Raw genomic sequence first — 288,358 nt, 5'->3', positions numbered from 1 at the left:
AGGATTCCCAGTGAGCCCTGCACCTCTTGCTTTCTTCCATCTTCAGCCACAAAGTTAAAACTAAAGTTGCAAATTTGGAACCAGCACCTATGAGGGAAGTGGTGGCAGCCCCACAGAAGTCAGTGGGAAGCCAAGTTGCTGCTTTCCTTAAAGCTTAGTTGGCTAAGATGGGATATGAATAGTAGGAGTTTTGGGCCTTGTGGTGAGGCCAACCATGTTCCTTGCCCTCTGTTGCTGCATCATGTCCTCCGGTTGGATAAGTAGAGAGAATGCCATGCTGAGGCATGTCTGTACATACTGTGCTGTGTGTTCCAGTGCTCTGCCTCACCCTTAGTATCATTTTAGTGATACTATTTGCAAAAAATGTAGAGCCACTACTCCAGGATCATAACACTGAATGTTCAGTTCTGTTAGTTGGTATTAAGAATGTATTAATATATACTTGATAATTTTGCAATTAAAGAGGAATAAACTCTTTTGTGTTGTGTCCTACTTATCAGAGAAAGCAAGTGATATTGCAGTGATAAAGCACTTAATGTGTTGCATCTTTTGAATAAATTTTCCTTTTCTTTCAGTGCTTACTTGTGTAATATTTCTCATAAGTTAATCCTGTGATCCAGCTAATACATGAACCAGTATCATTACTGGGCTGCTTAACAAATTAAACTTGGTACTGTGGAGTCCTTGGTGCTCTGGAGCCTTGTTGTTTTCTTGCAGATGCTTCAGTGTCAGATGGTTGTCACAACAGGCACATAGAGGTAAAGTTTTCATACCATTCAAAAGAGACAATAGAAAAGCTAAAAGACCAGAACACCACCTCGCCAGCAGCCAATACCCAGATATGCAAAGATTAGCACTAGGATTAACACCAGACAAACCGTACACAGTACCCTGATCAAGGAATTAACTTAGTCAATCAACCAAGCAGCAAACATCAGCCCAATCAAGGAACTCCCAAGGAGAGAACAACACCCCCACCAATACAAGCAGTGCAAGCCACTGTGTATAAACTGAAATCAAGGCCTACTCCCTCTTTGTACTGAAGATGTTGCCTAGTCTGGCAATGAAACATCTGCAAGAAAACAAGGCTGAGAGAGAGCAACAGGGACTCCACAGTTCAACCCTGAGCTACAAATATCTTTGATTGGTAAACTTTGTATCTTTTGATCATCTTAAGAAATGGCCCCTTTAAAGCCATCCACACACTTACTTCATTGTTGGGTTTGTTTGGCTATCAGCAAATAATTCTCTTGGTTTGTGTGAAGTTGGAGGAGGGCTGAATACCCCATCAAGCCATCTGTAAATGCTGAAACTTTGAAGATTCTTGCTATCCTGAAGGAAAATTGGCAGTACTTGACACATTGGGGCATTATTCCCCTGGCATGGGAGATTAGCTGAGTGAGGTAATTAGCGTTTGACGCAGAAGAGAGAGCTGTTTGAGGGCTTAATGCCAAATAATCCAGCAGGTGCGTATTAACCCGACACTATCTCATCTGCAATTTTTATTCATTAGTAAGAATTTGCTTCTGCCAAACCTCTTCAAAATGTGTAAGACCATATTTCCATAGCGTGTTTAACTTGTCCTGCTTGCTTGCTTGCTTGCCAGTCTATTGCATTTTACATCCTATTCTTACCATGAGGGTAGGATGTAAAATGAATGCTTATTCTTTGATCTAGTTTTTAAAGATGTGTTGCATCTCATTAAAGTAGGTTGCTAGATCAAGTCTTTTGAGTTGAACCCTATATGAATCCTTTTTAACAGGCAAATAATGTCACATTCCTAGCTGAATGGACAAGGTCATGAACTTAATATTTTTGTATTTGACAGCTGTGCTCAGCCCTGCTCAGTGACTGATAAAATGTGCTTCAGAGTTCAAGGAGCATGAATATAGCATCTTTGCAGTGTCTTAAAGCAGCTCTTCCCAGGATCACATGGCTGCCCACTGCAGCTGCTGTGTAATCCCAGGAAGGGGTGCAGCTGTTAAATTATTGTAGATAAGTGTGACATCTGCATTGATTTGCACTCTAAAACACTTTCGAAATAGACTGAAGTGTTGCACAGCCATTTGTGTTTGTGCATTTATGTGTACATATGAGAGAAGAAAATCAGTATAAAAGTGTTCATCCAGAAGAAAGCAGAGAGTGGCTACTTCAATTAACTTCCCCCCCCCACCCCCAGGAGAAAAATACATTTCACTGAATGATGTTCCTAAAAGTTGTATTTCCTAAGTGAGAAGTGTCATTCTGTACAATAAATTCTCTACACAGTTTCATGACAAAAATTCCGGTTAGATTTCCTAGGATGCTTTTATCTTTGCATTAAGCACACCTAAATCTGATTTCAACATTTCTTACTTTCCCAGGACGTTATTCCATTTCAGCATAATTCCCAGGGCATCTTTACTCTGCAAGCTTAAACTGGCTAAACAGTTTAGTTCAACACAATGCTGAATTATTGACTTAACCATAGCTTGCTAAATTACTAAAACTGGCTTGGCTCACACGTTCTGCTATGCCATAACCCATAGCTTGCAATTCAAACATGCTTAGCAGTCCAAACATGCTAAACCAGCCACAGCCACACCCTTTCCGGCTTAATGCAGTGAGTGAACTCCGCTTTGCCTTGGGATCTGGCAAAGGCTCACGTGCCTAGATAACTCAGTACTTCCAAGGACAGGGGCAAGAACATATATTCTTCTTGGCTTATTTCTTGCCTCCCTCCTCACCCCTGCCCTGCTCCATTACAAAGAAAAACAAATCTGAATTGCCACCATCCCACAAAATTGAAGAGCCTAACTGTACTAGGACAAATTCCTACACGGCTTAATATGGGGTGTGGAAATTACCTCTCTTAATGGGAAGATGCCATTAAAAGGCATAGAGATGTTATCTTCACCACCTCATCTTCCACACTGGCTCCAGCTAAACCAATCTCCACTTGTAGTGCGTAGGACAGTCACGTGAGCCTTTCCAACTTGCAGTCTGCCTAGTACGTTACACTGCACTGGTCCGTCAAGTACATTTTAAATGCATTGAAGAAGGTGGAGCCCATACTGGCTGAGGATGATGGGCAGTGTAGTTCAAGGCCCCAGGAGGCATTTACTGCTAAAAAAGCATCACAGCAGAGTATAGGTGAACCACAGGCTAAATTCAAACCCTCAACCTACATCTAAAGAGAGGTCTCCAGTTACACAAAGCACTGCAATCTGAAGTAATGGAGTTAGTAGGCAAATGACTGGCTTCTCAAGCAATTTTTAGGGACCATACAGAAACATGATAGATCATGGTCTGCTTCAGCACAGTATATTAATAATGAGTGGTGACAGAAATGTGAATAATAAATAAAATAAGCCACAATTGGATGGGTTTGCAAATCTTGCTAAGACCATAGTCAATAAAGTACAATTGCCGGGATAACACTGCACGCTTAATTCATCAGCAAACCTTTATGGCTTTGAAAATTCTTTTTGAGTGATACTGTGGAGGAATTAAAAAATAGTAAATGCAGAGAAACAAAAATAAGAGAAACCGTATGAAAAGGTATTACACTCCATACTGTATGTCAGGGCCTTTTTTGCATTTTGCAGGTAAACATTATGCACTGTAATATACAAATGCACTTTTTTCAATATGGTAAGAAATGAGGGATCAGGCTTCAAAAGTGGGGAATCTTTCCTGCTAAAGAGTGGCTATTTCTTACGGAGTGAGGGGAACCAGTTTAACAGAACACCCACTTCTAGCCTCTGAGGCCAGAATATAAAAAGACCGTTACATAGAATAGACCTTTTCTGGCCCACAGGATCGGGGGGGTGAAAGTGGAGGCTGGAAATCTCATTCTCTCTCTCTCTCAAGGAGTCATTACTGGTCAAAGACAATTGGGCAATGCAAGCCCAAGGAAGCAACCTCCACTGATTTTTATTTAAATTTGATATTGATGAATGAGCTTCCCTCATTCTTCTATCCTGTTACAGAAAGGACTGAACTACTTTGGAAAGCAGTTTTTAGTCTGCAGAATTTAGTCACTTCTGCTGAATGTGCAGTTATTTCCAAATGGGATATGTGAGCTCTCTCTCTTTCTATATATAGATATATATATGCCTGCTTGCTATATATTCACAATACTGCAGGCTGTAAATTGATGTTCAACCTATCTAAACAAGCATCATAATTAGACCCTTTAAGTACCTGAACAGGGCAAAATCCCTTTAGGTACTCCTAGTTACCTAAATTTTGCCCATTGCAGTAAATTCCCAGCCTGGCACCTGCCAAGTGTTTACTACTACAAACCCCACTCTTCCTATTCAACACAGCCCATGGCTAACCTGGCAGCAGTTAGTGCACACTGTAGTGTAACACATGAGTCATGTTGATTTGTAGCAGCAATGATTGATAGGAGAGCATTAGATTGAGGAATGCTGACCTGGTGGCTGGCCAGCCAGTCATGCTAAGCCATAATGTGGAACACACTTTCCAAGAGGATTTATGAGTCTTGAGGCATCATGTTGTGACCCATCATGCTGTGATCCTAACCCTGTTTCTACCTCTCTTGAATGCAGTGCTAATGGCTGGAACTCAATGCTAATTCTCTGGAACTCAGGGAATTTGTCACACATTGCCCATTTATTTCCCTTGATATAGCATGGGTATTAATTCCTCAGTTAAGATGTCAGTTGCACACTTTTAGATGGGTGCATCTTGCAATACTCTGGATCTGTGGTTGTTTTTTTCTCCCAAATCCCTACAAAGAATGTAGGTATTAGTGGAAGACCATGACATTGTTTCCAAACAAATACATGATTTTTTTCTATTGGGTGGAATTTTCTGGCCTTTGATGTTCTTGTTAATTCTCAAGTTTAAGCACAAGCAAATACACATTGTCCTCTCAAGGCAGAAGTATCTGTGCACTTGCATTTCAGAGCGGAGCCAAGACTAAGTAAGAGCACAAGATACAGTTAATACTTAATAGGTTAATCTTCAAAGGTATTCACTCCCCACTTGCAGGGATGTCTGCAGCCACTGCCCTTTTTGCCTTTGCAGTCCTTTGTACATCATGCACCTGAAAAGCAATAGACTTTTAAGCTCCAGTGTTTGATTTTACATGGTGGATCAAACTGTGTTTACAAGGGGAAAATTCAATTATGAGAAATATGACAAGGAAGACATTATTTCAAATATATTCAGCCTGCTTGTAAGGCATCTCAGGTGCTTTCATGGATCAAAAACAGGCATTAGTGCTGTTCTGCACATTCATGGCAAGAATGCAGAATTCATACTGTTGTAACAAAAATAACATTCTCGTTCTTCCAATTTTGGGAACAGAGGACTCAGATTTAGATGTGTTTTCACAGAATACTTTATCATAAGGTGAACAGCTGCACTCAGAAGAAACAGTTTCTAAAGGGTACAAAAACAACTGGTGAAGAATTCTGCAGTGGCTGAAAGAACATATATTTAATATTCCTTACATTTTGTGGGCTAGTCCATTTAATCAAAATACTATTCTGAGAAGAAGATACTGTATATACAACTGTTTGGTGGAGATGGTATAAGGAAGTAAAAGGATAGTAGGTAAGTTGGTCAGTTCTTACACACAGATACAAATCTGACACTGGTTTGGGATACTGTTCCAAACCAACGTCCCAGGGCAACTACCTCAAATATAGCTACTTTTGAGCTAAAGACCCATGATGACCAAAGAAATGGCTCAGGGAGAAACCATTAGAAATTTAACATTATTTCTTATAATAACTAAGATTTATTATCATGTTGTATGTGCTAAGAGACTATTATTACGATGACCACTATTTAGGTAATTTATACTACCTTCATTTCATTTCAATCTGATCTTTTTACTATAGTTTTTACTATTCCTCATTCACTCCTTGCCATCTAATTCTCCTCTTTCTGATAAAATAGGTTATAGCCCATGAAAGCTTATACTATACTAAATTTGTCAGTTTTTAAGGTACTCCAACATGCTGTTTGCTTTGCACCCAGAAGAGCACCTTTGGATCAAGCCCATTGTCATATGGCACAGTTTTCTTGTGAGAACTCATCAACACTTTTATAAACAAGCTAGCAATAAACTGTTTTTAAAAATCAACACATTTCTCTCCTGAATCTATTACTCATGGCTTGTCTGAGCTTCATATAGCATTGTTCAAAACACACCTACATACAAGTCAAACTTTATTTAAAACTAGATGGTAAAATTGCTAAAATCACAATAATAAAAACATAAGAACTGTAGCCAGACTGAAAGTTCAGGTTTAGCTGTTTGAACTTTTATGAGAAAAAATTAGCATGCCTATTCTAAAAGGCAGTGTGTGAAAAACTACTTTACATTTTATACAGATTAGAACACATGAAATGTAGTAGTGATTTTCTATTTGCATCTGTCAATGAATTAGGCCACAGAGAAGTTCCAGAGGTCATTTTCATGTATTTTCAGCTCCAACAATCTCTGCAAAAAGAAAACAAAACAGTAACTATTCACCAACAATACAAAATACACCTTTATACTGGAAACAGTTTGACCAAAGATGTTTGTAAAGTATAGTCAACAAAGATATATATGATCAGACCATATGACTTTGTTATTCTCATTGTGAAGATGAAGTTTATTGTTACCCACAATTAATACATATCAAAGTATATTTCCACCAAAGTGAGTAAGTAGTATTTTGGCGTTTTGTCAAAAATAGCTCATTAAATTCAGTAATAGCAGAAAACAAAATGGACTATCAATGTGCAAAACTCATCTATTTAGAACAGAATGTTCTGGAAATTCTGGAAAGTTCCATTCTCTTTCCTGACCATCCTGACCCTCCTCCCAGACATGCTGTTTAGGGATGGTTCAAAGGCTTCCAGAAGTAAATTCTTTAAACTGGCAGCATTTTGCAGTGCTGAACTGCTTCTAGTTTGGAAACTATCAAGTACCCCTAGGAATAGGAAGGCCCAGAGTGGGAATGGAACATTCCAGAGTCCTCTAGACCAATTAGTTTTGTACATTTCTAAAAAGGACAGGAGATGCTCAACTAAATTTCACCTCTGTTAACTAGTTCACAACCATAGCAAGATAAAAATGTAAATGTTCTCTGACTTGAGCTTGATTCTTGGTCATTTCACTATACAGTCTTCCTGGGCAATGATTCAAGAATGGTTTGCTGTTGCCTTCTTCTGGGAAGTTTCTTTCACTTCCGATCTTGTGTGCAGCTCTGGGGTATCCTGATGATTTTCCACTCAAGTATTAACAAGTTCAACCTCCCCTCCCCCAGTTTTTTTAGGATAGCTATGGTCACCAAACTACTATATAAATCTTTTATTTCAGCTAATAAGCCAAAATGTTTTAAGTCTGAATGTAGAGCAAAATTAAAAATGTTTATCCACGTTTCTAGAGTCTACAACCTGCACAAAGGAAACTAATTGTGCCAGCATGAGTAGGAGAAGCATAACTAAAGTAATCAAAGATTCTCACCAGGTTCCTTCAACATTTGAGGATCTCCTACCAATTCCTCACCCTGCCTTTCTGCTTCAGCTAGAATTTCTTCAGTGATACTATTTGTCTGAGACTCTGCCATCATTTTTTTCATTAGTTCTTCCTGAAAATGGATCAAAAGAGTAATTCTCATGATTTACTAGTCTTGTCCACTTGTTCAGCACCATACTCTTAAAAATAAACCTTTTTGCTTGGTACATTTCTTAGTATAACATTTACCTCTGAGTAGACTGCAAGTTTAAGTGGTATGTCTTCAAGTTTTACAAAGTCATCTTCATCAGATTTCTGACTCACATTTCCAGAACCAGTTTCCTATTAAGAGAGTATTTTCAATTTAACTATTTACTATTTATGTGTAAGATTTATAACCTGTCTTTCTTCCAAGAGCTCAAGGAGGAGCTCCTAGCATTCTTCCAGTTCTATAAATTCAGTTAAATAATTATTTATTGACCACTTTCTTGTTTTGTACAGAAATAATCTTTCAGTAGAACCAATGTAACTAAACTAAACTAAACTAAACTAAACTAAACTAAACTAAACTAAACTAAACTAAACTAAACTAAACTAAACTAAACTAAACTAAACTAAACAACTGAGGTCTAAAAGAAGCATTATAGGTAGATAGTTCTCCAACTACGTATTCTTGAGGCTCATATCAGGTTATATTTAAAAGACAAAGCACTACATACATATTCATTAACCAATACAGGAGATTCTGTATCAGGACTGCCAACTACAGAGCTTTCAGGTGTTCCTGATGATGATTTTGCACCTCCACATATTGCATCTATAGCTTGGTTTTCATTTTCTTGTAGTGAAGAGTTTGTTTTTTCTGTGGCTAATATAATGCTGGCATTAAAATCTTCAGCAACTCTAACAGCTAAGGATTGTTTTTCTTCTGTAAGATTAAGATACTGAGGCACAATAGCAGGTATATTTTGGTCATCTGAAAAATAAACAATATTTGATTATGTTGCTTGCAAAGACTAGGGTTTTATAGCAGTTTACACAAAAAACAACAGTTAAGGAATATAGAAAACATTTCAAAAGGTGAAATGAAAAGATACGTATCTTTTGTATAAACGATCATGCTAAATCATGATACCCAGTTACATATCTCCATCCCGGGTGAAGTAAGTGATGCGGTCTCCACCCTTTCCAGGTGCCTGGGGGCTGTGGGGGCCTGGATGGGGAACAACAGGCTTCAACTGAACCCTGGTAAGACAGAGTGGCTGTGGATTGATGGCTCCTCGGGTTCCAGGAAGTTGTCATCTTTGGTTCTGGATGGGGTGGCACTGCCCCATTCGGAACCAGTGTGGAACCTGGGGGTCCTCCTGGACTCGCGACTCCTGCTCAAAGAGCAGGTGGCAGCCGCAGCCAGGAGGACCTTTGCACATCTTCGGGTGGTGCTCCAGCTACGCCCATTCCTGGACCGAGATGCCCTCCGAACAGTCACTCATGCCCTTGTCATCTCCCATATAGACTACTGCAATGCGCTCTACATGGGGCTACCCTTGAAAAGTATTCGGAAGCTTCAGCTGGTCCAGAATGCTGCCTCACAGACAGTTATTGGGGCTGTAAAATCAGCTCATGTGACACCACTGTTAAGCGATCTGCATTGGGTACCAGTTTGCTTCCGGGTCCAATTCAAGGTGTTGGTTATCACCTTTAAAGCCCTACATGGCATGGGACCAGGGTACCTGAGGGACTGTCTCGTCCCCATAACATCGACCCATCCCACCAGGTCAGGCAGGGAAGGCATGCTATGGACCCCATCAGCAAAGGAATTTCATCTAGTGGGGTCCAGGAGGCGAGCCTTCTCTGCAGTGGCGCCTGCCCTTTGGAACATCTTGCCCCCCGAGTTAGACAGATTTCCTCACTCTCGGACTTCCGGAAGAAACTTAAGACATGGTTCTGCCGCCTTGCTTGGGAGGGGGAGAGAGAGAGCTCCACCTGGGGATGGCTGGTGCCATAGTACCCCTTAGTGATCCATCTCCACTTGGATTTCATGTTTGCTTTTATGTATATTTTAATGTAATTTTTATCTGGCTATGTTTTAATGCTATTTATTGTAAACTGCCCAGAGTCCCCCATTGGGGGAGATGGGAGGTGATATAAATTTAATTAATAATAATAATAATAAATTGTTTAAAACTGTTCTATTTGTAACTCAAAAACAAGATATGTTGACTTGAGTAACACATTGTGTCATTATGTCAATTAGTTATATCCTGAATCCAGACTGTACTAAGAATTACACTACAAATGTGTTATAAAATAATAGACTTTGAACAATAAGCAACAATATCTAAACAACTTCTATAGCATAGCAGATGTTTGTTTGTTTGTGGCCAGGTAGTTATTAATGCCAAATGTTCTAAGCACAAATAATGGGATAATAATCCAAAATCAACCTGTTTTGTCCATCTCTTTCTCTTGCCCTCCTTCCACAACTTAATGAATTTTCTTTTATCTATCTTACTAGTTTTAAAGCAGCCAAAGTAAATGTAGATCTCGTTAATGTTACTTATATTTTCAAGTCTAAAAGCCTGAAGTGCCAAACTTCAAAAAAGCAGGATACACCTAATAAGCTCTGAAGTTAGAGGTCTTCCCATGCCATGTAATAAACTTTGTGTTCTGTTTAATAAGCATAAAGTATTCATAAAATAAAAACTGAGGAGTAGCAGCTATAAAAAAAAGGTGAAAGGTCCCCTGTACAAGCACTGAGTCATGTCTGACCCTTTGGGGGGGACACCACTTTCGCAATGTTTTCTTGGCAGACTATAGCGGGGTACATCGACTTTTATTTAGCTTCCTCGGCATAACTGACATAAGAAAAAGCAATTACTTTTCACGATGCATTTCTGTACTTAATATACAGAATACATCTTTCTAATTATCAAAACACTTGTGAATTAATCCCAGCCCAGCCCAAACCAAGAATCATCCAATTGCACAAAAGTTGCAGATGCCTCCTCTCCTGTCCCCACCATTTCCCCTAAGAACAAAAAAATGCCATGCAAATACATTTTTCTATATTCATTTTACCTTTAATATTTACAGGCTCTTGTTCAGAAGATACAGTTTGACACACATTTGGATTCTCTGATTTGGACTGTGAAATCTGTGACAAAATAAGTTAATTTATCATTTTGACATTAATTATTTAGTATTAATTAAAGCTCCAATCTTTTCTGAAGCATATGTAAAATCCTTAACTTTCAGAATAAAATTCAGTATTGATATTAATTTTCTGCTTTAGCTAGTTTAGTAAGCAGGAATATTCATTCATTTACATCCTTTGTTTCTAATGTATTATATTATTACTGATTAATAATACCCATCAAACTTCCAGTCTTCCAATCTGAAAAGCTACTGTATTCTTAGCAAATTTAAATTTCAGAGTTTTACCACCAGTGCATAGGTCTAGATCTTCTAAACAATTATGTTAATAGATCTTTCCAAATAATGAAGACCTATCCAGCACTGACACTACTCATACACTCATTCTCTCGATACCTGTTCTTCTTCATTTTCAGCTATAGCTTCATTAGTTGCCTGGAGGGAAGTCTGAATATCCACAGGTCCTTCTTCAAATTCATCTATTTCTTCATCTTCATTTTCATCTTCTCCACTTCCATAATTAGTTAGAGCCTGGGTTTCTGCTTTAGACAAGCCTAGAGTGAGTGAAATAATACTTTAAAAGGTAAAATAGAATACGATGGTTAAATGAATACATACAGTCAAAAATGTTAAAAACCATGGGTTAGTTCTTTCCCCCAATCTGGGTTCAGCATAGTCTGAAGGGAAACTGTACATTCTGAAGTTCTCTGGAATGGTCTGTTCCCAGTTTAAATTCTGAACATCCCAAATGTTCTGTTTCAAAATAAACTATCAAGAAACATTAACAGTGGAGATGGGAATGTCTTGGACTTAAGAAGTACAAAGTCAAAGACTACTTTAAAGCATAGAACTGACTACTTGATTCTTTAGATTCTTTAAAAATATTCCACTTATAAAAGACAGTATTATTATAACAACTGTAATTATGGAAAATATTTTAGATACTGAATATTGAGTAAGGCTAAAGCTGTGTATCATAAATGGGTATCTAACAGAGTAATTTTATGTTTATTTAACAATCCAGAATGTGCAGTACAGCATACTCCCAGGTAAGTATGGACTGGATTGAAGCCTTACTGCAGTATGATCTCAGAATTGAATATGAGTGTATTTCATTTCCTGCTGGAGATATAGGAGTGAAAAAATGCTGTGGGAACAGTTGTTTTTACACATGTAATCAACTTTAGAATGTAAGAATAGCCCTGTTAAAATCAGGCTCAAGTGCTATCTTAATCCAGCATTTTGTTTCTTATAGTGGCCAATCAGATGCCTCTGAAGTGCTTGCAAGCAGGAGACCAGAAATACAATTCTCCCAATACTCATCCCCTACAATGAATGAATGAATGAATGAATGAATGAATGAATGAGTAACTTTATTGATTAGTCAAATGACCATATCAGAAAGTTGGGCATCAGCCACTATAAAACAGCTAAAAACAGTAAAATTAACTAGAATATACTATGTTGAAATAAAATATGACAAAATACGGTAAGATAAAATAGAGATAAAATTGTAAGATAAAAATGCAGGATGTGATAAAATACAGAAACAGCGTGAGTTTAAATGAATTTGTCACCTTTACATGCCACCCCAATGCGTTCTATAAATTGCATTCTCAGTTGGACAGCCCTAACTAGAAACTTAACAGTTCTATTGATCACATACGTATTTGTCCCCTGGAGGAAGTAACACAGTCTTTTGTTACGATCCCAGTATGTGGTTCTGTCAATTAACGTCTGGAGGTGCTGAGCCCTTGCTGGGGCATAGAGTTGGCAGTTAAGTAGGACATGTGCAATGTCTTCTACTTCCGGTGCTCCACAAACACATGCCCTCTCAAGGTAAGGCACTTGGTGAAATCGTCCGTATTTGACCATAGAATCTAACTGCTCAAATCTTGCTCTAGTAAGAGCTATCCTATGGTATTGCATCAGACCCATTGTCAGGTACTTTTCTATTTGAAAGGACAGTTTATTCTTGGCCAGCCATTTCAACGAACTAGTGTGTGCAAGTGGCTCAATGTCTGTTTGGGCGTTAACATCCAAGACTCTTTGTTTGAATATTGCCTTGGCCTGGTCTCCGGCTGAAAGTAAGTATTGTGATGAAAAGCTGAGGAATGCGATAGTTTGGAGGAGTTGGTTGATCCATGTGGAGGGTTGAGATGTGCCCATCTGTTCTTCAAGGCACATTTTTGGTAGTCTATCATGTTCCATTGGGAGAATCCTCCACCAGTAGTTGAAGACTTTGGTTACTGATAGACTGTAAATGGAATGGGTGCCTGTTTCAGCTTTTACTGCTGCTGCAGGTGTATTCCTGTCAGTCCCCAGAATAGTACTTAAGCGTGCTTGATTTTGTTCAAGTAAGGAGGCCTTTGATAGGCCCCACAATTTGGCACCATATGTTAGCACAGGTACAACTTTTGCCTTATGGACCTTCAGAATGGAGAGCAGAGATCAAGGGTGGTTGTAGCTGAGTAGTTTAATTAGCGTTTTAGAACTTGCCGTGGCCTTTGCAGAACTTTGCTTGTAATGATTAGCCCAAGGCCCTGTATCTGTAAAAACCACCCCAAGATATGAAAAAGAATCTATTTGTTTTATAGGCTCCCCATCCAAGTGCCAATTGTATTTGGCCCGTCTTTTCCCAAAAACCACCACTTTGGATTTGGACTTGTTAATGTTTAAGAAGTTTGCAGCGCAGTAAGCACCAAATTTCCCCATTAATCTTCTCAGGCCTACTTGGGAATGTGCCATCAAAACCATGTCATCTGCATACAAGAGGATACTGATATGTCCGTTGAGGATCTTTGGCATGTGGACATCCGTAGAATGGAGAAATCCTGGGATGTCATTAACGTAGAGATTAAACAGCATCGGGGCCAAGATACATCCTTGTCTGACACCTTTATGAGTGGGTATGCTCTGTGTAAGAGAGCCATTGACTTGGGTACAGACTTTCAAGTGTGTATTTGTGTAGAGGGCCTTTATCAAGTATAAAAGTCTGGGTTCCATGTTTAACTTGGCCAGCTTTTTCCGTAAGATATCTCTATTTATGGAATCAAATGTTGCGCTAAGATCAATGACATACTCATCCCCTACAATTGGTATACAGAGGCATGCTAACCCTGTTCAAAGAGAACACTGCGGCAGAGGTAACCTAATAACCCTATCTTCCATGAATTTATCTATTCCCTGTTAAATCCACCTGTCAATGATCATCACTTTTGTGTCAATGAATTCCACAGGTTATTTATATGTTGTGAAGAAGTGTTTTCCTATCAGCTTGATTCAATAGCTCTTGATCTTACTCTCTTTAGAGAGGCCTCTCCATTTTCTCCATGCTATACCTGATTTTATGCAACTCAGTTATAAGAATGTGGCAAAACTCAACAATTTGGAACAGAATGTTTTGGAAAACTCTGGAATGCTCCATTTCAGAATTGATTCATTTTGTACAGCTCTACTGAATCACAACTTTAGTTTGGATTAGTACCTATCTTATTTCAGCTTAAACATAATTCTGATTCAGGTAGTATAACAATCTGACTGCTGCATTTAACAACTGGATTGGACAAAAATGTGAACAGATTTATCCATAACAAGCTAGTATCAGAAGATAGAGTAAGTGATCTTGAAATAAAATTTTAATTTCATTCCACTAATGTAGATGCTTCATTACATGAAACTATAATCAAAACAATTAAAGTTGCTTACTTATGGAGACTGGATGATTTTCACTTTCTTCTTCTTGGTCAGAAGGATCTGATCTTGTAGTGGCTGGAATTTCTCTGCTGAATATTGCAGATTCATGAACTTGCTTAATAGTTTCAGTTTCATCTTTGTCCTAGAAGTAAACAGAATTGTGATATAGAGTAAAAGAGTTACACTTCATTTTATTTTATTGATTTTCTATCCTGCCTTTATTATTTTTTACAAATAACTCAACCTAATACTCCTTCCTCCTCCTATTTTCCCCACAACAACCACCATGGGAGGTGAGTTGGGCTGAGAGAGAGTGACTGGCCCAAAGTCACCCAGCTGGCTTTCATGGCTAAGGCATGACTTATTTTAGTGACAAAAACAAGAATAAACCTATAATGTCCATTCTATAAATACTAAAGAATTTTGCTCAAACTCTATCATTCCGGCAGATACAATTTAAAAATTCACTAAGGCAGCCCAAGGGGGGAAAACTTGTGCAGAGTATGGAATGTGAAAACTCTTTTATGTGGAAAAGAACCTGTTCAGCAACTACTATGCCTTGCCTATGAAACTCCAAGAGATATCTAGTTGACTGCTGCTCAAAAAGAATTTAGTTTGATTTTTCTGGCCACTCTCACCATTAAAAAAATAAATCAATAAAAACCAGAACAAAAGCCAGTTTCCTCTTACTGTACATCACCCACTGCCCTTACTTAGAACAACCTCCTAAGAAGCACAATACCTATCTATCTGTCTATCTACCTACCTACCTACTCTGATAATTTGCAATAAATATAAACAAGTTCACTTAGCTTTAAAAATTAATACAGTATTTTTCAGAAGTGATAAAATGCCTTTAGCTACAAAGCCTGCTAAAAAACGGAAATACAGGACATATTCCCCACATTGTTTTAAATAAAACCTTACTTTGTCTTCATCAATATCTTCAGCAGATGAACATACTCCTCCTTCAAGTGATCTTTTTACCTAATAAACAGAAATTTGAAAAAATATTGGCTTCTGTTCAAACTAAGTATCAGTAACCAGATAAGATGGAGATTATAAGAGAGATGTAAACGAATTCTGAGCCTGAGAAAAACTATGAAACATATATTCATTCTGCTGTAATTTTCAGCTGGTACCAAGAAAAGTATTAAGGTATTGTTTAGCTAGATATTTTTATTAATTAATTAATTTATTTGGCAGCTTGCCCTATCAGAACTGGCAGTTAGATTGGCTTGACACTTTCTATGAAGACTCCTGCATGACAAGAGATATACAATGAACGGTTAAATCCCTTCACCACTTACAAATATAAAGGTCAGACGATCTAAATCCTGTTGTAATGCTAGCATCTTCAAGCCCCTTGTTTTATTTTTATCTTGTGTCCAAACTGAAAGCAGAATGAAAGCTCAATTCTTTACTTAGCAATAACTAAGTAAAAAAAAAAGGAACAAAGAAACATTCTATTCTCCTATTCTCCAAATAATATTCTAACAGACTGAAGAACTGAAATTTAAAGTACAAAGAACTTGGTCATAAATAATAGGATGTGATCCTATTGTAACATGCTAAAAGAAACCTGCATGGTAGGACTCTGATGTTCTGTTCGATATTACAAGAAAAAAAAATTCCTGCACTAGGTCTTAAAAGTTAGTCTTCAAGCAATAAAGTAGTCCTGCTTGTCATAAGACATATCCTTACTACAAGCACTCCCGATGATATCTGCAGTCTTTACTAGTGACAAAGGAAATAAAATACATGACCTTCCTGTAAAATTCATGAACGTTGATTTCCAAAGCATGAATATGTGTCAGGCCTAGCCCAAGAACAACACAGAATCCAGCCAACTTCAGTTCTTCATTTGCATACACCATATAGACAGAATCTTGCCAGACTAAACCTATGTTACTCTAACCTAAAGGGAAATAACCTGGGAGGTTCTAGGGTGGGGCTACTCTGAATCTCTTTGTCTTCCCACATCCCATCTCCGGACTATGTTTTCTCTTATCTCACTCCCCTCCTTGGAATGTGCTCCCTCCTTCCTGCGAACCAGCTGCATTACTATAGTCCATCACATCACCTCCCCCTTCACAGACACATTCCATCACAATATGTTTGTTCTGATTATTGCTTAAAGAACCAAAAATATCTTTTGTTATGGAGAATGTGAAGCATGGTTTAATTTTGAAGCTGAGTTGTTTTCTAAGCTGATCAGAAATGCTCAAATTGGTGCCCTTCATAAATTTTGATTAAAATTCCCATCATTCCCAGCTACTATGTCCAGTGTTTGGAGATGATGGGAGCTACAGATGGAAACACTTAAGAAACCAACAACTGGGGAAAGTTGAATTCCTCAGAACTGAGTCTCATTTGACTTGATGAAGAATATTGACAGGAAGAGAATGCATAGTAAACTAGTCAACTTAAAATTAAAATTTAACAGAATTTGAAATACATTAACATAACTAATATATTTACATTATAAGTAACACAATTTTATATTAACTTGTTTAGTATAAGATTGTGCCATTCTACCTACTTCTATTTTTGGTTTACATTTTTGCTTTACTGTTAAACTGTTGTTGTCCAAGTCTTGCATGAGTTTAAAAAAGGCTAATTCGTTGAACAAGACTTCAGAAATCTCCACAAGAAGGTCCTCCCCACAATCCTTTAATTTTTTACCAGCAAATTTTGCCAGTGAATCCTGTCAAAAGAAAGAAAAAAGGTTTAATATATCTATTTTGTTTAACTGTCATCATTTTTCCTCTCCTGATTATACTCAGGGTGGCTGATACAGCATTATTCAACTTCACCTTCATAAATTACCATTATTAGCTGAAAGGCTTGGCTAAGATCATTGAATCTATTTATGGGTAAGCAAGGCTCTAAGGCACTTACCATTTCTAAGATTCTAAAGCATAAACAGACAGGGCTTTGGATTAAGTTCTCCCCCATGTAACTCCTGTGACAGATACCATTTTTTCAGACATATTCTGATTGTATGTTTCTTGTTTGATTATGAAATCAGTTTAGTGTGCCAACTTCTACAGCAAAAATAGAAGGCATAAATAACAAATATTCCTGAAGAAGCTCTATTAAAAGAAATGAGAGCTGCATCACAATTGTTACAACCCTTTCTCTTTGAATCAACATGTTGTTGTTGTTTATTCGTTTAGTCGCTTCCGACTCTTCGTGACTTCATGGACCAGCCCATGCCAGAGCTTCCTGTCGGTCGTCAACACCCCCAGCTCCCCCAGGGACAAGTCCGAATCAACATAAAACAGTACAAAGAGAATTTGTAACCACTGATGTAACATTTCAAATGATATATTAAAAGCAACGTTCATTAAAATATTTGTTTTATCATGCTGTAAAGATGAGCAGATTTAAGTCTCACCATTCACAAATCAGATAAATGCTACAGGTTGCACTTTCCATACTTAAAACTGAGCTGCTAGATTATTCAAGCTCTTTTTCATATTAATTTTTCAAGGTTAATAACGAGATTACATAATGCTCAACTTTGGTTCAGTAGGTTAGGCTCTATGCAAACAGGTTTACTGAAGTGGCAAAACCAGCTGTCACCACTGGTAGAAGCATTCACATCAAAGAATACAGGTAAAATACTATTTTCAAAGCTTTACCAGCACAGTAGTGGTTGTGAAAATAATCTTTCAGACTTAAGGAGCCCACAAATTGTATACTTGCCTGCAAAATGCTACCAAGTTGTTTATGAAATATCTTGACAAATTCTTTGCTCTCATCATTTTGTTGAGTAAGGGTTAGGACCATACGTTTCACAGCAGTCAAGAGCTGGGAAGTACATATTTCATCCATGTGTTCCTAGCAAGAGTTGAGATTACTTTTTTATTTAAAGCAAGGATGTATATATGAGAAAAGTCACTTATTTTACATAACCTTATAATTTACATATAAATAGCAATAAGAAGAAGATTAGACCTCAGTCAATCAGATGTTCCTTTAAAGAATACAGAACATGAGGTAATATCCTAATTTTGGGCAAGAAATACTTTTACTTTGAACATAGGACAAGTAAAGGACTATCTTCTCTACAGAGAGAATCAGCTGCTTTTTAAGAAAAATACAAGCTACAAGTTTCATAAGAGCAAATTCTTATTTTCTAACTGGTAGTTACTGAAATGAGCATTATAATACCTTCAGAAAGGGGATAACTTCTTTCATAATTGCTTTAATTTGTCGATCAAGCTGCTGGGTATCTATTCGAGGACAAGGAATACTAGGTACTTCAGTAGGCTGTGGTGCTGAATGGCTTTCAACTGCATCTGAAGCTTTAAAAAAATATGCCAACATTAATGGTATTTCTCCCCGCAAAAATATAATTTCAATATAAGTAACAATTTTTGGATTTTTGATTATATAAACGCTTCTATGTTTTGGTAGGTAAGCATATTGAACAATAAAAACTTCAATATAACAAGTGTATAGTCACTTTTTACACAAATTATGTACAGAAAATACCAAAACATCTACATTCAAAAATCAATGCTAGTATGGTAGATAATACCCTACGACATGTAACAAATTAATACCTTCCAATTTAGAAGAAGGAACACTCTGGAGATTACTACAGCAACCATCCTCGGAGTCAAGGTTACCCTCTGTGGCTATTTTCATCCGTTCATATTCTCTCATTCGAGCCAATGCTTGATCTAAATGAATCACAGTGTTGCCTATATGTTGGCAACAAAACCACTTAAAACAGATCTTTTAGGCACTGAAAATTAAATATTATCAGGTGTAAATTAAACATAATTTTATTTATTTTTGGTTTTATTGTAAACCACCCATAGTTGATATTTGAGTGAGATGGGCAGTGATGAAATTCGAAATATAAAATAAATAAATAAATAAAACTGCAAAAAGAGGGACCATGATTATTTCTTAAGTATACCTGCCATGGATAAACCATTATTAGGTTAATTAGAACTTAACAATTTAATGCATGAAGAAACTAATATTTTGGAGACTTATAATACTTTGCGGCTAATGACTAAAGAGAAGGAAAACATATTTTGCTTTATATATTAATAGCGCTATGTTCCTTAATGTGTAACGATGGGTGCAAATTCCTAGTCATTTTGTTAAGTATAAAATACGTTTAGTTTTCATAAAGCCATGGTATTGCTCTACAGTATATCCTATAACCAAACTGCTCTGGATTTTCCTTGTTTAACTATTCGAGAAATAGAATGTGATGGCAATCACAGTTCTTTTCTTTTTTAAATCAAAAATGTGTGTATGTTAAGACTCAAAGAGAAATTCAAGTCTTACAAAGGGACAACCTGTTCCCAAATAGATTTTAATGTGTCTAGTCACTTCCCCAGCCCATACCTAGATTGTTTTGGTCATGGACCTAAGTATAACAAGTACAGGTGGCCCTCATTTAACAACCACCCATTCAGCAACCATTTGAACTCGCAACAGTATTGAACAAGTGGTAGTTACATCTGGTCCTTGAAGTTCCCACCAGCACAGTGCCCCCGCGTCACGATTGTGATTAGGGCGCTTGGCAACCCGCCCAGATTTCCAACCGTTGCAGCATCCTGCAGTCACATGATCGCAATTTGTGACCTTTCCTGCCAGCTTCCTACAAGCAAAGGCAATGCAGAAGTTGGCAGGAAGTCAGAAGTTGTGATTATGTGAGATCCTCGCTTAATGATGGTAATCAGGGACTGCCAGAACTGCCATCGTTAAGTGGCACAGTCATGTGATGTCACATTTTACGCCCACATCACTTAGCGACAGAAATTCCGGTCCCAGTTACGGTAGTTAACAAAGGACTACCTGTATTCCAGTGTCAATCAATTGCAAACATTTGTAACTACAAATGCCAAGTGTATGCTTACCAAGATCATCAGTAGCGAATGGTTCAAAATTTGAAGATGTAGATCTAGTACTGCCATTGTCTCTATCATTTTGCTCAGATTCTCTACAAGGACCTTGGTCAAAATTCTTTGCAAATGTCTCCTTAAAAAAAAATACAACACAAAAAACTAGCAATGCTTTCCCACAATCAGCCATCTTCTTTCTTTCATTTTTATACATTACTATTCAGGAATTTTAAGGAAGATTATTTTAAAGCAGACTTCTCAAACTTGATCCCCTGCAGGTATACCAAGTTGTTAGCTGGGAATTATAGGAATTGAAGTGAAATGCATATGCACAGATTGGGGAAGATAATACATGTTTTTAGATAAGACAAAGCCTTCAGCCTCCTGCATAAACTGAACCCACACATATATACTGTATGGAAGGGATAGAAATGGAAGAGCGGTATACACTCACCCACCAAAGAACTGCTAATAGATTGAAATATGAGACCGTAACTGCTCCAGGCTATGCTCTTCTGGGGATGATTCAGCACCATAAATCCTCTGAACTGGAAGCTGCTTTGCTTCTAAACAGATGTACTTCATTTGGAGTGCCATGTCTGCAATACTTTAAACTGCTTCCAGTTCAAAAGATTTACTTCCAGAAAGCACCAGACTCCTATGAGAATGGTATGGTCCAGAGGACATCTGGCATGGTCTGACGCAGGACAGAATATTCCCAAACTGTCCAGAGCTTTCATTTCACAAATCAGTGACTTCTGCATATCCTTAGGACACCTGGTAAATGTCCTGCTATTTCTGTGCCAAAAGCAACTTTATTTCTAGGAAGTAACAATTCTCACTTTAAAAAGAATTCTTAAGTATTGGACAAGTAAACTCAAGCTATAATAATGCAAAGGCAAAATATTAAATCCATTTAGAATGGAATCAGTATGTAATAAGAAAAAAGCATATGGCGGTTTAAACCTTCCTGTGATTTTTTAAAAAGATAGATTTTATTAATCTATTAGAATAATACAGATCAAAGGCTACAGTAGGAACAAAAGATGTTAAGAGAGTTGAGGAAAGAATTAGATGGCTTGAGGTTAATTCAAGCTTAACCAATCAATGTGTTTTTACAGGACCTCCACAGTTCAAGTTTTACGGGGGATTTATCTATATTTTACACAAAACTTGACTCGGCTCTTTGCACTTATACAATACGTAACTTACAATCCAAATCTAAGTATTCAATGGGCAGCTTTAGGTATTATCACAGCTAACCGACAATGAGTTTTCATCCTAAAATCTAAAAAACGTATTAAGAGGCAAAGTTAACCTTAAAATATCCCCAAGGTTTACATAACTCTTACATCATCAGTGGTTGCAAGGCTTTCACTGGGAGTAAGCTCTGAATTTGATCCTATCCATGCAGTTGAGTTCAGTTGCTTTGGACATTCTCCTTTTGTATTATCTTCAGCTGCGTGTCTGGTTGCTATGTCCTGTATAATGCAATAGTTTTTGTTAGAAATATATTGGGAAAAAAATAACAAAAGAAAACCTCAAATCATGTTTTTCTAAGTACCTGTAAAGCATACAATGCTCTTTGTCTCAAATAATCTGTATTTAGCATCTGGAGTTCATGGAAAAGTTCAATTAGAAAATGAGGGCGAGATTCATTTTGAGATATCAAAGTAGCTACTTCAGAATAAATGGTATCTCGTAAAGCTTCAAACATAGAAAGATCACTGCCTGTTTCTGCAGAAAGATAAATAAATACCATCATTATGTTGATACTGATTTTCTATTAGAACAAAAGCTTTGAAGAGAATAAATAGTATGAATATGGTACAGTCACACCTCCAGAAAAAGGTAAGTTCTTCAGCTCATGTATGAAAGGAAAGGGAGATATTCCTGTTCAGTGGTTAACTCTCTGCAGGATGCTACTCTACAGTTCCCTGATATTGGTGAGACAGTTACTAAAAATATGAAAAGTCCTTACATGTGAAGGGAATACTGAGCATTCCAACTGTGATCCAAGTTATTTTGTATTTAATTTACATTTCTAAAACAAATCAATTTCTGCATATCTAACTTTGCAGAGTTAAAATCTGCAGAAAAAGTCATACCATTATAGATACTGAAGATTAACCATAATTAGATACATCCTCCCATCCACCTGTGAATCTTATTTTAAACACAGAATTAAGTTTCAGTAACGAATCCCCTATTTAATATTGAAATCCCAACTGCTTGCAGAAATTTATATGTTTAATATAAAACACAGTGATTTTGCGATCAGGGTGATATTCTAGCTTAGGGTCAATGTTCTGAATTCCAAATATTAATGCCTTAAATCTAATTTATTTCCAAATGTCCCTTAAACATTTTTGCCCCTTATCCTGCTATCAAGTCATTTTTATTTATTAAGTACAAATGTGTGAATTTCCAAAATGGTAGCATATTAATATATTATAACACATATCATCTATCACCTGTAAACTACATCTGAGACCCAAATTATTCCTGATGTTTATGGGCCTAACCAGTTTGCTTCACTGTCCGGGTCATGGCTCTGATGACGTAGGCAGCTATATATGAAATTTTATGCCATAATGTATTTATTAATATTTTAAAATGTCAAATCGTTTATTTTATTTGCCCTTGAATTCTGGTAAGTGCAATTTTACAGACATCCAATGATGAATGTTGGTAACTACAATTCTCCCTTTTAAGCATTAATTCATTTAAGTCCTTCATTTTTTAAATAATAAAAACTCTTCTTCTATTCCACCTGACCCATAAGCTGTATTTTCTTGCAGCTAAGACTTACTTTCAGAGACTATTGGGCACCAACTGTCATTTGCCAGCAGACACATCACTGAAAATCTCAGTTCAGCATGAACAACATATTAAGGTCTATAGCCCTCTTGCACAGGATGTCTGGATTTTAAGAAGCTTACCTAGTCAAGTTGTCTTAAGATATAATAATCTTAATAATTATAAATAAAGTTTATAATAATCCAATAGGCTTATATTTTTCTGGAAGTTACTACCCACTCATGGTTGATGTTTCAATTACAGCTCAAGAAAGAATACAAAAAATAGTTTTCCATATTACATGCTGCCTATCTCAAGAAACAGCTTCAAATACCAGATATACTGATAAACGTAGCTTAGTTTCCAGTATAAAATATACTACTTATATCCTGACATAAAAGTCTTTAATTTAATATCTGCAGGATCTGCTTGTGACTTTTTAACAATAATATCTACTCAAGTGAGCAAGTAGATAAAAACCTTTCAGTAGTATGTAGAAATCATCTGAAGTAACGAAAGGCGCACTTAACAATTAGGTAAGCTGAGAAAAATTTAGAAGAGATTAAAAAATGAAGGCAAGTAAGTTTAGAAGCTAAGCAGCTAATGCATTACCTGGTGCTTGTATGCATGCATTTCTGTTAGACTGCTGCAGTATTCTCCTAGCATGTGCTGCAGGAAAGGTGCGGGTGGGAAGGACAGACAGTGATAAACACAAAAATGTGTATCAGAAATAAAGGTAAGGCCTAGTGAAATGATGGGAGAATGTCTACTTAGTAACAGAAATGATTTTTAAAAAAAAAAATCCCCAGGGTGCCCTTTTCTTTCCAGGAAAGAGGAAAAAAAGAGTATAAGATTAAAAAGGGATCTTTCAAGTAAATGCATTATTTTGCAATAGTGTCCATATACAATTCTGGTTGAAACAAGAATTTACAACCAAACTGTTGGCAAATAAAGTAAAAGTAATATATAATACTTGAATATAATTTCAACACTAAGTTAATCTCCCATAATTTCAAAGACCCCCAAAAAAGAAGGAACAGATAAACACTTCTTCCCAATTGGTAAAAAGATAAACCGGCCCTAAACCATAGTTTGTATTATGAGAACGAACCAGTCTTTAGCCCCTTGGGTCACACACTTGTTCTCCCTCCTCTTCCATGGTAGCTGTAAGATTAGACACTTCTGCTTTGGATTTATAGGTGTTTAATGAATTACTCAAGCTATAAACTATAGTAAAGATAAAAAACATTTGGGGGGGTTGGGGAAAAGCCCTCATAAACGATACTTTACTGTCACTGGAATTAAGGTATGTCTCTATTTCTTCCAAATCCTGAATAACAAAGGAGATTGATGTAGCCTAAATATGCGGCTGAATAAAAGAGGAAGTGTTGTAATGCGAAACCCAACTGAAAAGCTACAACAAGATTTGCTGCTTTCTAGTGCTGCAGAAATCCTGTACTGTTTCTATTACTCCATAAATCAGATGAGAAAAGGGGATACGGAAAGGAGTAGAGTCTAGTGACTGACTAGTCTCCTTTGCAATCACTGGGAATGATACATTCTGCCATGATGAGGATATCAAAAACTTTTGTTAGCTTGAAGAGAACTCTAAAGTGAGACACGATAACAGTCTTTCATTATCTGAAGGATGGTCTCAAGAAAGAAGGTATAGATTTATTCTCCATAATTCCTGAGGTAGGACAAGAACCAGTGGGTGGAAGCTTTATAAAGAAAAATCCAAGCTTGAAATAAGGAAGAATTTCCTGGTGGAGGGACCTATTAAGCAGTGGAACACTCTGCCCTCTGGAGTTTTGAGAGCTCCATCACTGGAGATTTTCAAGCAAAGGTTAGACAGCCATTTTCCTGGGTTGGTATGAGTTATTTCTTTGGAAATGGGCAAGAGACAAATTGGATAGTCTCCCTTCCCTCATAATCCTGTAATGCACCTACAAATTTCACTCCATTCTACTGAAAAACAGCTTTCAGTATGTCTTTCTCTAGTTGAAGAATAGTTTTTCCTAAAGCACCAAATTAGGCACTAAGCCAAATCCTGCAATCTGTTCAAACTCCATGTTAAAATCAACCACAGTTTCTTTGGATTCAGACAACACAGCAAACTGAAGTAAATCAAAAACAAAAGCAAAGGGCTCTGAGGTCTGTGAGCAAAGGAGGAAGACTGGGCTCGCTCTTGTAATGTTAAACAATGGTTTTACATAGGGATATACAACTTCAGACCCCAGAGGTACATGCAGTCCCTCAAAACCTCTGGAGCCCCTCCACAGTTGCCAATAAACCATAAATAAATAACAGTAGAAAGCATATTACTAAATTTAATTAATCTAACTTGAATGAAATTTGAACTGAAGCCAAATCAAATACATCTAGGTTTTGTCCTAGCCCCAGATACTTTTTGGAGTGTGGCCATGCAGGCTTTGTTCTAACACTGCCAGTTTATTGTTAAGTCTGAGTGTGCCCACCATAATATTATACATGTATACCAAATATGTTTAGAATTGCAAATGAATAATAGTTTTTTACTCTTCAAAGTGAAGCCATTATTTATGGAGCAGAGCAGTTAAAGTCAAACCTGATCAGAATGTGGTCTTCTTTCAATAGGTTTGAGCCCCAGTTAAGGACACAGACTAAAGAACCTTATTTTGACTGTGTCCATATAATCCTTGAAAATACTTCACTAAGGGTTGGAAGACCCTGCTAAATCTTAAGTGAGGGGGAAGACTGATCTCTGCAAAGTGAGCAACACCACTATCCAGGTGCTTCTGCCTGATTTTGGAATGCCCCCTCCACCCCACTCCACAGTCTAGTCTATTCAGCAAAATTCCCAATCCTTAGTGAAGCATATTTACAAGAAGAGAAATGAGGTCTGTCAGTCCCATTACACATTCTTAACTGCAGATCTAACACACAAACACACACACATACATATGGAGATGGAAATATACAATGCACTTTTTCAAATAGTTTCCAAATAGTTTCCAAAATTAAATTACTTGATTTTGGAAACTTGTTGCTAGCTCTTGATTTTTTTTTCGCTTTTAATAGTTATCATTTATTTTAAAAAACTAATAAATGTACCAACTGCACATACAGTACATTATTAACATGATAATGACAATATAATCTATCTGTAAATTTTTAAGATGAAAATTTCAGTTTTAAATATGCTTACCTGCATCCATTTGTCATTATATTTAAAAGGATCTTAATAGAATGCAAATGAATTTAGGACTGAGATAAAAAATTCCATACATTTTTTCACAATAGCATTTTATATCTATGTACCTCCTTCAGTGGGCATTCTGCTAAACAATTCACAATTACATGCGTTATATAACAAAAGGTTTAAAGTCCAATTCCTTTTACGCAGACATGAACAACACATGAATCAATTCGTTTCAGAAGCATATAATTTAAATATTTTTAAAAGAAGTACCTGAAGACATTTCTGATGATCTACTATATTTAATTATTTTCTCTAATTGTTCCCGATTCTTTTTACTAAACACTTTTGCTTGAACAAGTTCTTCTTTCCGAGTTGGAGTTCTACTCCTGTTGCTCTTGTAAGGCTCACATGTACTAGAAACACTGGCACTTTCAAAACCTTTAAATAAAAAGATTCTATTTTTACAACTTACTGTAATTCTCCAAAGCTATAAAGTGTCTATCACAATGTCAGTGTTATTAATATAGCTTTATAGATTCTACTTATAAATTGAATCAACCAATTTAAACAAAAATGATTTGGATTAAGTTAACAAAAAATTGAGCCAGAAGCCATCACAACTAATTTAACCAACCACTTTACAAGACAGTGTTATCTCAGAAAGTTAGGCATTAAAAACAGAGAGAAGTCTATAAGCATTGGCTACAACTTTTTTGCACTGGAAATGTAAAATTTGCCAACAGGGCATTCACTCATATAATATGAGCTTGTCCGACAATCATACTTTAATATCCCTTAGTTTATTCATAAATATAATTTATATGATGTGAGTATTCTTTTGAATAATATAGCAAAAATGGTATTTATTACTATTTGAAGTATTATGGATTTATCAGGTATAAGAGACAGCAAAAAAAAAAAGATTGGTCTTCAATGTTGGGAAGTATAATCCTAGTTTTATAATCTCAGATCACTCATGTGCATGTTTAATTTGTTCATTAATTCCATAAATTCCAACAACTTTGACAGTCATGCCCCAAATTAGCAGGCCACAAAATCTCAATTATTATTGTATGCGAATGATGTTGAACTACTGGCTGAAGGTTCGGTTCTTCCTCTTGGGACTACTCCCATTAACAATCCTATTAACACTTCTCCAAAATAAAAATGACATCAAATTTCAGGCAGAAGTAAATACCCTGTCACAGATAAATGGAACTTGGGTGACAAAGGGCTTTTGGGTAATCGCCAACTACCTCTCTTCACGGACATCCCCCAAACTCAGGAAAACGTTTTTGGGGGCAAGGCATAATATTTTGCCTTTGGCGTTATTATGCCTTGCCCCCCAAAAAGTTACAGTAGTTACTGTAAAATCCCATTTGAGAAACGCATTTGCCAGTTCTGAGGGAGAAATGGCAGATTGAAGACGGCTTTGCTTTTTGCAGAGCTGATGGCTGCAGCGGATAAGGGGAGTCAGTGAAGAGTTCGGCTCTTCGGAACCCTCTCTGGATCAAAGAGAGGATTGGATAGCCCACACATACTTTGTACAGAAGGTCCCTGAGTAGAAATTGCTCAACTGCGATCTCCAGCAGGTTGAGCGCTCTGGAAGTTGAGGGGAGAAGTATCCTGCCAAAGCCCGGTTCAGAGCCTTCAAAGGGACACTAGATTTGCTTTCACTTCCTCTCTTAATTACCATCAGATACTATCTATTAAAGTTGCCTTGGAAATTAGGAACCTTCCAAAGGACAAGTTCCCACACACCAGGAGAATTTACTTCTATCCTTGATGTAAGATTTTTCTAAGTTTAAAGATTACAGGGAATAACTGACTTTTGAAAACAACAAATAAAGTTTAGAATTGGCTTTGAATAGCTATAGTGCCAGAAGGATTTGTAACAAGTTTTTTTTATGGACTGTTTAAAATTTTATAGAAAACACCCAGTACTTTAAGATTTTGATATTAACTGTGAGAATTCTCTCCTGGGAAACTCCTGCCAGTGAAAAATAAATATATGATAAGAGTGGACTTTGAAGCTTAGCTAGAGGGAACCAGAAAGAGGACGATACCTTTTAACAATGGAGCAGCATTGTCTTACTTTAAACAGAATTAAGTCTGTTTGCAAACAATACACTCAGGACTTACTTTCAAAAATATCTGCTACTACAAAAATGGAATTAACAGAGGCTAAAGAAGAACAGATGGTACCAGATAAAACTGAAACGGAGGCAGTTTTGGATGTGGATTTGAAGCAGAATTACAAAAGTGATATGGAAGAAGATGCTGTGGTTTTGAAAATCGATTCAGTATTTGATGTGGAAAAAGATGTAAAAATGGAGAATCAAAGGAAAGAGAACATACAAATAACAAATCAGAAGAGTGACTTGGAAATACTTTTTATCTCGGATTTACAAAAAGTGTGTGTTAAACCAATGAAGTTGTTTCTGGGAGGACACAAACAGAAATGATTGAGACTGTTCCTGAAGAAAACAAAGACATGAGAAGAAATGAACATGGGGGACATTATTCTACAGGGTCAAAGATTAAGCTTTTTAAAAGTAAACAGAACCTCTATAAAGTGAATGTATTTGGTCAGGGTTAAATTTTATATGTTGTACTATTTGGTAGTAATTAATGGGTCTTTTTTTTTAAAATCAGGACTGTATGACAGGCTTTAAGAATTTGAATGGAGTTGTTTTTTTTTTTACTTTTTAGAGAAAGGGATAAGTTGGTTTAGAAAATGGATTTTTTTTTAATTAAGTTTAAAATTTGTATGCCAGCTCTGGTAGCTTTTAATAGACCTTTACTAATTAAATGTTTATTTCTTATATTATTATTTTACTATATTATATTATTAAGAAGGGATATGATATGGGAAGAAGAGATTAATTTTTTTTCTTTTTTTTCTTACTAGAGAAGGTGCTAACTTACTGAAATTGTTTATACTTGTCTGGGGGAGAGGGAGGTCATCTTTTATATAGTATATCTTCTATCTTTTTTCTTTTTCTCTATTTCTTTGTACTTTTTTCTTTTCTTTTTATATTTTCTTAGTTTGTATTAGTTTTTTATCTCTGTATATGTAAACTTTAATAAAATTATTATTAAAAAAAAGAGAAATGCATTTGCCCACATGGAACTGGAGATGTTGAAACAGTCCGTCATGTGTTATTTTACTGCATCATCTATAGAGATAGTCGTAATGCCTACTTCCTGCCTCTTTTATATCAGTATCCTGGACAAACTGACAATATTTATATGTTCATCCTTTTTTCAGATTGTAAATCATTTATAACTCAGATCATAGCAAAACACTGTGCAGCAGCCATGAAAATTAGGCATCAATTGGTGAAAGGTCTCCCACAGTTGTAACATACTTTTTATACCAATTATTACAACTGCCTGTGTTAGTCTGCCTTTTTTTGTTTGTTTTTCTAGCTGTTTTCAGTTCTATCTCTGCCCTTGGCTGTAATAAAGATTTCATCTCTCATGCGCATTCACTTAGTTATACCTCATAGAAAGACTGATCAGTATTATCCTGTGGGGTCACAGTTTAATATGTTTTAAAGTTAGGCTAAATTATTTCTCAGATATAACACAATTTTTGTTGTTTCTTTTACCCACCATTTTTTACCTTTGAATTTTTTTGAAGAAAATCTTTTCCCCCGTTATTTGGCATGTTAAAACAATAAAATGCAAATGGATATGAAATACATGTTCTAGGCAATATGTTGTAAAATAGGTTAAGAGGACAAGTGCATTTCCTCCATGTGCTCTTTGGGAGAAGATGGATTACATGAGAAGCTTTCATCTAAGAGAAGAATATGAAAGTGCTGGTTCAGTTAACAAGGGGAATCGTCATAGGACCTGCATATAGGGGAAAGAACTATAAAGTTTTACACTGATGCAGCCTAATTTCAAAGACTTTGTGGAGCCACACCTCAAGAAAAAAAGGCAAATATAGAGAGCAAAACAAGCACAAAACAAGCCCAATTTTATGTTTAATGCTGTCATACCATTAGCTCTAGGTCGTTTTTTAAACTGGGAACTGCTCCTCCTCTTATTTTTGGACTTTGGCGTTTTGTCTTTTGAAGCCAGACTGGCCTGTGCAGATGCTTTCCTAGGTTTAAACGTTTTTGTCACAGTAGTTGGATCCACCGGATCAGGCATACTACTAAAGCTTTCCAGAGATTCCTCATCAAATTCCCTTTGTCTGCTGAGGTCCGGTTGATTTTTGTGATTGCTACGTGCTGCATTTTGCACTGGTACCACAAATCCAGTCCTGAGGAATGGCTGTTTCTCTTTTCCTCCTTCCTGATATTCACGTAACCAAGCTGATCTATTTTCCATTTCCTCTTCAGGCTGTCTCTGACTTCTTAACAAAGACAGAAAGATTCAGAATATATTCCAGCCATGGAATAAAACTAAATAAAGGTTTTCCAAGAAAAGTTGATAATAAGAAAAGCGAAGATATAATTTAGCACTGTTCCATTGCTACTTTGCACAACCCCACCCCTCCAGCACATAAATTCAGCATCCTTCTTTACAATGACTCAGCATTAAATATAATCAGTGTTAATAGCCTTTCGTACATAACCCTGGAAACAGAAATACTGGATTCAAAAAAAAAGTTGAATGTGCCTTCATACAATACTGACCTATTGTAAAAGAGGACAGCTTCCTGCCTTCACATCATTCTATTTGAATCACTGATATTTTCAATAAACTCATTGTTGCCTAGATATCAAATTGATATTCAGAATAATATGGTACTTACAGCAAGAGAAAACAAAAGTAAAATTATTCTGTAATTTATTTTTTAAATGCAATTTGGAATTAAAAACAATGATCCCCTACATTTTTCTCTTTATGCACTGTGCCAACTTTATTAATAAACCTCTAGCATAATGGGATCCAAACTATTCAGTGCTCAGTGTCTTATTTTCAGGAAGGTTCTTTGGATATAAATAATTGTTCTGTCCCTATTTTTCAAAGAAGTAAAATAATATGAACCATCCTATTAGAACATCAGTCACTGCTGGACGCAAATGGAATCAACAGATACTCAGTATCATTGAGCAAGGTAATTCCTCCTATCACAAATACAGAAATCTGCAACTTAGATGTATCATTTAAAGCACCTTTCACTATGAGTCTCAAGAGAAAATAATACAAAAATGCAAGGACAACTTTCATTTTCATAAGCAGAATATCAAATGCAAGTTATAATGCAATGCTGCTCGCAAAGCACTGCAAAGCAGATACCTTGGATTAGGTTTCAGATACCTTTGGTTCTCTGCTCCAGAGGTAGAATTACTTTCAAATGGCTTTGGAAATGCCATATAGTCAGCTTTCCCAGTAGTGTTATGGTGCAAGGTAGGTGGATATTCACTGTTCTGAGCATTGCAACTGTGTGAAAAGTCCCCGAGACCAGATGGAAACATCTGGCCAAAGTTGATGCCTATAAAAATAAATGAGATCAGAAACAGATTAAAAAATATGTACTTGAATTATGTTGGTAATCACAGAATAAAAGTAAATATATGCTAACACATTATTGGGTCTTCAAACGTATGATCCCATTTTTCTCCAGAATACTCGAAATAGTGCTGATGAGATTATTCCATTTTATCTTTATAATCAAGCTACATCAATCCTATGGCTGCAGGGCTAATTTGAGTCCCGGTATATGTGATTTGTACTATAATTTATACATTTATAAGGGAAAAAAAAAATTAAACTTGAAATAAATTAATTGAGGAGATATATACTAATCTAGATACTACAGCATTTTTTTTTATTTTAACTATTTTCTAGTTTATGCATTTGAAGAACAAACAGCAAAATCAATCTATACTACTACCTCTGCCTGTAAATAAGTTTTATGAACAACTGAGAGTATCCTCAGATGATAATTGCTGTCATGGCCATATTTCACTTTCAGTTAATTTTAGGGTGCTGTAGGAAAATTTATACTTAATCCTTTATTCTGTGATATAAAATTTACTAACATCCAAATCAAAAGAACAATAGCGTCACTTTTTATTTAGAAAATTGAATGGTTCAAGTGAACTTTATTCAACATATATCACCAATATTCCTTTTATACAGTAAATCAACAATTTCTCTTTATTCTAGATTACTGTAAGGCATGCAAACATGTACTCTTTTGTTCTTAACCTTTGTAAATATTAATGCTTTTGAATAACATTACATTATTTTTTAATCTTCACAGTATTGGAGGAAAAAAATATTATTTACGTAGAAGCAATAAATTAAAACCACAAACTAAGATGTCAAAGACTTTCTTCTGCTATTAAAGTAGCAAATCAAACATGTTCTACATAGCATCAACAAATTTAATTAGTCAGAAGATAATTAAGAAGGCCAAGGACAATTTGCTTTGAAGAGAGAATGATGTGAAACTAGGAAGTGCATTCTGGCCATTTATTTGTAAGAAAAGCAGTATCACTGCTACTCCTAAATTCTGAAAATGCCTACCTGGTGGGAAAGAAGAGAAATTTGTGAATCCAGGCACATTGAATAGGTTCATCGCTTGGGGAGGGAAACTAAAGGGACAAAACACAGTTGGTGATGGATGTGGCGGTGCCCTGTTGCCTTTCTCCTCTTTGGGTGTTCTGGCCTGCTGTTCTTCTTGCTGACGCATTAGATCATTTAACATTTGCTTCAACCTGTTAGGCAATTATTTATGAACAGAGAGTAACATTCAATGGGGGCAAAATGTTAGTTTTAGAAAATGTAATTAATAAGCATAGCCAGACCTGTGCAAACCTGTTGCCAAACACTAGTAAGCCAAAGGAAAGCCAGTAACAAATACCAGTTTGCTATAGGTAGCTGTAAGAAAGAGTAAAACCAAAGTGTTCTACATATTTAACATGTGCTTTAACCTGTATATGTGTATCTTTTAAAAACTAACAAAGTAAGTCTGTTATAACTGTTTTATTTTTGCTATAGTCCCAGAAATGTAATATGTAAATTGAGTATTTTAGAACGCCTCAGTACAGTGCACTTTTGCACTGTTTCCAAAATATTGTACTTTCTTTTCCTGGGGCTGTTCACATACAGAAATTTAATCTGACAATAATTCCCTTATGTACATCAAAAATAACTAAATGCACATAATTATGTTGTATTATCTGCTATTATTTCTGAAAAAGGTAAGGCATAAAGTTGAAGTGGATACCTTTGAACATTATTCTGTTGCCAAGTCAGCTGAGTGTAGCACTGATTTAACTGATGCATTATAAGGTGTACTTGTGGTGAAGCGACATTACCAGGCATTACACTGTAAGGACCAGTAAGCAAGGTCTGCAGTAAACAGGAGAGCATCTGCAGGGAAAAATTATGTTAATTATTTTTAAGGACTTCAAAAATGAATGCAGCAGGTCAGTTGTAACTGGGCTACTGTCATTGCTATTTTTCCAGCAGAAGTATCTTATCCAAATATCCAAATACTCCAAGGCTACATGAAGTCTGGTAGGAAATCCTCTCAGATAATCTGCTCACAAAGTTGTCTGGATTCATTTTCAGTTTATTGATGCTTAACTGATTCCAGCTCCTGGTTAAAACTGAGCTAGAAAAATCCAATATGGTTCATAAAATATTTAACATATATTACTGAAACCCTAACCATTCCATACACTTTTTTGCATAATTTTCACAAAGATGTTTTAAAATGGATACAAATAAAATACCTCATAATAGCTCCCCAAAAGGAGAGAAGTGCTGGGTTTTTTTATTTATTAAACACATACATATATAGCTTTATAAACTTATATCCAACCTCTATTACTTTCACATATAAATTTAATAATTATAATTATAATATAAAACCTTAGAACATGCACCCCACCCCCAGGACCAATATTTTACTTATCATTCCTCTTTCCAGAAATATAATAATTCTTGTGAAGGTGTACATCCTTTTCCTTTTAATAAAACAAATTCTACAAATATATTCCATATCTCTGCAAAATCATTTCGACTCTGTAACCCACTTCTAACTTTAATTCTTGTCAACTTATCATTAGTTGCAATATCCCACACTTCTTTATACCATTCCTCTATTTGATAATCAACTTTTACCTTCCATTTGCTAGCTATCACTAATCTTGCTGCCGTCAATAGATTTGTAATTAAACCTTTAGAGGCTTGAGTGCATCTAACCTTGTCGTATATTGGTAACAATGCTATATTCGGACATACCTCCGAATTTATCCCAGTTATCTCATTTATCTCTTTAAATACCAAATGCCAAAACTTCTGTGCCTGTTTGCAACTCCACCACATATGGAGTTAAGTGCCAGATTCCTGGCATCCCCTCCAACATAATATTGAATATTTCTATTTTATTTAATCTTACAGATGTCAAATACTATCTCCAAACCAATTTTAAAAAAATTTCCTTGATCCTTACGTAGTTTTTAAAATGTGCATATCCCATATCTTCCCCCAACTCTGATTACTTATTTGTTGTGTTAAATCATAATCCCATACTGATTTAAGATAATCCTGTTGATCTTCAATTTCTAATCATATCTTATAAATTTCACTTGTTTTACCTTTAATAACTATATTTTCTTCTTTATATTCTCTAAAACCATCTTCTCAAATCTTGTATAGCCTCTACATTCTTTATTTTCATTTATCCACTTCTTAATCCATTTCTTAATCCACAGAATATATAAGGAAGTATTGGACAATAAAATTGCAAGAGATTGATAGGGAGGTAATGGAACAGTATCAGATAAAGAAATAGAAGAAGTTATTGATAAATTAAAAAGGGGAAGTCCCCAGGAATAGATGGATTGTGACCGGAATATTATAAAGTATTTAAGAAATTATGGTACCTAAATTAAAGGTACTATATAATAGAGTGATAGAAGGTGATAGGATCCCACCATCATGGGAACAATCATTAATTGTATTAATAGCAAAGGCTGATAAAGATTTAACAGATCCTGGATCATACAGACCTATCTCGCTAATAAACCAGGATGCTAAAATATTGACAGCAATAATAACAAAAAGAATGAACACTTTTATATTTAGATATATTAATAAGGAGCAATATGGCTTTGTAGCAGGAAGGCAGATGTCAAATTTAATTGGATGAGTGCTGAATATAATAAATATAATAAATAAGAATGGATTGAAAGCAGGTTTAATAGCCTTGGATGTATTTAAGGCCTTTGACTGCATAGAATGGCCAGCTTTAAAAATAATAATAGAAACCTGTGAATTTGGTGAAAGATTCAAATGATTGATAAATCAATTATATCGATGAAATACTGCAATGGTTGTGGTGAATGATGGAATGACAGATCAAATTTTATTAGCCCGAGGTACGAGGCAAGGTTGTCCCCTTTCCCCGATTTTATTCACCTTAGTCATAGAAATTTTAGAAATGTCATTAGAAAGGATAAAAGCATTAAAGGGATTGGGAACAAAGGAAAAATTAAAGTAAGCTTGTTTGCAGATGACACTTTATTAACTATTGAAAACCCCCTGGAGTCGTTGGAGGGAACAGAAGGACATTTGAGAGAATTTGGGGAAATGACAGGGCTGCAAATAAATTGGTCTAAATCAGAAATGATGTTATTTTATTACAGTAAGAAGAGAGAGCAATGGTTTATGAGTAATAATAAAATAAATATTAAGTTAAAGAATTCGATAAAATATTTAGGAATAAATATAACAAAAGAACTAGATAGTTTAGAAAAGGAAAATTTCCATAAATTAAAGTGAGAAATTGAAAAGAAGTTGGAGTAGTATAAGAAAATTAAACTATCATGGTTTGGCAGAATAGCAATTATCAAAATGAAGATTTTACCTTGAATAAATTTCTTATTTAGGATGCTACCAGTTAAGGTATCAGAGATAGAGATGAAGAGTTGGCAAACCAAGTTTAATCATTTTTGTAATGGAGATAAGAAAAAAAGAGTGAATAAAAATAGATGGTATAAGCCTCAAAAAGCTGGAGGCTATATTATATAGCTAACCAAATAAGATATATTATAGATGGAATGGTAGGACAAGGACAGTTGAATTGGATGGAGATGGAAATGCAAGAATTGGAATGGAAATTGGAAAATGTATTTTTTAATAAACCAATTAAGAAATGGCTGGAAAGAGCTGAGAACCCCTTTTTAAAAACGATTTTAAGGATTTGGGCAAATATAAAGAAAAATTAATGCCAGTTGTTTCCCCATTGACCCCAGTGGCAATGGTGGAAAAATTCCCTACAAATTTAAAGAAGGAGTTGGAAAAGGAATTGAGGGAGAAGAAAATATTTCGAATAAAGGATTGGGTGAAAGAAATGAATAGTAAAGATCGAGTAAGAGGTATTAAGGGGAAGAAAGATATCTTGGCTTCATTGTATACAATTAGAAGTGCTATCTGTTACAATACTCATTTACAGATTCCTATTTTAATATCTTGAGCAAGACCACAATTGGATGAAAATCCCATAGATGTGCAGGACTAAATTGGATCTGCACCGAAACATTTCAGGATTCTTGACCAAGATGAGTCAAGTTCACGATCAGAAAAAAATCACCCATACTGAAGAAATCTCTCTTAAAAATATTTTTACTATATACCTGTTGATCCTGCATTAAAGTCTGACAAACATTGACACTGAATTCAAGATGCTTCTTTAATTGGTTAATTTGCTCTTGCCATTGTTCTTTCTCCTCCACGTAAGAAAGTTCAGACATCCAGCGATGGTTTTCTTGCCGTCGCATGCTGATGTTCTGTTGCTGCCTTGCTTTGGCCAGAGGACGGTAGTTTCCATCTGCTGAAAGAGGACGAGGATGCTTCCAGCTAGGAGTAATGAGAGTTGTAACAAGGCATTATACCTCTAGAAATTCAGCGCCTGGTACGAACAATTCATGAAATAAAATTGCAGTCACCACATGAATGATACAAATGAAGCTTAGATTTAAAGATCCAGAGACCTTGGAGGAAACATACTTCCTCTTTCATACTGGTTTACAAATATGGTATCTTTATCAGGTATGTATAAACAGTCCTCCTCCTTTTTCTAAGAAGAATTGCTTATCCCTGGAATCCAGGTAGAACAATTCTCTCGCACATAACGGTGGATGAAAAGAGGCAAATAGCTGTTGGAGTTATTGTCCATGCTGCTTACATTGTTTTTAATGTGTTAAAATGTGTGTGTGTGCACGCATAAAGAGAAAGAAGTACTGTACATATAGTAAGCCATGCAAAACCATTCAAAAGTGAATTGCTTATATATGGGTAAATCCCTTATTTTCAGTGCAGGCTTATGTCTTATTTTATCTTAAATATCTTATTTTCAGTGCAGACTCTCATTATCCCAAAGTACATTTCATTGAGCCTTAGAAGTTACTGAGTTTTAGTAGCTGAAAAACTAAATACCTGAATGATGGGCTGATAAATCAAATAATTAAATGAAATTTTATACATATAAAATATATAAAATATACAATTTTATAAAATTTTATAAATTTTAAATAATAAAATCCTTCATACACTTACTTTGGTGAGGGGGGGATTTACAAAATGTAACTTTTCAGGATAAATCTCAAAGCACAAAATATTAGTGGTGACCTAACAAATTATTTAAGGAATAGTCAAGGGAAATTAACACATAATATTACATTATTATTGTTATTACAACTACTGCTATTACTACTTGCTGCTACAACATCCCAGCTTTATTTTTGGTCAGCTCCACGCAGCATACATACCTAATGCTCCTGCCTCCTATTTTCCCCACAACCACCCTCTTTAACTAACCTCTCTTTATCTTCTTTTGCACAATATGAGATTTGATCTACATTATTTGGACACATGGACAATTCATTGGAACTGGATTCTTGTTCTTCCTCCTCCTCTTCAGCTTGAGCCAGCCCATCAGAAAGGTATACTTCTTCATCACCTTCGTCTTCATCAAGTGCACACTGTGTAGATCCTCCCCACGTTGCCATTGTTCTAGCATTAGGAATGGAAAAACAATAATAGTGCTGCTAAAGCATAATGAAGTGAAATTAGGTCATACAGAACTAAAACATTAAATCATATCAGAATTGTTATCAAATATTTCCAAATGAATATCATATTCTGGGAATGAATTTTGTTTGTTGTAGCTCCATTTTTTATTTTTTAGGAATTCTACAAATCCCAAATGATATCTAAAGGATAAATATGCATTTTACTGTTATGTTCCCTTTTGGTAGACTTCTTTTCTATTAATGCACTGAACCACAGAGATGACCTTGGAGAAATTATGCAACAGCAGTTAAAAAAACATGATTCCTGTCTAGGACAGGAAGATTAAATTAGAAAGGAACTCAGATTAGCTCTGCCTTAACTCTCCTGAGTGTAAGAGGGAGGGATGGAAAACGCTTTCTGACTTTCAAAATTCTGTTACTATAGCCTATTATCAATGAAGTAGAGTTTCAGTCTTTCTTGCAGAATGTATTTCATGACCTGGCCTACCTTGAAGGGCTGACAAGTGTTTTTTTTTTTTTTTTAAAGCAAACTATAACATAACAGTTGCTGCTCATATTCTTCAACTGAGCTATAAACTGAGCTATAAACTTGGCTACCTAACCATCATTCTGGCCACTCACAATAATTAAAACATGATGGAGAGGATGAAAGTTTGGAGAGAGTTACTTCAGTCCTAGAAACTCTCCCTTCATTTCAGTCCTAGAAACATTTCATGAAAAGACAAACATGTCAATAAATGCCACTGTAGCCAGTGACTAGGCAACCATTTTAACTGCAGGACTAGTGAAACAGAGCACAAATAGGAAGCAAAAATATCACAGCCTTTTCAGCTCTTAGGATAAACTGAAGAGAAAAAAATCCCTTTCCCCTCAGGTAATGTTCAGACAATTCCTATTATGGTTATTTTAAAAGGATCCTAACCCTTTTGGGGGGGGGGGGAACCCTTTACAACGAATATTTCAAATATCTAAATATACACCAGATGAACAGAACTTAATCTTACTTTTCTGTTCTGCTTTGCTGGGGAGTGCACTGAGTCTCTGATCCATCACTTTTAACAGATCCAGGAGCAGCAGGTGTAGCATCTGCTAAACCTATTCTTCTCTGATGCTCAGCCATCAGGGCTTCTAGCTGTTTTCTTCTCTGTCGCAATTCTTCTCTTAAAATCTCATGCCTACGCATCTCGGACCAAAGCTGTTTAAAAATAAATATTTATAGAATGATCATGAGGTTTAAGTCAAAGTATGTTAATGCAAAGTTATACACAAGAAGTTTTCTTTTCTTGTTAAACATACTGAAACTGTGTAAGTATATGTACGCCTTGAGTTAAAGTAGCACAGGGAACAGGGTCCCACGTCAGACAACTCTAATAGTAACGGCATTATGGAAGAAAGAGAACATGTTTTACATTCTTTTTTTAAACCAGTGGAAGCCATCATGAATGTCTGCATAGACAAAAAGATGGAGTAAACATTCAGTCAATCAATGATGTAAGCAAACAGGAAACAAGGTAGAAAATAGAGAAAGTTCTTTCCCATTTCTCCTTTAGCTGCTTCCAGCTTTCATAATGTTTATTATCAAACATTATCAGTCTTTATGACTGTTTGGGTATTCTGTTTTGCTGTTCTGTTTCTTGAACGTCCACTAAGAATAAGAGGCAAAGAAAACAAGTTGTCTTCTCAGTTATATCAATTTCTCTAAGAGGAAAGTACACCAGCGTTATTAAAGAAGTATGTACAGTACCTCACTATCCACCGCCGATTCTTCTGGCTCTATCGGAGACTTGCTCACTGTGCTGATTTCATTAGCAGCTGCTGGGGAGGTATTCCCTGCACAATTGTCCAGGCTAGATGTCAGCTAAAAAAGAATTAAATATTAAAATTGCAATCTGAGTACTCCAATAAAAACTTATACCAAATAAGCAATATACTGTATTCTTTTTATTAACTCAACCGATTCCTCACGTCAGTAAGTCTGAGCATCCTGGTTATGTTCCACGTACCAACAGTAGAATGAAAAGTACTTGATTAGTTTCTGAATATTTCATCTAACTCTTTAAGGATATCTCTTTTAAACATCTAATGTATCTTTCTTCAGTTTATTCAAAGCTGTATTTTCAAACATTTCTTTGCAATCAGGACAAAAACACCCTCCTTCCCTTTTTAAAAATTAATTAATATCAAGATTAATCTTCTTGCTATTGAGCCACAAATAAAACTGCCTCTGAGATTCTGTCCTTCCCTCCCTTGTGTTAGAAATCCAAATGCATTGTACATACCTGAAGATCTGGACAGGCCTTCTGCAGCACCTGAATTTTTTCTTGAATATTCATAAGTTTCTTTCTTTCTTCCTGAAGATGTTTAAGTTCTCTCTTTTGTTGCTGAAGTTTAGCTTCATAAAATTTCTCCCTAAAAATAATAAACTCTGTCATTATTTTCTGGGGAAAAAATTACAAGGACATATAACAAAATAGTAGCCTTATAACTTAACAGGCAATTCCCCACCTTTCTCTATTTCAAATGGACTCATAAGAACAGATTAACATAGTTGGATTTCCAATGTGAAAGCCTGAAATATATTCATTTTTAACACTAATTGACAATTGGTGAACCTTTAAGTTGGACTGCACCTTCCTAGGAGACCATGAAGAGAGTGGCCAAATACTCCTGTACTCAGTATACTTTCCAATGTGAACAACTACTGCCCCCAAACAGGATGAGCAAATCCCAGCCATACTCCGGAGCAGACATGAAGATGCACATCTTAGACACTGCCAGAGTGACTTGCACTCAGCAAAACAAAACCAAGGGTCCAGCACAAGGGAGAAATCACACCGATATGAGGAAAGACACTGCATGTAACCCTACCTCTCCAAAGAATCTTTCCAAATCAGACCCTCCAAATATGTATCTTCCTCAAATATATTAGCAGATCTGCAGCTTAATTTTATAAAATTCCTTAATGAAAAAGACCATACCTTGCTTTTTCATTCAGCCCCACACTTTTCTGTGACTTGTTACCACTGGTTCGAATATTGTTTGGTTGTTGCTGTTCTTTTTCTTCCTCAGCCAGAAAAAATTGTTCCACATTACCCTGTCCTGCAGCCTCCGGCTCCACCTCATCATCCTAAAGGTGACAGCAGTACCTTCAGCAGCGGTTCCCTTGAAATTCCCCCCATTCCCATTTTCAACATTTTATGAGTTCTCGGTCTTCAGGAACAGCTGAATTCAAAGGGTATGTCTCATCTTCATTTTTTCACTAACGTACACTGCTCCAATTTAATGATAATGCAGTGTAGAAAGGATACATAAGAAATAATTGTGGGAGAAGGTCTAACTATTTAACTGAAGCCACTGGCTTCAATTAGTTAAAATCCATAGAAAATGATGAGTTCCAGCCCAACCTCTTATGTTAATCCAGTGTTACTTTTGAGTGAAAACTATCACTACTTTCCAGAGCCATTTCTCACACTTAGTTATGTAACATTCTGAGGGTGGGTGGGAGGAGAAAAAAGGGAAAAAGACTTTTAGAGTCTAAGAAATATTTGAATATGTTTATGATGAAAGCAAGTGAGAATCATCAATAAGTATTTTCAAAAAAATCAGGAATGAAATTTATTAACCACTAAATAAAACAGTACTTATAATTCAGTACTGTTAAAACTTTTACCTCTGATACCAGAATAAACAATGGCTTTTTGACTCAGCTGAGATGTGCAAAACTCACACAATGCAACCCTTCCAGCAACGTATTTCTTCCAATGCACAGAGAAGCCAAAATTCCTAACATGCCAGTTATCCGCATATAGGGAGTTCAGTACGTAATAAAGTATTTCCTTTTCATGGAGGAAAGTAGATATACATATTTATAGCAATTCAGGCCATGATAAGTTTATTTTGAATGATGCTAGTCATAATTAGTGTCATTTTAGATTCACTTTGGAAAGGGTGAGGAACTTAGGAAAAAGAATTGAAGGTAGTTGCAAAGAAATATCCAAATTACCAACAATCACAGTGAACAGAGTGCACAATTCTAGCTACATGATGACGTTTGTACTATCTATACATTTGCATACATTCAATAATATATTTGGATATTATCTTGTCAACTTAAATGCCAGTGGAATCAATGAACATACAAACAAATATATGGGAATACTACAATTTGGTAGAACTATCACTTAAATGTCATGTATTTCTGCCACTAACAAATTACAGTAGTATATTACATTATAAGGCTATAGGTAACTGAAAGTTAAAATATAATTCTAATTTAATTGTTAAAAAGCCTTCAACATAACGATCCATTTTCAGTATTTCACAGTATAAAAACTACCTAAAATTGAAGCCACTATTGAACAAACCAGACCACAGTACACTCTTTTAAAGATTACCTTAGTAATTCTGGCATGTAAAAAGCTTTTTAAAAAATTAGGAAAATATACCTGGACCATAGCAACAAGATTTTGAAGCTGTTTCAGTTTTTGTTTTGCTGCCATAAGTCTGTTAATCTTCTGCTCAAACTCAGCATCTACAGGAGCCTCATCAGCTATGCTGCTTCTTCGGCTGGATAATGAAGCTTTGCTGATTCTATCGGCTTCGGCATCAATATCCTCCTCCTCCTCATCTTGTGGTACAATCACACCTTCTTCTTTCCTATTACAATGACAATCTGAAAGGGAAAATAAACTAAATAACTGAATGCAGACTTACAGCATTTAATAAGCTATCAAAATCCAAACTTAGTGCAGATTTTTAAAATTCTATTTTTAACACAAATGCGTATGAAATGACAGGTAACAAGTCCCATCTTACAGCAGGCATTTGCTCATACGGAAGCTGCTCCAACCCCTTGGCCATCTTAGCTCCCCCCTCTGAACTTCCCTAGCTGTACTATATTGTCTTCGGACTGCAGCAACCAGAACTGCACACAATATTCCAGGCAAGGTCCTACCACTGATTTTTATAAGGGGATTATGATATTAGCATCTCTACTTTCAATACCATTTCTTATTATCCCTAATATGCTGTTGGCCTTTTTTACAGCAGATGCACACTATGTCAACACCTCCATTGAGCTGTCCACCTTTACTCCAGGATCTCTTTCCTCATCATTCACCGCTAGCTCTGGTCTCATTTGTCTGAACAAGCAGTTAGGACTTTTGGCACTAATATGCATCACCTTACACTGTAACACTTGAATGACTGCTGAAAAGCTAGAATGCTACTGATTAATTAATGTTGCAGTTAGATCTCCCACCAATCCTGTAAAATAACCAGTAAGATATTGAAACGTACCTAAAGGTGAAGGCATATTTGGCATCCTTACATTAGCAGATTGATTATTTATTTCACAGGCTGTATTAAGATGTCTTCCATTTCGGTTATTAGTTCCACACTGCAAATTGCTATTACAGTTAATTTCGCCCCAGTTACTGATGCCCTGGGGATTTCTATTAGGAAAAAAAATCCAGTACGTTAAGTATTAGAACAGTATCTTAAGTTTTTCACAAGCTACGCACTAACACAAAATAACCATTTCATATACACATACACTAAGATATTTGCTTTATCAAAAAAAAAATCCCTTTTTTCCCTACAAGAATCCACCCTATCCTCATAAAAGATCTTATCAACAACAACCAATCTAACACAAAGCACATCTTAAAAGCACTCTAAGTCAAGAAGTTGTGTGCCAATGTTAAATTTAAAGAATACTTAGTTTCATATTGACATGTTATACAGTACAAAATACCCTTCAAATTCTCATGTTTGTAACACACTTTTAACTTCAGTAAACAACTGTCTCAATATACAACCATGTAATTGCTCCTTTAGGAGAGACATTAGGTTGAATCCAGAGACGGCCTCTGCTAGCTGTTCAAATCAAAGGATTTAAAATTTAGTAAATAACTTAAATCAAATTTAACTTGATCAGCTTTGAGTATGCCTAAGTCAGAAGATCTAGCCTCACTGATTAAACCAGAAAATGCTAGAAACTAAGTATTCCAATCTTGAAATCACAAAGTGAAATATTTCCTAAAATATCTAGATGCAAATAAAGTTCTATTTTGTTTCTTGTTGGTTAGCTGCCTACCTGGAAACCAGTACACACTTCCCTTCAATGGAAATTCACTTTTCAGTAATAAAACCTTGAAGGGAATTCTTATTATAAGCATCAAATAATGATACAAGAGGTACAATTACAAAAAGAAGCAGAAGTGTCTTGGTTCATAAATGACCTGCCATCAAGGACGTAAAAGTAAAAATAAACAGGTCTAAGGAAGATCCTAAATTACTCAGGATGATCAGACACAAAAGTTCTAAAAAGCTCTCTCCATATAGGGTGGCTAACAGCAAACAAAATCCAATTATGTATGAAATGTATACAAACACACAAAAGTGAATCAGTTTTAATTAGCCAAGCAACAGATGACGATGCTAAGTTACAATTAGTATCAATGCACACTATTAGCATGACAAGTAAAATAAAAAACATTGTGGGCAACAGTCTTCCTAAAGCCCTGAAACAAATGACAGCACAATCAGGAAGGTTAACAATTGCCCCAGTGGAGCAGATCATCCCACTGTCTATGCATTACTGCACACAAAGCAAGGGTAAAATAGATATGTTCCCTTTAACTTCACTACAGGTAGTCCTCATGACCACAATTGGGACTGGAATTTAGGTCACTAAGTAATACGGTTAAGTGAACCTGGACCCAATTTTACGAACATTTTTGCAGTGGCCATTAAGTGAATCACCATGGTCGTTAAGAAAAACACATGACTGTTAAGCAAATCATGCAGTTCCCTATTGATTTCTGCTTATTGGAAGCTGGCTGAGAAGGTTGAAAATGGTAATCACGTGACCGCGGGACACTGCAACCCTTGTAAATGCGCAACGGCTGCCAAGCGCCTGAATTGTGATCTCTTGACTGTGGGGATCCTGTGACAGTCATAAGTGTGAGGAACAGCCACAAGTCAGTTCTTTCAGTGCCATTGTAACTCCGGACAGTCTCTAAATGAACTGCCATTAAACGAGGACTACCTCTATTCATAAACATCACACTGCTCAGTGGTGGAAGAGAATAAATGCTGTAACACAATTAAGTTTTGATTACACATTACTTATTAACTTATATGCAACTAACCAACCTAATATTTGTAACAGGTTGTGGATTCTCATGTTCAGAATCACAGTCTGAATCTTCTGTCTCTTCTTCCTCTTTAGTATTTTCATTCACAGCATCTGTCATCATATCAGAATTTTGCTCATAATAGTGGACTAATTCACGCAATTCATTCAATTTCTTGCGAACTTCATTCAGCTTCCTACAATAAAAAAATAAATAAAAATCAATTCAGTTTATTCTGTAGATATCAAATGGTGGGGGGGGGCTCTGCAATAATTTTTGTTACTTTCTTTACATAAAAGATTTTGGATAATGCATATACTGTTAATTATGTAAGGGAATGTGGGAAAGACCTTAGGAGAATGGGCGAAGAGGCGCTGCCAAGGGAACAGTCAGATAAGAGACATCATAGCCCACAGATGGATAGTGGGAGAAACAAGAGGCCCAGAAGAGACCCTGCCTAGGTTCTCGGGCTGTAAAGGAGATGGGGGGAATTGTACTTTTAGACTTGCAAGATTGATGTCGGTCTTGCGGGGTAAACCAGATAAGAATCATGACCAGATGATCTAATTCCACTTTACTGTAAAGTTACATTGAGAGAATCTTGCAAGTCTAAAAGTACAATTCTCCCATCTCCCTTACAGCCCGAGAACCTAGGCAGGGCCTCTTGGCCTCTTGCTTCTCCCACTATCCATCTGCGGGCTATGCTGTCTCTTATCTGACCATTCCCTTGGCAGTGCCTCTTTGCCCATTCTCCCAAGGTCTTTTCCATATTCCATTACAAATTATGAGGGAAATTATTTTGTAAATTATTTTGTAAATGCATTGGAGATAAAACTGACAAAGACCAGAATCTCTCAATACTTTGTTCTGTGTATGTTAGGCAGTCAGTCAGTATTACAGATTTTACAATAAAGTACTAGAAAAACCTTTGTGCCAAACTTTTGAGTAATTCCTTTGAAATCTTGAATACTTAATATTCAATTACAGCGTTCAAATTATTTCACGTTGTATTATGAAATACTGGAAATGGTAGGTTAATGTTATTTTTATACTCACAATGGCACAGGGCCTGGTTATGCAAGGGACCACTTATCTCTACTTCTGACTGCCCTCTAAATTCAGGCAGAGTGGGTACACTCCAGGTCCCTTCAATTAAATGTTGCTATATTGTGGGACCGAGGAAGTGTGCCTTCTGTTGCAACCCCTGCCTTCTGGAACAACATCCCCCCCGAGATACAGACAGTGCCTACTCTCCTGGGGTTCCAGAAAGCCTTTAAGACCTGGCTATGGGGTGAATGCAGTTGTTATATATTGGTGGGGTCCCTCTTGTATTTTTGTACAGTTTATTGTTCTAGTTGTTTTAGCCCAGGCTGCCTGTTTATGTGGGTTTAAACTGTTTTACTTATTTTTACTAGTTTTCCTGACCAGAGTCTTCTGGGGTGGCAGGCATAACAAATCTAATAAATGTAATTATAATAATTAAATTAATAAGTATACTATTACTATTATTTTTTTAGGAATCCTGATATTCCTAAAACCATCTATAAAGATTAAGGTAGAGCTTGTCTTGACTCATAACTCAACCTTTTAATCTCACCTCTAATAACATTGCTATAACTTTGTATTCTATTGATTCTATGATTTCTTAACAGTCCAAATCATATGTTAGAATTAAGATTATGAAAAGAGCAGAACATATAATATTGCACTGCTAAATAGCAGCCTGAATCTTATTTATGTGTGCTGTAAGTTACTGCCACTAAAAATGTGTATGTATGTGCCTATTTTAAAAACTAAAACAGAATTAAGAGCATCTTTAATGTTCACCATCAAAATATATAAATTAGCATTAAGCATGAAAATCTAACTTTCCCAAAATTGCAGTTTTTATAAACTGAAATCCCCTGTAGCATAGTATGCATTATTACAGCCACATTAATACAAACAATAACCAGGACGTGATTTATAAGATGGAAGTCTTGTTACCACCTGCTTTTTAAAACCAATAAACTACAGTAGTTAATAAGCCAACATAATGTAACAACGGATTACTGAAGCTTTTCTGTTGGATTTAAGTTGTTGTCTTCTTCACTGTCATTCTGTGAGGTTACAGAGTCTGGACGGTAGGCAGCTGAGGATGCTAAGCTGTTCGGTTCTTCATTGACAGCTGTCACAGGCCCCACAGAAGCGATTGAAGCTGCACTCCTTTGATCAATACTCCTCTGAGGAGATCCTGCAGCTGGCAGAACTGCAAAGTTAAAGACAATTCTGTTTAACCCTATTTTATGCAAAAAAAGATGCATCTGTTGAATATCGGAAGGACTGCATTTCTTATCAAAGACTAAGACATATGTTTATATGTTATAAACAGTTAAAGGTAATTTAACAAAGGTGCTTTTAACTACTGTTAAATAAATAGTCTTTCTAAAGCAGCAACTTGCAATCACTATCTTAACACCACCATGTACTGGTCTCTCATGCATATTCTCATAGTTTTCATAGAAGAGTCATTCTCAAAAATTGTGGAGAGGCTGGGATAACTTGGAAACAGGTAGAGTAAAGAAGAAGCCTACATATTCATCTTCATAATGCTTGAGGATAGGAATCTCATCCAACGTGTATATAGCAGTTGCAATTTATCCCTTCACTAGTTGCTTATGATATGAGAGGGAAAAATAGCTTTTAAGGAAGAATCTCTGAGAAAGCAGAATTTAGGGATTGGAACCTAAACATTTGAGACACTAACATTAGCAATTTTATCTCAAAATGCAACAGAATTGACATGATTTCCATTTCCATTTCCAGCAGAAATTCTGAGTAAGTCACAGTATCCCAAAAAGGTAAAAATTTACTTACATGATGATGAGTTGTTAAGATGCTGGTCACGAAGTGTATGCAGTGCTCCTAGCAATTTATCCATCTTTTGCTTTTTACCCTGCAATGCTACCATCTTACTAAAAAGTTGTGCTTTTGTATCAGAAGGATGCTCAGACATGGAAGAATTCCTGCTCTGGGAAACTTCTCTGGCAAGAGAAAGACTCTCGGCTTGCCTTCTATTATCTGGCACAGGTTGAATCTAAAAGCAAGCAGATATATTTTATTCTAAGCACTGAAATGTTTAGTAGTGAAATGTTATGAAGTACAATTAATATGCCCACTCCCCTGAGAATAAGCCTCGCTCAATTCAGTATAATTTACTTTGGAGCAAATATGTGCAAGAGTGTACAACAATACCTTCATATTTTCAAAAACTATTTAGAGAAATTCTCTTTAAGTGTGGACTGTCAGAGATGCCAAAGAACCTGAAGTCCTGACAAGTCCCTATTACTAAGAGAGAAGGGAAGGCGCTGGTATTATCCTATCTTTTTCCTTCAGGATTGCGACTAGTTCCCTCTCCAAATATTTTTTTTAATCAATTGCAGTCAGGTGGATTTTTAAAATTCCAGCTTAGAACAGGCAAAAATCCCCATCCATGTTGGGGTACACCATGTTGATGAAACTGAAATATACCTCCATCCTCCAACCTTTTACTTTGCCCCCAAATTTGGAACTTCAGTGTTATGAAGAATGCAGCTATGGGTATCTCTGAAGAGGATTAATAATTACCATGCTCCGTTTTGATTATCATTTAATGCTTCCCACCCTGCTGCAAACGTAACTAACAATACCATTTTTGCATGAGAAGATACCATACAGCTTACAATAACTCCAGTACTCACGATAAAAAAAAAAAAATTAAAATATTTTAAGAGAAAGACAGGCAAAATAAAAAGAACCGACAACTGAGTAATATGAAATCTTGTAGAAGAATGTGATCGGTGGACAAAGAGAAGTGAGGAAAGACATAAATATAAAAAGAGAAAAAAGTTATTATGCAAATGAGGGCACACAAATCCTGTGAAAGAGTTGCTTCAGAATCCATAGGGGGGGCTTATCGCTTTTTGAATCATTAAAACAGCTGCATCTTTTTCCAGGCTCACATGGGTTATTTGAAAGATGTTCCTATCTCCACATATTTGCTTTGCAAACTGAAGTGGCTGTGCATACGAACACACACACACAGTCAAAAGCAGCTTCCAAGGCAGCTACACAGCTGGCAAAGACAAAGCTACTTTAATGATTCATTTGTGCTTCTGAGCATTCCAAAGTGCCTCTTTTGAAAGTTGCACAGCCTTAATTGAGAACATCATTTCTGAGTATATATGGAGAGTGATGGAAATGGAACTTGCCTATAGAAACAAATGGAGAAAATAAATATTTCACTGAGTTAAGACTAAATATAGCATGTCTACGCTACCAGAAAGGAAAAAAACACACAACAATGAAGCCTGAGCATTATCAATGGACACAGGATGCTGACTGAAGGAGGAAGGAAAGCTAAAAGCATATGGGACCCTTAACAAAAGTTCTCCATGCTATATTTTATTGTGAGGCTAAACTTGTCAAGCTATCTACTCCTGATTTTCATCAGCAAACTAGTCTTAAGAACATTTGTATACACACACAAAAAAGGTTTACCTGAGTATCATGAAGTTGATTGTGAAAACGCTGAATTAAATCATTTAATTCTTCATTCAGCTCGGATGTTAGACTCACTCCTGAAATGCTACCCGTGGTTTCCATTACAACTAAAAAAGAGGAGGAGAAAAAGAACAGTTCTACCCACATATCAAGTGCAAGTTTATTAAAAATCAAGAAACAGAAATTCAATCACACCACCAAAAATGACATCTCAAAGTATATCTAAATATTATTATTTCCCATTGGAAATATAAACAGCCCTGAGCTGTTAATAACACACATATTTCTGGTATTATTTCTGGTACCACTCAGAGTCCCTCTTCGGGGGGAGATGGGTGGTAGTATAAATTTGAGAAATAAATAAATAAATAGAAGCCCGAATCATAATACATAATGCAGGATAACATATTCAATGTCTTTTGTTTTCCAAATATTTCTTGCTTTTCATCTCACTGTTACTTAGTTGGACTGCTCATTTGACATTATAATATTCAGATACTTCTAGTGTTGAACTGAAAACCAAGCTGAATACAGCATCAAAATGCTTCATTTAAAAAATAGGCTTGGGGTATATTTCTCATCACCACTACTAAAAAATAATTACTGGAAATCTAAATTCTCAGTGTACATATTTTTCAAGTATCTGAGTAATGTGGCCCATGAAATTTGTTTTTTTGGGTTTGTGTCTGTTTAGAAGGGATTTTTTTTTAATATATCGAAGTTCAACATACCTGAATCATCCATGACAGCAATAGCTTGCTCTGCTTTATGCTGAAGGGCAAGCAGAGCAGCTTGCCTCCCCTGAAGAGCCTTCAATTGTTCCTGCTGTTGTAGCATCCTTTTCAGCAAGTCATGTTGCTTCTTTAGATTTGCAAGTTCTTCTGTAGCCTCTTGCTGAGGATCTCTAGCCTGGAAAAAGGTGATTATGGAAACATCATTTATATTGTACCAGAAATAATTTCCTCACACTTTTTATTGCAACTAAAGTTTGCAAAATACTTCTGTGAGAAAGGAATTAAATCTTAATCTAAAAATATTTAAGATTTTGTATGTTACATTAAGCAAAATATTGTACTAAAAGGACATAGTCATTTTTTAATAACAAAGTAGAAATTTGTACTATTATTTCAAGTAATCAGCAAAAAATTATGCTTAGCAGAGCAACTCTACATTAAATGTGCACAACACTTACATACTGACCTCTTTTTCTAAAGGCTTGGATTGAGAATAATTAAGGCACAATATTTAACAGCCAATCAATAGTGGGGGGGGGATCAACAGCACATCTGACTCCTTATTTCAATGGGAAAGAATGAGATGTGCATCTTCCACTAAAATTAAAGCTACTCAAAATAGGCTGCCTTGCAAAACTGTGAATACGTACAACTACAAGTTACAGTAAAAACTGAAAAAAAACCCTAATAGAAGACCAAAACACAATTCCTACTCAGTTCAAATACCTTCCTGAAATTATTCAAGACAAGCACGAAGTACAATTCTTCATTTTTAATGTCTAATTTAAAGCTTGAGGGGAGCTTTAAAGATGCAGGAGGGAAAGAGAAGATAAATCTTAAAAAAACAAAGGTATAGGATTAATCTGACCAAAATATAGAAATAGATCCAAGTTATACAGCAAATAACTTCTCAAACTTTAATAACTGTATAGAAGATACCATATTGGTAAAAACAGTTTCCTCATTTCTGCCCACAGAAGCACCCAGTTCATGAAGCAGGAATCTCTGCTAGAATTTATTCATTTCCACATTTTCCAAAAAGCTGGTCAGAATCCAAGCCACATTAAAAAATGCCATTTTAGGAAACAATAAATAAGTATTTTAAGTAATTATCTCAATTACGCCAATGCAAGCAATCAACTTGACGATCAGTTATATCACAGAGAAGCTTCCATATGGAAGTCCTCAGCTTTTTTTAGCTTATAGGTAAAGGTAAAGGTTTCCCTTGACGTAAAGTCCAGTCGTGTCCGACTCTAGGGGGCGGTGCTCATCTCCGTTTCAAAGCCTTGGAGCCGGCGTTGTCCATAGGACACTTCCGGGTCATGTGGCCAGCATGACTCACGGAACGCCGTTACCTTCCCGCCGAAGCGGTACCAATTAATCTACTCACTTTTGCATGTTTTCGAACTGCTTGGTGTGCAGGAGCTGGGACGAGCAACGGGAGCTCACCCCGCCGCGCGGTTTCGAACCGCCGACCTTCCGATCGACAGCTCAGCGGTTTAACCCGCAGCGCCACCGCGTCCCTTTTTTAGCTTATAAAGGAAGAATAATACCTTCCATAAATAGGAAGTATTTTCCTGGAATGAAGAATAATTAGGAAACAATATAAAATCCATTAATTTAAATATTAATTCTAACAGACATTACCAAAAAGAATTAAGAAATCTCTGAAACAAAAGCAGCTACTGATTGGATTTTAAACTTTTAGAGAAAAAAAGGAAGCCTTAAAAGATTAAGACCATTTACTGAAAGATTCCCAAGGCAATATTTGGTAGTACCTTTGAGAGCAATCCAGGTTCTTGGCTATTAATCCTACTAGACCAGATTTCCCTGCCATTCAGGGCAGTTGTGTCATTTTTCCCCTTTGGAGTTGCTGTAACATCCATGTCTGAAACCTGTCCTTGAGTAGCTGAATTCCCTAGTTTGTCCTCAATGCAGGGCCGAGTTTTCCGACTAAAAGATACCTCCTTTATCAAATAATTTAGTAAGTCAGACTGTGAGCATATATTTCTATGAAGTATAATTTTTCAAGTTATGGCCTATTCTGATCTGTCAACACAATATGTCTGTGCTTAATACACTGCAATTTTATTTGTTGCAAAATATCAATCACTATGATCTGGAGGGCACATGCACACAGGAATTTCACTCTCCTTTAGGTAGGTTCTTCCGTTAAGTATTTCAATTGCCATTTAAATTTCAGAAGGTGAGAAAGCAGTTTGGAGGCGTGGAGGCAATTATTCAGGAAAACACTGTTGCCTCATGGATGGCATATGCACATCTCTATGGATTGTGACCCGTATATAATTCAGTAATTATCTCTGCAGGACACTGGTCAAGCCCTGAAATCCACCATGAAATACTAAGTATACAACATATATTATTAATAGTATAGGAATTCAATTTGGGACAACCCATGTCAAGCACACAACAGCTATTTTGCATTAAAAGGGGCTGCTCCAAACCCATTAGGCACATTTTGATATCACCAGAAGAGGCTGAGGTTGAAAAACAGGCCATTTCAAACACTTTTGTTAAGTTCAGAATAGCCCTGAAATATTTCCAGTGAGGCTTTGTTTTGCTTTGAGTTTGAAATGTGTTACACACCACTGCAATCTCACATGCATAAGATAGATTCTCATATGTGCTGCAGAGCATTATCCTTCATAGAAGAGAATGAAAGATAGATTAGTGGTCTGTTGAATTGTATCAAGCACAAGTGTCTACAACATTTTTTACATACGTAATACTGGTCACTGTTTAAACTTTCAAGACTTTTACAGGCTTAACAACTTTGTTCCTACAGAAATTCTTCCAAATAAAACAAAAATGAACCTTTTGACAAGTTTTTCAAAGGCATAATATTCTAATGCAAGCCAGTTACCATTCTCATCACTTGTAAGGAAGAACTATTGCTTCTGAATAAATAGCACACTTGTTACCCTCATCCACTTCCTCACTAAATACTTTGGGCTTTACTAGCCCAGCTCAACTCAGAACTTACAGAGGGCTTGCTCCTGGCTGCCATCAACTGTCAATTACACACAAAGCAATTTCTCACTATCCCACAAAGTCAACTACAAACCTATCAGCACGCTGCTTTTGGAAAGGGGGAGGTAGGGCAGTTCCTTCTTAAGTAATAAAAGGTTTTATTATATGTTTTATAATATTTAGCATTAGTGAATAATGAAAAGTAGGTTTTCTTAAATAAAAATAAATTCTTAACATCCATTATCTGAAAAGTCATCTTTATTTGTAGCACCTGAATTACTAAAAAGTAGCTTACCGTTGTATCTGAAACTTCAGACTGCACATCTATGTTTAGTGATGTGCTCTCAGCTACAGAACCAGATCCCACAGCTGAATCTATAGTCCGACCATCCTCCTCATTTTCTCTAGCCTGAAATATTATGTGTGGTATAAACAAAAAGCTAATAAATGAAATAATGAAAGGAATGTCATGGGGAAAGTGTTATATAGCAAACTTATCCCCCATTTGATCTTTATGAATTTTCTCTGTGAATTTCAATTGTCTTTCAAACTTACTAGCATTTTCTGCAAAAATTTCAGGTAAGATTTCTCTTGTTCTTTCAGATGATCTATGAGATGGGATAAGCGTTCAACATTAGCAGATCTCTCATTTTTCTCAACAAGGTCATCTCTCATGGAACTAGCTTTTGCAATGTAGTCACGAATTTGAACTAATCTGGTCACAGTCTGAAAAAGTTACAAGGAGTAATAATTAGGTTAATACACTGATGTACTAGATCTAAAGCACTATCATAAAACAAATAAATTTCAATCCCTATAGTCCATTAATATGGGACAAACTATCATGTCAAAATACAAAGCTAATTAGCAAGGCAGTGGAATCCTTTACATGGATTTATGATTATTTATATATGGTACATATGGACAGATAGGCCTGCACATATGTAACTATTTGCAGAAGCTCTTAAACTGGAGGTGAGAACCTCCAGGGAATTATGAGCCACTTACAAGAGGATCACAACATGTTTTAAAATGTTCTGCAGGCATGGTTGTTCAGACTGGACTTTTGAGCAATACTAAGTTTACAAACTGATTTTCTACCTACTCCTTTACGTCTATTCTTTTAATTATTATTTCTATATTATTTTGAAGTTTTTTATTCATGTATCTGTTTTTAGAAAAGGCTGAAATCTTTTAAAATCAGTAACTAGATCAGAAATGTCTATACCGTTTGTAATTTGCTTTAAAATGTAAGATATTTCATGCATTGGGCTTTACACAGTTGTAACTGACAAAACTTTCATTCCTCCAGAGTATAACAACTGATGCCTTTGGATTATGTGACAAACCATTATCAAATATTGGCCACTGCTATCAATGGCTTATCTCAGAAATATCTGTGCTCCAGCATCTCTGTTGGTGTGGCATGTAGCAGTAGAGCCATAGCCTTTGGAATATCTGCTGAAGTCGCTACATTGGTAAAAACAAGAGAAATCTGCTGAAGTCGCTACATCAGTACTTTTATCTGTTATTTTAAATCTCTGGGCATTCAAAATTGGAAAGGTTTGCTGGAAGAAAAGGGCTATCAATCTGCTGGTAATTCTAATAAAACTAAGGCTAAATTATGAAAGTTCAATTAAATATATGTATCTTTTGATTTCACAAGTTTTTGCTACTGTAGAAAAACTGCCTTGCTGTGTTATTTGTGAGAAAACACTATCCACTGAGTGTAAAGTTGGGAAAACTAAAATGATATCTAGAAACAAGTAATGCCAAAAATTTTATCTTTGTTTTCTTTGATACAAAGATTAACATTAAAAGTAAGTAGTATATTTATTTCTTGTCCAACTCTAATCTCCATGAAAACATTCATTTTATTCGGGGTGGGGGAATTGCACAAACCCTTTTATCCTTTTAGGAGGCTGTGGTATTGTAAAGTTGGAGAATTCCAGGAGTAATGAATTAACCTAGCCACTTCAGCTTATTCCAAGATGAGGTTATATAAGCTTTTTAATGTATGTTTTAAAACATTGGAGAACTTCAAGAAGTCCAGCTGTATAACTTTTATTTCTATTAATGGGCTTTACTTGATTGGTTGTGCTTAAGCCTCTACAATCAAAACCCTGGATCAGTGAAAGAAAAGCCCTGTATTAGAAAATCACATGTAATACCGCATAACAAAAACATCATTTTTAGCTCTCAATACAAACTTCAAAGTTCCCTCATTTTCAAAATAAACATTTTCTAGAAAAGTTCTTTGTATTAAGAATATACAACCATTAAATATTACTCTTTAAGATGAAGCATAAATGAAGTACAAACAGCACCTGGCTACTGTCCATCGCAGGTTCACCTCTACCGTCTTCTTCAATTGAGACTGGGCAATTCTGCAACAAATCTTTATTTAAAGCAGCTGTAAATAAGTCTTTATATTTTGAAGATGCACCAGTTTCTTGCATTTGAGGACTCACTGCAGCATCTTTGCCCTTGTTAGTATTAATCTGTAGTGACAGGAAGTTGAATGGTTTTCTGTTTTCATTAAGCTGGCGTTTGTTGTTAGCGGCTGTTGCTCTGCCCTGAGAATCACTTCCAATACTTCTCTATGTAAGAGTGAAACATCAGCAAATTATTCATATTTCCAATAATCCTATAGTACTTTTAAGTAACCTTATGGGGTGTTACTGGATCATACTCTGAATAAGCAAATATTGTTTTCTACTTCACGTGAACTTGTAAATCAGTATGGAACACAGTTCAGTTTAAACTGCAGGATGCATCCGTCCCTTGTTCCTCCCATCTCTTTGTAGACCCTCACTCTAATTGTCCTATTTTTTTCCTACAGTCATAAATATCAAAAGAAAGGGTGACAGATGGCAGAAATGAGTGGCTGCAATAAATGTTGGTCCTGTAGTAAAGCACTGTAGGAACCAAACTCCTAGCAAGACTTTAGTCTGTAGAGGAATACAGAACCGAAGAGATTTTATAATACATATTGACATTACATAGTACTTGAATAGTTGCTAAGTATCAAGCAATTTTTTTTCTATATGCAGAAGTAAAAAGGTTGCGGTGACAGTGGCAATAACCTTCACCTGAAAAAACATACATATTATTGTTACTCAGAGCTTAACAGCTGTCAAAGCACAAACAGCAGACTCTGTAGCTGTTCTTCCCACACAGAATGCACAGCCATGTATTTGGACAGATTCACATACGGGGAAACGTAACACAAAAGCATAGGATATTCTGGCAGCTGCTAGCTTTTACATTTCTTTCAACAACAACAACAAATCTAAATGAAACACTGTAATCACAGGTTATGCCCAAGACTAACCCTTCAGAGGCTGAAGTGGGTATGATTCAGGGATAAGTTTAAAGATAATAAAGTTAGGCAGCACCTAGTTGATCTTGGCTGGTCCCAAACAAACCAGACAGGATTGTACCTGTTTAGTACTTGAATTGGTCACCACCAGGAAGTCCCAGACATGTAGACTAAACTGAGAACTCAAAGAAATAAAGTCCTGGAAAACAATAATGTCAAACCGTTCCCAAGAAAACTTCATGGACATGTTTACTGACTTAAGGGAAACATGTTATCTTTAACTTACAGTTTTAGTTTTATTTAATAGCCTTACATTTTGGAAGTAGAAAAAAGCCTTGTTTCTTTTCTTCTTCCAGGAAGAAAAATAGCTGGATACTCTGCCTTCTAGCTTAAGTAGAATGGTGAATAAATCAAGTCACTTGAAATTCATACTTTCCTTGTCACAATGTGAGTAGCTATATGAAAGCCAGCAATACCAGGAAAAATATTTAATGTGACACAACAAAATTCCTTTTCTTACATTGCCTTATTGAAATAGTGATGTGTCAGAGAAATTCAGATAATAAAATATTGTACGCTTTCTTACAAATAGCACAACTCCAATTATGCCTAACCAGCATAACTTGCAAGGTGAAAATAGGTGACATACACATGCCTTGAAGTGCATCATCTCAGGTTTCTGTGGACATACTATGCTTTCTTCAGCACAGAGTTCTGTTTACAATTTTTCTCAACTCACCTAAACATTAAATGATACTGTGCAGCAAATAAGATTATTTACTCCATTTTTTCTTAAATATGCAATTGTTTATGTACTGTATAGATTTCACTTAGTTTAGTAGACATAGAGCACAAACCTGGTCTAAGTCACTGAAATTTATTCTTTGTTTAAGCTTTTCCAGTTCTGCCTGCTCTGGGACAGACATTTGGGTTATATATCTTGTATGAGGAAAAGTGTGAGGAGTCTTTGACTTCCTTCGTCCAATTCCTGGGGTAGGTTCTGGAGAAATATCATTGGTAAGTCTTGTTTCACTTTCAGCAGAAACTTTTTTTTGGTTTTTTTCTGAAGATCTATTTGGTCTCTTTGGCTGACCTCCCCAACTCTAAAAGAAAACACACATGGCACAAATTACAAGGAAAAGATTTAAAATTACTTAAAGATACTGATGTTTAGGGGAAACAAAACATAGAAATAGAAAACCCTACCAAAGGCATTTTAATTAAAATTTACTTCCTGTTTAAGGTAGATAAATTACAATCTATGTGTTTTCGCAACTCTGTAGTTTCAATTTCAAGCTTATACTTTCAACATTTCTTAGATTTTATGTTGCTTTTACTGTAACAGCACTTTAAAGAAGTCTTCAGTTATTAAAGTTCGCAATTTTATTAACTTCATAATCCATTTCATGAAGCTTAGAAGAAGCTTAACTCATAACCCCAAGTTGATATGAATATAAGACACTGTAGCAATACCGTATTATTTAATCGATCATCAAGGCTTTCATGGCTCCAGCTTGAGTCACGTTCATCTATCCCTTCTTCAAAAGGACTCCCTCCTGTAGCCATGATGGTGATGATCAGCTATGGAAAAAATAAATACCTGCAGGATAGAAATATATTTTAGTGTGCTATCTTTTAGTTTATATATAATTCAGACATTGCACCAATTCAAATGTAATGAGAATATACTGCACAGGATTAGTCACAAACATAATGGGAAATAATTTCTATCATATCTGAACTGGCCAATTCTTATAACATTAAAGATCTACCCACCAAATGCATTAAAACATTGTGCCAATTAATACAAGTCTATTTAACAATAATATATTTAAAAGCCCTTTACAGCTCTTATTTTTAATTATTCTTTTAAAGCATCTGTTGTTTTGAAATCAAACCTCTGACACAATTTTTCTACAACAGTTTTACTCAAAGGAAGTTCCAGAGCTAAGCGCAGTTTATATACTATGGTAAAGCATACTTCTATAGCACAATCCTATTTTTATACTCCAGTATTTTTTTTAAAGTTTATTCAAAAATAAACATCTTTAAGATTGCCGCCTAATAACTTAAGTTTAAGAAATGTCTACTCAGAAGTAAATCCTACTGAGTTAAATTGCATTTGTTCTAGGTAAATTATGTAGGACTACAGTCTACACTGGTAAGGTACTGAAGTGGCTTATTCAAAGACATTCCTTGTTCCAATGACACTGTAAAAATATATATAATCAATCTTACTAAATGCTCTTGTATACATTGTATGACTTGCTGACAACATTCCATGCATGCATATATTTACATGTATTTCATCTGGTTTTAAAGCTAATTCTTTTTCGCTCATTTTCCTAACAGCAATTTTCAAATAACTCTTGTAATGAAAGTTTTGCTTTCCTTCAATGCTTTAACTACTGTACCATGATTATTAAAAGATGGCACACAAATTGACATTAATGTATGCACATAACCATCATTTTTTATCAAATAGAACAAAAAAAAAAAAAACACCCTATCCTAAATGGAAATGCATAAAGAACATGCAACAGTTACAAACTGAAAATACAGCAGATATCTTCCAACTTTCTGTTTCAGTTTATTTGCTACATCAAAGCACCATGATTTTGAAACACTACAATGCAATCTATTCATAAGTCTTAAGTTTAACAGCACTTACTCTAGCAAAAGGGTACATATATGACAGCCTTATAATTACATTAAAACCAAAGATAGACAGACAGATACTCTTTTCAGTGCCAGGATCAAAGCATGACAGCTGAAGTGTAAAGTACTGTAGGCCATTCCACATATTTTTTAAACAACAACAAAAAACTAAAGTCTGTCAACATCAGACATCACACATGAAATTTTCTTGTAAGCTTCACAAAACCTAAGTCAAATTTAGTAATCGAGAAACAGAACAATACAGCAAATTTATGTTATCAAATACAAAGCAGCAATGCAAGATCGAATTATAAAAATATTAGAATAAGTTGCTTTAAACATGTGAAATCACCCTCTCTTGTCACCTTATCCCCTACTACATAAAAAGCTAAACCCAATGACTCCAATGCTGCTGTAAGATTGAGACTGGAAATGATCAGTTTATTGAAATAATTAATTATTGCTGAAGGCAGACAGCAAATCTCACAAAGTTGCCACATTTCTCCTTTCTTAGAATTAGGTAAATAGCCCATATTACCAGGAAATAGAGACAGGTTTTTTGCAAAAATGCAAACCTTTTCTCCCCCCAACCCACTTCTTATTCAGAGGAAGGAAGGAAGGAGTGTTCAATTTTGGTTTCTTTTAAACAACTGTGTTTTGGGTATTGATCTTCTTCCTGAAGTGAGAGCCTTGCATTTAATTTTGTTGCTGAAATATTTAACAGTGCCTGCACTATGCTCAATCTGTGTGTGTGTGTGTGTGTGTGTGTGTATGTATATAAACACATAAACATTATACTACGTCAAATGACCCAACATGCTTGAACAACATTCATTCAGATTTGAAGAGCATCCAAATCCAATTATTTCCTAGGAAGTAAGCTGATTACTAGAATCAATTTGTAAGTGACCCATTCAGCTCTATCATGAATGTTCCTCCCATAAGAAATCCTTTCCCATATATTCACATCCTATAATAGTAATAGAAACAAACACAAGGCTCTGATGTTATTCCTTGATCAGTGATACAGACATTCACCATCACCAACTACATAATCTGAGAAAAGTATGTTGTTCAATTGTCAGGGATAGTTTGACATGCTTAGATATTTTCTGCATAATTACCTATCAACCCAATTTACAGTTCTTGCCTCAGATTCTTAAAACAAGAGCCATATCTTTTTACATTTTAAGGTTTTTTAAATTAATTTTTAAATAAGAACACCTTAGTTTTCTTTAACCTTCTTTTGTAAATTTCTACAGCACTATTAGAGTTAATGTTGCTGCAAATGCAAGCAACGTCATCTAGAGAGTTACTATATACAAAGAGTTGCCAAGTGTACACTGTAAACAGTTCAGTACAAAAAAGACTTAGCTATACTGCAATTTTCTAATGAGCTTATTCTCAATGTAAAATAGCAAATATATACAGCCTTATAATTGAATAACTTGGCCTGTACTTCTGACTAAAATACATAAAACTTACATACACATACACTGCTCCATGATCCCATTTCTTATTTTTAGGAATCAAGTGGTCACTAAAACTGGGAATTCTTGAATTTGAGTTGCCAGTTTCTGGTAACTATAGCCATTGTATTGGCTTTCTGTTAGAATTAAAAAAAACAAACTCATGTATATGCAAGGGCCTATTGTACGGCAGCTTGCTCTGGCCAACATAAAAACTTTTAGGCTGAATTTGCAAAATATACCAAGCCACAAAATAGCTAACCACATTTCTACAAACCCACCCAATGTGTTTAGTTCATGGTTCATTGTGTTCTGCATACACAGAAAATTGGATTAATTCAGCAAATCATGGTTCAATTAACCAGGGACTAGTATGCTGAAAGGAAGCAGACCCCTGCATTTTTGTACATGACTGACAACAAAAAAATTGATGGATCAGAACAGGTCAGCTGGCTCTAAAAGATCAGATAAATTTTTTCATCTGAATTCATAATTTTAGGGGACTATGAGAATGCCAAAGAGTTATAAAGCAATAAATTTAGGACATGGAGCATCTAAGAGATATAAACTTAGTTCTTAGGTTGCTTTCTGTAGGAACTATCAAAAACTAGTACTTCACAATGTCCCAGTTTAATGTGCTGTCTTCAATACTCCTGTCGAATAGATACAAAAAAACTCTTATTCCCCCTCAAAATTGCCTTTGTGATCAAGGTGAAGTTGATTGTGTGTATATGTTGTTCTATATTATCCTTCTGTGCCTTATTTTAAGAGCACGCCCCAGTAGGGAGACTGAATTTTATGAGCTATCTTTCAGCAACATAACAGTCCTCCAGCCATTGCTAGTACTCATCTGCTGTTAAAAGACTGAATAATTCTAAGTATCTTTTGAGGGACTGCCCTGATGCATGAAATGTTTATCATATATTTGTGTCTAATGATTATTGGGGGCCAGGCAACCATGATAAACTTGTTACAGAAAGATCGGAGAATCAGAATCCTAAATCCATTACAAATAAAACTACTAATGAATCCTACAGGGTTTACCCATCATACACTACCACCCTTCCACGGCGAAGGCAAACGGGGGGCGGGGAGCGATCGTAACGCAGCCTACCTCTTTGGGCCGCAGCTGTCCCGATCCTGGAGACCGGCCGTAACCGAAGAGCTTCAACTTCTCTTTTAAAAGCTCTCCAGGCGCAGCCGCCTCTTTCCCCGCAGCCAAGGTCCTATGCTACACCCGCTGGAGGGATGGATGAACAGGGGCAGTGGGTAGAAAGACGGTTACGGGGCGGAGTCACAGGGCCCGCTTTTTGTCTCAAATAGGCGGCAAGGTCCAAACCGCGGGGGAAGGGAGAGGGACCGAGGAAGATGGGCTCGGCGCCAGGTTGCCGAGTAGGGAAGTGAATGCGCCGTCTCCCTAGCAACAAGAGACCTCCACCTTCCCTCCGCCCACTCTCTCGTCAAGGTAGAGGGGAGGAGCCGGGCTGGAGCGCGCGCGGCAAGGGAGGAGGCGGGGCGAAGGACACGCCCCCTCCCTGTCCCTTCAAGGAAAGAGTCGAGAGGAACGCGAGCGCCGAGGCCCATAGAGACCCCCCCATTGCTTCCCACTCTGGGGTTCACCTACGCCCGATTCCTTGGGCGATGTGGCGCGAACCCCACCTCTTGCCCCTCCCAGTCATTGTGCCTTTGGTCCCCGCCCCAACTGAGTAAGCTCGCGCCTCTTCGTACCGTGATCTACGGAGAGACCCCCTTGAGGAGTCCTCTCACACACCGTCCCCAACGGCTGTCCCGGGCGCCATCTTGGTCTTTTTAGGGAGGGGAAAGTGGGCGGACGGATACACACCGTTACTTAGTAACGTCCACCTGGGAAACGATGATGCTGTTCCGCGCCGCGCTTCTCTTCTTCAGCCGGCGGACCCTGCGTCACGTGGTCGCAGCTCCAATGCCTTGCCCCCTCCAGAGCTATTCCGTTCCTGGCGGACGTCACACGGGCAGAGATGCTTCGAATGAACTCGCGCGGGAGTTGCCGAAATAAACGGGCTAAAAACTACGTTTCCCAGAATGCAGGCCGTGCAGATTTCCATAAATGGGGTTCACTTAAAGGATTCTGGGAATTGTAGTTTAATCCTGTTTCTTTCTCCTCCCACCATCTGCTCTCACTAATGTGAGGTAGGCAGGTCCTTGGAATGGAGTTGTTCAGCCAACTGTTGCAATGCGGGGAGGGAGCGTGCACCGGCGACCTGTGAATTTCTGCACAGGTCTTCTGAAAACCATTGAACCTATATCCCAAATCAGTCCAGCTGGTGGATGCAGTCATAAAGGAGGAGCAGAGGGTGAAGCAGGAGGAAGTGATTAAAAAGGAGCAAACTGCATCCGCAACTAGTTGTTCAACCAAATGTCCGTGCTGCCACCAAAGCCAGTTACGTCCTCGTGGCCAGCAGCATCTAGAAGTGGCCCATGGACAGCTGTGGAGTCAGAATGGAACAAAGAAAATGACACTGCTCAGCCACCGATGTAATAAAAACTGCAAAACATACAGCCATATGAAAGTTTATTGGCAGAGCTTGACTAATTTTATTGTCATGTCCAATCCACCATATGATCTTGAGCATACACCCACATTTTCAAGAGAATATCCGGAAAATCTTAAATCTCACTGACAGGGAAACAGAGAACTGTGGGATGAAAGCAAAGAAGTTGTTAAGATGAATATAAAAACAGACTGACAAACACCAAGCCTCACAGAAAAGAAACTGTCCTGTCCCTGGGCAAACACGCACAAACACACGAGACAGGTGGTTGCAAGCTTTACTGTTGGTCTTATTAAACAAGTGCCCAAGCGGCAGGAAGAGCATGAGTGCAACACACACACACCACAAACAGGAACAACGTCCCAAAGTTCAAGCAAGCATGCCTTACTAGAGTTCCAGGTCCAAAGCAAAAGACACAAGAACAGTCAAAGTGAAGTCCAAGGCACAAAGGTTCAAAGCCAGAGTCATGGGGTTGGAAGTCAGGATTCAATGCACATAGAGTCTGGGTTAGAGAATAGTTGTTTCCCGCTGAGAGAATTGTAATATTTTAACGTGTTTGTAACACCTATCTTTCTAATCATCTCGCACCAGTGTGTAAATCTGATCTGTCCAGCAGATGGCAGACATACAGTACATAACAAAAATATATTAAATGTTTGTCTGGTGCAAGGACCAATATGTATTTATTAAAAGCTGGAAATGTTCAGTAAGGATAAGGTGATGCAGTAAGACACATCGTAAGTGGACTAAGAAAGCATTTATTTATTTTATTTTATTTTATTTGTCCCCGCCCATCTCCTCCCATCAGGGGATTCTGAGCAGTTTACAATAAAATGATCGATTAAGACACAACCGTACAATATAAATACAATATATAAATATAAAATTACTCTTAATAAATAAATATAAAAGTAAGGGTAAAAAAGTAAAGTATACTTCTCTAAAGTCACTAATGAACTTAATTTAGGCTAGCTATGTATAATTACGTACAAATAGGTATGTAATGTAGCTGCTGTTACCGTTATGAGAAAAGAGAGTATTCAATTTATATTGAAAGAAAGGTAAGGTAAAGGTAAAGGTTTCCCTTGACGTAAAGTCCAGTCGTGTCCGACTCTAGGGGGCGGTGCTCATCTCCGTTTCTAAGCCTTGGAGCCGGCGTTGTCATAGACACTTCCGGGTCATGTGGCCAGCATGACGACTCGGAACGCCGTTACCTTCCCGCTGAAGCGGTACCTATTGATCTACTCACATTTGCATGTTTTCGAACTGCTAGGTGAGCAGGAGCTGGGACGAGCAACGGGAGCTCACCCCGCCGCACGGTTTCGAACCGCCGACCTTCCGATCGGCAGCTCAGCGGTTTAACCCGCAGCGCCACCACATCCCACATTGAAAGAAAAGTTCCAGTTAATTTGTTCGCATAGCTTCCAACTTTTACAGCCAGTGAGTTCATATGGAATTTTAAGAACATATTGTGGAAGCTGTCACAGAATGCTTCTACATGATGGTTGGGAATGAGCTTCTCTAGTCAAAAATTAGCAATTTCTCACTAGGGAAATTGGTGAGATTGTTCTCCACTACCAGCATTAGCATCCTAAGATGCTTTGCTTGTTTGTTTATCAAAGTACACACTGGGGTGCAATCCTCCATTTTTTATTTTCTTAGAATGTCCCTGGGGTATAGTCAGGAACAGAAGCATTGCTGAAAATAGTGTTGGGTTTGGTATTTTACATACCTTCCCATTTATTTATTTATTTTTAATAAAATCAGGTGTGGAAGAAAAAAAATTGCCTGTTCACTTTATAGCTGAAGTCAGAGAATGCATGCTGGAATGGGTTTCTAAAGTTATCAGCGTAGTATCTAATATATTCTCAATATCCTGAGCTATATATTAAATAGTTTCTTGGAACACTGAAACACATCAGGATTGCCCAAAACACTAATTGAAGACAACGAAAACCATTACAACCATAACTATAAAAATTAAAATACATAGCAGCAGAGAAAAATATAGCAGTCACTAACACAACCATAAGATGGGTCCATTCACACACACACAAAGCCGGGTCTTTAGAGCTTTATGAAAGGCCAGCAGGGTCAAGACCAACCTAATCTAAGGGAGAATGTTCCATAAGGCGGGTGCTACAGCAAAAAAGACTCATCCTCTGGGCCCCGCCAGCAGGTGATTCCTTAGCTGACAGGACTCAGAGCATGCCCCTCCTGTCAGACCAGAGAGGACAGGTAGAAACAATCAAGGACAGGAAGTCCCTTATCATGTGAAACCAGACCAAGATTAGATTGCTATTTTGCATAATCCTTAACCAAAACCTAAAATAGATTAGCTTAATTTAACTATTATGGTCTAGTGTTCAAACCTGGACTACTGATTAGCTTATGGTTAAGCAGCCAGTAGACCCCCCAAAAATGATGCAGTGTGGCAGGCTTTCCATTGCTCTTCTGTTTCATATCTTACAGGTGCATGGGAGATTTAAGTTGGAAAACACAGGGGCTGAACGAAAAAGGACCTTTTCCCCATCCAACTTACAGAAGTTCTGACCTCAGAGGGACCACTGCAAGCTTTTTATTGGAGATGGAGTTTGGAAAAATAAATATACATTTGGTTCTTCCACTTGTTCTATTCATTTGCTGGCTTTGAAGATTTTTGTTATTTTTTTTCCCTTCCAGATTAATGTTGTATTAGGGTTTTCAAATCTTGCTTCATAAGTGACAGTGTATGAGGTCTGCAAATTAAACTTTTCATCATCTTGAAAATGCCCTATTTTGTCTTTCAGTGAGAATGGCAGACTGAATGGCTGTGCCCGCTGGTTCAGTGAGTGGAGCTGACAACACAGTAAATTTTTTCGGGCTCTGGCGGATTTTCCTGAAACCCAGAAACATTCTCCGGATCAAGGAGAATACCTGGAACCATTCCATCTGTCCTCCGGATGGCTGCTTGCAGCCAGAAGATCACAAAGAGCATTTTGCACTTGACTGGTAAGAGCTAGCTGGGAGGCAGGGACTTCATCACTTTCCAAGCCGTGCTGTGGCCGTAAAGGGACACTAAGACCAGCCACCCCATTTCTAAATCACCAATTTGTATGTATATATTTAAAGTATATGTACCGCAAGGGAGGCTTTCTACAGCATCAATCAAATCCTTAAAGCAAACCAGATGAACATTCTTCAAGAGGTCAGCTCTGTGCACATTGTGTGGATTTTTAACTGCTCTGGTTTACTTTGAAGTGGGATAAGAGTTGAAGAATGTAGGGTTAAAGAATGTTTATCTGGTATGCTTTAAGGATTCAATTGATGTTATTCCCTTTTAAAGATATGGAATTACTGTTTTGAATTGTCTTTGGTTTATGGGTTAAGATTGGGATTATTAAAATTGTACTATTAAGTATGATAGCAGACAACTTATGTGCTTTTTAATTTGATTTTTATTATAGTAGACAGAAATGTATAGAATAGTGGTAGGAAGGGAATAATTAATATGCGTTACCTTTTGGAGGGGAGAAAGATGTTTAGGAGGTTTATATGAACTTTTTTTTCTTTATTTTAATATAAAGGGGAGGAGTAACTGTACTTAGTGATTTTTATTTTTGTGTTAAAGTAGAATGACATAGAAATAATGTGGTGTTTTGGTTTAATATAGAGTAAGAGATTGATTATGGAAATTTTTGTATATCCTTGCTGTTAAAAGTTGGAAGCCACATCTTTTTGTAAATTTTAAAAAAAATTCTCTTGTGTTTCTGCACTTTTTTAGTTTTTTTCTTTCTTTGTAGTTTTTGTTGTTTTGTAGTTCTCTTGAACTCTAATAAATCTCTTGAAACCTAATAAAATTTACTATAAAAAAAAGAAAATGCCCTATTGTGAAATAAATTTTATTAAAGACATTTAAGAGAATTGAGGAAAGTATATGTGGGATTGCAAACAGCTTTTGATAATGGGAAAAGATAACGTGTTTATATAATGTTTAAGCTTTTGTACAATTACACTCACATAATGTGTCCTAATAAAGACTTGTATATTGCTTTTGTTGTGGATGCAAAAGATGGAGTACAATTTTGAGAAGGAAGATCACACTTTATTGAAACAACTATCATTCGATTCCACTGTACAAAGGAAGAGGAACAGAGAATAATAGAAAGGACAAACTTTTATAATGATTTTGAATTGTGGGGTGGAAATTCTAGGACTCTGATCTGGCATCAGGATCTTGGGCCAGTGAAATGTCAGCCTATTCCTCTTATGCCCTGGACTGAGGTAATTCTGAAGCAGTCATGATCTGGATTAATTCTGGGAGTTGAAGTCTACGCATCTTAAAGTTGCCAAGGTTGAGAAACACTGGCTTAGACATTCAACAAAACACCAAGCTGTTAGCAGAATCCATTGTAATCCAGATCATGACTGCTTCAGAATTACCTCAATCCAGGGCATAAGAGGAATAGGTTGACATTTCATTTTAGAGGCCATGTAAAAATGAACAATCCTTCTATCACCTATCAGCATCTACTGCAAACAATTTGTATTACAAATACAAAAATGATTAGAAAATTATTCTTGTCAGTACTAAAGTTGATATATTATAAATTCCTGAATTCTGGGAGTTGAAATCCACACATCTGAAAGTTGCCAAGGTTGAAAAACACTGGCCTACGGTGATGATGGAGGGGGGGGGGGAGGAGGAGGAGGAGGAGGAAATACATTTAATTAGAGGCCAATAGGAACTCCAGTACACTTACAGAGAATGTGGAATCAAAGAACTATGAGATGTCTAGGAAGAATGAATCCTAAAAAATAGGCTGCAATTGTTTATTAATAGCTTTCATTTCTACAGCTGCTTATTAGAAGGAAAAATACCTATCAGTAGAAGCCTCAACCAGATGGAATTTTTAAAAAACAAAGGGAGAAGAATAAGAGAATTGTTTTCCAGTCTGATGCTCTCCACATGTGTCGGGTTTTAACCCCCAAAGGGGGCCACTATAGCCAAAGATCCACTACCAGCAGAGCATGGGTTGCACTGCAGTCTTACATGGTCTTCTTGGAACAGTTTTAACTTTAATAAATCAAGTCCAGTTCAATTTGTCCTTCACATTCCACAGTTAGGGGGCTTAGAGGAAAATGTACGCCAAAATTAATTTGCAACAGATCATGCAAAAATTAATTTGGGCAAGGACTGAACAACCATTTTTGTATAAATGTTGATCTCTGCATTTTGCAGGGCAGCTCAGGACAATTTCAAAGTTTAAGGGCCAGAACTAGGTCTTCTGAAAAAATAAGGAAAACTTCAAGGTGTTATTTAATATAAGCAAGAAAATGTGCTAGTCTATGGAACTCTGAAGGGCAGATATGTAACATTATCTTGCAAACACAGAAAATTTACCAGATCTTGAGATGCTGCCAAATACAATACTAAAGCACGACCAGCACAGTCTTAAAAACAAATTACGTAAGAAATAATTCTGATGAAAATCTTTTACTGGAAATAGCCAAATAAATTTGAAAACATTTGTTTATCTTTAGTAGCTCTTGAATATGGTGTTATGTGCTAGGAAGCAATTAAAAACACAGATTGTACGCTTATTGTGTATGAAGAGAGCAATGACATTTAGAAGCATTATCATATTTAAAGAGTTTACTTCTGCTTTGCTGAGAACATTTCTCAGGGATGTTCAATCCTATAAATACTTATTGAGAAATCCAACTGTGTATACCAGTGTCTCTCAACCTTGGCCACTTGAAAATGTGTGGACTTCAATTTGTTGCTGGCTGGGGAATTCTGGGAGTTGAAGTCCACACATCTTCAGTGGCCAAGCTTGAGAAACACTTGTGGATACAGTAGGGATGGGCAACTTTTTGCTCCTAGGAATTGTGTTCTTTTGTAATGTTTCAGCCTGTAGGGAATGCACAAGAAAGGCCAGGGGCAGAATCTCCCTACTTCTTTATTTGTTAGTAGATTTCATAGGTATACATGTTCAGTATCATAGATGTGCACTAAGAATTTGCCATATAATTACTAATCACCAAAGAGAGAAAGTCACAAATGGAGCCCTCTGGGCCAAAGGTAAAAGGCTTGCAGAAAACGTTGGGAATTTGGCACTATAGCTTTGAAGACCCTTCTTAGAAGTATAATATTTTTACACTGAAACACCATTAACAGTAGCATATAGAAACTATTGTGGGATGCAGTGGCACTGCAGGTTAAACCGCTGAGCTGCTGAGCTTGCCGATCGGAAGGTCGGCGGTTTGAATCCGCTTGACAGGGTGAGCTCCCGTTGCTAGTCCCAGGTCCTGCCAACCTAGCAGTTCAAAAACATGCAAATGTGAGTAGATTAATAGGTACTGCTTCGACAGGCAGGTAATGGCGTTCTGTTTAGTCATGCCGGCCACATGACCACAGAAGTGTCTACAGACAAACGCCGGCTCTTTGGCTTTGAAACGGAGATGAGCACTGCCCCCTAGAGTCGGACACGATTCGACTTAATGTCAAGGGAAACATTTACCTTTACCTATAGAAACTATAATGAACTGGACCAGTAGTTGAAGTCAAGGCTACTGGTAAGAACCATGTCCACCACCCTTGAAAACAACAGTGGTTGAAATCACACAGCATACTAAAGTATAACCAAACCACATTATGGTGTATCTTGCTAGCAACAGACTCCATTAAATTTGCAGATTTATCAAACACCCAATGCTGGATTAGAGCTTTTGCCCACCTACCAATAAGGAGAGTTTCCCATTCTCCCCTTTTCAGAAATAACAACCTGCAGTGAGATGGATGCCTAACCAAATTCTTTCCAAAATCCTCTTATGAAAAAGAAAAACATACATTTTTTTTGGAAAAAAAATACTAGTCATGTATGTATATGTATATGTATATGTATATGTATATAACATTCTATCCCCCTTTTCTTAAATGGCTGAGGCTGATTCTATTAGTGTTGCCTTCATAACTGACAAGGACGGTTCCTCCAAACATTCCACCCTCCTGACTCATTGTAGTTTGCACTGTTCAGAAATAAAGGCAAAAATTGTCTCATTCTGGGGAAAGCTTGCATCAGCTCCGAAGACACTAACTTTCCAAGGATTTCTCCAGTTTTCAGAGGTAAAACAAGAATGTTTTGAGAGTAGAAGTAATCCATTTTTACTTGTTAGGCAAGGGTGAAGATGGGGGAAGGAAGCAAGGTTGCCGTTCTAAACATACGTACAGAGAGTATGTTTCACTGAACTTTTTAAAAAAGTAAGTTCAGGGGGAATATCAGCTCAATTCATGTAAGATACTGTAGGTAGCATGGATATTGCTGCATCTTGGCTTTGAGGTGAGCATTTGAGCCTTTCTTGCAAAGAATGTGAATGTGTATCCATAGACAAAAACAGCAAAAACTTTTCTTTTCCACCACGGTGTGAGCACTCATCTCTTATGTGGCCTTCAAGGGACAGATTGCTTCATCAGAAGAGGCAATTCTGTTACCAAAAAAAAAAAAATTACCCACAGCATCCTTGCCCACCACTACTACAACTGGCTGGAACATGATTAAGATATGTTTTCACTATATATGTTGGAATTTCCCAATCCTGGGAATTGTCCAATTGCCCAAGCTTTTTCGATTGGGATATTTAAATGTATAGGTATTTGATACTGCAAGATTATCAATGATACTGTTGATATGATAAATATAAGCATGATCATGGCAGCGACTGTAAAATGTGCATAGCAATTAAATTGTTCCATCTACATCTATCTATTAGATAAATTAGATCTAGTAATGAAAAGAGACAAATAAGCTTGTTGAAATATAGCTATTATTTGCACCCTGTTTCAGAGCAGTAAGTGTTAGAATTGTATTCACATTTATATAGTTGTCAGCATGTTTTTGACTTTGATGTGGCTGTTTGTGTGTGTGTGTGTGTGTGTATATATATATATATATATATATATATATATATATATTGTTTTTGAACAAAAATACCTTATCAGAAAAAGAAAGAGAAATGATTGTTGTGGTTACTTATAGTATAGGTTATTCTTCTCCTGTTCTCTGGCTTTACACATTCTTGGATGCATTTAAGAAGGATTTGAAAAGTGATTTATTCACTGTAGCGGGATGATGGTTGGAAGGGGTGGTGAGCAGATGACCACAATGACAGTAAGGCTATTTCCCTCTAAATCTTAGTAGTAAAGTTAGATGGTCGGTAGGTTTAGATTGAATACTGTATTGTATAGTATTTTCATTGTAACTGTAAGTATATTATGGTTTATGTTGATTGTGTTCATTTTGTGCAATTTTAACTGCAGTTTAGTTCTAAATCAGGAGTCTAGGAACACCTTTTCTAGGTATGGGGGTTCCCAAGACTCATACCCCTTTCCCATTTTATTTAGCATCTTCATAAAGCTGATGGGCAATATTATATGTTCATTTGGAGTAAAGTATCATCAGATGATCCCTGCTATAGAGCTCTTCCATGAGCCAAATGGGAGATGCAGTAGGAATCTAGAGCTTGGATGGAAAGGAACAGCCTCAGACTCAAGCCAAGCAAAATGGATAGGTGGCTAATCCAGAAACCAACTGTTTCCAGGACTAAATCAACTTTAACTATTGGGGGTTGTACTTCCCCTGAAAGAGTAGGGTCATAACGTAGGCCCAAGTGGGGGCTGTGGCCAGCAGGATTTTTGCCCCAATTTGGCTGGTGTGCCACTTGCAGCCTTTCCTGGAGTGGGAGGTACTGAGAACAGTCATTCACTGTCCTAACAGCCAGGAACCACGCTGAGACAAGGAGTAGGTCTCTAGTGTTTTATTACTGCTACATAACAGAGAATCCTAACAAACTGAAGAAGTGTGGGAAAACCCAGACATATAAACCCCAAAGACTAAGGCGGGCCCGATCTGTGTCTCTTTGAATGGCCACCTAAATCCTCAGTACTACGCATGCGCTTTACAGCCTGGATGGGAGCCCCCTGCTCGCCATCCTCACTCATGACATTCACACCCTTATCACCCCTCAGGCTGGACTACCACAATTCATTCTATGTGTCGCTTCTCTTAAAGACGACCTGGAAACTTCAATTGTACGTTTACCAGTCAAACATGTTATTATGTGACACCACTTCCAGGAGCTGTATGGGTTGCCAGTTAGTTTCTGAGTGCAGTTTAAGGTGCTGCTGATTTTTCCCATTTAGAAGCTTGTTCCTAGTAGAATCTGCCTGTCCATTGCACACAAATGGAGAGTACCTGCTGCAAATTCCCACAAATTAGGGTGTCCAACAATAGGGGCCTCAGAATAGGCATTCAGGATGTGGGCTCCCCTCCTCTAGAACCTGCAGAAGTGAGACAGTCCCTTTTCCTAATGGTATTCCAGAGACTTATTAAACCCTGCTTATTCTGGAAGGCTGGGAGGATCACACTGTTTAGAAAAGCAGGGCCATGAGCGAGTGTTGATGGAAAATATTATTGTATTATATTACTCTTATTATTTTTGTATTAGTAATTTTGTATGATTTTATATTGTTGATTTTACCATGAATCATTGCTGTGAACTGCTTAGATATAACCTAGATATTCCTAATATTGCTATTGCCATGTAAATCGTTCCACTTTTCATAGGTGCTGTTGCTTCCTCACCATTAGCAGCAGTGTGTGAATTTCTTAATGAAAGGTACACAGGTGGAGATTTCCATATCATATAATGTTTTCTGATATGCTGATTCCAGATCAGTTTTCTGTGGCTTTCAATAACTGCCAGAAATGATCATTTGAACACTTGTCAACTTTAATACCTACTTCTGAGTTGCAACCTGACATAGCATGGATTATAATAGCAGCATTATCACCATAATAAATGTGGTTTAAATCAGTTCCATTGTGCCTATATGGGAGAAAGCGCTCACGGGTTAGAAAGGGTAGAAGGCTACTATTTGGGGCTATATATACTATATAATAAGCCCCGTTGAATTTATTGAGATTACGTAAGATTATGTAGCTTTTCTTGCAACTGATATTGTTTTAGTTTGCAAATATCAATAAGTAGCAAAATCCCACCAGCCCTAGTTAATACATGACCAGCTGTAGCTGAGTTTTTCAGATTAATTTGGCAACCTAATGAGGCACTAAAGACTGTTGTTTTTCTATCGAGCTAATTATACTCTTTCATACCATTTGTTTTATTGTTCTGCTATTACCTATACGAATGAATCTCATTAGCAAACAAACAAAAATGCAAATTACTATTTAGCCAGCACAATTTAAATGTGTGCTTTAATGTCTTTAGTTTGAACATTTGAACTTCCCCAAATAGCTACGGGCCTTTAATTTGTCCACAGTGAAAATGTTACTGGATTGTAGCTGAAAGAACACCTTAGAGTCTGAGAATATGTACATAGAGATGCATAATAATCTTTTCCTCAAGTAGATAAATCAGGGCCATATTAACTTTCTGACCTGGTTGAGCAACATTTTTAACCTAAAGTTTGTCTTAAGATACACATTTTTTTTTTCTGTTTTGGTTGAAAATTGGCTGGAACTTTGAAGTAATCTGGTTTCTGTCACTGCATATCTCCACCCTACCACACAGTGCAGAGCCAATGAGAAAACAACCAACCAATCCCTAATGGCTTCTAAAAACTTAGTGCCTAGTGCTGAGAACATATGCTTGCATTTCTGCTGACAAACAATGCTGTTTTTGTTTGCAGGTTCATCAAAATGAAAAAATGGAGTTTATTTTACTTACTACTTCTACACATAACAATCATATGCTCTCTGGATTCAGTAAGTGTTACTCTTTGCAAGGAAGTTTGTGTATATTTTAAAAAAGGGAGGAGTAAAGTGAAAAACCATGCACAAATAGCATTCGCAAAGGGGATACAGTGATCCAGAAATGAGCTGCATAGAACAGGATTCTCCTCAGTGGTCAGAACTGCATTTGACTTTTAAAGACAACTGGTAGGGAAGCTGAACTTGCAGGCTGTATCTGACTTGATAGCACCTCTTTGGGCCTCCAGGATTGGGCAAGTTCAAAGCTTTCGTATATTTTTACAAGTTTGGTGAAATGCTGAGAGGGAAAGTGGAACCTTAAGCTTTGCCCCAGTAGTTCTTATTAGCTTTTTCACAAATAGGGCCTCAACAACAACAACAAAATGGTTGAGCTCCTGTTCATGGTGCCAGCAGCCATATATATATATATATTTATTTAAATTCTCTGTTTGTTCCCTCCCTTATTTTTCCAGCAATACTCAGGCTTTTATAGCTACTGTGCATACTCGGTCCTCACTGGATTGTTCTGGAATTCTTCTTACATATTTTTCTCTCAAGTTTGTTTGTATTTCTTGACATCTTAGTGCTGCTTGCTGTAGTTCCACTAAGGTACCACTTTTGCATGGATGGAGCTGTTTGGTCTACATAAATATCAGTCAGTATTAGGAACTTTTTTAATGATCTGGGTAGCTCCAGTTATAACACTAGAGCTGGTCCTAGGTTTGAGAGCTGAATTCCCCAGAGATTTGCCAAGAGAATCTCTTTCTGATTCTCTAGAATTTATTATCATCAAGCCTGCTGCCAACACTTCACCAATGAGGGAACTTTGTGGGGTGACCCTCCTGGGTCATCTAATACGAAAAAGAATATCCCACCTCTAATCATGATTTTGGACAGCTTTTACATGTATTATTACAACATGCGGACCCATGAACATTACATACACATGAACATTACATATACAATAGGAATTTTATAGTAAGCTATTGAATTAACAGTCCAGTAACTCAACAACTTTACTCCTCCATCTTTCCATAATGTGCTCACTCTCTACTGAGCGGGCCGGTAGCTGGTTGCTTGCTGGAGGACTTTGATCTGCTTTTCTCCTCTCCATTTCATACTTGCATCTTTGTCCTCTTGGATCAGGTCTTCAAACTGCTTCTCAGCTTCTCCTCAGAAATGAACTTCCAGCTTTTCGTGTTACATTGACTTGTTACTCTGGTATTCCTTGCCCAAAGCCTTGTGCCTTCCTTCCTTCACCTCTTGCTCATAAGTAGTCCTGCCAGCAGAGGGCAGATGCTCCCCGCTTGTTGCAAACCTTATTCCTTTCCTTTCTCACTTTGCCTCCCCATCTCTCCCTTTGTTATCAGACCCAGGTTGGGGTGTTATATGTTTCTAGGCTAGCTCTCTATTCCATCTCAAGTAGATTCCTTCACTCCTTCCATTTCCCATCCCCAAGTTGTCTGATCTTTAGGTTTGGGGTTAGTTAAACCATAAACTGTCATCAGCATATTTCACAGGAAATTCTTCCTATCCCTTCCAAAATCTGGAAGTCGGTTTACCTACCTCTCAGATTTAGAAGGTCCTATTTCCCATGCTCTGCAGACTAGCTATTTAACATACAACTTTAATTTTTCCTAATATTCATGCAAATCACTAGGTCATACCAGTATAAATAAAATATACAATGGTATCACTTACTGGAGCATTCTAGTGTCAAAAAGGGAGCTACCAACAAAATCATTTGTTACATGTGGTTTATAACCTTTTTGTCTGTTTTTGTGAGTTTTCCTCTTCATATCTCATTAGGCAGAAAACTCATAAGTTCATGTTGCTAATAATTACTCGGGTATAATGTTCTCAGAATAGGGACGCGGTGGCGCTGCGGGTTAAACCGCTGAGCTGCCGATCGGAAGGTCGGCGGTTCGAAACCGCGCGGCGGGGTGAGCTCCCGTTGCTCGTCCCAGCTCCTGCTCACCTAGCAGTTCGAAAACATGCAAATGTGAGTAGATCAATAGGTACCGCTTCGGCGGGAAGGTAACGGCGTTCCGTGTCGTCATGCTGGCCACATGACCCGGAAGTGTCTATGACAACGCCGGCTCCAAGGCTTTGAAACGGAGATGAGCACCGCCCCCTAGAGTCGGACACGACTGGACTTTACGTCGAGGGAAACCTTTACCTTTACTATAATGTTCTCAGGACTTGCTGATGGGGTGCTCTTTTACTATGTTAGTAAAAGCTTACGTCAAGCAATCATCAGAAGGAACTGTTTTGTCCCTGAATGACAGAATTGGATTTTACTATGACCAATCTTGGCCTAAACACATAGGGTTAGCCTAAAAAGAATTAAAATGTAAGAAATGTGGATATGGTTTGAGACACAAAGGAACATCTTCTTTGTTATTGTTTGTAATTGTCTGGGCGCTGAATATTTCCATTCAAAATTATCAGCATTTGTACCTGTCTTCTTGGGGTTCATGTAAAAAAGAGAAAAAGAATGAAAAGGACTTCATTGGTAACACTTTTTGTAACAACAAGTTAGTATTATTACTTGGATGTAATTGTTTGCTTGTAACTGACCATATAAATTATAAAATAAAAGTGTGTGTGTGTGTATTAATCGTAACAGCTGGGACAAACATGCAGTTATATGCCTGGAAACCAAAGGATTTGACAGCAGCTGTTTAATATCTGACTTAGAATTTAAGTTTTTTTTTTTTAATGTACTCAGTAAGGCAGGCAGAGTCAGTTACAGTCAGTCTGTTTCCAATTAGTGATACAGCCACAACCTAAATAGCATCCCCCCCCACAAATAATTATGTTTTCGTTTTCCATTTTATTTCAATGGACTTTAAGAGACAATCCTCAATCACTTTAAAATTTAGAATTCTGTAGTTCTTCAGGTTAGTGGCTTTAATTCCACTTACTTGTGAAATATAGCAATAATTTGTAATGGTGCATAGAATTTGCAGTTGATTGCTGTTGTGGTATTTGCAAACGTGCAGAAAATGTCTTTTCCCAGAAGAAGCAAATCTGGCATTCTTAACCTAAGAAATTTTTCTGTTACCCTTACGTGACTTGTTCAAAGATCATCAAGGGGGTGGGAAGGAAGCTGGTGATTATCTCTGATGCAATTTATTCAGATGGATTGTTTGATCCACTCCCTCCCTGGTGCTTGGAGGCTTTGGGATTTGGTAAATTGTTCAGAAAAAAGTTCTGAAACCTTACTTAGTTTTCTTAGATGAATAACAAAAGCCCTAGTGCATGAGAATATAAATGCAGAACTTCCATTCCAAATATGCTACCAATGATAGGCAGCTAAGAATTTCTTTTTCTTTGGGGGACAAGGAAATGATTTCTTTCGGTCTCTCTGTCTGTCTGTCTGTCATCACAAAACTGAAGGCGTGGGGTGAGGCTCTCAGGAATGTGGTTTTATTTATGCTCATTATTGCCAAATGTACCTTTTTAAGACAATTGGAAACTGAGGTCAGCATAACAGGGGCACACAATAAATTGTACTTTCTCGTTCCTCTCCAGCAACTTACTTCCAGGGAGTATGTCTCAGACATTTTTTTACCAGCCCATCTTATTTCCTGTATCACAAGTGGGCAAGGAGGAAAATGACTGAGGCAAGACAGTGTGCGGAGAAGGGAAATGATATGGCAACTTTGATGTAAAAACTAGACATTCCATCTCTTGTTTCAGGTGGAAATTACACGCAATTGAAACAATTATCTGTCATCGCTATCCTTTCCAACCTTCAGTTGCATCCCAACAAAAAAATCCTTTTTAATGTGTTAAGTCCACATTTAAGGAAAAAAGATCAAAATGCTCCATCTTGCTTGGGTGTTTTTGCAGTTGTACTGTCAACATAGGGAGAATGTGTGTTTTTAAAAATCCTACTGAGCAAAGTTTAAGGGACAGACCACATAATCAGCGCCTAGAGCAGTGTTTCTCAACCACGGCAACTTTAAGTTGTCTGGACTTCAACTCCCAGTATGCTGGTTAGGGAACTTTGGGAGTTGAAGTCCAGACATCTTAGCTGCCAAGAAAATATGCACAAAAGATTGGATAGAGCAGGCTCATCTCAACATCTTAGCTGCTAAGTTTTGTTTGTTTGTTTGTTGTATTTTTACACCACCCATCTCAAAAACAACTCTGGGTGGCTTACAAAGTTGAGAAACCCTAGCCTAGAACATCTAATAGATTAGTGTGGGTGTGGGTGTGTCTGACTAAGAGAGAAGCAGTAAATATCAATTCTCCAGAAGCAGCAGAAATTCAAGCACTTGACACAGCTCAATAGATAAATTGCTTTACAGAGCTGAAGAAAGAAAATATACACAAAAGATTGGATAGGGCAGGCTCCTTTCAGGTCCCGTCTGTTAAATGTTGCTGTCCGATGGGTCCTAGGAAGCCATCCTTTTCTGTAGCTGTGCCTACCCAATGGGACAGCTTCCCCATTGAGATACACTCCTATGCTCTTTGCCTTCCTGAAGGCCATTAGGACCTGGCTCTTCTCTCAGGCATTGGGTCAGGATGGGAAGAGAGCCCAGCACTTTTAAAAGCTTGGAGCATGTGTGCTTTTTTGCTTTTGTTTTGGTGAGGATACTATTATGGGGCTGGTGATGAGTTGTTGTTGTTGTTTATTCATTTAGTCGCTTCCGACTCTTCGTGACTTCATGGACCAGCCCACGCCAGAGTTTCCTGTCGGTCGTCAACACCCCCAGCTCCCCCAGGGATGGGTCCGTCACCTCTAGAATATCATCCATCCATCTTGCCCTTGGTCGGCCCCTCTTCCTTTTGCCTTCCACTCTCCCTAGCATCAGCATCTTCTCCAGGGTGTCCTGTCTTCTCATTATGTGGCCAAAGTATTTCAGTTTTGCCTTTAATATCATTCCCTCAAGTGAGCAGTCTGGCTTGATTTCCTGGAGGATGGACTGGTTTGATCTTCTTGCAGTCCAAGGCACTCTCAGAATTTTCCTCCAACACCACAGTTCAAAAGCATCGATCTTCCTTCGCTCAGCCTTCCTTATGGTCCAGCTCTCGCAGCCATATGTTACTACAGGGAACACCATTGCTTTAACTATGCGGGCCTTTGTTGTCAGTGTGATGTCTCTGCTCTTAACTATTTTATCGAGATTTGTCATTGCTCTTCTTCCAAGGATTAAGCGTCTTCTGATTTCCTGACTGCAGTCAGCATCTACAGTAATCTTTGCACCTAGGAATACAAAGTCTTTCACTGCTTCTACATTTTCTCCCTCTATTTGCCAGTTATCAATCAAGCTGGTTGCCATAATCTTGGTTTTTTTGAGGTTTAGCTGAAAACCAGCTTTTGCACTTTCTTCTTTCACCTTCATCATAAGGCTCCTCAGTTCCCCTTCACTTTCAGCCATCAAAGTGGTATCATCTGCATATCTGAGATTGTTAATGTTTCTTCCAGAGATTTTAACTCCAGCCTTGGATTCCTCAAGGCCAGCTTGTCGCATGATGTGTTCTGCATACAAGTTGAATAGGTAGGGTGAGAGTATACAGCCCTGCTGTACTCCTTTTCCAATCTTAAACCAGTCCGTTGTTCCGTGGTCTGTTCTTACTGTTGCTACTTGGTCGTTATACAGATTCTTCAGGAGGCATACAAGATGACTTGGTATCCCCATACCGCTAAGAACTTGCCACAATTTGTTATGGTCCACACAGTCAAAGGCTTTAGAATAGTCAATAAAACAGAAATAGATGTTTTTCTGAAACTCCCTGGCTTTTTCCATTATCCAGCGGATATTGGCAATTTGGTCTCTAGTTCCTCTGCCTTTTCTAAACCCAGCTTGTACATCTGGCAATTCTCGCTCCATGAACTGCTGAAGTCTACCTTGCAGGATCTTGAGCATTACCTTACTGGCATGTGAAATGAGTGCCACTGTTCGATAGTTTGAACATTCTTTAGTGTTTCCCTTTTTTGGTATGGGGATATAAGTTGATTTTTTCCAATCTGATGGCCATTCTTGTGTTTTCCAAATTTGCTGGCATATAGCATGCATTACCTTGACAGCATCATCTTGCAAGATTTTGAACAGTTCAGCTGGGATGCCGTCGTCTCCTGTTGCCTTGTTATTAGCAATGCTTCTTAAGGCCCACTCAACCTCACTCTTCAGGATGTCTGGCTCTAGCTCACCGACCACACCGTCAAAGCTATCCCCGATATTGTTATCCTTCCTATACAGGTCTTCTGTATATTCTTGCCACCTTGTCTTGATCTCTTCTTCTTCTGTTAGGTCCTTGCCATCTTTGTTTTTGATCATACCCATTTTTGCCTGGAATTTACCTCCAATGTTTCTAATTTTCTGGAAGAGGTCTCTTGTCCTTCCTATTCTATTGTCTTCTTCCACTTCCGTGCATTGCTTGTTTAGAAATAATTCCTTATCTCTTCTGGCTAACCTCTGGAATTTTGCATTTAATTGGGCATATCTCCCCCTATCACTGTTGCCTTTTGCTTTCCTTCTTTCTTGGGCTACTTCTAGTGTCTCAGCAGACAGCCATTTTGCCTTCTTGGTTTTTTCTTTCTTTGGGATGTATTTTGTTGCCGCCTCCTGAACAATGCTGCCAACTTCTGTCCAGAGTTCTTCCGGGACCCTATCTACTAAGTCCAGTCCATTAAATCTATTCTTCACCTCCGCTGCATATTCCTTAGGAATATTAGTGAGCTCATATCTAGCTGATCTGTGGGTCTTCCCTAATCTCTTTAGTCTGATCCTAAATTGTGCAAGAAGAAGTTCGTGATCTGAACTACAGTCAGCTCCAGGCCTTGTTTTTACCGACTGTACAGATGTCTGCCACCTTTGGCTGCAAAGGATGTAGTCAATCTGATTTCGGTGTTGTCCATCTGGTGTATAAAGCCATCTCTTAGGTTGTTGGAAGAGAGTGTTTGTTATGCAGAGTGAATTGTCTTGGCAAAATTCTATCAGCCTATGTCCTGCTTCGTTTTGTTATCCCAGGCCATACTTACCTGTAATTCGAGGTGTCATTTGACTGCCCACCTTAGCATTCCAGTCTCCTGTGATGAAAATAACATCTCTTTTAGGCGTGTTGTCCAGTAGGTGCTGCAGATTCTCATAGAACTGCTCTACTTCAGCTTCTTCAGCATTTGTGGTTGGGGCGTATATTTGGATCACTGTGATGTTAGATGGCTTGCCCTGAATTCGAATTGAGATCATTCTGTCGTTTTTTGGATTGTATCCAAGCACTGCTTTAGCCACTTTACTATTAATTATGAAGGCTACTCCATTTCTTCTGTGGTCCTCTTGTCCACAGTAGTAGATCTGGTGGTCATTTGATGTGAAGTGGCCCATTCCAGTCCATTTCAGTTCACTGATGCCCAGAATGTCTATCTTTAATCTTGACATCTCACCAATCACCACATCCAATTTGCCCTGGCTCATAGATCTTACATTCCAGGTTCCAGTGGTGTGTTGATCCTTAGGACATCGGATTCGCCGTTCACCACCAGCACCGTCGGCCGCTAGCCGTCCTTTCGGCTTTGAGCTAGCTGCGTCATCACGTCTGGGGCTAGTTGAACTCATCCTCTGTTCCTCCCCAGTAGCATTTTGACCATCTTCTGACCTGGGGGTCTCATCTTCCGATGGTATACCGACATATCTCTGGTTGTACTGATCCATTTAGTTTTCACGGCAAGAATACTGGGGTGGGTTGCCATTACCTTCCCCAGGGATCGCATTTAGTCTGACCTCTCTGTCATGACCTTCCCGTCTTGGGTGGCCCTTCACGGTTTAGCTCATGGCATCATTGAGGTGCTCAAGCTCCAGCACCAAGACAAGGTAACGATCCTTTGCTGAAGGGTGATGAGTTAAAAGTTTTAATTTGGTGTTTTTATTATTTGTGTATCTGTTGATTAGCTGCCTAGGGTTGTTTTCTATGATAGAGGTGGCCATATAAAATATTCAAATAAACAAATAAGATCTACCTCTTGCAGAACAGTCCTAGGTCAGCCCCAGAGTTTATATACTGGGGATTTTCTTCCACTTTGGCATTCTTATCCCAACTTTGAGAGTTGAAGAGATCTGTTCAGTGTTTAATAATAGTTCTTTCTGGCTTGAGGATCATGGTTCCCACCCTGTCAGCTTTAACCCATATCATTAAAAAGCAAAAAGTCCATTTCCTGTCATGCTTGTTTGATTAGACTAAGGATGCTTCCAGATAAGCATGTATTAGCATCATTGTGGCTAATTAACCTTTATTTTACTGGGGCTGTATGCTTGTCTGTTTTCTTGAAGCTGCTTCTATCTTTTTCCTTAGTGGCAAAAGTACATTAAGGGATGGAAGAGTGTTCGCCACAGAGTATTCTTCTCTGTGTGCATTTTCTCCTCCATCACAGAAAGATCTCATTCCCTATCTTAATTTTTTCCCTTTTTTATTTATTAGTAATTGTTCAAGATATAATTAGGATATCTTGACCCACAGACGCAGTCAGCCGACAGGAAAGCTGCCTTCTATACTGATTGTTAGAGCATTAGCCAAGCTTCTTTGGACTGGCATTGTGCCTCTCCCTCTGGAATCCTTTCCTGACTAGCTGCCTAATCCCAGCGCATGTTTTCCACTGCCATAGCTTGGATTGCACTCAAGGGCAAGAATTAAATGAAAAACAAAAATCTAAAATGCAACCAAAATATTTAAACAGTGAGCATGCACTCCAGATTGCTCCAAAGTCAACATGCCTTGAGCAACAAATGCTTATTTAAAGCAGCCTAGAAATGAATGCCAAAGCTGAGAAGGATTAGGTTTAAAAATAATAACTTAATTTTCTTCATCTTGGTTACTAGTCTTACCTATCCACCCATCACGGCCATCCCATCTAGTTCATTTCCTGCTGTTGTTCAACAACCCTGAATTATGTCTTTTGGAATGAAAAAAGGGAGGGAAACAGTCTAGCCCAGATTAATCTTCTCTTTTACCACAAGTAACAGTATGTAATTATGACCCAGATTTGTGTATATGTTTTCTGGTTGTGGTAATTTTCTACTTTTAAGTCCAGCCAAAATTAATTAAGTTGAGAGATGGGAAGGCTTATGTTTTAAACTAATGAAATTCAAATGCACAATTACAAGAAAACAATTTCTGATGTTGTCACATTAGTAGAAAGAGAACATTCTACTAATGTGATCTTAGACATGATAGAATAGATATTTGAATAAAGCAACGGTTGGGAACCCTCACCTTTGGCAACATATGTCGTTTTTTTCAGTCTCCAGAAATTCCCACTGCAAGTGTTGGAACTGAAAAAGTAACAGCGTAAGCCAGAGGTCTAGTCTTTTTGGTCCTGTGGGCATATTTGGAATTTTTAGAGAATATTGAGGCATGGTCACTAAATGGCTTCCATAACTGGTATGGTCAGTTCCCAAATTAGCAGAAGGCAAACTGGTGAGGTTATTGGAAATACAGATTATACATGAGGCTTTTAGTTTGCTTTGTACTATGCTAATTTCCCCCTTTTAAAACTGATATTAAAAAAAAAAATAAGACAGGGATCCTGGTGGATACCAGGAGAAGGATGGTCCTCTAACTTGGGAATGTTGGCAATGTGGATCCAATGGCACTGGCTGTTCAGCACCTTATGACTTACTGTCCATAACTGGGGAAGGGCGTTAGAAAGTTAAGGATTTACTCTGTGCCCTGTCTATATCCACAGAGCCCTTTTGCCCTGGCACAAGGACACACCAATACCTGTTTCCAAAGGACATGTCCTCATATCTTGGAAACCCAGAATTTTCTTTGAGCTCTATAGTTCTTGCTTAGGCACCTTTTCAGGAAGAAAAGGAATCTGTCCCATACAGCTTTCCTAAGTAACTGGGATTAATAAAGAAAATATTAAGAGCTAAGCTATTTGTTAAGAAAGCACATTCCATATTTTCAAACCGTGGTTGAATGTAATCGGATTTTGTAGGAACTGGTGATGAACTGGCACTGCAGTACTTAGCGACTGACTGACGTACCCCATGTCTTTACTCTCCTTCCTCAAGCCATTCCAGAAGACTGTAGGAAGTTGTTTCCAGGAGCAGCTGAGACTCCAGGCCCAGGTGAGACTTCTGGAACACAGTGTGAAGCAACAACAGGCAAAAATTGTGGACCTCTTAATGGAGAGGGATATTCAGAGCAGAGATAAAGAAGGTGGAAACAGTGTCATCAGTCTGGGAGAAGAAACAGAGTATAAAGGTTAGAAATGAATCTCATCTTTTTTCTCCAGATGGTCTCAAGTCAGCCATTTCACAAACTGTAGGATGACGGAAGTTTAGAATCCATACCATGCCTGCAGCCCCAAAAGTAGAACAAAATGTTTTTTTTCGTTTTATTGCTTTTTTATTGTTGATAACTTTTTTGGAAACTTCAAGGCAAAAACCTTTAGGAATTACAATGTTGAAAATACAGATAATCCAGGGATAATGGGGGTTATGGTTGGGGAGGACAAAAATACATATGTGCATGCATATGTGATCTCAAGAAGAACATTTTAAACATCCATATTTTTTTTCCAGAAAGACATTTGTACAAAAGTGCAAATACACATGATATACACTTATAAATGGTGACTAGAATTAAATAAATATATCCTTCATTGTATGGTTTTCCTTCATTGTTCAGTTTTTCAAGATTTATTATTATGTCAATGTTTCAGCCAGAGCAACAATTAACTTGAACAAATGTATCTTTGTGTTTAAAAAGAAAGCTGGAAAATTGGGAGAAGAGGAAATGTCAGGATTATTTCCACTTTTCCAAAATGTTTAAAGTAATAAAATTATTTGTCATTTCGTTGACATCTATATTAAAATTAAATTGTACAATATAAGCATGATTGCTCTCCAATCAGGTATTTAATACTTCTTCTCCCTTCTGTCACATTAAAAATTACAATATTTTCCTCCTTTTCTTACCCTAATCATTACAATTTGGAAACGAGGACTGGAGTTTCTGGAAGTGACACCAAGGTTAGATAGATAGATAGATAGATAGATAGATAGATAGATAGATAGATAGATAGATAGATAGATAGATACATACATACATACATACATACATACATACATACCCCTTTGGGGGGAGATGGGCAGTGGCAAAATTTGATAAATTTTAAAAAGGATGGACAGACAGACAGACAGACTATATGTCACTGTTCCAAGTTTACTGTATATCTAGAGTGAAAGTCAACGTTTCCTTAAACCAATCTTAACTCCTTGTGACCAGTCATGTCCATATAATTTTCTTGGAAGCAGTAGTGAAGTCGTTTACCACTGCCTTCTTCTGGAATGTTATTTTGGACTTCTCAGTCTAGCTTATAGTCCAGAGATTTCCTAGTAGCCTCCCATGTAAGTACTAACTGGACTGAACTTTGCTTAGCTTTTTTCCATCAAGGTTGGCTAGATGTTCCCACCTACCCAAATTTCCTTCCCTTAAAGCAACTTCTCCTTGGAATTAAATTTAATCTTGATGACTTCATATGCAGTTTTCTTCTTTTATCTCTGAATAAGTACCCCAGTATTTATCCCTAGTCTAGGGATACAGATGCAAATACGCTCACACAAAAACAGGAAACTTGGCAAGAAACAATATACGATCCATGAGTGGCATTTGCCTAATTGAATTATAATTTGTTTAGGCCAGCACTATATAAATATCTTATAGAAGAAAGGAGAACATGACTAAATTGTATTATTTAAATCCACTGATGTTTTGCCATGATTCAGATTGTGCAGAAATCTATCATGCTGGTCATACACAAAGTGGATTTTACAAGATGAAACCACTAAAAAGCCCCAGTGGATTCTTTGCCTACTGTGATATGTCAGAAGGAGGTGGGTGGACAGTCTTTCAGAGACGGTCAGATGGGAGTCAAAATTTTGATAGGTAAGTTTTTAGCTAAAAAAACACTAAACTCTCTAGATTCAGCTTAGCCTTTCCCACAGCCTTGTTTTTACATCCTTTGAAATAAAATTCTAGAATTTCCTATTCTTAGGGGCATGATAAAATGTATCCTTTGGGAGAATTTACACTCAAATTAATGTATCTCAATGCAAAATTTCTTATGGTTGTTAGTTAAGACAACAACTTTATTGTAGAATCAAGACAGGATAGTTTTTTAACTGAATGCATGAGAGAGTCGTATGGACCCAAAAGGCTGGGCCTTGAGATTCCCACAAATACCAAAAAGGTCCAGGTGCTCTGGATGATTCTTAGATAAGCTATTTACTTGCAGATTAAGACCCTAAAATCATCTCATAAATTGCAAAATACTGTTTGGTGGCTTACTGTGTAAGACACTGTTATATGGAGGAGCAGAAGGTGTAGGAAGATAGAAATCAGTGGTCTTCTCTTTTATTATTGTACTTCACACTGATTTAATGAATTTTTATTTAAGATCTATGTTTATTGTTATGATCTGAAGCAACATAATGATTCTGCTTTGACAGTGCAATAAAGGTTATTTATGGAAGACTTGAAATTGCAGTCAAATCTTAGTTGTCATTGTACATATTAGAAAGCAAATCTATACAATGAATTGAGTTTACTTTGTTTTTTGCCTAGAAACAAATCACAAATACATATTTGTAATTTGTTATTGTCAGGGAACTGTGCAACCTGTTTTAAAGCCATTTGATAATCTTCTGTGATTCGTGCAGATCAGAGGTTTTAATTTTTTTTCCCAGAAATTGGACTGAATATGAACAAGGTTTTGGAGATTTTACTTCGGCAAATGGTGAATACTGGCTTGGAAATAAAAATCTGCACTATCTGACTTCTCAGGGTAAGAAAAGCACTACATCTTCATTAGGAAAACCAAGATCAATAATAAGGGATTGATTGATTTTGTAATAATGAACACAAAGGCTCAGTAGGATTTCTTCACAGTTGTAGTTCAAATTAAGGTGTATCTGAGCATGTTTTATCCCCAGAGTTATTGCTGACTTTGTTAATAGTTTTAGATACACTCTGATGTAGCCACACCCCAGGGAATAAATTTAATATAATTTATTCGAGTGACTCTGGGCAACCCACAATATAACAGAGAAAATAAAGTACAATATGAATAAGGAAAAGAAAAAAATCCACAAGATAAATAAGAAACAATTTAAAATAAAAAAACAAGATGGCAGATCTGGCCAACAACTCAAAACACATATGTAAACACATCTCACAGGGGGATCCAGCCACCCCAGCCTGGGAGAACAGCTAGGTCTTTAAGGCTCTCCAGAACACCATGAGGAAGGGAGCCATGTGGATCTCAGGGGAAATCTCATTCCAGAAGGCATCAACCCTGCCACTCTATCAGGTGAGCAGACACCATGAGAGACAGTGATCCCTCAAATAACCAGGCTGTAGGCCATGTAGGGCTTTATAAGTCATGACCAGTAGCTTGAATTTCACCTGGAAGCCAACTGGCAGCCATTTAGCTCACAGAGCCGGGGTATAATCTCAGCATAATGAGACATGCCCATCACTGCCTGCACTGCTGCATTCTGGACCAGTTGAAGCTTCCGAGTGGTCTTCAAGGGCAGCCCCATGTACAGCGCATTGCAGTAGTTAAGCTGTGGGATGACTAGAGCATGAGTGACTCTCTGAAGGATCTCTTATTAAATCTTATCAAATGTTGGATTTTTTCCAAGCAAGCATGTCCAGGAAAGCAATAAAAAGAATTTAAGATAGTTTTTACCGCTTGCAGGATTCACTTTTATCTCTGAGAAATGTATTCTGCAGAGATGAATGTGTGGGACGAAATACGTACTTGCAAACAGCTGAGTCTCCCTTAAAAATAGTTATCTGTCTCAAGACCCCAGGCAATTTCTCCCAGCCTGGTGTCCCTTCCCATGTGTCTGGGAATCCAGCTCTCCTCATTCCATTGCTTGGGATGATGAGTCTTGTGGTCCAGCAGAATTAGAGGGCACTTGGCTAGTAAAAGCTACTTTGGGTAGAGTGGTTACTTTGTTAAAAAAAAACACCCACCCACACAATACTCCACCATTTCATTCAGATATGATATTTGCTGGTTCTTGTATGATAATCCTAATTTGATTATTACAATTTACATATTTTGAAATATCTGCTCTGGACACTGAGTCAAATTGAGACAGAAGAGAGAAACAACATGGCTACTGTCGAGTGAAAATCACTTCTACAATCTCTATCAATCTGGAATTATAGTAAAGCAAGTTTTCCCACTTTTTTTCTCCTGCCCAGACAAGAGAGGGTTTATCAAAAAACACTAGGCATTCAGTTGCAGGTTTTGTTCTGTTTGATAATCCAACAGCTAATTTCAAGCCTGGGATGAGTAAACACAGGACATGGCTGTATACATATATACAGGCAAGCTGACCAGACCTCACAGTCAGAACAAAGGAAAGAATCACACACTGTTAATACAATTCATGTGCTAAGTACATGGTTAGAGTCATTGGTAAGGAATCACTACTGCATGGCACAAAAAAAAAATTGCTGACTTGCAGACTATAAAGAGCAGATCCCTCATTACAGTTATACAATAATTTTATTTTAAAGAATAGTGCTAATAAATTATAAAGAACATTCCATATTAACCTGCCATGATTAATCAAAGTATCATACTAAGTAATAGGAAAATCATACTCTGCTAAAGGATGACTGGTCAGTCACACTATCTGAATTCTCTCAGTGCCTGCAATGAATTGAATGGAAGTTCTTCATTCCTCTCTTCTGAATGTCGTGCCTTCATTTGTTGTTATTTATTCAGGGAATTATACCTTGAAAATCGATTTGTCTGACTTTATGGGTGAACAGCGCTTTGCACAGTATGAAAAGTTTCGAGTTGCAGATGAGCAGGTAGTAAAAGTAGCTTCGTTAGAACTTGGGATTCTAAATATATAGCATAAGAAAACAAGTATTTCACAACCGTTGTATCATTCAGAATTCTGTGTGTGCATGAGAGAGAGAGAGCATGTGTGTGCATGTTATAATGTGTTAGACTACATGACCACCATTCAGCTGTGATCTTCATTAATTGGGGGCAGTCAAGAGGGTCCAATTACATATAACACTTAAAGCCATAATGTATTTTGGGGGTGGTTACTGTGATTTATGAAGGAGAACATTCTCTTACCTAGCCAATTTCACAGATATGTGAAATGGGGAGATAACCCTCATACTGTATATATAATCTGAACTTCTTGGTATAAGGAGGAAATAGATGAGTAAATACTATTTTTTAATGAGCATTTCAATGTCAAAGGCAGTAATTTCTCAAACTTTTGGCAATCATGGACAACTAGATCAACATTCAGAAAATGGAGGGACTACCCACCCAGTTAAATAAACACACACTGCATGCCACCCCATTTTCAAATTTAAAATCATGGGAATTCACAGTATGCTAAATTCTTCCATTGTGGGCTCCAGTGTAAATCAGTACAGACTAATATGCTCAACAGACTCTATTTCCTGTTCATTATATGGACAAATCCTCAAAAACTGAGAAATCCCTGCATAAATTCTCTGCAGAATGTATGATGGAATCACTGTGCTATACATCTTCTGCTTAACTTGCCTGTTAAATGCAATTGTATGAATGAAACCTTTGCATGTTCAATTCATTTCTTTATGGACTGCATGTATTGTTTTCCTTTTTGAATATATCTCTTAAATGCTAGACTTGTGCTCTATTTATATAATTCTTATTCCTTCTCCCAACTTCTTTGCTAGAATTCCTACATGATGAATTGTGGGCAATACTCAGGAACAGCTGGTGACTCTCTCACTGGGGGGTTTCATCCTGAAGTTAAATGGTGGGCAAATCACCAAGGGATGAAATTCAGTACCAAAGATAGAGATAATGACAACTATGAAAAGAACTGTGCTAAAGAAGATCAAGCTGGCTGGTGGTTTAACAGGTTGGCTATCTTTTCGCATTATTTTGACCTGGAATAACTAATTTTGTCTAAACTCATGTATAATAGTACAGAAGCTCTGGATTTGAGTAGCCATCATAACTCAGCTAAGTGCTAAAACTAATTCTGCCTTTATAAATTACAGATAGGTCTTGATTAGTGCAGTTATTGAATCCCACAAAATGGTCACATTATTCAGATTTGCACTATTCAAAGTGACATTTCTATGGAAAATACGGTAATTGGTTCCAGCTCGATGGAAACAGGCAATGAAAATTTTAAAGCAATTTCTATATGTATATTAATGAAATATTACAGTAAAGGCTAAAAAGAATATACTTTAAATTTATGGTTAACAAAGTCACAGAGGAAGTTATAGAATGCAAAATAAAAACAAAAAAAATCTACTGTAGATTAAGGCATTCCAACATCTCGTCCTATTTTAGCATTGCTATGACCACGTTCATATCGTTCAATTACATCACATTTTTGCTCTAATGTAATAACGAGCCTCTTATTTTTAAAACTTGTACTGTTTTTCTCTGACAGAAGCTTCCTTTTCTCCATTTTACACACACAAAGATTAGCAGCTTCTAAAACCCCAACCTCAACTGTGCATGAGCTATCCTCAGTTACGCATGCACTAGCCTCACATTAACTAGCCTCACATTAACTAGCCTCACATTAAATGTGACCTGGTATCAGTTTACAATTTGCACTAAATCAAAGATTGCATTGTTTGAACTCACATTATTCATGACCTACCTGTATTTTGCCATATTAAGCTGCAATCCTATGCTCAGTTAATTGGAGATAAGGTGCATTTCTGTGAGAACGGTACTTCTGAATGAACATGTGTAGGGTTGTGCTATACAGAAAGTTACTGCAGCAAAGAACTCTATTAATTCCCTCTTATTATAATCCCCCAGAGAAAACTTTAGTAAAGTGTAATATCATGTGTATTTCCTGCTATGTTGTCTTGTCTTCCCTGGCTTTGTATATTCTGGATGCATTGAACTGTCAAGATATTTTTTGACCACCAGGCACAGCAAAACAGATACCAGTCTTATTCTTCCTCTCTTAGCAGGCATCTCAAAGGGGACCTCCAGGAGAGTAGCTAAACTTTGCTCAATCACCACTGCTGTTTGCTGCAAGACAGCATAGTTTCTCCAATTTAGAATTTTATGAGCCATCAGAGCAGAATTCTAAACCAGTCAATTTATAGTTTTGAAATGTTCAGTAGTAATCAGCAGTAGCAAACAAATTTACATTTATTTGTTCATTTGCGTCTTCTTACAGCCATCCCAAGTAGCTTAACATGAATGGGAATATTTTCTAATTTTATTTTTACAATATTTTGGTATAGTTTTTTCTTAATTGTTTTAAAATTATATTTAACTTTGGTTGTTGGCCATAAAAAAAAAAACCTTGAGCCTGACCATTAGGGATGCTGAGAGCTATTGTCCAGTGTATTTGGAAAACCTAATGTTGGGGAAAACTAGTCTAGTCCTTCTCCATAAGAAATAGGATTAGAAGAAATCTGAAAACATTCCTATGTATTTGGAGAATACTGGGATAAAATGCCATCTCTTGCTTGACCCTCAGCCAGATCAGATGTGACATTTGCATGGCCTATAAACAAGTCTGAAATGAATTAAGGAACATTAATTGTTTGGTTTCCATACCCCTGATCTTTTCTGCAGCATTCTGGGATGCTGCATAGCATTGATCAGACAGAACATAATGAATAACAACCAAAAAAATGACTTTTAAATGCATTTGCATATCTAAGGGAAATTTCATGTCAGCTGCCCAAATAATTATTGTCAACACTGGATTTAACAGGTTGCAAAATATAGCAAGGAAGTATATTTATATAGCCACTGTAACAATATGCATAATTCTTAGGGAACAAGTTGCCTCTTACCATTTGAGAGCCGTCAAATATATTTGGGAAGATTTTGCCAATCAGAAGCAGCTTCAGTGTTCTGTTACTTTTCCTTTGTTTTGGGTTTCTTCAAGGAAGGTTGTTTGGCTCTGTCTATCCCTTTGTCATATTCACAAGCTGTTCCCAATGATAGCAAGCATCTTGCGATACAGTTTGAGTTGGATTGAGGCGAAGCCAAGTTTACTGTGTGAAACAATGTGTTTCAGCTCTCATCAACGCTAAGTTGATAAAAAGGAGGAAATGAAACAATGTGTAAATCCTGTTTTCGGTGAAGTCAAAGCTTCCACTGACTTCAGAGGGGAGTTTGTCACTGCTGAAAATGTTGGAGAGTCACATTTGTTTCTGGTGAATCATTACTGAATATACTGTACTCCAGTTATTCTGAGTCACAGAATAATCATTATAAATGCATTATTCCACCTCTCATTAGTTAGTTTTTATTACTAGTTTCAAACCAATCATGGAATTACATCTTAGCATTCATTCTGTAAACCTATCATAATCACCCTTTTCCCGTCTGGACTTCCTTTTCCCCTACTTGAGGTTGGGCTTCCCTTGGAAATGATGAAATTGAAGGTGCTGATAGGAGAACTTGGTGAGTGCGGTGCAGCTCAAAAGCCAAGTCACAGATGATCTGGTACATGAAAAGGAAGATCGAAAGAAAAACACACCTCAGTCCTAATGAATTTAATGGGGCTTTCTCACACCTAGAAGAGTACATCTGACTGCAGTCTGATTCAGACTTTATATTTTTATGAGCTGGTTCTCACATAATTGGTCATAATTAGTCTGTGAATAAATTATGTACGTGGATGGATGAACTATTAGTCTATGGATGCTGTGTAAGCAAATACAGTCTGCCGTAGTACTGCCTAACAGGATTTATATGTGGAAAATGGGCATATCCTACATATCTCAGAAATGTGCCTCTGTCACAAAGGGAAGGAAATGGCTATATTTCTGTTGTTGAGAAACTGAAATAATTGTCTTGTATTTAGCTGCGGACATAGGGCTGCTGCACATTCTGAACCGCTGTACATTTTAACTATGGGATTTGCTGTAACTGGACTATCATTCCGTTTGATTTTAATAGCATAACAATGATTCAAAGACTTGATTTCACAGGCTACAAAAGGTAGATCCCTTGTCTGACAAAACCAGATCAATAAAATAGTACAGAGAAGCCTAATCCAATGAGATGTCTTCAGCACAACAGTCAGGTACTGTTGAAAAAGCAGTACTTCTTGGCCATTCTTGCAATAAAGGCATTTGCACTAAGGATGTTTCTCGAAAGAGAAATATTTTCCTCCACCACTGACAATGCGCAGCCACATTGGTAAAGCAGCTCAAAACATCCAAATGTAGTTATATAATGAAGTAAACTGATCCATGAAAATTTATTCCACAGTAAAAAACAGGACTGCTTTTTTTACAACTTTCTCCCAGTTTCCAATCTCTTTTCCTGGCAAAGGTGGTCAAGAAGATGGTGGGAAATCAATTACACAGAATTCTAGTTGAAATTGATTATTGAGATCCTTTTTAGTCAAGACTTCATTAAGGGATGGAAATGGCACTGGTTGTTCTAGTTGATTACCTCTGCTAGGACCCTGATATGGGGGAACATGTCCCTCTTGATCTTATTATATCTCTTCAGTGCCATTAGATCTCTTCAGTGCCATCAACCATGATATCCTCCTGGGCCACCTGCAGGGGATGGGTGTTGGAGGCATCATTTTATGGCGTTTCTGCTCCTACCTTAGTGGTTGGTTCCAGTCAGAGTCATGGGGAGGTCAGTGCTCAAATCCCTAGGAACTCCAGTATGGTGTGCCTCAGGGTTCTCCCCCAAATCATTTAACCTGTACATGAAGGTACTGGTGAGTCATTCAGTGGTTCAAGCTGAGACAGTTCAGGACAATGTTACCATCAGTGTGCTGATGATATTCAGTTATACAGTACATCATCATCATGGGCTGAGCCAAGATGCTACTGAAGTCCTGAATTGGTGTCCAGAGATTCCATTCTTTCTTACAGTCTCCCCCCAAAGGTACAGCTGTCTCCTGCCTATTGGGGTTCATAAAACTATCCAAAGCACAGCTGTTTCAGTGGTCATTTGACCCTTCGGTTATGAGACTTTTCTTAATGTTTTTAAACAATGCATATGTTGCACTCTCCTTTTCTTGTTGTGTTTGACATTAGGATGGGCTATTGTAATGAGTGCCTATTCTAAAACACTATCAGACTCATGAGCAGGAATTCAAAGATATCTGATTTATTGAAGAATAGTATGCAGGATCACAGAGAAAGCTGAGAATGATAAAAGCGTGCCAAGTGCAAACTAAAAACCCTCAGTGCAAATGAAATCCCTCCCCCCGTAGAATCTTCTCAAGTTCACAATCCCAGGTGCTTCTAATGGCTTCTGATGGTCTGTGGGAAAAGTCCTTGAACAGAGAACATAACCCAAACACATTCCACTGTAATGAACACAGATACAGAGCTTGGTACAAGGGTTCACAGCAGCTCCCTCCCATACAGAAACGCCCATCAGCGCCATGGCATGTGAAACATTACGATGTATACTGTACATTGAAACAGTGAACATGACAGATATAAACATTATTAATAATAACAACAGTAATCACAGCATATGCAGAGAGAGAGAGAGAGAGGCGCAATATTAGGACAAGTCTTAGGCTTTGGTATAAAGCTTGAATTGACCCTAAATAACCAGCATTTGCTCACATTCTTCTAAATATGTTATTTTTAGGATATGCACATTTTCCACATTACAGTCTTGTTAGCCAGTAATGCACTGGACCTTATCTGCCTATATGACATACAGAGCCTAATAATTAGTCCAGTCAGTAACATAATTTACACAGACCTATTCTCATCTCATAGTAATTATATACATTTTTATTGTTCAGTCATTAATTCGTGTCTGACTCTTTGTGACCCCATGGACCATAGGGCCATTGTTACAATATTGCTGAGCAGATGCAGTGAGAATACAACTTCCAGAATTCCTAGCCAACATGATCTTGAGGAATTCTGGCAGCTGTAGTCCCAGCAGATCTGATATTGAAGAAATAAATCTGCCTAGCATAAACACTGCAAGCCCATAAAGGAAATATATGCATGATCAGATTTGCTGGGTCCTCATGTTAATGTACCCTGGTCGAAGCTTTGTGTTCTACAGGTAAAGATCTGGTACCTCTTTAAGAGCCAACAGCAATGAGGATATTGTGCCATGCAGCCCCGATGCTCCCAAGAATGACAGTGCCCATTTCTCCAGTTCTTTTCTGTTTTTTTTTAACCATGCTTTTTTTTGTGAACAATGGAGCAGTGTGCATGCAGGAACAAAATCAGCAAGCACAGACAAGGAAAAGCACTGATCACAGGCCCTCATCACATATGCATAAGGAAAGAAAATGGAGTTCCCTAGGCAGCTTTGTCAAAGATGCCTACCTGGTAAAAATCAGATCGCTGGACAAGAGAGGCTTCTTTGGGGTTTTAAAAATAAGACAGTAGAAAGAATAACAATGAAGCCTGCCTACTGTAGATTAAGACTTATGAGGCTTAACATGGTTGCTGAGGACACACATTGTACTAGGCGGTAATGTGACTTGTTTGGCTTTGGTTTAGCATTATGGTTACAACAAACCATAAATTTGTGTACTGTAAACCTAATCAGTGACTGAGTTTGCACACTGTACTAGGCCAAAATCAAGCAAATCATATTATGGTCTAATGCAGAGGTAGGCAACCTGAGACTCCAGGGACTTACACAGTCTGTCACCTCAATTTTTGTGACACCCAGAGCTGCTTCTGACTTCAGTTGCAAAACTAGTGGTTAGTCATAGTGGCAAGAATGTATTACCTTTTAAAATTATTTTAAGGTAAAGTCTTGCTTGAGTCAGGGTTGACTCCAGGTTCCTACGTAGTCTTGTCCATGTAATTTTCTTAGCAACAATACAGAATACAGAAACGGTTTGCACCTGCCTTTTCCCAGAACATATCCTTCCTAGGACATATCTAGCCTAGTTTAGAGCTCTGGTATTTCCTGGAGTTCCAAGTACTAATTAAATCCAACCCTGCTTTGCTCTTGAGATCAGTCTACTTCTGCTAACAACTTGTAAGTAGAATCACTGAATCATGGAAAATCTGCTCTGCCACTACAGGATCCATTAGAATATCTCTGACAGATGACCATCCAGCCTCTGTTTTAAGATCTCTAACAAAAAACCTCATCACATCCTGTGACACTTCATAAATGAGAAAGTTTCTCTTGATAATTAGCATGAATTTGCTTTCTTGTAGTTTTAAGCCATTTGTTCTGGTTCTGCCTTCTGGGCCATAGAGAATCCTTCAAATATTTAAAGACTACTCTCATATCTCCCCTTTCTTCTACAGACTAAATTTACCCATATCTTTTAATTATTCTTCATGGGCATGGATTCCAGGCCTCTCACCATCTTGGTAGTCTTCCTCTGGACTCATCCCAATTTGTTTCCTTTTTGAACAGGTACCTGTCCTCTGGTACCCAAAACTGGACAGACTATCCCAAGTGGAGTCGAACCAGGACAGAGGGGAGTAGAACAAATACACCCCATGATCTGGTCTCTTTGCTCCTGTTAACATATCCCAAAAGGGCATTTGTCTTTTTAGTTGCTGCATCACACTATTTGTTCATGTTTAACTTGTGGTTAATACAGCCCTTTTCATAGCCAGTATAGTTATGTTGTCTGAATTGAGAAAATTGTGCTAGTGGAATAAAACATAGTTAAGTGTGTTGGGAGAACACATGCCTTTGGTTATTGCCAGGTGTTCTTGTTTCAAGAAATGATTTTTCTTTTCAAATGAAGTTGATTAGCAGGCAGACAGTGAAAACAATTCGTTCTGAATTAACCAACAAAGGAAGGAAAATACTTTTTGTTTTTTTCTTGCCATGCTTCTACTCTATTGCAAAGAACATTCAGGAAGCAAAAAGGAGAATGAGTTATAAGTCGTCCTGCATAAGATGGACAAGTGACTTGAAAAATTATCTGCACAACTAATTAACAGCTATTTCTTTTTGATAAAGGGTTTTGATAAAGGGATAAAGTTATGATAACCCTCAAATTTTTCAGTGGTGAGAAATTTGAGGAGAAAAAGAAGTGAGGGTACTAGTACAATGACAAAGTATGATACAGTAAAATTTATTTGAAATTTAGAATTAATGTTTTTTGAATCTTGCAGCTCCTCCTTATAACTTAATCTGGAACCATACCTTTTTGATTGTAGCAAGGACTTCCTTCCTTCCTTCCTTCCTTCCTTCCTTCCTTCCTTCCTTCCTTCCTTCCTTCCTTCCACCTCTTTTTTTCCAGATGGTGAGGGCAGAATGTTTTGCCTCTCTTCAATATTTTGAGGGTTTTTAATATAATTTTTATTGAAAAAGAACTTTAAACAGAGTTAAAAAAAACTGCAGAAACTTAAAGGGAAAGGTAGAAAAAAGAAAAAGATATAAAAAGAGAAAGTGTTTAAGTTAGAGACAAAGAAAAAGAAAAAACATCTAAAGAAGCGACTTCCGATCTTTGATGCAGCAATTACTGGCATGATTATTACCGTTTCCACCCTCCCAAATTACGTATCTTGGTTCCCTTCTTCCATAAACAACCCTTTTTAATCAGTAAATTTAGTATTTTGAGTTTGGTGTGATGAAGTTTTTCCTTATTTTGCTAACCATCTAAATAAGCTTAACCCATATATTCTTCTTATTTTTGGTTAATTGGAGGAAGGCAGGAGATCAAACTTTTTATTCAGCGGTTTGCCACAGACTTTCAATGATGTAATCATAAGAAACTCCAGTGGTTTCCCCAGAAAGGAAGATTGTAGGTTATCCACATTGGATGAATCCATTCAAAGGAGAACTAAAACAATGCTCATACTATCTCTGGATAATGCCAGATGAGGCTGTGCCTATGCAGTCATGTTGCCCCAGTCATTTCATTTGATGCCGGGTGGCAGCAAATATCATGATCATCCATTTGTAGCTCTTAACACTTTATCCCAGAATTTCCTCTATCTTTTTCCTTCCCACAAAAAAATCTTCCAAGAGGAACTTTATTTTGGTTGTAATCAGAGCCATCCATCCAGAAGTATTGTAAGCATGACTGTCTGAGTTAATTACCATTCCTGGGTATCAAACAAGTTGCACTTCATGAAAACCCACAATATTTGACAATGTTTGAAAATGATTGACAGACTAGATCATTTCTGGTGCCTTGTATGGTCTCCTATCTATTATTATTGTTTTATAACATTAATGTATGCACACATACAGCTGGCTGTTTATTTATCTTATGGGCCATTTCTTTATCAGGCTGATCACTGAGGAGATCAAGCCAATCACCCAGTGGATTTTAGGTATCATAAAAGTGTATCGAATCACTGGTTATTTGTTATCACTGTATTCCAGTGGTTGGGAATAGCAGGGGATCTTGGGACTTTTGGGGGAAATGAATAACAAAGAATTTGTCTGGAAGTTAAAGGAACCATTTACCCTTTCATTACACAGGGTAGTATACAGTATATCACAAGGATGATATTGTCACTATAGAACAGCTCTCTATAATGGGCTTGGGTCACCGAATACCATTAGGCTGGAGAGGGGAGCTGGTGACATTCCTGTTAGGACTGTTTCCAGTGAGTACTCCGATGATGAGAAGGTGGTGATGTCTCTTCAGAACCAGGGTCCATGGAAGACTAGAAAATCACAATCACCCATTGGGGAAGAGTTGGAGGTGACTGCATCTCCAAAAGCAAAAACAGGTGGAGATGAAGAGGAGCTGTGTCCTCCTCCTAGTCCTAGAGAGTAGACATTACTCAGGCTTCAAGGGCTGAGATGCAGTGAGTGTAGAAAAAATATAGGCCATATTTTCCACTTGCAAACAATCCAAGGAAGGTATGAGTCTGTTTGAATCTAATGGATATTTTCTATTTATTTTTGTTCTTCTATTCCACTAGATGTCATACTGCCAACCTGAATGGACTGTACCATGATGGACCCTATTCAGCATGGACAGACAATGGGATTGTGTGGTACACGTGGCATGGGTGGTGGTATTCCTTGAAATCTGTTGTCATGAAAGTCAGACCATCAAACTTCAGTCCCAGTGTAGTTTAAGTCTGCTTCCCATATTGATCTTCTTAATCAAATCAGTCATATGTGCACTGTGACATTCACTTCCTTCACTTAGATAACAAATCCATTGAGTCAGGCTCAGCCATTGGTGAGTATATGGACACTTCACATAGGTTTCTTGGTAGCAATAGGGAACCAGTTTGCCATTACCTTCTTCTCAGAAGCTCTTTTTAACTTCCTGGTCCAATTTACAGCCCTAGGATTTCCTGATGCTCCCCACTGAAGCTCTAACCAGGTCTAACCCTGTTTGGGTTTTTTGAGATCAGCCAAGGTTAGCCAAATGCTGCCACCACCTAACCAGGTTTCATTTTCTTAAAGTAAAATCTCCTTTGAGTGAGCTCCATTTCTAGTAATTTCAAGGGTATGTTCATGCACTTTTTGCCTCTTACCTTTCTGTAAAACAACAATCCAAAGTAGGATTAAGCACTGAAGCCACTGATTTTCCAAAGCTTAAATGTGCATAATGCTCAGGCAAGTGAAATGCTTTTATGTATTTTTACTGGTAAAACAAATGGAGTGGATATCTAAACAACATGAAGTCTTTAATTCCATAGTTATGTGTCTTTTACAGCAGTCACGAGCTAAAAAATATTTTAGATCCTTTTCCATAATGGCTGCATTACTAGAAGATTTAAGACTTCATTTGTCTTTAAGATCATTAATTCTACCATGTTTTGGACTTGCCTTTCCTCACAAGCAGAATATATTCTAAAATTACACCTGATGAAGTTAAGTCTTTCAGATATTTTAAACTGTAGAGCTACAGATCTGTGAAAACCTATATACCTCTTTTCAGATTTTCTGAATGTTTGCCTATCTTTGCTGTTAAATATTATTAAAGCAGACCTTCATGCGGGTCCTACTCAAATCTACTAAATCTACTAAAATAAATACGTAAAGAGAGTTTGAATAGATGTATAATACTAACATTTAGTGCTGCTTTCATTTCATTAACAAAGTCACCCAATATTCAATGTGCCAGTGCAAAAACATGATCCCCCCAGTTCAGTTAAAAGAATATCTGAGTCCATTTGTATGAGAACGCCCATTCTGAATGGGGCATGCCAAGCCCCATTCAGAAGAAATATCTGAATAGTTCCATAAAATATAGTTATTACCTATCAGTCTGGAAAAAATTACAAAAAGTATCTGAAGCTTTAGGGATCCATAGTCCAAGTATTGAACTGGAGAAGATGAAACTTCCAAAGGGTGACTGTCCTCTCAAAGTCATTCCATCACTACCATTTATGAAATAAAGAAGCCCCAAGCTTTGGTGTTACCTGCTCACTTGGACTCCCTTTTTCTATATATTGAAGCACTAAAAATATTCTGAAATGCGTGAAATACGTTTTCACAGAGCTACATGTATTTTAGCTTTATCACATATACAGTAGTTTGCCATTCCTTTACCACTTTGTGAAGTTAGTCATGCTGTACTTAGGGAGGATAGAAGAACGATGAAAGTGAATTTCAGAAGCAATGCACAGTAAATGGCCCAGAGTGGGATAGAACTAAGTGATTAAATCTTGCATCTAATTAGGGGAATCCAATACGGTACCATTTGTTTTAGCCTGCGATTTATTTTTGATGTAACTTGTAATCATTCAACAGTAGGGACACTGCAGTGAGGATATTTCCTAAATAAAGTTATATAAAGGTATATTGTTTTTCCAACCTACAACATCACAAAAGCTGCTGCAACTGAACTCAGAATAATATATAGTTTATATGACTTCAGTAGCTCTGGCGTGGGCTGGTCCATGAAGTCACGAAGGGTTGAAAGCGACTGAACGAATAAACAACAAACATGGTACACATACTAATTGGCTAATACTCTTGATATCACTGATGATGAATCATGGTGTATTTATTTAGTATACCTGTCCTTTTTAAGAAACCAAATTATTGCTTAGACATTAGTGACAATTAAAGGAGACTGTGATAAAGCCCAGGCCAGTTAGAGAAAGGATGGTAGTGTTCTAATAAGATAAATCCTTATTAGCATATTCACTGTTAAATTATCATGTCAGTATGATTCTGGACATATTTAAAGTTTAATCTCAAAAATGTATTTTTAATACTTTAAAAAACATCACAAAAAACTGATTTTTTTAAAAAAATGTCATAATAGAAATGAAATGGAAAAATGTAGAAAGGCAGTAACTTTTTTTTAATTTTTCAAATGTTCCTTGCTTTATACCATTGAAATAAAGACTGCTTTATCTTAGGCCCATTTTTTTATATGGTACATTGGGATTGGCTTTGCAGATGGGCCAATCAAGAGTTTAAATAAAGTTATAGCATACATACAGTACTATTTTAGAGACCAAAGTGACCTATGTCACAAAATCCTTATAATAGCCCTATATGGAAAAACAATGTTGTCCATGTATTGCAGGTAAAGTAATGCAACTGGTCAGCAGCATCTGTAGCATGCCATGATGAAGTCAAAATGATGATACATGCATTATTACATCACTGTGTAATTAGCATGATTATATAATGACATCATAATATCCAATTCAAGTATGTAAATAGCATCCTTTGTATGCTGACATCATGACACACATACAATGATTTGTTCCCCTCTTGGCTCCTCCGCATGGATGCCCATGCAGCTGGTAAAAGAATGCCTTCAATCAGTAGTAAATGAATATGTGACCAGCTATCCCATAGTTTATAGTTCTAGCCACAGTGCAGCTCTCTTTATTGGTTAAATTCTGCATCCCTACATGTTGTTACTTAGAAATACATGTACCTGAGCTTTATGGAGTTGCTCTCATGTGAGTTTGTATGAAACTGCTATTTCTATTAGCCTTTTAACTGAGAGAATTAAAGGGAAAAAATCTTTATGAAACTAAAAAAAAAGAAAGGCAAGTTTTGCAATTAGCTGGTAACATCTATTGCCTTTCTGCCAAAGTCCAGATATTTTCTGCAGAGTGTTGTAATGGACTTCTTGCATGATGACAGAATAATGATCAGCACATATATTGCTCCTGTAAAGTGCCCAAGCATTAATATATCTAATGGTATGTGGGAATGACCTTGGGAGACTGGGTCCAGAGATGCTGCCTAGGGAACAGTCAGGTAAGAGACAGCATAGCTTGCAGCTTACAGAATGGGCAGGGCAAGAGGCTCAAAAGGGGCCCGCCCTAGTTTTTCAGGCTGTAAAGGAGATGGCAGGAGAATTGTACTTTCAGAGTTACAAGATTCTGTTAATGTAGCCTTACAATAAACTAGAATTAGTTCATCTGGTCATGTTTCCTGTCTGGTCCACCGGGTAAGGCTGACAATTTATCACCCCATGGTATGATCACATAAGGAATGCTGTGCCATTCATGGTGCAACCAAAGGCATTGTTACAGTTGTTTAACAGCATGAGGGGCACAAAAATGATCCCTTAAATCTTCCCTTATAGATATCTCTTAAAGAACGTCTACAGTTTTAAAAAATAAACACAAGCCCTGTGAAGAATGAATGAGTACTTAACGTCCTACTAGTGTCCAGCTCTGCATGCTGGCTGGGGAATTCTGGCAGCTGAAGTCCACACTTCTTAAAGTTGTCAAGGTTGAGAAACACTGTACTAATGAATAAAACTCAGACATTCTGTTCCACAAAATAGTTAAATGAAGTACTTAGACTTTCTCTGATTTGATGATAAAGTAAATACAGAAGGGAAGACACAAGTGCCTACTTCTTTCTTTACATATTCAGAAATATGGAAACACCATCCTATCCTAGCCAGAGAAGAAAATGTATCTGGAGCTTGCTTGCTTGCTTGCTTTCTGCCTCTGAGTCCCCTCCTGTCAGAACTCCTCACGTGTGGAGGCTTTCAGGTTTATGGTTTCCTCTGAAGCTGAGGCTAATGAGGCAGACCAGATGGAGTATCAACCTGGGGAGCTGGTGGGCAATCCTCTGCAGCAGCTGCCGTAGATGATGAACCTGACTGTTTGGGGCTGACTCAGATCATGAGGGGCTTGATCCTGATAGGAGTTGAAAGTCCTGGCAAATCCAGCATGCCTCATTAGCATGTGAATTAGCATGTAAATTGAGTTGTCCCACAGTGCAACTCTGAGGACGTTATTTGTTGCCACTCCCACTTCCTCTCTTCTTCCTCCCTCCACCCAGGGAGAAGCAAGCATGCTGCTCTGCTGTCCATTCATCAGGGTCATGCGCTCCGACCTTGATGAAGCATTCTGCCCCTTTTTTCCACACAGCTCTTGGCAGCTGTAGGGCTGAGAGTTTAGGGAAAAATAGGTATTTAGAAAGAAAAGAAGAACAAAGGAACTTCATCTTTTCCACCAAGATGTATGTAACAGAACAACAAAGAATAAAGTCAGTAAGATTCTTTTTACTTCTTAACCTAATCTGTCTAAGCGTGTGATTCTTTATGCTTGGGAGGGCTGAATGTGTAAGATTAATAACCTGTGTTTCTCTGACATGCTCATTGAAGCTATTTTAAGATATTCTTTTTCTGTGCCAGCTTCTCAGCTGGGTTATAAGCTCTGCTCCATTTCAGTGGTTCTAGCAGGCTACTAAATTGGCTTCAATAGGGTGCCCAACTCTGTAGCTCACAAACATGCCAGGAGCTACTAAGCAGGGAAGTGGTGTTCAGCTGATCTTGAGATGACAGCAACTCCCTCATTAAGCCACATCAGCAACTGAAACTGTGCAAAAGCAACCTGTGGCTCTTTTTTGATTGTTGCAAACAACTCTCCTATCTCCAGACCTACAGTAAATGCCTTTACCTTCTCATTCCTGCCTCTTTGCCCTACAACTTGAACTTCAACCACAACCTGGACTGGACTCTTCAGACTGCTGGCTCTTGATCCATGGACTTCTTTGCTTTGACCTGTATTTGTTCTTTTCAAAGATGTGCTCTGACTAAAAGGAAATAACTCTCTAGGTATCTCCGGCTCTTGATTTACAACCTCTCCAAGCAAGCATTATCCCTGCCTTTCAAGTCAATTGATTTATAACCCCACCTCCAGTAAACCAGTTGTAAACGGTTCTTGTTTGGCTTAGTGCAAGACATCTGGGGTGGGCAGATTTTACCAGGAAGGCAATTCCAAAGGTGCCCAAGCCCCAAGCCATATAGGGCTTTACAGGTAACTGCAGTATGTTAAATTGCTCTCATGGCAGTTACGTGACTGTCCAGTTCGCATATATGCATTTTGTATCCATTAGAATTTGTGGGTGGTCTTTGAGAGCAGGCCTGTGTAAAGCAAGAAGTGATAAGGTATGAGTTACTGACTTGGGGTGCTCCTCTGCTCCCAGAAAGACCACAAACAGTGCACCAGACAAAGCTGGCCACAGCCTCCAATTTTCCTTGAACAAGAACCAAGAGTCCAGGAAGTTCCCCAAGTTGCATGACTGCTTTTTCAGATGGAGACCCTCTATTCCAGAGTCAAAATCCATTCCATTTGAAAAGTGGTTTCTGAATTAGAGGCCACCCCATCTTGTCTGGGGTGTTTAGACAATGTTCCAAATCTCCTGCCTAAAACAACCTGGATAATTCTTGAAGAGAATTCACTGGTATTTTCAGGGCTTTTTAAAGACACTTAAGATGCCCAGGACAAAATATTTGTTTCAATTTCCTTCCCATCCCTTTATTTTATTATAATGACATTATACAATAACAGTGTCATTTTGTTTTTGCAAGCTAAGTGGAAGCCAAACTGTTTTTGTCTACTGGCTTTCGATTATATTTTAACTTATTAGCTTTCCTGTCTTATTAAAAGGATCATTTCATATACTGGATTATGCTTCTCTTATGGGGCCGGGAAAAGTATAGAATGCTAGTGTATAAGACAGTGTTTCTTAATACTGGCATGCTGGCTGGGGAATTCTGGGAGTTGAAGTCCTCAAAGCTTGAAGTTGCCAAGGTTGAGAAACACAGGTATAAGATGTTGAACCAGGAGAAGGGAGATCCTGGTTCTTGTTCACCTTCAGCTAATGCAAGTTCACTGGGTGACTTTGGGCCAATCATACTCTCTCAGCCCAACCTACCTGAATGGGTTGTTGTTGTGAACAACAATGACAACAAAAATAGCAGGAAGCTTCTTCCTTGAGCTGCAGTACAAAAGGTGATGTAAAAATCTAATAAATAAATTGTTCCCACCCCTTCCTCACCTTAAATCAGCCTTGATTGCAATAGGGCTAGTTTGCAGTAAAATGAAGGAAAAAAATGTTCCACCTGCTATAAGTTCAGGCAACAGGAAGCTCAAATTCATACCGTTGGTTTTGGCTGCAGTAGTGCAGTCTGTAAATTTTAGATTCTGGATTTAATGATTGTAAGGAATTATCTTTAATGCTTCATTATGTAAGGTGTCTCTGCTCCAGAACGTTTACCAAATGGCATGACTATATGGTGGCTTCTTTGTGTGTGTGTATGTGTGTCAGAAGTACCTACCAAGGTACTTCTGTATTGAAAGGATTTGCCGGTGACGTCACCGTTGCCCGGGGGACGCCTGAGGGGGCTCCTTTCATGTCCCTGTTATTTTCCCACCAAACTGGTCACTTCTAAGCCCTAGGATCCAAATAGATGTTCTATGGCTCCACAGCTTTGGCTGTTTAATGAAATAGTTAATGCAAGCCCTACTGCTTAGGCCATTTTTGTATGTCTTCTCCCTGGTAGCATCTCAAGAAGGTTTATGTTTAGCTTTACTAAGTAAAAATATTTTTAGCATGGAAAGCATTTTCCTGAAGCTCCTCCTGTGTCTTTCTGAATCCAATAGAATGTAATTACGCCATTGCGTAAAAAAAATAGGGTTGTAAATTTTCCCATGGTCTCAAGTGGCCACTTCCAGGATGAGTCCAGCTATGAGTTGATTATGAAAAGTTTCCTCCTCCTGCTGGTTTAGGTCAGGATTCCAGGTCATTTGCTGACCCTTATTTCCTATATAGAAAATAAACAGTATTTCCACAGCAGTTTCCTCTTTTCATCTGACCATTTAATGCACTGGGACTGGGCAATGATTGTGGGATATCCCCTTGCCTATGAAGAACAGGCTGACATTTCTGTTTGAGATGGGCTTTTAGTGGCTTGAAATATACTTGCTCCAGTTGCCACGTTGCATTCTTCATTAAGGAGGGAATATCCACACGCACTTCCCCTGCTCTGATCTCCATCCACCCCAAGCATCCCTCCGATCTACCCCAGCAGTTCCTTCAATCTTACAAAACAGATTTCCCGGCTCTGTGGAGGATGATGGATAAAGAACCTGTTCCGTTGGTAGTGGATGGAAACAAATGGATACAATGCTCTGTTGCTCTAAGAATCATTTTCCACATTCTGCACTTTATTGTAAGCACATTTTTAAGCTTTTAAATCTAAGCAGAGCATTCTTATCTGATTTTTTGGAACACTCCAACATCAGTGTTTTTAATTCTGGCATCAAACTAGTTGAAATAAAGTCTTTGCCCAAAAGGAGGTGGCAGGAACGATCTCCCCAAAGCTAATCAGAATTGGATCTCATTATTACTTGGACAGGAGACCATCAGGAGATACAGAAATGTAATTTAGACCGAAGTTGAAAAAAACTCCTCCAAAGAAAGCCATGGCAAACCACTTCCCCATTGTTGCAAGAAAAAACCCCCACATGGATGTATTTGGGTAATTGCCAGGAGTCCAACTCATCTGAAAGGATACCTTTATCTTTTCTTTAAAAATGAGTTCTTCCAACAAAAGAAAATAGGAAGGAAATACTTTTTAAATCAGTTTAGGTCTGGTTTATCCACCAACATCATGACTCTGACCTTCCCTCTTTTCTCCTGTCATGTCATCAGAGGAACATCACAAAGCCAGTGTCCCAGTCTAGGCATGAGTTCTCGGCTTCTCTTCCCCTTTCCAAGAGGAGAAAAAAATAACTGGAAACCCAGAAAGCATGTGATCTGCACTATCAAGTCAGATCCACAAGTGCCACCATGGCAGAAGCCACAAGGATGATTCAATGCTGGCTGTCTCTCTGAGAGAAATTCATCAACCCTCTCTGGGAAAAATTCATCAAGCTCTCTGACTGGTGGCTTACAAGCCATAGAACTGCAATTCAAACCATATCGGATGCTGTTTCTGGATCTAAAGGAAAAAGATTTCTGCAAACAACTCAGCTATCCATCAGTGATGTTTTTAATACATTAAATCTGTTGACTAGATTTTAGAGCTACACACATTGCATCTCTGCTCTATTGTCTAATAAATTAATCAATAAGCAAAATGTCACATGTCATTGATCTTGGAAAATGGGTTTTTTTGCACGACCTACTTCATAAATAGCTCACATTGTGCAAAGAAACATACCTATTTTTCATACAAAAGCAGTAATCTGCAGAAATATTTCAGCCTTTTATAAACACAGCTTTTATTTACTTTATGCCTAGTCATGTAATGTGGAATATAAACTGATGGGAGAGAGAGATTTAGGCAAAATAAATAGAATCTGTAAATTCTGCCTTGCCATTTTTCTATTGGGCTCCTTGGCCAATTTTTATGTACTGGTGTTCTGTAGTGGCAGTATGGAAAATGTTTTAAGCTTTAAACATTTTGCAGTTCTCTGCTCTTTAGACCACAAACTCTTTCACCCTAAATTATGTTCTGAGCTTATTTTCAGACATTTTGTATGATAACATGAGTTATTGAAAGACTGCATTTTCATATGGCAAAATTATCTTTTTCAGGTGTTGCACAGTCTAAAAAATAGCTCTGAACTATTAAAAAGTGCATAAACGCTGCCACAAAATAGAAATGGGTCTAGTAAAGCATCTCAATTTTGTTTTTACATTTTTTAACCCTAGCCTAGTGAGAGGTATCTATTACATGTCACTACCCTGGGCCTTGCTTAATTTTATTTTTCTTACTGTATTTAATTTCTATGCCATTTTCAACTGTCACTTCTCTAAGAGGGCAACATCATGCTCTAAGGTGGCTTTTTTGACAAAAATGTGTTGGCTTCTTTTATCTATACCAAAATTACTTTATGAATTAAACACTTGTGGATTATTTATTTAAGCCTGGACTTCATCTTTGAAAGGACAAGTCCAATTCATGAGTGATCTATGTGTAGGTATCATTCCACCACTTAGTGGTAGACTACACTTACCAGCTGCCTAACTATTGCCTCTTTCATTCTATCTACAATATTTCCTTTCACTCAAGTGTATTCAGAATGTCAGTTTCTAAGCGTGTAAAATGAAACTCAAGGGAAGTCAACTTCAACAAAGATTCTACTGTGTGTTTTTTTTTTGGTCATCTCCTTTCAGTGCAAACCAATCTAATGCTTTCTGAAAAAAGGAGCCTTCATAGAGTTTCATTCATTAATCATTTAAAGGGAAGAGGTTTTAAGTGTAGAATGGCATATCTTTCAAATTGATATGACAAAGAAACAATAAACGATGGTGGTTAAGTAGGTCAGATGCTGAAAAGAAATATCCATCTCATTCGGACCTCACAATTACCTTCTAGACATAACAAAGCATAGTAAAACCATCTCTTTTTTCCACAAAAGTGGCAATTAATTTGCACTACATTGCTACTGCCCTCACGGTGGTATGGTGAAATAAGAAGATGGAAGGTCATGGCATAAACACACTAGCTAGCAAGTCCATCTCCCAGATAATTTGAGTCTTCTGTGTTGTCCCTTGACAACCTTATCTTCAATCAGGATAAATTTCATTAGACTGGGGGGATGAATCTTCTCTAGAACAAATAGAGCCTTATGATGGCAGTATACCAAATGTCAAGGTTATAGAAGAGCTATAACTTAGCTGTGATGATACTGCCAGGTGAGCATTGCACCATTTTGTCTTCTGAATTGCCTCAACAAAGACCAAAGCTTTAGAAAATTGTCTTTCTGCCCTCTGAGCCAATTAATAAACTGAATGGTAAAAGATTATGATGAGCCCAATTATATTTCAGTCTCTCCTAAAGTCCCTTCCCCTTCTACAACAGTGTGACTGTGATTGTCACTTAGGTACAGAGTAGCCATACCAAATGGAATATCTTCAAATGAAGATCACACTACCACAGATTATGGGCCAAGAAGTGATTCAAGTCTGAAACTGGTGCACTGAGAAAAGTCTCTGTGGAGGAACAAGCAGGACCATGCCATTTCCTACAGGGAAGAAAGAATTGTTTCACTGGATGGATTTTTATCAAGGGGAGGAGACTTTCTTTCCACCCCCTAATATCATTCTGCTCAACAGCTTCACAGAAGCAAGATCAGATATCTGCACCCATGTTCTACAGGGTAAGAACCTTTTTTTTTTTGACATTGCCCTTGTCAAATGGCAGTAGCAGATTTCCTATGATTATGGATCTTAATACTGTTCTATTATCTTATTAGTACAATTTCCAAGGAATTAATGCTTATGGGAGAAGCCACTTCTTGCAGTGGTGATATTGGAATACAAAATGGCCCTCTTAAGGTTCCTTATTTGAACCCTTAGACATTCCTAGAAAGTGCACTCTCTCTGCAGTACAGTAGTTTCTGTTCCAAATGGGATTGACCTTACTACAGCAGCTCTATTGATTAAAAAGGAAATCAGCTTGTATTTATAACACAAAAATCAAATTTAAGCACTTTCAGCTTACAGTAAGTGCATGCTTTTATGGTACGTTAATTACTCAGCCAGGGTTTTTCAAGCTCTAATAATGTCCTGTAATGAGATACACATGTAGCTTACTTTTGAGAAACTACATCAGAAGCTACAGCTATTGTAAAACAGGGATGAGCCATTCATTTAGCAAAGGTTATATTGTCTGTCGGGGGACTTCATCCCAATGCTGGGTTCAACTGGAACAAACAATAGTTGAGGGCAGAGTGAAACATGAGTGCAGTTGTTCATTCTTTAATTTGGATACAGGTCCTATCCAAGGGTTACAAGCAGAATTTATGATTTTAGAAGCCAACATTAGTGCACCAGAGATACTTGAAGTGGGGAGAATATAATAAGGAAAGGGAAAAATCCATGCCAAGAATCAAAATAACCAAAACTGTATCAAGAGTAGAAAGCAACTATGGAGAATATCTCTTTCATGAATCTCATGCAAAATAAATTGTTAACTTACATGCTCAACAACTGTCTGCCTTCTACTCAGCACCTATATTCCACCCAAATTCAGCTGGAACTCATTAATTTCATGAAGCATGGTCTACTCTGGAGAAAATCTTGACTCCTGAGTATCCCTTTACTCCCAAGGAGCACAGCCTTAGAACTTGGTACTGTATTTCTTTGCAAGTTCCATATATATTGCTCCACTAGGCAACAGTCATGCTACTATAGCTGGGTTGGAAAACTTGGATGACTTCTACGGTATATGTCAACAAAGAGTAACAGAAAAACACCTAACTCTTTGCTGATATCTAGTGGTCATCCCACATTTTGCAGCCCAGAACAGATAGTCCTTGCCAGTAGTGATGCTGCACATGCAGGTTTAGAGATTGAGGAGAATGTTCAAGGTTAAGGGTCTATGTTGCAGGCTCAGAAGCAGAAAGCATCACCTTTGCCCATAAATTCCCAGCTAAATCCATGGCCTTGAGCAAATACATTTCTTCTGACATGAGGGGAACCTTGTCCAACACTCCTTTTTCATCTTTGGTCAGGATTTCTCCAATGTGAGAGGAATCAAAAATCCCCTTCTGTTTCCACTCATTCTCTATCTTCTTCCAACTCTGTCTTTTCTCTTTCCCAAGCAGTGGGTGTGCGGGGAATTGAGAGTTCTTTACAAATGTCTAAAGTGCTATTTTGCAGAGGGTTTGAAATTAAACTGACTCATAAAGGCAGCAGATTTCCTACAAGCTTCAAAACAGGGCCAGTGGCCTTCCAAATGGGCCTAGGAATGGAGGTGCCATCAAATTCCACTTCGATGGAACCTAAAGGGTAGGAGGAGGGGAATATAAGAGAGAGAGAGAGAGAGAGAATAGAAGCCAACTCAGAAACAATTCAACCAAACTACTACTTTTAATATCATCATTAAATGTTACTTTTTGATGTCAGGGATGGTTATGGGAACCCACAATGAAGTAGCATCATATGATTTTACTTTAAAACCCACAGTAACTTCTGCTTCGATATCAGCAGCAAAAAACATTTCCTGCCTTTGGTGGTGACAACACTGTCTGAGTCTGCATTCTAGGAGAGAAACCTATAAACACAATTCCTCTCTGTTCCTTGAAGCAATAACCCAAAAAAGTAAGAACTCCTACGTCAAAAATCCTAGGATTTTAAAATCCAGGCCAGTCCCCAGAGCAGCCAAATTGAAGGGAAGAAGATACCCAGAAGGTTGAAGTCTCCAAGAAAACAATTGTGTTAAAATGATTGTATATAGCTCAAGGCACTGCACACTTAGTAATGTGTAAATTTCATAGAGCTTCTGAGTTGCTCCCATCTCTTAGAGCCAATTTAGATGACAGTTTTTATTTTTAAAATTGTGCTGGTTTTATGTACACACACAGAAAGACAGAGAGAGTCTAAGTGGTGTAAGAGTTGATCCTTTGTCATTGTTTACATTTATTATCTCTTTTTCTTCTTTCCAACCTAACAGAATAGTTATGCAGTGGGGCTTTGGTAGACTCTGTCCGTCTGTCTCTCAGCAGATAACTCTCTGAAAGATCAGGTTTGAGAAGGGGCCAATCAGCCCAGTGTTGAGAGGGGGAAATCAATGCATTCCTACAGAAAGATGATTGGCCAGAACCTCAGAGTATCTCTGATTACTCCATTCTAACCAACTTCCTCCTGGTCACATGACCCAGTACATACACAGCCTGCTCTGTGCTTCACACTGCACACATATATGAACACATTCTCACACAGACACATGAGAAGACAACAGAAGGTGCACGCACACACACACAGAGGCAACACATATGAACCCATCCTGATTAAACCTCACAGACTGTAGGCAACACATGTGCACACATCCTTACTAGTCCCTGGGGAAAAAGTACACCAAGGCATACCAACACTTGTAAAGAATATGTTACTTCATTATACAGAAGAAAATACAGACAGTTCTCATGGCCACTGCAACCAAAGGGATTGGACAGAATTCCAGAACCCATGCTCAGTGTGCTTTCCCTATCCTGCTAATTTTCACACTTTCTCAGGAACAAGGTGGCTGTAATATTAAAGACATTATACACACACACACACACACGTGTGTGTGTATGTATATATATGTATATAGATATGGACCTGACCTCGATTTGCAAAGTGAGTTCCAAGTAACATGCCTTAAATGCAGGAAGCAAATATACTTGCTGTTCTCTACCAAATGTAATTGTTATGAGATAATCAGTTGATCTCCCTTGAGATTTTGTCCTCTGGTTTAACTCAACATTTCCATTCTGCTGTCCTTTCTTTTGTAACATTTGATGTGATACACAATCCATTGTGTTCAACAACTGAATTAAAAGCATATGTTACAACTCCTGTGGTTCTGGGACTTATGCAGTACAAGGACACCAATAAAGTGGTTTTGGAAGACAAGCAGGAGCTTGAAAGAGTTTATTATTTTTTTCAGTGAGTTGAAGGTATATTGGAAGGGAGATTGGTGTAAATGCTTATTTTACTTATCACTCCAGAAAACAGGTTTGGCTGGTTTGTATTGTTCCAAAATCTCCAAATGCGGATCAGAGATAATAAAATAAAATAATTGTGCATATATTCCATGGAAACTGAACATTCTTTTTTTTTTAAAAAACCATTTAATTTCCCATGCACTGCAATCCATTCAGTGGGATTTGTTTCCAGGGAGAACTTGAAATTTCACACTCATTTATCTGGGGAAAAGACTGATTGAAGTCAGTGGGACTTTCCCTTGAATGCACATGCATAGAATTAATTTCTGTCAGTGTTGGAATTCTATGACACCAAACTCTCTAAAACCTCAAGGAAGAAAGAATCTGGCCTGGTCTGCTAGGTGTGCTTGCTATACCCACTGGAGTTTGCAGCTCCACCCACAATTTTAATAGTGGTACTTGTTTTCTTGTTCTTGTTTCCCATCTCTGATTTAGTCCCAGCCATTTCACAGTCCTGCAGATGTCTCCTCTTTGAGTTTAATGGCACTCATTCTCAAATAAGAAGTGCAAGATTTCAACCTAAAATGTTAACTGATGTAGAACACGCATCATGCTAAGCCATAATTCATGCTTTCTTTTCCAGTGGTTGAACTACTGCAATGTGCTTTACATGGGGCTGCCCTTAAAGGCTACTTTGAAACTGCAACTGGCCCAGAATGTGGCACTTTCCATACGTACCAGTTCCGAGCATTGGCTAGGGTTAGCAGATATCTGAACAGGCAAAGGAGGACATGGACAATTGGAAAGAGGGTTAAATGGGAGCGGGGGGGAGGACACACTAACTGTTTAATTTTCTTGGCATCCCTGACAAAAATTACAGCAAAAAAATGCAGAGAAAAACTGCAATAATAATAATAATAATAATAATAATAATAATAATAATAATAATAATAATGCCTACATGTATATGAAATTACTTTTTCCACCATCAGAAAGACTCTATTTATGTTTCTATCTTTACTAAATATTCTACAAAGGTACCCAGATTCATCTACTTGCTCTAGGTGTTTATTGTTAACTTGCAATTGTTCTACGTTCTTTTTGTAAATAAAAGCTACCATGGTCTTAAGACACACAAATTTTGAAATAAAATTTTCATATTTTTATTGTATCATACAGTTTATTTAACATTCATCTTCTTTCTCTCCTTATTAGATTGCTCAGTGGTTAAATTATAAGATTTAATTGTTAAGGAAACTGATTACTCTTTTTAAATGCAGGCCTCGATCTTCAGATATTACTTTCATGTAAAGGTCAAAACTCCTAAGTTCTGTACTATCTCTCTCCATCAATGGCACATCTAAGTTAGGTGATTACTCACCAAACAAATATCAGGACTCATGATGTAACAATTTATGTAGGTATTTTATACTCATTCCCCCCTGAGCTAGTCATAAATCTATACTTAGCTGTTTTTCATGTGGAAATAAGCCCAAAGCGCATTCTATTCACTTTTATCCTGGTCCAATGATCATAATAGTTCCTAAGGTGTTCAATATGGCATTCAATGCTTTAAAAAAAAAAAGCAGTTAACAATCTTCTGTGTGAATACTCTCATGTGGAATTTGAAGAGTCCCACTTTTCGGGGGAGATGGGTGGTAATAAAAATGTGAATAATAAATAAATTAATAAATAAATATCTAAGATAGGGATACTGTAGGAAACTGCATTAAAGCATATTTCAGCTAACTATTCAGATAAATTTCCTGATAGCAAGAGAGTCACAGGTCATTACTTTGTTGTGGTGAAGGAACTTGTGTGTTCCAGTAATGCTAGACTATACTTTGGGAGTGTATACTTCCTGAAGAGTGACCATGATGGGTGGGTCATAAAAGAGTGGATAGACTAAATATGATCCTGTGGAGAAGGAAATGGTGGTTCATTCCAGTATTTTGTCAAGAAAATTAAAGGCATGTATGAAACTAGGACAATGTCATCATTGTATTAGAAGAGGAGCCTGCAGGTTGGAAGGCATATAATTAACTAGTACAGAAGAGCAGAGGGCAAGTAAAAGTAGCATTGGTACTTACAATGTGGCTGGATGAAAGCTGAAAAAACAGCCAGCAGCTGATGTGGCCAAAAACAGAAGTTCAATGCAGCAAAGATATGCATAGTATTATAATGTAGAGTATAAAAGCCATTATGCAAGGCATACTTGATGTTATCAGAACAGATATGCCATGACTGAACATTGGGAATGTTCAGGGAATCCACAGTCTGAGATAGACTGTAATAAGTCACTTTACATCAGAGAAGCATCAGATTGGACAAGAAAATCATAGAAGACATGGGGTAATCATCAATACTAATAAAAGGATGTCAAGGTTAGTCCTCAGATCCAACCCTCCAAATGATGGAATTACTACAATATGAGTCCAAGAGAAGGCAATCAAAATACAGAGAAAGCAGAAACTGAACATTTCTGTGGAAATTGCAACACCTTGTCAATGCAGGAACCCCAAAAACATGTCATACTAATAATAGGAAACTGGAATGTTAAAGTTGGGAGTAAAATAGCATCTGAAATTTGAATGTGAAAATTTGGTTTCAGTGTACGAAAATAGTAGGAAACAGACTAAGAAACAGACAAATGCTGAGTTCCAGAAAAAAATCAAGAAGAAATATAGAATTATGAATCAGGAGTGGAAAGAAACTGAAGGCAATAATCGAATGGGAAGGACAAGATCCTAACAAAATGAGAGAAATACAGGAAAACCTTTATGCAAAGATGGGCATGATAAAAGACAAAGAAGGCAATGGGGAATGATGGAGAAAAGAGATGGTGTGAAGGTACAGAAGACATTGACCGTATAAAGCTTTGATCACTGAACTTTCATTCTGGAAAGTGAAATTAAACGGTCCTAGAAAATGGCTAACAACAAAGCCTCCAAAACTGATGAACCGCCAGCCAGACTGTTTCAGACTTTGCAAGAGGACAGTAGTTTGAGCATTTCTTGCAGGTTTTAAGCAGGTATGGAAAATGAAGCAATATCTATAGATGTCAAGTGCCTCTGTACTGATTTGCTTCTAGGGAAACATGGAATTCTGCAAGACAGGAGAGCTTTGAGGATCCTTACTTTCATTCACAGCACAGTGTTTTGATCTATTTAACTGTGCCTTTAAACTTTTGTGACTTATTTTACCATGTTGTCTGTTTATTTTCCTTTTGGGGTGCAGGGTTCCTTTTAAAAATAAGCTCTCAATTGGACATAAAGGATCTGCATTTCCTAAATCCAAACTTACAGTGCCTCCTGCATTGAACCTTTCCCTGCTTCCTTTCTAGTTGTCATGTATTATGATAATAAGAGAAGGAAGGACGGAGCCCTGCATAGGGAAAACTGCAGCTTTTCCTCCGATGTAACTTCTCCTCCCCTAATTTCACTGGAAGCATTTATATTTCAATCTGGCCCTAGAGAGTCTTATCAATTGGCAAGCAATACGAATGGTTTCTGCCTTAATAATGTCTCTATTAAACTGATTGCCCTCAGTTGCCGCAAAAGGCAACCCCCTCCCCTTCCCTCTCTCCTGCTTCTGGTTGGGCCAGGTGGCGAGGAATGCCGTGACGTCACCGGGGAAGGCAGGTGTGGCCAGTCCCTCAAGGCACAAGAAAAGGTACTCCCCGCTAGTGCCCGGCCGGGCTTGAGCACGCGCACTAGGCAGAAGCGGACCAAGGGGAAAGGGAGGGGGGAAGGCGTGAGAGCGAGCGCGCGCCGGGTGTGCGCGCACGGACTCAGCACACCACATCTGAAGTCGGCGCGGAGCGAAGCGTCCTGCGGTAGCTGCCGAGGACAAACCGAGCCCTGTGGGGCTGCGCTTTGGCGAGCAGCTCCGGGCGCGGTAGGTGAATGCCCTTGGATGCCGGAGGCTGCAAGGGGATGCGGAGGAGGATGTTCTGGGTGCCCCTTCATCCTCTGGCTCCTGGCCGGGCTGCGACGCAGCGGGTGCAGACGGACTGAAGTTTGCTCTGGAACTCGGGAGGTGGCAGCGCTGGAGGTGCCTCTGGCGCGTCCCTTCTGCCCGGGCACAGGCTGAAGTTTCGCGAGGGAGGGAAAGTTCTTTCGGGTGGGCTGGCTGGGCTCTGCGGCGGGGGCGACGGCGAGTGAGGGTCGCTCGTCTCCGGTCAACGGCGCGGGGAGCCGTCCCTCCCCCGCCCCCTCGGAGGCGCTGGCGGGCCAATAGGAAGCGCGGCGGCAGAGGCGGGGGGTTCTCATTGGAAAGGGGAGCCGACGCTTCTGCCCCGTGCCCGGAGCTGGCGCCGCGTTCCGTCCGCGCGCGTCTCCGGAGGCGCTTGGCAGCGTCGGAGCTCCTGCGGCTGCCGCTAGGGAAAGAACAGCCTTGGAGGGGCTGCAGTCTCGGCGAAGTCTTCTGCGGTTGGCCGGGTCCTGAGCTCCTGCCGCCGCCGCCCCCCCCCCCCCCGAAGGCATCAAACAGCCCGCAAATTAATAACCCAAGCCACGGCTTCCCTTCTCCCCCGCCAGCTTTAGGCAGTGCCAGGCGCTAAAGAGAAAAGTTGGCAAGGATGTCGCGGCTGGCCAAAGGGCTCTTTGGCCTGATCTCTGTTGCGCTTGCGCGGAGCCATAAAGTGTGTGGAAAGCGACCTTGCCGGTTATTGCTGCTTTTAAAAACAGAGGAGAAATTTTCTAACCCACTTAGTAAAAGAACACCCCGACATGCCTTATTTGAGAACTGACGTACGTTCTTGGAGGTGCTGTGACCGTGAGCATAGAAGGCACCTCTCCCTTCGAGCCCATCCTGCCCTTTTTCTGTTCCTAAATGGCAGAAAGGTGCCAGGAGGAACGTGAAGGGAAGCTGTGCCCGCTTTTGCCAAGAAGAGGTTCAGATTTCATCCTCCTCTTAGATCTCCCTAAAAGCTTTTTTTTTTCCCCCTGGAAAGTGCATCTGCCAAACTTAGATATGCTAAAAGTACATCTGGCTTATTAATCGGTTCACTTTCTTTTGCTTTCAGTCATCCACTAAAAATACTCTCGTGGTCTTAGTGAGAAAGGCTCAAAGGGGGTCTCACTTTAGACCGGAGAAGGGAAAGTTGAGTTCAACAGTTTCTGCCTCAGCTTTCCATGCAAAGTGGATTTTTCCTTCATTTTTCTTGAAGGGTGGCTGCTGCAAAGAGAAATTATGGTCTGAGTATGAAACATTTTATATATTAGAATCAGTATGCAAAACAATAAAATATTTGCAATGAGTTCACTGGCACCACTAAACTGAGCAGGTATAATTTCTAGCAAGTTTGGAATTGGTTGGTGTCCGTGTGTGTTAACTCTGTAAGAATTAAAGATCTCTGATTCTGGTACTGTGAATTCTCTCCCCCCGCTTTTTTTTTTGGCTGATCTCCTTAATATACAGTAGATTCTGAACAATTTAGAACAGCTTTTAGCTTGGACCTTAGAACAGCTTTTAGCTAGAAGCTGCTGCTGGGACCTTTTAATCCCAGTGCAGTGTGGCAAGGCATTTTCCATGTCGCCCACATTATTCTTGCACCAAGTTGCTTCTGTGCAGCTTCCTTTCAGCTAGGCTGATGAGGATCAGGTTTTCTCATCACAATGATAGCCAGAACAGGATTTGTACTGAACCTGGTAAGAATTGCCAAGTTATTAACTGATATTTTGTCTTTCCCATCCATGCATCTAACATATGCAGAAAAGCTCAGAGGAACAAAGCAGAATTTTAGAACCAAAGAATGGAATTTCTAGAGATTGTGGAAAGGAGAGACAATTTCAAGGTGACTTGCTTAGGGCTGCAAACCAAGCTTGTGAACCAAACTGCGAGAGGAAATCTGCTTTGTGTGATGCTTCAGGCTATGGGTGAAGGTGTCATTGAGATAAGTGGCTTGGATATGCTTGCTTGCTTCTAGTTAAGAGAAATCGTCAGGTACGCAGTTTTGCTGGCTTTCTGAACAGAGTCAGGTTGCACCCTGTGTTTCTTTCAGATCCGGTGAAAATGTCCTTTCTCTTACAGGGACAGTTACATTCTTAACTCAGATCTCCTTTACTGTTCTAAGCATTCTGCGGTGCTGCAACAGTGAACATAATATGGAATAGTGACTGCTGTTCCGCTAGGATCCTCACAATTGTACCACACTACTAGTGTCTTCACCTTGCAACTGAAAGAGGAGACCAGTGCTGTCTTCTGGCCAACAGGGAAGGGAGACTGCAGAAAATGGCACCTGTCCCCCACTTTTCCTGCTGTGCTTGTTTTCATAGTGAAGGACAAACCACCACTCTGTGGAGGAGCAGAAAAGCAATTCCTCAGATCAACCCAGAAAGTTACGGGGGGAGGGTGTGAAATAGTGGTGAGCCCAGTAGTACCTTGAGTTCTCAATGCCAGGCTGAGGTGGGATTTCTGACCAGTGGGAAACTATTTTCCCTATAGTTCCAGAGGAAATCCTGCAAAACTATTTTTGAAAGGTTTCTTCTGGAGCAGTAATTGGGCTGGAAGCTAATTATGAAGATTTCTGCAAATAATATGGTACTGTGGGGGGAAAGAAACTTGGAGTGGTGGAGCTCTTGTGTGTCCTGTACATTAATATGTTAATGTGCAAATTTAAATGGAAATGCAGTTGTACACTGTTCATAGTATCTGAAGTGTTTTATAAATAAGAATTGGTGTAAACTGTATAATTCTCTAGAATTTCAATGTAATTTTCAATCTTCTTAACCACTTCGAATTTTCAATATTGTAATGTCTATACTTTTGCTCTCCTCCTGGTCTCCAACACTTTTTTCTTTGAAAAAAGAAAACAACAATAATAAAAGGGGTAGCCTTGTACCCAACTAGCTGGAACCTATAGATGGAAAATCAATGTCTAAATGAAAGATTTACAGATCTCTTACTTAAAAAACAAGTGAGCCTTTGTTCACAAGTAAAGACAAACTTTTCTTTTCATTTCTTATTTTCCCTGTAAGCCTGTAAAAGTACTTTGATAACCTGATGCTTGACTCATTCACAGTTGCCTGCCTAATTTAGTTAATGGCTGGTATATTATGTTAAGCCATAATGTTTGGGTTTTGGTGTTGGATTTGTAAACCTAGCCATTGTAGTCTATAAACCATGGTTTCATGGGATAGCATACTATAGTGTATAAATAAGGGAGGATGGTTTCCACTAACCTATTTTTATCCTTTCTGGAAGGGGATACGGCCTTTGATTTTTTTCCTGCTTTATTATTTATAATTTCAATATAATACATGGAAGGGACTGAAAACATTTTAGTGATAGAAAAATGTAGATCAATGGAATTGACTTAAAAGAAAAATTACAAAAGCTGCTAACCTCTGTTTCTCTAATCCAGTTTAAGGAACTTAATACTCCTACCATATTTGGGGAGAAGTGGTCTACTTGAATTAAATGCTATTCATTTCATACATTGGTTTCTGACAAGCCAGGTATTGTTCTGTGAACATGGGGGATAGTCTGTGAGTGAACTTTGAAGCTTATGAAGAAATTAAAAGGTCAAATTATTTTTAAACCAGGCTAGGCCAATCATTAATTTTATCCTTAATAACTAAAGTATAAAGAGTATGATGACAAGATTTATTTTTAATTGGAAGTCATTCCTAGTTTTTCCTTTTTTCATTAACCCCCAGCTTAGATACTTGTTTTTAGAGTAAGTTTGTCAATTCCATACTATATAGAACACAAATTATTGCAATTGTTCTTGGTCTTACAAAGTTATACATGAGATATGCATTGACTGGTTAAAAAAAATAGCAACAGTTCTTAAATATCTATTCTAAAAGGCTCTATAATTATTATAATAGGAGAAATAAGCAACAGGGAACGTAAGTCAATCAGTACATAAAAACTTCTCCCAAAAATTTCCTTCTCCCTTGCATATTTTCCTCTCCAATACAGTCAAGGGCCATAGTCTTAACCCGAGGGGAATCTCAAAGTATAACTAGATTGTTCTCATAGCTTAATCCTGCCTTTCTTTAACTCTGAGAATTCAGTATGTTGTGACATGCTAATGGATTGTATCGTGAGACCACCCACATTTCCAGTAAGAACATGAAACTATGATGTGCTTTATTTGGGTGTTTGAGAAACATGAACAACTTTCTGGAGTCTTGCAATAGCTAAATCTCATAGTGATTGATGTCTCATGGTATCACCGTGGATCCCATAACACCACCCGTAAGTATCAAAAGGGTTCAGTATGTGGTTGTCTGATCTTTATTTTGATGACTGGGAAATTCTGGGAGTTGAAGTCCACACATCTTGAAGCTGCTAAGGTTGAGAAGCACTGCCTTAAAGTAACAGTGGCTTGCAAAACAAAAACATATTTTGACGTACTTAAAACAGATCTTGAATGGTTTGCCTCTTTTTTGTAGGATTAAAATATAAGCCTTTTCCTAGTAGGTCAACTGTTTAAATGTAATAACTTGTACTAAGTGATTGTGCCTTTTGATTGGTAGTTTCATTAGGCAGCTCTGAAAAAATGCTCTGTTGCTTTGCGTGCTTGTATTTCCTTTTGTTTCTATTTATATAAAACCCTGCTGGCAAAGATACAAGAACCAGAAGGGGCACTCACTTTGAATCTGATACCTTTGTTCTGAGACTGCAAGAAATGATTTTTATGAAATTAGATTAGAAATGAATCACACTTTGAAGACAGGAACACAGTAAACTCTGGATTTCATCAATTTATTCTAAACAGTAAGTGCCATGCTTCAGAATGCTGGTATATAAAATGCCACTGAGTTAAACATTTTCCAGGCACTTCTTGTAAATTTGTAGTTAAAAATCAGGTTACTTTATAGGTTTTAATCTTACTGAAGTATCCAGGTATCAAGGAAGAAATCGTGTTAAAATGAAAGATACCAATATTGCAGCCATCTCAGTATCTCATAATATTTGGTTGCTGCTTGTACGGGAAGTGCTGCGTTCAGATTGTAGTGTAGAGATTGGGTGTCAGCCTTACCAGGTAGACCAGACAGGAAACAAGGCCAGATAAGCTAATTCTACTTCATTGTAAAGCTACATTAACAGAACCTTGGGACTCTGAAAGTACAGTTCTCCCGCTGTCGCCTTCACAGCCTAAGAACTTAGGGAAGGTCCCTCCTGACTCTCTTGCTTCACCCACTATGCAGCTGTGGATTATGTTCCCCCTTATCTGCCCTAGGCAGCATCTCTTTGCCTGGTCTCCCAAGGTCATTCCCACATACCATTACACTGGGACTCAATTCTGTTTAAACAAGCTTTTTCCATATTTGTTATTTTTTTTAAATAATTATGTACCCAGTTAATACTTGTTTACAACCTGTGTCCTTCTTGAATACAGTCAGACATCATGCCATGTAGTTTGCTTAGTCATGGCTTATTTAGTAAAGCACATTGGCTGGACTCACACAACATACTTTAAACATGCACCATGGTTTACAAACCACAGTTGGTGGTTCATACAGCATGCCAATTCAAAACAAAACAAACTGCATTCTGGTGAGCTGATTTTCAGTTCATGTTGATTTGTTAAAGGGCTGTACTGTACAAGCTACAGTTCTAAAATGACCAGATTAAAAATAAATCCAAATGTGAGTAATGCTCAACAAAACCAATACATTCTCCCTGAACATAAGATTGTTGCTGTTTTTTTCATTGAGTTCTTGCTGAAGTATTATGAAAATGTTATTGGATGTCCCTGCTATAAAGAGCAACTAAACTCTTTCTAGTTGGAGTTTAATTGTTCTCATAATGTAATACTTGAGATATATATATATTTTTTTTGTTTTCAAAGGAAGGAAGCAAATCTTTACAAGGCTTTGCTCAAGATCCTTGGAATAATGTTTGTGGAGAAACCTGTTTGTAATGTGCTGGTAGTCATACTGGCACTATCAGAATCTCTCAATGCTATCCAGTAAAAATGACATTAGTTGTTGAACAATCCAGTAATGTGCAAACTTTGAGATCTTACCATAGTTTCCATTCATCCAGGAAAGATTACCACAGTGGGGATATTTCCTGAGTAACACAGAAGAGAGTTCGGTGGAGATAAAATTGGAACAAGGCGTGGATAATTTCTAACTGTGTTACTTCTCTACCCAGTCCATTTAACCTGGCTTATTTTTAAAATTAAGAGAGCCAGTCTGGTGTAGTGGTTAAGGTATTAGGCCAGAAACTGGAAAACCATGAATTCTAGTCTTGTCTTAGGCACAAAGCCAGCTGGGTGACCTTGGGCCAGTCACCTTCTCTCAGCCCTAGGAAGGGGACAATGGCAAACCACTTCTGAAAAATCTTGCCAAGAAAACTGCAGGGACTTGTCCAGGCAGTCTTCAAAAATCAGACACAATTGAACAGATTTTTTAAAAATTCAAAATTACTGCATTTTCCGTTAGTTTTGATTGGCATTACTAAACTTGGATGCTTCTGCACAGTTGCTGTTTTCAGTCCCGTTACACTCTGAAACTGTACATTACTGCACATTAACCTGTTATTGCCCTCACTATCACCAAGTTCAAAACACTAAGATCTTAGGGATGAAATAGTTGTCCCTCCAGCAGGCTGGTAAGGGATGACAAGAATGCCAGACAGCCAGCACCCTTCCTCTCCTCTCCTCGCCCTAGCTTGTCTTGTGATGTGCTTTTCCTATGATTATTTTAAATAAACCGCACAATCTTTTGAGGAAGGACACCAAAGTTGTCCTTTTACTTAGCTGTAATAATCACAGTGGAAAGGCTCTGAGGCATTAGCCTTAACAGAGATGGGGAGAGCTGAAAGGTGGGGTGCAAGGAGAGTTTCCAGCAGTCGGAAACAGCTTCTCACTAAATTACGAAAATTGTTTTTCCAGCTCTTTCTTCTGTGCTGTAGTGAGATGACAATTTCTTTTGAAGAGCAGTGATGGTCTGGGCACAGAGAGATGCAGCACAGGTGTGAAAACACACCATCACCTTGTGGAAGTAGCCTGAATTAACGAAAATGTGGTTGAGGGGTAGGAAGCTATTCATTTCGAAATGCTGCAAATGATTGGCAGACCCAACAACATGCTGCAGTGATCATCTGCACAGCTCAAGATTATTTAGGCCATCGTTTCCCCTTAATTTGATAAAATTTATCTGTGTTTTCTTTCACCTCCTAATGGATGTTCCCTGTCTTCACTTTGGTGATGCCAACTTTTGAACTACAGTATATCCTCTTCCTCTTGTACTGGCTTGCAAGCTCAAATCACTTTTTTTTCCTTTTCACAAACCTTTTGCAACTAATAAAAAAGGCCAACTGAAAAAAAAAATTAACATTGTCGAGAGCATTATTAATCAAATGCATAAAGCCATGTAGTCCTAGTCTTCCTCACTTTTTTCATCTTTTTTTACCTAGAATCCCAAAATCTGATTTTTGAATGTAGTTAATTCCATGCTTGCTTCTGTAATGGCATTTGGCTTTTGTTTGACTGGCTTACTTTTTGTTCAGAAATGAATTAGAAAATCATTTTTCGGTTGAAGGAAAAGAATTACTATTTTTATCACTCAAAAATAGAGTGCATTTTCTTCTTCATTCTCCCCCTATATTTTGCTAATTTAATCACATTTCTGCCTTAGTTTACAAGTTGATCCTTTCACCGGCTTCTGACTGAAGTTTCTAAAATGGTATCAACTAGCTTTATTTATTTATCATATTTATTCACCGCCCATCTCATATAATGATGATGCTGGGCAGTCTATAAACAGGTTTACATTCTTTGTTATTTATCCAGAATAAAATATTTGTACCACGTCTGTGCATTAACACTAGAAACATATTTGCAAAAGGGTGGAAAAAGTTAGATTAAACCATGGGGTCAAATTTTTAATGTTTTGAGGAATCACTTGGGAAATAACTGTCAAAACTGGATTGTTCCCATTTTACTAGATAACGTTGGTCTCTGCTGTATATCAACAGCTTAGAATCTATTTATGTTATCCATAGGTTCATACTAATGTGTCTTGAATAAGAACAGACTACTATATAATCTACTGCTTGTGATAGCTTTATTACTGGCTTTGATTGTAGTTCTGTGTTCAGTCTCTAGACTGCTATATACCATTGTACTGAAGTCAGAAATTTTGTTCATGTACAGATATATTGATGTTTCAATCATATGAAACTGTCCATTTTAACCTAAGGAGTGGACAGTTCCATTTGACTGAAAATCAACCTATCTATACATGAGCGACATTTATGTATATTTATATCACATACAGCTTCATAGGATGATAAGTAATAAATCCTATCTTAAAGTCAGCTACCAATTCCCAGACAATTCTTTCAAAGTCATACTTATTTTTTTCATATTCACGTTTGTCCAAAGTTAATTGGAATAATTATAATAAAGTAACTTCCATTTTCCTCAGATAATTACTACCTCACATAGTGATGATGCTTTGAGCTGAAATAGTATTGTGAAGTTTTATTTTATTAGATTGTTCAATAAGAAGTGGTACATACTGTATTAAGGTACAGAATATGTGAGACTAAAAATAAACATATTTAGATAGGTATGTGAGAATTTTTAGGTCTTTAAGTTTGCTGACTCACATTTTACTTATCATATTCAGGTCTTCTCCCAGTCAGATTTAATAAGCCTAGTAAGTGATATAATACGATATAAATTCACCAGCATGTTACTTTGTTCAATACATTTATAGTTATAGGCTTTACCTACTCTTTGGAGGTTTACCTGTGAGAAAAAAAATGGTTTTTATAGGGGTTTTTTTTTGCAATTAGTGAGCAAGAGATGGCTGCAGAGTTAAATTAGCAGATTGCAGTCCCATCTCCTTTGCTTGGCAGTTTTAAAACTATGAAGAATTTTAAAAACAGAAAATAATAACCAATATCCATGGGACTTCTACAAGCTCTGTACAAGTTCCTAAGTCCCTATCCCATATTAAAAATGTTTATGCTGCTGAAGTTCATGATATTGCATTCTGCTAAGGCCTTTATTACAATGCAGGCATTGTTATTGATGATAACTCTGAATGCCTTAATGTAAAGACACTTGGTAGTACCAGCACTGCTATTTGCTAATGCTGACTTGAAATGATTATGGCAAGGTATGGATTGTAGCTCTTTGATATATGAAATTATTCAGTTGCTCTGCCCATTTTATCTGCAATGGTGGCGGGGAGCAATTAAAGTAAAAATTGCATGAGACTTTATACAGTGTAATGAAGTAAAGGTAGACTAAGCATATTTATGGGAGAGGGAGAGATTCTGTAGAGGTCATTCAGTAATACTCGTGGAAGTTATATTTAGGTCTTGTGTATAACAGAGTCCAGTTAGAGTAAAGCTGCTATTAATATAGTTATTTATAAGCAACATGAGGGAGTAACCATTTCTGTAGTAAGAAGATAGTAATATTGCTTCTCCTAGACACTGATTCAAGAATAATTTGAATTGTTCCTCTGCCACTACTATTATAGTTATGTATGGATGTGAACTATCAGGCTAAACAGTAAAATACAACTTGTTTAGCAGGCTTTCTACAGCCTTGCAAAAAAATACTCCTTGTTGGCTTGCTAAAGAAAAAAAATATCCATGGAGATTGTTTGTATGAAGAATAAACAAAGCTTAATGAATTAAGTACCTCATGTTTTGCAAATATATACATATATATATATATATATAAAGTAGTTGTAGATATTTTACTCAGATACGATATCTGTGCAACATGGGCATGAGCAGGTCTCATATATAATCTAATTTTCTTGGAGAACCCAAAATCTACCAGTCAGAGACTGGTACAAACAGGATATGCTTGAGATTAAATAATGCTGAGCCAAGAACCTGTTTTGATACTAGAACTAAATGCTCAAAGTCTTTAAGTAGTACAGCTTGATAGCTGCTCTTATTATTAAATTATTATTATTATTAACAATTATTTAATTTAATTATTATTAAATTAACAAGCTTTTTTGACTCCTAATTATCTACTACAAATCATACCATGACCTATAATAGATATATATTTGCAAAATTTGGAAAAGATCATTGAGTTAGAATATTGTAAGTAAAGGCATCTGCACATGGAAGCCCTAGGATAAATCTCCCTATGAAAAAGTTGGGTTTTGCCCTGACCCACATCTGAAATCTATGAGAGGGAAGTGGTATGGTAATAGTAACCCAATCAAGAAGCTGCACAAAAGAGAGATCTCCTGTTCTTTCTTTATAGTGACCCACCAGTATATGTAGATGATTAATGATCTGGGCACTACATTTTAAGGAGATAGCAAATTGGAGTGAGAGATTTATTTATTCATCCATCCATCCATCCATCCAATTTGTCCCTGCCCATCTCCTCCCATCAGGGGACTCTGGGCGGTTTACAACAATCAATTAAAACAACAATCATAAAATGTATAAAATTACAAAAATAAATAATATAAATAAGAGTAAAGATAAAAAGTCCAAGTGGTGAAAGAATCTAAAACAGTCCAAGTGTGGGAGGAGTGGTCTATAGCAACCATCCCCATGTAGATCTACTCCCCTCTCCACCCCAAGCGAGGTGGCAGAACCAGGTCCTCAGACTCCTCCGAAAGGCCAGGAGCAATGGGGCCAAGCTCACCTCTGGGGGCAGCATGTTCCACAGGGCGGGAGCTACTGCAGAGAAGGCCCACTTCCGGGACCCCGCCAAATGAAGTTGTCTTAAAGACGGGGTCCGCAGCATGCCCTCTCTGCACGATCAGGTGGGACGGGTTGATGTAATGGGGAAGAGGCGGTCCCTCAGGTAACCTGGCCCTATCGCTAGTAGTCTTCAAATACCTGAAAGATTATCACACATAGAAGAGGGAGTAGACTTGATCTCTACTCCTCAAAAGGGGAGGACCAGAACAAATGGGTTAAAACTAAAGGAAGGAGATTCAGGTTAGTGTCAAGAGGAACATGCTGACTATACAAACTGTCAGACACTAGAACAGGCTTCCACAACTGGAAGCATTCAAGTGGAAACATTCAAGTGGAAGTATTCAAGCGGGGGCTGGATGGTCGTCCGTCAGAGATGCTGTAATGGGTCCTGCACTGAGCAGAGGATTGAATTAGATGAGCTCTAAGGTCCCTTCCAACTTTTATGATACTGTGATTCTAATGGAGACTTGATGTGTTAAAAATCTGTTGGGTAATATCTGATTAAATAAGGAAGAGAACTATTAAAACAAAATTTATTTTTAATAAATTCAGTAGTATATTAATACTTCAAAATTCCAGGGCGTTGTGATTTAAAATGCACAAAGCATGCAATTGTGATATTCAGGAGCTCTCATTTACAAAAAAGTACTGAAGAAGTTATGTGAGGACTGCAACAAAATAGGACTCAGCTGAACCTATCATCTTGCTAGACTTTCTATTTAAAGGAGAATTTGGAGATTGGAATTTCGCTGTCTGGAGATGTTTTATGTGTTGGTCAATGTCCAGTTAATGCCTGCATACAGTTGTATGTAATGTTTTGAGAGCAGTGAATAGTAGGTGGTCCTGTGGGAATAGGATTGTCATACAACTGGTAGTAGGTGTGAATGGGATCTAATTATTTTAATGGGTCTTTAAATGATATTCCTGATGTAGAATGTTTTTTGGGTAAAGTGGGGGCTTCCGTGAGGGGATCAGCAGCATCAAAATGGTGGGTATAATTGAGTAATCAAAGACCCACCCCTTTTTAACATGTATTGCACATTTATAAAAGGGGTTGGGGCTTCATTCACCTGGTTGTACCTGCCATTTTGATGCTTGGGATCTACCAGTCCTTCTAACGTGTACATACATTTTACGTGTACAGGTAGAATTCCTTCTGATCACTGTAGCAGTTATAAGAGACGAAAGGTGTAAATCAAAACTCAGTGATGAGTTTTGTGAGCAAGTGACAGGAACCTTACTTGTTTAAACCATGTTGTCTGGCTGTGTGTAGAAGAGAGAGAAGTGCATGTACAAAATTGAAAATGATTTCATTTTATGTTCTTGTGTTCAGATGCTTTAAAAGCCCATTCCTGACTTGTTTACTGCAGCTGGCATCCTTCCAAGAAAGCTATTTTATGCTGGAAAATAAAATGGGTGTCCCCTTTTCCATTAATGAGCAATAGTAGCTTAACACGTCTCCGTTTTTAAGGAGACAGCTAACACTCAGTCTTGTACCTGGTACATAATTCTGTGGAAAAGAGTCTGGCCATTTAAAAGAACTGCTATGATTGTTTATCTGGGACCAACAATGTGAACGCTGCACAGTGCTACTAAATTAGTTTTCCCTCCCTCAGATTCAAAGGTTTGGCAAATCATCTTCTCTAGCAGTTGCTAAACATCATGGAGTATTAGCAGTTGGCTGTCCTGTGCCTCTTAAATGGGTAACAGTGTGTTCACTTTGCCAAGCTGTTTTTCTTTTACTGTATGTAAAATAGCAGGGTTCGCATTGCTGGAGGCTATTGGATATCTATGTGTCACAGCCTTACTTAAAAGCCATGAAAGGCTTTGCAAGAATTACTGGACCTCATACTGCTGGCAGACAACTAGCCCTTGATGCAGGGTTGGCAGTAAGTCCCAGGAAAATTCTTCTGCTAGGAAAAAAGTTACTAAACTCTGTTTCGTTACTGCTGCACCACTGAACTGCTGAATACACCCAGTCTCATGAGAGGCGTCTTTGTAAAGGAAAAAAAAGTCTACATTTTTTTTGCTCTAATATATATTTTTTAATGTTCTGAAGAATGCTAGGAATAGAACTTACATTCTGGAGAATAGTTAAACAAATACAAGTTTTGGGAGGAAATGGAAATATCACTGTAAAACCACTCATTTTTAAACGTTGATATTAGAATCATTCATTTGTGCCTGGTTTGATTTTGGTGTCTAATTACACTGGAGAATACACTACAATACTTCTGCTGCATCTGTCCTGAAATTTATTTATAAAATGAAGACTGCTGTGGTCTGTATTTTTCAAACAAGGCTATACAGCTTGTTAGGAAGCTTTCATGAAACCAGACATTGGGAAAACAATTTTAATACCAAGCATTATTAGGACCATATATTCTTAAACTATTGTATGGGAATTAGGAATTAATTAATTAATTAGGAATTAATATATGATGTTGCTGTTGAAAAATATTTTTGAAGTCTGATTTCTCTATAAGAACTGGGATAATCTAGTTCTTCAAATTAGGAAGAAGAAAGTCAACAAATTGAATATGAATCTCTAAGAATGGCCAGCAACTAGTTTATTTCAGAAATATTACATAGCAGATGCATTAAGCAACTCATTATCCTTATAGCTGCCATGGGAAAAACTGGTAATTCCACAAATTGAGGAAATTTGAAAAACTACAAAATCAACACATCGTATGGTTACTGAATGAATTTGTATATATGATATTTTATGGAAACAGCTTGGAATCAACAAATATACCCACTCCTTGTTTAGAGACCAAGAACCAGGTCATTAAGCGAAATGGTTGCTAAGTGAACATGCAACACAGAGAGACGCTGCAAAGATCGCTGGTTCTGCTGTCTCATTCAGATAAAATTGTTTCATACAGCTATGCCATCATTACTCTCACTCTGGGATGTGTTGTCAGGCACACAAAATTTGGTCATAAATGCACACATTGTTCGGAAAATGAATTTTTTTATTGCCATTTATTACCGTCATATTTATGAGTGGTTGCTAACTGAAGTAGTTGCTAAAGGAGGAGTGGCTGTACATGGCTACAATTTTTCTAAAGCAAAATTTTACTTACATAACTTAGTAACTGATACTAGTACTCTTTTAACAAGTATACTATAAGTCCCCAGTGCTATGCCCAAAACAGGATGTATACCTGCACGAGTGTCTTTTGTTATGTTGTAGTATTCCTGATTAGTAATATTTATGTTCATTTGGTCTACTTTTTAGTTAATGGCACCATGGATTCTTGCTAAATCATGCTGTGGTTGGCCATAGCACATTGTCTGAACCATGTAGTCGATCTAGATTATTATTACTGTAATGTAAAGAGCCTTATCTACCATCTCAATTCGTGTTTAGTCCTATGATTGATTACTTTAGTCTTGGCTCCATGTGTCATCCAAATCTGGATTATAGGCTAATCTGTTGTTAAATCCCCTCCCCCCACCCCGGATATAGAACCAGGTGAGTACTAGTATGTTTTCTGGAATAAAGTATGATGGTATTGGTAATACCCTTTATGTTCCATTGCAATACTTCAATTTCACCTAGTTTGGTGTATGGGTGACTTCTAGATGCAGGTTATATCTTTTTTGGTTTTTGGTTTGCCAAAGTAAACAATCATATAATTGCCTACCTGGAAGTAAGTGTAAGCTGCCTTGAAGTTAATGAGATTTCTAAATAGCTTTGTATAGAATTAAGTTGTTGGTGCCACTGTGCATTGATTGATAATATGCCATCAAGTCTATGTCGATGCTCAGTGACCACATAGATAGATTTTCTCCAGGTCAATCTGCCATTGGATATGAGAATATGAAAATAGTTGTCAGGTATATATGAATCATAACATAGCAAATGTTTATTGGGTTAATTATTACTGTTTGAAAAGTTAATGTTTTGTGTGTTTTTAGGTCAAGTAATACACCATTTTGAGTAATTGTACAGATAGATAGATCCATTGTGAAAGTGTGAATAACAATGGAGGATGGAAGGTAAATTCAGCTTATGTTTTTAAAAAAACGCAAGAGATTTCTCTGCCTTAGAACATTGCTTCTGATATCAACCTATATCTCAGGCTGTTTAAACAACCGCCATAGTATGTTTGTTAATATTTGGATTGCTTTGTGGCTTATATAGATTCACAGTGTTCTATACACTGTAGAGCAGTTCTATACACTATAGAGCAGTGTAAATTCAAAAATCACTTCTTAAGGTAAAGAAGAAAACATCTCCTCCTCTGGCCCTCCCAAATAATTAGCTTGACTTTGTGGTGTCTATAGTACAACAACACCATTGAGACTACATTAGCAAAAGCTGCTCTCGCAATAGTATAAATGGGGGCTTTAATACCTTTCTTGTGCTATTTCACTTTGAAAAAAGAAGGAAAAGCCCCTGCCTAAAACTTGCTTTGTCTCCAGGGCAGCACCTGCCCAGTCGATTTGCAATTGCAATGCAGACAGTGAAGAATCCATGCTTGTATACCTCTAGAACAGAACCTTGATGGGAGAAAATAAATGCTCTGAACTAGAAACCATTGAGTCTACAGTGCAGAGTGCGGATGGAAGCAGTTGGAGCAGTGTTTCTCAAACTCGGCAAATTTGAGACATGTGGACTTCGACTCCCAGAATTTCCCAGGAGTTCTAGGAGCTGAAGTCCACATGTCTTAAAGTTGCCAAGTTTGAGAAACACTGAGAGTGAAGCTGCATAATATCTCTTGCATGTCAGCCTTGGTTGCTGTGCCAAAAGTTACCTATTTTGTTTGTCTTCACCTTTAGAGAAAATTAAGCTTGCTTCTAGGTTTAATTTCCTCAAGCTTAACACACATTTCCTAGGGAGATTCTGCTATCTCTAATGAGAGGACTAATAGTACCTTCCTTGGATAAAACCTGTGGAGAAAATGCTGCACGCTGAAATGTGAGTTTGAACTTGGACTAAAAAAGTTTATAGATTAAACCACCATTACGTATTGTAGATAGGGCTGCCCTTAAACATTATCTATAGATTGCCATTGGTGGAACATATAGAGGTAGGCTTCTCCTTGTGTACAATACCAGGATTGTATTACAGCCACACTGAGAAATCTGTACTGGTTTCCAGTTATTCTTCCGGGCAATATAAGGCAGTGGTTCTGATATTTTAAATCCTAAAAAGCTTAGAGCTTGACTACCTGAATTGTCACCTCACTTGCTGTGAATCTGTGACCAGTAAGATATGCAGGAGATACACTTTTACAAGCATATCCTTTATCATTTTGTGTTAGCTACATTGTTCATTCTGGTTCGATTAAAAAAAAAGATATCAAATAAACATGATGTAGCCACAAACTGAAAAATAGTGATTAACCACAGAAATATGCAGGGCTGTTGCATTGTTCAGAGGATCTTTTACAGTGCGGTCCTGGATGTTTTATCAAAATAAAGTTCCAGTGAATTTAGAGGAACTTTCTCTCAGATAACTGTGTATTAGATTGCAGCTTAACTCTGCTTTTTAAAAATGTTCTTTTGCATTCTGTCATTCTTCATTGATGACAAAAGCACAACTGAAACTTGTATAGAGGAATCAAGGTTTTGCTTCTTGAAGTAAGTCATCCCTCCCACATAGACTATTTACAAAACATAAATGTTTTAGGGATAATGGAAATTATTAGGAACATCAAAGTAACACTTGCTTACTGATAAAAGTATCTTCAGTTTCTCCAACTAAGAGAATTTCTGTCAGATTTTGGCAAAGAATTAAGCACACTTTGAACTAGAACAGTTAATGAGTTTTAACTTTTTAGCATCTGCACAAACATGAGATGTCAGTTACTCTTAAATATTTTGTTTTAATTACTGTAGATCATTTTCAAAACATTTCCTGTTGTGAGAAGCTGAAGTGCAGGATGTCCGTAGCTCTAATTTAGGGATAATCTATGGCATGATTAGGCCCTTTTCGAAGGACTTCCAATCCAGGACAAGTGTGAAAGGTAAAGTCCTTCCTTTTTAGCAAATCAGAGTTCAAGGGTTTGAGTATTACCCACCCACCTTTTTCTTTGAATCAAGTGAAGCATAGTTTCTGAATCCCATGTAGTAATGGTTGTACTGTATTCTGCGGTGGTCAAACCATGCCTGTTTCTACTTCTGGGCACCTTACTTTGAGAAAGATTTAGAGAAACTGAAAGAATGTCAGGGAAGGGCAACAAGGATGTATAGAATTGCAAACTAATGTTTATATTATGAGACTGAGAAGTAGTATGTTTGGCTTTGAGAGAAGGCAGCTGAGGTGGAGAGTGAGAATATGCTAGCACGTTCCAAATACCTAAAGCAGTGTTTCTCAACCTTAGCAACTTTAAGAAGTGTGGACTTGAACTTCCAGAATTCCCCAGCCAGCCATTGCTGGCCAGGGAATTCTGGGAGTTGAAGTCCACACTTCTTAAAGTTGTCAAGGTTGAGAAACACTGATCTAAAGGTTGTTACTGAAAAGGAGGTAAAGACCTGTTCTCTGTCACCCCAGTATACAGGACAGGAAGACAGATTAAGAAAGCTTTCTAATGATAAGGAACAATTTTGATAATGGAACCAATTACCAAACAAAAATGTTTATTTGTTAAAGTTGAAGCTAGAGAGCCGCTCATGAGGAATGCTTTAATTTCAACAAGTAGCTGGGAATTGGACTTGATGGCCAATATAGCTGTTTTTAACAGAATAATTCAACATACAGTACTTAAAATGCATACAAAAAATCTCCTGTTGCATTTGATAAGCTAAGAAATGGGTGGTAAGAAGTGTTTGTGAAAACTGAAAATAGTCACCAGTATAGTTTATTGGACATACTATAAATGACTGGTTTCCACATGAAGCAACTGAAACACTTTTGAAGGTTGCAGATAAATACTTAGCTGAAAAGTACTTTGACAGTTCTGCTTACAATATTTTGTCATATTGTTGCCTTGACTTGTCACATTGTTTTCAAACAATAAGAAAAACTTGTTTCCTAAAGATCAAAAAAACATGCATGATCCTTTTCCAAAAGCATGTCTTATTTTCAGGATAAAATTTGTTTCAACTCTATTACTATTGTTTTTCTTCCAAATTTTTTTCCATGAGTGGGAGATGATGATGACAGAGAAAAGGAAATAGGCTGCTTTTTATATATTCTAGTACAGTATCTTGCCTTTAGCATTTAATTCTGACTGGGGGCTGGTTGACAAAGTGTTTGGTCTATGTGGAGAACCTTTTGACTTTTCGTCTTTAAGCAAGAACCCTGAAAAATTCTCCCAAGGTTTGGCCATCATTAGTAATGCAGGGTTACTATTGGAATAAAATGTTACCGCTTTTCCCTTGCAAGCAAAGTATGAGTAAATCCTGAGATCTTTGAATAAGCTCCCCAAGGAATTTAGAATTTTGAAGTATCATTCCAATGGGATTTCTCAGGCTCAGTGCACTTTATAAAATGAGTGCAAGAGTTTAAGGTCTTTGATGAATGTGAATTCTTGGATAAACAAAACTAATAGTTCTTAGCTAGCTCAAGGAGATTTCTTGCTTTATTCTAACTTCATGGTTATTACATTTTCTTGTTTCATGTGATACAAAAAGCGCCCCAAAGCCTATTTTGCCAAAAGAGATTAAGAACTTTCTGTGCTATTGTTACTTTACTGCAAATTGGAATTGTTACAATATTAATGTAATCATAATTTTGCTGACATTATTGCACAATTTCATTCTAGGAACTAATTTTCAACTATTTCAAAACTGGGTTTTATTCTTTACAATTCTTGACTCAATATTTCTCCTAGGCAGATCTTTAAGTCATTTCCTCTCTGTGCAAAAATACCTTGGTGTCTGGATCTGTATTACACTGATACTATTAAACATTTAAATTACTTCCATGTGCATGTGATTTTGCAAAGCATTATTGGTGTCCTGATAGGTAATCAGTTGGCCCAGGCAACATTAGCTTTCCATTTGCAAGAAGTCTAAAATCTAAACAGGGTGGACTGAACTTTTGCCTAAATTTATTTCCTAATGATGTGGTTAAGCACATTGTTATGCTTACTCCTGGCTGTGTAACCCAGCTAGGTTGCAGTATCCAAAGATTACAGTATGGGTAGGGAACATTTGGGTAGCTAAGGACAAGTTCAAATTGACATAATAAATAAATAATTTCAAAAGGAGGATATTATTTCTAAAGATGGTTCATGAAACCATTTCCATAAGAATTCTTAGGGTGAATCTCAGGCAGTAGGTTTTGGAGAAAACAGCTTTACCAAGAAACAACAACAAAAAAGGTGTAGCAAAGTGCACATTTCATAAGCATTTGTTAAGGAAATATGGCTGGTACCTTGTGGTCCTTTCCACAAATGTGTTATTTGCAACGTGTTTGCTTCCTAACTAACTCATAGCAGGATTGTTAAGGGACATGATCTCTGTGTAGATGTTCAGCTTGAAAGAAATAAGAAAAAGCTGCAAGAGAACTAACGAGGAGGAGGAGAATTGCTAGTTATTATAATCTCACCAGGATTAAAGGCATCAACTCCGAAACAATTTAAAGGGGAAAATTGTGCACCTTGTCATAGTGATATTAAGAAAAGGAAAACATCCTTGGGGTATTTGGTTTTGTTTTAACAAATTTAACTGCCTACCATGCTAAAGAGGGTAAAAAATATTGCATTTATATTGTGAGCCCTGCTCTCCCATTTCTGCTTCATACCTCTTTCAGTAATATTGACTGGATTCATACAACACTTTAACCAATAAATAACCACATATTATTCTTGCAGGTTGTGGGAACTCAGCCCCTATAGTTCATTGGATTATGCAAATCCAGAACATTGGATTAACTGTGCAAACCATGGTTATTTTAATCATGGATAAGTATGTCATGCTAACAAAAACTACTGTGAACTTCTATATTCCCCTGTTTCTGCTGAGATTGTGAACATCCAAGCTAAGCAATAAAGTGAAGGGATAATATTTCAAGGAATATCTTAAAAATATATCATCTGCACAAAATGTCATTTTATACATATGTGTATGTATATATATATATATTTGGCAATGAGAAATAATATATTTCTGCCTTATAATTTAAGCAATTGATGGAGGGAGGCAGGAGAAAGAATAATGGTAATTTTTTGTTGTTTTTGGTGCCTTCTAGTCAGTCTTGACTCCTGGCAACTGCCTGGACAAGTCGCTGCAGTTTTCTTGGCAAGATTTGCAGAAGTGGTTTGCCATTTCCTTCTTCCTGGGGCTGAGAGAGAATGACTGGCCCAAGGTCACCCAGCTGGCTTTGTGCCTAAGGTGAACTAGAACTTACGGTCACCCAATTTCTAGCCTGGTGCCTTAGCTACTACACCAAAGTGGCTCTCAATAATGGTAATACAGGTAGTCCATGCATAACTAGCACAATTGGGACCAGAATTTTGGTTGCTAAGTGAAGCGGTCATTAAGCAAATCCAACCCTATTTTATAACCTTTTTTGCAGTGGCCATTAAGTAGATCACCATGGTGTTAAGCGAACCATGTGCTCATTAAGTGAATCACGTGGTTCCCCATTGATTTTGCTGGCCAGAAGCTGGCCACGAAGGTTGAAAATGGTGATTACGTGACCATGGGATCCTGCAACAGTCATAAATGCGAACCGGTTGCCAAGTGCCCAAATCATGATCACGTGATGGCGGGAATGCTGTCACAGCCGTAAGTGCGAGGACAAGGCGCAAGTCAGTTTTTCCAGTACTGTCGTAGGTCTGAACCATCACTAAGCTAGTGGTTGTTAAGTGAGGATTACCTGTAGTAAAGAGTAACTCAGAAGGTTTATGGGCACACTAAATGTTTGCTATAAGAGATTCATTTTGCTTTTTCCTAATAAATTTCCAAACTTTGTCAAAATTCATTTATTATATATTATAAACACTTCTATACTGCCCAGTTCGAAGATTTTGTATGTGGTATGAGAATGCTAGCTTATTTTATCTTACTCCTGTTGGATGGAAGTTAATTCATTCTTCATGCTATACATTCCATGTGAATGACTAGTCCACCTGTGCTCATATGCAAGTATACACAGAGTTTACTTCATCTCTTCTACAGCTTGCAAAATGCAGGATTAAATACTGTTGTCAGTGCAATTACTAAGCACGTGGCTTTTTTCCGTGGAACTCAAAGACTGTCATATACATTTATTACTCCTACCATTTCTCTCTCTTCTTGTTGGATACTGAGAATATGTATTAAGTTACTATATAATGTTTCTCTTCTTAGTTATTATTTTCCTGCATGACAGGGATTTAATTATTGCAATGCAGTTCTTAAACAGAATCTTGACGAGATATGTGGGATGGATTTAGACTGTTAATACCTTCTCCACTTAAAAAAAGTGCTGTTAATTTTCTGCCACAACGTGATCTGGGATTCTTTTATGGGATCTGCTTTACTTTCTGCAATCTGCTTTTGCCCACTAATAAATACTCTTGTAATACTTTTAACAGGGTGCTCATATATTCTTCTGTGAAACCAATGTATTGCTATGTGGAATCATTGATAAAAATGTCATACCTTTTATTCTTAGTTTGATATCCTGATTATCTACTTTGGCAGATGAAACTTTGGTTACAAATCTCATTTTAAAAAATACTGCGCTTATAGTAAGATTTCTGCCCCAAAGGCCATTCATACAGTTTATAATAAACATAAGGTAATAAAAACAAAGTTAGCTGCTTAAGCAGTGTCTGAGGACAAGTAAAAGGAATGTTGCTAAATTCAATAAAGATCTAGCGTCCATAGAATTGTATGTATCTCATGTTAAACAACAGGGTTTATAAACCTTAATTATTTTTAGTTTTGTACAGTATTATAACATAGTGGAAGGGTACAAAGTGAGAGAAATTCAGCAAAATTCCTAATGTGAAATGAGAAATTCCTCATTTATTTGACATGATTAAAATATGGCATTTTCTGGATTCCTGGTAACTTGATCATTACGTTACACAGCACTGAACATAATACATTGAGAATTTTTAATAACAGTTTTAAATATTATGTAGCTTTGTTTGGAATGTTTACTAAGCCAGAAAATAGATGACACCATTTTCTCCCAGCCTTGGTTAGGGGATCCAAAAACCCTCACTTTGGGTTGGATCCAGTGAAATATGAACAGAATATGATAATGTAATTTTCCATCCTCCGATTGTGTTGCCCATTAAACTTAAGGTAGGAGGAAAATAGCTAAATTCTTTGTGATCTAACACACACAAATAAAGAGGTCTGCTCAGGTTTCTGGCAGCTCAAAAAGGAATGGATAAGATACTATACCAACCTAACCTACCTCCATGGCCATATTACCTGGGGATGATGCAAAAAATAACCTATATAAATATTAACAGAGTTATTTTGTCTTTCAGAAGTTATGTTAAACTTCTGAAAGACAAAATAAGCAAAATGATTGGTTCATACCTACATTTCACTGTTCTATATTTTTAATTTCTAGTATCTAATTTCACCCAGAAGATTTTAGGGAAGGGTTGGATTCTTCCTGTATTTGTTCATGAAGATAGCGATTTTTACTGTTTGATCTTGAAAACTTAGTCCTCAAATATAATTCTGTAAATAACGATTTTTTTGTGGGTCAGAACAGAAGAGTGTTAAACTCTCTTTTAGTAGGGACTAAAGGTCAAACTACATTTTGTCTTAAATGCATATGCTTAAGAATGCATTTATACTGGATGCTCCCACCTCCAAAAAGTATAGGAGTTTGATCTATATTGGTACTATGAGAAAGTAAGTTACCTCTTATGTCCTTTAATTATTATTATTATTTTGTCCTTTGCCATTTTTTCCGTCAAAAATCCCATCAAACTACTATTTCTCTCCAAAATATAATTGACTGAAAATTGCACATTTTGGGGCTAACCCACTTCTGTGTGGGTATAATTCTCAATGAGAAAATAACACAAATAAGAACATTTTTACTAAACTCTGTGCTGTTGTCTAAACTGTAAGCTGCTTTTGCACACGTGCCACACTACAGAAATATGTGCTTGGTATAATATACACCTTTATCCCTGAATTTCGTTGCAAATTTGTAGAACAGATTAGACACTGATTTGTGAAATAAAAACCAAGAATTTGACCTATTTTTTCAATTTATCCAATTCTAGATCATAATTGTGAATATATTTGGGGATCCTACAATTAAGAAAAATGAATTAAACTGGAGAGGACCATCTTAAAAATAAACCCAAGACAATCCTACAGGTTACCAGAATGACAGGATAGAAAGATGATAAAAATGAATGTGGAAAAAGTAGAAGAGAAGGTCTTGCAGACACCTTTAATCATCAGGGACGAAAATGGCAACAGGTGTGTTAGTAACACCATTGGGTCACCCTCTTTGAATGGAAGCACTGTTAGTCATCCTCACCAAGGAGTAGAACATGAAGGCTGTAAAATATTTAAAGATACGGGTGGGCTCAAAAACACTGCTTCAGGTCAGTGCGCTGAAGAGCAAGACTTGCAAAAAGCTGCCAGTGATTATATTTGCATGGGGACTTCAGACCTGAAAGCCATGCAGGACTCTTCAAAGGAACATTTTTACATGTATGCCTTGAATCAGACTTTCCTGGAGCCAGAGAGCTGTGGCAAAGAAAGCCTTGCAAGAAAAATCTTTCAGAATTACGGTACTGGGGAATCTATGCCTTACGGCCAGGCAGATCTCATGAATTTAATGCCCCTTGCCTCCCAGGAAAGAAGCGCTATTGAAATCCAATATGCATTAGGCAGTGCCCATATGGATCAGGAAGATGCTAGTACAAATGAATCTTTAATTACAATGATAAATTTGGGGGATACAATAACTAAGTGTTATGAGGTGGCATGTGTTCCTGTCTCTTCTGGGGAAATGGGTGAAACTTTCACCTGTGGATACCACACTGGCTCTCCTAACCTAGAAGCTTTTGTCAGTTCAAAGGTACCAGATATATATCTGGATAAGGGTGGTCAGCCTATTCCCCCTTCACTGGCAGGAGATGAGCTCACCAATTATATTGATTTAGTTTCGCAGAATAACGTGCAGCCTGTAAAGCAAGGACAGCAGGATGCTGGTTCTTGCAGTAAGCGCTTACCGGAACCAGAACAGTTCAATATGTGCAAAGACAAACATAAGAAACATATGCATAGCACTCCTGAACAAGATGAAAATAAATGGCCAGCTGGGGCTAGGGTAGAAGACGACATAAATGGTCTTTGCCCTTTAGCCATGGAAAGCTTTGATGAGAATTCCGAACAGGAATTTCATGACAATGAAGTAATCTTGACCAAAGTACAGAATCTTTCCAAAGGAGATGAGGCCTTGCTGAAGGGACCTGATGAAATGTCTGAGCAAATACAAAACGATATACCAAAGCTGGAAAGAGCTGCTCTGTCTGAGCACAACTACCAAGGAACCTTTGTTATTTATAGCTCCCCGGCGGATGAACATACCTTGACTTCTCCTCCCACTGCAGGGTTGAAAAATGCAACTTTTGCTGTATTTTCCATGCCAGATGCTGCTGCTGATGGATCTAAACCTGGAAAGAATGCTCCCTTGGTAAAAGACCACCCCAGGAGCCCTTCACTTAAAAGTAATTCTGAACGAATTGTAGTTAAATCAACAAAGAGATCTCCTCTTACAGCTACTATAACCAAAGCTAGGAAAGCAGAAATAGTGAGCTTTCCAAAACCAAACTTTAAAAACATTAAGCCAAAAGTTGTGTCCAGGCCTGTGTCACAATCTAAGGACAGTGCTGCTCTAAAAGCAACTCCAAGATCTCCTCAGCTATCTACTGCTTCCTCCTCTTCATTGTCTTCCTCACCAAAGCAACCCTCATCTTTCTTTGCAGCACTGAGGAAAAAAACTGACTTGGATAAAGGCACCAAAGCAGAAACACCAGTGAATAAGACGCATAAGCAACATTTTAATAAACACCTTCCTAGCCAAGGTGTGCATGCTCCAACTCATTCTGAAAGTGTTTCTCAAAAGGTTCCAAAATCGGTGTCGAAGCAGAATGTGGATCAGGTTGACAGAGCAAAGCATCTTAGCCCAGCATGCTTCCCTGTGGCTGTAATGTGCGCTCAGAACAATGGTGGTCCACCAAGTGACAGAATGGATAGTGCAGAAACTTGGATTCAGCCTTGGGCTGGGAGTAGCTGCCAGAGAGCTCAAGAAAATAAGCATTCTAATGACTATACAAGGATTCCAACCGAGACATCTACCCAGGAGGTAACAAACAATGCCCATGGACTAGAGCAGCTTTCTTTGGTAAGGTTTTATATATATATATTCATTCTTAACCCTATCTTCAAGGCCTGTTTTTCACTGATCGTATGTTCCTGAACTGAAAACCTCTTTATTTCTGAGGATATGATGGTTGCAACCTTGGTTTTATAAGCTGAAGGGGGAAAACCATATTATTCTCTGAATAGTATTTATTACAAATATTGGCAATGTTGGTTTGGTTTTTTAATATAATTTTATTGAAAGTTTTTATATAATTAAAAGATAAACAAGAACAAATGTATAAAAGAAAATTAGAAAAAGAAAAAAGAAAAAGTGCTAGAAATAGAGAAAAAGAAAAAAGAAACAATAGTTAAAGAGCCAGCTTCCAATCTTCCTTACAACAGTTACAAACTTTTATCATTTCTCCCCCTTTAGAACTATATTATATAGTTCCCTTCTTCCAATATTCAGTCCATTTTAACAGCAAATCCAGAAATGACCAGTTCATTTTTACCCATTTTCAGCAAAAAGTCCATAAAAGATTTCCGGTATTTTATAAAAGCGCTTATTGTTTTTTCCCTAATCAAATAGTTCAATTTTGCCATCTCTGCAAGTTCCACCAGCATCACAATCCACTCCTCCATTGTGGGTGCATCTGTATTTTTCCATCTTTGTGCATACAGTAGTGTTGCTGCAGTTACCGTATATAAAACCAATCGCTCCTGAGTTCTTTCTGATCGTATATCCAAAAGCCCTAATAAATTCTGGTTTCATCTGAATATTAGTTTTTAAGATTTGTTGCATCATCATATGTATTTGTGTCCAATACTTTTTCGCTTTTTCATGTGTCCACTATGCAATGTCAGTTTGTAACTTGATAGCTACAAGCTACGTAGGGTTATCTGCTGGCTGTTTCTATTCTAAACACTGAAGGGAAAGTGTCACACAAAACTCTCAGACTAGTCGGTATCTCTTCCTTGAGGCAGAGCAGTTCTTTTATCTTTTTTATTGAGCCTTGTGCTGTGAAATTACATCCTATTAAAGATATGGTATGTCCACCCACTAAAGGCCTACTACAAAAGAGCTAGTTTGTTTACAGTTTGAATCTAATCTAATCCTATTGTAATCTATTTATGGCTGAACGTGGGCTGTTTTAAGAATGCAATTAATACAATGTAGGGCTGGAAAAGAACATTTCTTGGCTTTCAGTTCAGCGTTAACACGATTTCTTATTCTGCAAATCCTGTTGTCTTGAAAGAAGCAATATTATGAGTAAATAATGTTGCTTTATCAAATACTGAGTTGGTAATTTGCAAGAACTGATTTCAGTGAGAATTTTTAGCAAGCTTCTAGCAAACTTGCTGAATCTAGTTAAAAAGTATGTGGATGAGTCCATCTTAAATATTGGTATAAAACTCATAGAGTGCCAGTACTACAACCTTAATATTGGTATTTAATAACATTTAAAACTTCTGTATACACATTCACAACTTCGATTTCCAGCAGGGTTTACCCCTGAACTCTTTGATTGCTTCTACTCTGACTGCTGAGCTCGAAGCCCCTTGGGTCTCCAAGAACAGTTGAGATTTCATGGGAGAAACTGTTCTTTCACTCCAACTATCTTTTGGAGGAAGGAGAAACGTTTCAGAGTGACTAGTGATGTTTTCTTCTCCTTGGAAGCTTAGGATAAAATGAGCTATAACTTTGCTCTTCTCAGAAGGAGTTGGCGAGCTCTGACTTTGTGCTGGATCTTGAAGAAGGTGGAAGTGCTGCGAATTATTCCATTGCTTCTCCAAAGTTTTAAGTACATCCAAGGAAATTTTTGGCAAGTCAGGGAAAAGGCTTCTTACCACAAATAGTTAACCACATTAGATCATTTGTCACAAGAACTTTTTCATACCCCAAAGTAATTTAAAAAAAACAAGCCACAATTAGCAATTAAGTGCCAGAAATAATGTTGCAATCTTATGACCATACAGTAGTTGCTTGCTCTGCTTAAACAAGAATACAGGGATAACTATCATTAAAAAAAAAGTTTCTACAGAGTGGAAAATTTGAGGCAGACCTTTCTAGCACATATAATCAATTGAATGATTTTTCATTAGCAGTGGTGATTTTGTGCTCTGCATTATAATAAGGGCAAAAATATATATGCTCCTAGACTTACTCTCCTTATCTCCTCTTTGTTTTTTCCATATGACATTAAATCATACAGGTTTCTTTGTCTAAAGCAGAGACAGCACAAGGGCAAAGTTTTCCCAAAGGCAGTCCTGTTGCTGTAAGGAGTGTACCACCATCTAAAATTGCATTCCATTCTAGGAGAGGAAGTGGGAGTAAAAATACTCATGCGACTAAACTTTCATCTACTCAAAGACTAATTTTATCATCAGACTCTGGTGAGGAACATTTTTATCTGTTTTCTTCTTTGTGCAGAATACATGACAACAGTGTGTTCCAATCAGTATGAGTTTGAAAAATATATTCACTAAAATTTAACTGAATGTCAGTGTTATCCCTAACAAATTCCTGTGTGTCCTGTTAATGATCTAGTTGCAATTGTGTGGACTCTGGTTTGGGTATAAATTGTGTTATATCACATTGTACTAAGCCATGATTTGTTTTAATCGTTGCGAGGACAAGCCATTGAGCTGGCATGCCCATTATAGTTGAGCTGATTATATTGTCAGAACTGGGATATGATTCCAGATTAGGCTGGAGGACAGAAAAAAAAGCATGTAAGCACTGTTGGCCACCCTTTTGAAAAACCTGGCATTTATGTTAAATAGTTACAGTATATGTAGTTGATTTTCTTGGTTTTATTTATTTATTTATCATATTTCTTCACCATCCATCTCGTAGAGCAACGAATCTTTTATTTCAGTAAACCAGCAACTCTCAAATTGCATGAATAATCAATAGAATTTGGGGATCTGTAATTCCAAATCGCTTTTACTCGTTTAGTGAATTGGGATCAGGAATTTTAACTCTCTGTTCCAGGATTCATGGTTGCATGGTTGTATCAGTGATGGTTTTAGAAGCAATAGAACTGTCCCTTTCTAGGGCCAGGTTGCAGGTGTTTTGCTGAAACCACAGTGTCCGGGAAAGGGGTTAAATTAAATTCTGTCCGCTTGAAACCTGCCAGGAAAATCCAGGGCTCTATTTTTAAAAAAGTTAAATAAAAACCCATGTTAAATCCGTACATACCTATCATGTAATTTGGCTGCTAGGAGGTTGTATTGTTCAGGAGGCATAATGTTTAGTGTGGGAGCAAGTAATACAAATAAATGTTATAGAAAGACTGGCAGTGGGAACTGAAAATATAACTTCTTTATTTAAGTCTAGACACTAAACTAGACCTTTACCAAAACTTCTGCTAACTCATTTGGAGTATCTTTTATTTCAGTAAACCAGCAACTCTCAAATTGCATGAATAATCAATAGAATTTGGGGATCTGTAATTCCAAATTGCTCTGGAGGAGACCTAGTCAGGGAAGGTTGATGTCACCTGCCCTGCTTATCCTGTATATTTAACTTTACTGTGAATTTTTTTTCTTGTTTGATAATATCAAGCTAACATGATCAACAGGTGGTGAGATCAAGCTGGGAAGTAGTGGTTAGTTCCAGCTGATGAACTTCTCTACTGAGAAAATGATTTGAAGCTGGCTTCCCTGCAGTTATGAACAACAGACTAGCCCAGCATACCAAGATGGTGCTTCACAATGTTGTGTGGGTGTTTGAAGTCTGAGCCAGGACAATATACTGGGAAGACTATCATCTAAAACATGCCCATTTTGAAAGCCCACTAAGTAATTTTTCAGTACTTTGGCTGTTGTATCTTTGAAGTGGATTCAGTTGTTAGCTTATCTACCTGAATATCTGGACATAAGAGTTCTTGTGTTCGTTCACAATAAATATTGCTATTTTCTTCCTCCCTAGTTTTCTAACCATTATTAACTAGATGGTTGGCCTGGACATGAAAAGCATAACTTTGAAAACATGTCATCATTTTAAAAGTATGCTAATGACTTGTTATCTAGAAAAACCTGTTTTAATTGGTCTGGTTTTCCCACCCTCTGTAAAATGGGAAGCAATCCAAAACAATGTGCCTCTTTCATGTTCAGACATGCTGTCTCTGTTTATTTTCGTACCCCAAGCTTTGGTGTAATGTCTTTAAGTAGCCAGTTTAACTCTCCTATTCATAAAAATGGCTTAGTGGGAGGTAAGCATAGAAAATAAAAAAACTCAACTGTAACCTTAGCTTTTTGTACCCTACTGTACAAAAACAAAACCCACATTAGTTTATAATGTATGTGCTCCATGCAATTTTATATTACTTTCTTCTTTTTAAGAAGAGGAGAGAAAGATACTGATCTTAAAGAACAGGGGTAGTACGTATCATGTTTTGCATCTGTGGCATTTGCAATAATAAATTTGAGAGTTTGAAATGGGTTATCTTTTAGGCTTTGGCTCTTACTGAGAAAATGGTATGTGCCCCACTCTTTATAGTGTTTCAGACTGTTCATAGCTATTATATGGATGTCTCCCACTTAATCTAATAGACCTTGCTAGATTACTGCCTTCAATTTTTCTGGCCGCTTTTGGTCCACCACTCTTTTGAGAGCTGCAGAATCTCTTTGGAGTATAAATGATAGGCATTTTTAGTGGCTGATGATTGTTTGTGCAAGTTCATCTCTATAGACTCTTTCTAAATCTACAGATAAGGGATGATTTCATTTTTCCAATTTTAAAGCCAGTTAATATAGCAACAGGCAAACATTTTTCTCATTATAATACAGGTGGCATTCTAAGTGGTTGGTCAAGGTTATGTTTTTAGTGAACATAATAATTCTTGGAGAAGAGAGAGAGCCATTCACAGGTCTAGATCTCTTTGATAGAAAGCTCAGCCAAGGAATCTAAATGCCTCCTTTTAATACTAATAGAGAGTGGATGAAAGTTCAAGATCTCAGTTGTGCAGCACCGTATTCATTGGCTCCATGTTTTTGTGCTTTAAGGCATGGGGGCTGAACAAATATCTCTGCTGCCTCTCAGCAGTGCTCAGATACAGCTTGCTAAGTGTTAAAAGACCGCTAGTTCCAACCTAAGAGACATGATGCAGTGCGAGCCAATGCAGTGCATTCCATCCATAGCTGAAAATTAGCATGGAAAAATTGCTGCAGATACTGTGCAGACTGCTTATTGTTAAACAACGGCTGAAGCTGAGATTGCACGTCTGCTTTGATAGTATACTTTATGCTAGCCTTTATACTATGGCAGATATCTAAACAGTTCGCTGCTGCGGCATCTTGTTAAAGTGTTAGCTAGGAATCAGTTGCTGCTCTCCCCAAGCAAGTTGGCTATTTGCATTCTGAATTAGCATTCGTTTTGAAATTACTATCTGGTGCATACATGGTGTGTGGCTATCATGTTCTGCACTGCTGACCGAAAATCTGGTTTTTAGTTGTGATTCATTATTTATAGAATAAACTGAGAGGAATTAAATATAAACATATCCACTGGCTTTTGATAATACAGACAGCTCTTTTCCCCCCCACCTCATGATAGCTAAAGAGTTTGGTTCGTGTAGACATGACAGTCATGTTCCTCTCATTTTTTTTCCTGTTAATCCAAAGGTGGGCTCCCTGGGGTAACAACGTTTCATCCAGGAAGAAACAGTGACTTCAGCCTTTCTCTTGGGTTGATTTTTTTATTCAAAATAAGTTCTACCCATCTTAATATGCTTTATTAGTCCAACTGAAAGTTTCAGGCATTTGTAGATGCAGTAACTTTTCACTAGCAGCAATGGTTAAACACGCCCCAAAAGCATATCCATCACACTTCCCTTTGGGGGAAAGCAGTGTTGTGCAAAGCACAGAAAGGGGTATGAAGTAGTAAGACAAAGAAGTTAAGACATGAGGTAAAGAAGAGAAAAAGAAATATTGTTAATTTGAGTTTACACCAACACTCTACACAATATTTCTCCATAGCTTTCTATGCTGGAAAACCATCCTTGTTACAATGCTTTATATATTGCCTCCCATTTTTTAAAGCTCTCATCTTTGGGGGGAACTTATAAACCCCATTCAGGTCAACCATGACTTTCTCAGCCTACCTCTTTCTCTTGCTTCATTGACACTTTATCCCTATATTTGTTTTGCTATTAACTCATTCTTTTTCTCTAGATGTCCAAACCACTTCTGGGTACTTGACCGTATCTCTTCTTGCTTACCACACAGACACACCATTTTCCACAGTATTCAGCTTTCTCACTTGCATATAACAAAATGGACTGAAGCATGCTCTGTACGCATTTTTCCTTTCTCTGAGAAATAGTTAACATTCCTTACAACAGATGTCATACTACCCACTATATTTCTACCCGTATTTGCATGTCTTAAAATTTCTTCATCTATCTTTGGTCAATATTCTTAGCAGAGTACACAAATCCATTTTCCTGCTCTAATTTTTCTCTGTTTTTGTATAACTTGCGGTTATTCACTCCATTTTCCATGTCAAACACAACTACCCTGGTACTGGATGTGTTATTTTTTGAGATCCTCACTGCATCATATTATTAATTGAATACTCACTGCAAATCATTTGGGTTACTGGCCAACAACATGGCATTGTCTGCATACAAAAGTACAAAATTCACATCCCCAGCCAATGGACCCTAAGTATCCCTTACATATCCATAAATGCATTAAGTAATAAAGGAGACATCACATGTCCTTGTCCTCTCCTCAATGTTGAATCATGTGCTAAACATACCATACATTCTCATAGATGCTTTACTTCCATCATGGATCACTTTTATTGTATGCATAATCAACCGTTGTCCATATTTGCACAAAGCTTTCCATCACACAAGCCTATTCAGTTTATTATACACTTCATCTGAATCCACAAATATATGATAAAGTTTCTTCTGTATATTTGTGTGTTTCTCAGGCACTTGAGAAAGAGCAAAAATGTGATCTGCACACTCCCTGCCTAGCACAGATAGCCATATTGAATGTCCCAGATTTTGTTCATTGCAGTTTTTCATACCATTTCAATCACAATTCTTCCCAGGGATATTTAACAAGCTAATCCTCTTGTAGCTTTTGCATTCAGTCTAGCTACCTTTCTTTTTGGATTAGGAGAACAATAACAGCATTCTTCCAAATGTCAGGCATAGTTGCAGTCTTCACACACACTTTAAACTAGTTGCACAGCCACTACGTAAGCAAACTGCACCCATATTTTAACATTTCTCCGGTTATACAATCTGCACCTGGAGACTTTCCATTTTTTTAACAAAGCATTTATTATTTTCTTGCTATTATTTTTTTTCTGGAGCACTAATATAGATACCATTTATTTAAAATCCACTCTGTCATAGGACTACCATGGCCATGCAAATCTCTAAAATAAATATTTCTTCAGCATTCACTCAATTTTAGTTTCATCCCAAATTCTTTATACTGTACTATTTATTTTTAATTCTCTTCATTCTGCTGGAGGCTCTTGTTTAGCCCCTCACTTCCAAACAAGATTTATTTCCATCAAAATCTCTGCATTTTTTCCTGCCTCTTTTGATCTTAACCATTTGTTGATCTTGTTCACTATGTTCTTCGCAATTGTACTTTTTTTCTGCTTCACATTAAACAATACCTTCCATTCTCTTCTTTTACAGCAGTCGTTTTCTTACATGCATTTGGTTCTTTATTCACAGCCTTTGTCATTTCACCATTCCACCATGCATCGTTTTCTTTACTTCCTCTTAGTGTAAGTCCACATACGTTTGTTGCGTTCTGTGTCATAATTCTTTTCACTATGTCCAAGATGCTTCCACATCCTCTTTATGTCCATGCGTGTAAAAGGGGAGTGGAGAGTTGCTGACACCTCTGCTTATATCCAATTGCCATTCATTTTGTTGGGGTATCAGTGTATCTTCTAATACCCTTTCACACAGAACTTCTACTTTCACTTCCTGCCGTCATTCTGTTTTACCTTTAGGTTCTTTCTTATCCTTCCTTTTCTTCCATGTCCATTTATTCCCAAAGATTCACTCCTGATACTAATATTCAGAATCTCTCATCACTATAGTTTTCTTCACTAGTTCTCTGCCTTTCATCATGAACACCAAATCATGTTTTTATTTATTACTTTTCCATCTTTCCATATGAATATATTTATGCTTAAACTATGTACTTAATCAAATGATTCCTTATACAGATGCTCCCCAAGCAGTTGTAATTCTCATTCGTTCTTGGGTCTTTGAAATAGAATTACAACTGAAATAGAGCCCCACTGCTATTTCTCTTCTCTTTTTCCACTCATCTGTTCCTGGCACCTAACTGATTTTTTTTTCTAGTTATATTAGATCACCTTGATTCAGGATGCTGTGGAAATTTTCCCCAAATTCATTTCTACTTCTTCCATTATCACCATTTACAGAAGTGTACCATACAGCTGTCACCAAGCTATGGCTTCCTTCTTTCATAAGCATCCACAACAACCTAAATGGCATCAATTCATATTTTGTGACATACATTTCATTCATAATTAAATATATATTTTCAGTTCTTGTATCTATTCATCAACTCCACTCCATGAGATCAGGCTGCCTTGATTCAGATCTATCATGTTCTTCCATTTTTTCTTAGTTTTGCAGACATATAGCATACCTATTTTTATTCCTTTCACTTCATTTATTAATTTGTGCTTTTTACTATTTACTCCTTTTACATTCTGAGTGAGTCTTCCACATGGAATGGTCATCACCAGATGGGTACATTGATACTGACTTCTACCACCTATCATTGATTTAGTCAAGTGAGGGTTTCACTAATGCTTTTTTAAAAGGTATAGACCAGGTTCTATTCCATAGTAATCAGTGCAGCATTACACATGCAGCATTCCCTGCTCAATGTAAGAACAGAATTAGTCCGTTTGGGCATGTTATGTCCAATATGCTACAAATCTAGTTTTATCACAAGTCTGTTTGTGCTATTCTATGCACATTGGGATTTCTAATCTAGAGACTGCCTTGCAAGTATCCTGTGCATATCCTACCAGCAAGGAGGTAAATGCAGTTATACTGACACACACTTGCAGGACAGAAATAAGGTAATCTGATCCATGTTTGTATCAAGTTGCTGGTGGAGTATATCAGGGTCTGTGCAAATTGAAGCTTAACAGGATTCTAGAAATAGGATTGTATTCTGCCAGAGTTTATGAGAAGAAGAAACAAACTAATCATTTGCAATTTGGGGTAATATAAAACCTGGCTCTTAAAGACACAACTTTAAGTTTGAAGTAGAAGGGATAGGGCACTTAATGTGGAATATTGTACGTGTATTTAATTGCCCAAATACTACTCATGTTACGAATGCGTCTACATTTAAAGTTGGTTGTGTGCCTGTCCCCCTTAGTGAGATTTCTTTAAACCTTTCAATTCTAATGATTCAAGAACAGATTTTCATTAGCAGATGTATAAAAAGAGGGAAGTTAGAAACCCAGTAGTAGTAGTAGTAGTACTTCTTCTTCTCCTTCTTTTCTTTCTTCTTCTTTTCTGGGGGGGAATTTTAATTCTTGCTAAATTTACTTTATCTGTTTATTCCTTTTATTAACATTTGGGTTTATGTGTGTGTATATATACTGTATGTATATATGTTTACACACAAACATATAGGTGTGTGTGTGTCTGTGTGTCTGTGTGTATGGTAACAATACAATGGAGACCTTAACACTAAGTAATCAGCTCAAGACTGAAAACTTTATTATACAACAAATATTTTCATGCAATCTGCAGCATTTTTTCTTTTTAATGTTATACTCTGGATGAAAAAGTCACATAATTTTATGCTTGTAATATTGACATCCTAAATTGTAATTAATATTGATAGAATACCCTTTTCTCCTGTCTCTGTTTCCAGCACACTAAATTATCTAAATAACAGAATGTCAATAATTTTTCAATTAATGTTGCATAAATGTCATTATATCAAAACAATACAATGTATTAAGATTTATAACAACATAATAAAAAGGGGGAAAAAAGAACAGATTTCCCACCATCTGATCCAGGCTAGTAATTCAATGAGATAGACAGACAGACAGACTCACTCATTTCTGCTCATCAAGGAACTTCAGGTCTATAGTGAATCTGTCTTAACCTGCGCCATAGAATTAGTATCTCATTAATGCCTTTGCCAGTTTCTCACTGGCAAATACACATTTTGCTTCTGTGAGAGCATGCTTCAAAAAGTAAAAGTCCTTCTGATGTCACATTGATTTTTGAAGCGCAGGGAGAATAAAAGAGTATTTCTAAGGGTGCACTGATGCTCAAAGAAATTTTTAAGACCATGATGCTGCTTACTCCTTTTTTGTTGGAGCTTCGTGGAATAAGATAATGAGCTTCTCCCTCTGTTCAAGCTCACCACTTCCCCACAGCATAAAAGCATCAGATCCTGTCCCTCCACATGTGGGGAAAAGTTCAGATTTGTTAACCCCTGTATCCTTTGTTCAGGATAAAGGTGTTTTCGTTGTAGGCCATTTCTGTTTTTTCAGTTACTATTTGACAAAAACATAAGCAAGCCAATATTAGACCTGTGAGTCTATGTGAGAGGACATGTCTTTAATGCAACAACGTTCATATAATAAGTGCAGTCCCTTATGTTCTAGCATTATGAAACTAAACCACTTTCAGTTTCCTTTCATGTTGTATCTGGAGCGTTACCTGGGTGGCTCATGGCTGCTTTTGGCAATGTATGGCTTTTTGTACTCTAGAACGTGTATATTAAATACTTGAAAAAAGAAGTTACAGGATGTGTTACTTTATTTTTAAAGTAATAAATTCTGCAGATTCTTTTTTTGAATACTGTTTACCAAAAGCCCTCACACTAATTTACAACAGGTAATGTCTTACCTGTTGAACTTACCTGCCCAGCAGGCTTGCCCACTTAAATACATTTTGTTTCTGGGCAAGATAAGAATTTCAGGAGAGCTTTTTGAGAAGAAATGTATACTGGAAAAATTAAAGCTCTCCATGTGCTGTTGCTGCATATTTTTCAGTGTAAGATTCCTAAACCTCACTAGAAGGAATTCTAAGGAATCTTTTTACCTGAATGGGTAAAAGGGGAAGCAGACACACTTGGTTCTCAAGAACAGGGAAAGAAATAGAAAGGGGATGAACCAGGTCAGCAAAAACAAGACCAGTGAAGTCACAAAAAAATGCCATGAACACTTAAGTACAATATAGTACTATACATATTTATATTTTTATCTATCTGGGCGTCTGAACCAACTACATTATCAAATTTCATTTCATACCTTCTCTTCTAACCCTTTTCATGGTTTTGTGTATTTTAGAATATATACCTGAGAATAGGAATTTTTATTATGTTTTATTTATTTAAAGAATTTATTAGACTGCCCCACTCACAGTTTATGTCTCTGGAAACAGTACATCAATAAAAATAAAGTAAAAAAATAAATATAAAACTAATATAATAAAATGTAGTCACTGCATTGTTGAGGTTGGGCATAGCTAAACTTGTACTCACTCTCTTATGAAAATCAGCCTGAGAGCCTTTTTGGCTGACCAGTGAGATAAACATGCTTTAAATAAGTAATAAATAAATAAATGGTCAATTACTTAATATGTAGTCCAGTTTTAATGAGGCAAACTATCTGCATTCTTGACTAATTATTCAGACAACTGGCTTTATTGTTCACTGAATCAATGCCAATTTATTTGGAAATTTTGGGTTGTGAATGGGAAAAAAGTAGATACCTGCCTAGATCTTTAAACAACTAACTAATAAATTAGCTAGTAGAAGTAGGTTAACAGCAAAACTTTTCCAAGTTGCTTTCCAAGTTACTGTCTTATAATACCACCTGGTGTTGAGGAGAGTAATAGCAGTATAATATTTTCCAGTTTTTGTAGTAGTTTATCACATAGGTTTCAGATAGTAAACACTCCCTTTCAGATGAGCTTTTTACTGGCTGGCTTAAATACTTTCAGGTAGCTGACATTTAATGGAAACTTGCAGTCCTGGAATAGTATAATTCCTTCTGATAATTGAATCATTGAAATAGATGAGTGTCTGCAAGCATCTAACTGACATTGCTGCTTCTTGCAAAATCTACAGGGCAGGGTGAAACAAAAGCATTCTTGACCATCCTTTGATTAACTACCTTCAGCAAAGGAGGTTATGCAAAAGTTGTGAATGCTCTACTATGTTTTAAGTTAAAAAAAAATTGATTACACCATTCTTCCTGAAACCAATATCTTTCAAACCTGTTCAGCTACTTTTCTCATTAGCCCTCAAGCCAGCACAGCTCTTGACCATGCTCACACAGGATGACTATGGTTGCAGTGCACCACAGCTGGTGTAAAAGTTGTACTTCATGGATAAAGATAGGAGAAAGCACTAGTGGAAAAACAGGTGTGGGGCATCCAGATGTTGCAGAGCTGCAACTTATACCATTCTTCTCCATTGTTGGCCATAACGATTGAGATGAAGGAAAGTTATGTTCAGAATCATTGGGGGATCATGGGATCAAATGGTCTGTCAAGCCTACCAAATAGCCATGAAATTAATAATATTCTTGCCCACATAGCAAGATATATATTGAAGATAAACTTACAGTCTGAGTTTCTGCAGACTGCATTGTAGGAAGTCCTAGATGGCAAAAGTAATTGAGACGTCACTGTCTACAATGTAAATTTAGCTGATTTTACCTGCTGTTTTGAATATCCTTAAGACATTATTATATTAATGCAAACAGTTATGCAGAAGAACTATACCTGTTAGCTGTGCTCAGCTGCAAAGGCCTTACCTATTTCTCCTTTGCTGTAACTTGCTTCTTAGATGTCTCAAATGTTGTATTACCTGGCAGGAGACAATGAAGTTGGAGTATTGTTTTAAGAAGACTGAATTGTTTTGGAAAGTACTGTTTCTTCATCTAAGAAGCAGCATTATTGCTGACTTATCCCTCTTTATGCTAGCAGGAGTAGGAACTCTTTCTCCCAAGGGAAGGCTTACTTCTGTGAAGGCCTTATCAGGATCTTCAGCTAGTTCTGGTCTCAGTTCAAAAGTGCCCATTAGAGGACCAGGACTTCGGAGAGCTTCTAGCATCTCTTCAGTCAGCAGCACTCAGAGTGACCAAAGCACTGGCAGCAATAATTGTAAGTCCATTTTGGGGATTATTGTTTGTTTTAACAGATAATTGGATAAAACCCATAGTGGTTCGTTATAACTGCTTTTCTCCTCAGCCAAAGGGAGTAACTAGTAATTCCAGAATGGCCAAACCATTTGAACTCCTATGCTGCAAAAGCATTAAATAGCTTTAGGCAGTGTTTTGGCCCAAATACTGTAGATCTAATTTATCCTCAGCAGCAAATCCTCTCATTTTGTTAGATTGTTGCTTACAAGTATTGATGAATGTTTACAAATGCCTGGCTGATATACAGAAGAAATTAATATTGCACAACATTCCGATAGCAGTTATTATTGCTTGTTTTATTACTGCTTTGAAATGAATAAATTAAGCAATGTACAAATTTGCCAAGGGGAAGAATGATGTGACATATTAAAGAAAGTCAAACCTGCCATATGGGGAAGAGTGATATGTTAGGCTAAAATGTATGAGCTAAGGAGGCAACAGTACTATAGCATCAGTAAGCTTATAATGATGTCTTTTTGCTTCCCTTGCCATTTTAAAATAATCCCCACGTACAATGCTTTTTAAAAGAGCAGTCCTGCTATTTAAGTTTGGCAGCATGCATTTCTCCTGTCCACAGATTGGCTCTGTGCTGACAGCCATGTTGGCTCCTTTGCCTGCCCGCTGGTTGGTCTGTTTACTTCAGTGCCTGAATCACCTAAGGAGGTTGTAAACGGTCTGTGCCATTCTGTCCTTCCTCCTAACAAAGGAAAGGGTTTTGCTTCTTAACCAAGAGATGACATGGTCTCCAGTTCCAGATTAAGGATCCAATTCACGATATTTTTTTAAGTCTGATTTGCTAGTTGGATTAATCTGTTCTTGTTTCCTGCCTTGAAGCTTCCTATTCTGCCTACCTCCCCCCCTCCCCGCCCACCCTTGATTGTAATTCACTAAGAGCAAGTGTGGGGAATACACGAGGGGGAACATGGCTGCAGTCTTTCAGGCTCTGAGCTTGCTTTGATCATTTTAAATGACTGTACCGGGAGGACTTCGCAGTTGCACAGAAACCGACTTCTCTCCTCATATTTTCATCAATTCTACCCTCGCCCCACCGGCAGATTCAGGAAGCCACTGCGATGTTACCCTACTGACCTTGCTCATAGTGGGATCGTACAGCTTTTGTATCATTCCTTTGTTAGCCACATTTACTGGCAGAAGAAGTAGGTGACCATCCTTTTATATCTATACCCATATACATCTGTCTATAGATAGATAGGTAAAAGGGGCAGCACGTCTTGTTTTCATAAATGAAGTGAATATGTCAAATGAAATGCTTTTCCATTCTGTCTTTTTTTTAAATTTGTGATGGATAAGAGAGGGAGGAATGTATTTAATTTCTAATGAAGTAATGCATGCTTGATGCATATTCTGGAGCCATAATAAAATCTGGGAAATACATTAGCCTCCAGCTGCTGAGTGTTATGCACCAGATGATCTTGCACCTGATTTTTATAAGTATATGCTTTTTAAAAAACCTCTGCTTTCACCCTCCCCCTTACCAGTGTCTGCATGGCTTTGCTCAGTACACTTTGGAGTGAAATAAACTAATTGTCTGCAATAACCACTACAGAATTCCCACCTGTCAAGGTTTAAACAACTAGCATCTTCAGCAAGACTGTTATAAATGAAAACTTAATGTATAATTTTGCATGATTGTAAATGGGCTCTTTAAAAAAAGCAAGCGCAGAGTAGCAACTCTTCATTTAATATAGGCTCAGAGCTTTGTGTGAAATGCTTATAAATTGTGTAGGTCCTGCAGTGTTTTTGAGATGTTTTTATACTAGACTGTTGTCTTCTTTTCTATAACCCCCAACATTATCAATTGTCTTGCCTTATAACTCTAGCATTTAAACTGAGACTGTTTAACAGCTGCCTTTGTCTATGGCCTGGCATGATTCCTCAAAAACGTAAGTCTAAAGAAGATTGTAATGGAACAGTATGGAGCAAAGGGATGAAAAGAAAAAGGAAAAATCCCCTGCCTTTTGCATATATTACATCAGAATGTTAAGCATTTAAAGTGTACTTTCTCCTTTCACAGGAATAGCCATGTAGCAAGTAAACACAGAAGCATGAACTCTGAACATGGCAGTTGTATTTGAAATGATAAAATAATAAATTTTAATTTAATTTCAATTACATTTAAATAATCAAATGTAATGATTTAAACTATTAAATAGTTTACATTATTTCTGTGATCATGCTCGTTATAGTTCATGTTGCTAATTAAACCTATCAACAAGCTGTTCATAGTCCGTAAAGTTTTTTAAATAATAAATAGTTTTTCTTGTAATATTGGTAATAGAGGAAGTGTAGCCCTTCAGATTATGAAGGTATTTATCAGGAACACTTGGCCAGTTTCAGGATCAGTTGAGTCTTTTCACCCTAGCTAATAAGGCAGGTACTGTATAGAAAAATGAATATATTTGCTACATTACCTGATCATTGAGAAGCAAACAGCATCTTTCAGACAAATAAAATAAGGCAGCAGTCTATGTTATTAATTGGCTAGTATACCTCACATCATAAGCCAAAATATTATTTTTTCTTTTTGCTGAATCAATCTTGACTCCTGGCAACTATATAGACAAGTCCATGCAGTTGGCTTTGGTAACTAAGGGGTGACTAGAACATAGATCTCCCCCATCTTAGCCCATTGTCTTAACTGTTAGACCATGGTGGCTCTGATATTACTCTTTCTGTGTGTGTGTGTGCTTCTGAGTCAAGGGTTTTTTGTTTTTTATTTTGACTCCTGGTGGCTGCCTGGACTATTCCCTGCAGTTTTCTTGGCAAGGTTTTTCAGAAATGGTTTGCCATTGCCTGCTTCCTGGGGCTGAGAGAAAGTGACTGGCCCAAGGTCACCCAGCTGGGTTTGTGCCTGAGGTGGGACTAGAACTCACAGTCTCCCGATTTCTAGCCTGATGCCTTAACCTCTACACCAAACTGGCTCTCAAGTAAGACAGTATTGCATTACTTGAAACAGCAATTCCCTTTCTCATTGATTTAAGCAATACTGGCTTGTATGTTTTCTTGATTTTTATCCTGCCTTTCTGTCCAGTGCACAATTAATCAGTTAATAGAAATTTTAGCTGCTTCTATAAGATTTTAAATAATTCAAACAAAAAATAAAGCCTGCCTGAAGAGGATGGATTTTGATTTTTTCTCGTGAAAGTAGAAGGATGGGAGAATAAGCACATCTCCCAAGGGAATGCATTTTATAGTTTCTTCCATGTGTCCAACAAACAGACATGAGAAAGTGAGAATATCTTTAAGAGGGGCTGTCCTGCTGACTTTAATGGCTGAACGAGTTTGTGATGCACTAGGCAGGCCCCAAGCTCTTCAAGGCTTTAAGGGTAAAAACCAAACGGGAAAGTAATTGGCAACCAGTGCAAGTTCTTCCACACAATTATAATGTTCTCCTGTTATGGTGTACCACCACTGATGCACCAGATTCGAACTGACTGTGTATTGCTGCCGCTGCCACCTGCAAATACTTCTGGCGTTCAGGGAGCACTCCCACATGGAGGATCTGTTTCAAGAAAGCACAGACTCATCCACCACAAGCTGAACCACCATCAGAGTTTGGTTTTCTACTTTGGACTGCTTAGGCTTAATTTCAGCATGTTCACCCTCTTTCCCATTGTTGACCATCAAGATGGTTAAGGGAATCAAGGGACTTAGACTTCCTTGGACTTAGATAGCAGGGAGCAGCAGAACTGGCTGTTAGCATATTGATGGCACTTCAGATTGCACTTCTAATGCTAGGGCTTTTTTCCTTGTGAGTGTAGTTTAATGTGGATTTGGATGTGCCCATTTATTTTTTAAAAAGTGTTCATTTATTGCCTATTCAGAAGCCAACTGAGGATAACACTTCCTATAGCTGATGATGTGGACTTTAATGCACAAAAGCTTATGATGTACAGTCGGTTACTTTTTAAGACCTCTAAGTTTTCATTGTCATACATCACATCTTCTACAGGACTAGTGTTGCAGCAGTGCTGTGTAATTGCTAAGGAATATTTTGAATCTTCTCAAAATGTGGGACTTAAACTTGTGGGTTTTTTTTTAAATAGCTACAAGTGCTACCATTATCAAGAATGGAGAATGGGCTTCCAAATCTGCATGTCAGAATGGTACAGCTGGATCCATCTCTCTAAAGCCAGTGCCCAGGCCACGAGTCCTTTCATTGAAAAGTACACCCAAAGGTATTTGATCTCTGATGGTAACTGGCATACCTTTTTTTTTTTTCCTCAAGCAGAACATACTGCCCTACATATTACAAGGAATTCAGAATTTATATGAGAAGTGATCTTGAAAGGAAATATAAGTATTTTTTCCCTCCAAGCTATGTGCATCTCTTCCTCACTGTCTGTGTGAGATAGTGATAGGCTGATGGTAATTGCCGTTAGTGAGAAACATGCTGGGAAGTTGGCAGAAGATTGTTAACTCCTTTTGAAGGTCTGCTGCTACTTGTTGCCATGTCCACAAACCTGATTAAAAAAGGGTTTATATTAAAAAGTTGGGACTGATTGAAAACCGAAACTTGAGCTTGCGGTCAACGTGGTTATCTTTTTAAAGTTAGAAGTAACACTTTGGAACGATTGTAATCGCATTAATAGGCAGAAAGATTTTATAATTCTTAAACCAAAAAGTGAACTGTTGTGATTTTTCTTGTCCAAGCCCTGGCTACCATGGTAACCTAAAGACTGAGATCAACTAATAAAGGTAACTTTCTATTTGAGAGTTGATTTTTTGGAAATCGTGTGAAATGTCTTTATCTCCTTGGTTAATGATCTGCTACAGATACTATCACTGTGGTAGCTGAGTAACTTGACTACTTTATGTAGATTAGAACCTTACAGAATGTAATTGCTTAAATAACAAATATGACTGGCTACAAAGTGATCAGTATAAAAGAGAGATGTTGGGCCTGTTTGGACGACATTTGGCTGTTACTTTCTCTACATAGATTGAACAGGAGAATAGAATGACAGAGTTGACAGTTTCTCCAGATCTTGCTGCAGACGTCAGCAGTAAAAGATCAGAAACTACGTCCAGCGTTTCTGTTTACAGAAGGAGTATTGGCTTGATTCCTGTTAGGAGGCTGAAGTGTCCAGTTAGGCCGCTACAGAAGAGAAGGATCTGCTGCTAATGTGGGTCTTCTCCTGTACTTCATTCTGCACTCATAGGAATTGAAGAATTGGGTAACCATTTGGAAGATACCAGATTGGGGAAGATTCATCTCAGTGGACCCAGCACATGATGAAATCCCTGAACGGGAATTGTCCCGCATTCATCTCCATCATTTTGGAAGGGGCAACTTTGCATATGTGGGGATGAGAAGAGAGCAGAAACTGCCTAGCAGCACCTGGATTTTCCTTATAACACTGAACTAAAGAAGCCTTCCTCAATCTGGTGGCTTCCAGATGTATTCAAATATAGAACCAATCACTCCCAGCTAGCATAGCCATTGTGTAAGTTGAGCATCTAGTGTGCTTCTGCTAACTTAAAAAAAAATGTTTGTCTATAGTTTTGAGGTATGCTTAACACTTTACTTATACCGTATTCTAACGTCGTTCTTTCATGGATTTTTTTTTCTTAAGGAGCAAAAAGTAAATTAGGCTTAGTGAACCAATGTATGCCCAAGTCTGCTGGAGCTCTACTTTCAGGGAAGAAAGCGAGTGACCTAAGAGGGAGTCAACGATTAGGTAAAATGATCATTCCATTCTTGTGTTATAGTGGTATAATTAAGGTGAAATAATGATCTGTGTCTTTTCTAACTCCTTTTCTGTCACTATCAGTTAATTGGTATGGTGTTTGCTCAACTTATCAGACCTAAATTGGGGAATGTGATTAAACCTAGGTTTTGTATATTTTACTTAATACAGAAGGATTTCTACCTTTTTTTCATGGTGGGGGCAAAGGTCTCATTGACTGAGTATATTAGTTGCAAAATTCATTAAGATGCTAGACTAGCACTGGGGAACCTAGGTTGAAGTCCACCTTCAGCCACAGAAGCTCACTGATTTGGGGTCAATCACTCTCAGTCCAACCTACTTCACAGGCAGGTTGTTGGAGGAAAATGGAAGGTGGGAGAACAATATATTCTGCTATGTCCTGAAGGAAAGATGAGTTATAAATCTAACAAGCTATAATTTATATTCTTCTCTGAAAAATCATGTGAAGATGTTTAATTGAGAAGGTTCCATACATCCCTTGTCTCAAGTGAGAAAAGAGGGAGTAAATTAAATGTTACTGGCAGGCTTCTTTTTCTAAAGGTTTCCCAGTAAACAAGTATGACAGGCTGCTACTAGTTGGATTAAATCTCCTCCTACATCCTGTCTGAGGAGTTCCTAACTCTTCCACCAAAGTGTTCTCTGTTCAGCCTACCTTTAGAAAAGATAGATCTTTGGATCTTCCTGCCCAAAGATATAAATTACAAAACTCATGAGAACCTAAGATCCTGAAAATAAGAAGGTAACAGTCAATCTTGCAAGTAGGAAAGATGTTAATGGAAATTTCCCTTTTAAACAAATGAAACCAAATCTCTAGATCAGAAGATTTCAAACTCTTTTGATAGATAGACAGACAGACAGATTCCCATGCCTTGCTGGAAGCCCTAATCAAGAGGCAAAACTTGAGCAATGGAAAATTGGCTGCCTTCAAATGGGGGGGGGACAGGGGGGGCTCCCTTACTTTGTCTCTTGATGGGATTCCAAGTTCTTGTGGAGCCCTAGGATTGCACAGAACAGAGTTTCCCTACCTACCTTCGGCTCTAGAGATCAGAAGAACTGTATTGGGAGAATGGGAGGACAAAAAAAACAAGGGAAGGAAATGTTCATACTAAGAATAAAAAACAACTCTGTATAGTCAACCTATCTGTATGGATTACATAATATTTCCTTGAATAAGATATTGGGTCAAAGCACATATCCAAAGTTCATTCATTACAGAGAGGATGGTTGGAGAAAGGCCTCCTGTTTGGATACATGTAGGCTGCCGCCTCCTCCTTTTTCTTCTTCTGATAGTTATTCTCACTATTTTATAGAATGTGACAAGGAAGTAAAAACTATCCTTTTGGTGGAGACCGATTCCTCCTATGCCCAGTTGAGCAAAAAGAACCATCTCTGATGTAATGGCTAGACCCAGAAATTTTACCTGGCAGCCAAACCCACCTTTCTAATGGTGTGTGTGTGTGAGTGAGTGTGTGTGAATGATTGAAGACCCAACTAATTTTCACTGGTATGGTAATAGAAAAAAGATTGTACGGGTGAGGCTTCTTGTGGAAATAAAAGATTAATTCCATGTAGGTAGGGCTTTTAGTGATGAGGGCATGAGTCACAGTAATCAGGGCCTCTGAATTCAGAAAGACTTAAATGATACGGAATAGCATGTTTGGAGTGGAAAAGGGCCCAAATCTCTCTTGGTTATCTTCTTACAACTGTTCTAGAAGTGGTGGCTCCCCTTTATTAAAAGCAGAACTTTTAATAAGGGGAATAAAACCTTCAGCTTTTAATATCTTACTGTTAATGTTCAGTAGCTAATACTGAGGCAAATATATTGCCTTCAAGATTAATAGCCAAACATATTTAAATGCATTTGCAGGTAACATCTAATATAATCCATGGAAACCTCTTCTAATGTGTTCATTTTGCAGGCATGTTAACATGCCAAATTGGAATTTTATCTTTTGCAGGGCCTTCAGCACAAAATGGACCCAGACATTTATTGTCAGCATTCAGCTCTGGTAAGTAGTTTAATTGCTCCCTCCCCACTAACTCCTAAATGTTTTATGCCATCAAGAAAGATTCCAGTCCTGAAATGCATATGTATATGCTTTGGAAACATTAAGATTGTGTAAGTACACAACTTAAGATGGTGTAGTTTTTGTGTGTGTGTAATATTTTGGTGCTTAAATGCATAGGTCTCACATTTAGAGTCCATTTACATGTGCTGAATGAAGCTGCATACCCCCTTTCTACTTTGTGACCAAACATTTATAGATTTATGGCCCCCTTGGGTCAATCATATAGAAGCTTGAGTGTTTTTGTCTACTTGGATTTAATTCTGTAAACTAGAATTTAGCTGGAAGAAAAAAAAATGGTGGTGAGATCTACTTTGGGGACAAGATAATGATTCAGCATCTTTCTTGTTCCTATCTCATAGCCATCTCATCATCGCCATATATGACTACTTTATGCTTACATTTAAAGCTATCATCGTCACATTTAATTAATAATTAAAAGACTGATGAGGATTAATTCCTTCCCTGGGAAGGCCACCCATTTGCTGTTTTAATGTATTTTTCCCTCCCAGCTAAACTTGTAAATAAGAAGATGAGTCAGAGAAACAACTGAATGATATTTGAAATAGAGCATTTGTACACAGAGGTTAAATGCGCCTGCTTTGTTCCTTACAACTACTTTTATTCAGATATGTATTTGTACTCTTTCAAGCTTGTAAAAGAATTATTCTAAAGAATAATAAAGCAGTGATAATAACAGCTGTGTACCCTTTGAAAACTGTTTGGCAGAAGTATTTGAGCCTGGCAAAAGCCCTGTATAACATTAATGCTCTTTATTAAAGCTCCTACGTCTTTTTCTTCCCCCAAGTTTCTGTGTAAGCCTAAAAAACTAGTGTGTCTGCTTTAAGAGTTGCATTAAAGGCACACTGCTTTAATGATTTTGTTCATTAATTTGAATCATCAGGTGTGGTGCTCACACTTGCATTGAAGCACTTCTTCCAAGTTATTTTCAAAGGATGCACAGCCATTATAACAACCACCTCTGGTGTGTGAGTTTTGTATAATATGTACCTGACTAAATTTCAGTGCTAAAAATTCATTCCCAAAGTCTGATTAAATTTTATTGAGAAATGCTGCAATGCAGTTACAATTGCAACTCCATTTTCAGTTTCTTGAAGATTAGCCCCATTAAAATAAATGTTTACAATTTGGGGGAAACGAACAAATTATCAGGCTAGTAATGTGTCAGGCTAATAGGTTTTTTTGTCTTTCTGAGTTTTCCAGAGATGCTTTCCTGCAGACTATGTTTGCTTAGTTAATTCACCACAGCCCATTTCAGCTGCTTCAACTGCTTCTTCTTAAGCAATCCAGGCTCATTGGAACATGTTTCCTTATTAGGACCAGGATGAACAATGGGATCAAAGTCTTAGTCGTGACTGTATTTATTTATTTTTACTGTCTGCATCTCTAGTTGTATTCTAGTGATAGACCATAATTCATATTTGATTTGATGGTCTAAAGGTATTTTAAATACTAATTGTAAAGCCAGCTGTGGCCCAAACTTGCAACTACTATAATGCTTCAGATTATTTTTGTGAAAAACTCAAGAAGGCAAACTATTCAAAACATAGCAGTGTTGCCCACAGGGAAAGTGACAGATATTAATTGTGTTAATGTTTTATTGAGCCATCTCAACAATTCAAATAAGGTGCAAGCTTCTGAGTTCTCAGAACTCTTCATTAGACAGCCAGCACTACAAACAAAATAAATGGAGATAGGAGAAGGGGGGAAAAAGTGTTAAAGCCACGGACTCTTCATCTTGTCACATACTTAACATAGAAATGGAAAGGAGGTGCTGTTGATGGCTTCAGCTTGCATTAACATTCTGTCTTCTGCAGTGAAGAAACAAATGTCAGTTGTTGATTCTTTCATTTTTCAAAATATAAATTGATTAGTTGTTCAAAACAAACTTCAGTGATGAATGGATACTGTCAGTGATTCCTCCCCCTTAATATCTAAATTGGTTCTGGAACATGGCTCATTCTCCCGTGCTCTCAAAAAGGCTGCTTGCTCTGAAATGCATTTCTCGTGTGTTAAAATCAATCGAATGAACCTACAATTTGTCCAGGCATCAAATTCTTGACTTGGGTGGTAATCCTAGAATGTTTTCCTTTTATCTTAAATTGGGAACAAAAGAGACAACACCAGACACAAAGAGAATCTGGTCCTTGCAAATTCAGCCCCCTCACTTAGCTGTAAAAAAAAAGTGGGAATAATTTTAATACAGTAAGGAGGAACTAACAGGCTCTCTCCCCAAAATAAAGCTGTTTGGTCTTAGTGGTATGGAGAAGAGAAATAATTCTACTATCGTGAAAATAGTATCCCATCTACCTTGCTGCCTAAAGCACTTTCTTCCTGAACTTGATGTGCTAATCTCAGATATGGCATTTGATCAGCTTAGACTTCTTGCCCTGGTTGATTTCAATATTCATACTGAGACTGCTGACCCAAAATTGGTTTAGGGTTTCACGTACATTATGACAACCAGGGACCTTTGCGAAACACTCATGGGCCTTCTCAGAGTATCTGTTTCAAAGCTCAGACAGTACTTCTGCTAGAAGTATATGTGAAGCAGCTCTACATGTGCACACATGTAAAACCCAATCTGGGTAAGCCATTCCAAACCAGTGGTTTTCTTACTGCTTCAAGAACCAATTCATTTCATTTGCACCAATGTGCTTTTGAACGTGTTACATAACCCTACTAGCTAATACATGGCCTCACGCATACAGCAGGATATAGGCTAGATTTTATATTCTCTTGGGTGGAATGGGTGATCTGAAAATTGAGTTCTCTGTAGTTTTCGTGTCATGAAGCATTAGGATGATGGTATTTAGGGTGACCTCTGCAGGCAGGAAGAACTGATTAAAACAGCCTGGTGCTGGCATTTGATAGACTGAATGTTTTCCTGAATGTGCTTGAAGAATTTCCCACCTCTTACATCATTGATCTAGTTAAAGCCTTGGCGGATTTTAGGCTATTTTTTAATTCTCTGCTGATGTACCTGTTATATAGCAAGTAATCAGAAAAACAACAGGGCTGGCCTTGCATCTCTAATCAGTTGTTCCATGGGTTTGAAATAAGGATCAAATTGCTTGAGATATATAGTTCATGGGGGAATACCAGTGTTAAACGAAGCCTATGTTCTACATATCTTGAAATTAATTCAGTCCATTTTTTTATATTTAGGGCATCTCCTCATGCCACTTTATTATTATTCAAATTTAATTACCACCCATGTCCCCCAAAGAGGGATTCTGGGCGGTTTACAATAAAATCAAACTCTAATCAGAAATGTTAAAATCTCATAAAACCTTTGCTGCTTTTTCCTTATAGCCAATTTAGTATTTTTGAAACATCAGTTACATACTGTACAACTTTTTCTGTCTGGAGAATTAGAATCAGTGAATCATAAATTTGGGGGTTCTGCATGGCATACAAAGTTGGCTTAATGTGTTTTTTTTCCCCTTTTCCTTCTGAAATGCACCTGGCACTTTAAAGTGACAGAATCCTAACTGACACTACTTAAAGCACTTATCCTATACTATGACTACTGGTTACTTAATGTTTAATAATATACATCTGCGAAATTAGCCTAACCCTATAGGCAAAAAACTCTGTTTAAGATTTTTATAATCAAACAGAGAATATCAATACAGCAATAAACAATAAATCAAAATATTATTGTCTATTCTTGCTGGGTCAAATACATTTCAGAATAATGAACATATAATTTGATTTACTAAAAGCTCTTTGTTTATATGAGGAATAGTCTTAATCCATCTTGTGGAACATTAAATCTTCTCCTCTAGTGGTCTTGAAAAATGAATGACACGATCTGTGACATTACTGGTTGATATATTCAGCTTGGGATACCACCCACTTCCTCCTCCTGCTTTCTGTTGCCAGTGTATCACACATTTGATTAAACCTGAACAGTGTGATGTAATTCAGGCTGCTTCTGAATCAGAGTAGTTTTATTCTCAGAGTGAGCTTTGTTTTAAAGCCTCTTGCTTGTAGGCAACGAAGCTGGCAGCAGTGTTTTCCTTGTGGAAGTATCTGCCTTTCTGGATTGTAGTTTTTCATCTGTCTGTGGAATCTCAGTGGAGAAACGAAGAGAGGTCTTGATGTATTGTGAGGTTGTTTATCTGGCCAGCTACTCCATGGCTTCAGAGATGGGTTGCAAAGATAGTATGTGACAGTATATGGAGAATGTTTCCTGGTTGTTTTTCTTCCAATTCCTCTAAAGACATGTTATGGTCCCCAAAATTCTCCTTATCCAACATGCATGTTCAACTAACAGCAAAAGGATTACTCCGAAATCTTCGGCTTCCTTCCGGATATAGGAGAAGCACAGTTATTATTCATGCAGGTTAGTATTTTTTCCTGTATGCCTGGGGGACATCTTGTTGACTTCTGTGGCTGTTAATAGCAACTATGAATTGTTCAGGGGGCATTTCATTCTCAAAACATTAGCCTTTAGAAAACCAAGCATTTGTCAGACCAATTAATCCATTTTTCACTAGCAGAGTATAATGTGTGTATGAGAGAGAGAGAGAGAGAGAGAGAGAGAGAGAGAGTGTGTGCGCAAGTATGGTGGTTGTGTGTTAAGTCTGATACATGTGTAATCTGATTATAAATTTAAAAAACCATGATTTTAAGGTGAATTTTTGTACATCTGTGATATGCAATGCTTTCCCATGCTCACACAGCAGACCTCTATAAGTGTAAGAATTTTGAATTTCAATTCTGTATCTTTCTTAATCTCTTTAGCATGATAGTACATGGAATTCTGAAAATCTGTATCTGAATTTGGAGAAGAATGTATCCTACATTAGGAATAACCTCAGTTAGGCAATAGAAATTTTACAATTGCTATTAATGGGATTAGGCTTAATACTTCTAAAATGGACAGATTCATTTCGTTCAATACTTTTCTGCATTTGAGTAGTGAGTAAAAAGAAAATGCAGTTATGGGAACTTTAGCATGCAGATTTTAAAATACTCAGCACAAAATTCTGTAAATTATTCAAAGCCTTCTATTGTTGTTTACCTAGTACTGTAATCTCTTGTAACATCAGAGTCTCTTGGGTATTTTTCACATGTAGGTTAGCATGGCAGTGCCCATGGCTACTTTAGTCTCTGTGTTTATGTGCAGGCAGAAAAGGACTATTTGTATTCCCCTTTCAGTAGCTTAGCACAATAGTCAGTCTGAACCATAATAGAGCTTAATTGTTATGGTTTTGAATGGTTCCTAGGAAAGTAATTCATCTAATCAGTGACGTGGACTGCATGTGAAACACTAAAACTTGTTATTCAGGTAGCTTTGTACACTTTCTGTTCAATAGTCTCTGGACAGTAGGTTGCTGGAAAAATAATTAGAATACTGAAAGAAAATAATACAGCTGTAAAGATATATATACAGTTTGCAACTCTCTTGATTCAACCCACTTTGAATAACTGCATATGTCAAGGCTGCTATGCATATAATTATATGAATGTTGGCTATCTTCGTTCTGTTCTGATATGACTGAACATCTTTCTGAATTGCAAGTGAATTTTCAAAATGTGCTTGCAACGTTTTTTAACATAAAAGGTTTATCCATGGACCCTGCAAAGATATCCCATGGAAGATTGCATATTGCAGTGGGATTTATGGCCGTGAATACATATGTCTTTAACATGGAGGCTAAATAGCATTTGGCATGATGTGGAGCGTTCACAAAACGTAGAAACGGACTGTTAGACACATTGGGCCATATTGTTGTTTGTTAAATACCTAGGCTCAAGTATTCTGTTTTGCCATCCTTGCAGGTAAAACACTTGGATAGTGAGAGGTGTTACACAAGGAACTTGCTGTGTTCTGAGCCTAGATTCACTGATGGATTCATGCAGCAACGATAGCAGTGTGTTTCTCCCCCATTTAAAGCAAAGCGACTGTGGATGTTGCTGTGCATATGAGTCAGTGCAATATGGGTTAAGTGTGTTTGTGTATGTGTGTGAGAGAAATAGAGATGTATAATCTGAGCAGAACTATTCTGTTTAATCCATGTCTAAATACTTGTAATTGGCTTGTATGAAAATAAGTCCCTGTTCTAGCACTGATGCCCTCATGGCATAAATGCTCATCAAGCTGTGTTATGAGCTTGGTTATGTGACACTGATTTGTAGTTAAAATAACACATCTAGTACAGAGATAATGTTGTCCATTGAAATAAATCACAGTTGGTTGTACGCCATGGAAACATAATTGATCAGTGATGTGTGCCTTTCCTTGTCTCTGCCTAAACAGTGCTTATGAAGAGACATTCCCTCCAGCATGAGAGAGGAAGGAATGTGGTAATAGTACCCTCTATTTTTACCAAAGCACTTTTCTCTAATCTATGCTACCTAGTTATTTGAGGGCATCTTTGAAATCTATTACCCCAACAATAAGTAGTTGTTGAATCTTCACCACATATGTGATTATGGACAGGATAATCCTATCCTACTTTCTTTTGAAAGCCTCCCGCATTGGAGCTTCTATCAAGTATAGCACCCAGAGGGGCATTTCCTTATTCTTTATTTTATTACTTCACATACAAACACACACAAACACAGAGACACTGCAGGCAGAAAGAAGAAATGCAGGTAGTGCTCCTCTAGAACTGAGCTAATTTGTTGTGGTGGGGAGGGGACACTGCTGAGGACCGAGAAGTTAGGGTCTTCTGAATCCAAAAATCCTAGCACCTTCTTCCCACCATTACCCTTATGGACTTTTGAAGATTGAAGTTTCCAAACTTGAGGAAAAGCAACTGCTGAGGCTGATGGGGAGGCAGAAGATATGTCCAGATTTCTGCATCCAATATTGATGCTCTACCTCCAAGTTTAGACCATTCAATCTGACCATTCTTGCGTCTCCAAATACAGTCTCGTAAGGGTCATGGGGTTGCTTTTGGTGGGTTAAAACAGTGATGTTTTAATACCACAAATATATAGTACATCAGAAAAACAATTCATGCTTTCACAATCAGTCCCATTGGTTTTGTGTCATCATGGCTTAAAATGAAATAAGGATAGACATAAAAGAACTTGAGGCCAAGGCTTCAGTTGGATTATTTATAATTTAATGCTTTACTTGCAGGATAGTGAGGGTTTTTTTGCAGCTAGTGTCAACTGTCCTGGTGGAGTTTTTTCTTTTGCTTTTTTGCTGTTTTGATGAACAGCTCTCATCTTCCCATCTTTTTGGAAAGGCCAACTAAATTTTGGTATCAAGCACAACTGATTTCTTTTTGTGCTTCTAATAAAATGAAGGTTTCATTGCCGGTAGCAACTTGCAATTCCAAAAAGACACAGTGGTCTATGCCCTTGAAACTTCAAGATACTACTAAAATAGGTTGTTCAGTCTGGGTTGTTCAGTCTGGGGAGCTGAAAGTATTTTTACTTCCTTGTGCTAAAACTATCTTATCAAGATTATTGTGGAGTATATTGAAGAGCAAGGAACATTCTGTAGTTCTTTAGATGGAAGCATGTTATAGGAAGCGTACTGCTGGATTTTGAGTGTATTTTGTTTCTCATGTTATATAACAGTAAATATGTATTCTCCCAGCAACTTTAAAAAATGGTCTTTAAAATATTGTAAGAGTTCCTTAATATTTCAAAACTTCCTTGAGCATCAGATATCTAGGATACAAAAGATACTAGTAAATGGTGAATTCTATATTTTCTTATTTTGTTAAAATGCCAAGAGCATTTATGTGGAGATCAATCAATTCCAGATAAATTGAATATTATGTGTTTTCTGCAGAAAGTGTTTGTTCTTGTTTTCATTTATTTTCTTTTAAGAACTACAAAAGAGGGAGAAGTTGCACTGAAAAGCAATTGAGAAGAAGCCAATAAACCCAGGCTGTTTTCCAGTAGGAAGCGGGAACTATAAAGAACTTTGCTGTCACCAGTGGTGCTACCTCACTCAACAGGAAGCAATTATAATATAGAAGCAACAAGTAATGAAGTTTCTAATTGAAGTTAAAACATGTTCCATAGGATGGGCTTCTGAGGAAATATTGGAGGCAGGTTGGAACTTTGAGAAAGGTTTACTGCAGTGTTTTTCAAACTTGGCAACTTTAAGATATATGGACTTCAAGTCCCAGAATTCCCCAGCCAGCTCCCAGGTTTAGTGGAATTAGGTATTGCTATGGAGTGTTGTGTGAAATTATCACTTTAATTTCCCTGTCAGCTCCTCATGCCATTCTTTGATGCCAAAATAAAATTTCTTTATTTTACTATATAGTAGAGGTCTTTCGAGTATTTGGGCACTAAAGTTCACTTCATGTTTGCTGTTCGAAATCTACAGCAGTTCTACGGTTTGTACGCAAGCTTATTTTAGGGTACCAAGTTAACTAAAGATTAACCTCTAGAACTACTTCTAAAGCTGTGTATTCGCATGAAGCCTTCGTTAGAAAATAATTGGTAACATCTATTTTTTAATTATTAACTTAAGACATATTTTTATGGCTTTTGAACTAGAAAAGTTTCTGTTGTGATTTTTAGGTGAATAAGTATTAGTAATTCTCCAGAATCACATGGACAGAGCCTTTTAGCCAAGGGAATTTCTTTGTATTTGCCATCTAGGATGGCAGAGGGGAGAGGGGAGCACGTGGCATCGTGCAAGCGAGAAGGCTTTCCGGTGGTTCACCACCTCTGAGTAAGATATCTGGCAGAGGTAACAGTATATCTGATAGAGTCTGGAGCCAAGAATGATGGGACTTTCCCTAGGTCTGCTTGCCTCTCCATATCCTCTACCCTTTGTCTCAGGCTTAGTTTTGCCCTGTTGTAGTCCATCTCTAGTACTGAAGAAGGAGAAAGGCCTAATTTGCGAGATTGAACTCAACAGCCTGTCTCTATGGGAGAGCTATCATGTTTATATAAGTGATGTAAGGCTGGATTAAGGCCACAGAGAGTCCTGGAGTAACAGACTATTGGGTCCTCAGTTCTGCCTCCTGCTCTTACATCATTGTGTGTGTTAGTTGTCAGTCCTTCTCTGTCAAAAACCAAACAAATCAAAAATTTATGCAACCAACAGAAAAATATTCTTTTAATCAATATAGTGTATTTAAAAAAACACTCTCAAATGGGAGATTGCATTTGCAATTTTCCCCAAAGGGAGGCAGAAAGAAATACAGACTGAGAGATTCAGGGACAGCTCAGATGCTTCTTCCCATCCCTCCAGGCAAAATAAGAGTTCTTCCTTTGCTGAAGGTGCATCTGCCTATTTGCATAGTCTCAACCAGCATGAGTCTGTTCGGTCAGGAAGATCAACACTTTTGTGCCTGAGATAACTGTGGTGAATGCTCTGTGGCAGCAGCCATCTTGTAGGTAATGCTGACAGAGCAGCAGCTTTCTCACCAGTAAGAGGTTTGCAGCTACTCTCATGGTGCAGTTCTATCAATGTAACAGTCTTAATTCAGTAGCATTCTTTGTTAAGTATAGGGTTGCAATCTAAATTCGGTTCAGAATCCTCTTCAGGCATAAAGCCTTGCTTCTGGCATGCCACCTGAGATATTTTAGTTTTACGGTTTGAAAGCTATTCTGAGTTTAGAGGACTGGCACTTACAGATAGTCCCAAACATTTGCAACTATATTTCCTCTTGAAGGATTGACCAACTGGATGAAAAGGAAAAAGGGCAAGCCTGTGAAATGAGTCAGCCTTCAATTTAATACAAATTTTCATTCTCTGACATCTTTTTGTTAGTGCTTAATGTTTTTAGCACTCACCCACCCCCATGTATGATGCTGGAGGGCTCTAAGATTATCACTGTGGCTTCAGTTTTTTAAATCCTAAGTTGAATTTATACATATGTATGTTTAAGATAGGCTTATGTTGAAGTAAGCAAGGAAATGCTATTTTTGTGAATAGCTGATAGATACTCTGCTGTGCTACTGTTCATAACTATCAGAGATGGAGTTGCATTGCATGTTGTTGTTAAATACTTCTAAACAATGTTTACTTTAGTTTCTAGGAGGAAGAAATGCATCAAAGGATAAAATTGCAATGCTAATTAATTGGTCATTGAGGGGAAACAGCTTTCTGGCCTTTGTGACCTCTATTTTAAAAGAGATGTCATGTCCTAAAATTACTAATGAAAGTCAGCAGTCATGTGCTATATTGCTCCACATATAAACAAATGATTATTTTTGTATTTCTCTAAAATGTGGGTGGTATCTATATAAACACAGGGGAAGATGTGCCCTGGTTATAGCTAAAGTTATCCAGAATTGGTGGCTTAGTTTAACAGACTTCTTAATGAAATAAAACTAGCATTTGTGAATACTGCTGAAGTTTCTTTGCTGCCTTCTGAGTGTCAGTATGATAAAATAAGCAGAACAGTTGACTTTGACTACAAAAAGCTGTGTTAGAATATTCTTCATCAGGTTTAAAAAGAACAAACCAGCCTTGTGCCTCCCAATATGATCCAGAAATGTCTGCAACTCCCAGAATTCCTTTTGCCAAACCAACAGAGATTTTTGGGACTTTCACTCACTTCTAGAGGGTGGTGTCCTTGGGAATGCTGCAATAAATCTGTGTACCATTAGCTGTTTATTTTCTGTTGTTATACTGTGTTAGAACTGAAGTACTTTGGCCACATAATGAAAAGACAGGATACCCTGGAGAAGATGCTGATGCTAGGGAAAGTGGAAGGCCAAAGGAAGAGGGGCCAACCAAGGACAAGATGGATGGATGATATTCTAGAGGTGACAGATTTGACCTTGGGGGAGCTGGGGGTGTTGACGACCGACAGGAAGCTCTGGCTTGGGCTGGTTCATGAAGTCACGAAGAGTTGGAAGCAACTGAACGAATAAACAACATACTGTATTAGACAAACAAAACAGCAGGCATGTAAGTGCCAACAGTGTGATGTAACATGAAGTAATCTGATAGTTGGTCCTTCAGGTTGCAGAGGGTATTGCGAGAGAAACAAAACCACTTTTATGTACTGATTGTCAGCCTTACCAGGCAGACCAGACAGAAAACTAGAGCAGATCAGCTAATTCTACTTTATTGTAAGGTTACATTATCTTACAAGTCTGAAAGTACAATTCTTCTCCCATCTCCTTTATCACCTGAGAAATTAGGGAGGGTCTCTTCTGAGCCTCTTGCCCTGTCCACTATCCAACTGCAGGCTATGCTGTCTCTTATCTGACCATTCCCTAGGCAGCATCGCTGGGACATCTCCCAAGGTCATTCCCACATACCATTACACTGGTTGATATTTGTTCAAAATAAACTTGAGCGCATAAGTGTGAGAGAAAGCACTAACATGTCATCTGAGTATTGATTATGTTGTTTATCATTTTCCAATCTAGTAATCTCCGACTATGTTGGGACTGCATCTTACAGAATTCCCAGACACTTTTAAGGATTTGGGGAATTTCAAGCCTAACTCTTCCGCAAGATGACTGGTTGGGGGAAGTAGGCAGACTTACTTGACCCCCTCCCCTTTTTTTAAAAAATAAAAACATAATACAGTACTTGGATCATACAGACTTTAGTTGTTGCTTGCTTACAAACCACATTACAGTTCTTCTGCATAGTACAAAATCAGCCTGAAGAGGGCTGCAGAAAGAGCAGTGATCCATCCACAGGCATCACCCAACTGGAATTACCGTAATCAATTTAAAATGGTTGCTAATTGGCTTTTATATGAAGAAAAATATTTCTAAAGAAAATAAATGCCTTTATATGTTGCAATTCTCATTTTTTGAAGAAAAATGGTTTATGATATCTTACTTAAACCTCTCGGTGTGTATATTTGTATATATAAATAAATGATCAGGGTGATACTTCGGTAATTGCTAAATATTGAACTTTACATAAATAGCTTGGTTTTAAAGACACAGATGGTTCTTCATCAGGTGGCATGAGTTAGAAAAGTAAGCTGAGTTCACTTTTTGAGGAACAGTAGGTTATAAGTCTCTCAGATATTTGTATGAATATATAAATTAGATCAAGAGATTTTTAAAAATTCACAGGAAAACCAGTTTCTTTATTTACTGAATTCTTAATTCCAGCTGCTCTTGCAGTTCCATAGTGCTTAAATAATTTATAATTGACCAGAAGGAATTGCAAAGCACTTCAGTTAGTTAATTGCATTCTGCAAAAAATCTCCATTGGAAGGTATACTTTAAGCAGAATTACGGCCATAAGTCTCTGTGTTGGGTATTATTTTTAAAAGTAAATCATTACAAAACAACACAGGGAGGGAGAATGCTGTCACAGTCTCCCCAGTAAGTATATATGCAAAAGTGTAGCCATTGCTGATCAAATTGTATGTTTCAGTGAATCCCTATGTAAACAGAGATGTATAGGTCCTCTACGTGGTACAAAAGTAAAGACATCTTTTTGCAAATTTGAATGGATACATACTATTTATGTGCAGTTGTGTAAAGATTCAAAATAAAGAACAGGGAATATGACAGGTGCAGTACAGAAGTTTGGATTGATTCAGTGCTATTTCCTGTGATTTAAAAACTGCTTCCTCTGATGCAGTCTAAAATTTTGTTTGCTATTCTTGTAGATACTTCATACTGCTTAATGAATGTTGGTTGCTCAAATAATTGTGTGTTTCAATCTATTGGGCTATAATTTTGGGTATCCTTCAATAGGTTAGGCAATAATATACCAAGCAGGGTTCTAGATTTCTGTTGGATTTTCAGCAACTGATTTGTTAGCCAGGAAAAAGGGGGGGCATGGTATGTTTTGGAAAGCTTAAGATATGGATAAGTGGGGGAAGGTGGAAAGAAATAAGATATAGACCCATCCCTGCAGCCCTACACTCTGAAATTAAACCCTTGGAAAGAAGGGGTGTAAAGAAAGTGGTTAGATGTTAAAACGTATGCATCTTTTGAAAGGTAAGGAAAAAAGTGTCTTACAAAATGTATCACACTGACTTTGCAGTGAGAACTGATCCAAAATATACAGGGTGTACCAAAAGTAAGTTCCTATAGACAGTTTATTATATAAATTACATTAAATGTTCAAATTGGTTGCTATTTTCCTTAATCATTCAAAGTATATTAATTCATAAAACACTGTGATTCGACTGTGGGGCCTGACCTTTGGTACGCCCTATATATTCTAATTTATTTTAGCCTTTTTCAAAGCAAAATATGATTTATGAGATAGGAAGTAACATGTTGCTATTCATTTGAAAATTAATTGAATGCTGCCAACTATTGTATTTACTGTGTACTGTACACAGTCTAAAATTTTGTTCTCAGATGCCAATACGTCAGTACGTCTCCCTCAGTATCCCTAAAAAATACTGTGAGTTGCGATAATGGGGTGGGATCTACCACATCTGAAGCATTTTGCAATAAATTCTGGAGCAATTTCATACAATATATAATACTGGCTTTGTATGATTCCCTCCCAGATTCTGTTCTTTGTTTTATATTGATCTGTTTCACACTTCAAATGCTTCCATGATATTTCATTCATTACACTGATAATTATCCTTTAAAGCAGTTTGCTCTATGTTGTACCTATATTTTATAAGGCTAACCATGGCAGGAGTTTTTCATTTTTGTTTTTTTTAGTATACAGATGGTTTAAATTTAAGTCAGGTTTCTCAGTTCCTTAGTCCCACTTACTAAGCAATATGATTTTTAATCCCAGACATAAAGCTATCAGAAGTCTAAATGTAGTCTTAGTTAATGTAGTGTTCAGTCTTCCTAAGCTTTATATTTGGTTGTCTATAAAGTACAGCACAGTATAATAAGAACATTAAGTTCTAATTATACTTATACTCATTTTTAAAGTTCTTTTGACTTTTAATAGTTGAATTATTTCTTGTAATGTATTGAAACAGCATTTTAAGGAAACTGCAAGTCTTTGTTTACATACCTAGCAACAGCCTTTATGCAAAACTCCCACACACCTTTTAAACTTGATGGTAATTACTGTGCACACACCTTGGCTCCATCCTGTTTGATGTGAACTAATTCTTCCTGAATCAGCTGAGATAATATCTTAGAGTTATGCTGTGCGTGGATAATAAGTTCCATATATAAAACAAGACTTCAGCCATATTGGTTATTGTTGAATTAGTCTTTTCAGCACTGTACTATAATGTTAACATTGCTTTTGAGTGGACTGTCAGCATATCCCATTTCTGATGCTTTTCTCTGCTCTAAGAAGTTGTTCTATATACTTAATCTGCTATAATAAAGTTCTGCTTTCCCCCATGTTTTTCATCCTAGCCATTGGGCCAACAACATTCCTGAAACATTATTTGAGTCCCTTGAAACATTATTTGAGAAATTATATGAAGATGATGGTAGATAGCTATTTTTTTTCAGATTTTTGTGATACTGGTTGCCCATGGTAGATAGTGAAATACTTTGCATAATGATGCTCATTTATATAACCTCTTTACTTGGAGATAAAAATATTGCATTATAAAGAGGCTGTTGCACTTGAAAAAAACAATGCTTCCAGCATGTTTCTGATATGTGTCATGTTTGAAATGAGTCATCTTTACTATCAAGAACTGATTTAGGCTCCCTGAAATGTGTCCAAAACTTTGTGCCTGCCCTTTCCTTCCCTCAGTGCATAGTCTCATAGAGATTACATCATTTATATGTAAAACATGAAGCAATTTCAGAGTGTGCATGTAATGTATCATGTGTTCCTTTCCAACCTAGTACATATAGAAACAATCTGGTCTGGTAAATGACATCTAATCTTGCTTGCAAATCCCAAAACAATATCGTATTGTTAATGTTCTGTGTCTTTAATATTACATTCTGATGTAACTGAAAGTACAGTTTTACTTTGCTCATTTTTGCTTTCATATTATTCTGAAGTTGAGATGAAATTAAGTGAAATGCCTGTACAGGTAATAAGGCAAAAACAGTGAATTCATATAGCTGATGGAAAGACCCAGTTAAACATCCTTTTCAAATGAAGGAGAAAATTAGGGAGCCAGATGAAACATTTACAGATAGTTTACAAAATGTGAATGGATTTTCTTTATCTGGAATGGCAAGTTCTCTTGTATTGCTAAAAGAGGATGTCTTACTCTGTAAGACAACACCCATGTAGATTTTCCTGACAGACAGTAGTATAATGACTGACAATAATTTCTGAGGGCATCCTACAGATCTGACATAAAGGATTTGATTGGTTTGGGTGCGGCCATGTCAGGCATCCATTTATTACAGTGGTGTTTTCTTGCCAAAGCCTGCAGTTACGTTGAACTTCAGGAACTAAGAAGATGTGCTTCTTCCACCCAGTGTCTTACATTCTTATACTGAAAAAGTTCCATAGACATGTGTCTGAATAAGGATGTTTCAGTAAGTGACTGTTTCTCCTTCAAGAAATAATACTGTATTCTGTGTACAAGATTCGGAAGGTGGCATATAAAGTATGCTTTCATAGTGATGGATGACATAGCTGTGATCTTTGGAGAAACTCAGACAAACCAGGAACTATATAAAGCTGAACAAAAGGAATTGAACACCATGATAGAATCTAGAAGACGAATGGTGACAACTTTAGATTTACAGGAGATACAGCAATCAGTTAAAGAAGAGATCAGATCTGGTCAGTTGGAAATGAAACGTGTACTTGAAGAGATTAAGAAAGCATGGATTGAAATGGAAATACGATTAAATACCCAAGCTGATTTGGTGATGTTGATGAAGGATGTGAGCCAGAATCTGACTAATATTGAAGTTTTTCAAACAATAGTAAGAAGCCAGAACATTCCTGCCAATTTGATTTGTGTTGCTGGAGATGATCAAGACCAGACATTCCAGTTCTTGGGCAAGAAGGTTGGAAATATTGTTAGGTGTGGAGCTAGCAGTCGGAGTGAGGAAAATGAAGGGAGTTTGGCTTTTGGTAAGGTAACAACTGTAATTATGATAATACTAAATACTTAGGTGAAAAAAATAAATCTAATTTTCCTCTTGGGTGCTTAGGAGGAAACTTCATTTATGCAACCCTGTAATTTAACTGCTGTTTTTGCGTAACTTGAAAAAGTACATTTTTGTTTTATTTTTAAATGGCAAAATCCCAACTTGTGTCTTCCAAGTATGTTGGATTTCAACCCCCATAGTATAGCCAGCAAGGCCAACAGCCACATTTGGAGGACGCAAGGTTAGATAATTCTAGTGTAGGTAATGCTATCATATGTAGCAGGAACTCTTCAACATGTGTAATAAGACTGATTGAGTTGCAGGTATTAGAGAGTTCATAGTAAATTCTTAATGTAATTACAGTGCCAGATGGAAGGGTGTCTGAGAACATGAACAATAGATTAAACATACATCCTCTGTGCCTAAAATGTGTATAACTATGTTCATAATGCCTCTTTCTGTATAGATTGGTTCTCTACTTGAAATAACATCAACTTCCATAAACTGCTAGCAAGTTGAAGAACTTGAGTAAATCTTCCCATACTTATAATCACTGACCAGTTAAACTCACATCACAGCAATTTACTTTTGATCATGGCTTTATGATGGCAGTCTTGATTCAGCAATTCTAGTACATAACATATTTCTGCAGATTTTTATGCCCCTAAATCTTTGCAATATGTAAAGTGCAAAGATGTAAAGTGCATGAGGTAAAGTCGGCAAGAACATTTTAAACATTTATTTGAAACAAGAATTGTTGGTAGAATAAATATGACTAAGGAATGCAAAAAAACAAACAAACCATTTGAAATAGGTAAAGATGAGGCTGTATTGTAGAAATAACTTTTGTATTATGAATATAAAGAAGACATTGCTTGAGTGATAAGAGTTCTGTTGTGGATAGTGTGAATGAAAGAATTAGATTGATTTTCAATACTGAATCTGTTGATTACTCAGTAATGTCTTGTCCTAGTCATATTTTAGGACACAGGTGCTCAAGCTTTTCTTCAAAATATTTGAAAAATACTGAGTGTCTTGTTGAAACATTCAGTTCATGTTTTATTGTGATTTAATTTTTAGAAGAATTCATACAGTATTGTCCACAGCACTGTTCAATAGTCTGTCCTTCATCAACATCTCAAGTCACCAGGAAAAGAAATCAAATGGAAAGACCTTTTCCATGAATTGCTGAATGCAGCTTATAGATTGCTAGGGGATTTTTTTTTCTATAGTCTTTTAGTCATAATGAGTTTTGGGACAACTATCGAGGGCAGTGTTTCTCAAACTTGGCAAATTAAAGATATATGGACTTTAACTCCCAGAATTCCCTAGACAGAAATTCTGGGAGTTGAAGTTCACTTACTGTATCTTAAAATTACCAAGGTTGAGAAACACTGATCTAGGGGTAACTAATCAAACATTCTCATGAAATAAAACCATTTCTTTTAATTCACAAGCATGTTTGGTTAGTTACCTCTACATAATCTTGTTGTACCTTGTTGTCAAGCATCATACAGCTGGCAAGCTTAAGAAAGTAAGAATTACCCAGACTTCAGTAAGGTATATTTAATGCTAGTCTTGGAATAAGTACAGAATCTGCAAGGACTTTCCAACCCTTTGAATGATCTCAAAAATTTCTTCCTGAGTATCTTGCCACCTACTGAGTTGCTATTTATAAGACAACCTACCAATGTTCTCCTCTTCCATTTCTTGATTTTTTATGTCTAATCACTCTTCCATTACTTTCCCAGCTTCTCCACAATCATTCACACTTGTATTTTCATTCTAGTATCAACTGAATTGGAACTTTGTACCGGAACACCGGAGTATTTCATCTATCTAAATGGTTCTGAGTTCTTTCTCTAAGCTTAGATAATTAGCATTCTTTAGAGGTTGAGGTTATTAATCACAGAATATTACAGATTGACTGAACATTCTAATAACTTCCTGTGCAATCCTATGTTTACTTCTAATGTAGTATGTGAGGGTAATGCAGCAAGAACACTTGGTAACTCAGCAAATAGTTTATAACCCATTTCTGTGGACATTGTCAACAAAACTGGCATTTCTAGTAAAATAGTTGAATACTCACTGATTCTATGTAGCATTTGAGCTACTACACCCTTTCATTGTATGGTCTGTATATCTAATCACAAACAGATTGTAACGTTTGGAAATATTTGGAATCAAGTGTTGGCATCTATGATGAAGAAACACATTACTGAATAGGAGGGAGTGCTGACAAGATGATGATAAAACCAGTAGGAATGTAATAATTTTAGCTACAATCGACACTATTATTGAGCCTCCAACATTCTGTTATCTTTATATCCTCCAGTGTTTCATTTAGTTACATGCTCCTTGCACCTTTTGATACTTCATAGTGGGATTGTCTTGATGAAAATAAGTGAATTGATACAACTATCAAAATAAAGAGGAGGAGGGGACACCTCAGTTTCTTTAATCCCCTAACCACTAAGTTTCCGATTAAAGCAGCTTTGAATGACATTGAAAGTTTTTTTTTTAATCCATTCAATCACGTCTGATTCTTGGAAATTGACTGGACAAGTCTCTGCAGTTTACTTGGCAAGGTTTTTCAGATGTGGCCTGCCATTGCCTCCTTCCTAGGGCTGAGAGGGAGTGACTGGCCCAAGGTCACCCAGTGTCAGGGCCAGCCTCGCTTCGCAATAAGACACAGACTCACTTAATGGGTATTAAGGATTTCTGGTTTATTGGAATGATAGCTGACAGAACGAAAAACGGGAACGGGGTAGGTGGTGTGGGGGTGCCCCTTTTATACCCTCCTGTATTGCCCCGGGCTTCCCCACCCTTCTTTGTCCCGATCCCTCTTGATGGGACCCTTGATGGCTGCCTGGGCGTTTTCCTGGTGTCTTCTTTTGTCTCCCAGCGACGGTTGTGTCCTCCGGGGCACCAGGTGCGTCTTATCTTTGTTCCGCTGACGTCCTTCTTTTCAGCTGCCTATGGGTCCATGGGTGTGGGTGCTTTTGGGTGCTTGTGTTAATCCCTGGTTTGATTATCTCCTTCCTCTTTTCCTTAATGATCATGATCCACGTTGTGAGGCTCTTTGTGCCTTGCAACGAGGTCATGACACCCAGCTGGCTTTGTGTCTAAGGCAGGACTAGAACTCATGGTCTCTCAGTTTCTAGCCTGATGCCTTAACCCCTACACCAAACAAAGCACAATTTAGGCAGCAGCATTTGGAGTTTTATTCAGATTTGTGGCTAGGTGTACCAATCCAAGAAATATTTTTTCTTCCGTTAATTATGTGAAATATTTATTATAAAAACATGTTACATTTCCTATTATACTTTTTTCATTAATCTTAAAATATGAAGCCAACAAATTGGAATCTGATGAATAGGCATACATCAGCGTGCAAATTACTGTAATAAATACATGAATAAAATAAATTGACAAATTGGATCAAAGAAGGTATTAATATTTCTTATTTTTTTTAAGAATTAAGAGACTGCATATTGATAGCTGAATTGTTCTTGTCCAAACTTAGTACAGATCAAGTTTGTTGTTTCAAAAGCCTGTAATTTTTTTTTCTGAAACTTTAAATCTATTCCCCTTCAGAACATAATTATTGCAAGCTATCTGGGTTTAGTTTTTAACCAAATGTGTTATGTTTCATAATTTGACTTTTCACTTATCATAAGATAGTCCGGAATCAACATGAATAATAATCTTTATGTGTATGCAGTGTTATGTGCATATGAATTTATGTAGTAGCAAAATGTGTCTCAGAATCAGCTCAAGTGTCACTCATGCGGTTTGTATGAACAAAGAATCTCTGCTCAGGTTTTAAGGAATGTCAAAGATGCCCAAGATTAGCTTCTTAAAAAAGACAGATATTCATTTGTAGGGATGAGCTTATTGGGTATTAACTAGGCTAACGCAGTGTAAGCTTGAACTTTATGAGAGCAATAATTTGGGGACTATCATCTAGAAAGAATAGGCAGTATATTATATATTCTGTAGAGCTCAGCTGATACTGTAAATCCATAATGTTTTTAACCTTAAAACTATTTTCTTATTTTAGAATTTAGAAGATGAAGATGAGATTCATTACCTTTAAGACCAAGGAAATGCTTATATTAGATACATTGAGATCTGCTGTCTATACACTTCTTACATAATAAAGGCAACATTTTCTTCAAGCTAAGCTCAGTTCCTAGTGACCTCTATATCGCCACTTTCCTTAGCAACAATACAGAAGTGGCCTTGCTGTTGGCTTCTTCCAAGAAGTTTTCTCCCAATTGAACTTACAATCCTGGTATTTCTTAAAGATCTTCCATCCAAGTGTCAACCAGGAACAACTCTGCTTAGCTTCCAAACCCAGCCAGGTGTTGCCCCTTTCCTGTGGTTGTAATATAAAGCTTCTTCATTAAGCCTAGAATATTAGATCTTACAGCTCTTTATATTTAGATAGGACACTTCTTAAGTTAGACAGTATGGTTTACTGCAAGATTTGTTCTTCAGCCCTTTTCTTAACATTAATTTACTGTTATCAAACTATTTGTCTTTGACACTTCTAGTTTAACATGTTTTAGATTACCTGTAATAAAGTATGGAGAGTTAACTTGCTTTAAATGCAACTTTGGAATTTATTTTCTGTATTTATTGATTTCCTTGGGTTGTTACAGGAATTTTTTAAGTATGTGCATTTGTCTTTTAACTTTAAACTTTATTATGGTCATTGACCAGAGATTTAGTATAACAAACAAACCTTAAACATTTTAAAGCATTCCACAGTCTTCATATACAAACAAAATTGCTACAAGTGGTCATTCTGTCCCATCTCATGGAGCATCCTTGTTATTAAGTAGCAACATTTTGCCATGGAATAGGTGAATTCAGGGTTCCTGTCAGCCATAAAATAACTTACATAAAATTGCTCAATGTGACTAGGGAAATTGACTAGGGAAATTCTTTAATAATAGGTGAAGTAGCAATCATCTCCAGTCAGATTAAAAAACACAACCCACAAAATTATGCTCCATAGATTCAATCATCTCTCATATATGTAGACATTGGTAGAATGTTTTGGAATCTGCCCTCCAACATGGCAGAAGGGAGGGGGTTAAAATGAGCTCTGGTAAAGGCATGTCTATAATGGGAGGGGTTTTTTTTAGTCCATTCAGTTGTGTCCAATTCTTGGAGACTGCCTGGACAAGTCGCTGTGGTTTTCTCAGCAAGGTGTTTCAGAAGTGGTCTGCCATTTCCTCCTTCCTAGGGCTCCAAGGGCCCAAGGTTACCCAGCTGCTTTGTGCCTAAAGCAGGACTAGAACTTACAATCTCCTGGTTTCTAGCCCAGTGCCTTAACCACTACACCAAACTGGCTCTGCATAATGGGAGTAAAAGAATATAAATACTCTGCAGCCGCAAGTCTCTGTATTTCCCTCAGCAGTTGGAGAAACCTGGCGATATGGCTCATTTCATGTTGTACCTCTGTACCTCCAGTCCATTTTTCTAATTAATTCCTTGTTCTTATCCAAGCCCTAATTTAGCAGAAACTCAGGAAACAGACAGACTAGGGACATTTTACTTAACATGTGCATTCCCTATCTAGAATTAATGTATTCCCTGTAATTAGGTGAATGAAGCCAGTTAGGGCCAGGTTGACCATTAATCATATAAACTGAATTCACTTTTGAGTCCTAGCCTCCATCTGTGGGAGCCTTGAATCTAGCCTCAGTGCTGCACTGGGGTTTCACAAACCAGACTGAATTTTTTCATATGATACAAAACTGGAATTGTGTCTCAGCTACACCCTGTATAATAGTTGGGCAGCAAACTTGGTATCAAACAATTTAATAGCAGCATTTGTCAAGTTGATAAGAGTATAAAAATTCAAAGAATAATTCTGCAAACGCAATCCCAACCTTTAGCTTGTACAATAATATTATACAGCACAATAAAGCTTTCTTCTTCCCTGTCTAGACACAACATTGTGTAAGACTCTTACCAAAAACATGAGATGAAATCTATTATTGCTCATAAGAATGTTTCTTGGGAAATAATGTGGAGGTAAATCTCCAGTAAGAGTAAAGTTCAAGTACAGTAAAGTTCAAGCAATCTCCTTCATCAGAAATGTTTAAATTACTAGAAAAGCTACATCTTTGATGTGAATAATGAATGCTGTATAACTGTTCATAAAACTGAAAAACCCATAATGCAGTTCTGAAATTGTAGGAAGGGATTTGATGGTGTCATCTCTCCCACAATCCATGTTGTGCCATATTTTGGATCATTATGCAATGATGTTACATGGACTTTGGATACCCTTGATGTCAGAAACTGTATTTCTCCATATAAAACTATGAAATCATTGCAGTGTTTAAAGTGTTGGATATGGGCTGGGGAGACCCAGATGAAAATCTTGACCATAAAACTTAACTGGATGTTTTCTTAGTCTCATTTACTGCATAAGGTACTTATTTTGGGGAAGGGAGGGAAAGTCTATATGTAAGTTGCCTTGAACTGTCAAAAGAAAAGGAGGAATAGAAATGTAGTTAAATAAATAAGCTCTAGATAAAAAGATGTCTGGCCTTATTTGGAAACATTTTTTTTCCAGTATAAAACTCTGATACTCTAAAAAGGACAATAGCTACATTTAATTGGAAGCCCTTCTGTTGGATATCAATATTAAGGCAGTAATTATAAAAGTCATCAAGAGCGTAAAAGCACCCATGGAAATGCTTACTGTGCAAATTGCATGCCGAATATTCCTGCAGTATTGTCTAGAGAAGGGAGTGCATCTGCAATTTGTCATATTTGAGATCGCAGCATTGCCAGAAAGGCTTTCCAATACTCATTCTAAATTTGTTAAAATAGAAATGTGTGAAAATAGGATTTTAGTAGATCAAGGTAATTGATAGGATTGAATATTAATTGCAGAGGATAGCAATGAATTTTTTAATGAGTCTTTAGAGACTTGAATTTGTGAGTTATTTTCCTTGTAACTATCAAAAGAATGCTCAGACATGGAGCCGTGAGTGGTTTTGATTTGTTTTATTAATTTGTACCGTCTTCATGATCTCAACTTCTTTTTCCCTGCTACAGTTGGCCAGGGTAAGCAGAAGAGTCCTAAGAACTCATGTCCGCAAACCCGAACTTCTAAGGACGTGCATGCAGCAGAAACAAAAACACATGAGTTGACGCAATACAAAAGAAAATGCGAAAACCAAAGTGGAATTATCCAGCAGCTGAAGAAGTGTTTGGCAAACAGCAATCGGAAATTGGAAGCGTTAGCTCTTGTGATCCAGCACTTTCAGTTTGAGGTAAGGTTTCATTTTCATACACGCTTTATTTATTTGTTTAAATCTAGATGCAGGGGAAAAACTCCAAAATAAATGAGAAGCCTAAACGAACAGTGCACTAATGCAAATTATATTTCCAGGGGTATCTGGATGTTGACTTTCTGTCCCACTTCATTTGCTGTATATGGACATGATTGCCAGGTTTGGAATTCCTGAATGGATTAAATTTAGGTCTTGCTCAAGCTCCTTGTTTCAGTAGTTACTTAAACTACCAGGAAAGGTATTGTTCAAAGAAAATGCTGAGTTCCAAAACACTACAGGTGCTTCTGATTTCTGTGTGCTCTTTCAGTCACCCTCCAGAGGCAGGAGATGGACAAGGGGACATTTCCTGGGTTCTTCTGTGTTTCTGTTATTCAGTCTTCTGTTGGGATAGGAGCAACCCCATGTGCATATTAGAATTCCCAATCTGGTACCCTCCAAATACATTGGCCTAGAATGATTTAGTTATTGGTTATTGGATTTATAGCCTGTCTTTCTAGCTATTTGATAATTGAAATGCATGCCACAGTGAAGAACATACAACATGGAAGCAAAACTGCATTATTGCAATCAAAATCCAGATTATAATGAAACACTAAAACAAATATATAATAAAAGAGTGGTGGAAGCAATTTTTTTTACCAATTTCCTAAATACTGCGGGGAGGCCAAACACATCTCTTTAAGGAGTGCATTCCACAGCCTGAAGACTGTGTCTGAAAGCCAGATAGTTGAATCTGCGGTAGTGAAGGCATCTTCAGAAGGATTTCTGATCTGAGTAGCTGGGTGGGTTCTTAGTGAGAGAGGCAGTTCTGCAGATAGTCAGGCTCTAAGCCGTTTAGGGCTCTATAGATCAACAGAGAACTCTTTAGTTGCATAAGGTACATTGCCTTGAGTTGTACAAAATAAGGGTGGGATATAAATTAATTAAATAAGTTTTAAAAATTAACAAATAGCAATACTTTGATTTGTTCCTGATATGCAGCTGGCAGCTAGTACAAAACTTTCAGTACAGGAATCATATGATCCCTGTACATTGCACTCACCAGCAGCCTAGCTGCTGCATTTTGCACCAGTAGCAATTTCTGGACGTGTTTATGCAACATAGAGTGTATTACAGTAGCAGTCATGGTATGGATAGCTAACACAATGTCTAGCTCATTCAAGAAGGATTGCAGTTGGCAGATCAGCCATAACTGTACAAACACACTCCTTGTTACGACTGCTGATTGCAAATCCAATGACAGCTGAGGATCAAGAAGCACTCCCAAATTGTGGAAGTACACCTTGAACACTGGAACCCCCTCCAGAACAACTTCACCTCAATCCTAGAGTCCAGCCTTTTCCTTACCAAGAAGCAGAAGTCAAATCAGATCAGATTTTCCTTATCATTTGTTCTCATCCAGCCCATAACAGGATTAGGCAACATTCAGGGATATTAATTGCTTCCTTGGAGTTAGAAGGAAAGGAGCAATTGCCATGCTTTCAGGGAGTTATAGTATACTATACCTGGAGAATGTATATGAACATATATGCACATCTGAAGTCTCTGAAGAAAATATACTATTGAGAGCATGGAATATTTCAGTGTGAATGCAAGCAGTCTAGTTCACAGCACATGTATGTTTAAAACAATATGAATTTGGAGATCCTTCCGTAAGGTAAAGGTAAAGGTTTCCCTTGACATTAAGTCCAGTCGTGTCCGACTCTAGGGGGCGGTGCTCATCTCCATTTCAAAGCCGAAGAGCGGGTGTTTGTCCGTAGACACTTCATGGTCATGTGGCCAGCATGACTAAACTGAACGCCGTTATCTGCCCGCCGAAGCGGTACCTATTAATCTACTCACATTTGCATGCTTTCGAACTGCTAGGTTGACAGGAGGATCCTTCCATGGGTGGTATCAAATGATTAATCACAACATTGAGGACTATAATTAAATGGTTTGTTGAGAATGTTAGTTGTATTGTAAATGAAATACTTCGCAGTTGCATGGTAGTGCAACTGAAGCACCTGCGCCTGAAGCATTAAAACAACTACAGCATGTCTCCTGGAAAGCTTTTTGTCACTCTTGATCTCAATTCAAATATTTTCCCTCAGTCTTTTTCAGAGACAAGCAAACTTAGATGTTTTTGAAGTGGTGGAAACCCATTATTTCTTGGTTTATGAATGAGAATGAGCAAGCACTGTGTTTCTGTAAATGCCAGTTTAAATACTGCATCGGTTATTCTACGCCTCTGATGAAGCTGCAGCTCGAGAAAGCTTATACCTTTTAACAAGACCGGTTATTTGGAAAAGGTGTTATTAGACTCCTTCTAACTTAACGTTGCTTAGTATCCACTTCTGGTATCTTACATTGGATTTGTGAAAGTGAGGTGGGTAAAACAATCAGTGCTAAGATCTAATGGAGGTTTGTTCATGTAGGACGTGGTTCCCTTTAACCTTGAACCAGAGTGTTGCCTCTTAGTAAGTCACAACTTACTAATTTTAAAAGCTAGTTGTAGCTTTTCATTTAAATCAACATGCCAGTATCATGATACTGTACATTTTAAATCTATTTATTTTTCCCAGAAGACAATATCCCTGAAATAAAAACAATATTTTAAACAATATTTTGCCCTGGACACTATTATTACAGAAGTCAGTACATCTGTCTGCTTGACTACTTGAGTATCAAGAAGAAAACTGTTCAGGAAGAGTTACATTTTTTTTAAAGATTCCGGAAACACTCGTTTAAAAAGGGCTTTCTTACGTTACTGTGTCTTCAAAGGAACAAGTGTTGAACCTTCTACATAAAAAGGTGATGAGGTCATAGTGCTGCACTAGTGACACTTCGGTTGTCATGGTAACTTTGATGTCACAGGTTTTTTTTTTCATTACCTTGATCTCCGGGGGAAAGATTGAGGAAGGGCCATTGTTGCTTAAACATACTCTTTTAATTAAATCATGGCTATAAAACTGTCCAAATGTAAATGCTTGCTTCCTTGAAAAATCCTTTTAGGAATATATAACAGCTTCTTCATCAAGGAATTGCAGAGAGCATGGGTCTGGCTTTAATCTTGAAATTATATATGTCAGACCTCTGAGATATAATATTAAAGGCCCATGAATTTATTGAGCTATTCAGATTTCATCATATCTACTTCATCGATAATTGTTTTACAATTCATGGGTTGCAAACTTGCAAAACTCTTCCATGCCTTGGGATTTGATCAATTAACCATTTTGAATTTCATATCCAGCTACAAGAAAGAAGTGGTAAGTCTTCTGCAGTGATTGTTTTTTCATTTTAAAAGAGATACCAGAGTACTCATTATAAACTAGGCCATTCTTGCATCTGAAAGCCAGTTTTTATTCATATTTTTCAACCGTGTAAAGGAACAATAACATTCAGTGGTTTTCATACACAGAAACATAGAAATCTGACCAAACCTGACCAGTTGTTGTTTAAGGATCTTGGACAAGTACACATGTAGTTTGCTTACATGTGATAATACTGTTTTCACATGAGGAAGAAGAAAACTAATAGTTGTTCTGTCTATTTCTATGATGCATTATCTGGTGGTAGAATGTGTCATGAGTACTGATGGTGAGCAGGAGGGGGCCCCTATCCAGGGGGGAAAATGCGTGTGTAGTACTGAGGAGTTGAGCAGCCATTCAAAGAGACACAGAACAGACCCGCCTTGACTTTGGGGTTTATCTGTCTGGGTTTTTCCCACACTTCTTCAGTTTGTTAGGATTTTCTGTCTAATGTAGCAGTAATAAACACTAGAGACCTACTCCTCGTCTCAGTGTGGTTCCTGGCTGTTAGGACAGAATGTTTCACTATATTATTGTACAGTTGAAGTTGAATAATAACACACAGCCAGTAGCAGTGAAGCTGTAGGAATAATGCTGGGTTTCCTTCAAAAAGGGTTTCCTGTTGCCAATGCCATTTTTTTCTTGACAGGATGTGAAGAGTCTTAACTCATCCCTAGAAGATGAGTCAAGCCCATCCCTATCCAGTAAGGTCCAGCAGATTCAGTAAAAATAGGTAGAAGTATAACATGGGAGATAGTTGGTTCCAGGCATGGGAAGAAGGAAACGGTTTTGAGTGGTTTTGGATTGCTGATGTATGATTCCCTTTAACTAGGAATGAATTCCTTCTTTAGTTTGTTTTGCAGAAAATGTCCTACAGCAGTGTCTTTCAGACACAATACCTTTTGTCATTCCATTGACCTATAGTTACACTCTAGTATTTTTGTCTGTCTATCTAATTTGTCACCACCCATCTCCTCCCACCAGAGGGAGATAGCTGTATGGGTTGAGGACGAGGTTACTTCTGTCTCTAAAAATGAAGCCACTTAATGAGCATTTTTACACCTCCTTGCAAATTGATGCACATGGCTTTGCATGGGAACAGCTGTGAGATTTCAGATGAAATTCATATTTTGGATGTCAATGACTGCAAGATTTTCAGTACAATATGTTGATATTATGTGAGAGAGTGTCAGCCTGGCTGTTCTAGAAATGAGAACCAGTTCTCTACTACCCCCTATAGGAATAGATTAGGAAAGGACTATAAAGTGGAAGGTAGGTTTCATCTGTTAAAGAAATAAATGAATTTTAATAACAGCCTTCACACATTAAATCGGCATCTTATAAAAATTCAATGCACTATTATGACAAACTGACACTCATTTTTTATTCTAGTTGTTACAGGAAGTAGTGATACTGTCCTATAATGAGCAGGGCACAACACTAATTTGGATTGAAACATCCAAATTAAAATTGGAATAAATTTTCCAGTTTTCTGGAAACCTGCTGATCTTACATTTTTTATTCTTGTCCTCATAATTAAGCAAATCAGACTTAAATGACCAGGTTAGACATGTGTAAGAAAAAATCAAGAGAAAAACACTGAAATCTGGTTTTGTTGTAATTTTGGTGACATATGAAGAAATCCGCTTTGTTGTTTCAGATTTTTCCTCTCCTGTTTTCCTTTAAAAAACAATTTTTTAGACATACTGCTTAAAGCAAATGCAAGTAATGACTTTTAGGGCTAAATCTGAATTATTTTTAATTATTTACAAACTCATAATTTTATTTATGTAGTGTATTTATTTAGCAATATTTATTTACAGTCCCAATCCACAGACACTGGGTAGTGTATGTATGTTAAAAAATAATATTTTATACATAATTCCATCATTTCTCAAGGTGGACTGCAGTTTGAATTTTTCTAATGTGTGAATACAACAAACTTTAATACCATCCCTAATAAAAAACTATAAAAGCACAGCTAAAGTAAGACTGTTGTGCTTTTATTTGTATGGCTGTATCCCATTTGCTTATTTTAAATGATTTGCCCTCTGCTGTGAATCTCTTAACCCGTACAAGCAGTATAGTTTGGTTGTGTTTTATTTATTATATTTCTCAATTGCCTAGTGACTACAGTTCTCTGGGCAGTAAACAAATCAGTTATAGATAAGCAAAAGAATACAAAAAGATTTTTTAAAATAGCACAGTTATTGAAATAAATTATCAGCCATGATAATGTTGTTACATCCCTAGAGCATCTCCCCAGGCATTTGAATGGCCCTATCTCTGTTGTCTTTGGGAAAATCTAGGAAGACTTAACCGTTGGAACAAACTCTGAAAAGCAGAATGAGGTGTTTGTGCTCCTAGTAATGGAAATTATTTCAGTTGCGGGGAGGAGGATTGTGACTGATTGTTGGATCTTATATTGTGATTTTATCATTCTGGTTCATTGAAGGTATTTTGTTTTGCTTGAATCAAATTATGGAAGGGAAATTGTATGCTGCTCAGAATCAGCTGTGACTGGAGCAACCTATATAAACCCTGTAAAATAATGAACTGATAGTGATATACGGAATCACATGCTTCCATTCCTGCTGCATAAGGTTCTCCTGTACTTGGTATGATGTCAATAATGAAAGGAGTAGGTGGAATAATTCTCTCCAAGAGAACCTTTAAGCTGTTGAGAATTCCTTCCCCTTGATAAGACACTTACTTTTAAAATGAAGGGTGATCAATTCTCAGGGTTCTTTTTTAAATCCACCTCACCTCCCCATAGTCCATTGGGTTGGCATACTTCCTTGCTAAACAACCCCCTGGAGCTTACTGTTAAGTTCCCAGTTATTCATATCAACCTGTGAAGCATTCATTTTCACACTGCTCTCTTCTCTGCAATGCCTATATTTTTATTTAACAAATATTTTGAGGGGCCCTTTAACTTTTCTTGATTTGGGCTGCTCAGATGATCCATCCAATAGCTACTGATGGGTTTGATTCTACATTGGTTTCTTTGGCCAAACTCTACTAATTGGTTCAGTGATTTTTATTATCTTACTTGTTGGCCTTCTAAATAGCAGGTCCTTTATTTTAACAAATTCTTCTCAGCCTAAGAAATGGAACTCTGTTCCTAAAACAATGAGAATTGTTACTCTTACCTAGAGTTGATAGGAGCTCCTGGCTAACTAATCAGTTTATCAGATAAGTGGATTTCTCTTATTGTTAGTTTAAACTAATTTGCAGTTGAATAAATATCTCAAAAATAACAAATATATTCTCAAGGTGGAGCTTTCTCTCTTGTCTATTTGCAAGGTAGTTCCTGTGTCTTGAATTCAACTACCATATTTCCTTGTATATTTGCTACTTCTAAATTATTTAGACTGTTAATAATAAAATAAGGATATGTAGAGTTTAGAGTATGCCCACAATCCTCCTTTGCACATTGTAATCTATGTAAATAAGTCATCAATATTCTTGTTTTAATGTTGCTTATATATTCCTGGGGAGCGGAGGAAGATAAGACTGACTTATTCCCCAAATAACAGGAAGTTTTATGGAACCTCAAAGACTAATTAGTTTATATTGCATAATTTTTCATGGATCACAGTGTGATCTGTGACAACCTATTCAAACAGTTCACAGCCAATAAGAGCCCACTCTGTTTATATTAATAGCCCAAATGTGATTGCAGGAGCTCCCAGGCTTTGCAATATAAATTCTGATTAGGTATGCAGAATAAATACTGATGCAATATAAATCTTGGATCTGAAATAACAAGTCACCATGTTAGTCCTTTAGAGAAGGAAAAAGATTCCACAGTCACAAGACTATGTTATCATGTTGGTCCTTAAGAATTATCAGGCAGGTTTTGAAACTGAAGAGAAAATGGCTAGGTTTCCATATTATGCTGAGTCATATCCATCCATCCATCCATCCATGGTGGCCAAGTTCACCCATTAACCCAGCCAGTAAATGCAAGGCTGGATCTGGGTCCTGGTTAGATGCCTCGTGAGATCAACTTGAGGCTGTCACCTTCTTTGTTTTCTTTTGTGCCCTCAAGCCAGTGTTGACTCCTGGCAACTGCCAGGACAAATCCCTGCAGTTTTCTTGGCAAGATTCTTCAGAAGAGATTTGCCATTGCCTCCTTCCTGGGGCTGAGAAAGAGTGCCTGGCCCAAGGTCACCCTGCTGGCTTCATGCCTAAGGCAGGACTACAATTCACAGTCCCCCAGTTTCTAGCCTGGTGCCTTAACCACTGGACCACACTGGCTCTGGTAAGGCTGTCACTTACCATTTGCAAAATGGGCATCATCAGTCAACCTGAAGCAGAGAGTATCTATGGAACGGAGGCTAAAATATGAGTGAAGGTCTCACTGCGTCTCTTCATGTTGCTCTTTTTACCTCCAGTGTCCCAATGGGAAGCTCCTGGGAGCATGGATATGTCTCTTTCACTTGCTGTTGTGTACTTGGTAGTGCTGCATGACAAGCATACAGCCAATTTTGGCAAGGCTTCTTTTTTTCTCTCTCCAGCTCACATCATGTCATTTCCCCACCAGCCTTTCTAATAAATTAAGAGTGAAAGCCTGGAATAACTAATTCAGAAAAGCTAAAAATAAAACCCATTATCCATAGAGGTGGTCAGGAGGATGTTTTCTTCCTCCCTCCCTCCTCTTCTGTCCCCCACCCTCCCAGGCTTTGTAGCCACTGATATTTGAGTAAGTGGCAATCGATCTTAGTAATGTCTGGTTCTCATTTTTCAGAAACGAAAGAGCTGTAGCTTTAAGTAATCACTGGCTGCTTGCGCCAAGTGCAGAGGCTGCAGTGAGTTTGTCTCTGTATTGGGAGAGACCAGTAGAAGGACTACGGTAAACTGCAAAGCATGATGAAGTCAAGCTGAGGCAGTGGCCAATGGAGTGCAAGCTGGTTGTGAGTTAAATGTGGCCCAACCAGTTTGTTTTGTGGTAGTGCTTGCCACCTGTACACTCCTGCCTGCGTATGCTGGGGACCGAAAACAAGCTGGGGACCGAAGCTGTACAATGGGCTGCTCTAGCAGCAAACTGTGCTTGTATTCTCCGTGTGCTGCAAAAAAGGTAATTGGTGTTTGTTCTATAGTGTTCTTCTGGAATAATGACAAGGAGTTTTGGACAGTGGCTTGCTGCAAGCAAGGTGAAAATGCTTCCCGCAGCAGGCAGCCTGGATTTTGGGATCTCTGCAACATTGTGCTCTCCAAGCAGGGATTGCATCAAGGAGGCAAAGGGCCCACTGCCCCTTGTACATTCTGGCAGGGGTGGGGGGCTGCTTGGTTCTTGTCTAGTTGAACTCCAGGGCGAGCTGTGTTCTGGAACTTGTTCAGTAATTGGAAAAAGGCAGAAAAGCAGATGGCTTGTTTTGTGATGTTTAAAGTGCACCAATATTAGCATTAAGAAAAGAACAATCCTGTTAATGTTTTGACTGAAATCTTGAGACACTCTGTATTGCTTCTAAATTTTGTAATTGGACTTTATCAGCCTGTATAAGACTCCACATTCAGTGCTTCAGGCTCTATTTACCTTTGTTACAAAGTACTTTGCACTTCGTTTGTCACTTTGATCCTCAAAGTTATGTGTAAGAGGTCCTACAAATTTGTTGAATACAGTTAGAAGATGTTAATTTAATTCTTAGGGTGTCCACCCTTAACCTGAAAACTAAGGTCTTACTAACTCTAGAGTACTTAACAAAAGGTGAAAACCTTATTTAAACGCATCTGCTTCCTTAGCTCAGAACCATCTGTGTTTTTCCAGTGTTAAAAAGCTGTTGTCCTGGATGATTCATACCTTGACATCTTTTTCCCCCCATCTCTTGTCATTTGGCAGATAGCCTGCAAATGTAACTACTGGAAAGTGTCTTTCTTTTTTTCAATAACATTGTGTGTCTTTGTGCTTTGTTCTTCCCACAGAGAGAGGAAGTGCTTTCCCAGCGTAAAGAGTTATCACTAGAACTTCTCAACCTGCGTGGAGAGCTGGGTAAGTGTTAATCCATGCTGCCCTTCTCCTTCTCATTCTGCAATACATGCAGCAACAAGGCAGGGTCATACACAACAGGTCATAGAATTGAATCAGCATATTCAGACCCTCCTGCTTCATTCGTTTCAAATCTTTGTGGACTGCTTTTCTCCAGAGTCTTGGTTTCATGACCCTGAGTTCATCTGGCCTCCAGATAACTGTCTCTGGAAACATGTCTCTGGTGGTCCAAACCTCTACTGTGGGAAGGTGGGTGGTGAGAAAGGCTGTGAAATTCACATTTTTCTTTTTTGTTGGTTTAAAGGGTATAACCGGCATTATTTTCCCTCTTGGCAATGAGGAAACAATGGTAACATATGCTGTATTTTATTCATTGTGGTGTATCACACAGAGCCTGTTCACAGTAAACTAAAATGAACAAGAAAATAAGAAAGCATCACTTATAGTAAACAGATTAAATGCTTCAAGGAAGAGAACCATAAGTACTTACAATGGTCCAAAATAAGATCCAGCTTAAATGTGCCAAGAGGAGCTTTACATCTTAACAAGAGCTTTAGCATATTTAACATTAAATCATGAGCTGGTTGTAACATTATGGTTAAGAGAGTAAAATGGGGTTCACTTTATATCTTACCTCTCTGCTGCTTGTTATCTGGCCTAAGGCAAGCTGCTGACACTTAATTCAGCCATCTCTGTAACAGAGCTGAGACTGGCCTACTTTATGGATTAATGGAATGAGTCAATGAGATCATGTATGTGAAACACTTAAGCAATTTGCTCTATAAGTTGATTGACGCTCAGCCCATGAAATGTGATTGAAGTCCCTTTTTCATTTCAGATATTTTATTATGAGAATAGTGAGTACCACAAGTTTAATGCAGGGCAATGTTTTAAGCAGCAGTTGTATTTTTTCACCATTGTTCATGTAGCCTTCTCTAACTTGGTGTCTCACTTCATGTGGACTATAATTCCCACCACTTCCAGACATATGGCTGAACTTATTTGGAGATACCAAGACATCTGGAGGGTGCCAGATTGGAGAAATGTTACCTTAGTATATTTAAGATGATTCGTACATTATCATCTCTTGCCATTGAATGATTACTGCTACTAGAAACGTACAATAGATTAGACAAAGAGGCTTTTTTCTTGCTTGGGGTCATTAATATTGAAAAGATTTTTTAATGTAAATCATGCATAAGCATAAAATTTGTAAAGGGATTATTTTTCAACTGGTAGTAATACAATTACTGTATATACTTGGGAGAATGAAGTGTTGGCTTTGCTAGCTACTTATGGTTCTAATTGTTTTACTTTATACAAACAGAATATTGTGTGTGTCTGTTGGATCTTGGAAGTCATTCCCTCTTCTCTTACTCCCTTACCCACTGAGAATATGAAAGTGTTGAGTAACAAACATTGTCCAACTTGGATCAGTGGATTAAGCATTAGGCAGGGGTGGCAACTTTTTTAAAAAATCAAGTCCTTTCCATCTTTTGAGAAAACTGTTTCTTTGAGACAGTTCTGAGTTACAGAATGAAGAGCAAGATTGGCAAAGTGTGAGTGTGTGTGTCACTTTTGATGAGGGGTCAGGTTTACATGATATTTGGGAAGTTCAGGCTGATGAAAGGAAAGGTGAATTTTTGACTTGTAAATCTCACCTGTGAATGAAAACTGAAATACCTTCTGGTCACCTGATAAAGACCTTATTGTGGGCAACAGTGTAACACCTGTTTCAGAGATCTCAAAGTGCTTGTTTGTGATAGTCCATCTTATTTATTTTATTTATTTAAGCATTTATATGGCTGCCCAACTCAAACCATGTGATTCTTGGTGGCGTACAAAAAAGAGAAAGCCATAATCAATTAAAAAAAGATATTTCATTAAAACTTAACTAAGACAGTAAGTAGGTGATTAGACCTGAAATCTTCATCAACTGGGGACTCAACTTCTGATCCCAAGGCCTGAGGAAAGAGCTAGGTCTTAGGTGTCTTCCTAAAAGCCTATAGGGACTTTCCTAAAAATAGATCTAAAATTGTATATATATTAGAAAATAAATTTTAAAATTTGCATACACGTACCAATCTAGTCTACAACTCTAGTCTTGTAAATTAGAACAGTCTCTGTTACGTGTGTTTTCTTTATGGTAAATGGTCCCTAATCTATGGCTGGTAGTCCTTCGGGTTCAAAGAAGACACGCTGTTGTGCAGTTCATCTGTGGACACAGAGGTGGCTCTGCAGTCTAGCACAGGGGGGCACTGGAAGTCCATTGTTGTAGTAACTGTGGGTGTTATTCTTTGATGCTGTTCACGGTTTTCTGTCAGTTTTTGGCGGCGCCTGTCTTCAAAGCCAGTGGAGGCTTCATAGCACAGGGCTCGCCAGCGGGTTCTGTCAGCAGCTGCAGCTTCTAGTTCCCTTGGCTGGATGTCACAGTGGTGTAGGGTTTCCTTCACAGCATGTTTGTAGCACTTGCATGGACGACCTCGAGGTCTCCTCCAAGACTCCAGTATAGAGCAACTAGTGAGGCATACAGTGGTCATCCATTCTGATGATGTCTCCCATTAAGCATCTGGGCTCTGATAATCAGAGACTCAATGCTGGTGGACTCCACACGACCCACCAGTTTACATGGTAGAGCTATTTCTTTTCTGTTGGAGTACCAAGGACAATGGCAAAAGGATCCAACTGTAGGGCGTAGCTGCATACGTGTCCTGAAATTTACTGGTGGTAGGAATAACTAAATGAGCTTTGTGAGAGTGCGATCTCTTTGAAGTTGTAGCATGATGCAAAGATTTAAAAATGTATCTCCATCGTAAACTTTGACAAATATAGCATGTTTCTGGTTGTTCATTCGTCTTAGAAATTTAAAAGAATTTATGTCAGTACTGAAAAAAGTACTATTTAGTCTATTAAAAGTAAATGTCTCTTCCAAACCAGGTCTGTATTAATCAATCTACAAGCAAACTTCAGGTATGGCCATGAGTAAGAACAAGCTTTTTGTTTTCCTGTTGAGTTGTACAGAATAAAATGAATAGAACTGGAGAGTTTGAGGATGGGAACAGCATTTTCAAAGTGTAATTCAGTAGAAAGAGTTAGATTGAGACTTCCGTTACTCATTAGTGATGATGTGCACACTTTTTTTTAAAAAAGATCTTTGTCCTAAATTACAAGGATAAAAGTAAAATTGTATGCTTAAAGATGCTATTGGAGTAGATACAAAAATTGACTGCTTTTATTGCCAGTAATACTGGCTAATTGAATGTCTAAGCTCCTGAACTAATTACTCATTTTATCCAGTCATAGTGATCATAAAGCATAAATCTTTTATTTTATCAACATCTATATACAGCTTTGATTTATTTTCCTGAAGGCAACAAGTTGCAGTGTGAAATTGTTTAAAATACATTAGATTTTTATCCTTCACTTAATAGTGTATTGACTTAATGGTGCTTACTTTGCCTCAGGAGGACCATTTTGTTAAAGCATTGTGATCATGAATGTTTGTAGATTTCTTCATTAGCAGATACGGTGGTTTTTTTCCCCCTCTCAGACACCAGGCTTTTAAAAATACTTTTCCCCCAAAATATCTAATACATTTTTATACTACTGAATTCTAATCAATTTGCAAACAGTCCCTTTTTGCTTGACTGGCTGAAAGGCAAATAAACACCTTTTGGGATTTATTCTTTTCAGAAAGGAGGAAGAGGAGAAAATGTTTATGCAAGGGCTCTCAAACTTTGTGGTTCGGTGACAATTCCTAGGATAATAAATGAATCTGCAGGACCCCCCATGGATAATGACTTTGATAATGAGAATAATATTTATAACGTGGATATTAAATGCTATTGGAAGAATTAATTTTTCTCAAGTTGGGTGGGGATTTTTGTACTGGCTGGGCAATTCTACATGTGAGCCATCAGGTCTGTGCATGCAAAGCTGAAGAACCTTGCCTAAATGTGTTCCTGGCTTTATTTGGACGGGAATAACCGTCCATTCTGTTCTCTGGATAATTGTTCTGGTGAGTTCTCCTGAACCTGCCACTGCCCGTTGTGCTTGTCCATCACAACCACCACCATCTCCCCCCCCCTCTACTTTCTTTCCCCCATTGACAAAGCAGTAACTGGGGGTTCAGACCACCAGTAATCCATGCATGGTCTTGAGGGCACCAACACTGTAGAAAAACCATCCAGACTTTGACTTCGTTTCTTTCCGTCTCTGGTGACGTCATTGGGGGGAGATCTTGGAACCCCTCGCAAAAGCTTAGTTATTTTTAAAGGGACATTTGTAGAAAGTGGTGCTGGAAGAATCTGATTTTGTGTTATGATATACAGTATGTCAGGTTTTGGGGCTAGAACATAACCCCCTGCTGTGTGAAGTTGCCTGTTGCTTTGTGATACCAGCGTGAAAATGATATCCAACTCTGTAATCTCTTTTCTCATAGAAATCCAAAGAAGCTGTTCACATGCTGAATCAGTTTTTTATGTCAGTAACAGAACAGATGAAAACAAACAAATGGAAGTTTTAGATAAATCTGAGGTGCTTCTGGACAGTGAAGTAAGAGGATAGGGATTCAACAGGTACTACATGGGATTATATTCTTGCAGAAGACTCAAGTTTGCTAGTTGGCTGTGCTACTGGCCTAAGCTGTCAACATGGAAGGCCAGGGTTGACACTGACTAGGAGGGCTTTCTTGTGAGTAATGCTAGGATGCCAACTGCATGTATACTAGTGTATTGGTACTGTATGTGGGAATGACCTTGGGAGGCAGGAGGAAGAGCCACAGACAGGACAACCAACAACTGGCATGTAAAAGTTGGTGACTCAGCCCACAGAAGGTGGATGGTGTGGGAAACATTTCAGAAGGGACCCTCCCTAGTTTTCCAGAGAGTAAAAGGAAAGGACTGAGAAATACTTTCAGTCTTGCAAGATTCGGTTAATGTAACTTTACAATAAAGATAGAGCTAGTACTCCTGGTTGTACTTCTTGCCTGGATTACCTCACTGGGCCTACACCTAAAGATCTATGAGCTGTCTATAATGAAGCAAATTTTAACTGCATCCAATGGGACTACAATAGCATTTTCTATTTGGAATCTCATTGGAAAAGTAGTCAGCACTTCTAATTGGCCCAAAATGCTAAGATTAGATCTTTGACTAGGATCAGTTATAGTCAGGATATGGCTTCCTGATTTCAAAAAACTCTGTTGACTTATATTATTTTTTTAGGTAGTTGTCCTGAAATTGCTTTGCCAAGCCAGGTGTCCTTGCTTCTCTAGCGAAAGGTCACCCAGCAGCATACATATTCTTCTTCCTCTCTTTTTTTCCCCATTTGCTCTCTAGTTTAGAGAAGCTAAGAAACAGCAGGGCTCTTTTCCAAACTGCAGGTGATAGTCATGTTTTCTTTTTCAGTTTCCATGGCAAATGAAAAAGGAGCGCATCCTCTCCTAACCCTTCTTCATATGCCAGAGGCCTTAATGGAACAGATAGCTAGGAGCCATGATGACTGGTTATTGAGCCAAGTAATATTTTCTGTTTCCCTGGTGAAGAGGCAAAAGAATTCCCACAACTCAACTTTTTGGCCTTCAAGCAACTTGGCTTATTCAAGGCTGGACTGGTGCCTTCTGAAATAAATAAGCATATTTCAGCTTTTTGTAAAATATTTTTTTTTTTTGGCAAAAAAACCCCCTCTACTTTTGTTTTGTCCTTCTTATTCTTTAATATGCATGAAATTTCATCTTGGAAAGATATGAAAGCAGCCCAGAATGGTGAAATTGTTTCCTTTCTTCTTGAGGAAGTTGCACTCTTCCAGATGTCTTTGATAATATCTAGTACTCAGGGGCAGGAAGCCTAGTGCCCTCCAGGTATTTTTCAACTTCTTCTTGTATAGCACTAGACCATTTGATGCCCTATTTGAGATTTGTTCCTGTTTAGGACATCTGGCTAATGCATTCTGATAATTTCAGCTTTTGAGGTCATGCTGAAAAGAAGTTCAATTTTTATGCCACTGTTAAGAAGCTAGAGATTTGGGGGAGTCCAGATATCCTTTCCTCCATACGGGTAGAGGAGTATGGAGAAGGCCTTAAAGAAAATATGCAGGAACTGCTTGGAAAGTATATACTGTAGCTTTTCAAGATTATGTTATTATAACCTATACCTATAAAGTAAAATTCTAGTATTTCGTGTGTCCATTTCCTGAGCTAGGAAGCTTCTACCTTGAAATGCTGATGGTATGTGAGGTCATATTTCATTTCTGTTTAAATAATAACAGTTGCCATAACTTGTCACCTTTCCTTGAATAACAGAACTATAAAGTACACACATATTTAGTAGCTTGTTAGCTGATAACGCTGTAGAAATTATCTCTATTCATTTGGAGAGCGCATATAATAACTTCCACTCAGTAATCATTTTCCTGGGTTAGCTGATGAAATTTTATTGATTTATGCTTGTTGGGAACAGCTGCACGTTGTGTCCATCCCCTGAAAAAATTATTTAACATAGGTTAAATAGGTTAACATAGGTTAGGTTAACATCACATTCATTTAGCTGACATTTCCTTAGTTGGCCTTTGACAAAGGAACATTATTAAATTAATTAAAAATATTGTTATTTATTAGACTTCTATGGCTACCAAAGTAGAAAGAATCAAGGCACCTTTTAAAAGGTTTATTCTTGTCAATAAAAGTGTGTGTGTGTGTGTGTGTGTGTACACACACCATATTTTAGCCCAGAAAAGCATAAAAACTAGGCAATGAAACAATCCACAAACAAGAATTGAATTAAAGGAAAAGCAGAATAAAAATATATCAGTCACAAGGACTCTGTCTTATCTTTCTGTGCAACATCTCTCTTGGTAGAAAATGAAACAAGCTCCAGAGATAAATCTAAGTGACATTCTAAGCTTGAAGACTTCTGCTAGACTAATAGAGTGAAATCTGGGCTTTGCTGGGTATGGGTTCAAAAAGTTGTCAGGGTACTATATTGCTTGTCCACTAGCAAGAGGTAAGCAACTAGCTTAGCACTAAGAATGCCATAACTTGATCATCTGATTTGTAACTACAATATAAGGGATGGCATTACCTGTTTCTGTATTTTAGTAAACATCTCTGCATTTTTAACAAATTGTGCGTGTGCACCTTTGAGTCAGTGTTGACTCCTGGTGACTGCCTCGACTAGTCCCTATAGTTTTCTTGGCAAAGTGTTTAGGAAGTGGTTTGCCATTGCCTGCTTCCTAGGGCTGAGAGAGAGTGACTGGCCTAAGGTCACCCAGCTGGCTTCATGCCTAAGGCAGAACTAGAATTCACGGTCTCCCGGTTTCTAGCCTGGTGCCTTAACCTCTACACCAAACTGGTTCTCTTTTAAGGAATTACCAGAATAGTTTTCCATAAACATAAACATTCAGGCAAAAGTTTGAGCAAGAATGGTTCCCACATATTTCTTATGTCACACAATAAGGCAAACACAGACATATATAGTAGAATGTGGTTTTTAAGGGGGAATCAATCAGTGTAAAGAAAGTGATTAGAAACAATTTCACTGTTTATAAATAAGTTGATGCAATCATCAGATGGGGACAAAGAGAGGGAATTTAAATCTATGTAGTTTCCTACTATTGCTTTTTTTTTAATCCCCTTTTACTTTCTCTTTTCTTTTTTCCTAATAGGAGTGATATTGTTATTAATATTACGTTATCCACTTGAAACAAATTACCAGAATAGTTTTCCAAAACATAAACTGCTTTAACAAATTATTGGAGCAGTTTAAAAATAGTAGCTATAAAAGAACAAGCATAACAAATGATAGTAAGATGGAATGTCTAAATTGGCATTAAAATTTCATAGGTCAGAATCTAGAATAAAGGAGTCTTGCCTGGCATTGAGAAGATAGTTACATAGGTAGTAAGCAGTCTCTAAGAAAAAGGCCCCACTGGGGGGTAGATTTATTTTGCTAGCAAATCTTAAGGTACCTTGTGCCTCAGTTCTCCATTCTTAACAAGTGAAAGTACAGGTAGTCCTTGCTTAACAATGGTAATTGAGACCAGAATTTCTGTCGCTAAGCAATGCAGTCGTAAAGCACAAGTCACATGACCATGCTGCTTAGTGACAGCAGTTCTGGCAGTCCCCAGTTACCATTGGTAAGTGAGGACTGTGCAGGTCATTGAGGACCTCACATGATTACGACTTTCAGTTTCCTGCTGGCTTCCCCACTGACTTTGCTTGTGGGAAGCCAAAGGTCAGAAATCATGATCACATCACTGCAGGATACTGCAATGATCGGAAACCTGGGCCGGGGTGCTGGCAATACTTGCTGACTTCTGGCATTCTATACTCACTCTCCAAGAACAAAATAAGAGAAAAGGAGGTGTTCATATTATAGGTAGGATCTCATGTTATCTTAATTCCATTATACAGAATAAGATAATTTGAGAACGCAGGGTTTTCTCCTTCTGAATTTTAGCTCCAAACTGTTTGCCTTTATTATTCAAGTGAAAATATCAACAAACTTTAAACCTACTATGTCTAGCTAAGACTGCATGAGGATAATTTTGTTCCTAACTAAAGTGATTTATTTAAAAATTTTAAGCTGCTATTCAAGATTAAGTCTTCTTAAACTGATTATTTTAAGTCTCTCTTGAAACGTGTTTGGCTCCTGATAACTACTTAGACAGGGACGTGGTGGCACTGCAGGTTAAACTGCTGAGCTGCTGAGCTTGCTGATCGGAAGGTCAGCGGTTCGAATCCGCGTGACGGGGTGAGCTCCCATTGCTAGTCCCAGCTCCTGCCAACCTAGCAATTCGAAAACACGCAAACGTGAGTAGATTAATAGGTACCGCTTCAGTGGGCACGTAACGGCGTTCCGTTTAGTCATGCCGGCCACATGACCACGGAAGTGTCTATGGACAAACGCCGGCTCTTCAGCTTTGAAACGGAGATGAGCACCGCCCCCTAGAGTCGGACATGACAGGACTTAATGTCAAGGGAAACCTTTACGTTTACCTAACTACTTAGACATATATTAAACCACAGGATTATATTTAGCATTACTGCTGAACCAGAATTAAGAACCACTTAAAATATAATTTTGCCAGTGTAAAATAATTACCAGAGACCAAAGTTATATATCGGGAGTACATGCAGTCTTCCATACAGTTTTGAATAGCAGGGCTGCATATTTTCTGGGGAAAAAAAAATCCACAGCATAAGGAGCTTCTACTGAAAAATCCTTATCCTTTAAGGCCTGGTAATTTCTCCCAATAGTTTCACAGAGATATAAAATAATATGAGAAAGAACTAGAGCCTTGCAGTGTCCCACATGGATGGATTCCCCAACATTGGTTTCTGCATCTGCAACAAGGGCTGGGACTACTGCAGTGGAATTAGTACCAAGATCAGATCAATAGTACTGGAAGCTACTGAGAAGTTGAACAGATTCCAGAAGACAAGAACATCATTTAGGCAGACCATGTGCTTTCTGGGGAGAAATCCCAAATCCAGTTTTAAACAACTTGATAACACTGGGAAAGGTTTTCTAGCTTTGCTAGAAAAGCCTATTGCCTTATTAAAGCTTTCTTTGAAGTGTGTCTTGAATCAATTGTGTTATTTCAGATACAGATGCTGTGTATTTGGAAACAGGGGAAGATGATTTATATGACTGTTTATTTGCTAGCCCAGTTCGGCAGTAGCTTTTCAACTTTTCTGGCAAGGTATTTCCCATTAGCTGCTTTCTAACCCTTTAAACTAGGGATGCTTAGGATTAAACCTGGAAATCTTTAACCCTTTGTGAATTAAAGTTATGCCATTTCTCACCTCACTGGCAGCTTTCTTTAAAACGATTGTGTTGAGTATCTTCTTTGGAAAAAAAAGTAGTGTAACAGCCAAAAGGTGCCTTTGTAAGACTACTTGATCATAAGAGGAAATTGTTATTTGTCACATCAAGTAACTACTACTGCTGCCTGTGAGAAATTGGAGAAAGACCGAACTGAATTACAAGCAGCTTATGAAGGGTTTGTGCAGAAGCTGAACCAACAGCACCAAAGTGATGTATTGGAACTGGAAGAGCGGCTGAAACAGTTCTACACAGCTGAGTGCGAAAAACTTCAGAGCATCTGCATTGAAGAAGCTGAAAAATATAAAGCGCAACTTCAGGAGCAGGTTAGTGAAGCTGGAGTTGGATGGAGGATGCCACACGAGCATGTTTTAGCATAATGCTTGATCATCGCAATATTCTTTAAGCAAGCGTCCGCTTCTACATTAACACATTCATCGGGAGCCTCTGCAGTGAGTGAGTTTAAAAGTGTGTGCATGTGTGGATGTAGCTTCAGAGAGTCAACTATATTTTTCATTTTTCAGTAAAGTTAAGAACCTCGCTGATTGGAATGCAGCAGCCTTCTAGGGTGGCCTCACATTGCAATCCATGGTGAAACCTTTGTTCATCCAAAGCCCTATGAATATATATGGTGGGCTTGTGGAACACTTGTAGAACTGGTTTGTTTAGTGGGTGTGTGCCTTTGAGACAGTACTAACTCCTGGCAACTGCCTGGACAAGTCCCTGCAGTTTTCTTGGCAAGATTTTGGAAGTGGTTGCCATTGCCTGCTTCCTAGGGCTAAGAGAGAGTGACTGGTCCAAGGTCACCCAGACAGATTCCCGGTTTCTAGCCCAGTGTTTTAACCACAGCACCAAACTGGCTGTCTTGGTTTGTTTATGGTCTCCTGTAAATTAATGAAAAAGATGCTCCCTCCAGAATCAGGTGCACTTTAGGAGAATGTTCTGAAGCATCTAAAGAGGGTGGAAGCTGGTCTCCTGTAATGCAGACCCCTCGGCATGCTGACGTGGCAATAGTTTAATTTTGGCTGGTTGACTCGCTTTGTAATTTGTTTTTAAGCTTCATTTATGTAGGGTTAAAAAAAACCACAAGTTTGTTTCTCACCCCGCAAAGAGAATTTGTTTTTATGTATATATTTTAAAAATATTGTTACTTGTTAGGTTGACAACTTGAATATAACACATGAAAATTTTAAGCTAGAACTTGAAACCAGTCATACAGAAAAGATAGAGGAGTTGAAGAAGGAATATGAATCTTCCTGTTCAGGTAAATTCACTCATTTCTTTCCCTTGATTGTGACTAAGGGTGTTATATTTAGAAAGAGATGCAAGTAAATATATCTAAAATCATTTCAACAGCCTGATTCAGAGGTTTTTACTACTGATATGGGATTTTTACTACTTTTAACAGAAATTTAACCTGATCTTTTGCTGCTGTGGCTGATTTGTAGTAACTAATAGGATGTTGGGAATCTTACCTGCATAATAATAAACCTCTAAATATTTTCAGAACTCAAGGCTACCCATGAATCAGAAAGAAAGTCACTTGAAGAATCTTTCCATGAGAAACAAGAAGAACTGGAGGTCTGATATTTCTCTTAAGTTTGTTAATACATAGACACTTCCAAGGTCCATTGCAAGATTATGTGCCTCCACCACTTAAAAATCTTACTTTTCTCTTTTAAAAAAATCCATATTTCTACTTGGTCCTTATTAATATAGCATAGCAGTTTAATTTTTATTACACTTACTGTATTTCTTGCTTATACTAATTGGCTTAACAGAATGTCTTACTCTAGTGCCCAGCTTTTAATATTAAGGATCTTAGCACATCTTCATTTGTGACTTGTGCCAACTTACTTTATTCTGATAGTATTTTTTTAAAATGGCTCCTGGCTTTACGTTAGAGGCTAAGTTGTTATATTAGACTGTATTTAATGTTTCAGAAAAAAATAGCTGATTTACAAAGTGAAAACAATTGCTTGAATGAAAAGCTCAAGTTGGAAGAACAAAAACGAATAGCCAAAGAAAAAACGAACTCTGTAAGTAAGGTATTGGACTGCAGATATTGTAAATAATTATTATAAATGTAGAAGTCTTTCACTGATATCAGGGATTTTTTCAAACCTTATGACCGGGTGCAAATACATGGCCCAGAAGCTGAAATTGATTTAATCCTTTTGCAGATTACAGATTTGCTGTGTTTTGTTTTGGGTGGGGTGGGGGCACAAGGACTGTGTAAAGCTTGTAGGAGCTTAAGGCCCCAATTTCACCCCTTAAGACCACTGACCCTCCCCACCCGCAACAAATCACCCAAATCCTGGTCCAGTCTACTGTAGATTTTGCAACATTCTCTGCAAAAGCCGATGGGAGGTGTCTGACCTACGGACAATGCTTTTTGACCTAAATATGGAGGGGTGCTCTAATTTTTTTCAATAAATACGACAGATGATACAAATGCAGAAGCATAGCATTTTCAGGAAAGAACATTTACGCCATTTATATATCAATGAGCCACTCTCAAATGGATGCATGTGGAATATGCTTATGAATATGTTTAAACATGCATAGCTGAACTCAAAGTATTTATTTTGAGCATGGAATCATAGGGCAGTGTTTCTGCTAAAGCCTCATGAACCTAGAAACAGGTTACTACTATAACCTTTAATGAGTCTCAGGCAGGGTGCTGTGTCCTCCCTCTTCTGAAGCATCTCATCCAAATGAAATTCGAGGTGTTCCATCTTCTGGTAGAATAGCACACATTGGTTACATGGGCACCCTGTTCAATCACTCCTGCTTACACTGACAGGAAGATCCCTAAAACCAGGAAGCTCCATGTGAGGTGTGTTCAGGGTTATGTGTGAATTCCAGTTTAGATCTTTAGCTTGTGCAAAGCCACATACCTCAACACCTGAAAATTATCTGTATATAGATTAAACACTATGCTAGTCATCTTGATTGGGGGATGGCAGGAGAAAATCCAAAATATATAACTTAAAAAAAACAGTCACAAAAGAGTGTGCAAGCTTTTCTGTGAGTTCTTGCCGGTTGAAAGATCTGGATAACTCAAAAGCTTGCACACCATTTTGTGCCATTAGTGATGGTCCTAATAAAAGGCATTACTCAGCATAGCTTAATCCCTGCACATTTTACAAGAGTAGCATTTGTCTGGAATTGGGCAATGCATGGATAGTTGCAGCCAATGCAAACACATCTTTCATATATTTCTCCATCCCATGCAAGTATTTCTGAAGGGTTCTGTAGTGGTATGCAAGTGTCCATATTTTGTTCCCCATCCCCTGCCCCCACGTATGGCCAAGAAAATCCATAGCCAGTCAATATGTCACAAACATAATGTAAAACACATGGCAGTGTTCACGGGCCTCCCTAAACATCTCTGTGTATAATTTTTCAGAAAAACCCTCAGATTATGTATCTGGAACAAGAATTGGAAAGTTTGAAAGCAGTATTGGAGATCAAGAATGAGAAACTGCATCAGCAAGATATCAGACTGTTGAAGATGGAAAAACTGGTAAGCGTTTCATTGAAGTGCTGGCCTCCAAAATCTGGATTTGTGCTGATAATGCAAAATGTCTTAAATCACTGAAGTATGAAATTGGAAAGGGGGACCAAAAATATGGGACAAATGCATATAAATTAGCCTGTAGCTAATTTCAGGAAGGAAAATTAACCTTGAGAGAGGATAAGCGTTCAGCACAAGCTTGTGATCCCGTGTAAAGCCTGTCTATTAAACCAGCTAAAACTGAAGTCCCTGGTTTAGATTTCAATATTAGCCATGAACCTGCAATGTGCCTGGAGGCCATCTGTGATTCTCTATCCACTTCACCCTTTTTTGTAACATAAACATTGCTGGTTAAAGATTACGGAGCTAAAACTCAGGCAGTTCTCTGAATGTTTAAAATGTGTAGTATAAATTATTTCTTCCTTTCAGATAACCTGAATAAAACTATAATTACTTGGCCTAAGAGTTCCAGTTTGTTGATCAGAAAGGAGAATTGTCTTCATTAATGAGCTGACATTTGAGCTTGGGGCCAAATATGCATCTATTCTGTACTGCCACCACTCAACTTATTATCAAATTGCTCTTGGCTTTTTGAAATGAAATAGTTTAAAAAGAATTCAGCAGAAGGTCCTGAGCAGCCACCTTGCTAAACATAGTGAAAATGATACTATATGATAGTGATATTTCTCAGTCTATCAGAGTCACATTTTTATCTTGAGTTCATGGCTTGAATTCAAAGAACCATGCTGTATGTGTCTGTTGTGCATTGTTCTAATAGAAAGTATTGATGAGGGCAAAGTATTTAGGCTAAACAAGTACTCTAGCGACTTAACAAGTACAGAAGTTTCCAAATGCCACCAAGAAATATAAGACAAAAGTTTATGTAGATTTTGGGACACTTGTCCTGAATTTCATTTCTTTTTGTTCTTCTACTGCAAACTCTGGGCAGAAATAGGAATTACTGGATGCTTCCCCATCTTCTGTGATTGGATTCTGGTGCTGCTTAGAGCTTACATCTGTTTGCTTGATGTCTTTTCAGTGGATCAGAAGGCTTTCAGAGAATAGTGTCTCACTGCTACAATTATATTTAAATCCCAGCTATTCATTCATTCTCTTCTCCCCACCACCACGTGCATACTTATCTGTATACTATACACACAGCTGAACTGGAGAATATCTGGTACTGCCTCACTGTGGTGGTTGGGAGAATTAAAACTACCCAGCAACTTGGGAATAAACAGCTATCCTGACTTCGCTTTTTAGGGGGAAACTTCATCTGTCCCCCCACCTGCTGAAGCTGGTGATTCCTCACATTGCTTCAGAGTAGAGGCAATCTGGAGGCTTCTCTGGTTAAATAGATGCTTCTGGATTGCCTTTCTGCTTCTCTGCACCCTGTTGGGGCTCCTTCACTGCCACACTGCTGCATGAAACCATGAGAGCATTTGCACATGCACTACTCCCATCCCAGAGCTGCTGGCCAGCTTGCAAGGGCTTGGACTCATCTGCAGCACCGGGTGGAAAGTGCTTGCCTCGTTTGATGGCACTTTGGTAGGCAGAAGACTTTAACATTCCAGACAAGATGGTAGCAAAGGACACTCATGATTACACATAGCTTTTCATTGTTGCCCTTTGGGCTCAGGGACATTGGCACTGAGGTGCAGATCACATTTCCAGCAAACGTTTTGCCCTGCCTTCCAACGAGACTTCCTCAGCGCAACAGTCCAGGACTGGAGATTGCCTTGCTGTATTAATACATATTTTTATGAAGACCTGAAAGACCAGGTTAGGGACAGATTGTCATGAAGAAAATCTATCTTTGTGGTTGTAAAGGGTCAACAACAACTTGATGACACATCAATTTATATTCTGTGTGGAATTTGAAATCTGTGGGCTGCACCTTGGTGCTAATCTCCATGAGCTCAGAGGCCACCAGCAAAGATGTATGTATAATGAACCTGGGCTACCACTCTCTCAAATAGATACTCATGATCATTTCCCAACTTTCATGTTGTCAAAAGCACAGGGATAAACTGGGAATAAACTGAATCTAAACCTTTTTTCCTATATTTTTCAGTTAAGAGTCCAGGTCTTTCAAGTTGGACTAGAGCCATTTAAATGCAGAACAGTCACTGTCAGTCTCTTGGATTTTATTGAAAACATTGGTTTTGTAACAATTTAAAAACTAAAGGTACTGGAAAAAAACTTTCATAGACTAGAGTGTCCTTTGTCAGGGCAACAGACTAACAGAGGTATCGCCATTGGGATTATGCTAGAGGCTGTAGATTTTTTTATTTGGTTACACCTTAGAAATAGACATTCAGGGTAACTTTTTAATTGTAACTGTCAAAAATGCTTTCAAATGTGGTTCAGAGGATTAACAAAATTGATGCAATAGAGCAGTCTTCCCTTGTGCTTGTCAAACAAAAAATCTGCAATTTGACTTTTTATCCAAGGTGGAGAGCAACACTTCCCTGGTAGAGAAAATGAGAAAACTGCAACAGGAGAATGAAGAATTAAAAGCTCGGATGGACAAACACATGGAGCTTTCCAGGTACTTTAAAATTCTAGCTGGCCAATCTCTTGATCAGTGTTTCTCAACCTTGGCAACTTTAAGATGTGTGGACTTCAACATGCTGGCTGGGGAATTCTGGGAGTTGAAGTCCACACATCTTAAAGTTGTCAAGGTTGAGAAACACTGCTCTAGATACCTATCCTTCTTTGGGGGAAGGAGGAATTTAGTGTGCATGCAGCCTGTTTCCAGAATTGCCTTTGGACTTTGAGTGACATGTCAAGAATAGTAATTCAGAAAAAGGACAGGATCAGGATGAATAAAAAGAATGGTTGCAAGAAACAAACTTTAATTCAGTTTAAATTAATTAAATAGAGGAATGCAATGATTCCTCTTACATTTAATAGTATTTCCCTTCTGGCCCATTAAAAATTACAATTCAGTCATGTTTTGGTGGCCACATCTAAAGCTCACAGTGGGGAGGTGTGCATTTGACCCCGGGTTCATAGATATGTGCACATATTTCTAAATTTTAGTAGATCCAGCAGTATGTCAAGAAAAAAGGCATGATGCAAGCTATCCTAAATCTAGGATAATAAGGTGGGACTGAAATTCAAATAAACAAGAGCACCACCATCTGCATAAAAATGCATTTGCTTCAATCTGGCAGAATTACTATATTCAATAGATTGTGCTTATTGCTAAAAGTAGAAGCATCTTTTGAAGGCCAGCACAGTGAAGTAGTGCTCTCATAAATAGTTGGGCACTATTGAAATTGTAAGTTAAACTTTCAAAAAATTATTTTCTTCTTTGCTCTTTCCTCCTTTGCTTGCTATCATCTCTTGCACCTAAGAGAAATACATTTTATGTGTGCATTCCCTTCTTGCAACTACAGGGGCTCTAGACTTCCTGCTGCATCCTGTGGGGGTATGGAAAAGTGGCATCTGGGGCTCAATTTTGCCACCTTTCCATCTTAAGGGTGACCATGGTAGTATTGCTTTAAGCAAAGAAGAATGAGAGTGGAGTATGATAAAGTTTCCCAGCTTACTTCTTTCCTGTGGAACATTACTTGCACTACAAGCATCTGAGTAGAAAATCCTAGTATGACCATATTATAATTTTCCTCTAATAGTACTCAGATGGCTAGGCACCAATAAGATTGGAGAAAATGAGAAAGAAGTTGAAGATACCAGTGTGCTTAGCTGAACCTTGATTTATTCAGGAGTGTAAAAGAAACAATAATTCTGAAAGGACAATCTGCCCACTGCTATTCCAAAAGTCCAATGGGGACTTCATAGGTTCTGGATTCTCTAGGAACTACAGAATAGGTGGGAAGAAGAACCACCACTACCCCATCAGGGAAAGGTGGAGAATTGTCCAGCTGAACCCTTTATAGCTTGTAACTGTCCCAAAGGAAGAATAGGGCACATCTGTTAGAAGGTGAGAAGATCTCACTTGTAATTTCCCTTTTAAACTGAACAGGCAACTTTCCACTGAGCAAGCAGTTTTACAAGAATCTTTGGAGAAAGAATCCAAGGTAAATAAACGCCTATCAATGGAGAATGAAGAACTTTTGTGGAAGCTACACAACGGGGACCTGTGCAGTCCCAGAAAACTCTCCCCTGGTACTCCACCAATGCCTTTCCAGTCACCAAGAAATTCCAGCTCCTTCTCCAGCCCCACCGTGTCACCCAGATGACACCACCGTGAAGAGACACTCTCCCTTCAAGCATTTCCTTCACACACTGCAGAACTGAAAACATGGACTGAGGGAGCAAAAAGCTATGTAAGTTCACTGTGTCTGAAATATAACTGGAAAGTACTGCATTGAGAAATATCTATAACATGTTCAAGGCTCAGGAGCAGGAAACCAAACTGTGCTCCTCCTCCTTAAACAAAAAAGGACTTCAGGAATAACTTCTCCAAATGTCGTTGCACAAAGCACTTAAAGAGCAAGAAATGTCTTGTTCACTTTTGCCTTTTTCACCTAACTCTAGGGGAAAAAAATGCTCAGGGGCTTATAAATAAAAGATCGCAACCTTTAATATGTTCCTCATGATAGATATGTTCTTGAGACTCCGGGTGTGCATAAATGACTTAGATGTAGCATACCACCTTTGCCATGTATGTGATAAAGGACAAACACAGAAGAAAATAGGCTCATGTACTTCATGAATAAAGTATCCTCATTATGCATGTTTTATCAAAGATTTTTCCCTTTCCTGGGACTAAAGAAAAACTGCCACGTGTACTATATGTTCTCCATTATCTCTGTACTTCAGTGAAGTAAATGATTGAAAGGAGATGCTATTTCTGTTTGGTTTTATCATTGTCTGTCTGTTTCATTGTGGAATGTAATGAGTCTGATCATCTCCTATCCATGCATAATTACATCATCCAAAATATTATTTTTCATCCTTTCCCACATATGTGTCAGAATTAAATTGTTTTCCCCTAGCTATATAATTTAGCTCTTTAAAAACACACACACACACACACATCAGGATGATAGAAAATTCAAACACAGTCCTTTTCAGTATCAGTAGCTGCAGAAGGCAGCTACAGGCTCTTATCTAACTTAAGATAGCAGGGCTTCAGAGCACAGGGGAAAAAATGCAGATGTGCTTATTTTAATAGTAAGAGGTTATAGAAATGTACCAATTACTTTTCTCCATGTTGCTTTGCCACAAACATCCTGAACTGATAATTTATCTATGTGCACTTTAATCAGTAAATGCTATGAGGAGGAATCTATTCGCTACATTCATCAGTAACGGATTTATTAACTTTTTCCAGTTGGCTGCAGAATTCAGTACTCTCAATTTCATTTGATAGGCTTTTTTATTTTTCTGAATTAAAGAAAATCCGATCGTTTCGTAATAGAAAGATGCTTATCTCTTGGGTAGCATTTAATTCTGCATTACAGATTTAAAAACAGCATAGTGCATGTCTGCTCTTGTTAATGACCTATTCAGTTTTTATTTTTTTGAGATTTAAAATGTCTTGTATGTACAAATGAGCTCTAATACAGTTAAAAGTTGTCTCTGCTTTCTGATATAGATGGGACTGCTAAGTGCTATGGTTCGGCTGTTATCATCATTAATACAACCCAACAATGCACTGGTATCTGTTTGTTATTGAGTGATTAATGGGTTAGTCAGAGGTTGGCAATGATCTTTCAGATGTTTCCTTTGTCCCCTTCATAAAGTAAAAGAAGGGGGTCTTGGAATAATCTTCTATAAACATGAAAAGCAAAATGTCAAATATTTGTCTAGAGGGCAAAAAGGTTGTATTGAAAGGAGCAAGGTTTTAGTTATTTTGTAATTATGGAAGCATATTATACTTGGTAATACAAAAAATTCAAGGATAAAATATTTTAATTCTGCATTGTATATGGAATATTTTACTTGCCCAAACCTATTTAAGGAATAATACATGCCGTTGTAGCTAGAGACGCCAGCACTTCTAAATAAACTGTTGTCCAGAGATTGATTTGTATAACCATGAACATTTGCTGTAGGCTGAAATTTGGCTTAGAAATATGTCTTGAAGCAATCTATTTCTTTCGTAAGGTCATATTTGATCACATGTATTGAGTGTTGAAAATTAAAATAAATTTTTTTTACTGGTTTAAGACTCTTGCCTTCTTAAGTATAAGCAAATCCCTGAAGCCAAAGTAATGTGAATGCTAACTTAAAGTATGTTACATCTGTGAGAAGCCCTCCTTCCAGCCTGTGAATCATTTAAACAGAAGTGGTTTCTGTTTAGACTGAGCTTAGATTTGCAGACATCAAAACAGTAATTTTCAGATTTTGTAAAGCTCTTGGAAAAAAATGCTTTCATTTAGCAGAAATCATGCAGTTGACTTCTCTGGTGGTAATGTACAACTATCTTCCCCGCCAAGGCATATGTTGATACATATGTTTAATGAGGGATCCCTAGTTCTCCAGGAACCTCTCATTCCAGATAAAATATGGGACTGACTCTCAAAAGCTGTATCTTAAAATACTACCTTTCGTGTTTTTGATATGTCTCAAACAAACTGATCACTTTGATTAGGACATGGAGCACCAACTTAGTTGTTTGCCTGCTTTCATCTTGCCCTATAGAGACAACATATTTGGAGATTCCCTTCTTTAAGTCATTGTTTTTATTAAAATATGTATTAATCTCTGTAATCCTTCATAGCAAATGTGCTGTAATAACTGTGTTCAGTATGCACACTTTTTGTGAGCAAAGACCTAAGGGTAAATGTTAACCAAATTTTAATTATGCATAGAACCAACATGCCACTGCTCTTTCATGAACACATGACAATGTGAATGCTTTTATTTTTATTGTGTACCTGGTCCATTAATAAAAACCCAGAAATGCCACTGCAGTGGACTGGAGGAGAAAGGGGAAAAAAAGTTGAACTGTTCTAAGCAGTCCTGGTGAAGAACATGGACATGGATCACCCATTTCAGCGTGTTTGTTGAATTTAATGCTAAAAGGTTCATATGAACTTCTGCAAATGTTCTCCCCGTTGTTAATGTTGTGCAGCTTAACTGAACTGGAATATTCCGCTCAACACTTTGCAGCAAGGACCATTGCTAAGCTGAAGATGATGAAATTGCCTTGCTGTAGATAAATTGCTCATTTGCTTTTCATATTTTTCTTAGAGAAGAGAGGAGATAAATGGCATCAAGAGGTTCGTTCCTTTCCCTTGTTGAGTTTTATTAATAAGCAGCCTTACTGTAATTCGTAGTGGGGTTGGATTAGGAGTGGAGAGACCCACATGCTAGTTGATTCCCAGCCACAAAAGCTTACTGGGAGACTGAACCAGTCATTCTCGTTCAGCCCAACCTATCTCACAGGGTGGTTATTGTGGGGAAAAACCAGAGAAGGGAGTGCAAGAAAGACAAGATGGAAATCTAATCAACAAATGGTTGCATAAATAAATAAAATCTCTTCATTTGCATTTTTTAACATTTCTTGTGAGAAGCGTTATCAGATAGTATTTTTGTTCATAAAGAAACATCAGGTTGAACAAGGGCGTAAACGTTGGGTTTCGTTAAGTCCAGCATCTTGCATGTTTGGAAGTAACTTATGCAGGGTGGTCCTAAGGATTTGAGATCTCATTGTGCTATCTCAAACAGGCCCGTGCAAATCACTTGAGAGAGATGCTTCAGAACACAAATGAAGGTCTATTCCAAACATTAAAACTGCTCTGTACTTTGCAGGGCTCATACTGGTGTTCTAAAAGCTGTTCCATTTGTCAGTGTGGGTATACATCGCTGGCTAGTATTTAGATGGGAGACCACCAGGAAATATCAGGTGGTGTAGGCTAGATTGCGAAGTCAGGAAACTCACTTCTGAATTGTTGCCAAGAAAATGATACAGATGTGCCCATGAGATCACCAGCATTTGAGCTCAATTTGAAGGATCTGTTTTTGTTTTAACAAAAGCAAGTACAGGTGGTCCTTGTTTAGCGACCACAGTGGGGACCAGCAATTTGCTCATTAAGGGACATGGTTGCTAAGTGAAACCACGACTGTGCTTACAATCTTACTTCAGCTTTCCTTTGCTTTACAGACCTGTGAAGGTCGTAAATGCAAGGTTTGGTTGAAACTTTTTCACCACCATCGTAACTGCAAATGGTTGCTAAACGAGGCAGTGACTAAATGAGGCCTACCTCTAATTGATGTGCTCCTGTCATGAGTAAGGATGGCGAGCAGGGGGCTCCCATCCAGGCTGTAAAGTGCATGCGTAGTACTGAGGAATTAGGTAGCCATTCAAAGAGACACAGATCGGGCCCACCTTAGCCTTTGGGGGTTTATATGTCTGGGTTTTTCCCACGCTTCTTCAGTTTGTTAGGATTTTCTGTTAAGTAGCAGTAATAAAACACTAGAGACCTATTCCTTGTCTCAGCGTGGTTCCTGGCTGTTAGGACAGCTCCCCACTACAGAGAGCTGTAGAGCTCCCCAAACCAACAGGGCCTTAATGGCCCCAAATGAACACCAGAAATGTAAATTGACAATGATTGTAAAAAGGGGCATATTATTGACGTATTTTGGGAAAACGATGCGTAAACCCAGACTTGATAGAACAAAAACGTACAAAACTCTGAGCAGAAAGTAAATAATGCAATCTGTGGCTAGTAGACAGTATCTGTTCTATGAGATTTTTGAACCATGATAAAGAATTCAAACAACAACTCTTACACTGCAGTGTTACATACTTATTTACAGCAAATAATAATTGCTTCTTAGGGACTCACAAAGTGGCACTATTTATCTTCTACAAAGAATAGAGCAAAATGATTATTTGATCCTAAGCGCATTCACATCTATGTGCATGATTAAATCCAACAGAGTTCTAATTTTTATAGAATTCATGTTGCTGCTGTACCTGATAGTCAGAAAAAGGTCTATAAAATGACCTATCTTCAAGGGAGGAACTGAAGAATTAAATGCTGTATCATCACACCATTCACCATAATTTCAGCAAGAACGTCTGAATCTCAATCTGAGACTCAGTCTGAGTCTTAATCGGTGTAACCTACATCATCTAGTCTATCCAACATGACATATTAAAATTCATATATGCTATGGCTTCAACATAAAATATAAAAGCAATTTTAAGTAAGAACAAATTCTGCTAGGGAGGGGTGGCGATGGATAGATATATTTACAAAGGAAATAAACTATTAAGAGACACGTTATTTATTGATAAACCTTACAGGTGTGTTACTCTTGCTTTTCCTGATGCAAAACAGGAGAAGGAAGATAACTAAAATATTGTATACTTAGCATTATCCTCTAAGAATTAATAACTCTCAAAGTTGGAGAAAAAGGTTTGAATATATATCATTTATACACACACACACGAAATTATTCTTAGTTCAGTGCTTTGTAGTGATATATTGTTGTGTAAACCTTTACAACAAACTCTGTAAAGTAGGTCAACATTTCCATAATGAAAATACGGCAAGAGCTATGCAAAGACTGATGCCGAATGGCGACATCTCTAAAACAATCCTGGGAGTTAAGAGTAGAAGCAAGTTCTGGACTATTAAGTTTCCTCAGTGCAGCTTAGTTTCAAAGTTCCTGCACTTCGTTGGTTGCCAGTCTCTTTCATACTGATATGCTTGGTTTTAATTCATATATGATAAAAAATGTAATATATTAAGATTTTGGTCCAACATATTTCTAGTTCCAGTTTTAAAGCTGGTCAGAAGCAGTCTTGTTTCATTTCTTGTCCTATCTGCCTGGAGAGCTCAGATCAGTTCAATGTGAGTAGCTACCGTAGTTTGTCCTTGAAGGTTCTGAGCAATACAAATGTAGTTTCCAGCATCAGTGGTTTCCAGGTCTCCAACAGTGATCATGCTCTCGGAGATCCTTGTAGTATGACCAGTTCCTCTATCAATCAGCCTCCAAGAGTCATGGATAACTACTGGCCTTTTATACTGAAAAAGGGAAAAAAACATACTACATAGTGTAGAATTTGCAAAAAACCAAAACAAAACCCAACCCCCATTTTAATTTTGCTAACTTTATTTTCTATTAATCTAAAGCACGCATAGGAATTTTAATCTGAATTACAACCAATAAAGGAGGCAGAGTAAGGCGGATGATTTGGCAAAGTCCTCATTTATTTAAAATAATTCACATTAGGCTTAATATTTGGAAGGAAAATATGACAAATTAAGACTGGCCTCCCTTGTATTCATGCCAGATATAGACTTATTAATTCAGAATTTCAGTATTTAAGTTATGCATATCTTGATTTTGCACCATTTACTGTAAATCTAATAAGGCCAACAGCAGGCTTTGTGTAGGGAGTAAGGAGTACATTGCAACAATCATTTTATAATTTCTTCTTTGCAAACTCCATGCATTCAGGCAGGAAGTCCGAAGGGGAGCTGTACTTCTTTGCTTGAACACAAGTACAAGTAGTCCTCGCTTAGCGACCACAATTGGTCACTTGCTGCAGAGTGGAGAGATTGCTTAAACAAGGGGGGGGGGGGAGAAAATAGAAAAAAGAACAAGCAATCTCTGTAGGCAATCTCTCCTGTGCCTGGCCCATTTTTTTTCTCCCCCTCCCAGCAGAGAGATTGGAGAGGAAGGGATTACAAGAGAGTAAGCAGGCATACAATAGGGAACACACTGGGCTGTTGGCGTAGCGCACTCTGGGCTGCTGGCACCACCACATTCCTTTCTATGTGTATTCCCCATTGTGTGCCTGCTTACTCTCTTGTAATCCCTTCCTGTCCAATCTCTCTGCTCTGCAGGGAGGGGGAGAAAAACCACAGGTCAGGCACAGGACAACACATACTGACTAATGGCAATCACATGACTGAGGGACGCTGCAAAGATCATAAATGTGGGTATTGGTTATAAAGTTATTTTTTTCAGCCCTGTCATAACTTTGAATGGTCACTGAACGAGGCAGCCAGTAACCAAGGTCTACCTGTACAGCTGTCTGCATGATCTGGGACATAATATAGCAGGCTATGTATGCAAGTGTACAGCTCCCTTTAGAGGAAGACTTAAGGTAGGCAAGGATGGGACTGTGCATGTAGCCTGTTCCTTTTTCCACACTGAGTCATTAGTGCGCCCCAGCAACAATACAACCCCTTATGCCATCACAGATGTCTTTAAGTGGCTACAATACCTCATATTCCTTTTTCATTGGATTCAGATACTTAAATTAGACTTCAGCTAAGCTTGCGTATCTCAAGATTCATTAAGGGATTTAGATCTGAAATTGATCACCACTGAAAAATCCCCATGCATTTCACAGAATGCCGCGACTGGAAACAACCTTCCACCCTTACCAAAGATCTCAAATCCTTACATGCAGATTTGGAGTGCAGTCCAGTTAGTTGTGTTAACATCACAAATTCAGTACTTATATATGAGTCAGTTCATTTTCACCAAAACTGCCTTACCACAGCATTACCTAAGCAATAACAACATGCAAAACATTTCATGCTACTAGCTGTTTTGCTGGCAAAGAAACTTCAGCACACATCATGATTTTTTTCTGTAAGAAAGTAATGATTGTTGGGGAGTTCAAAGATGATTTCTAGCAAGACTTCTTAGCTATAAAACACACATGAAAGACATTTGCATGATCTAATTTTGACTGCCAATTCTCCAGCACAGCTGCAATATCACTGCCTTTCCACGCGCTTTTCTGACGTTTTTTCCCTCTAGGCTTGTCCAAAACAGGGATAGCCAGTTTGCTTATCATCTTGTGCTAAATAATCTACCATATTTCTGGCCTGAGAGTAACGGACACATAGGTTAATATTTAACCTTATCTGTATCTGATAGAATAGTTGAAACCTCATCTAGCAATTGAGCATATTTCTGCAGCTAATAGCTTTGTCTCCACAATTGTCTAAAATCCATTTTGCAGCTAGTAGTACACATATAATGTTGTATTTTAGATTTCAAGAAATAAGCAAAGAAAGCAAAACCTACAGTACATACCTGTTGCCCTGGATATATCCAATTAAATTCCACTTCTACATCTGGCTGCCCCAAAACTGTGCACAAAACATTAACTTCACTGCCACCTTCTACTTTAGTGGCTGATGCTTTGATTGTACTTGAAGGAGGTCCATGAGGAACTGATTCAGAGCAAAAGATGAGGTAAAATGAAAAGAAGAAATGTGAGACTGCTTTGAAGGTGGCCCCACTATATTTCCATAGATCAAAAAATTAGGTTGCACAAGACAAGAATGGATCAACTGAAATGTATGTTTTCAATTATCACACTCCTTAAAAAGGTAAAGGTAAAGGTTTCCCTTGACATTAAGTCCAGTCATGTCTGACTCTAGGGGGCGGTGCTCATCTCTGTTTCAAAGATGAAGAGCTGGCGTTTGTCCGTAGACACTTCTGTGGTCATGTGGCCGGCATGACTAAGCGGAACGCCATTACCTGCCCACCGAAGTGGTACCTATTAATCTACTCACATTTGCATGTTTTCGAACTGCTAGGTTGGCAGGAGCTGGGACTAGCAACGGGAGCTCACCCTGTCACATGGATTCAAACCGCTGACCTTCCGATCAGGAAGCTCAGCAGCTCAGTGGTTTAACCCGCAGCACCACCACATCCCTATATCACACTCCTTACTATGTGCAAAAAATTATTAGGCTCTGAAAGAGTGGATGTGGTTTCACCAAACTAGTAAACACTTCTGGAGTTGTCTCACACTTGAATTGTTCAATATCCCATTTTAATAATCCTGCTTTTAGGACTGGTTATACAGGTAGTCCTCAAACATACAGGTAGTTCCAAGTTACAACAGCACTGAACGAGGGGTACTTATGACCGGTCCTCAGGGTTCTGGCCATCACAGCATCCCTGCAGTCACATGATCGTGATTTCTGACATTCCCTGCCAGCTTCCCACAAGCAAAGTCAATGGGGAAGCTGGCAGGAATTCAGAAGTTACAGTCACATGAGGTCCTCATTTAACAACCGTGGTCTTCACTTAACAACAGCAATGAGGACTGTTAGAACTGCCACCACTCAGCGACACAGTCATGTGACATTGCACTTTACAACTGTGTCACTTAGCAACAGCAATTCTGGTCCCAATTGCCATCATAAGCTGAGGACTACCTGTACTGGCCTATACTATGGTGACACTTAAACAGAACTGTGCACACAATCATTCTGTGACCAACACTTTTTTTATAGTCATTATTTACTCTGTCTCTCCCATATTCCATCATATCCCGTTTCCTCCCCTCCAGAACAACTCTATATATAGGTAACAGGACTATGCAAAGCATTCCCCAACACATGATTACTTCAAAGACTGTCCCAGCAGAAGTGTTGTTGTCCACATACAAAACAGAAGCCTACAGGGTAGGCAGACTTTGGAGTAGCCACGTAACTCTTCCAAAAGTGGCTTCCTTAAGAGTCAACAAGTGCTTCACTTGCATGAACATGCTCTGCAAAACACCTCCACTGAAAGCTTTGCTTGTATATAATGCTTCACCTTGTATATAATGCTCATTTCTCAAGACCACACCTATGGATCTGATGAGGTGAATTGTGAGCTACAAACACTTACGCAATAGCAAAGTTTAATTTTTAAGATGCCACAAGATTACTTGTTGTATGCATAAGAGTTCACTCAAGGAGCCTGATTTCTTAGCACTTTTTCGAGTAACAAATTTCATTAAAAGGCTTAAGTTTGTTAGTTGGAAAAGATGCTACCAGCCAATCCCTGATTTTTTTGCCATTAGATTAACACAGCTCTCCTCCCGCCATGTCTACAACAAGAGCTATTTTTAAGGTGAGTTAAATGTGAGAAAGTGCGTCATGCTTTGTAACAGACAGGTATTCCTCCCATGTAGTCCCCCTATCTCCTTCGTACCCTTGGAGTCTCAAAATCACACTGCTATTTTGTGGCAGATCTCCAAAACCTGGCATGTGTGATTTCCTGTGTTTTCCACAAGAAAATTAAAATAGGAACTCCCAGAAACTACCAAAATTGGTCTGCCCGTTTGCATGATATCATCCTATCTCTTCTTTGGGTCCTTGTGGCCCCATCAAGAAAAACAACACAAAGGGTGACTTCTTGCTGCTACAACCGATTAACTTCAAAAGAATTCTACTGCACACCAAGTCTCCTGGAATTACCTTACCTTCTACATAAAGCAATTGGTATTTAATAGAAATCTGAGGTGCTCCCCCTGATTCAGCTCTGCAGTAAACTATGCCTTTCTGATCTGAGGTTGGGTGTTGGTAGATGAACCCCTTCTTAGCATCATAGATAATGTTGGTTCCATCTACTTTGATCTCTTCTGCTGGAAACTCATGGTGCAGAGTTACTTTTGCTGATGGGTTGGTGACTCGGCAGGGAATCACAGCAGGTTTATCTGGGCTGAGGTAGACTACTTCAAAATAGCTGGGAGCAGGAACAAAGAACTCTTCTTTATCTGTATAAGGAAGCAACCCAAGGTGTGTGTGTGTGTGTATATACACACACATACATACCTACATATTATGCATAAGTATCATATACTTCATTATAGTGTTACGTTTGGGTCAAATTTCTCCCAGGAAAGAAAATAATTACTACAGTTCTGGATTTTATTAACAATAAACATATCTAATGATATTTAAAAAGAAACAATATGAGACAACAATATTTTGATGGAGATGTGTGTTTGTGTATCCATCCATCCATCCAAATATTGTTGAGGGCCCTGGAGTTCAGGATATTTTGTATATGTATATGTATATGTATATTCAATCCCCCAATTCCATAAAGACTCTGGGCAGCATTAAACATTAAAACTAGTAACAATTAAAAAACTAGAACAGATGGATGTACATCCAGAGAAAAACATTCAAACTAACATAGAAAATCCTATGAAGGAAACGCCATGCCGGCATATCAGCTCATGGAAATCGCCATTGTCCCCCACCAGAAGTCCCAAACAGTAGCATTTCTAATTTAGCTGCCAACCATGGGCAAAATGCCTATCACATCTCAGGGACAAAAATAAGTACATTACTTTTCAAATTCGAAGGTAGCATTCAGGCTTGGCCTGCTTGCAACGGCCTACCAGTCATGTATATATGACCTGTCTGGTGCTTATCAAATCCTGTTTTGCAATCTTAGACAAAGAGGAAGGTTTGTGCGTGTGTGTGCATGAGTTCGTGTGCACACAAGCATATACAAACCTACAATAGGTTTGTTGAGCTATACTTCACCTAGTGGGACATTAAAATCATAGTTATAGCCCCAGTGCACGTCCTTTATTACATATGGACTCATGCTCAGCAGAACTGCAGCTTTCCTATCAGATGATTTTAAAACAGCCTGATTTCAAAGGCCTCTTGCAAGGTGTTGAGTGAAAGCAAGTCTGGTTAGAAAAAGCAAACAATGAATGTTGAACATTTGCTGCTCATCCTGTTCAATGTATCTGCGAAATATTTAAGGAATGGAATTAATTTTAAGATTGGTTTAGATTACTTCCTAGAAGTTCTTCCAGTATTATAACAAGAAAGGGTTAACTGACTGAAGTTGGCCAAATCTTGTTTTGGAAATGTCAATGTGGTTGGACCAGCTCATGCCTGGCATGTGCTAATCAAATGTTTATCCACTTGGGTAGACGAGGTTCCTCTCTCCCTCCCTCTTCCCCTAAAACAATGTGGGCAGACTTTGGGTTTCTGGGGTCTACTTTTTGTTTTTTTCAACTAGATGCCCAAGGTCTGTCAACCACTGCCTGGCACAAAAACCAAAGCAGTAACAAAAAAATGGAACCAGAAATTGGTTCTCAGTATCAAAAAATGAAATTCACGTTCTTTCTGTCCAAAACCCCACTCCTGCTGACTCAACCTTTCTTTGTTTTGGCAGTATAATTTGTTAAAGGGAGGGAAGGGAATTTTCATGCTGTTATTGTTAATGGTTTATCATTAGAAATCAGAAAGCATGTGTTATATATTCTAAATTGGTAAATCCAGAGATTGCATTTTCATCACTTCTATGCTAATTCAATCTACCTAAGAGTAGCATTATTAAAGGCAAAACCGAAATACTTTGGCCACATCATGAGAAGACAGGACACCCTGGAGAAGATGCTGATGCTAGGGAGAGTGGAGGGCAAAAGGAAGAGGGGCCGACCAAGGGCAAGGTGGATGGATGATATTCTGGAGGTGACGGACTCGTCCCTGGGGGAGCTGGGGGTGTTGACGACCGACAGGAAGCTCTGGCGTGGGCTGGTCCATGAAGTCACGAAGAGTTGGAAGCGACTAAACGAATAAACAACAAAAGAGTAGCAAGCTGCAGTTATAGCTAAGGCAATCTGAGGATAGGCCAGAGCTCTAGAACTGGATAGAGGGATATTTGAGAGGGAAAAACAGAAATAATCTTGGTTTCTCTGGAAATCATTACCCAGTTTATTACCTGCAAAAAATATGTACGTGGAGCCTGTTTTTGACTCATCCTTCTTACAATTGTAGCCTTTGCATAGCAGCAGCCAGCAACTATATTCACCAGTATCTGCTGCAGTGGCATTTTCCAGGATCAGCTGACTGTACCTCTCATGTTGTTTGATGCTAGCAAAAACAGAGACAAACGAGAAATTTAGCTTTCTGTGCTGATCTTATGTTCCTTTATTGCCTTATTTTATTATTTTGAATTTCTCTCGGCAACTTTAATCCACTTCAGTTAATGAGATCCCACATCAAAAGGTGGAACAAAAATTGGCAGGGAAGCATTTGTCAACGTTAGCGTTTTCAGTGTTTTCTTTGAGTACAAAAAAGCGACATCTATCTTCCTTATCCTTCATGAAATATTTTCACAAAGCTTTCAGTATAAATGGGAATGATATATTTCCACACTTGTTTGCATAACTTGTGAAATTTCAGTCAAAGTTTCAGAAAATGGAGACATTTACTCCAAACATTCCATATCTTTCTCCATCATATCACAATACTTTGCAGTAATTTTCAGAATGACTAGCACATGAGGTTTGACTGCTTACAATGCATATGATTCTATTAACTTTTATTTTAATAAAGTAGTAATTCTTGTAACTGTAAGTATACATGGTGTTTATTTCAATTAAATAACACAGAGTCACAAGCTTAATCTAAGAAAATGTAAAGTAAGAGCACTACACATATACCAAATTAACCATCATTGATTTTATATAGTATTGATGTATGGGGAGAAAAATAGCCTGCAACTATCGGAATGACTGAGTGGGCACGGGCTATCAGACAACTTAGCGTTTGTACATTCAAGTAAGAAACAATAGGTGATATCAAGCAGTCAGTAAAAAGAACATTTTTCTAAGTGCCTCCTCACAACTTCTTGAAAATTGGAAAAAATTCTGCAAAGAAGGCAAAAAGACAGATATAAAACTATGGAACAAGCTAAGTAGTAAATGATTTAATGGAAGCCAATTAGTACACGTTTGCAGGACAAATGGATGATATTCACTACCAAATATCTACATTATGGAAATGCAAAATTGTGCCTGAGGAATTTTGATTGTGTATATGAGCAGAATATTTTAAATATGGCTAGAGCACCCTTTAGATGAGACAAGGTCAGCACTGAGTTTACTACAGTATCTGAGCCTACAGATAAGCCATATTGCAATCCTTATTAATTTTCTGATAAAGAATCTAATTTTTTAGCATGCATTTGGGCTCTTGTTATTCTTTTACAAACTATATATTGAAAAAGGGCACATTAGACATTAAACCCACATTCTGCCATCTGATGCTCTCCAGATGTGTTGAGACCAGCATTCTCATAATTTTCAGAAGAGAAGATGTAAATACATCTAGAGGGCAACATTAGCCTGAGTAGGCCTGCTTTAAGCTTAAAGTGTTTGCTTGTCTGATTACAATCTCCTTTTAATCTATTTTGGTGAAGGGATGAGATACATTGGGCAGGTATGTGAAATAAAAAGATAGGTGTCTTCCAGGGTAGCAGCACCTTGTTCTGCAGAAGAGAGAGACATTGATAGCTCAACATGTATCTACATTTTTGTTTATTCTTGAGCTTCAATTACAAAGTATTTGTACTAAGATAGTGATGAAGTTGAAGAATTTGTGGCTTTCCAGATACTGATGGATTTCAGTTTCTATCAGCTCCATGTTAGCAAAGCCAATAAAAATTGTACTTCAGCATCTTTTTCAGAGCCCCCTTCTAAAAATGAGGAATGCAAGAAATCCAGTTTTGTTGCACCACTTGATCCTCCTGTTCTCCTGACAAGTCCCAATCCCTTTTTGTCTGGTATATGCAACTGATGCTATTTGCCATGAGACCTTTGGATAAATATAAAATCAGTGTCTACTAAGACGAAAACTTTTGAGGAATTGAGAAAGCTACAGGCATTGCCCAGAACAATGCAACATTACCAGGCACATTCCAGAAATTAATCAAAATGAACTCCTATTAAATCAATAGGACTTACACAAGACAAACTTAATGGAATTCCATTCCTTTCAATTACATGTAGTCATGACTAATGTTTGCTGGATTGTGTCTTTAGTATTTAAAGCCCACCACTGAATGATGACATCCATCCTAAAGTCACCCTACACAATTGGAAAAGAATGATACATTTTAGAAGTTTGTTGGTAGGCAGACATGACATGTAAAACCTGTATCCACCATGACTAAGAAAAACACTTTCCTTCTAGTTTGAGTAATTTGATCCAATCTTGGGAAAGATCATCCTGATCCTGATTTATGATTATATGCAATCAAGTCAGTGTTGACTCTTAGCGACCGCAAAGATAAGTTTTCTCTCTAACTTGGTCCTTCAAGCTGTTTGTACAGGGTACTAATCCACTTTGCTGCTGGTCATCTTCTTTCTTCTTCTACCTTTCCCAGCACTGGAGCATTCTCTACAGAGCTAGGTATTTGTGTCTGGAGTAGGATAATTTGAACCCGGTCATTTGTGCCTCAAGTGAGAACTGTGGATTGATTTGTTTGATGACCCATTTGTTTGTTTTCTCGTCTGTCCACTGTATTCCATTGTTACCATTCCCCGGAACAAAAATGCAACTATCACCAACCTATGAATTCCTGTTTTCATATATACTTACAACAGTGAGAAAATTCATACCTTCTGACATACGTTCAAGCCTTTTCATTCATATTTGAACCTACCTTCACTTTCCTGCTTGCATGCATCAACTCTATCCCCTAGGATCAGGTCACTTCACCCAGATCATCTAAATTTTCCACATTTCTTAGTTTCATAAACACACAGCTTATCTGTAACTCTTTCTTTCATTTCACTTGTCACTTCATAATCTTTACTTTCCAAGTTGCAATCTTCCAAATGTCATGGTCATCACCAGATGGGCTCATGTGGATCTCTACCACTCACCATGTCTTTGGTCAGTTGAGGCTTTCACATAAGGCTTTTTTTAATAAGATAGGGGAAGCATAAACTAGGATATTAGCCTTACTTGTACCTTGCCACATGTAGTATTTCCTCCTAATGAAAAGAACAGTACTGGTCAGTTTGGACACATTTTAGCCAGTATGCACTCCAAAGCCCAGCTATACTTCAAGCATGTCCATGCTATCTTATTGCAGGATCTCCAATCTAAAGACAACCTTAATTTTTTGAAATATGTAGCTTGCTTTTTGAGTAGGGAGTTTGGGCATTTGAATGAAATACATGTCCAGAAACAGATATGAATAGGGAAGCCCAATATTTTTCTATGAACCTTCTATAACTGGGGGTCTTTGAGAATAACTAGCCAGGGTGGCCCTTCACTGGAAGTTCAGGAAATTCCAACACCAAGTAGGCATCAAGTTGGGAAAGCTGCATTAAGTTCATTTCCTCTCATTAAAGGCAGATCTGATTAGTATTACAGGTGAAATCTGCCATCTAGTGACCCATTATGCTATAGCTCAGTTAACAGCAAAATAAACTCTAAATCCTTTTGGATAATGTAATTTCCAATCAGAAATAGTATCCATGCTCTAGAGAACAGATTTCCTGATGTTTTGCCAGCAACTGTGGCTGGCATCTTCAGAGGCAAGATGGTCTGCTAGGCATTATGATGCCGAAGATGCCAGCCACAGTTGCCAGTGAAACTTCAGGAAATTGTTGTCTAGACTATGGTCATTAAACCCTGAAGCTTAACACTGCCAAATAGATACTGGCCATGAAAGCCCACACCAGCATTTTTTTTTAATCTGTTCAATTGTGTCTGACTCTCAGAGACTGCCTGGACAAGTCCCTGCAGTTTTCTTGGCAAGGTTTTTCAGAAGTGATTTGCCGTTGCCTGGTTCCTAGGGCTGAGAGAGAATGACTGGTCCAAGGTCACCCAGCTGGCTTTGTGCCCAAAGCAGGACTAGAACTCATGGTCTCCCAGTTTCTAGCCTGATGCCTTAATCACTACACCAAACAGGCTCATTTCCTCCTAATTTAATTTAATTTAATTTATCAAGTTGCCAAGTTTAAGAAACACTGATTTCTAGTCTTGTTGGGTTCATCCTCAGTGCCATTGTTGGTTTTTTAATTTGCTAATATTGTTTCTTATTGTTTTAATGTATTGTTAACCTCCCAGAGTTGCATTTGTGAGATGGGAGGCCATATACATTAAATAAATATATAAACAAACAATCCAAGAGCTTTACAAAAAGATCCTGGATCTCACTATTCTGTCTTTATTTTATAAAAAATACTAAATTTAATCACATATGATGTTTGATTGTACAATTATTTTTCAAAGGGTTTCATCTACTCAATTAGTAACTAAAATATTGGTTATTTTCTCAGACCATATTATCACATTAGATAATGAGGTATATGAATATGGAAAACATATCATTCCAAGAACAGAATAATCCAAAGAACTCCAGAAGGTCCATTCTTCCTCCAGACCATGATGATCTGGATGTTTGGGGAATGGGCCTGCCAGTTTCTGGAACATAAATGAACTGGAAGCAGCTCAATCAACATGGTGCAGCTCCATTTCTTCAAGAATGCTGGTTCAGAGATTTTGTTCCCCATAGCAATACTGGAGGTCCAGAATGTCCCCTTTGGAGAGAATCCATTCTTGCCTGACATCCCTGCCCACAATTTTTTTCACTATTTCTTCTGTAACACCATATGTTTAATACCCCTCATTAATAGAGTTAATTTCACTTTGAGGTAGATGTTAGAAATAAAGTAGCTAAGTTTTTATTGGCTGCTATATCAATCAGAACGAAAATACCAGTTCCACGCTGTTGGTATTTTTACTCCCTAGTTTTATCTCTCTCTCTTTTTTCTTTTTAGACTTTTATTTTATTTCATCTTTACTTGTGTTATATTTGTACCTTTGTTGTATTTCCCTTTAATTGTCTTTTTTGACTTGCTGATCACTGACCCTATTTACTACTAAATAAAAGGAAAAAAAAAACTTCTGGATAACCCAATCACCCCAAAACAGCAGATCTGCTTCTTCCATAGAAGCAACAGAATATTCTTGAGTTCCTCAGAATGTTTCATTCCTTTTGCACTTATCACAGGACTTGTGAAACATTTTGAAAAAAACATTGCTCATCTTTGCCCAGAGCTTGACACTTTTTCTTCAAAGTCTAGTAAGAGGATTAGAAGCATGTCCTGCCTAATGGCTACCAAAAAAAGGACAGATAGAAATAGGCCAGCCTGCCCAAAAACAGGGGTGGGGTAGGGTTTGATGGTGAAATATAGTAAGTATGTAAGTAAATAAATAGAGAGGAGAAGCAGTTGGCTATGCAAGGTGGAAAGAATCGCAAAATGCAAGCGTGTGTGAACAGTGCTCTTTAAAACAGACACACACACACACACACACACACACACACAGCTTGTTCTTGAATAATCACAGCAGTTGTACCTGTCTCCATCATGGCTTCCTAGCTTTCTTCAAAAATAATACTTGTTAAAAGTCCTTAGATTTCTTAGGAACTTTTCAAAGTGCGTCCAACTCTACCAGTCAGCTGAAGCCTGACACCATTCTACAAATCTGAGCCAACAAGGTAGGAAGTATGTTCCCACCCATCTAAGGAACTAAGGAATAGGGGCCTGGAAATGTCCTTTTTCTGTTGCTGATCCCTGAGATAAGGATGGCTCTCTCCCTGTTCATATTCAGAAGAGAACTTCAAATTATACGCTTCTGCCAATCATTTGGATCTTAACATATGGGGATTGTTATTATTTTCTGCTGGCTGGGTTTATTTAATTCTTCAGTTACAATCCTGCGATTTGCATTAACTGTGGTAAAGAACTGCCGTTGGTGTGGTGCAGAAGCAATGTCAAATAAATAAAAATAATGCATTCAGTGAGGGACATCATTAATTCTTTAGTCACAGAGTTAAAGCCCTTATTTAAATTTTCCCCATAGTTCTAGCTCACTGCTTTAAAAAGTGAAATGTTATCCCAGCACAGACCTCCTCTATAAAGCACTCGTGCAAAGGACATTTCCAGTTCAAATAAGAGCATCTGGCTTCACATCCTAGAACAAAAGTTCAAAAAGTGAGGCTCCGTGGCCACATGCTGCCTGCCAGCATCCATCCAGATTGGGTGGAGCCAAAAACTGGATACCTTTTCTTCCTGTTTGGAGGGCTTGCAGGGCTCCAAGGGGCAAAATGGGTGCCTCAACTTTGCAGATACTTTCAAGAGCACATTGGATTCCTGAAAACCTCCTTCCCCAGATGGGATTGAGCCTTCAAAATACTAAACAGAGCCTGGTATTGCCCCTGGACTGAGAAATTGTCTTTTCCTGTCCTAGAACATAAGGTGGTTTTTTTTCTGCCCACGGCTGCTACGTAATATTGAAATTTGTGATGCACCTCAGGGCTTGTGATGCAATCAGGCCCACTAGGAAAGAAACCTTACGTTTCTAACTTTCGTCTAAGATTGCTGGAAACGAGAGGTAGCCAAAAGGATGGGACAAACTGCAATCCCCTTCAGCCAGAATGTTGCTTTAGGTGAAGGGCTTTCCCAACCTAATGTCTTCCAGATGTGTTGGATTATGGTTACCTTAATCCCTGGCTATCATGGCCACCTGAAGAGGGATGCATCTAACTAGAGGTGGGTGAAGCTGTCCTAAGCCAAGCAAATCTTCTTTAGCTTTCATTTTCTATCTATCCCATGTGTTATACCCAAGCAAGACCATCCACATTGACCTAGAACGTTCAGAAAGAATTTCAGGGAAGCATCAGGGCCATTTCATCCACTTTCATCCGGCAAGCCTTACCTAAGCCGGGCGTCTTTAAAGGTGTCAATATAAGGAGGGTAGCTCCATCCAATCCTATTCCCTTTACACCGCAGCTCTACACTTTGACCTGCTGAAAGGCTTAAAGTAGCCGTGGGCTTCTGGAAGTGGCCCTTCTCCATCACTCGTGTCATTATGGAGCTGGCCTTTGGGGAAGAGTCAGTGGAGTTTCTTTCTTTTAATTTGGGAGTTCTGGCTTTTACTTTTTTGTTAGTGGGCTTAATCCGGTTCTCTCCAGGTTCCTTTGGACGTTTGCCCTTTGCAGGTTGACCAATAGCTATTACGAAGAAGAGAGAGACAGAGGGAATGAAGAAAGAAGACGCAGTGCAACATCAGTAGGAACATTTCTGCTATTATATTTTTCTTTTGGGTACAATTCCTCTCCCTCCATAAATAATCAGAATACCTATATCTGATTTAAAGTTTGTATCCAATCTGGTTTTATATAAGCCAATGTGGCATGCGGCTTATTGTTAAAAACAATTAAGTCTGCCACCTCAGCTAGGACAGTCCCAGGACATCCCAATTTTAAAGCTGCATTGATTTCAGTTGAACTCATCCATATGTGCAATTACCCCTAAGGGGTAAATGGAAAAAATAACAACACAAAAGTGTTTCCCCCCTCCCCTTTGAATATAAAATTATAGCAAAAACCATTAAGATTATAGATATTTGGTTTAGAATTCTATACAGCTAAACTTGCTTTGTGCATGTAAAACCTGAATAATCAGAATAATTTTACTTTGGCAGGAACCACCTATCAATTCCCAAGATCTCAAGAGATCTCCAACATTTCCCACAGATCTCCTGCTATTTAACTCTTAGAGCCTGTTTTTCATGCCTCAATTTCCTTCCATCACTTCTTCCTTCTGTGTTGTACCTGGGAGAGGAGCTCTCTGGTTTGGTTTAATTTGGGGGGGGGGGCTTTCCAGCTGGAGAGAGGGCTATGAAACCCTATAAAACCACCCTGCATGCTGCCATCCCTGAAGGCTAAGATACCCTTCCTCCCAATACATGTTCCCATTATTGAAATATTTTTTAAAAAATAAAAATAAAGTTTTCAAACCAATAAAACAAAATAAGATTTTGAAGGGAGAGGTGCCACGCTGTACAATCTGGTTTTAACTAAATGAAAATGAAAAGTTTCCAAGTTCTTAAAATTCTTTAACGGGGCGTGGGTTGCAGTCATCCGACTCCATGACTTATAGGCACACTTGTGCACGGAGCAACTCCAGAAGAGTTTGGTGTCACCGTCAAGCTCCGTTTCAAGAGGGCGGGCGGGGGTCATCGGCCAGGTCAGCGACGGCCGCCCTTTGCTCTCTTTGCACGGTAGGAATCACCCGCCTCCCGCCAATTTTATTCTCGAGCGTGGGGAAAGGCTGGGGGGGGGGTCTAGAGGTTTTTTCAAACGATGCTGCAAGCGGGAAAGCGCAGACCGGGGCTGCGGAGCGGAGGAGGAGAGGGAGGCGAGTCCAGCCCGCCAGCCGAGACGCCGCTGGACTTACCACTCTGAAGCGTTTGCTGCAGGAGCAGAAGGCTGAGCAACAGCCACGGTTTCATGGCGGGAGGGGGGAGGAAGCCGTCCCCGAGGCCTCTTCGCCACCTTCTGGCACGAGGGTTGCAACGGGAACTCGCGCCTGATTCGGGACGGGGCTGCGCCGGGGAGGGAGGGGAGGGGCGGCGGGGAGGAGCAGCCCTTTCCTTTCCCGCCCCCAACCCCCAACCCCCTCCCCTCCCCTCCGGAGCTGTCTGACTGTCAGGAAGGGCTCTCAGTGTGGGTCAAGCTCCTTCCAACCCAGCAATAAGACTCGGAGCGCCATTTAAAGGGGGCGCGAGCGCCGAGGGAGGGAGAGAAGGTGGAAGGAAGGGAAGGAGGAAGACCGCGGAGAGCTGTAGGACACTGCCTTCAGTCCTTCCAACTCCTGAACATTTTTTTTTTTAAAAATTCAGCTGGCGAGCCAGATGGATGGATGCCATACTTGCAGTAATACTTTACCAAACTATATGGTTCAATAAGTCTTTTTACCTTTTTAATCCGTTCAGTCGTGTCCAATTCACGGAAACTGCCAGGACAAGTCCCTGCAGTTTTCTTGGCAAGTTTTTTCAGAAGTGGTTTGCCACTGCCTCCTTCCCAGGGCTGAGAGAGTGCCTGGTCCAAGGTCACCCAGCTGGCTTCATGCCTAAGGTAGGACTAGAACTCACAGTCCCCCCGTTTCTACCCTGGTGCCTTGACCTCTACACCAAACTGGCTCTCTACCAATACATCAAACTTTATGAAACAACTATGTGCTTCCATAAGCCTTTTTATTTACAAGGTGACAAACTTACTAAAATGCTAATCAAGAACTTACTGAACATTTGTCAAGTTCCTATACATTTGTTTACAATATTTGAACATACAAGTAATATGTTTTCCTCTATGCCACTTTGTAACTCTTCCCCCAAAAACAAATAAGGACAATGAAGTGATCTAGGCAATAAAAAAAAATGTGTGATTTTTTTTTTCAGTTTTATTTTAGAAAATAGAGAACAAATGCACAACCCTCTTCAAAGCAGCATTTTACAGTGAACACCAACAAGAACATTTTCTTCTCAGTCTGGTATTTTATTTAAAAGTGAAAAACCCAAAGCACCAATTGATCTCTGATTTTTATTATTTCTCATGTTACAAGTGATTATACAGTAATTGGATTATAAAGTGGATTTTTTTTCTTCTAGTAGTTTACATAATATAGTGCTTGATGTTTACAAAAAAATTCTCCCCTGTAGTAAACAACAAATATATACACAGTAATGATTACAATTATCTATCTACTCATATACACATAGGCAGTGACAAAGTTTGGATAAAATGTTAGAACTGTCGAAAAGTGTGACCTGCTATAAAGTTCCTTCTATTCTAGTTCCACAAATTTCCCACTCAGCTTAGTTTTATGGGAGGTTTGCCAGGAACAGAAAGCAAGAAAAAAGTATTTACAGAAACACTGACAAGTCACCCTACACAAGGCCCATTATAATGAAATTTACTCTAAAATATGTTTGTATGAAAGTATCCTTTGCTATACAATAAAATATCTACACTGAAACCTCCCCACAAACGAGTATACATGTAAAATTCTGTTTCTAGAGAATGAAATTTAAAAATAAATATACAAAAGGATGTTTTATAATTCAGATCTTTTAAAAAATATTTGGGCCTTCTGAAAGAATGGCTTGTAACTGGGGTACAGATTCAGCCAATACAGCTGCAAATAAAACACATTATACACTTTTTCACTCAATGCTGCATTACACAGGACAAAAATTATGAATGAATGAATAACTTTATTGATTTGTCAATTGACCATATCAAAAAGTTGGGCATCAGCCACTATAAGATATAAAATATAATACCATAAAACAGATAAAATACAGTAAGATAAGATAAAATATACTATGGTAAGATAAAATACGATACAACCATAAGAGCAGCTATGCGTTTGGTTCAAAGAACCCCCAGACCAAATAACCATACCAAGATGTTAAAGCTCAGATGCAATTATAAGAAACTAACAGCCATTAAGAAGGTTCAATATACAGTGACAGTTTGGTCTGAGCTAGAAGAGTCAGCAAAAGAGTCTAATCCAGTCTTATTTTGGAGTATCGTATCTGGCATGTTGAAGGAGCGTAAGCTCCAACTTGATATCCCCATTTCAGCTTCAGTCTGGGAGGCTTTCTATACTACCCTATTTGCCAGTTCCAAGCAGGACTATCCAGAAAAATGGCAAAGCCCTACATGGCACGGGACCAGGTTACCTGAGGAACCGTCTCATTCCCATAACATCGACCCGCCCCACCCAAGCTGACTGGTGGGCTCCACTATTGGCAGGACTCTTTACATACATAGTCAACACTGGCCATATTCCAGCAGGATAGGAACTCTCCATCACAGTTCCCATACACAAAAATGGAGACAAGGAAGACCATAAAAATTACAGACCCATAAGCCTTATTGATATAGCAGCTAAGATGTATGCAAAACACCTCCTGAGAAAAATAGAGGATTGGGCAATCGAGAAAAATATACTAGTGGAAGGACAGGCCGGATTTAGACATGGGCACTCCACAATAGACAATTGCTTCGTTTTATACCATCTTATCACTAAATATACAACTGATAGAAAGCACTTGTTTACATCTTTTATTGATCTTAGAGCAGCATTTGATTCCATAAATAGAGATATCTTACGGAAAAAGCTGGCCAAGTTAAACATGGAACCCAGACTTTTATACTTGATAAAGGCCCTCTATACAAATACATGCCTGAAAGTCCGTACTAGAGTCAATGGCTCTCTTACACAGAGCATACCCACTCATAAAGGTGTCAGACAAGGATGTATCTTGGCCCCCATGTTGTTTAATCTCTGTGTAAATGACATTCCAGGATTCCTCTACGGATGTTCACGTGCCAAAGATCCTTAACAGACATATCAATATCCTCTTGTATGGAAATGACATGGTTTTAATGGCAAAATGTGGTGCTTACTGCGCCTCAAACTTTTTGAATATTATACAAGTCCAAATCCAAAGTGGTGGGTTTTGGCAAAAGATGGGCCAAATACAATTGGCACTTGGATGGGGAGCCTATAAAACAAATAGACTCTTTCTCATATTTAGAGGTGATTTTTACAGATACAGGGCCCTGGGTTAATCATTACAAATGAAGTTCTACAAAGGCCACAGCAAGTTCTAAAATGCTAATTAAACTACTTAGTTACAACCACCCTTGCTCTCTGCTCTCCATTTTGAAGGTCCACAGGCTAAAGTGGTACCAGTGCTAACATATGGTGCCGAATTGTGGGGCCTAGCAAAGGCCTTACTTGAACAAAATCAAGCACGCTTTTTAAGGACCATTCTGCGGACCGACAGGAATACACCTGCAGCAGCAGTAAGAGCTGAAACAGGCACCCTCCATTTACAGTCTATCAGTAATCAAAGTCTTCAACTACTGGTGGAGGATTCTCCCAATGGAACATGATAGACTATCAAAAATGTGCCTTGAAGGGCAGATGGGCACACCTCAACCCACCACGTGGATCAATCAACTCATCCTATCGCATTCCTCAGCTTTTCATCACAATATTTATTTTCTGCTGGATATCAGGCCAAGGCAATATTCAAATAAAGAGTCTTGGATATTAATGCCCAAACAGACATTGAGTCACTTGCACACAATAGGTCATCAAAATGGCTGGCCAAGAATAAATTCTCCTTTCAAATAGAAAAGTACCTGACAATGGGTCTGACTCAATACCATAGGATAGCTCTTACTAGAGCAAGATTTGAGCAGCTAGACTCTATGGTCACATATGGACGATTCCACCAAGTGCCTTACCTTGAGAGGACATGTGTTTGTGGAGCATCTGAAATAGAAGACATTGCGCATGTCCTACTTAACTGCCAACTCTATGCCCCAGCAAGGGCTCAGCACCTCCAGACATTAATTGACAGAACCACATACTGAGACCATAACAAAAGACTATGTTTCTTCTCCAGGGCACAAATATATATGTGGTCAATAGAACTGCTAAGTTTCTAGTTAGGGCTGTCCAACTGAGAATGCAATTTATAGAACGCGTTGGGGTGGCATGTAAAGGTGACGAATTCATTTAAACTCACACTGTTTCTGTATTTTATCACATCCTGCATTTTTATCTTACAATTTTATCTCTATTTTACCCTACTGTATTTTATCGTATTTTATCTTACCATAGTATATTTTATCTAATTTTACTTTATTTTAGCTATTTTATGGTATCATATTTTATATCTTATAGTGGCTGACACCCAACTTCTTGATATGGTCGTTTGACTAATCAATAAAGTTATTCATTCATATTTTACAAAAATTATGAAAAGTTATGAAATCCTCAGATTTTTATATATATGTATCTTTACTTAGACTCATTTATAGTGCTATTATATGATTCAAGGTAAGTAGAGTAAGTGATCACACTGGATACAATCCAACAAAAGTTGTGTGTTTTAAGAGTGACTGCGGGCAAAATATAATTACATTTTATATTCTATTAAAAACAGAGAAGAAGCTATTACCATTGACTAGCTCAGCCATAAGCACATGAAAACCATTTACTGCACTGCAGGCATATTGATTCAGAAGTAAATGCCCTCAATTTTAATGGGCTTATACTCAGGGTAGCGTAGGAATATAACCAAAGCTGGTTATATTAATGATTCTTCACATTTTTATCCTATATCTATACCAAATAATATGTGGATGTAGATATAGTTTAGAAAAAGATACAAGGATGGATGCTGACAACACTTACTAAGTTTTCCATAATTTTCAAGTAATGAAAAGTACCAAACTGATCCAAATGTCCATTCAATTTCAAAATCACTTCCTCCTGCATTATATATATTAATTGGACATTAAGAGGCATTATTCTTGAAACCACCAACAATTTAAGTGGACAAAAGTAAAATTAATTCAATTTTTGGTGGAAATGAATATAAGAAAGCATTTGTCTTTCCAATAATTGGACACACCTGAGTAATGTAACAGATGAACATGGAAACATTTTGGATACTAGAAAACAACAAATGGTATTTGGCTCATACTTCTTGATAGGGCAAGTGATTCATGGTTGTCATGAGACTACAGGAAAATACTGAAGAATTAATTTAAAAAACAGTACTAATTAGAGCAATTTCAGGAGACAGCTGTAACCAGCTGGCACAGGAACCCCATTAAGAGGGTCAGGTGTATTTAAATTAAAAGTGGGAAATACATTCCACATTCAAGAAGGATATTTTGAATCTTCTCAGCTCAGAACAAAAACTTCGTATTCCAGAATTTTGCCCCAGGACAAGCAAGGTGTTCTGTTTCACATAGTTCTGAGCATTCCAATATTCCTTGTTTGGCTCGATTTTTTTAACAGCCCCTAGCCGCTGAAATTTAGGAAGTGCGTTAGCCAATAAAACACCATACGTAACTTCCCTCTGTATCATCACTGGCTGGAGCTGGTTGAGACGGGAGGGAAGTAGAATTAATCATAAAATTTAAGAGTTGAAGGGGCCTTGAAGATCACGGGTCTTTTCCAGAAAAATATTAAAAATATATACATACAGATTTAATTAGAAATATTCCTTTCCTCATTTTGACAGAATTTTGCCTAAGAAGCTCTTTCATCATCAGTTTTGGTTCCTATCCAGAATATGCATATTTTGAACCTTCTTTTTGAAGGTTTCTCTAAATTTTGTTCTGCCTCAGAGCTTGTGTAAGTAATCTATAATATACATATTTCTATTAAAATTAAATAAAACAAGTTAAAGACATATTTGTTATGAAAAAATATCTTTAAAATGTATACAAATAGTTTAAAACAATTTTAAATAACTACTTTAAAAAGCTAATTTAGATGTAAAAAGAGATCTTGGTTTTCCTTTCACTTCCTATACTAGAACATCATCCATCTAGTTTTACAACAGTTTGGGAACTGGACGAGGAGAACTAATCTGTATGGTCTCAAATAATTACCTATAACGTAATTTGCACAAAATTTCAGTCAGAAGCTTATTTATTTTTCCAGACATGGTTCCTAAAATTTTAAAGAGCTGGTTCTCTACTTTTCAGTCCAGTTTCCTTGAAAGTACCCCTCAGATGGTTAGCTGAGTATGTCTCTAAATTATATTTAAAGAAAAAGACTACTCTTTTTTTAAGCCCATGTATGTGCCTGTTTTATAAACAATAACACAAGTAATATATTTAGATTTATAGATTTTTTGCACATGTAGAATTTCCGTATTTGCATGTATATCTGAGATGTGCCAACAGTAGAAGCACAGTTGTATCTTCAAACTGCCATCCCACTGCATGCATTTTGTAAGTGTTTCTGTACCCATTTATGTAAGCTTGGGCACAGAAAGTTAAAATTGTATGCTTACATTTTTAAAGAAAAGATTTGTGCTCCCACATCTGCTATTCTCACTGAAGTCTTCCATGACATATCAGTTTTACAAGTTACATATACTGTAAATAAGCATGCTGAATTAGGAAAAATCAGTGCAAACATAGGTATCTTAAAGCAACACATAATTAGACGTGGGTTTTTTTATTATTATTCATTACCTTTGTTAGCATTTTTTTCTTTTGGTTGTTTAAGGAAAAGGAACCTGAAGATTTTTTAAAAAAACATCCTTACATGGTCAAAGAGAAAGATGGAAATGAACACTCTTGGACATGAGAAAAAGTCTTTTCTTTGGGACTTGCTGGCTCTGACACATGTATTGTTTCTTAAAAAGGGTTCAGTGTCTTGCCTTATCCCATGTGGTATGCTGGGAACTAACTTGCACATCTGCTACAGTGTCAAGCCACAATCATACCCAGCAATAGGCACTGGCAGTGAAGAAGGTGCCTACATTTGTTGCTAAACATATATTATCTCAAAACTAAAAAAAGGCCCATCACACTTTAACATTAGTGTCGCTAAAACTTCTTTGAGCAATGTTTTTTGTCCCCCCGCCCAATATATTCATACCTCTATCTCATAAACAGAGGGAACATCACAAAAATAAAAATTTATTCATGAGTTATTTAATAAATATTTTATCACTTACAACGACAAAAGAATCTTCTGAAGAGCACTGTTTCCTAAACAGGAAGAAGAATCTAGTGGCTGTGTTTGGGAGTCATGGAGAGACCAGTTTATTGTGATGAGGACAAGTTGTAGTAGGTCGAAAGCTTGCAGTGCCTGCTCCCCTCTCCTGAAGTGACTGGAGAGGACAATCCTTCATTTCCAAAATAACATCATGTTTCACCTTTCGCTTTTATTCCTATTAATTGTGGATTACTTAAATTATTTTATAAGCCATGGTTTGAAGCTGACATTTTAAATTAGTTAAAATGAATCACAGTTTGCTAAGGATCTGATGAAATATGCAAACAGCAGTTAATGACCTAAATGAAACATTCCAAATTCTTTGTAACTTGAGCAGGACAGTAGAGCATGTACATTCAATGCTCACTCTACTCACAACATCCCAAAATCAGCCAGTTTTTGAACAGGAGTTTTCTTTTGTATATTTGATGGGATAATCTACCAAGTAATATAGGGGAGCACAGTTCTGCAGCCCAATCTCTGGCAGTACTGACGAATTCAGGATATTCATATATTAAGCAAGTCAACAGACGCATCAGCATTTCACCAACCTCAATTCTACAGACATGCCATTTTGTTAGTGCTTCATCATTTGTTTGAATTAGTCATTCATCCGTGTTTTTCATTTTCATTGGCAAGGATGAAGAACTTAGAAATGATATAAACATAATGTCAAACTAGCTTCTATGAAATATATCCATTCCAAGTACTGTACTTAATTTTTTTTTCAGAAGGATGTTCATGATTTATATAGCTTACAGTTAACAGCAAAGCAGATATTAGCTTGGATAGCTGTATTTTTTTCCCACAAATTTCTATGAATTCTGGACCTTTCCCCACTGTTGAGTTGAAGGCTTCTCCACTCATCCTTAAATCGGCACAAAACTGTATTGGATTACATTTGCTATCCTTCTTGCCAGCCCTTATCCTGTCACAGTTGCTCTGTTCCCAGTCACTGACCATCACCTCACTCCCCTCCAAGGTAATGTATGACAAAGTGTAACTGAGTTTATAGAGCCTGAGCCTGCCTTCGATATTAAATACAGCTAAGGACAACCTCAGCCTCTTACTCACAGGATGGGGACAAGATAGAGCAATGACACAGAAGAAGACACTGCAAAAGAGGTGGCTGGGTTAGAAACAAGGTATGGAAAGGAACAGAGAGTGATGGAAATCAAGTAGTCGTGTGATTATTTAGCAATGCTACCCTGTTTTTAAAACACAATAAAAACATGGCTCCAGTATTATGAACCGTAATATTCAACTTTTCGTCTTTAGATACTCCTAAAGAATTAGTTATATAGTACCTGCCAATTAAAGTTGGAGGATGTTATTAAGGAAATCACCAACTTATATAACATGACAGAAGAATCAGATTGGCCCCCTTGGAAAATTTATTTCCCTCCACTTTCTTATTTTTTTAAAGATCGCAACCATCTGAGGCAAGTCCCTGTTGGAAGAGATATCTAGCAGCTAATTTAGATCATATTTCATGTATTCTAGCAGCTGTTTCCATAAAGCACAAGTGGATTACTGCTAATTTTGGGGGAGCAAGTACTTCACCATTTCTCCAGCAACTCCATTCGGCTGCCATCCCTGCTTGAAAGCACACACAACAGATTGATCAATGACCCCTAACATTCACTTGTCTTTTCATGTGGAATAAACTGAGTATTTTCACTTGCATGTTCATGTTCACTTGTATCTCCCATATGCTTCTTTTCTGAAGTTTCGCTTCTTTCTGAGCAGTTGTCATCATCTTCCTCTTCCTCCTTGGGACAGCTTTCCACACTATTTCGGATGCCATATGCAAAGTAAATGAGGAGTCCTTTCAAAACAAAGCAACCAATAATTTTTCTAGACGTGCTGTATGCTCAGTCATCTTTCTACAACTCTACTGAAGATTACAATTTGATTCTGGACTTGCTCTAACTGTGGTATACAGATTCTTTCCCACATATATCAAGCTAGCACCTGAATATTATTTTAACATTTATATGCAAGAGGGTCTCCATATACTGTTGGATTGCAATTCTTACTGTCTATCACCATACAGCACATTAGTGAAAACTAATACAAAATGAACTTTAGCAATATCTGGAGGCCGAGTATGTACTGTATTTATGCAAAAGACAGACAACCCTACATTTATGACACACACACACACACCACAAAAGAAAGAGCAGATGGGGAAAAAATACAAAGACAAACAAAAATCTTATGCCTTGACCAGTTTCCTCACCTTGTTGGCTTATGGCTGCCAATGCCAGTTGAAACCAGTCCTAGAAATTTTCCTCTCCCCCAACAACATACACATGTATCACATATCTATGCAAATATTTGTCTGTGTAAGCACATGCATTCATCCAGAAGACACAGTACAAAAAAAGGGGCAAGGCAAGGATTGAAATAAATCTACATAAACATTTAAAAATAATTTAATTGGTTAAACAATTTCATAAAACTTTTCCAAACAGCATTTCAGCAGGATCTTTAAAAAAAATTACAGCATAAGAGCCAATAAGAGGGGTTCATTATTATTGGTACTGATCATGATATTATCTGCCCAATAACTCTGTGAAAATTTGATTTCTCTAGGGAAATTACAGAGTGATACTAAAAGCTATAAAACAACAAAAACAATATACTAGTAAAAGCAGTATAATATATAATAAATATTGCATAATTATACTACTCAGGAGAGGCAAGCTACATTTCTCCTATCTGTCAGAAAGGCTAAAGCAATGTTAGCATCAAATCTCAGCCTGAAGTAGCTCCAGATATCAACTACTATTGATGCAGGCTAACAAGGACATTAACAAAAACTGGAAGATTAGTGTCTTGCTTATAGCTTCCCAGATCCAGGAAGATTTCTTTCAATAAGGGATCCCTCTTTAAAACCAAATATATTGCTTTTAACACACAGTCAATTATCATACGCCTGGACCATCTAGCAGAGCAAATCCTACCACTATATCAGAAATGTTGATAAACTAAGCTATCTTCAAATCTTTTAAATCTTTAAATTCTCAGGAATACCTACCAAGTGCCATCCAGATGCTGAACCGGATCCACGTCTCTCCACTTAGCTGTACCATCAAGTATATGTTCACTAAGATACTCAAAGATGGCAAGAATGGCAAGAATGGAACCTAAGAATAAATATTGCACAGTATATATTTTTTTATCAAAACACCCATACCCAACAATTTCATTTTATATTAAAATCTGTAAAATTTAGTTAAACTTTAGTTTTAAAATCTATGGGATGGAAGCACGCATGTGTCAATATAACATAGAAATTAGAGTGGAACTGAGTTCTTCTCCACACGACTGCCATAAACATGATCCTAGTCTAAATTACACTTCTAGCACAACAGTGAAATAATGGCCTAAAACTGGAACTTGAAATAGCAGAGGAAGCACACATGGATGGAGCAACAAATGCCAGTGCACAAGGCCCTTCATAGGCACTGGGGTGTTTCAGGGTTCAGAAGCCACTTCTGAATGTCAGAAGACCCTAGACAGTAGCATCCAAAGACATGCCACTGGAGCCAGGCTCACACAAAAACAGAGTTTTCAGATGTATCTATAGTCATAAAAAAATCCCAACTTTGGCCCTTAGTAGAAAAATTATGAGCTGGCAGCCTAAATGTTTAGAGAAAGTTGGTCTAGGTGGAGTAACGGTCTGATATGGTGCATAATATCACCAACTTACATGTTATACTACAATGTGCATTTTGAGTTAGAGGCTCTACTTTGGAAAACCTTAGATTTAAAGTAACATACTTCAGTAAACCAAACAGTCCCCATATGATCTTTACCTTTACTCCCTCATGTCTTGAAACCAACTTTCGTATTCAGGTGCAGGACTTTACATCCTGTTCCCTTCCCCCCACTGCTCAAGCCTGTCTAGATCTTTTTGGATTTTCTTTCCTTTATCTAAATTATTAGCCATCCTTCCCAGCTTTGTGCCATCTTCAAACTTAGTTAAGTGTCCACTCAGTTCCTTATCCAAGTCCTTGATTCAAATGCTGAACAGCACAAGGCCCTGGACAGAGCTCTGTGGACTCTGGTCAATATGTCCTTCTGAGCTGATATGGAGCCATTAGTGAGTCCTCTTTGGATGCAGTCATTCGGCAACTGCAAATCCATCTATGAGTGGCATCATCTGTCCCATATTTTACCATTTTATTAAGGAGAATGTGTCAAAGGCTTTGCTGAGGTCCAGGTACATTATGGCACATTTGCCCGATCTACTAAGCTAGTAATGTCTTCAGAGGAGGAGAGAAGCTACTCAGGCCTAATTTCTTTGCTACAAACCCATGCTGGTTCTGTTAAGTGTAGCATCCTAACCAAGTATTCAGAAACATGCTGCTTGACCATCTGTTGGAGGACCCTGCCCAAAGTGATTTGTCTGCAGCTTCTCAGATGCTTCTTGGGCTCTTTTCTGGGACCTCCAAGGTTGCCAACAGTAAATTGTTATGATGTTTGTTAACACGTATTTATTTTCACACCAAAACTGCAGAAGTGATCACACAAATCCATTCAACTTTCCCCAAATAAGTAAAAGCAAAACAGGTCACACTCCTCCTCCTTGCTAAAAGTGAAAACTTGGCATCCACACCCCTTACCATAAACGTCACTTTCTGTTGATTCTGAGGTTGTCTCCAGATGATAAGCATAATCATCCCAAATAGTATGAAAAGAGACATAAGAAGACAAATACTCCAGATCTCCATATCTGCAAGTGAATGAATCCCATGGGTTGTCAGAATGCTTAATCCACAAATCAGGAAAGCTAAGTGGAGATAATGAAAGAAAACAGAAAAAAGACAGAATATTTCAGAAATCTGGAAATTTGTGATATATACAAAAACTAGACATAAATGTCTTCAAAAAAAAAGGGAGAACCATATATTAGATTTATATGCAGAACACACGAGTCCTTCTTTTTTTCCCTCACTTCTTCAGACTTGAATCAGACTAATTTACTATAAAATATAGGGATCTGATCTTTTAACTGCACTTTGCTTATATTTGAAAGACGTTACAAGTATTCCAAAAGGTTCGGACTTACCCAAAAGACCCACAAGAAGGCTAACTATAGTAGCAGACTGTTGGGTTGGTAAACTTGATGGATTAATCAGCATTTGTAGACTGAAACTCCTTCTTGGTATCATGCTAATTTGAGATTCACTTTTATGTTCACCTTCTGATCCCGCAAGAGCCTCTTTTTCTGCTGAATATTTTGGTTGCTCATAGTTTAAACTGGGTTGGTACCTGTGTGCACATAAAGGCTGCTTATGTAAAATCAGTCTAAAAACAAAATTAGTTCTAGAATATATTCTACTTAGCACTTGTTTAGATACAGTGTTTTATTTTAGGGATCAGCAAATTTTCAGGAAGTAAGAACCATTGCGCAATATTCTGGACAATCCCAAATTACATTTAAAATAATTTAATTTATTATTCTAATATGATAATTTGAGATGGTAAAATCTTACAAAATCTCACATGAGAGCATAAAGCTTTTGTACAATTTGTGAAATTTATCTTTTGAGATCAGCAGATGCCACCTAAATGTTCTGGGGGCAGCACGGCACCCTAGTGCCACTAGACTGTCAACTCACTAATTAGGTAATACAACAACTGCCTTAGGTGTACAGGTTTTTCTCAGGGTTGTATCTCCACCAATACGTAGTTGTGTTCACTTTAAAATCTGCAGAAATACAGGAACCACACTTGGTCTGAAATCCTTTTATGTTGATCTCATACATCCCAAAATCAGCATTTAAATATTTTGTCTGTCTCCGTAACTGAGGCAGAACCAAAACTGTGTAAGAACTTATTAGAGAAAAATTACTTTGCAAATTATTTATTAACTCAATGTCCAAACTCACCTAAGAATGAGAACACAAGCAGCTACCAGTGAGTATGCAAGAAGTGTACCAATAGACATCATGTCTACTAAGGCTTTTAGGTCAAAGAGAAAAGCCATTAGAGCTAGAAGGAAAAAAACCAACAGAATTTGTATTAAGGATCTACATATTATGCAAAGCATATATATTTCTTACCATCATATGCTTAAGCATTTAATATTTGTTTTCAAAGTTTTGGAACTGTTTGCAATCTCAGGCAAATTATAATCTTATAAATTTTGAATAGGATAAAGCATTGCTATATGACCATTAATATTTGTCCATGATAGAAATCTTTTATAACATGTTTAAGATAAATAATTCATTCATGGAAGCTTTTGCTGAGTTAAAATTATTCTAAAAGCATTTTCAATGTTTGGCTTTTAAAATGGACAAAGCAAAAATCAAACCCTTATTCTTTGTGAAAACCACTGTAACTTTTAAAAGCATGCAAATGTTTCAAGCAAAATCTACTGTGAATGACCCATCTGAGCAAATTAAGTAATATTTTGGATCAAATCGTATTTATTTTGATAGGATACAGATAGATAGGAAGTATTCTGGTAAACTATGCCCATGTTAAATCTTCCGTTTCTTGCAGAAAGCTCATGCAAAGAATTTTGAACTTTCAAGCGTTCATAAAAGACCAACTCTCTTTAAACAGTGTTAAAATAAATAAAATGTATTGGATTGTTTACCGAAGACATGGAAGACAGACTGTTAAGAATAAAGAAAATCAGTCACATTGTCTTCTGCAGGTATAATACTTGTTTATGAAACAAGAACCAGATTTCCAAGGAGTAACTTCTTTTCCTAAAATTTCCTGTGGTTTTGGTACCATGATTAAAAGAAACAAGATACTATTATAGCCATAGTTTCTAATCACACTTCAAATCACAGAATCAGACTCTTGTTTATGAAGAAACAGAGTCTCTACTGGTTCAAGTGTAACATGCAACTACTACTACCCCTAAGAGGGCAAAAGAAAGAAATTGTGGTGAAGGGACATAAAACAACTGGCAAGTCGAATTAGAGAGACTGCACAAATCCCTAAAATAAAGAAAAAATTCTTTAGTAGTTCTACTATAATGCTATTATTTGCTGGCTGGTTTTTTTTTTTTTTGTTAATGAATGCATCATATATATTGTAAGAGGAAAAGATAATCAACACTTTTTTCAACTGTTTAAATCTGAACTGGCAACTTTTATGAAAAATTCAACATTTAACTTAACACTGTTTACAATGGAGACATTATATATGCTGAGATTGCAACTGTGCCAGATGGAAAGGGGAATAAGCACAGCTTTCATGCCACATTCCTTTTGCAAAAGTTAAACTGCTGGACACGGCTTAAGAGGAGATGCAGAGATATGTTTAGGAAAAATGTATATGGAAATTGCACAAGAAGCACACAAAAAACACTGAAAAAAACAGAAAATTATCAAGGTATTCACTTACTCTTTACTTCACACATGTACCAGGCAGTATCATTGTTCACACTGGAGAAAAGCTATGGAGGAGAACTCCAAGGAGCTTGTTCTTCCACCACCATCACTACCACCATCACAATTGAAATGAAACATGCCTTCTGATTAGTCAGCACTTCTGTTCCCAATTTACATGCACGAACAGTTAGCAAGCAGGCCCATTGTATCACAGAACTATGCATGGGAAAATAGGTCCTAGTTAAGAGACCCGAATATACAGAGCTTACCGGATATGAGCCCTGCTGTCAATGTGGCAGCAACTGGAGACTGCCTCTTGCTCACTTTGGCAAGAAATCTAAAGAGCAAACCATCTCGTGCCATGGCAAACAGAATGCGAGGCAAAGGAAACATAGAGCCCAGAAGACTAGAACAAAAAATGTAATTGTTCAAGTGCTGCAGTAACAATATTACATGCCAAAGCTAATCCAAAATACAGACATGGGTAGAAAAGGGTGCATTTTCTTGGTCAAATGCACTTGTATCCAAGATTTCCAACTGACAGTGTTTGTGACAGGCAAAAAATTATTTTTACTCAGAGACCCACAATTTATAATTTGAGTTGTCATAGAACACAGTCATAACTGTCCATATATCCCTCTGAAGGTTGTCTATGGATGTCCATTGCCTTACAATACATTCACTTAGGATCTCACCTGCAACAGCCCCTGATGATAAAGTCGCAACAAGCGGAGTCTTCGTTTTGGGGTTGATTTGAGCTAGACATTTGAAAAGCAAGCCATCCGCTGCCATAGCATAGATTACGCGAGGCATGGGGAAAATGGATCCAAGGAGACTGAATAAAAAGCAAAAGAACATGCAACATGGCCAACACCAATTCATGCAATTCATTATAGAAAAGCAAAACAATGCTAATTAACAGTAAGTGATTCTGGAACAGGTGACTTTGGCAAGGGGGTGATACGGTATACAAGACACACTACAGTTAAGATACAAGTTCCCTGAATCTCCCATTGATTTTTAAATGGTATCTAAAATATTATATTAATATGCAGACTTTTTTTTTTGGAAGACCTTATAGTCTGGTTCCAACATCTGATTCAGATCATTTATTTTCATGGATTGAATATCAGATTTACCCCAATCTCATTCATCATACAGATTATATAATGTAGGTTGACCACTGTGTGCTAACATTTTCCTCAACATCTGGAGATGTGTAATAACAACATTCCTCTTCATCACTTTCACAGTGTAATATATTGGTACTTGATCTTATTGATCTTGTTCCTTTTCTTATTCATATTCTATTCTATTTTGTCGTTCTGTTGTGCACTGCCCAGAGTCATTCTGGAGTCAGGCGGTGCCTAAATCAAATAAATTATTATTGTTGTTATTACAGTATAGGGTTTGTGTCAATATCTACTATATTGTCCCTTATATCATTCTGGTCTATGAATAACATTTGTTTCAAAATCAAAACGCATCTGACAGCGTCAATGACCAAACCCAAATTATTTTTTCCTTTGTTTAGCCAAAGTAAGTGTATTATGGCCATATCAACCACTTGTGATGACTGATCAAAAATCTTTCAGAAGAAAAAAATGAGATTAGCCTAATTAATTATTGTAAAGATGCTGTATGATACATGAGATATTTCCTACAAGTATGTTTATTAATTGGGAAGACATATCTTGATTTAACTCTGTGAAGTTGAATAGTATCTGTAACATTTAGTCATTATGACTGGTTCCACAACCATAATGTTTGCAATAAAATATTCACAACTACAGTAAAACCTCAATTTTATGAATCCTATTCAGCAGATCTTTGGGTGCAATAGACAAAATATGAATTTACACGGTTTCATCAAACAATAGATCCATCCAGCGTTTGCTGAATCAGTTTACTGTAGATAATTTACATTATACTGATCTGGCTTTAACCAACTTTCAGCTTCAATGGACACACCTTCCCAATTTTTCCTTAAAATGAAGACTTTATTTTAATAACTAAAGTAGCTTGTGTCTTCACTGTAGTTTTTCCAAAATAGTGTACCAATAGGATATATCTTGGAATAATGTAATTAAGCATCACCACATCTTGAACAATTGCATCAGGCAGGAGAATTAAAAACAGGCAACAAGTATCCTGCAGTCATTAAATCCTTACCAACAAATATCAATAACAAATGATATGTTAAATAATTTGAAATGACATGCCATTCTTTTTAAATAGAATGGTCTACTATACAACCTTCAATGAAGACTAATCCTACCAACAGCAAACTTTATGCATTTTCATTTTATGTTTCTTATATTTCTCTTCAATGCTGGTTATATGATAGCGGAGCATAATTAATGGAAGAAAAGAATTATGCTTCTTATTCTTTGACTATACAAATATCTGTATTATTTTAAAAGATATTAATAGTCTGCATTCTATATACCACATAATGGAACAAAACAGCAAAACTATTATGGTTTGTGAAGTACTTTTTAAATAACAAAAACAATTCTTAAATAGCTAAGGAAACTTTTTGCCCTAATGCATACATAACATTTCTGGGGTTTTTTTTAGCCATGATTAAGACTGACATTATGATATGGCATGCCTCCATTTTCTCATTTCCAACCTTTCCAAGGAATATACTATGGAATTCCATAATATATGTGCCAACATTAATCAGACTGTCTTTTAACCAGGATTTACAAGATCACTCAATTAAAATATGGTTACAAGGACAATCTCAATTAACATTAAGAAATAAATGAATGAAATCCAGTGGTTAGAACAATCTAAACAAAGGAAATGGAGACAATAACATTACCGTAAATTCTAATCTTCGAATAACTGCATGGTTCATATATTAGGAATATCATGACTACATTAGAATGGGTGACTTGATTAATGTTAGCATGCTGAAGAGACTTCTTATTGAGAGCATATGCCAATTTAAAATATATTGGCTAACAGCCTCAGCATTATTAGCAAACAGGCATATGAAAGCGTTAGGAAGCTAGTGCAATGCTGCTAATTTTAAACAAAATGTTGCATCTGTGAATTTGTAGATATGAGTATTTAGACTAGTGCTGTAGTGAACTTTTTTCCTACATTTTTTTCCAGCAATCTTCAATGTTAGGGAAAATAATTCTTTTTAAAAAAAGTTTCAAAGAAGATTAAAAATGTGGTGAATCTATGGTGGTGAGTACAGATGTTATTGCATCTATCCAAATTAAAAAGTAGCCTTGTATATTTCCTGTATTTCACTGTTCAAGTGTCTCTTTATGATCTACAGCCTTTCAGATTTCCCACCTTTCAATTACATCTGAAAAACAATGGTGTTCTTGTTTTGTTTTGCCAGAGTAAGCAGTAGCAGCCAGGGAGGCTACAGAAGTATGGAAAGATCTACCATAGGAAAAAATGTACAATACTTCCATAAAGTTCAAAAACATGATCAGAAAAATTCCAAAGCACACTAAATTAGTATGCGTGGCAGTAATGAGTAAATGAGATAGAAAACTGGATGTGTCTTTCACAGGGGGAAATAAACGTTCAGAAACAAATTTAGATTTCTGTGTGGTATCAACTGAAACAACATTTACTTTAAACTGAAACAGGAAGGCTGGTTTCAATCATTGGTAGAATCTTTGGGTTGCTCTGAACCTTGTGTTTTTGACAGGAAAACTCTATCAGCAGGCAATGCAACCAGAATGTGCAGTTTTTTGAGGTCCAGATTTGTTGCAGCTATTGCAAGCATACACTTAAAAGCAAATATTTTAGGAATTTCAATTGAATAATTCTGAAAAGAATTGGACTTTCTCATTTTGCTGTACTTTTTAGCAGATCTTTTCAATCAATGTCTTTTTTTAAAAAAAAAAGGGGGGCTGAGCAAAGACCTGAAGTGTATTGATACTACCTACCATGCATATTTTATATTATTCCAGTATATGTTTTAGACTGTATTCATCAGATTGTGACTGTCTGGCTGAATAATTAAATAGTGCACTCATTAACTTCATACTAAGTAGTACAGAGATTAAAAAGTTATTGTCAAGCTACACAGCAGGATTTGAGGTACAACATATTATACTATTTATAACAACTCTGTTTTATACATGTAATGAATCAACGATTTAAGCAGCCTTATTTCCTCACTCAGATTATCAAATTACTGACAACTGCTTAATTTTCCTTATTTTACCTTGTTGATAAAGCACACAGAGATCCCACTGCTACAAGGTATTTTGCTGGACCCCAGCCAACATACTCAAATGCTACAGGGAGAGGACTTTTCTCATCAATTAAGTAGTATGGCATCATAAGTGTTAAAGCAGCTGAAACTCCAAAATAGGCCAGAAAACAGACAAGTAGAGATGCTACAATTCCAACTGGTATGGCCCTCTGGGGATTCCTGACTTCTTCCCCTGTGGAGAGAAAAAAAATTCAACTACAGTAAGTATGACATGTGGAAGATGTTGGGATTTAGTATCCAGATGAAAAAAGGAAGAAACATCTAGAAGATGTACTCAGGACAACAATTATCCAAATCAATTGGAAAACTTATTTCTAGTTGCAATGTGTAAAAACCATTCTTGACTAAGAACAGCAGGGAAGTGTGCTCGTGTATTTGATTTAGAGCACATACCTCATGTGTATTTATTCAGAAGACCCTATGTGGTCATGTCTACTTTCAAACTCACTGGCTGACTTTGGGCCAGTCACAGCACAATCTACCACACAGGCTGTTGTGGAGATAAAATGGAGAACTGCTTATGAGCTGCCTTCTAGAAAAAAGGAAAAGGTGAGATCTAAGTCTGACAAATAAATAAATGTGTTGCATTCATTGCAGCTTGGATACTAATAGCATTGGGAAAGTGCATAAAGAACCTTCATTGGGAAAGTGCATAAAGAACCTTTATGGGGAAAAAAAGAACTGCACAGAATGACAAACTTCTCTCAATAGCAAGTTGTGTTGCTGTTCTTGCTGTACTAGCAGTTAAGACTGAGGCATTTCAATGGCCTCTCTGGGTGAAATCTACTGCTGTCTTCCAAGAGATTATATTGGGTGCAGATTTACCTGCCCAACCTTCTTCCCTTGTCTGGATTTAAAAAAAGGCAGCTAATACTGTAATTATCACTGCTGTTGTGAAGACATGGAGTTTCCATCCTTGCTCCTTCCAAAGGGTAATTATTGGTGGAGTGAAGTAATACATAGTATTTTTTTTCCCCAAGGAAGTTTCACATACTGGGAATGCAGTGGGTCCTACATCTGTGTAAATATAGGATTCTCCCTTAAAGCAGAACAGATCTGTACATTCATCCAACACTGTCCTGGGAGCAACCAACAACAGTTCAGACAGATCTCAATCTTAGTGTTAATGTTCCTTGACCTTGAGATATTATAAAGTAATGAGCATATCATGCATGCATTCATAATCAAGACATGAGGAAATATGCAACTATTAAGAGTTCAGAAGATACACATAATAGGTCAAGTACATATAAGTAACGATGTCCATTAAAGCATCAAAATTTTAAAAGCTTACCAGTAGTTGCAATGCAATCAAATCCTATGAAAGCATAAAAGCAGGTCGCAGCACCAGCTAGCGTTCCGGTAAAGCCATATGGCATAAAGCCACCAATTCCAAACATACTTGTCACATTCTCAGAGGATGACAGATTTCTAAATATACAATTAACAATTTAGAAGAACTTTAGATATTAGTCACTTATTGTAGCTATCAACCAATCCTAGAATGTTATTCTCTTTTCATAGTCATGGCACTTCATATCTTGGTCGTGTTAGTCTAGCAATATCACCAGGACCATAGTTTCCTGCCTTCTTCGTGGATCTTCACTACAGAAGGCAATATGACTGACAAAGTCTCCTGATAGAGATGAACCTTTTCTTCCCTATTTCTCCTGGAGTGTCACTGCTCTCCAAATGAATCAATTTTTTCCTATAATCCTGCAAATTCTCATATTCATACCTAGATGAAGAGGGCCTACGTATTATGAAAGGGAATGGCAGATCTGCAGCAGATTTTCCGTAACAGCTGTGATTTTTTTTTAAGACTTATCAGATGAAAAACAGAGTCACGTTACAAATCTCAAAGTGTATTATAATTCACAGACTTCTTCCCAGTTTAATGAGATGATAAGATGACAGAAGAAATTGAGACTAGTGTGGCTTGTATCTTCCCTGCGTTGAGGGGGAAGATCTGAAATGATTGGTCGAACCCAGGCCCATCTTCTGCCTGGTCAGGAACCCTAGGTATTTCCCATGTCCAGGCAAATATGGTTGCAACTTTTGTCTAACCAGTTCAGTCTTATTTTTCCAAATAATCTCATACATTTTGCATGTACAATACAAAAACACGTATACACAAAAACACAAAGACTATGCAAAATAGCATTTGCCTCTTAACCCATCCCCACACCTTATGCTACTTGAAGAAGCAATCAACCAAACTTCAGTTTCATTTGGGTAAATTCCTGAATTTAACATCTAATAATAAATTATATATTATATAAATTCCTTAATTTATTCTTAAATTGAAACCAGGAATTTAACATAACTTTAATTATTTAATTAGGCCTGCAAAACAACCCAGGATTTATTAACTAGTTGAAAATCTCCCTTGGGTCAAGCATGACTCCAGTGGCTTCACAGACACGTCCATGTGGTTTTCTTGGCAACAGCATTGAAATGGTTTGCCACTGCCTTCTTCTGAGACTTTAAATTTTCCAACCCAGCCCTCAGCCCTGGGATTGCCTTGTAGTTTCCCACCCAAAACTCAACCTGCTTAGTTTTTCAAGGTCAGGTAGGTGCCACCACCTACTGTAGTTTGATAGGAACTATGTCTTTTATGTTATGATTCCCAATTTGTATATAAAAAGCTGAAAATCTACAGAAAGGAATGACATCTCTAGATTATTATGAGATAAAGAGAGAGCCAGACAAGTGAGCATTTTGCTTAGGCTTCCTTCAACATCACATGAGGAACTAAACCACTGCCTTCGAAAGAAAGTCTGGTCATACTACATTCCAAAGAAGAAATAATGTTACTGGATTGGGTCACAACCAATTCCTTCACCCATAACTCCTAATTTATCTGCAATCCCTGCATCTTCCATCACCAGACATCAAATATGAGAGATAGCATTTTGATAGTCTCCCCCAGTCTTCAGTGTACCGTCCATATCAGGTGGGAAGCTACATGAACCAAATCTGGGCTGTGGACAGAGATTCCTAGTCCTTAGTTCAGCGTGATCTGTAAATGCTCTCAGAACAGAAAAGATGAGAGAAAGAAAGGGAACACAGAACAAGAAAACCCGTTATTACTTAATTTCTGCAGTGTAGTTTATCAGAAATTCTTCAGTTTTCTTCCAGTTATTAATGTTGCCTTTCACAAAGCCAGAAATCATAACAAAGAGCAGGACCAAGATGTTAACAGCAGTGAAGACTTTATTCACCCATGCAGATTCTTTTACTCCAAATGATAAAAGTCCTATAAAACAGATGATGTTTTAATCATAAACAAGATCTCTTAATGTTCCTAATATAATTACCATTAATTAACAATTTGTGTGTCTAATGTTTATTAACACACTAAGTGGACACAAAAATATACTTGTCCATGCGTACAATAACCTATCTGTCTATATGCACAATGCAAGCCTCCACTGGTTGTACATGCATAATGTCTGCTTCCTGTAATACTGCCACTTAACCTGAGCAAGAAAGACTGTGGAAAACATATTTATGCAGACTGCTAATATCATCAGATGCAGATACTGCACTATCCATACTGTAGTCAGCACTGGGTTTTGAGTTGCTATGAATACAGGTAGGCCTCATTTAGCGACTGCTCTATTTAGTGACCAATGACAGTTATGATGGTGATGAAAAAGTAACTTTATGACCAATCCTCAAATTTACAACCTTTGCAGGCCTGTAAAGTAAAGGAAAGCTGAAATAAGATCATAAGCACAGTTGTTGTTTTACTTAGCAACCACTTCACTTAATAACCAAGTTGCTGGTCCCAATTGTGGTTGCTAAACAAGGACAACCTGTATATAGTTGTTACTGTGGTGAATATACGGAGAAACCCGAAATACAATCATTGAAAAATAAACAAACAGCCTAAAACAGCCCTTTACCTAAAACTGCGATTACTTAACTTGTAATGCAGTAGAATAATCCAGGTGTAAATGGATACATTTGAAATAAAGACTGATTCACAGATTTGCAGCATGAGATTAGAATTTTGATTGCAATTACATAAATCAGACCATATTCTTGTACATGCCATATATAGCACTTGCAAAACAATATGAAATAAGCTAAAGCATGTATGATGTGCCAAAGCAGTATTTAAAATTTTAAAGATTTATCTACTAAAGAAGATTTGGGGGACCACAGAATATGATTCCTAACACACTGTGTAAGCCCACCCAAAAAGACAGCCGCCCAAACGAAAAATACAAATGTTATAGCTTTGTATGAATCTAGCCACAGCATCCCATCTTGTTAAACACATTTTTACTATACCTGCTAGGAGCAATATTAGACAGACTGCAAAAAAATCTGGATATTCTGCTAGACCAGAATAATTCATTCTGAAATAGGTTCTGAAAAAATAGCCAATTTGTTTTCCAAGAAGTTCATCAAAGGTTCCACTCCATGCTCTTGCAACACTCGAAGTACCTTAAACATAAATAACAAAAACAAAAATAACAAAAAATGTGGTATATTTGGCAGATCACAGTGGCATCACCGAAACTCTAGACAAAAAAAATCTTTCAATTTACACAGCATCATCCAGTCTTTTAAAGTTGTTATGGAATCCTATATGTTATCACGCTAATTTCAAAACACCTTTCTAATCTTATGCCTGAACCATCTTACTAAAATTATTCCAAATGAAAAGGAAGAGTAAATTGTTCATATTTCAGAGGTGCCCAACCTTTTATGTGGCAAAGACTGTGTAAATGGCCATGGGGAAAATAAAAAATTTAAAACTTAACATTCTGGAAACACGTGGACACCCTCACCATAAACCCTAGAAGAACACTGCAATTCTTTCATTGCCAAGTATTGAGAGCAAATTACACTACCAAATTTGAGTGGTGAATAGCATAGGAACTATGAAGACCACATGCAGCCTGTAGGCAGCTTACGCCATTTTATAGATACAGAAATAAAGATGCTAGGGCTGTGCAGAGCTTCAGAAGTAATTAGGAAAAGCAGCTTTGGAGTGGACAGAGGCATAAATGTAGCCCTTCCTTGCCATTTTTTTTAACGCAATCTTACTTTATTATATTCTGATGAATATCAAAACAACCTTTTCAAAGTCAAAGCATAACCGTTTGAAAGTGAAAACAAACTTTTCTGGTAAAAAAAATCAGTTCAAAGTTGAAACAGACTGCATATCTATAGTATACACACACAGGTACAACCCATTGTAAAGGAATGTAAGTTTACAGCATTGTTTCACTTCTCCAATATTTCACTCTGGGCTACATGAACAGATTTTTCCTCACATAACAAAATTTACTGACCAAATTTGGGGGCAATGGGGTTCATCCAAAGAGGATAGGTTATTTTATCAGTAGAATTAGGTAACTGTATACATACTAAAGTTTTTTTAAAAAAGGAAGGGGTGTTAACTGGAAAAGCATTTTAGCTTTGAACTTTTAAAAAAATACATAAATGTCTAATGGAACAACTGCACACTAAACTGAATGTCTCCTGAATTATACGAAAGCTCCTTGTCCAACAGACCAATGCCCATGTCAAACTGACACTTCTTTAAAAAGGAGGAGGAGAAGAACTACGAGACAGTGAAGCTGTCTGGTAGGGAAAAAATAGGGACAATAACCACAGCACCAATAATGTGTGGACCTCTTCCAAGATGTGAGTGAATGACCCCCACAAATTCCACAATAAATAGTAACTGAAGCTGGTTTGATTAAAGAATGCTTGATGAGGTACTAATCAAGGTAAGGAAAAATATAGTGTATGAAGCAGTCTACAGAGATCCACAAATTTACCGATTTGTGTCGTGTTATTTGTAAAAGCTTCCAACCTCTTCAGAATGGCATGTGATGCATGAACATTGTGCTCCTAACAGTAATTAAACAGAATAATGGTATCTTCTAAAATTTGGTACTTTTATACTTTAAATCCTACATACCCACAATTTGTTCATTCACACTAGTGCTTGAAAAATCAGATCATGTAACGAACTTACATACTATATTCAATCCTACGTACTAAGAGAGTCAAACCGTTTCAGGTATTTGGTTCCCAGAATTTCTGCAGGAATTCAAGACCTATATTTGAGTTTGAAGTATCCGCTACTCAGTTCACATATCGTTTCTGTCGCATCATCCCAATACATAGTGAGTTAAGGCCCCTCTCATATTGCTGGCTGCTGCGTTCCATCCTATCCTCACCACTGCCAACAGACAGTAAAAGGTCAAATTCATTTTAGAGCATGTCTAGAAGATCTGCTTCTCTCTCTGGCTCCTTCACCAGACAGAAACAGCAGAGGCTTAACTCAAAGCAGTAGCAGCAGCCAGGTTGCAAAGCCAGAAGGCTGTTGTTGAATTTTCCTTATAAACCTGACAACTTTCAGACATACCTATAACGTAGGACAAAATGAGATTCCAGCCAGTGATAAAAGCCCAGATTTCACCAACTGTAACATATGTGTACAGATAGGCTGAGCCAGTCTTTGGAACACGAGCGCCAAATTCTGCATAACAGAGTCCAGCCATCACAGAAGCTAGGGCAGCTATGAGGAAAGAAAGTACAATACTCGGTCCAGAATCCGCTTTTGCAACTTCTCCAGCAAGAACATAAACGCCCGCACCCAGGGTGCTTCCTACTCCTAAAGCGATAAGATCCACAGTTGATAAACAGCGGCATAACTTGGAGTCCTCAAGGCTGTCCCCAGTGACGATCTTTCTTCTCAACAGGCACTGAGCAAATGACAAGGCTGGGCCACAGGTCTTCATGTTGGATGAAAAAGCCTGAAAAATGAAAGAGATGGCTGTAACACAAGAAACCCAAAATATGATCTCCAGATTCTGTATACAACCATTTGTGTACAGCGAACACTTGGTCTAATAGACCTATGGGGGAGAAGGGTGTCTGTAAAAAACGAATGTCTGTTAAATCCAAATGGGATTTTACACACAAGTATTTTACATATTTTATTTATGTTTGACATGGTGAACAAAGTTTTAGCTATGGACAGAACCATATACTGTATGGACAGATTTTGTCTATTATGTCCAGAGTCTGCTAAACCAAGGTCCATTAAATCAAAGGTTTGCTATAGTTAAGAAAAATTACAGTTTACACAGAGTAAATAAGAAGTGGCACAAAATTAAGGGATTATTCCTACTTACAGTTTGGCTGACTACTGAAAACATACCTTAATTATGATTATGAAATTTAATTTATTGTACTTCAGAATACTAACATGTTGAAGTTAAGAAGACAACTGGTGGCCCAGCATTCGGTCTAATCTCTCATATTATGTCTTTCCTAATGCACAATCTTTTCACAAGCAGGAATCCACTGTATCTACCCAATCAAGTCTTCCCTGCAATGTATGCACCTATAGATGCTCCCCCAAAAGCAACAGTGTGGAAAATGGCTTTAAGATCTGCTTTGTTTGCAATTGGATTTGGGGGATATATCACTGGTAGTAAGGAATATATCAACAAAAACATTCTCAATTAGTATGGAAAGAAGAAACATTTATGATCCATAATGCCAAGGTCTTTCAAAATGGACCAGGTTAATGCACCACACTGTAGCCATTACCAACAGCCTGATCAGCCATATTCAATGACTATACAACAATCTGCTCCTTTTCATTATGGGGTCAACGAAAAATGTTCTCTACAGGCCAACATATTCCTGCTTCCAGGATTGTCTGCAGGATCTTGTTCCTTTCAGCAAAGTGAAGGCAGTCAAACATAAACATGTCATTCTGACACACACCCGCCTACTTTTCATCATAGTGTGATTTAGAAACCATGTATCATTCCTGTATGATTATAGAACAGGTGATTGCTTTACCTGCATAAGTTTAGTTGGGTGGGTAGGTGAGATAAAGACCGTCACAATTATAAACTGAAAAGACTGATTCTGCCACAAAAGAACTTTGTTTCTCTCTCTGTTGTAGCTTATTAAACATTCCCATTGCAGCCTTCATCATCTAAGTATGACTAAAAAAATGTTCTCACCCCTAACTATTCTATAACCTACACAGTTCTCATAAGGAGCTGTACATCATAGCAGAGAATTAGAAGGGGGCTTTGAGTCACTCTTGACTCCCGGTGATTACATGGATAAGTCCATGAAATTTTCTTGGCAACATTTTCCGAAGTGGTTTGCCACTGTCTTTTTCCTGGGGCTGAGACCGACTGACTAGCCCAAAACAGGCTTCCATGCCTAAATCAGGATTAGAACTCAGGTTTCCCTCTTTCTAATCCAGTGCTTTAACCCCTAGATTAAACCAGCTAGCTACTGTTTCCTGTTTCTCCTTAGCATGGGACTCCCAAACATAAATAAAATAAATAGTGCTGTTGCTTCCCATCTCCACGTCTCAGATACCTGCTCTCAAAATAGCTCATGTAGCAAGAATTTTCTAATATCCAAAATCAGTATTTTAAAGTGTAATCTGTGGCATCAGTTTCTCAATCAGCAGAATAGTATCTCTTAAAGGAACAGATTCTCACACTTCCAAAATCTATTCCAAAGGATTGATTCCAAAGGATCCACAACTCTGCAGTAAGGAAGGAAACATTAACTGTAAAAGACAAATTGTACAAACACTCCCATAATTCTGCATATAACTCTTTGCAGGGGAACGCAAATGTGACTATTTTATGGCTGTATGAGTCAAGGGCTGTTACTATAAAATGTGTGTGATTAGGAAACAACTCTCTCCTTCCCATAATCCATCAATATGTTATTTTTTTTAAAAAGTGTTAGGTCCGAAGCATTCTCTTCTCCCATACCTTCCAACCTTACTAATCCTATTTTTAAGTTATAGGAGAAAAGCTAGCCTGAGGTATTATTCACAAAGCTCATTTGTTAAGCTATTGTCTTTCTTAAAATATTTACAAAATTGTTTGTATTATTTTCCATTGTACCACATTTATTGATCTTACTAAGTGCTACTATAAAATATCAATTGTGTAATCCTAAAAAAAATTCCTCTACAGTTAGTTTCACAGAGGTTAGTAAAATATATTTTCAAGTAAATGTTCTTGGGACGTCGCCATCTACTAAAGTGAGCTTTAAAAAACTCCTTTACAAAATATTGAAAATAACATTAAAAAACTTCACAGAATTTTTAAATCATTCCAACAGAATCCTTAGATAAGTTTAACTGCAGCATATTTAGAAATAATTTAAACTTCCAGGACCAAAATATTAATTTTTGCTTCTGGTAAATGTTTACATTACACAAAGAGATACTAGAATACAAACATGAGAGATGTTACATTTTTAATCAACATTAATAAGAAAATGTAATTAGAAAAAACAGATTTGTTAAGACGGGCCAGCATTCCACATTCAGTGGGTGGGTAGAAGAGAATCTCCAGAAAAGCATTTTGTTTATATTTTTCGTTTTTGATGTAACTCTATGCTGAAATGCTATTTCCTATCAGCAACCCATTTTATGAATATTTCCAAGTTACCAATCCATTTATATCAAATTGAGATTTATCCAATCCATCTTATTTAGAATGGATATTATTTTGCAAACCTACTTCAATATAGATTTATTTTGAGCCCTCCCTTTACTTACCTGACAATAATATTCAAGTTTTAAGAGTTCTGTATCCCTCAGGCATAGAGCAGTAAGAAAGATGCAGGCTTCAGGAATTTTTTACTTAGATAACAGCCTTTAAAAAATTGAAAGGATAGGTTGTGAGAAGCTGCCTGCTTTCAGGGGGGTGGAGAAAAATCAGCTACAGGTGATTGGATAACACTGAGCTTACCCACCTTTTTGGCAAACAAACAAAAGAAGTTATGCTACACATTTAAGTCATTTAAGAAATCATACCGGCTTCTTTTCCCGTTTAAAAAGCAAGCTGGCATTTGTTAAATGTATGTCCACAAATGCTGGACTAATAATTATGCGTCTAATATTGATTAGCATTGTAATCAATTGAACTGGTAAATCTATAAACACTCTACAATTCAGTCCAGCTTAAGATGGTAGCTAAAACATGGTTTACATATACTCAGTTGTGCTAAACCATGAAGATAAATTTCTCATGGGGAGCAATGCAATGCTTAGACATTATCCCCTATGAGCTACCACACTAGTGTTAAGGAAAGTGTCAACACCATTAGGCTTCAAAAACTATCAAATCTAAATAATGAGGTTTGACAATTACCTTCCTTGGTTGATGGCCTCACACTGTCAGGCAAAACCCTTGTTACTTAAACAGACATCAACAGATCGTGGGTTCTTCGGTACTATTCTGCGTTCATAATCTACATTTCTAAATTAATTGTTTTTAATCAGGAGCTGTTTCTGCTTGCTGTTACCCAATATTAATTTTATATCCCTTTAAAATTTGAGAAGCTGCTCTTTTTACTATGGAGTTGGATAATTAGCATTCTTATAGTACAGGTATAAATCTAATAAATATATAAATAAATCTTCTGGCCCAGAGGCTGGATGAGGTCTTCCCATCCAGTTCGCTGAAGCTCCTATTTCACTTCTAAAATGTACAGCAAAACGGTTGTCTGCAGAGGAAAGAAGCTAATCCATTACTTCATGGCTCTATGGAGTCATCAAGAAAGAGACAATATTTTTTGCTGTGGAGGAACAGAAAATCTCTTAATAGAGGCAACTGAGATTCGTCCATTATCACCAATCGCTGATGATGTCCACAGAGACAATGCTCTGGAGAAACAATAACTTTGTGGGGCCACTCAAAAATATTTTGGGAAGAAATCTGGCCTTTCAGCCAGTAACATTTCTGCTAAATGTGAAAGTGACAGGTATGTATTCCTTTATATGTATAGAAAATATACATTACAAAGAAGTGGCTTCTTTTCTACCTACTAATCAGTTTTTAGCATCTTAAAGGTTGCTGCACTGTGTGCCATCAGATCCTGCTCTCAGTTCTGAGGAAGTGTGCCTGAATCAGAGCAAAAGACTTGGAGAAAAGCAGTAAAGTTCATTAGTGGGGAGAGAAAGTTTTTAACTTCCCATGCTAAAGGAAGACACCCCCCCTGTTGTTTTAATGGAACAGAACAATTAAGCTCTCACACATAACACAGACCTTTTAGCCAATTATACTTCTGTAAGCTGCCCAGAGTCGCCGTGTGCAAGTTGGGCGGCCTTATAATTCTGTTTAATAAATAATAAATAAATAGTTGCAGTTCCAAGACATATGGAGGGTGCTAGGTTGGGAAAAGTTGTTACAGAGTGAGATAAAGTTTCCCTTCAGTCCAGCTCAGTTCCTGAAGACTTCATGGACACACCATGTGGTTTTCTGGGCAGCAATGCTGAAGTGGTTTCCTACCACCACTTAGTCGATTTTTTTTTTCTGACTTCCCAACTGAGGCTATTCCTGGTGGTCTTCCATTCAAGTACCAACCAGGTTAACCTGGGTTAGCAATTTCCAGATCAAACAAAATCAACTAGAGGCTTACTCCAATTCTCAGTGAGACTATGCTTTTAGCACTGGCAGAAATCCTTAAGACATCATTACAAATTGCGTGAAGAACTAGGGATCCATGGATTTGAACAAGCAACTGCAATGACCACACAGGATCTGCCATCTGCATGAACATTTAAGTACAGAGAATGCACTATAAGGATGAAATAGAGGAGGGGCCTCTTCCTGTTTTCGTCCTAAGAACTGTGCAAAGGAACACAGTAGCCAACAGCCATACTGATGGAGAATATGAGAACTGAGGTCAACTCATCTGAAGATCATAAGATCAGGGAGGGTTTTATTTATTGTAGCATATACCATAAATACTCCAAGATGAGCATGACTGTTGATTTATGCCTGGACATGGACATGTAATTTGCCTGGCAATAACACCAAACTGGTTTGTCACTGTCTTCTTCCAGAATGCTTTTCCAACTTCTAACTTACAACCTGGCATTTCCTCATTGTCTCCCACCCAATACTAAACATACCCTGCTTATCCCTGATGCAGATAATCTGGCAAACTTCTTCTCTCCCCACCCCTAATTGAACTATAAGTTTCTACACAAACCTTCGTGGCCAGAATAACTTTACTTGACTGTTTTTTCCCACCTAGTGGCTTCAACAATTTCCCTTTTTAGAAAAAATAAAATAAAATCAATCACATGAGTGGGAAGGGGAAGCTTGAATGAGCAACGTATTATACAATTGCCATTTAGATATATAGATAGATAGTTTATTCGGTCAATGACCAGCAACATAAAATTAATAAGAATAAACAGCATCAAACTAAATCAAATGAATACGATTATATATAGACAACTAAAAATCAAAACAATTACAATATAATCTCTAAGTCCCTAGTAAAATGATAACATATTTATCTAAATATTAATAGATCTATTATATTAATACTATATTATTTTGTAAAATATATATCCTCAAGAAATTTTAAAAAAACATTAAAAAATAGCTAATCAAAATATTCATAAAAATAGAAAAATAAGCAGAGATCCCTACTTCTTTAACCGGTTTTGCCTTATTATCATTGCGGCAGCACAAAATTTAGCTACTGCACATGTGATGGCTGGATTTAAATCCTGAAGAAGATGGTTCTCATAAAAACTATCAGGTCTCCCAGGGAATCTTTCTATTAAGGGGAATATATATATTGATCTTATATCCCTGTAATATTTACATCGTAATAAAACATGGGAGATGTTTTCAACCTCCTCAATGCCACATATACAGATTATTTCTGCTAAGGGAGTTCTATTATACCTGCCTTGCAGGAGTGCTGATGGGAGGATATTGAGTCTAGCTCTAAAAAATGCTATTCTGATCTTAGGAAAGGTTAGGTCTTTCAGATAGCCATTTATATAGATCTAGGTAATAAGAAACCACTAGGGCTTTCATAAGGGAGAATCACACTGTAGGGTCCCAGAAACGTCATCTGAGTGCCATAAATTTGGAAGACTAAATCCCAGGTCAACAGTGCTGAGTCAGTATTGGAAAATCACTTGAATTCATTCTAACTTATGCATTCTCTGACAGGCAAATCCCACCAACCTCAGTGGGTTTACTCCCAGGTAAATGGTGTAGCATAACAGCCTTACAGAACTATTCCATACATGGTTTCCCCCCAAACAGTTCTGAAGTTTACCAAAGCAAATGATCTATTAACTAGGTATTTACTTTTAAGCGATACAAAGTAAACAATCTTTCAAGTGGACAAAGTTGTTAAATGACTGCATGTCACAAGGCAACCTCACCACTGCACACACACACTATCAAAATGTTCCACTGCAGTCATGTTTATCTTGGGAGTAGCAAAATAGCATCTGTTGTTTTCACCACTCCATTAAGATTAAATCCTTGGATAATTATGCTCACATTTTTATCCCAGCATGCTTTCAATCCAGCATTTCATTCCAGCATGCTTTCCATTCAATACAGACTCCTTTATATTATGTTAGATGTCTTCTATTTTAATACATTTACTGGTCTGGGTTACCTTGAGTAGTTTCTGCAGGAAGATATATACTGTATGCATTAAATAAATACCAAAGATAGTTTAAACAAAACTGCTGTCATTTCAGACTTTAATTGAAGATAGCTGCTTAATGAGTATAATCTTACAGGGCAATCCTGGATATTTTCTTTGAACACAAAGAAATAGAACACAAATTCTTTGGTTTTAATTAAATAGGTGTACAAAAATTCACTGTTAAGCTGAAATCCTGACTCTGTTCATTTCTATTTATTTATAGGTCTCCCCATCTTCACCAAGTAACTCTGGGCAGCTAACAAAACATGTGCATAAAATAACATAATATAGGAGCCATAAGGCAATACCTAATTCAAAATAACTGAGACTCCTCATGAGGCTGTCTCACAGCACTGAACAAACATACATACCTGGCTTCACTAACATCCTGGCCCCAGAGCCTGAAGGAAAAGCCAGGTCCTCAAGGCATTCTACTGTAGGTGGCCAACAGAGTTAGGACTATCCAGATCTCAAGGCTGTTCCAAAGGGAAGGTGCTATGACAGAGAAGGCACGCTCTTGGATGCCCCCCATTAGATGACATTGTTTCAGAGAAGTGATCCAGAACATGCTTACCCTGCCAGATCTGATGGGACAGGCAGAAACCACTGGAGACTGGCAGTCCTACAATTACCTAACCTTGTGCCATGTACCGCTTTAAAGATAACAACCAGACCTTGAACAGAATCCAGAAACCTACTGGGAGTCAGTGCAGCTCATGCACTGTGGTTGTTAATACGTTTTCTACTACAGATTAAGGTTACTATGGTAACTAATCATTTTGGCCGGGTGAAGAGGTTGAATTTTTGGATGTTAATTTTTGCACCTGGGGAGAAGAACTTGCCTGGACTTGTTTTAGTTTCAGTTTCCCTTCTGTGTAGGCTTGCAGAGAATATGAAGCTGAGAGAAATCTCTCCTCTCAGCAAACAGCCTTTAAATATGTTTGTTTTCTGTAAATAAAATTATTTTTATAGAAATGCCTGGTGTGTGACTTTTCTGATCTCTCCTGGGCCAAATGCTTTCTAGCACTCTGCCAACAGGTTATGGGCCCAGTAAGCAGCCCAGTAAACCCAGTAAGCACAGTAAAACCCAGAGAGAATAGAGAGATCAGCTCCACACCTCATGCACAATTTAAAGGCAGGTAGCAAAGACCTGTGAAGATTTTCTTTGGAGCCACCTGGAGATTTTCCAGCAACTGCCGGTCTACAGGACAAAGAAGACAGCTGAGGTGACTTGCAAAAGAAGGAAGAAGCCATGGCTACCTCCCAGCCCTCAGCGATGCCTCTGGAGCACCTATCAGTGACCAACTATTTGAATTGGGCCCTGAAGATGGAGATGTATCTTCGCAGAGAGAATCTTTGGCTGCCAATTGGTGAGCAAACCCCCCAAAATCCCAGTGCTGAATGGCTTAGACAGGATGAGCGGGCTAGAGCCACCATTATTCTGGGAGTTGAGGACAATCAGCTAGTCCACATGCGAGATATGCAGTCTGCAAAGCAACTTTGGGACGCTTTGAGAGACTTGTATGTAAAGGCAACAGCAGGGAGTAAAGTTACCCTGACAAAAAAGCTGTACAAAGCCTACCTTGCAGAAGGAGATAGCCTTCCTGAACACCTGCATTATATTCAGCAGCTGTTTGTTGAGTTGCAGGAGAGAGGAATGGAATTTACACCTCTCACAAAATCCTATATCCTCCTGTCCTCACTGAATGAAACGTGGGACACACTGATTTGTACCCTGGAGGCTATGCCTGAAGCAGACCTTAACCAATCGTATGTTACACAGCGCTTACTCGCTGAATGGGAGAAGAGAGAGGAAAGATCTCCCCCCCCCCCCATCTCTTCTGGAAAGCTGCAGTACCAGAAAACAAGGGAAAAGAAGGGAAAGGAAGCTGAGGCCACAGCACTAGCCAGCCAGCGATGCTTCACTTGTGGTTCAGCTGGACATTTAAGAAAGACTGTGCCTTGAGACCCAAGACTAGAAAGACAGAGAAGAACACAAGGACAACACAGAAGAAGGCTCTTCAGACAACCCAAATTGCACAGGTTGCTGAAAAGGGTAATTCTGATGCATGGGTGTTAGATTCTGGGGCCAATTGTCATTTATGTAATTGTAAAAGCTCTTTTGTGTCACTGTCTAAAACTGAAAGACAAAGTGTATCTTTGGCTGATGGGTCTGTGACCAAAATTATGGGACAAGGTGACTTGTATTTATCCTGCCTGGGAGAAACTGTAAAAGGTGTGTTGTATGTGCCAAATTTACAATCAAACCTTTTATCTGTGGCACAATTGGCTGCAACAGGGTATGTCATAACAGTTAAGAAAAATGGTCGTGAGATACGTAAAAATGGAAAATTGTGTGCTACTGGTATATTAAAGACTCCTTGTACATTGTGCAAAATGCAACGAAGCCAAGCTGCAAGGCTGCAGTTGGCAACACTCCATATCATGACCAATGTGTACACCTGATGCATAGGAGATTTGGTCATGCTTCAAGTATATAGCACAAATGCCACAGCTGTGTGCTGACCTAAAGATAAAACCCTGTGACAAATACTTAAGACTGTGTAGTTTGCAAAGAATGCAAAACACTAAAAGCTCCTGTGAGTAAGCACAGTGACAGAGTTACAACTAGACCTTTGGAAATTGTACACTCTGACATTATTGGTCCTTTTGCTCCAAGTCTTGGACAAGCAAGGTATGCAATGACCATCATTGATGATTTCTCAAGATACACATTTATCTACATCTTAAAACATAAAGATGAGGCATTTGAGAAATTTAAAAGTTTTGTGACATGGGCAAATGGAAAATTCCCTAGGCCTGTATCTGCACTCTAATGTGATAGGGGAGGAGAGTACCTTTCTCACAAATTCAAAAGGTTCCTAGCAAAAAAAGGGATAGAACAAATTCTTTCTAACCCTTACACCCCTCAGCAAAATGGTGTTGCTGAAAAAGGGCAGAACCTTGCAAAATGCGATGGAATGCATGCTTAAAGATTCACATTTATCTTTTAAGTATTGGGGAGAGGCAATATCTACTGCCTGTTATGTACAAAACAGATTGTATAACTCTGTGATTCAGGACACTCTATTCCATTTGTTTTATGGTGTGAAACCAAAGGTAAACCATCTGAGAGTGTTTGGTAGCGCTGCTTGGGTTCATATTCCAAAACAGCAGAGAAGGAAAGGAGGCCCCACAACAAAGAAAGCCATCTTTGTTGGCTATGAACAAAGCCAAAGGAGCTACAGGTTCATAGTGGGAGAGAAATTAATAATTAGCAAAAGCGCTTCTTTTGCTGAACAAAACTGGGGGAGATTAAATTCTAGCTCTCCAGTTGAACTGACCACCACAAGAGAACAGCAAGGACTTGCTGATAGTGATCTTTTGCCTGATGAGGACATTAAACCAGAAAAGCAAGCTGAAGATCTGTCTGATGAGACAGATGCTTCTCAGGGAAGTGATAGGAGTCAAAATTTAAGCCCTGTATTACCTCGCAGATCTCAGAGAAGTAATAAAGGCGTTCCTCTATCACGTTTTCAGGCTGAAACAGTAAAGGCTTTTCACATATTCACAGAACCTGAGTCTTTAGAACAAGTGAATGCTTTACCACCTGAGATTGCACAAAATTGGCATTCTGCCATGCAACAGGAGTTAGCATCCTTGAAAGAAAATAAAACATGGAAACTGGTAAATCTACCTCCCAATGAACACTGTCTAGGTTGTAGGTGGGTTTTCAAACTGAAAAGGGATGCTAATGGCAAAATCCAAAAATATAAAGGTTAGTTGCAAAAGGGTTCTCTCAAAGGAAAGATTTAGACTTTGACAAGACTTTTGTACCAGTTACTAAAGGTGAATCACTCAGATTACTGTTAAAAATTGCTGCACTCAAAGGAATGTCAGTTCACCACTATGACATTCAAACTGCATTTCTCTATGGTGATTTAGACCACAAATTATACATGCAGCAACCCCCTGGCTATGAAAAAGGGGAGTATCTAGTCTGTGAACTGCAGAAGTCAGTCTATGGGTTAAAACAAGCTGCTAGATCCTAGAACCAAAAATTAGATGAAAAATTGCAGAATTTTGGTTTTGAAAAAGGAAAAGCAGATCCATGTGTATATATGAAGAAAGACAAACAAGGCTGTATGTATCTGTGTGTTTATGTTGATGATTTGCTGCTGTTCACAGCAACAGAAAAACAAAGGCTTGATTTTGAAGCCTGCATGAAAAGCCATTTCACATTAAAAAGCCTTGGAACTGTAACAAATAACCTAGGTTTGGAAATACACAGGAAGAAGGATGGTAGCTTTCTGTTAAACCAAAGGGGAGATAATGTTAAAATATTGTGAATGGAAAGACATACAGAGTTGTCAAAGAAAATTGGTTTGCATCTTATTCTGTAGTATAAAAAGGGGAGTGTTAATGTTTTCTACTACAGATTAAGGTTACTATGGTAACTAATCATTTTGCCCAGGTGAAGAGGTTGAATTTTTGGATGTTAATTTTTGCACCTGGGGAGAAGAACTTGCCTGGACTTGTTTTAGTTTCAGTTTCCCTTCTGTGTAGGCTTGCAGAGAATATGAAGCTGAGAGAAATCTCTCCTCTCAGCAAACAGCCTTTAAATATGTTTGTTTTCTGTAAATAAAATTATTTTTATAGAAATGCCTGGTGTGTGACTTTTCTGATCTCTCCTGGGCCAAATGCTTTCTAGCACTCTGCCAACAGTGGTGTGCCCAAAACTGCACATGCTGCTACATTCTTGGACCAGCTGTAGCTTCCAAATGTTTTTCAAAGGTAGCCCCATGTAGAGTGTGTTGCAATAGTCCAACCAGGAAGTGATTGAGGCAATTAGCCAGTACTGTAACTTTAATATACTGCTGTAAAGGCAGTATTTTGTGGTCTCCTTATTATAAACATACTAGACTATTTTAGCTTTACGTAGGTGTTCCTCACTTCTGGAAAGTAAGACATTCTGGGGTCACAGCACTACTCAAGGGCTAATTTTCTTAAGACGGTTCCCAGAGATGTATGTTATTTTGCACATAGAGAGACTCAGCATAAGATAAGGAAGATGTGACATTAGCACTAAAACTAATTCTTACCATTTAGCTAAATTTCCATTGTGCTGTAAGACTTCCAGTAGAGATTCCTTTTCAGGGCTAGATTGACCTCCTGCTGCTCACACAGTCATTCATTACCCACCCCTCACTTAGGATAAGGTGATCATGTCTGCCCATCATTTGTGCTAGTTTGGGTCTGTCTGAGCTCCCACTGAGAACATCAACAGAATTTTATTAAGTATTAACTGCTTTTGGCAGCTGGTAAAGAGATACTGCCTTAGGGTTCTGGGCAAAAACAGAAATTTTAGCCTCCAGAGTTAGAATTGAAAGGAAACCTGTTGGATCATTTGAACCAATGCCAAATCCATGGCACTTTTTTATAGACAAGTGTATTTTTAATAATAATTTTATTAGACTTGTATGCCACCTGCCTCTCAGCAACTCAGAAATTCTGTAAGCTCCCCCTTTTAAACAGATGTTTGCAATACAACACCGTTGATAAGGATTGGAGAAGGCAATTGATTGGAGCAACTGAGAAGAATTTGGGGGAAATGCCACAAACACTCTCACCAAATGGTAGTCATGAGGAGGGATTTGCTTATTTACATAACTGCGATGGTAAGAACATAAGCATCAAGTCCAGCAGTCTGTTCACACAGTGGCCAGCCAACTACACAAGGAAGCCCACTAGCCTCCCCTAACAAAAGGCCTTCAGAGCCAGTCACGCTGCCATCAAGGCTAATCGCCACTGATCCCCAGGACTTCCATGAATCGCTCCAATCCTTTTTTGAAGCCACCCAAGCTGGTAGCCAGCACAACATCTTGTGGTAGTGAATCCCAAAGTTTAATTATGCATTTTGTTAAAAAAAAATATATCTGCTGTCTTTCCTGATTCTTCCTGGGTGATATAAGGTCAGACACTAAACACCCATTTTTCAGGAAGCAAGCTAACAAGGTTGGTCCTTGTCACTCTTTCAGACCTCCAGAATGTTATTTACTATCCCAGGTTATCTTTTATTTATTTTTCCTAGACAAGTGGGAACACTTCCAAACAAAGCATTGGTTGCAACTATTTATGAACTGTGCTGCATTCTTAAAGATCTCAAGACACTGGCGAACTGTTTTGCAGCAAGCTATCTCATTATTTATTTATTTAAATAACAGTAACACCAGGTGAGGCAAGAAGATGTCCATAGGAACACTAGTACCTTGAGCCTGTATTTCTGTATACTCCAATATGGACAATGACAGGGCTAAATGGAAAATCCCTCCAAGTAATTTCTAGATAAACTGAAGGTGATCAGGAACAGGGAGTGCTAATAGGAGAATTCTTCACTGCAGGAAAGCAACCTTAAAGACTATAGTAAAAGAAGGAAGACAAAATATTCTGCAGCAGATTTGCACAGTATGTCAGCGTGTGCAAAAAAGTTTTCCTCGAAGTGTTAAGGCAGCTGCTTCCTTAGAAAGTTCCAACAGCTGCTCTGAAAGCTTTCCTCACTTCTCTGAGTATGAATGCATGAACACTTCCCTTGGGACTGCCAGCAAAGCAGTGGTCTATACATGCATACAAGTGCAGGAGGCCTCTGAAGTGGCTGTGTGACCCTTCCAAGACTTGCTGTAATAATTCAACGAGAGGTGCTTGGCAAAGCATGTTTGCAAAGTATATCTTTGAAATGCTTTACACAACTCCAGAAACTAAACCCCTTCCACTCATGATTGATTACAAATGTATCAAGAGATTCAAAAGGCACACGAATAATCACACATGTTGTGCAAAGCGAGGCAAATCAATGTTTGTGTGATCTAAGAGAACAAATTTTAGCAGCAAGATCAGCCTTTCACAAGCAGGTATCCTTTAGTTATTGGGACTTGCAGTACCAAAAAAATCTGAAATGGTATCAGGCTAGGAGATAGAGTGCACCAAATCGTAGTATCAGAATAAATACACAGGCTCACTTTGCTCTAGTTTCCTATTATTTGTAAGTTACTATAATTACAGATATTTATACAACTCCAGTTGTAATGTGCGCTAAGTTTTCTTAGAAGTTTTCAAGCCAGTGATCAGCTTTTTTGAGTACAAGTTGGCTCAGAAAAAAAGTGTTATCTAAGAATTTCTGTGAACTACAGCACTTTCCACACAAATCCTAGTGATTTGAGTCCAATGAATGGCATATAGGTTTAAAATTAGTTAAATCAGAAGTCATTCTGAAATTTACCACTCAACAAAGCAATATAAATGAATCCTTTGAAAAACTCTCCAAGAAGAGTATGCATGCTGTGTCTAGTACTCTTAGAATAAGAAAATGATCGATGAATTAATCAACACAGAGCGTAATTCTTTTTTCCCACAACCCAAGATCACATTCTTGGGCTGAATCAGCAGCGGCATTGCATCGAAGTCCATGGCAAGTTGTGGTTCTGCTGTAAGCAGCACTGATCAGGCTGCAGCTAAAATAGTATGTCCAGTTCCGACTGTCACAATACAAGAAGGATGCTGAGGAACTGCAAAGAGTGAGAGGAGCAATAAAAATGGTGAGGATGAAGGAGGCTAAATCCTATGAAGAATGGTTAAAAGAACTGGGTATGTTTAGCACAAAGATGGGAAGGTTAAGGGGAAACATGACGTAGTAACAGTCTTCAGACACTTGAAGTACCTTCACAGGGAAGAGGGCATAGATTTATTTTTCAATGCTCCTGAGGGTAGGACAAGAACCAATGAGAAGTTTTATAAAGGGAAAGCAAAACTCAATTTAGAAGATTTTTTGACTATGAGAGCCATTAAGCAGTGGAAAGCCAGACTCCTGAAGTTGCGGGCGTCCATCATTAGAGGTTTTCAAGCTAAGGCTGGACATGGAATGAAAATTCCTGCCCTGGGCAGGGGTTGGACCAGAAGGCCTCCAAGATCCCTTCCAACCGTATCAGTCCTTGTGTACACATTTTTTCAGAGTGACGTGTACATACATACTGGCTTTACTAGGAGTCAAATTCATGGTCTGCCAGTACTGATTAAATTATAAAGGAGGCCAAAGAACTCACCCACCTTCTTTCCTATGACAGCCCCCTATTGTTTTTTCTTTAAAGATGTGGGTGAGATTATTTTACCCATTTTAGCAAAATCATACCTGCTGCATTGTGCAATGTCTGTCACATACAACCATTAGCAGAACTTTGAAACAACAGTGGTGTCTTTTGTAATGTTTCTTTTATTAAAAAGCGCATTATTAGCAGAGAATATATACAAATAGACTCCACAATCGCTATTTTACACTCCTTACCTCGCTGTATTACCATAAGGATAATGAGTCCCTTCAAGTCAAGCTTGATTCCTGATGATTACATGGACACATTCATGTAGGCTTTTGACAATACAAATGATCTATTCACACATGCACTAATCTATACAGAGGATTCTTCTATGCTCGTAAATGAGGATGCATCATCTTCTCCCAGACCAACATAAAAATGTAGTGGATGTCAAAGAAGAAATAGATTGCAGCCTGCTAAGAGCTTACAAGGTTTATGGATAGATGGAAATACATCATGGGTCAGAGTCAGCCTACCATCCCATATTTTGACTTGAAACGTTGATAAATATTTATGATGGTCTTAGCAGGTGGAAGTCTCTAGCTGATCTTGTCCAACGGAGAAACTAAGCAAGATTGGACTGGTTAGTACTAGGATGGGAGTCCACCCATACTTCCAGAGTTGTAGACTAGACTGGGAAGTTAAAAAAAAAAAACCTCAAGAAGTCAACGGTACACCACTTCTGTATCATGCCTGGTTGGCTCAAGGGTGTCTTGACATTCATACTGGGCTACATTAAAAGCACTGAACCACTCAGATCAGCTGTCAACACTCCTTTCCATTTATCTTCCTAGTCACATTTCCAAGTCAGTCTCTCCCAATAATTCATGGGCTTCTGACATTACTCTTACTATAGCATTTACTGTTGAGGTTTACAAGCCTAGCCCCAATCATTAAAGCAATGGTCTCCAGCCTCCTGGTGACCTGACATTTTTGGGAATCCAAGGGTCACAGTATAAGGGCAATGATGCAGACTCAATGGAGCTATTTTTTTCCTTAGCTTGGGGTGGGGGGAGCTTTTGTAGGTTTCCTATTTTTTAAAAAACTGTGTTACCCTTATGGTAGGACATACTCTAGAATTTTAATCTGCTTCCTCCCTAAATGTGGTGAGAATTTGTGTCCCCAATTTCAGAAATAGCAGTTGTAGGAGAATGTAGGCTGCTACACAGGCAACTAGGAATTACATGCAGCCTTAGGCCGTAAGTTGCCCACCTCTATAAATACTCTTTGTAGAGTTACATGAAAGGAAAAGTACCAAGTTTTCCCTCTCACTCATAGCTTCAGCTAATCTGCTTCTGATATGCACATCTACAGCTTTTCTCGTCTACTCTCTGCTCTTAGAATTCCTTGGATTTTTTCCTGTCTTTCATATCTATTTTGCACCATCCTGGAAAAATAAAACTCCTTAATTATTACACCCACCTGCACTATTTTAGAGTCCAGTCTTGTGAAAGGATCCATTCCATGAACTTGCTCATCTAGCCCCAACTTATTACTTTTCCAACAAAAGATGGAAAGTTTTGAGGCTGTATACCTGCTTGTAATCCCCCAAGAAGGCTCTTCATGACTTCAAAACTCTGCATATAGGAGGCTTCTAGGATGTTCAGACTCACTTTAAGAAAGATCTCCATGCTGCATAGTTTTCTTAATTGGTCAGTGGGATACTTAAGCTCTTCTCTATGAACCATATCACTTGCTCACAACTTCTCTGAAGGAAAAAAAATTCCTAACAGTATTATATGTTGCTCTCTTCCTCTGCCACAAATACATGCAACAAAGCTTTTCTTCTTCTCTGTCCTCTCCTCAAAAGGACTATTTGAACAAAGAATATTAATGTGATTTGTCAAATCCATAATGCCCCTTACCATGGCAAACTGTATTTTAAAATATGGTACCAGAACCATTATATTTGAAAAACATCTTTGTATCTCATGCAACAATAAAGATATGCCATATTTCAAACACAGTATAATTTCTAGTACCACTAAAATGTCTACAGCGGTTAAATATATCAATATGTACAACATTTGTAGTGTTGTCCTATACATATATAAACTGTAGAAGCAAGCTCCACTGAAATCAGTGAAAGTTAAGTCATTCTCAGGATACGACTCCTGCTTCAGATTTAAAACAAAACAGAAAAAAACCAAAACTCTTGAATGAAAGATATACCCAATGCCCAAAGTTCTTACAAATGAGGGCAATGTTAAAAATAGCAGTGACTTATAACGTACCATTGTGAAATCAGTGAATATGGCATTTAGTTCAGAAAGAGGTAAGGGGGTAATCATGTGGTACAAAAAACTAAATTTGATATAATTTGAAAATCAACTGTGAAGAAACAGCATTTGATGGTAATCATGACATCCTATATACAACATTGCCACTTGAACAATTAGTGCAGATCAGTTTATAGAACAAAAAGCATTTGTTTCCCTCTATCTTTTATTAAAATACAAATAGCAAAAAACAGCAATCAAGATCATTTGTTATGTTCCATTTCCAATGGAGTCTGCATTTTGTGATACACAGCAAACAAAATTATGAATACTAAAACTCACCAATTTTTTCAAATTGCACTTTCAAATTCTCTTTGGTCATAAGCAGGGCAGGGAAAGGGTACCTGGTAAGTTGTTTCCTTTTGCTTGGCTATGTTTTCAAAAATAAGTCACAACAGCATATTTAACTTTTTTGATAGGAGGTACTACCAACCTAAAGGCAATCTCAAAAATTATTTTATTGGGCAGCAGCTTTGCCTCGACAGGAAAAAAAAAAAAGGATTATTCCATAGGCAGAAGTCTCTATGAAACTATAAAACCAGTGATTTATTCGGGCTTTCAAGCAAACTGAGGCCACTACTTATAATCTTCTTGGCAATGTCATACTCGGCTCCACCTCACACCACTTTTTTTAAACTCAGCCTCTAAGAGAGACTACCCTTTAAAGGCACAGACCTTAAATAAACTCTTGTAGTCAAAGTTCAATAAATCCATTTGGAAGAAAAACAGAAATGCACTATCTATAGCAAAATTTGTAACAAAAAGGAGGGAGCAGCTCTGGAAACTGAAAGTTCAAGTATGCTCACCCTCATTTAAACTATAATGGAAAACTTGCAGATCTGAGTGATGCAAGGAAGAGGGAGAAAACAAACAAACTGGTAAACTAGTTTAGAAACATCCTACCCAGAGAATAGAACAACACGTTTGAACCCATAAACAGTAATTTTGACCCCCAAGTTGGTCCTGTTGTTTTCCCTGTTTGTATATAATTTTGATTTAGTCAACCAAAACTTTTTTTGGGGGGGCAGTAAATGCATTGTCATTCCATGAAACTGAACCCAGATTATCCCAATAAGAGGACTCTTGGTGACAAATTTCATCAAGTTCAGATGGCAAATTAGATGGTAAGCTGCTAAATTTACCCCTTCTGCCCATAATGAAGCCAACCTTAGGACCAGTATGAGACAAGCTGCAAGGTCCAAATATTTTGTACAAGAATGTGTCAAACAGAAACAAACCAGTCATAGCTCTGTGATCTTTCCCAACAAAATAAAGAATAGTAGCCTGTATTTTAAAAGCAACACGGACAATCATTTTGGAGCCTTACCTTCTTGTCTTATTCTTGCCTCTCTGGGAATATACAGTAGTTGAAAATAATAGTCTACTCTGCAATGACTTTCTACAGAGTGACATTTTTACAATGAAAAGATATTCTGGCAAAACCTCTAGGAATATCAATATATTAAAAAAAAACCAAATTCTATATCTGTATCTAAAATTACATGGCCAGTATGAAATTTAAAAAGCTTTTAAAATGTGTTTTCACAGCATTGTTTATTGACATTGCAGTAAATAATAGGATAAAGTCAGTGATAGATCACTTCTGCTTCATTCAAAGTTAAGGAACTAACTCTGGTTTTATTGCATTTCCATCACTCCACTTGTATCTGCATTTGTGAATGTTACCCTGACACCTGATAATAGATAAGCTGGTGATTTACTTGACCGCTTTACCTGTATGGCTGTTGAGTAAGACACCACCTAGTTTCTTAATTCTTTTTTCCCATGGGTTATCATAACCGCATTTTTGTGGTCAGCAGCTGTGTTTTATTCCCAGTATCTTAGGTTCTCTTTGATCATAGTTGGACAGGTAATTATAGAACTTCAGCACTATATAAGAAGCTAAGAAAACAAGATTTTAAATTGATTTGTGGGAATGTTGATCATTGTAAATATGCTAGATTTGGATAAGTAAAGAAAGCATTCCTTCTGACCACAGGTGATACAGAAACCATGAAAATCTAGGTAAGACCCAAATGTGCCAAAGAAGAATTTGTGGTAATAATACCAAGAAACAAGGTGCCATAAATTTCAATAAGGAGTTATCTCATAGCATTTACTGATTCAAGTAAAATACTTATTTCCCTCACATGCACCCATGTCAGCTCCATGTCAGGTGAAGGGTTACCAATCAACTGTATTCCACCATGAAGAAATAATAATAATTTATAAAATAGTAGTAATAATAATAATTTAATATTGCAAAGAAAACATTGATTGGTAGACCTCAGTTATGTGATTTAGACTGCTTTTTGATTTGACAGCAAGTTATACTTCTTTAGAATATTGACCTAATAGTGATGTGTGCCTCATCATTCATTGTTTACGCTTAATTCTTCCTGCTTCTAGGACTTGCTAAACAAACCAGGGCACCCATGTCCAGAATTTGTTCAGTGCTACATGTGAATCAGTTTGTTTTCTCTTAGTAAGCCATAATCATAAGCCAAGAACAATATATGCCATAGGAAACTGATTTATTAGAAAGACATCGCGCTTCACTGGTTTGTACATAATGCTGAAAAACTGTCAGCCTTTCAAGGTAGACCAGATCAAGAATCTAACACAACAAATACTAGCACTCTAATTTATTGATAAAGGCTATAATTACAGAATCTTGAAAGCCTCACTAGGTTCCCTCCCTCTTACTAGAGGGAGTCAAGGCAAGGCAATTTTAAGTTTCTTTTTCAGACTGTCCCGTTTCTCTGGTCCGAGCTCATATTTTGCTAATAATCTGAGCTCCTCTTTTCTGACGGGCTCAGCATAGCTTCTCCAAGGCCATCTCTGTCTCCTTTACAAAAAGAGCAGGCTGATTTTTTTTTTTTTTTACTATTCCACTGATAGGAAGAGGCAAGCCAGAAAAGGGAGGAGGGGCCAAACAGCACCATCTAGTAAATCATTTGTAGATAATTAACAATATCTGAACTTTACATCTTATATACAGCCATGAGAATTTTGGCACAGAACTCTCATTCTCATCATTCCACCATTTTGATTCTTTTTTTAAAAAAATCAATCTAACTTGAAAAAAGCATGATGGTAATCACACATGTTGTAATTGGCAGCAAAATCTAATTGATAGAGTGGTTTAAAAAAAAAAAAGAATCAGTAAGAACCACCATTTTTCCTATATGCTAGCTGTTGTTCAAATGATATTTTTGGAACTTTTAGTAGTTCTGGAGGTCAAGTTGTATTTATATACCATAAATCAGCTAAGTCCAGATGCCTTCTGCAACAGTGTCTAAGTGGAAGAATCAGACATATATTTCAGGAATCTGGTAGGCATAATGCTCCTGATCCCTGCAATAAAATAACCCACACACAATTATTCTGTTTATTCTGGTGGCTTGCTATTTAGTATGATGTGTGAACTAAGCCACCATGGTTTGCTCAACAAATCATAACTATAACCATGGATGGGTGATCTTACCTAGTCTCATGATTAGCTTAAAACAGAAGTGAAAGCTTATGGTTTCTCTAGATGCCATACGTAGGAGAAAGAGGAGGGGTTTTTTGACACCCATCCCCCCTCCCTGCAGACAAGACTATTTTTTTTTGTAGCCAAAAATAGTTATAATAATAATAATAATAATAATAATAATAATAATAAAGTCAAGAGCATACTGTCAAAAGAATCATGATGTAGAATGGTCAACAGAATCTTCCACTGGCTCTGATTATGCTCAAATCCTGATTCCCTTACTTAGTACTTGTTACTATCTTTTTTAAACAGGATGTTCAAAGTAAGCTTTAGTTTTCAGCCACTTTTGGAGGTACATCCTTTGTTCCTATAGCATGTGGCTTGTGAAATGTTTATCGTCTTTACCACGTAACAGGAAGATCTCAAATCTTACATTTTCTCAATGTGTTGAACGCAATACATACAGCCTTCTTTCGGCCCCAGACAGGCATCCTGTACTTTGCCTTGCCCTGTGGTTATTTCAGTCACTGGAGAAAGTTACAACACATGCTTGGGTTACCAGAAGGTCATTTGACGCAGACACTATATGATCAGTTGAAAGTCTCTGATCAAGTTCCCAATGTATTTCACAAGGTGCAGTGTTTAAAATGCAGAGCCGCATAATTGCACCTGCACATAACAGTTAAAATGAGTGAGATCCTCAACTTCTATTTCCACGCTTTCACAACTTGTATAGGAAGTTGAACATTCAAGTAATAGCTTTTAGGTTGGTAGGAAAAAATATTTCATGCTCTGTTACTGATACAGTTAAGTGCTATTTAAAGTAAAGAATGCATCTTGAAAATGGAACTCTCTGGCTTTAGTTGCCTAAGTTATAAATAAATGTTTCTTTTACTTCCAAGGATAATTTATATTGTCTTGAAATGACTATTACATATTAAATGTGCAGGAATGGATTGGATGTCTGCTTTTTAATGTCAGAGGCTAACATTCTGCAAAATACGACATCATAAGGAACTTGAGAGGTTTAAATGAAGTATGCCAAGCACAGGAACAAGGGCACATTCTGAAAAATGGACTACTTCAGCTGGTCTTCCTTTTCTCCAGTCCAAGTACAGGTGGAGGATACCAGTTGTATTAGGACTATGAGTCACTGATTTGAAGACAAGGTCTTACACAGGATCAGTTTGATAGAAAAGTAGAGCTGCACTTTGAGTTATGTGAATGGTGATGATTTCATAGTAAAGTATCAAGGGTGCGTGTTCCTGCCAAAGTTAATCATAGCAATCTCCCATTGAACCAGTGAGCTTCAGAACTCACGTCTGTGCATTTCTAAGCATGTTCATTAAAGATCAGTCATCAAGCATAACTACTACAGGCATACCTCTGAGATATTGCAGGTTCGGTTCCAGGCCACCACAATAAAGCGAATATTGCCGTAAAGTGAGTCAACATGCCTATTTTTTGGCTTCCCAGTGCATATAAATGTTTACACTATACTGTAGTCTATTAAGTAGGCAATAGCATTATGTCTAAAAAACAATGTACATATCTTAATTAAAAATACTTTATTGCTAAAAAAATGCTAATCGTCATCTGAACCTTTTGCTGTTGGAAAAATGGCGCCAATAGACTTTCTCAATGCAGGATTGCCACACACCTTCAATTGGTTAAAAAACGCAATATCTGCAAAGTACAATAAAGCAAAGCGCAATAAAACGAGCTATGTCTATCCTAATTGAAAAAACTTGAAACGTTCCTTCTTTGCCTGATGTTCCTTCCTCTTTCCTAGTGCACTCTCATGCATTACTGTATTCCAACTACAGATACCAAATTTGTAGTCCTAGATGGCATAGAACCTATACATATGGTTGTTTTTCCCATTCATACAATGACTGCCATTTTTCATGAATATAGTAATGTAATTTCAATTCAACAAATTGAAATTGAAAGCAAAATATTGATAAAATTCAGCAAAGAATTATTTTAGAAATCTGTCAAGATTTATCTCACATCCAAATGTAAGCAAGCTTGCACACTGTATTATGATTCAGCATAATGTGTGAACCAAGTCTTTGACATGATTATGATCAAAATTCTAAGTATCTAAATAGCAACAGAAATAAGCATCTCATTTTATTTGCAAGTATTTCCTAGGTGTAAAAAAATATAACATCAAGTATTTCTTGATGTTTTATTTATTTACTTATTAAATTTATGTGGTTATTATTATTTTGCAGAACAATTCCAAACACATTTGTTCATAAATTAAATCCCACTAAATTCAACATGATGTAATTTCGAATATATTTGGAGTCTAAGGCAGATAGTGTCTCAGTTAATTAAGCCACAGCCTAATATATAAATTTGTAAATTTTGTAAATGGGAATATTGGAAAGTTGTAGCATTGCTACAAGCATCTTCATTCAATCTACTGAAGGTTTCTGAAAAATTAACAAGCCTGTAATTAAATATTTTAATATATAAATTGTTGAACTGGTTAATAGACACATACAAAGACAAATGGAAGTCCTAAATCCTGATTTTACATGGGAATAACAGAAGCCCAAGTGATATATTTAGATGAGGCTGAGTAGGCAATTTTCAATAAACTGGCAATCAAGCTATTGACAAAGAACAATGAAAGATGGGACTATTGGCTCTGAACTATTTAATTTTCAAAGAGTTACTTTCTAAGCCTTTTTTAAAAGTATAGGCAATGAAATCTATCTGCATTCTTTTCAAAATTCTTGTTTGATAGAGTTTGCTTGGGTAACAGATTTAATAATATTTAACAGCTGTACATGTTTATGTAAAAAAGAAGGGACAGTCATGCAATTCCAGTTCACCTAGTTCTTGCATAATTGGCTCTTTAAATTTTTGTAAATTGACCACATGTGTTACTGTGGCCAATCACTATTCGTTTTAGTACTTGAATAGCTTTCATCTTTTTAGATGCCAAGATCCAGTTTCCAATACGAAGACCAGGTCCCTCCCTCTGCTCTTTAGGGGAAATGGGTGGGGTAGATCATAATCTATTAGGACTGTGAAAGGCCAGCTCAACCTACTATGAATTCAGCAAAGACAGTTACACAAACTACCTTGTCTTACATCATGGTAGCTCCTTCCAAACTGCCCAAATTCTGGAACACAGCTCTAAAAATGGAACTCTGCCCCATTATTTAGCAAGAGAAAAATATAATTATCCTTTAATAAAGCTGTACCTTTGGAACTACTGCTTTATATCAAAAATAATACAAACTGTGGATTAGCATGTTCATTTTAATTTAGTTTTTGCCTAAAAGTTTAATTAAAATGTAACTGTTTTATGGTTCAATATAACCACATTGAAAACACTGGCCAATATCCAAAGACACATTCCTTTCATTTCAAATGCCCAAAAGAGCTTACGAAGCTGTCATTTTGAACCTCAACAGCACAGCAGATAATAGACTGCTACTGGAACCATACAGAATTTCTAAAAATGTCACTATAGGAAGACAGAGCATATGTGAAAGAAGTAAGATAATTCTCAATAGGGAAGGGGGAATCTATCATTATGAGACAAAAGAGAGTGCTGCTGTCAAAGCAAGAATGTTTAACTTTTCTACTAAAAGTTTAATGTATAATACAAAACAGAAGATGGGTTGATTTGGAATATTAATTCTGGCTATCCCAGTGAAAAAACAAATATAACAGTTTAGAAAAAAAAAATAGCATCCTTGGTTATACGCAATGAGACTACCAAACAACATAGTAGTGAAATTACTGTTCTCTGTGGTGGTTTCAGTAAAGCAAAAGCATTGCAAACATTACCAACATCTTATTTTACATTCTGATTTCTTACCAATCCACAGATCTACCCCCTCCAGCCCCAGCATCTAAGATTAGGCTGAAAGGCCACCAAGGGGAAGCAAATACCGTATAAACATTCACTTTAAGCAGATTAGTTCTGCACCATCTTCATGGACACAAAATGCAACATCAACAGTAACTTAATGCAAGTTCTGCTAATTAATTTGGTTCACTGGGCTAAGTGTAACCCCCATCTGTCAGTACACAAGGGGTGAAAAAAAAAAATCACCCAAAGTGCTAGAAATCCTACTGAAATCATGTTCTTAACCAGCCAAGTGAACAACCAAACCATATATCTCCAAAGACTATTTTATAGTGTGGATTTGGCTTTTCATAAAGTAAAATAAATATATATGCAACAATTAATCAAATTGCAATTCAATTTATGAGAATTAAAACTTGTAATTATATATTCATTATCATGATATTTTGAGTCTAAATAAAGATTCCATATGTATGAGCTGCTCGAGATTATAAATGTTTTTGGTAAACCCCAACAGAACCAAAGTATCTGTTTACATTCTGAACTGAGCAATCTTTTCTTAATTTTAAGATGCTGCATTGGAATCATAAAGCAACCAAGATGACACTAAAAAGTTTATTATTTTTTGAGAACAAAATGCTCCTCACCCCAAATGTGTGCTCTCTTTGTTCTTGCACATTTACATAGAATCATGGTTTGGCATTATGGTTTAATGTGGTTATTCTTTCAGAAGGACAAGGCAAACAAACAAATTAATGCAACATGCAAATTTTTAGCTTTTTTTCAGGGGGCAGCATCCAATATAAGTTGCAAACAGAATATATTCTAAAAGGAGTGCCTTGAGGCCAGTAATTATTTTAAACTATACTGAACATGCAGTGGTTTATTTAGACCAACAAACCCAATCCTTTTCTTAGTACTAGAAGCCAAGTCAAAACATCACAGATAGCTGTCCAGTTTGCATCTGAACAAATCCGATGAAGGGGAACACAACACCACTCTGAGTAATCGGTTCCAACGTTATACTGCTCTTACTGTTAGGAAGTGGTACGTACATACAGGTTTTGTCCTACATGTAACTGAAAAAAAAAGAAACCCAGAATATATACATTGTGTAAAAATCTATAAAACCTCCTACATGCAGGTATTACATAATATGTAACATCTGTATTTCTGTGCTCTGAAAGCTTAAGAGAAGGTGGACTATATATATCATTCTGACAGATTACTGTTAGGGCGTTCCCCCCTACACACACAGACACACACACATATACACTCCAACTTAAATCCATCTCAGGCCTGCACTCTGGAACAGAGAGAACCATCTTGAACAAGTGTTCAGGAAAACCACACCAGCTGCTCAGTTTGGGGACTTACAGCAAATTTAGCACAGCTTTCAGACTTTACTCCCAATTTCTTGTCAAGAGACCAAGCAATGCAAACGTAAGAAACACAAGCCTCAACAAAGGAGTATTGTATTGCCTTATGACTTGAAATGCCACTGAGTATGATTGGCCAAAATTACATAAACAATGTGACTTACAATCACTACTCTACTTGAAGTATTCATAAAAAAGACAATAGACACATACAAAAAAGGTGAATGTAAGTTATGTGCATGTTGAAGGTACTGCACTATTTGTTCAATTCTTACTGAACAAGGAATATCTGTATCTTTCTATACAACACACATACTTCATTTATAAAATGTTGAAAGCACTGCATTCTTTGTTCAACTGGTTTTGAAACAGGGTGATACGTGAAGCCAGCAACTGTTTTTTATAAACACTTGTATAAATCATGCATGAACCAGGCCACAAGGCTTGTTAAAATAATCAATGATTTAGCAGGAGGTGTGATCGTCTAAGTAGTCTGTTTTAAACAGCAGAAATCAATGGTAAAGGCTGTGGGGGTAAACACAGTACTTTTATTACAGGAAGAATGCAAGATGTTCAATGTATAGTCATTTCCGGCACTGATCTGCTTCTCTCACATCCTTTTTCAACTTTGGTTATTGTAAAACAGACCCAGACCAGTTTACTAGAATTTCCTGCCTGACCCCTAAAAAGATTCCATTAGTGTTCATTGGTTTCTTTCTTATTTAAAAAAGAAAGTTTAACTTTAAAGTCTGTATGAAGGACTGTGGTTAAAAGAAAAAAAAAACAGGTTTGGGGTGGCCTTATGCTTCCCAAAGGCCAATTGACCCAGTACCTCAGAGGGAGAATGAAGACAATTGGCTCCTCAGCAAACCCAGTTCGCACACTGATTTCGCTCTGGGAAAAGAGATTCCAGAGAAAGCCAGAGGCTTTCCCCAGATCAGATATACTTCTTAGTGATGTGTACAATCTCTTACCACTAGTTAAAATGGTTCATATGACCTTTCGGGATGGAATAATTATGACAAGCAATTTTGAACTTTCTTTAGAATTATTTCTGGCTTCTCTTTCCTCCAACTGACACAACTGAAGTGAAATGCCCTGGTATTTTATTTCATTCTTAGGTAACACATGGCAGTTTTCATTTTGAATCAGGCAGGCCAATGAATTCCTAACACAGTCCTTGCGTAAACAGCACATACTGTCATGAAGTTTAACTACAAATATACACTGCAACCTGCTTGAACCAACTCAACCCTGAGAATAGGACAGAATAACCCCAAGCTGTCCTTTACCTCACCCACAGTACTCATCAGGCATAGCAAAAATAAACAAAGGGTGGAGGGGACACCCTTGCTAACATTCCTTCCATCTTATGCACTTCATCTGGACTTGCATGCCTGTCTCATAGATTTCATTTCTCTTCTGAACTGACCTCAGAACAAGTGTCTTGCAACAGAATCCTCTGGGAGCATAAGCCTTTTAAACAGCGCAGAATAGAAAGTGCAGTCAAAGCGATCTTTGCATGCAATCCTAAACTAGCCAGCCTTTCCTGGGGTGGGATTTCCGATTTTCTTTTAAATCAGTGACCTAAGAGCCCAGATTCAACAGGCGGTTTTTCCCTGGCGCAAAGATTCGCCGAGGGGAGAAATTGCATCAGCTGAACATCTGCCTGCCACGCGGGTATTGCTGGCACAAGACGAAATGAGACGGGATCCAGGACCGCGGCAGACGAGGAAGTTCAAAAACCCCAGCAGGTTATTCACACCTAGGTACTTACACCCCTCCAGACTTCTCAGTCTTTCTGAGAGCAAGGCCCTGCCTTTTTCTCCCCCGGCTTCCCTGCCACGCAATCTGCATTCCCCAAGCGCGCCCTCATTTCACAGCCCTGCCCTCCCCGCCACCTCCCGCGCCTAAATAAACTGTCCCCACGAGCTCCTGGAAGGAAAAAGGGCTTTCCACGGAACGCTGTTTTCTTATCCCTCCCCAACTCCCAGCGGGGAGCCTTTCTAAGTGTTGGGGAGGGAAACCTCGCTCCGCAGTTGCAAGTGCCCCGTCTAGGCAGGGCGCCCGCGGAAAGCAGGCTGTGCGCGCGCGTGTGTGTGCGCGCGCGGGGAAAAAAAAGTCAGGAATGAGAGGGCGGGGAGATGCTTCCACTCACTCGAGCCGTCTGAAGCGCTGGCGGGTGGAGAGAGGCGGACGTGTGGCAAGCGGACACGCGGCGGTGCTGGTGCTGCGAGAGGGGAGCCCGGCCGAAGAAAGAGCGCGGGCCCCGCGGCTCCCTAGTGCGTGCCCCTGGCCGGGCGGCTCTAGCCCCGCCCCCGCGTTCCACTCTGCCCGCCCCTCCCCGCAGCCCGCTGCCTTGCCCCGGAGAACTTGACGAATGCGCGAGTCCGCCCAGTCCTTCTAGCCAATGGCGAGGCGAGGCGAGGCGGTGGTTGGGGGGTCCTCGCGTGCTGCTGGCGCTGGACGCCTGCGGGAATTTCCAGAGTTTTGCTGGAAGGGTGAACGGGATCGTTTGCCTCCTTGAGCAGAGTGTCCTAAAAAGTTGCGAGTTTCGTGTTGTTGCCCTTCCTGTTCATTGGCAAGCCTATACATCCGACCGACTTCCCCAATTAATAGCCTATTTATTCAATGTAAATGTAGTGGTGGTGACGCACTGAAACTGTAGTACAGAACGAAAGGTACACCGGGCTGTGAACGCACCTGGACGGAGGTTGTGTTGACGCAACGAGAGGGTTTGCATGGCCAAGATGCAATCGAATGCAAACTTAATTTGAGAAGTCTCCGTGGCATCTGTCTTTAATCTCCGCGGAAATTAAGCAAACGCCCGTGTTAATGTAGAAATAAATTTTGCCGTGTCAGTTAGTACAAGCAGATAGCCGGAGGGTCAAGTTTTTAAAGAGGAAAACAAGGTCTTTCCCATGCATACTCTTCTTCTTTGCGAAATGTTTTAAAACAAGAACAACTCCGGAGAAGTGCAGTTCCTGGCATATGTCTTGATCTTTTTTCCTGCGGAATTCTCTGTTTCGCAAAAGAAAAAAAAACCTATTTTTCAAACATCTGTTAATTCCGGTTTGCTGTTAGTTTGTTTACAAGACTTATAGGCCTCTCTAGTTGGCAGACTCTGAGTGGCATACAACTCCCTAACTACATAAATTATTAATTCAAATTTAAGAAACAAGCATATACAAAATAGCTTGCATCAGTTTTTCCAACTTGGGCCACTTCCAGATGTAGGGACTTCATCTCCCAGATACTCAGCAATAGCCATTCTGGCTGGGGAATTCTGAGAGTTGAAGTCCACCCATTTGGAAGTTGCCAGGTTTGGGAATTAACAGCCTAGTGCTCTGAGTTTCCAATAAATGACCATTCAGGTTGGTGACCATTGCAGGAAAAAAAGGGGGGCGGATGTTTTCTTCCCTTTTTTGGATTTTTAGCCATCTTGCTTATCAAGGAGTTGAAAACTTGTACACGATTTTGAAAATCTTCAGTTGGTCTAATACAAATTTATTTATTTATTTAATTTATCCAATTTGTCCCCGCCCATCTCCTCCCGTCAGGGGACTCTGGG

The 288,358-nt window shown here is 37.7% G+C and overlaps 6 protein-coding genes across 20 annotated transcripts in view; 3 read left to right on the top strand and 3 right to left on the bottom strand.

The window, feature by feature from the left end:
- Window positions 1-472, top strand: part of ASAH1 (N-acylsphingosine amidohydrolase 1) — a 19,872-nt gene extending 19,400 nt beyond the window's left edge. Inside the window, exon 14 of the mRNA XM_063309775.1 lies at window positions 1-472. This exon is cut by the window's left edge and continues 783 nt beyond it. The gene's annotated coding sequence lies outside the window, so the exon portion shown is untranslated.
- A 4,865-nt stretch (window positions 473-5,337) lies between these two features.
- On the bottom strand, window positions 5,338-62,963 carry PCM1 (pericentriolar material 1). 9 transcript variants are annotated; one of them, XM_063310495.1, is made up of 42 exons: window positions 62,750-62,827; window positions 62,136-62,261; window positions 58,368-58,494; window positions 57,752-57,997; window positions 55,900-56,172; window positions 54,128-54,298; window positions 53,868-53,981; window positions 52,360-52,548; window positions 50,579-50,756; window positions 49,845-49,954; window positions 48,183-48,402; window positions 47,379-47,574; window positions 45,346-45,522; window positions 43,486-43,640; window positions 42,633-42,859; window positions 41,166-41,314; window positions 40,467-40,596; window positions 39,932-40,045; window positions 39,192-39,382; window positions 37,973-38,167; window positions 36,790-37,012; window positions 33,372-33,517; window positions 32,669-32,859; window positions 31,454-31,628; window positions 30,184-30,542; window positions 26,444-26,611; window positions 23,605-23,661; window positions 21,758-21,930; window positions 21,546-21,674; window positions 20,209-20,329; window positions 18,892-19,032; window positions 18,497-18,630; window positions 18,029-18,163; window positions 16,860-17,024; window positions 15,245-15,304; window positions 14,330-14,459; window positions 11,018-11,160; window positions 10,547-10,622; window positions 8,188-8,444; window positions 7,718-7,810; window positions 7,478-7,601; window positions 5,338-6,463 (listed from the first exon to the last, which is right to left on the bottom strand). In XM_063310495.1, the coding sequence occupies exons 3-42, from the start codon at window positions 58,458-58,460 to the stop codon at window positions 6,438-6,440; spliced, it is 6,354 nt and encodes a 2,117-aa protein (XP_063166565.1). In that variant the 5' UTR covers window positions 58,461-58,494; window positions 62,136-62,261; window positions 62,750-62,827; the 3' UTR covers window positions 5,338-6,437. The 9 variants fall into 9 exon arrangements, with proteins under 9 accessions (XP_063166565.1, XP_063166562.1, XP_063166564.1 ...); XM_063310492.1 differs by having other exon boundaries at window positions 11,018-11,175; window positions 62,750-62,826; XM_063310494.1 differs by lacking the exons at window positions 62,136-62,261; window positions 62,750-62,827 and adding an exon at window positions 62,865-62,963 and having other exon boundaries at window positions 11,018-11,175.
- Window positions 62,964-70,600: 7,637 nt separating this feature from the next.
- Window positions 70,601-101,074, top strand: FGL1 (fibrinogen like 1). 2 transcript variants are annotated; one of them, XM_063310182.1, is made up of 9 exons: window positions 70,608-70,660; window positions 73,158-73,209; window positions 74,243-74,318; window positions 84,329-84,521; window positions 86,048-86,207; window positions 87,008-87,105; window positions 89,065-89,153; window positions 90,030-90,217; window positions 99,165-101,074. In XM_063310182.1, the coding sequence occupies exons 3-9, from the start codon at window positions 74,253-74,255 to the stop codon at window positions 99,322-99,324; spliced, it is 954 nt and encodes a 317-aa protein (XP_063166252.1). In that variant the 5' UTR covers window positions 70,608-70,660; window positions 73,158-73,209; window positions 74,243-74,252; the 3' UTR covers window positions 99,325-101,074. The 2 variants fall into 2 exon arrangements, with proteins under 2 accessions (XP_063166253.1, XP_063166252.1); XM_063310183.1 differs by lacking the exon at window positions 73,158-73,209 and having other exon boundaries at window positions 70,601-70,660.
- A 15,569-nt stretch (window positions 101,075-116,643) lies between these two features.
- MTUS1 (microtubule associated scaffold protein 1) lies at window positions 116,644-214,778 on the top strand. 3 transcript variants are annotated; one of them, XM_063310466.1, is made up of 16 exons: window positions 116,644-116,756; window positions 139,673-141,810; window positions 143,984-144,164; window positions 154,766-154,945; window positions 159,051-159,182; window positions 160,581-160,685; window positions 162,674-162,724; window positions 185,768-185,985; window positions 195,228-195,294; window positions 205,227-205,441; window positions 206,274-206,379; window positions 206,623-206,696; window positions 207,059-207,154; window positions 208,528-208,644; window positions 211,089-211,186; window positions 212,627-214,778. In XM_063310466.1, exons 2-16 carry the CDS (start codon window positions 139,795-139,797, stop codon window positions 212,841-212,843), a joined length of 3,873 nt encoding a protein of 1,290 aa, XP_063166536.1. In that variant the 5' UTR covers window positions 116,644-116,756; window positions 139,673-139,794; the 3' UTR covers window positions 212,844-214,778. The 3 variants fall into 3 exon arrangements, with proteins under 3 accessions (XP_063166536.1, XP_063166537.1, XP_063166538.1); XM_063310467.1 differs by lacking the exon at window positions 154,766-154,945; XM_063310468.1 differs by lacking the exons at window positions 116,644-116,756; window positions 139,673-141,810; window positions 143,984-144,164; ... (3 more) ...; window positions 162,674-162,724; window positions 185,768-185,985 and adding an exon at window positions 194,109-194,382.
- Window positions 214,779-217,684: 2,906 nt separating this feature from the next.
- On the bottom strand, window positions 217,685-233,527 carry PDGFRL (platelet derived growth factor receptor like). The gene is made up of 6 exons (XM_063309658.1): window positions 233,387-233,527; window positions 231,864-232,158; window positions 225,064-225,215; window positions 222,794-223,087; window positions 220,624-220,763; window positions 217,685-218,591 (listed from the first exon to the last, which is right to left on the bottom strand). The coding sequence occupies exons 1-6, from the start codon at window positions 233,439-233,441 to the stop codon at window positions 218,403-218,405; spliced, it is 1,125 nt and encodes a 374-aa protein (XP_063165728.1). The 5' UTR covers window positions 233,442-233,527; the 3' UTR covers window positions 217,685-218,402.
- Window positions 233,528-239,443: 5,916 nt separating this feature from the next.
- On the bottom strand, window positions 239,444-287,057 carry SLC7A2 (solute carrier family 7 member 2). 4 transcript variants are annotated; one of them, XM_063310644.1, is made up of 12 exons: window positions 286,946-287,057; window positions 258,561-258,951; window positions 256,466-256,621; window positions 255,257-255,422; window positions 253,458-253,594; window positions 252,113-252,335; window positions 248,604-248,743; window positions 246,445-246,547; window positions 245,622-245,824; window positions 245,176-245,342; window positions 243,585-243,693; window positions 239,444-242,369 (listed from the first exon to the last, which is right to left on the bottom strand). In XM_063310644.1, the coding sequence occupies exons 2-12, from the start codon at window positions 258,934-258,936 to the stop codon at window positions 242,176-242,178; spliced, it is 1,974 nt and encodes a 657-aa protein (XP_063166714.1). In that variant the 5' UTR covers window positions 258,937-258,951; window positions 286,946-287,057; the 3' UTR covers window positions 239,444-242,175. The 4 variants fall into 4 exon arrangements, with proteins under 4 accessions (XP_063166714.1, XP_063166718.1, XP_063166717.1 ...); XM_063310648.1 differs by lacking the exon at window positions 248,604-248,743 and adding an exon at window positions 248,178-248,314; XM_063310647.1 differs by lacking the exon at window positions 286,946-287,057 and adding an exon at window positions 276,375-276,564.
- Window positions 287,058-288,358: the final 1,301 nt, after the last annotated feature.

The sequence above is a fragment of the Candoia aspera genome, chromosome 8 (assembly GCF_035149785.1).
Source record: "Candoia aspera isolate rCanAsp1 chromosome 8, rCanAsp1.hap2, whole genome shotgun sequence".
NCBI classification, from domain to species: Eukaryota; Metazoa; Chordata; class Lepidosauria; order Squamata; family Boidae; genus Candoia; species Candoia aspera.
This window is presented reverse-complemented; position numbering and strand designations above follow the sequence as displayed.

What these genes read in the sequence shown, in the direction of transcription:
- MTUS1 (XM_063310466.1), top strand. Translation starts at nt 139,795, where the DNA reads ATGATAAAAATGAATGTGGAAAAAGTAGAAGAGAAGGTCTTGCAGACA. An exon ending in AGAAACAAGAAGAACTGGAG is followed by an intron (nt 206,697 to 207,058) that starts GTCTGATATTTC and finishes TTAATGTTTCAG; the next exon opens with AAAAAAATAGCTGATTTACA. An exon ending in TGTTGAAGATGGAAAAACTG is followed by an intron (nt 208,645 to 211,088) that starts GTAAGCGTTTCA and finishes TTTTTATCCAAG; the next exon opens with GTGGAGAGCAACACTTCCCT.
- SLC7A2 (XM_063310644.1), bottom strand. Translation starts at nt 258,936, where the DNA reads ATGAAGACCTGTGGCCCAGCCTTGTCATTTGCTCAGTGCCTGTTGAGA. An exon ending in CATTTTGTCCTACGTTATAG is followed by an intron (nt 256,622 to 258,560) that starts GTATGTCTGAAA and finishes TTTATGTTTAAG; the next exon opens with GTACTTCGAGTGTTGCAAGA. An exon ending in TCTAATATTGCTCCTAGCAG is followed by an intron (nt 255,423 to 256,465) that starts GTATAGTAAAAA and finishes TCTGTTTTATAG; the next exon opens with GACTTTTATCATTTGGAGTA.
- PDGFRL (XM_063309658.1), bottom strand. Translation starts at nt 233,441, where the DNA reads ATGAAACCGTGGCTGTTGCTCAGCCTTCTGCTCCTGCAGCAAACGCTT. An exon ending in TTTAAAGACGCCCGGCTTAG is followed by an intron (nt 225,216 to 231,863) that starts GTAAGGCTTGCC and finishes TGTTTTTGCTAG; the next exon opens with CATCAAACAACATGAGAGGT. An exon ending in CACGTACATATTTTTTGCAG is followed by an intron (nt 223,088 to 225,063) that starts GTAATAAACTGG and finishes TTCCTTATACAG; the next exon opens with ATAAAGAAGAGTTCTTTGTT.
- PCM1 (XM_063310494.1), bottom strand. Translation starts at nt 58,460, where the DNA reads ATGGCTACAGGAGGGAGTCCTTTTGAAGAAGGGATAGATGAACGTGAC. An exon ending in CAACAGAATAATGTTCAAAG is followed by an intron (nt 32,860 to 33,371) that starts GTATCCACTTCA and finishes ATTGCCTAACAG; the next exon opens with GTTGAAGCAAATGTTAAATG. An exon ending in CTGAAAATGAAGAAGAACAG is followed by an intron (nt 10,623 to 11,017) that starts GTATCGAGAGAA and finishes ATTTTGTCACAG; the next exon opens with ATTTCACAGTCCAAATCAGA.
- FGL1 (XM_063310183.1), top strand. Translation starts at nt 74,253, where the DNA reads ATGAAAAAATGGAGTTTATTTTACTTACTACTTCTACACATAACAATC. An exon ending in GGGAGTCAAAATTTTGATAG is followed by an intron (nt 86,208 to 87,007) that starts GTAAGTTTTTAG and finishes TTTTTTTCCCAG; the next exon opens with AAATTGGACTGAATATGAAC. An exon ending in GCTGGCTGGTGGTTTAACAG is followed by an intron (nt 90,218 to 99,164) that starts GTTGGCTATCTT and finishes CTATTCCACTAG; the next exon opens with ATGTCATACTGCCAACCTGA.